This window comes from Atheta coriaria, unplaced genomic scaffold (assembly GCF_025399875.1).
Source record: "Atheta coriaria isolate IRGN ID8LTWV9N9 unplaced genomic scaffold, Caltech_Dcor_3.1 hic_scaffold_6_pilon, whole genome shotgun sequence".
NCBI lineage: Eukaryota > Metazoa > Arthropoda > Insecta > Coleoptera > Staphylinidae > Dalotia > Dalotia coriaria.
The window spans coordinates 838112-1081904 of NW_027045448.1; the positions used below are offsets into that span (position 1 = coordinate 838112).

General features: G+C 35.0%; 34 protein-coding genes, 7 long non-coding RNA genes and 1 other non-coding gene across 59 annotated transcripts in view; 28 read left to right on the top strand and 14 right to left on the bottom strand.

Annotated features, from left to right (window-relative positions):
* Positions 1-1691, bottom strand: part of Prp4k (Pre-mRNA processing factor 4 kinase) — a 4754-nt gene extending 3063 nt beyond the window's left edge. For 4 of the 5 annotated variants that reach the window (XR_010548923.1, XR_010548922.1, XM_065305938.1 and 1 more), the window contains exons 1-2: positions 1537-1691; positions 40-1378 (exon numbers count right to left, since the gene is read on the bottom strand). Coding sequence is in view for 2 of the 5 variants with exons in the window: in XM_065305938.1 (XP_065162010.1) it covers positions 40-1378; positions 1537-1547 (1350 nt within the window). In the remaining 3 variants the exon portion in view is untranslated. Of the gene's footprint in view, positions 1-39; positions 1379-1536 lie in introns of those variants that run through there. The other variant, XR_010548924.1, reaches the window with a different exon arrangement.
* Positions 1692-2627: 936 nt separating this feature from the next.
* LOC135793908 (uncharacterized) lies at positions 2628-8072 on the top strand. 2 transcript variants are annotated; one of them, XM_065305031.1, is made up of 3 exons: positions 2628-2769; positions 6256-6585; positions 7097-8072. In XM_065305031.1, exons 2-3 carry the CDS (start codon positions 6274-6276, stop codon positions 7607-7609), a joined length of 825 nt encoding a protein of 274 aa, XP_065161103.1. In that variant the 5' UTR covers positions 2628-2769; positions 6256-6273; the 3' UTR covers positions 7610-8072. The 2 variants fall into 2 exon arrangements, with proteins under 2 accessions (XP_065161103.1, XP_065161104.1); XM_065305032.1 differs by having other exon boundaries at positions 7169-8072.
* Positions 8073-12053: 3981 nt separating this feature from the next.
* Positions 12054-14002, top strand: LOC135794139 (uncharacterized). Its single transcript, XR_010548816.1, has 2 exons — positions 12054-12148; positions 13751-14002. It is a non-coding gene; the product is annotated as an uncharacterized lncRNA (long non-coding RNA).
* Positions 14003-17142: 3140 nt separating this feature from the next.
* fln (flightin) lies at positions 17143-18473 on the top strand. The gene is made up of 3 exons (XM_065305529.1): positions 17143-17413; positions 17533-17812; positions 18026-18473. Exons 2-3 carry the CDS (start codon positions 17544-17546, stop codon positions 18312-18314), a joined length of 558 nt encoding a protein of 185 aa, XP_065161601.1. The 5' UTR covers positions 17143-17413; positions 17533-17543; the 3' UTR covers positions 18315-18473.
* Positions 18474-22677: 4204 nt separating this feature from the next.
* On the bottom strand, positions 22678-63345 carry Nca (neurocalcin homolog). 2 transcript variants are annotated; one of them, XM_065304179.1, is made up of 4 exons: positions 63205-63345; positions 24232-24551; positions 23722-24029; positions 22678-23466 (listed from the first exon to the last, which is right to left on the bottom strand). In XM_065304179.1, the coding sequence occupies exons 2-4, from the start codon at positions 24299-24301 to the stop codon at positions 23272-23274; spliced, it is 573 nt and encodes a 190-aa protein (XP_065160251.1). In that variant the 5' UTR covers positions 24302-24551; positions 63205-63345; the 3' UTR covers positions 22678-23271. The 2 variants fall into 2 exon arrangements, with proteins under 2 accessions (XP_065160251.1, XP_065160250.1); XM_065304178.1 differs by lacking the exon at positions 63205-63345 and adding an exon at positions 60748-60955.
* Positions 24821-60728, bottom strand: LOC135793286 (neuronal calcium sensor 2). Of its 3 annotated transcripts, none has more exons than XM_065304181.1 (5): positions 60302-60728; positions 37715-37840; positions 30174-30317; positions 28301-28429; positions 24821-28176 (listed from the first exon to the last, which is right to left on the bottom strand). In XM_065304181.1, the coding sequence occupies exons 2-5, from the start codon at positions 37823-37825 to the stop codon at positions 28000-28002; spliced, it is 561 nt and encodes a 186-aa protein (XP_065160253.1). In that variant the 5' UTR covers positions 37826-37840; positions 60302-60728; the 3' UTR covers positions 24821-27999. The 3 variants fall into 3 exon arrangements, with proteins under 3 accessions (XP_065160253.1, XP_065160252.1, XP_065160254.1); XM_065304180.1 differs by lacking the exon at positions 60302-60728 and adding an exon at positions 45910-46484; XM_065304182.1 differs by lacking the exon at positions 60302-60728 and adding an exon at positions 38521-38543.
* On the top strand, positions 49650-49720 carry TRNAG-GCC (transfer RNA glycine (anticodon GCC)). Its single transcript has one exon. It is a non-coding gene; the product is annotated as a tRNA-Gly (tRNA).
* A 407-nt stretch (positions 63346-63752) lies between the features above and the next one.
* Positions 63753-64617, top strand: SmD1 (small ribonucleoprotein particle protein SmD1). Its single transcript, XM_065304166.1, has 2 exons — positions 63753-63892; positions 64060-64617. Exons 1-2 carry the CDS (start codon positions 63879-63881, stop codon positions 64412-64414), a joined length of 369 nt encoding a protein of 122 aa, XP_065160238.1. The 5' UTR covers positions 63753-63878; the 3' UTR covers positions 64415-64617.
* A 466-nt stretch (positions 64618-65083) lies between these two features.
* Positions 65084-68253, top strand: Cpsf5 (cleavage and polyadenylation specificity factor subunit 5). The gene is made up of 6 exons (XM_065304165.1): positions 65084-65503; positions 65578-65842; positions 66609-66774; positions 67530-67644; positions 67710-67792; positions 67851-68253. The coding sequence occupies exons 1-5, from the start codon at positions 65331-65333 to the stop codon at positions 67729-67731; spliced, it is 741 nt and encodes a 246-aa protein (XP_065160237.1). The 5' UTR covers positions 65084-65330; the 3' UTR covers positions 67732-67792; positions 67851-68253.
* A 265-nt stretch (positions 68254-68518) lies between these two features.
* Positions 68519-72068, bottom strand: LOC135793275 (DDB1- and CUL4-associated factor 6-like). The gene is made up of 11 exons (XM_065304162.1): positions 71828-72068; positions 71602-71763; positions 71274-71546; positions 71067-71220; positions 70716-70870; positions 70495-70643; positions 69912-70438; positions 69527-69818; positions 69316-69467; positions 68999-69251; positions 68519-68939 (listed from the first exon to the last, which is right to left on the bottom strand). The coding sequence occupies exons 2-11, from the start codon at positions 71681-71683 to the stop codon at positions 68799-68801; spliced, it is 2178 nt and encodes a 725-aa protein (XP_065160234.1). The 5' UTR covers positions 71684-71763; positions 71828-72068; the 3' UTR covers positions 68519-68798.
* A 546-nt stretch (positions 72069-72614) lies between these two features.
* On the top strand, positions 72615-74090 carry mRpS31 (mitochondrial ribosomal protein S31). 2 transcript variants are annotated; one of them, XM_065304163.1, is made up of 5 exons: positions 72615-72705; positions 72753-72951; positions 73008-73234; positions 73306-73691; positions 73756-74090. In XM_065304163.1, exons 1-5 carry the CDS (start codon positions 72686-72688, stop codon positions 74022-74024), a joined length of 1101 nt encoding a protein of 366 aa, XP_065160235.1. In that variant the 5' UTR covers positions 72615-72685; the 3' UTR covers positions 74025-74090. The 2 variants fall into 2 exon arrangements, with proteins under 2 accessions (XP_065160235.1, XP_065160236.1); XM_065304164.1 differs by having other exon boundaries at positions 72621-72705; positions 72759-72951.
* Positions 74091-82454: 8364 nt separating this feature from the next.
* Positions 82455-84679, bottom strand: LOC135793335 (uncharacterized). Its single transcript, XR_010548612.1, has 3 exons — positions 83823-84679; positions 83525-83761; positions 82455-82804 (listed from the first exon to the last, which is right to left on the bottom strand). It is a non-coding gene; the product is annotated as an uncharacterized lncRNA (long non-coding RNA).
* Positions 84680-87773: 3094 nt separating this feature from the next.
* Positions 87774-88568, top strand: LOC135793338 (uncharacterized). Its single transcript, XR_010548614.1, has 3 exons — positions 87774-87932; positions 88024-88119; positions 88217-88568. It is a non-coding gene; the product is annotated as an uncharacterized lncRNA (long non-coding RNA).
* A 134-nt stretch (positions 88569-88702) lies between these two features.
* Positions 88703-90550, bottom strand: LOC135793337 (uncharacterized). Its single transcript, XR_010548613.1, has 2 exons — positions 90022-90550; positions 88703-89001 (listed from the first exon to the last, which is right to left on the bottom strand). It is a non-coding gene; the product is annotated as an uncharacterized lncRNA (long non-coding RNA).
* A 6241-nt stretch (positions 90551-96791) lies between these two features.
* On the top strand, positions 96792-97240 carry LOC135794486 (adult-specific cuticular protein ACP-20-like). The gene is made up of 2 exons (XM_065305793.1): positions 96792-96957; positions 97019-97240. The coding sequence occupies exons 1-2, from the start codon at positions 96820-96822 to the stop codon at positions 97238-97240; spliced, it is 360 nt and encodes a 119-aa protein (XP_065161865.1). The 5' UTR covers positions 96792-96819.
* Positions 97241-98663: 1423 nt separating this feature from the next.
* Positions 98664-99066, top strand: LOC135794487 (cuticle protein 8-like). Its single transcript, XM_065305795.1, has 2 exons — positions 98664-98801; positions 98863-99066. Exons 1-2 carry the CDS (start codon positions 98664-98666, stop codon positions 99064-99066), a joined length of 342 nt encoding a protein of 113 aa, XP_065161867.1.
* Positions 99067-100899: 1833 nt separating this feature from the next.
* Positions 100900-101391, top strand: LOC135793596 (adult-specific cuticular protein ACP-20-like). The gene is made up of 2 exons (XM_065304609.1): positions 100900-101067; positions 101122-101391. The coding sequence occupies exons 1-2, from the start codon at positions 100930-100932 to the stop codon at positions 101335-101337; spliced, it is 354 nt and encodes a 117-aa protein (XP_065160681.1). The 5' UTR covers positions 100900-100929; the 3' UTR covers positions 101338-101391.
* Positions 101392-102029: 638 nt separating this feature from the next.
* Positions 102030-111888, bottom strand: LOC135793595 (protein lin-32-like). 2 transcript variants are annotated; one of them, XM_065304607.1, is made up of 3 exons: positions 111726-111888; positions 103131-103238; positions 102030-102929 (listed from the first exon to the last, which is right to left on the bottom strand). In XM_065304607.1, exon 3 carries the CDS (start codon positions 102633-102635, stop codon positions 102096-102098), a length of 540 nt encoding a protein of 179 aa, XP_065160679.1. In that variant the 5' UTR covers positions 102636-102929; positions 103131-103238; positions 111726-111888; the 3' UTR covers positions 102030-102095. The 2 variants fall into 2 exon arrangements, with proteins under 2 accessions (XP_065160679.1, XP_065160680.1); XM_065304608.1 differs by lacking the exon at positions 111726-111888 and having other exon boundaries at positions 102030-102934; positions 103131-103170.
* LOC135794050 (uncharacterized) lies at positions 109414-110097 on the top strand. The gene is made up of 2 exons (XR_010548776.1): positions 109414-109873; positions 109937-110097. It is a non-coding gene; the product is annotated as an uncharacterized lncRNA (long non-coding RNA).
* A 7272-nt stretch (positions 111889-119160) lies between the features above and the next one.
* Positions 119161-123116, bottom strand: LOC135793773 (basic helix-loop-helix transcription factor amos-like). The gene has a single exon (XM_065304857.1). The coding sequence runs from the start codon at positions 122344-122346 to the stop codon at positions 121768-121770; it is 579 nt and encodes a 192-aa protein (XP_065160929.1). The 5' UTR covers positions 122347-123116; the 3' UTR covers positions 119161-121767.
* Positions 123117-129816: 6700 nt separating this feature from the next.
* On the top strand, positions 129817-136288 carry CAH1 (carbonic anhydrase 1). 4 transcript variants are annotated; one of them, XM_065305428.1, is made up of 6 exons: positions 129817-129937; positions 132767-132801; positions 134662-134850; positions 134915-135033; positions 135091-135183; positions 135537-136288. In XM_065305428.1, the coding sequence occupies exons 1-6, from the start codon at positions 129870-129872 to the stop codon at positions 135891-135893; spliced, it is 861 nt and encodes a 286-aa protein (XP_065161500.1). In that variant the 5' UTR covers positions 129817-129869; the 3' UTR covers positions 135894-136288. The 4 variants fall into 4 exon arrangements, with proteins under 4 accessions (XP_065161500.1, XP_065161504.1, XP_065161503.1 ...); XM_065305432.1 differs by lacking the exon at positions 129817-129937 and adding an exon at positions 132051-132069; XM_065305431.1 differs by lacking the exon at positions 129817-129937 and adding an exon at positions 132128-132530.
* Positions 135663-139165, bottom strand: LOC135794224 (facilitated trehalose transporter Tret1-like). The gene is made up of 2 exons (XM_065305426.1): positions 139046-139165; positions 135663-137651 (listed from the first exon to the last, which is right to left on the bottom strand). Exons 1-2 carry the CDS (start codon positions 139125-139127, stop codon positions 136303-136305), a joined length of 1431 nt encoding a protein of 476 aa, XP_065161498.1. The 5' UTR covers positions 139128-139165; the 3' UTR covers positions 135663-136302.
* A 4865-nt stretch (positions 139166-144030) lies between these two features.
* Positions 144031-145815, top strand: LOC135794225 (facilitated trehalose transporter Tret1-like). Its single transcript, XM_065305427.1, has 2 exons — positions 144031-144190; positions 144268-145815. The coding sequence occupies exons 1-2, from the start codon at positions 144115-144117 to the stop codon at positions 145611-145613; spliced, it is 1422 nt and encodes a 473-aa protein (XP_065161499.1). The 5' UTR covers positions 144031-144114; the 3' UTR covers positions 145614-145815.
* A 348-nt stretch (positions 145816-146163) lies between these two features.
* On the top strand, positions 146164-148134 carry Usp39 (ubiquitin specific protease 39). Its single transcript, XM_065305425.1, has 4 exons — positions 146164-146506; positions 146564-146812; positions 146871-147750; positions 147812-148134. The coding sequence occupies exons 1-4, from the start codon at positions 146392-146394 to the stop codon at positions 148053-148055; spliced, it is 1488 nt and encodes a 495-aa protein (XP_065161497.1). The 5' UTR covers positions 146164-146391; the 3' UTR covers positions 148056-148134.
* Swt1 (Swt1 RNA endoribonuclease) lies at positions 148053-150145 on the bottom strand. The gene is made up of 5 exons (XM_065305423.1): positions 149360-150145; positions 149126-149306; positions 148795-149075; positions 148375-148735; positions 148053-148308 (listed from the first exon to the last, which is right to left on the bottom strand). The coding sequence occupies exons 1-5, from the start codon at positions 150143-150145 to the stop codon at positions 148199-148201; spliced, it is 1719 nt and encodes a 572-aa protein (XP_065161495.1). The 3' UTR covers positions 148053-148198.
* A 176-nt stretch (positions 150146-150321) lies between these two features.
* LOC135794219 (putative RNA polymerase II subunit B1 CTD phosphatase RPAP2) lies at positions 150322-152954 on the top strand. Its single transcript, XM_065305420.1, has 6 exons — positions 150322-150464; positions 150518-150641; positions 150701-150865; positions 150933-152431; positions 152483-152629; positions 152717-152954. The coding sequence occupies exons 1-6, from the start codon at positions 150397-150399 to the stop codon at positions 152880-152882; spliced, it is 2169 nt and encodes a 722-aa protein (XP_065161492.1). The 5' UTR covers positions 150322-150396; the 3' UTR covers positions 152883-152954.
* LOC135794222 (uncharacterized) lies at positions 152954-155274 on the top strand. The gene is made up of 8 exons (XM_065305424.1): positions 152954-153176; positions 153233-153432; positions 153496-153600; positions 153657-153827; positions 153883-154131; positions 154185-154330; positions 154397-154959; positions 155015-155274. The coding sequence occupies exons 1-8, from the start codon at positions 153065-153067 to the stop codon at positions 155131-155133; spliced, it is 1665 nt and encodes a 554-aa protein (XP_065161496.1). The 5' UTR covers positions 152954-153064; the 3' UTR covers positions 155134-155274.
* On the bottom strand, positions 155169-157091 carry Ns4 (Nucleostemin 4). The gene has a single exon (XM_065305422.1). The coding sequence runs from the start codon at positions 156988-156990 to the stop codon at positions 155257-155259; it is 1734 nt and encodes a 577-aa protein (XP_065161494.1). The 5' UTR covers positions 156991-157091; the 3' UTR covers positions 155169-155256.
* A 67-nt stretch (positions 157092-157158) lies between these two features.
* On the bottom strand, positions 157159-193058 carry LOC135794488 (titin-like). The gene is given in 37 exon segments (XM_065305796.1): positions 157159-157677; positions 157776-158246; positions 158352-158472; positions 158533-158685; positions 158740-159081; positions 159157-159451; positions 159519-159815; positions 160575-160737; positions 161275-161727; positions 161802-162020; positions 162294-163282; positions 163346-163502; positions 163561-163693; positions 163918-164123; positions 167296-167428; positions 167487-168167; positions 168231-168858; positions 169229-171134; positions 171136-171364; positions 171366-172413; positions 172416-173130; positions 173133-173209; positions 173212-173436; positions 173439-173618; positions 173682-178701; positions 178704-179514; positions 179516-181310; positions 181313-183254; positions 183257-187761; positions 187818-188198; positions 188255-188476; positions 188538-188626; positions 188686-188989; positions 189049-189229; positions 189289-189589; positions 190637-190769; positions 192986-193058. Coding segments are annotated over 36 exon segments (25410 nt in total). The 5' UTR covers positions 193002-193058; the 3' UTR covers positions 157159-157677; positions 157776-157886.
* Positions 193059-193768: 710 nt separating this feature from the next.
* Positions 193769-195432, top strand: LOC135794227 (syntaxin-7). Its single transcript, XM_065305433.1, has 4 exons — positions 193769-194033; positions 194094-194163; positions 194228-194609; positions 194677-195432. The coding sequence occupies exons 1-4, from the start codon at positions 193928-193930 to the stop codon at positions 194923-194925; spliced, it is 807 nt and encodes a 268-aa protein (XP_065161505.1). The 5' UTR covers positions 193769-193927; the 3' UTR covers positions 194926-195432.
* A 594-nt stretch (positions 195433-196026) lies between these two features.
* Positions 196027-199027, top strand: Nulp1 (Nuclear localized protein 1). Its single transcript, XM_065303989.1, has 8 exons — positions 196027-196336; positions 196394-196570; positions 196624-196826; positions 196895-197314; positions 197462-197878; positions 197942-198197; positions 198262-198434; positions 198590-199027. The coding sequence occupies exons 1-8, from the start codon at positions 196202-196204 to the stop codon at positions 198795-198797; spliced, it is 1989 nt and encodes a 662-aa protein (XP_065160061.1). The 5' UTR covers positions 196027-196201; the 3' UTR covers positions 198798-199027.
* Positions 199028-199450: 423 nt separating this feature from the next.
* On the top strand, positions 199451-201734 carry Arp3 (Actin-related protein 3). Its single transcript, XM_065303990.1, has 5 exons — positions 199451-199652; positions 199736-199916; positions 199998-200849; positions 200910-200993; positions 201365-201734. The coding sequence occupies exons 1-5, from the start codon at positions 199603-199605 to the stop codon at positions 201458-201460; spliced, it is 1263 nt and encodes a 420-aa protein (XP_065160062.1). The 5' UTR covers positions 199451-199602; the 3' UTR covers positions 201461-201734.
* A 108-nt stretch (positions 201735-201842) lies between these two features.
* LOC135793160 (uncharacterized) lies at positions 201843-206124 on the top strand. 3 transcript variants are annotated; one of them, XM_065303988.1, is made up of 8 exons: positions 201843-202256; positions 202539-202650; positions 202711-202816; positions 202880-203260; positions 203320-203626; positions 203678-204407; positions 204624-204913; positions 204980-206124. In XM_065303988.1, the coding sequence occupies exons 2-7, from the start codon at positions 202575-202577 to the stop codon at positions 204827-204829; spliced, it is 1806 nt and encodes a 601-aa protein (XP_065160060.1). In that variant the 5' UTR covers positions 201843-202256; positions 202539-202574; the 3' UTR covers positions 204830-204913; positions 204980-206124. The 3 variants fall into 3 exon arrangements, with proteins under 3 accessions (XP_065160060.1, XP_065160058.1, XP_065160059.1); XM_065303986.1 differs by having other exon boundaries at positions 203678-204913; XM_065303987.1 differs by lacking the exon at positions 201843-202256 and adding an exon at positions 202278-202393 and having other exon boundaries at positions 203678-204913.
* A 1170-nt stretch (positions 206125-207294) lies between these two features.
* On the top strand, positions 207295-208401 carry LOC135793164 (EEF1A lysine methyltransferase 1). The gene is made up of 4 exons (XM_065303991.1): positions 207295-207569; positions 207637-207787; positions 207851-208060; positions 208121-208401. Exons 1-4 carry the CDS (start codon positions 207408-207410, stop codon positions 208249-208251), a joined length of 654 nt encoding a protein of 217 aa, XP_065160063.1. The 5' UTR covers positions 207295-207407; the 3' UTR covers positions 208252-208401.
* A 494-nt stretch (positions 208402-208895) lies between these two features.
* LOC135793811 (uncharacterized) lies at positions 208896-215254 on the top strand. Its single transcript, XM_065304918.1, has 6 exons — positions 208896-209352; positions 213029-213073; positions 214046-214097; positions 214211-214262; positions 215036-215087; positions 215201-215254. The coding sequence occupies exons 1-3, from the start codon at positions 209018-209020 to the stop codon at positions 214077-214079; spliced, it is 414 nt and encodes a 137-aa protein (XP_065160990.1). The 5' UTR covers positions 208896-209017; the 3' UTR covers positions 214080-214097; positions 214211-214262; positions 215036-215087; positions 215201-215254.
* A 1266-nt stretch (positions 215255-216520) lies between these two features.
* LOC135793812 (uncharacterized) lies at positions 216521-217718 on the top strand. Of its 3 annotated transcripts, none has more exons than XR_010548722.1 (6): positions 216521-216570; positions 216684-216735; positions 216849-216900; positions 217004-217385; positions 217500-217551; positions 217665-217718. It is a non-coding gene; the product is annotated as an uncharacterized lncRNA (long non-coding RNA). The 3 variants fall into 3 exon arrangements; XR_010548721.1 differs by having other exon boundaries at positions 217004-217055; positions 217168-217551; XR_010548720.1 differs by having other exon boundaries at positions 217004-217551.
* Positions 217719-228008: 10290 nt separating this feature from the next.
* LOC135794489 (cuticle protein 19-like) lies at positions 228009-228427 on the top strand. Its single transcript, XM_065305797.1, has 2 exons — positions 228009-228146; positions 228206-228427. Exons 1-2 carry the CDS (start codon positions 228009-228011, stop codon positions 228425-228427), a joined length of 360 nt encoding a protein of 119 aa, XP_065161869.1.
* A 5683-nt stretch (positions 228428-234110) lies between these two features.
* On the top strand, positions 234111-237120 carry LOC135793911 (probable RNA-binding protein 19). The gene is given in 6 exon segments (XM_065305037.1): positions 234111-234283; positions 234343-234858; positions 234861-234896; positions 234958-236519; positions 236583-236699; positions 236761-237120. Coding segments are annotated over 6 exon segments (2550 nt in total). The 5' UTR covers positions 234111-234247; the 3' UTR covers positions 237044-237120.
* A 671-nt stretch (positions 237121-237791) lies between these two features.
* Positions 237792-238780, top strand: LOC135794585 (uncharacterized). The gene is made up of 3 exons (XR_010548918.1): positions 237792-238029; positions 238089-238618; positions 238676-238780. It is a non-coding gene; the product is annotated as an uncharacterized lncRNA (long non-coding RNA).
* A 975-nt stretch (positions 238781-239755) lies between these two features.
* Positions 239756-240334, bottom strand: LOC135794315 (adult-specific cuticular protein ACP-20-like). The gene is made up of 2 exons (XM_065305546.1): positions 240132-240334; positions 239756-240077 (listed from the first exon to the last, which is right to left on the bottom strand). Exons 1-2 carry the CDS (start codon positions 240267-240269, stop codon positions 239862-239864), a joined length of 354 nt encoding a protein of 117 aa, XP_065161618.1. The 5' UTR covers positions 240270-240334; the 3' UTR covers positions 239756-239861.
* A 1173-nt stretch (positions 240335-241507) lies between these two features.
* Positions 241508-241904, bottom strand: LOC135794490 (cuticle protein 8-like). Its single transcript, XM_065305798.1, has 2 exons — positions 241767-241904; positions 241508-241711 (listed from the first exon to the last, which is right to left on the bottom strand). The coding sequence occupies exons 1-2, from the start codon at positions 241902-241904 to the stop codon at positions 241508-241510; spliced, it is 342 nt and encodes a 113-aa protein (XP_065161870.1).
* Positions 241905-243059: 1155 nt separating this feature from the next.
* On the top strand, positions 243060-243473 carry LOC135794491 (adult-specific cuticular protein ACP-20-like). The gene is made up of 2 exons (XM_065305799.1): positions 243060-243197; positions 243252-243473. Exons 1-2 carry the CDS (start codon positions 243060-243062, stop codon positions 243471-243473), a joined length of 360 nt encoding a protein of 119 aa, XP_065161871.1.
* The last annotated feature ends 320 nt before the right edge of the window (positions 243474-243793 follow it).

Sequence of the window (243793 nt, forward strand, 5' to 3'; positions counted from 1 at the left end):
CATTTGATGCCATTTCTAAAAAAATAAAAACTTAATTACCTTCATTAACTCCTCTCGTTGTTTGCGTCGCTTCTCGATAATCGCCTGCTCATCTTCTTCATCTTCCTTAATATCTATATCTAGCTCCACATCACTGTCACTACTGCTATCTGCTTTCTTCAGTCCTTCGCTTAAGGAATCCTTGTATTTATCAGACTTTTCAACATGATTCCGCCGATTCCTGTTGTACCTATTGTAACGGCTGTTGTCTCTATCACGTTCGCGATCTCTGGAGCGTGACCTTGATCTTCTATCCTTTCTATAAACATCCTGCCTCCGCCGATCCCTGGTATCTCTCGGAGACAATCGTCGCTCTTTTGACTTGGATCTACTTCTCATATCGCGACGACCCGCATGTCTTCGGTCGCGCGTTTGCCAATCTCTCGCTTCTCTTCGCTCAGCATCTCTGGAATCACGCCTTGCTTCAATTGCACGTTCTCTCTCACGCTCCCGTTCTCTGTCATGTTCGCGTTCCTCCCTAACAATTCGTAAATGATTATCATGGGACCTTCTTTCCTTCTCGTGTCGCTCACGCTCTCTGGAGCTCTGCAGGATAACCTCTCTTGAATTTGAGCTGCGTTCCTTTTCACGTCGTCTTTCAGTGACTTTGCGATCATCACGACGTTCCTTTTCTTCGCGTTCCTCTCGATGTAAATGCAACCTTTTTTTCTTTTCGGATTTCTCCTCACAATCGGTTATAACTACACGGCGTTCGTGACTTATCGACCGATGTCGTTTCTTCTTGACACTGACTTCATCATTACTAGAATCATCCAACAGAATTACTTCTGCAATTGATTCTGGTTGAACTTTAGCACCACCATTCTTGACATCATTGTCATTCATTGCTCTAGCAATCTCTGCTTGTAATCTCTCTTTTTGTTTCATCAATTCCTCCAAGTCCATGTCTGCCTCAATCATGTTAACATCAATTGCATCACTGTCACAGTCAGCTTCCACAGCAGCGTCATCACTCTCAGATGAAACAATCTCCAATGAGTTGGCTTTCACATCAGTGGCACCTTCCATAATATAATCAACAATTTCATCTGCTTCCCGTGGTATACTATCAGGTGATCCTGAACAAGATTTACCATTAGTCACATTATTCACATTACCTTTAGCAGGTTTGGGAGATAATTCTGGTGTATACCGATCGTTTCTATCCACCCTAGCTTCATCATCAGACTCTGAATGACGTTTCTTGTGTTTCTTATGTTTCTTGTGCTTCTTCACTTTGTCTGGTTTGGAGCTTTCATGTTTCTTGTGCTTTTTGTGCTCCTTCTTATGCTTTCTCTTGGGGTCATCATCCCTTATGGTAATGACCTTCTCAGAAGCCCTGCAAGTAAAAATATCCATATAAATAAACAAGTATCGAATTGATAAATACACTAAAAGCAGTTATATGCGATTTTGCGTTGTGTAACGTTCGTAGACCCCCATAGGTTAGAAAAGAAAATAGAACGATTACAGTGAATATAAACCAGCAATACTTACAGCACATCCATTATACTATGGTGGAAATAAATATATTCTTGAATAATTAATTTATTTCAGTAGGAACGTCTTTCTTTCTTTATTTGCAGAGCAATTTGGAAAGTTTAGAGCACAACGTTGCTTGATCAATTGTGTGCCTGCTTGGTCTCGTCGGCCATTGCACAACAAATGTCAAATGTCAACCATATTGTGCGAGTTAACCCGAGAAGTAACGAAGCTGAGTTGGCGCTATTTTCTAAATTTGAATTTTTTTTTAATTTTATTTTATTTTTAAATGCACTGTTTGTATGTTCGCACAAAAATTTTAGCAAAATTTGTCCAATGTGTACAAATCTGCATTAAATTTGTGCAATCTTAAACGTAATATCCAATTTGGTATTGGCGAAACATGCCAGTAATTAAATTATATTGTAACATAACATAGATTTAAAATGTAAATTAATATCCAACATAATAATTAAATTAGTATTAATAACTATTATATGAACAATAGGTTTCTATTATTACAGGCAAAAAGATGCTGAAGAATCAATTATTTATTCAAGTAGCATCTGAAAAAAAACTATGGTTATGTTCTTGATCATTCCGGGGATCAAAAAATAGTACAAAAAGGTATTTTAATTACTATTTAAATTTAAAATAAAATACATGATTAGCACAGATAATTGAACAGCACAAGATTTTAGTTATCGTCAAGTATCTCAAACTGCCGTGTACATTTATCTCAACACATGTATTTTTAAAATCTTTGTTTATTCGAAATACTTCGCAATACTCAAAAATCTATTATTATATACGATAATAACAGCTGCAAAAACGTTTGCAAATAATAAATTTATCACAAGGTGCAGCACAATTAGGTTTTTCTTTCACACATAATTTATTAGATAATTATTATTCAAGAAGTTTTATTTTAGAAATAAATTTTAAAAAAACATGAATTTTTAAATAACGACCAAACACATGAGGAACATTATAATAATGAAAAAAAAATTCTGCAAGAGGAAATAAACATTTCACTTCTCACTTGTTCATAGCGCACCGAGAAAACTATTAAAAATAAAAATATCAAAAACGAGTGGGAGCGATACGATGCATCCGAAGTGGGAGACGCCTTATAGAAGCATCATTCCATAACGACGCCGAGCGTCTTGCGTGTGCGTGTTGTGAATCTAGTGATACTCCTTACGAGCTCGACTCAAGCAAACTAGCAACGAGCTGATAAGACAAAACGTAAGTTTGCCAAACGTGAATAAAAACTTTTACATGCAGTACACATTAATCAACAATACAATTGATTAAATAGGCGCTAGTCATAATTATTCTCATACATTAGAGGCAAAATGAAATAAAACCGAATTCGCCTTCGTGCTCAAGTAAGTTGATCCGCTCGTGCCATTTGCGCCGATCGATTATGCAAGATCGCCCAAACACGGAAGACGGAACACGAAATTACGGTATGGCCGCAATGCGAACGATCCGCCCTATTAAACACCCTTCTATTATTAATTGTCCAATTTGTCGGCTGAAATTGTCGCCGAAATTTGCAAACTTCAACATTTGGGTAATTGGGAAACCTCCTTCGGGATTAGAGGGATTAGTTTTTCTGTGTCATTGTGTCACGGCTTCCATTTTCGAATTCCGGTCGGACGCGCACGCGAGTATTTGAAATAAATACAAAACGAATCGCTAATGTCGAAATTCCCGAACGTGAAAAGGCGGGTATCGGCATAGAACGCGGCTTTCCCTGGATCGGTGACCACGTTCGCGAGACGCTAAGAATAGGAAAATAGTCCAAGCGCCTTGTAATTGTGCTATCTTTAAACCGGCGATTTTCGGCCGCGATATGTGCCGGCAAAAAGCGTCGTCGCCGTCGTTTAGATGCAAATCGTAACAATTTTGGCTAATCGTAAACGCATGCAGGCGAATAAGAGGAAACAGATGATAACGACCCGTCGGCGAATCAGAATCCACTTGCAAAAAACTTTCATTGATTCCTCACACGTTTAATGCTCGCGATCGTTTCCCGCATTCGCAAATATTCGACCAACGGCCAATAATCAGTATTAATAGATAAATGTATAAATAGGCGCGCATTTGAGGAAAAAATAACCAGCCTGTTTACACAGCTTAATGATTCACGTTGATTTAAAAGAATGGCGTTTTGCGAATCATACAAGTAATGACTGTTCTAAAATTAGTGCATGTGTAGGTAGCTTGTGAAAATAGCATACCATTTACGTATCAACGTTATATTAAATTACCTTCCGCGTTGAAACGATAAATTATTATGTTTCAAACGCAAAAGATCAAACAAATAAGTACACAAAACAAAAATACCATGACGTATTATGTATTTGAATTTCGTAAACTACATAAACGACATACGCTACATCAATAGTAGATATTTATTTTCAGAAGGTTATATTAACACTTTTGACAGCACTCGAGTTTTGAAATTGCTGGCAGGATTGGCAGGATTAAATCTCCGTATAAATAAGCATAATTTTCATCCTTGACCTATTGAATCAAACATATTGAATGCCCGCGGGAATGTTTATGCATGCGTGGCATACGCGAGCAGCAAAAGATGAAGAGCCGCAGGCCTGCATAAAAATATCTCAGAAACGTATTTGGAAGCAACGAATTCTCCTAGTCGCTTTCAATGCATAAATTCAACCAAGATGGTGGTCAGAATAATTAAATATGATTTAGTTTTTCACGGTGATTATACACATGTAGTCATATTAAAATTTTGATTTCTGAAACTGATTTACAAGAAGTAATTCAAGTGAAATGTTCAACTTCCGTCACAACCTCATGTTTTACACCTACGATAACGTTGATAAAGGTTTCTTACAATACATAATTTTTTTCTTAATTCAATTCAATTTCTATTTAATTTATGTTCCATTGGATTATTAAATCTTTTTTGCCTGTTTTGTATAAACTTGTACCATCTTATACTCTGCGGCCGAAATGAACCGATTATAATTATTATAATTCACAAAACACCTCATGCAAAAGGCGCGCGGCGTCGGAGCGTCGCGACGGCGTACGTGAGTTGTGAGACAAAACGTGCCAAGACAACACCTGATCTATTGAAGATAATGAATGCTATTTTTACGCGACGCACGCCGCCCGACATTCCTTTTCTGTACCATTTTTTCGCCAATTCCATCGTCCAGGATAACTGCCAGGACCTAAATATGAATGGCCAGCTCTGCTAAGATGTGTATTAATTTTCGCTTGGTCGTTGACACACATTGGCCAAATTTAGAAGTGTCTAAAGTATTACTTTCTAGAGCAGTTGTTTTTTACTCATCAAAATAAAGTAGCTACACTAGTTTTACTACATTGTGGCACGACTCGAATGTAGTAAAATTCCACTATTTTCTTATTACACTTGGATGAAGAGTAGTTATTTATGTGTGAGGCAGAGTAATACTTTCTTAAATTAGCAATTTAAATCATTTCAATTCACATTACTTTTTCATCGATATTAATAAAAATATAAAACTCATTTAACGATTGTAACCAAAACCAAAGCATAAAGGAATATAATATGTATGTATGTAATAAGTAAAGTTTTAAAAGGCTCGAATAAAACATTTACGATATAATAGCTTTCGGCGCTATAGAAAACATGGAAACTTTTTACGGGACTTTCCACGTGATCCTGATGCGGCTATTATTGCCGGTAATTCACTCGAAACAGCGGACATTTTCAGGCCGGCGCAAAACGCAGAGGTACGTTTTTACTTTGTACGTGTATTATGTATCAGCACTCGGATCGACGCACTGCCGTCGCAGTAAAATTCCTGAATTTATATTTCGTCGCGACGCTATGTATGTAAATATATTCCACATTCCAATTCCAATGCAAAGCTCGGTCGCGCAGTGCGGGAAAATTGTAAATATTGCGCATTCAACTTAAAAGTGTTATTGTGAATTATGTCACAGGCTCACACGATTAGATTAGCTGTAACCGCGTTATCTAATTTGTCACGTGCAATTTACGTAAAATGTTTCATAAATATAAACAAGAAAACAACTGTCAAACTCAAAGAAAAATAAATACATACGCCCCAACTCGCGCTATTCATCTTTTTATAAACGTAGTGAGGATTTATTATTGGCTACGCTTGTTTTTTTATATACCGTAGCATTTGCGTCCCACATAGTTTTTATTTCGATCGATGGTCATTTCTTTATTTTTATCAAAAATACTGGGTATTTATAATCTAACAAGCGATAAAATTCATTTTATTGGTAACCTATTTTACTTCATTAACCTACAAATTAAACACGGAATTATAACATTTGCTAACGACTTCCTCCACAGAGTAATGAAAAGTAGTTGAACTAATTACATTCTTTTTCTTAAACCTATTATGTGGCACCTCCGCCAATCAGATTCGCAATTTTAATTCAAAGAATCAAGAAATGTTAATAATGCCATTTAGCCTAATAACAAATAAAAAAAAATACGTAAACCATAATTGATACTGCATACCAACTTTCATCCCTTATTTTACACTTTGCAAGATGTGGTTTATCTGTTGAGAAAAACTCCAATATATAGGTAATGATTTACATATAATAAATAACACATGCTTCCGCAAAGAATATACCTCCAATGCAGTCTGATTACATCATCATAATGCCTCTTTTGTGGCCCATTTCTAAAAGCGAATTTATTTTTGGAATTGTTTGTAGCACATCAGCGCAGAAAAAATGAGTTCCCGCCGCTTCAGCAGACCACGCACACGCATCTACGATGTCAACTACAACATCGGCAACAGTTATTATCAGCCAACAATCGATCGCCTGGATCGTAAATATTCGGGCAGGCCAATGAGCCCGGCACCGCGCCAGACGTCCGTCCCGGCGGACTTGCTGGAGCGTCACGAACGGGCCTTTGCCGACGAAGACCTGGAGACGGCACGCTCCAGGGCACAGAAGCGCATCTCGGAGGCAAACGCGTTCGACGTGCGCAGCAACATCTCCAGGGCTCTGGAGCTTGTCGATAACGACGTGGACGAAGAGGTGCGTCGAATGAGAAAGCGAGTCCGTGTCCTTCCAGTAACGTGCAGTTATCGCGTCATTTAAACGTTACGACGAGTTCGGACAAATCCCAAAAGGCAGAACGAACCGGCAACAAAAAAAAAAGCAAAAAACGAGAACGTTTAAAAGAGAACAGAAAACGCACAGTTTACTCCACCTCCCATCTCCAAACTTCTTTTAACTGACACTCTTCTAAACAACCCCTTTTTAATTAACGCAATGGATTGATTGAGATTGAGCTTTCTAGGTACATACGCTCGGGGCTAAGCTTGTAGCACCTTTATTTTTGAGTTCAATCGTTCATTGAATCGAACACACCCCTTTGAGTGCTAATCATAATTAACACGTGTTACATTCGTTTACGAAGGCTTTGAACAAGACCCCCTTTTCTGAATTAACTAACTAATGGCACTTCCTCGTCTCATCTTTCTTGATCATCCGTTTATTTTCGTAGCATCATTCATACGTTAATCACACCGATTTCATTTTGTAGACCGCCTTAAAATTGCAACGCATAAGGGCTAATAAAAAAGTGTCCGTAATTGACGACATCGATCTTGATCAGACGATGAACAACATCAAGGCGCGCCGCATCAAAGACAGAGCCGAGCAGATGCTCGACAGCGTCGGCATCGCCACCATCGACAACACCGAACGCAACAAGAAGCTGAATGACATCACGTACGCGCGGCGCGCGATAAAGGTGACGGTGGACGCGACCGGCGGCAGCGACGCCAACGATTTGGTCAAGTGGACCAAGTTTGACGGTGGTATGTCGGCCGCCGTGGAGGACAACAGCGCCGCAGTACTCAGGGCAAAGAAATCACGCGCCCGTCTCAACGAATTAGAGGACGAGATGACCGAAATGGCCGAAAAGGCGCAAGTTCGCGAACGTAGGGCAGCCCGTCTCCGTCAGATGGTTTCCGAAACATCCGAGAGCACCGAGCAACAGACCTCCAGCGTCAGGTCCAGCGGACGCCAGAAGAGGGAAGCTATCGAGTACTAAGCTATGCGGATCATTGTACGAAGGGCATCCGAAAGGGACGGAGAAACAAACGGGGAATATTCATTACATTAGTCTACCTTGATTTCAGCAGCAAATACAGTGCTAGACGACCACTGGTAGAAGAAGATGAGCTGCCGATGAACTGTAATCACAAATTTGGTGTGCTTTGCTGTAATGATGTTTGCGTTGTTTGTACTTCGCCTCCTTCGCTGATTCTTTGTATTTCGTAATATTTATTACTGTAAGTTTATTTATTGTTGTTATATTCATGACCTTCTTTGAGGTACATCATCATGTACATGCAGAAACAACTTCATTCATCATCGTCGTATGCGCAAAAAATAGACCATGTTAATCCAATGCATTTCCTTCTTCCGCTTCCGCTCTGCTGTAAATGTATATATGTATTGTAAAAATAAATTATTTCGAGGAATTAATAAATGGAACTCCACATGACAAAAAATTCACTTATGAAGAGCAGGTAAATTATTAAGTGAGCTTTCAAGCAGACTTATATTCCATTTCATACATATTATAATACCATCTTTTGCCTTCAACAATATCTAGATTTTAATAAAAACATAACTAAATCTATAATATAAAAATGAATGGCAAAATCTGTTGGTAAGCGCATAACTCAACAACGCCTACACCAATTTGGCCAATTCTTTTTTTAAAATGTTCATTAAAGTCCAAGGATGGTTTTTACGGCAAGAAAAATGCGATGAATTGCCGGGAAAACCGTAAAGACAGTCCTTTTCTATAGGATAAAAGTTGGTATTTAGATTCAATCATAGTTATTGTTAAATTGTTGAAGCCGAGATGGCGCGCTGAAATGCATTATTAGCAATTCTTTATATAATTAATTTCTTTAAAATAAAATTGCAAATTTTATTGATAAAATTGACACATACTATGTCTAGAAGAAGAGAATAAAAACGAATTACATTTTTATTAAACACTACCAGGACAAAGTCGCGGGCAAAAGCTAGTGCTAATAATTAAATTTAGCGCCATCTGGATTTGGATTAAATAACTATAACTAGATTTGAATCTGCATGCCACGCTTCACCGTCTTTTTTATACGCCTTAAGACATATTTTTGCGACAAAAGTAGTCTATTTGCTTTTGCTCGGTCAAAAATATCTCTGTACCAAAATGTATCATAATTGCTTCAGTTGCGTCTATGTGAAAGCGTCACAAACAAACCAACTCACAGTGGCGGATTATGCTTCAGTGGGGCCCTAGGCGCAAATCAAGTTTGGGGCCCCTAAATCCGAAAATTTTCAAAAACGGTTATTAGCCCAGTAAAATTAATAGTTTTAGCGAACCCGCGCCGCAAAGTCTACTTCAACATTCGTTTGTGCCAAAAACTCATTTCCACACCACCATGAGGTAGAGTACGTGGCGCGTTTTTTTTTTATCGTGGTATCCCCAGTAGGCTTAATCCACACGCACTATTCCAAAATTTAATGGATTATCTTCCGATTCGCTCTTCGCGATGGACCAGGTGTTGTGCGTTAATTGTTTTCAGGACCGATCGAAATATCACAGGTAAAATTTTCTGCCATACTATCCGCGATGGGATTATCGTTTTCAATGCTATCTTGGTTCTCGAGTTCATCGTACGTGTGCTCAAAAACGGTAATCGTATTTAAATACAAATTACAAATTTACTTTTCTTGCCTTCTCTTGGGCAAAGATTTCAATAATTTTGTCGTACTCTAGTTTTTTTAAAATATCATTTTCTATAAACATTAATGCGAAGTCATTTAAGTGCTCTTGTGAAAGACTATTGCGCAGATAGTTTTTGACTCGTTTTAAAACTGAAAATGTCCTTTCTCCACTTGCATTAGAAACGGGCAAGGTCAAATTTGCAGTATTGTGTGTATATTTGGAAAAGTTGATTTTAGACCATTACTTAATGTTGCATACATTTCATGTGGATCCTTAATATTTTCTTCTTGTATGTATTTTAGAAAATGAGTTAACTCATCAGTGAAATATTCTGGCTCAATATCTTTTTCATACTTAAGACAATAATCGCTCTACACAATTATTAGTCTCAACACGGCTTAATTTTAAATCAAAGAACATTTTAAAATCGTTAAGAACTTTCATATAGACATCGCCCCTTCGAGTAATTTCTGATGTTAATACATCACATACAATATAAAAAATGTTGACAATAAAAAAATTTCTTTACGAAAATGCTGTATCATTTTAATAAACTAACACTATTAAGAATATTTGTCTTTGGTTCCTGTAAGTATTTGCTGGTAATTTCGATTCTCTGTAGGAGTTTGTTCCAGAAAATTGTTAACAGTGCCGTCTCAAATTGATCGAACTCTTTTGATAATTTTTTTGCTTCTAATTTTGAAATTGGTTTTCCTTTTTTTTTCATTGATACCTAATTGAGTCTTAGGGCTAAAACAGCGTCAGCTCTTGCGGCAAATCGTGTATCAATTATTCTCTTGATACTTTTAGAATTCTTATCCTTCATGCATTCAGTTAAAATATTCCACCGTCTTGTAGATGCAGCAAAGAAAGTTATATATATGTTATCATAAGATTGGCCCCTACAGTTTGTGATATCTAAGCCATAATCATGTAACTTTCTAAGTACAATTTCTTCTAACGACTCACTGACCACTCTCTGTTTTTTTAATCCAACTACCACCCCAAAAATCTAGATAAAAATTGTAGGAGGATAAACGTTGGTACAACGTGTTCCGCAGATGTGAAAAAATGATAGAAAGACGAAATAATTAATATTCCAAAAAAGAGAGTTACCCGCTATTTTACAACCTCAATGGAATATTCCTCAACTCATCTCCTCCACAGATGTTCGAAATTTAAAAAAATTGGCAATATACTACTCGCATTATAGCTACAACTTTCTAACGCAATATTCAAGAAAAGGTCACAAAAATTCGTGGCAGAAAACATCCAAATTTTATTTTAAACAGTTTGTCATAAAGAAATAAAATCGGAGATAAAAGTGACGGTTGCTTTGCGGACACGTGTGAAATGCCGTTTTGGACGCCAAGTGAAAACCAATACGCTATTCATAAAGGCTGAGGTCAAAACCAACTGATGAAGTATTTGTGGAATTACTATGTCTATATGGGACATATAAGTGCCAGGGGCCCCTCAGGCAGCCGGGGCCCCCCAGGCAGCCGGGGCCCTAGGCGCGCGCCTAGTGCGCCTAGGCCGTAATCCGCCACTGCCAAGTCACATTATCATGTGGAAAATTTGTTTGGATTTAATAAACTGGATTCTGAGCTAGCAACGTACCAAACTTTTAAATATATTATTACAAAAGTGACTTTTCAACAAAGCCTTCCCCAAATCCATCATGAATAGAATAAACGCATAATATTAAACGCATCATATTAAATTAACTTTTTCTCAATATCGCATTATATATACGACAAGAATATCAGTTTTTTTAGATGTATATATAACAGGATAATATAAAAGCATGCAAAAATACGCTACCCGGCAGCATCTGTCAGCGGGGTCATAATGTGTAACACTCAACAATCCACACTCACACCGACCCACTTTTTATATAAGCATTTCTTTCATTTCGAGCCGCGCACAGCGCTCGCCATCCATCCGGAGTCTATGCATATTAGTCCCCGTCTTCCCATCCTCATTTCCGACGAGGCATAAAGTTAGCACGCAGAAATATGAGCCACAAACACGATATCAATTTTTCCTCATATATTTTGCACGGGAATCCTGGGTCTCTGAAGTTTGATACTCACACATTCATGCACCAACAAACGTTTCTGTTTTTATATAGCTTTCTTTATTCATTAGATGACCTCGCCTTTTCTGCGCTCATTAAGATATAACTTTTTTCTGGAAGATAAATAAATGATAAGTTATGTTACTCTGTATACGAGTAACAAGAACAAAAAGAAACAAAAAATATTTCTGTCGTCAAAAACAAGAATATGTTAATCTTTGAAACCACGTATAACAAAACTTTGAAATTTGATGAAGAAATGCATTCCTAATGGTGTTAATACTGTGGTGAGATAAAGATGAATGAAGCGGCTATGTTTTTGTTTCTATAGCAACCGCAGCATCAATATGTGTACAGCTAAATGTAAAATAGATTTCTTCACAAGTTTTTATTTCAATTGCATTTCCTACAACCAGATGTCAATCGAAATACAAATTAAATTTAGGAACTCACATTGTGAGCCTGCCAAACTGTTTTCCATCTGGCGCTGTCTCTGAGAACACACACTTGGCAATCCTCCACAAATTTTCCACCCGTGCCATCAAATGATCGGCGGCGTCAGGTGCAGATAATATGTTTGTAATAGGACGTGTTCGCGTACGTTCACACGATTCATATCTTCACATCATTCTGGGCTACAAAAGTCTAGACTTCACACTACACTTCAAATCGTAACAATAACACGCTTTCCTGCATCGCTGCATTTCATTTTTCCGCGTATCCACCCAGACCGTACGTCGGACCCTGTCCAAACTCAATCTGCTAGACTTCAAATCCTATAAGTACACAATTTACATTTTACGTTACAACTTGTTACACTTTATGTTGATTCATTCTAACTCTCATTACTACACAAAAGTTTATATATTGAATGCACATCCTTTTTAAATTGCGAGATTGTTATATAAATCTACTAATTACGGAACTAATATCGAGTACATACTGTTGATAAATTGTTGAATATATTGATTCAAATGCAGGTAATAATGTAGTACGCAATAGAATCGCGGTTGAATGCATTTTTGTGCTCTAATTTAATTAAAATGTTTGTCAAAGTGCCGTGCATATAGATTATTACCTAGTTGCATCGCAAAATTTCTGTGTGGCCGCACCGTTTTTGAAGCGTGCGTAATTCAGTTCAAATTTATTGCACATTCCGCGTCCAGTCGCGCATCATCATTTCTCGTCACGCTTAATAATTCAGTCTGTGATGTGTAATTATTGCCCGATGCCCGAACGCCGTGCGAAAGCAATAATAATACATTTTGGCAGAGCTAAATAATAAGGTGGACACGTTTGAAACTATTTGAGAGCTAATGCGCACGAGAATGTGTAAATTTCGAACAACAGCATTTACTGCTTCATTTTCTTTTGCCTGTTTTTCAAAAGCTTAGATATTTGTCTTGTCTTTTCAAACGTGTACAAAAAATTAATTGCTTTTTTTCTATTTAAGAATCGTTCTACTAGAAACGAGACAGTTCAGTGTTGAATTTGATTAATGTTGAAATAAAATTGAAAATAAATTAAGACACATGAAAATTTGATTATACAATGAATTTAAGCGTCATTTACAAGCGGACAAGAGGCAGAGTATCAAACGATTGATCGATTTTTATTTTCGTTCGATCTGGCGCACATCCCAAGTGCGTTGCTATGGCATTACATGTACCAACATACATTACTCTTAAAATGCAATTTTCTCTTCGATGCTGGTACCGGTTATAAAATTAACTTTAAAATATTGAATATATCTTAAATATATCAGCACTTTTAGATATATCTAAATTTATTGCAAAAATAGATGCCAAAAAATTCAATTCCTTAGATGACCACAAGAAAAGTAAGTGTCTGTTGACAACCAAACAGGGATTAGTATTTTTTCATTGATAGACTTTATTAAAACTTGTTAATTGCTGAAAATATGTAACATACAAATTGCCAATTTAGCCATAGTGGAGCCAAAATACATTTTACTTTAACTACATTCAATTAAATTTCATTGTAATATGCACTCTCCAACAAATGATTGTTTGCTGATTTTGCGTTATTTAATTAATCGAAAATAACATTTCACAAATTTAATATTTAATTACACAATAAGTGACTAATCAAAATAAAAATTACAACATTTTTATTCAGTTAATTTTTTTTTAAAGTTCGTGAAATATTCAATAAACAAATAGGTGTATAGCCGTAGACACTGTCTGTATCTACTCGTATATTTTTGATTCGGTTTGTTATTTTCCTGATGAGATCTGAACTTGAAAACATAATTTACTGCATGGTTTGTTTGTTGCGTTCGTTTTTCAGTCGATGCTTATTAGAGCGTTTTGTTTGAGGCACATGTCGGCCGTGCGTTGTCCGACTGATTAATTTATTTTTAGTGTGTCCGGCCTAAATTGCCACGTGAATAAAAAATCGGCCAAGCAGCGGCTCCTTCGTTTTATCTTAATGGCGTCAAGACAATGGCTTTTGTAATAATAGCGGGAACAAACGAGCCAAGCTGACAACCGACGACGACGAATTATGTGCGAATACATTCCAAGTATTCATGTGTGTCTTTTCTATATTTTGGTATTTTGGTAACACTTTTAAAGTTTTATCATAATTTTAATATAAAGATGATTAAATTGTTATTTTAATATTTATAAATTCCTTGATTAGCACTTTACTTTGTGCATAGTACCTATCGCATTGAACACACGGCCATACCGGCATCCTGATCCTTCATCCTTCATATTTCCTTCGTTCGTTCATTCCACCTTGGCTTGTTTCAGCCGTCATATCGCCTGCATTAGCTACAGCTTTTGATTTCGCCCACGTTTGTTTGCCAGCCGTACCCTGCGAGGCTCCGATCTTACCGCACTTTCTTCCGCCCACCCAACCCTTTGCTTTCCGCTCCTTTCGCGCATCGCTCACAACTCCCGAGTCAGCCGTCGCTTCTGCTTGACGTTGATAACTTAATAAAGCTCGAGATCCATCCTGACGCCTTTCGCTTTCCTCACGCCAGCGCACCGCGCCACCACCCACTCGTCGGTCTCATCGCGACGAACGCGCTTGCTAACCATACTCACTTCGTTTATGCATATTGATTCGATTCAATTCAATACGGATTTGCTGTTTAAACACCCCACATCGTGTGTTCCATCTTGAATGGGATTTATCGATGAGCGAATATGCTCGTACAATAACCTGTGTTTTATTTAACTAATTTAACTATGCATATGTGTTCCTTCAAAGGCCTTATTAAATTTAGTTGGTTCTATTATATAAAATGATTTTAATTATTTAATTAAAGTAGATAATTAAGAAAAACATCAAACCACGTCTGAACTTCTTAAAGCTAGTTTTGTTCGCATTTTAGTATAATCATAAAGTTTCCTTTCAATTCTAAAACTTTTAACACCATTTTTCTAACACCTTCCCTTTTCTTATTTATAAATTTTTCTTATATTATTTTAGTCTATGATTTAGAATTTCATATGCACCATTATACCCACATATTTTTAAGAACTTTCCATAAATGTGTAATGCACAAGTCTACGCCTAGATTGATAAAAAATACTTGAAATAATTTATAACCTTGGGAGTATGACTCATTACGTACTAGCACACTTTACGCACCGACATCCATCTACTTTCTCACGACATTTATTTTCGTTGAATCTAGCAAAAACTGCGCTTTATATATAAATTCACAGATTTATTTCTGTCAACAAAACTACTACGAGTAACATTATGCTCCTTTTATATTAGATGTTGGATGAAATCATCGTGGTCGCATCTCATTGTGTTGACTAATTTCGACTGCGTTTACTTGGAGTGTTTTCAGCTAGAATTACGCAAGAAAAACACCGAGACCGCGACTAAACGGAACCAAACGAAAGGAAAATATTTTCGCATTTCAAGAAGAAAAAAAAACTTTGCAAAATTTATTATACTAAATAATAACGAATGTAATACAGGGTGATAAACTGATTATTTATGTAGGTTATTTTAAGAGCACATTAAAAAGTTACACCGTATGCAATTTAGAGAATATAGAAACTATTTGTTATTCAATGCGTTGACAACAGCTGACATTTACTACGCGGCAAACATAAAAGCAAGCGCAACCGGAACATAATTGCAATCATTATGTAAGTTAAATGCGTTGCCGGCGATTAGCGGGAATGACAGCCAGGAAATGTCGAAAAATGATGGAAATTCTCTAAATGAGTTTTCCACCCGCCAAGATCATTTAGGTGTTTACCTACAGAGTCAAAAAAAAAAAGAATCTGAGCAAAGTTTTCAACAGTCCTAAATTCTAATAAGATTATAATAATAATTGTCGCATAACTTAAATAATTGACACGCTCTTCTTACGTCTGGCCCACATACCAGTTATATTTATGAAGATGCATTAGTCGTGCAGCACAATGCTCTAATAACAATAATAATTACAGGAACTAAATGCTAGGCGAAAAAAATAGTATAAAGAATAAATTTGTGGTAAACTCAAAAACCTAAGCGCAACTACGTATCAATATTGATTGACTCTGCTGCTAATTAATATTGACCTTCGTTACCTAATCAAAGGATATTTTCGCATGGCGTGTCCTGGTCTGAGCACGGTCGAACACGATCCTTGCTACACGTTTTATTTACCTTCTCACATACATATTCGAAATCAATCCAAGCTCTACGCGCTGTCATTACTAATGGTATCTTTAAAATCATCAAAGCGTTATATTAAAGTATATTGATCCAATAAAAAATGTTTTTATACGGCGCATTTAAATTTGATTAAAAACCTTTAAATTTTGTTTATTTTTGCGCGACATTTAACTTAAATTAATTACCCATATAATCAAATTAATCAGTTTAGTTTATATATTTTGGTTTTGAGATTTTCATGTGTCCCCCGGTATATGCAAAGCTTACACGTGAATTTATTTGCGCGTAACGACAGCCAGCGAACAATGCGTTGGCAATAAATGATGCCGAGCCAAAACGCGTATAACTCAACTCTAGCCCAACAACAAACACTTAGAAAACGTCTAGCATGTCTGTGCCGCTGGCGTAGGAGCATCATCCGTGTGGGAAAACAAAAAGGATGAAGGCAACTGGTTGCGTGTGGTGGGACGCAAATAACGAATCTGCCAAGCAGCTTTAAAATTATCAAAAGCTCACGTACGCGATACGGCAACGGAGAGAGATGCAGATTTATTACGTTATTGACGTTTCTAACGCACGCAATTTTACCTCACACAGCCAGTGTGTCGACGCTTAATGGGGCCAATTACGAGTCAATTATTATTTTAATTGAATTACTGATTCCTGGCGTGCGCCATTGAATGTAGGATAATTTGGCAATTCAAAATATTAAGAGCTACGATAGGATTCGCATGTTTTATAGCCATGAAAACACATAAATTTGAAAAGCCCATGGAAATAATAAAATATTCATAATGTACAATCCCCAAAAATATATCCCACTGTAGTATGGCGAAATAAACAACACGCGAATGCAAATGTAATAATGTAACACACACGTGCGAGGTGTGCATTGCAGATTGGTATTCCAGGCATGCATTCCATAAACCCAGCACGTGCTGGCTCTTCAAATGAAGGGCGTCTAATTACGGCTTAATTAAATGAACAGCGTTTGAAACGTAATTATGATATCGCAATAAAATCGATTGGCAATTGGTCCTATTACAATACCTACGCTTGTGTCGTGGGGGTACGCACACATCGAAATAGTAAGGTACTTTAAATAAAGCCCACCCGAGTGCTGGGTCTGTCAAGAGACGCCGGTGAACGAACACACCGACTTTGCACGGTCCGAGAAAACGGTACCACACCAACAGTGCGAGCGCCAAACGAAGTGGTGTGCGTGATTTTGCTAGTACGGCAGTGATTGGCAAGGTACAGGAGGCGGGGAGGTGATTTCGTGCCCGTTTAAATTTGTCGTGCGGTTAGATCATCAGACTTTACAAAGGTCTTTGGTGAACAAGGTGCCACGCAGTTGCTGGTAGATTTGCTCGAGTCGAAACCGACCGCATGTAAGTAAACGTGTTTGTCCTCTGTGATAACTGATTCTGATATTACATATATTCATGGGACATTCTCTATAATTGTGATATATCCAGTGAAACATAGGACTTACCGTCGGTTCTTGCAGAAAGTCATATAATGTCTGACGATGATTTCTTCTTCGGTGGTGATGAGGATGATTTGCCACCACCAGCGCCGGAACCAGGCGAATTGTTGAGGAAGCTCTCATCGATCTCGCAAGCATCTGCTGCAGCGGCAATTGCTGCCGCCGCCATTGCCGGACTTGAGGGCGGAGAACCCCCGGCCGAAGGAGGCGAGGGCGAGGCGGCCGCAGCACCGCAAGAGTCCGAATTCGAAACCGAGTACCTGGATCCTGACAGGTTACTGCTTTGCAGGCATTGGATCAGGTAAATCTCCCCCGAAACTTTTGACATAATATTCAACGATGAGCGCGCGCTGTTTACGTTTCATTAATTTTATTAATTAAAAGCATATACTTGCGCTGGAACAATTCTGAACGTGGTGGAAAATTAATAATGCGGTGAATAAAATGAAACAAACAATCGCGGCCGACGTAATCATAATAAATATCTCACTAACTGTCGGACTTTATTTTCCAGGCCGAAATTCCTGCAGTATAAATATTTGTTCGACTACAGGCAGAATTACTACGATGACGTAATCGATTACTTGGATAAACGACAAAAGGGTCAGAAGCGCGAGATCCCGCGACCGCAGACTTGGGCGGAGCGCGCCCTGCGCACCTACAGCAACAAATCTAACAGATCCGATTTCTACAAATCCCTGGACGACGACAAGAAGCTCGCTGCCAGGATGAAGCTCACCGGTGCATTCTATCACTATCACAGTAGAGAATATTTCAATAGGAAGTATTCGTCGATCTTGTAGATTTAGGATTTTCCACAGGAAAATATCGCGTTCGTAATTATATTACCACAGTATGTTCAACAAGCTGCCTTGTTACGAGTTTATCTGATGAAAGAAAGACATTGTGCATATAGACATGGAATAATTTTTTTTTAAATAAACGAAACTAAACTTTCATAACTCGATTTACTTGAATATTTGATTATAGATGCATCAAAAAGTGGTGAGAATATTCACGGTTTTGTATGTGGTGATTTACAATGTGTTGTTTGGTAGTGACAAAAGTAAACCTTGAAAGATATTTATAAATTTCCGGTTTCCGCTGTGTGCTGTCTACCCACTCCACGAGTTTTTCACACAACGACCAATAAATAATGCCCATGAGAGATAGAACTCGACGCACAACGATACGACCTGCGCTACTTTGCTTGCTAAACATTTTGTTACATTCAGCAGATATCCAAACATTTAAATCAACCGCTCGCACGAATTTTCTAAACACTGATATATCACAATGTTGCAGCATCATTGGTGTTAATTTTTTATGTGTGTGTTTCCGCACTAGTTCTGTAGTAGAATATTGAGTACTTACAGTTATAGAAGATGATCTTTGCACGATTTCCAGTTTCACTGTTATCACAAAATACGGTACGATCAACTTGGAATCAGTTTTGTTACTGGACACGAAAACATATTGTATTGTCACAGATGGCAATATTTGCACTATCGTTGATAGAAAGGTGACCTTTTTCACAAAACGATATAATGTCAACACTTGAAATTGTACATTCACAACGCATAAATATCTTCTTATTTTGCTTATTGCCCGCATTCTTGAATAAAAAAGAAAACTTACGACATGTATTTACAAATTAATTAAAGCACGCGTTCAATTCTCGTGGCATGCTGCCAATTGTAGCAGTCTACAAAGAATGCAATTAATAATCAAATTATCACCACAAACATAAAATAGGCAGACACTAAATAGAACATTAGAAGGTAATCTAATAAAACACAAACTGATCTTTTAGCATATATTATCTCTTATATTCTCGGATATTACATGTAGACAAGTACTTTTAAGTCATTTAATTATCATTATTATTTTGTTTGTTTTCACTTTCATTCAACATCTGAAAACATTCTTTTATATGTTAATTTGTTAATCTCTCTGCACATGCTCATCATATATCTCATTTGTTGATGGTAGCTACGTAATTTTCTTGTTTGAGTTGAATCTTCTTTTTCATATATCTTATTTGATTCTTTAACAAGAGTTTATAATAAAACCACAATACGCATAAAACAACTTCAGGAAGATCAAGACGTATTTAACGTTTCAAACAGTTGATTAAATAATGTTCACAAATCGCACCTTCGTCAATTGATATTCGGCATAAAAGATTAGTCACAAAGGTATGAACATATACAGCAACAAATCACAATTATTTTGTTTGCGTAAACTGGTTGCTCACCTACCGAGAGCACAACTACAAATAATACAAATGATTTGCTCGGATTTATACACAAGATGGTCAAATAAATATGAGCTATCTTTGTTTTGTGCAACTGAGACAAACATCACGTTAAAACAACATAGCTACATAAATCTACAAATCACATATCTCCACAATATTCTCTCGAGGGAAACATTAATGTTTGCTATCTTTATTTGCTTTGAATCGGCCGAATCATTACATTTTTGAAGGCATTGAATGCTTGACATGTCTTGTATTTCTTTGTAAAGTGGATTTTCGACTAGTACTATTAATTTAATTTATGAAAAACGATTCTACTTGTCTCCTCCTGCTTTCTCCATTTTAAAATTGATCTCGATTACGATATAATATCGTTTGGTTTAATTTGTTTAGTATTAATTAATTTAGTTGTTTAGGCCTCGACATTGATGCGTATTTTGTTCCTTTTTATAAACAACCAAAGTTCTGCAATACAATTTTGTCCTAATCAAATCGGTGAAGAACGAATCCTTCATGAACTCGTCTCCATAAACATCCTACTATCAATATAGCATCCGAAAAACATTTACAAATGTTTGAAATCCATTTTACTTGTAGTATACAACGAGAACACGTATTCGTTCAAGTGTTTGCAGCGGGGGAACATCCCAAATAGGAAAAAATGCAGGATAAACTAAAGCAATCATGGAAATGAAAAAGTGAGGAACGAGAGACACGATTGAGATTTAAGTTAAACATCGGAATCGTAATTAATTGTAATGTCGAATCGGTGATCAATAAGTGTCGTACACGTGTGAATGTAAATGTGTATGTTTTCATGTGATGAGTGTCGAGTGTACTTGTATAATATACAATAATATTCATCAAAAAGTCGTTAGCATCCGCGACTGAGCGTCGCGAATCATTAATTACACGAGATCGCAACCGGCGACTCATTTATCGTAAGATTCATAGTAGGTACTTAAACTCCCATGTAACTTCATCGTGTTTTCATCGTTTATATCTTTAAATATGCGATCAAACAAACAAACGGGTTCCCTAGCTATCATTTTTCATAAGGAAAACTTTAATACAAACGCTTCTAGCAATTCCGTACTTGTTACTTCCCAACTCGATATAACTCTTACTTACTCATAGTATTGGTTTATTAATTGATCTAGCAACAAGAGTAGAGTATTTACTTCAATTTGATAGTCACTAACTAGCATTCTACGTATTCTCCCATTATACACAGGTTCAATTATCTCAATTATTATTGTGTTTATCATTCATTTCATTCCGTTCCCCTTGTTGAATCGATAATCTTATCCGCAGAACCCGTCTGAATGTTGGTGACGCATTTCAGCATCGAATGACGGATTATAAATGTGTGTCGTTCCGCGTCTTCGCTTCGACAGAATTCCTCCCCACGACTATTTCATTAATCATAATTATTCGTAGAATAAGAGAATAAGTTAAGTTGATCGATATTTAATTGTTTTATTATTCGATTTGCTATCAGTATCATTAGTATCTCTATCATTATTTAATCGTGTGACGAAGAAGATTTTGTTACTTGGTTGACAGAAGATTGTTGTCCGAAACGTTGGAGAAGTACCGTCGACACATTCTCGTATAGATATCGTTTGTTTTGTATATTAGATTAGATCATTTTAAGCTAGCAATTAATAAGGTGAGTAGTAACATTGCGCAAAAGACCTGCTCATTCTAGCACACGTAACATTTCGTTTCAAATCACATAAAAACTTTGAAAATTCGAAAAACAGTAACATTAAAACGTGATATTAGAGTTCGCAAATGTTTCAGAATAAATCAGAACACCACGGTGTAAAAGACACACCCACATATACTCAACACTTAACTTTAAGTAACTCGCAAGAGAAGTGTTACGCTAGCTTCACAATTAAGAATCACGACTAGATAGTGTAAAATGTGAGGAAAAGAACGGACCATAGTTGCTTGCTGCTGCATGTGAGACTATTAATCAACGAAAGCGTTCCTGTACATGGTACAGGATCAATACGCTGCGTGTTCAGTTAAGCGATATTTTGATTACAGTGTGTATAACGAGGTCGCTCTTGAAACGCGCCGAGTGTTCTATATTATGCTTCTGAAACACCTCAAAGATTTTAATCCTACAACTTGTTAATTCAATGTTAAACATTACATCTTAATATCGAACCCAACATACAGGTTTGAACTGTCGTTCCAAAGCGTACTCAAACCGTTTGCCGAAACGTGGACTACAGCAATCTTCAGTCTTACTCATTGACATTTAATAAGGTATCTTTGAATGAAACTGCGGGAGAATGGAAGCAGAATACGACACCTCAGCAGTCACTCGCCGCGTCTAGTGCAATCCTGTATATTGTTTAAGATTTCAAACGGCACTGCAGTGAACGTCTTTCTAAATTTGGGTTCATTTGCTATAATTATCACTTTCTTAAATGTTTAATGTTATTTCGTTTCTTCTTTTCATCGTGACTTCTATACATGCAACGTTTGATGCATCATATCTTTGATTAACGGTCTGCAACGGCATTTAAAACTTCTGAACAATCGTCTGGTATGATATTGGTTAATATTACGTTGGATCTTCTGCTTTAGTGAATATTACTGCTGTATAGATTTTTAAAATTTATAGGATTATAACATTTGTTCACAATTTAACATATTTTACTTTCGAATAAATCACAGAAAGGGTTTCCATCATAGAATCCGTCTGTATTATTTGCAATTTATAATATTCTGTGAGGAATAAAAGTTATCAACAAGTGAAACAACTTTAGCTGTTTTTTTTTTACTTTTGTCGAATTATGCTTCAGCTTTAGCGTTAAATTAAACACGAAATAATGGAGTAGGCATATGTTAGTTGGAAATCAATTGTTAGTAAGTCATACTTGCGCTTGAAATTTCATATTTATAATTAATATACATAAATAATAATAAAAAGATGCTAAAATCTATGCGAGAACCAACACAAAAATTCAGAGAAAACAATCCGTGGGTGATGTTTTTGTTAAATATTTCTCCAATTAATTACAGTTCGCATTTGAATTAACTAATTTTCATTTATTCATTGTTTTAAGCCGACGGAGTTTTTCGTCATTTTTTTGCGATTCGTTAGCTCGCGATCACACAGTTGAAAAAGAGTGTATCATACAGTTTGTATTCTTTTGTTTCGATTCGCTTATAAATTAAAGTTAAATTATATATAAATTAAACTGCTGCTAAAAAGTAAGAAAAACCTGATAAAACATGTGTCTAGTTTGGATTTCGGTAGTATACGACACGATTCTACTTCAGGTTGTCGAATTGACACACAAATGTTAAACAATACAATATTTCTGATTTTTGCCTCACTCGTGATATATAACGTTTTGCGTTGTTTTGCTGTTGTTGCCAGATGTTGCTTTGTGTAGTAGAAATTAATTAATAATAATGAAATATGTATAAAGAGAAGGATCATAGTAATTAAGGTGGTAGCGACAGTACCTGGGCTACTGGGACTGGGGGTCGCACTGCAACAGCCTTACAATGGATGGGTCGCTCTTGGCGCCTTCGATGAACTCCTCAAGACTCAGTTTGCCGTCTTTATTCCGGTCCATCTGACGGAAAATTTTATCGGTGCGCTTCTCGGGAGTGCTTTCGTCCTCGGGCATTTTCATCACTGAACCGACCATCTTGTATATAGCCTGTGTCAATGATAGAACAATACATACACTGTGAAGAAAGTTTTTTAAGTACAAAAGCGAGTCTGACATGAATTCGCCATATGCGAATGAAATATTTGCATTTGAATATTTCATGTTACGAAATAGTTTCAAGTAACTGTCAAGGGAGTAAGTCCACCTTTCAAGGATCATATTCTGAACCTGCATGACAGCAACAGTAAACCAGGAAAAATATGATACAAAAGCTTTAGAGATAAAGAATAATATATTATTTACCGTGACGATTTCGAGCATCTCTTGCCTGGAAATGTACCCATTGCCATCCAGATCGTACATTGAAAATGCCCACTTTAGTTTCTGCTCCAATTTACCTCTCGACGTTACGGACAGAGCACAGAGAAACTCCCGAAAATCAATCGTGCCATCGCCGTTTGCATCAAACGTGCGAAACACATGCTCCGCGAATTTGCTAGCATCACCGTATGGAAAGAAATTGCCGTATATTTTTTTAAATTCGTCAACAGACAAATGGCCGCTTGGACAGTCTTTCAGGAAACCTTTGTACCATTCTTGAATTTCAGCATCTGCAACCCAAGCAAAACATATCCAATTAATAAAACTGAATAGAATGTACAAAAACAACTGTTCACGTTAATGGAACTGCGAGAATAAACAATACTACTCTCGGAAAAAAGACGATGCACACACCAAAAAGCAAACTCGCCCACATGTGAGAAGGCCGCAAAGGGAAAACAAGTAAAAAAGAGAAGTGCGGAAATAACTGACCTGAAAACTCAGTGTTTTGTTTGAGATCCTCGAGTACCTCGGGCTTTAGCTTGCTGTTTTGTTTTCCCATGACTAGAGTCTTTTGTTACGGAACGCGCACGCCACGCCACCACTATACTACGATCACTTCTTCGTCGGCGTGTGTGTTGTGTGTGCGTGTCGTCTTCGTCCCCGCGTCCTTCTTCTGCCGGCCGGCGGCTTCGTACCTGCACTTGGGCTTCTTCGGTCGCAGGCTCGTGCCTCTTCTTGTTCACGCGTCGTTACGTCAACGTCTCGGCGGCACTATCTACTGTAGTGTGTCGTCGCTATTATTCGCATCCCTGCAGACAAATAGAGACGCAGGCACAAACGTTAAACGAGCGTGAAAAACAGCAAGCGTTCGTAAGAACGCGTGAAATTAAGCAATGAAAATTCGAAGGACTCATGTTTTTCCAACATGTCTACAATCGAATACTGCGCGATGAAATGCTCCTGTATCGAGCACAAACGTACGTATATTTTGATAAGTTAAACCTTTTACCTTTTCGCATGCATATCATTGCTGGTTCGTAAATGTATACGCTGAATGCAATATAACAAAACATCGAAATTGATATTGATAAAATGTGATATTTTTGTATTTTTTCCATGTTTGTTTAGAGTACCTACAACGACGATATTAGTTAGCTGCTTCACTTGCCTTACTTAGCTTATTATATCTGTTTTTGTATGTCATTCTACAACGACTAAAATTAGCAAAACTAATCGGCTTCTTTCAGCTGATGGTTAAGCATCCGCTAAAATTTGATTACGTTTTCCCTTAATATGTGGATTCCCTTGGTCGATTTCATGTTTTGGTATTCGTTTTTAATTGACAATTATTACAAGTCATCAGGATTGCTTCGCACTAGAAAGATGCGCCGATTAGTTTTCTTTACACTCTGTTACAAATCTCATATTTCAATGTATATCATTGAATAATAATAATAATAATAATTAATCATGTATTATCATCACTTAAATACGTAATAATAGCAATAACATAACATGGTACATAATATAATAAGTATACAATATAACTTCAAATTCAAGTAAAATTAACAGCTATGTCACTTTCTTATGATATTAGTTCGAAACTGTTCAACGTTTGACGTTATACATTTATTATTTACGCATAATAAGAACAATTTGTTTAGATAATAATTATTGATTAAAAAGTAACGTTTATACGTTTTATGGCTCTCAGTTTCCGAGTGTTAATATTATAAACATCATTAAGTTTAAATTGAAGTTTGTGTTTCTCATGTTGTTCTCAATTACAATTATAAGTAGATACGTTAATTAATTAGGTTTAGTATGTAGTATTAATCGTAATATGTATATATTTATCGTACAGTATGTGCAAGTAGAAAAATATGAATTAGGGTTTCGACTAAATAGCATCATCATTTAAGTGTGTTTACTTTAATTTTCTATTAATTCATCAATTTTTAAGTCAAATCTTTTACGAAAACGTAGTTAGAACTCTTGTTAGAAGATTTAGTTAGTTTAGATTTAAGAGATTATTCTTGGACCTTTTTAATTGTTTTCTTTAAGAACAATAACTCCACTTATACAAAATGTTATCAAAGTGAAATAAATAATGATATAAACAGAATTCGATTTTGAAATTTTGGACCGTTTTCTGATAACTCAACGCGGCTTCACATGCTTAACAAACTTTTCAATTTAATTTAGGACCACAATTTTGATGGATGCAAGAAAGAGCGGAGTACAAAAATGTAATCAATAAACGTGCGCTATCGTAAATGTCAATAGTTAAAGATAGTTTTAGGTATAAGTAAGATATGTATGTCGATGAAAAATAGGGAGAGAATCGCATCATCGATTGATTGTGATATTATACATACTTCGACGATTCTTGCAAATATTCGCTACGATTATGTTAAGGTATGTTTAATTGGTGTGTTTGCAATTATTTGATATTAGTGAAGGTGACTTGCGATCATGTGTTGAATCAGTTTGCTAATAAATATATCCATTGATGTATTTTAATGTAAAATGCAATGGTATTCATTAAATTCGTAAAAACACCTATGTAATTTGTTTTAATTAAATATTACACGTTTATATAAATAGTAAAATGCGGTTTCTTTGCTCTTTGTGCTAGTTCATGATGTGGCTACTATCCTCTGATAAAACTGAATGATTCTCTTAAATCTCTTAAAATGTAATTGTCATACGCTTTCAATTCGGATGCTTCATATGCCATCGAGTGTTCTACTAGAGTGACTATATAAAATTGGTAGCCTGGTTTCGCTGGTTATCCAAATTTGACCCTTCGTCCTATAGAGTAGTTGCAAGCACGAAACGAAAATAATATGCACCACTGTTGTAAGCTATACTTGACAATAAGGACAGGCCCTATTTTATTCTCCATAAATATGAAGATTTATTTTAACTGATATAAAGAATTTAATTTACCCATGATGGAAGAAACTGGCAAAATTACAAATTAGACACAATAATTAAAAGAAATTAGAATAAAGCAAAAATAGTAATAACAAACAAGTTTAACATAGTTGATCCAACAGTGTTGCATATTTTACGACGACGCATGAAACTACTCTACTCCAAACAAAGTATAAGACTTCTGAATAAAAATAAAAGCAAATATTATTCGAAATCAAATCAGCACACCATATCCTAATCCATAACACTGGTCCACTATTGCATTGTTCGAAATGTTACGTCCATGAATTTTAATTACACATCGAATGACCATCCACACAATCGAATTTGATATGCTTAATGCTTACAAGTATGTCAAATACGTGTACGTTAAGTTTACCCATTTATATTATACACACACATCGAAATTTTGGTTGAATGTTAATGCTCTGATAATTTGCTAGTTTTTTTAGTCTTCGACGTCTGCCAATCTGTTCAGTGGAAAGGATTTCATCGTTGCGTCTAAATATTTGCGATTACAAGCGCGCCTATCATCCTCTATACTTGGACACACCTATTTAGACTAGAATCGTATTTGTTTATGTATTTGCATGACATCTATGTAAACACGTCCAGTATCACGAACGAAACGTTTTGTTGTGCAACAGATTTGCGAAGAACCTATTGGGATTGATGCGGCGGGAACGCAAAGCCCGAGGGTGCGCGCGCGTGAGGGTGACGGCGCGGCGATGGCGTGTGTGACATGTTTAGGAAATTCCGGTCCGTACTTTTGCCGATAACCGGCGGATATTCAAAGTCCGCCCGCGCGGATAGATATTGTGTGCATGTGGTTGTCCTGTTTCATTCAACACGCGTCCTGCCTGCTTGCTTTGGCTTGCATTCTTCCATTCCCCCCGTGTCTATTTTCTATCGAAGCTGTTTTTACACCTTATTGATTTTCGTACCATTCTGTTAAATGTTATATGTGCGCGCATTTATGTGTATGAGTATGTATGTGTGTGCTCTTTACTTGATATCAGTTGGACACAATGCGGAAAATGTTTTTAATTTTCAAATTAATTAGGTTCGGTCTTTTGTTTGGTTTACGACGTCATGTGTGTGTCTACTGCTCCTTGTTACCCGTTCAGTAATACTAAATATTCTTTAATAAAATATGGCACGACAGTTCATGATTCTGACGTTATTAGTTAAATTAAAATATAAATCAACCTTAACAGTGAGAGCGTCAAATGCAGTTTGTTTGTTTCTTACAAAGTAGTAGGGTTTAAATGCGATGGAGTTAGTTTTAAAATGCGCTTCATGATTATCTGTTTGGATTTAAGGTGCCAACATTTTCGACAGCTCCTCGTCCTGAAGGCAACCTTTGAGAAATTCGTCTTGCGTCAATTGCCCGTCGTTGTTCTCGTCCATTTTGGCGAAGATGTTTTTGGCGCGTTCCTCGGCCGAGTCGGCCGGTCGATTGGACGAACACGCGCCGAGCATATCGTAAATCGCCTAAACAACAAGTCACATTTAAACGTCACCAATTGTATCAGCTTTCATTGCATTGAGTTAAACATTACGTAGACACTTTCAACAACCAGCCACGTAGAAAAAGAAAACAAATGTGAGTTGTTACCTGTACAATCTTGGTCATCTCCTGGATGTCGATGACGCCGTTGCCGTCAACGTCGTACATGCGGAATGCCCACTTGAGTTTTTCCTCGGGTGTGCCGCTCGACGTCACATCGATCGCGAGTAGAAACTCCTGCGTATTAAAAAGCCAAGGAGACGCGTTTTAATTATTTATTCCAGGCAAGACCAAACTGTCGTAATTCTCTCTTCGCTCTCGTGCATTTCAGCTTCAATAAATCTACCGCAACCATCACGGCTACACTTGAGCTGCCACCACCCAGTCGAGTTATTTATTACGTCCCGTTTTTAAAGAGAAGTTACAAAGATGTAGGGGAAGGGGTGATATTATGAACTCGGTATAATATATAGGCAATAAATTGAATCATAGTTTTGAACTAATTTGACCAGTTTTGAAATTTGCAAATATCCGTGATTTGTTCGTTCTTATCGTCGACAGCAATTAACTAGAAGCGGATTTATGCAAATTTTATTGCTCAAGGAAAATAGTTATGAACATATAATCATAATAAAAATATTGCGCAAATTTTAATGGTTTACCGCTGTTGTACATTGTATAACCAGGTTGATACTACACGCTTATTCCGGCATATTTAATTTTCACGCCATTTCCTTCCGTTTCATAGCCAATTCAGCAATCCACTTCTTATTTCTTCTGACATGCCCGTTTACGACAGCACTTATCGATATGACCCAGATTGCAACATGCTTCATGCCGAGTGAACGAACTGCGAGCGAGGTGTTCCTTTTCTTCGAATATATAAAATATTTGAGTCACGTAGTTAAAGCAATGGACATGCCATAATTCGTTCCGTCGCGTATCCATTCCGAAAGCGCAAGGTTGCTAGTCAGCAAGGCTGCTTCAAAGTGTGGTAAGCACACCACTCGTCTCGCGCAACTCGTCCTTCTCGTCTTACTAAAGGTTGTCCTAATGGTACAACCCCGACGCGCCACCAAGAAACTAAGAGCGCCATTAGCAAACTAATTAGTTGTCGAATGTCCCCGGCTCATTGTCTTATATTTACGTGTCCGTACTAGGCTGCCTAGACCGCTCTCCTTTTCCGCCTACGAAGATGCACGGAAGGGTTTCACCCGAATGGGTCGGAAGCGTGCCAATGAGGATGCATAAAGTTAGTAACTCGATTAGACGACGAGATCGCCGACGCGAATAGGGAATCGGACCTTAAATGTGAGAAGGCAAAGTACTTCTAGCCTCTAGTGGCGATGTCAGATTTCAGTAAAGGCAACATGTGTAGGCAATGATTCCAACGAATGTACTTTATCAAATTCGCCGGGGAATGTAATTAGTTTTATCGAAACGTTAATTTCGATTTAATTCAATTGCCAGTTGCTGCGCATATCCGACATTAAACATGGCAAATGTATTCATGAAGTTGCATAAATAAATATTGAAACAATATTCTGTGCTGTGTTCGGTGTGTTTAAAACATGATCAACATTTATACGCGCCATAACCGTAAAAATAGAGCTAGAGCGTTGCTCAGCTGCGAATCCGATACTCAAATCGAACGACGTAATTAATAAACATGATAAAATCGTTTGCGAGCGTTCATATCATGGTGGCGATAGCATGAATTTCGTAGCGCTATTTATCATTGCACAGCCGATTAGTAATTATTGAGTACAAAATGCATCGATTTATACAAGCGCCATGGGCATCCAGGGGCTGGCTGATATTATCTGATTTGTGATATACGATACATGCAAATATATATCATGAATACTGTTGTAACATAAACCTTAATTGAATAATATAATTAATACATCATTTTCAACATACATTCATGATTGTACGGAGGGAATATTTAATCGTAAATAAAAATCGCAATATTTTTTACCTTAAAGTCGATGTATCCATTTTTATCCATATCGAAAGTGCGAAACACGTGATCACAGAATTCTTCTGCGTTACCCGAGGGGAAGAACATCTTGTACATATCCACGAATTTAGCTGGCGTTAGACGACCATTTGGACAATCTTGCTGAAAATAAGAAAAACTCAATTAATAAACTGCACGATATTTATATCAATGTCAGCCTGTGGTTATATGTTGGTAAATTGATGAGAAAATTGACATATGTACGCAATAAGCAGCAAAATTCCTGTCCGATAACATTTTCCCAATCGGTATGTGCTAATATATTATTTCGTTGGGAAAATGGGCGCAAAATATTGAAGACAATGATATTTTAAGTTTGAAATATTTTCCCAGAAAATTATTGTTGAAAGACCATTTAAAAATCATTGGAAAACTTAATAGAAACATAGCTATCAAATTATTTTCTGTAGTACAGATAAACTTGCAAGACGTATAAAAAAAATAAAAACTGGAAAGAAAATAGAATCTTCGACGCAATCTTGTATTGCCCCATGAGATGAAATGTTGAAGACAAAATAAATATGAAAAATAAAATGCAATCGAGAAGATAGCGCGGAATATTGACATCAATCTACCGTACTTAAAAATAAAATTTAACCGCAATTTCGTCGCTTGGCTGTGCAAAAATAAACATCAGAACTTTATCAACGTTCACTCACTCAACTTAATTGAAATGATAAATTATACGCATTCCAAGTTCATTTATCTCCAGACGTTTATTCTTACCCCGTTCAACGTTCGGTCGCAAAACAATAAAACGCAACAAAATGTTAAATTGGATATGTGTGCGCGCAAGGCTTAAGAAAACTTTGATATCTTACAGCTATAATTAACTAATTCTGGTAAATAGAGAGTAGAAGGACTTGCCAAATTGATTAATTTTTGTATCCCAGACACACGTCGTATCGTAATGAAATTTCACTGCTTCCGACGCGACAACGCAGCAGCGTGGCGAAGCTCTCGCGCGGGCGAGTGTTGAATTTAATCAAAACGTAACTCCGTCGAGGATTTGACACACGACTAATGGCAAGGGTCGTCGCCACCGCAATTTCGAAATTAAATTTGACGTCGTTCTAATTCGAAACTCCTCGACGGATTTCGCACGGGCGTTGTTGGTATGCTTTGTAAATACTGAACATAAACAAGCCAAAGGATAGTGTAAGTAGACAGTGATTGTAGGTTGAAATATTGAACAATTCGTTAGTTGATAAAATATTCATTAATTGACAAGAAGAACGTAGGTGGGAAATAATTTTTAAATTGTCAAGTTTTCAACATTTTCGTATAAATGTTTCTGATTGTTATTTTTGACGCAAAAGAAGAAATATCCCTCAATATTATAAATATGAAAATTAGTAAAAAAAAATCAATGCAATTATCTTTTTGCAACAATATCTACGGTGATACCATAAATAAACTTGTTTTCCTTCAACATGTTTCCAACAAGAGATCCATCTTAAATTTGCTGTCCAATCTGATAAGCCTTTTTATTACTAGAGAGATATTAAAGGAGCAATCGAAGAAAGCCGATTGATCGACGTAATAAATCCTTATCCATGTCGGCCGGATTATCGAAGGAAATAATGTTTCGTAGAAGTACGACGACGCGCAAGAAATGACCAGTGGGAGAGAAACGTTCGTCTGTTCGGAAAATCGCCCAGACAAGCAGCGAAACGAACTACAAGAAACACGATGAAAAGATAACAACCAAATAAAGTACAATGACGAGTTGAAAACAAAAAGGTCTAAACGTACAACAACGAAGAAATAAATAACAATTAAATTACGTTTATTAGACGTGCAGTTAAGATTATTTGAGACTTTGAACGTCTGCGAACGAAATTGCAATTGAATTAAAAGTTCATATATTTTGCACACACGCAAGGTTCCAGAAGAACAATTGATAAATTGTCTTTTAATGGATCTTCCAAAAATAGGCGGTCTTATCGATTTAATAACACTAGCGAAAGCAATGAAATTAAATCACATTTTAATGTCAAAATCGTAAAAACGTTTCGAAATTAGAAACCTATCGGATAGCACGATTACAATTTTCTGCTCAACCTAGGATGTTCGGCTATAATTAGAAAACTTTAGTGGTTTGTACTATCGCTGAGGCGTACTCACATTTAATTAGAAACTAATTTGTTGGGATATGGATGCAGTGAGAAGTGCTTTCATATTCACCAACGTGCGGAATAATATGCGGTAGTTCTCCACATTGCTTTTGCTGACGCGATTGCGCTTGCTGGCATACCATTCAGTTTCTCACTGTTATTAATTCAATTGCCAGTTAATTACACCAAAACTACGCATGAATAATATGCTTGTGACATCGCAGGCATCCTGACTTCTCGTTCGCGAGTTTCCCGCAGAGATAAATTATTATAATGTGATAAAATTATGTGAACACTGTCTGTATCGTTATGTCGTAATCTGCTCAACTGTTTGTCAAAACATTCCTTGGATTAAATAATTAGATACAGTCAAACTTGCAAAATAAGCGAAATTTATTCTTTTTGTTATATCAACAGAAGCACTTTTATTCTTTTTTTTAATTCTGAAATTTTTGGTTTTGTGACATTTTCAACTATGGTTTTCGTTAAAGTTTCTATCAATTTAGTTTACTCAATATAAAAATGAATTATTTGTTTGCATTTTATAACATGTTATATTCTTAATTTTTATTTTTGAACATGTGTCGCATATTCGTCATTTTCTACTGTCTAAAGCAATTAGCAACACCAGACTAATAAAATGGAAGTAAATAATATATGATTATATTTGGTTGATCAAAACCAAATAAAAATGAATTTTGCATCTGTAGAATTTTCCAGTCATCTGTCTTTCACCCCATTTATCATATTACTGAAGTAACTAAATCAAAATACTATGTGATGTAGGTTTACAACAATAGCTTTAATACTGCATCATAAATATATTCTATTGTAATAGTTTTCACCCGAAAGATGGACGCTTACGAAGCAGACAAAAAATATCAAGACGTATTGATTGGATATATATTATTTGTTTGTTACACTAATTATTTAAATACGCCGTAGTCGATGGCTAGACTTGGCGCGGCATTTCCTCTCATCGTGCCGTCGATGTCCTATACTGTCCTGCGCAGCAATATGTTATCGATTGTCGCGGCTCGAGCTATATAATGATCCACTCAATCATTCCGAGTGTCGATATGCTAGCAGTCTATCCACATCATGCATATAAACAGGGAATGTTTACAAATGGCTAGTTGTCATTTGTCATAATCGGGCATTTCCAGCGAATTATTTGTAATTTATTAATTCGTTAATTTGTAGGCGTAATTGATCTAATCTATCACCATGTGTCAATCAATTATTACGTGCGTACCAGGGATGAAAAATCATCAATGATGTTCAAAGTTAATTAAATCCGATGTTATTTATTGTCAACACATTGTGCACATGCATTTCTTTGAAAATTCGTTTAAAATTCTGTTCTACGTGGGACGCATTGAAAGAAAAACATGTCTAATAATAATAATAATACGTGATAAATAAGTAAAAATAAGCAATTAGAATAATATCTATTTGGTTCCACAAAAATAAAGAAATAAATGTTCTGCATATGAAAAACCTTGAATTAATATTTCAAGGAACCCCTAATTATACGACCGTCTAAACTTGAACTTATTCTCATTTTGTGGGACAAGTTTGATCAATGTATTCGATTTTTTCCCCGACTTCGTGCGTCACCTAATAATCGAACTGAAAGCATTTATTACTATACGTTTACCCTCAAAATCCTTTACACAAATAAATAATAATCGATACAACAATTTCGCTTGCTATTTTCCAGGTAAAGATCTAAATTATACTGCTTCACATGTTAGGTTTATATTAAATTCGAACTGATAATGAGTCACATTCACAGCGACAGACAAAAAGCTTTGTTTCTTTTATTACTTGCACACGTACCATACGCACATGCTTTGTTCGATGTGAATCGAATAGGTGATGCGCAGTTGTATGATTTTAATTAAAAACGAAATCACCGGTGGGAATTAAAGCTTTTTACCTTCGCATGTGTACCAAAACATCTACAACCACATGCCAGTAAAGTAGAACGCTTTGGAAACGCAATAAAAAGAAAATGCAGATTGAAATAGCCCTAATAGCTGCAAAACCTTCATTGTAATCATCATTAATTTCAGTTTATGCACGTTCACATCACTTGTTGGTAGGCGCGTTTTTCGCCGAATTTAATTGTATCATTCATTTCTGCTCGGCGGAGCAGTAAATTTGTACAGATCAAATTTGGAAGTGTTCAATATTGCATTCGGCAAATCGGATTAATTATGCGTTTGAGTGATTCGCTGACTAAAAGGAATTAAAACCGGTTAAATTGAAAAAAGTTTAATTAAAATTTCAAATGGGTTTGCCTAAAATTCAGGGTTTTGTGTTTGGTTGTAAATTGTTTTTTTTTCTCACTTTAATTACACAATTTGTGATAGTATTAATATCCTTTCATCCAACGCCCCGAAATATATGCACAAAGAGTGTGAAACTAATAATTCACATTTTCGAAACGTCATATTGATTTATACGAATGTTTGATTTACGTGTTGTGTACAACTGTGAATAGGTCGGAGTCGTAAAGTGGGATGCTAGAAATTGCGCCTCCATCGTTATATGTTTGCCAACCACGTACCGATGTAACGTGCAGAAGTACCACGCCGAGTGTGGCGTGAAAGTGGTGCTACACTAATGGAATTGCGGACGATGTAATATGGCTGAACAATAAAGGGCGTTATTGCCAAATGCGCATACGAAGACAGCGCAGCATACTACACAGGTATTCAATAGTATTCGGTCACAAATCCGTTATTTATTTGTTGTGATTTCTCTTTTTATCGAATTGAAACTCACAAAGTGATTATTTTGAACTAAAATGAAATATTTATCGGATGAAACACGAGAAAATATTGATATTCGTAGGCAGGAAATTGAAATTTCTATGCGCAAATGCATGATGAATATAAACTAACACGAGCTACCGAAATATTCAAATATCTTTACCGCTATAAAGATATACCTGTCGAAACGGAAGTAAAAACACAGCTTTGCATAATTTTATTTGCATACGACGTGTTATATTCTGTCCCTAAAGTTAGACATAAAATTTTACGCTTCCGGAAAATTGAATTTCCGTGAAAGATATATGCATAAGAAACCAATATGCGTACGTGATCCACCTAAACATACGTTGAATTATTTGCCTGCACTTTATTTATTCAACCTTAAGGTGTGGTACAAACACCAAGCGCGACGGTTTGCAACATTTCGACTCCTCTTGCATTCGAAATGTATATTAATTAATTTGATCAACAATTTTTCAAGCATTCAATCTGTACCTTACATCAGTATAAAAAAAAACTCTGGAGAACTGCTCAATGTGTTTAGACATTTAAATTCCTGAGCAAGTAGTGTAAACTATTCACTCGCACAAATAATTGTTCCTAGTTATCTCGTTGGGGTTTACTGAACATCCCGCAACCGCCCCTCGTTCGACAATTTTACATTATTTTAACGCGAGTGGAAAATATGCGAAGCATTTAGCCGTCGACATTCATTTCCCCGCTGCAAACAGCTCTCTTTATTTGCACTAACGTTTTCATTAGTGTTCCGCGGTGGCGGACATACGATGTAGCCGCCGCTCGCCTATATGCGTCATCCTCTGGTATATTTCTGTCGGCAAACTAAGCGCCATAGGCTGGCCGGCCCCGTCAGCCGCCGCGCGCTACCCGCTTTCGTTCGGACGTGTTCACATCGCTCGGGCCACTAAACCACTCGTCCTCGCCGCCAATCCGCCACCGACCGATCCACTAACGAGTCCGACGAGCCGGGAAAATGGACTGCAATTTCCAGCAGAAGCCTCTTTAAATGCCTTTCGGCCCGCGCTCACACTAATGAAGATTTAACAGCGGGTTCCGCATCCAGTTAACGAATGCGTCACACAAGAAGAAGAGGAAAAACGACAGCCTAGTGAAACTATGTGTACGACCTGCTAACGCACCATCAAGCGCGCCAACGAGCAGGATGGGTATTATTAGAATAGAAATTCATTAATATCAAGAAATGACACTGGATGACATAAAATCGAATTCTTTTGTCATGTTAAAAGCACATTTTGCTATGTATTATTACATATGGCAATAAATCAAAGTGAAATATGAATTTCGGGCAAAGCATGGAAAATTAACATACTCGATTTATGATTAGAACGAAACTAACAATAAATCTAATTTATTTTTAGGCAATTTTTGCAGCAACTTTAAATTTACTCAGGTTTTATGTTCGCACACAATGATTTCGCAAGCCAGGCGGCACATCATTCATGAGCTATTTATATGTTGTTTAAAAATGAGTGTTTAGGGTTTTTCTGGTCGATTTTTAGTACCCCGCTTTATGTTTACGTTGCGTTGCTACCTTGAAGCTGTTTTATGCGTGTGAAAATGAAAATCATAGCAACATGCGCAGCAAGAAAATTAAATATTTTCATTCGCATCAGCGACGCCCAGGTACCAAAATTCGGTGGAAACAATTAATAATTTCGACGCTCTAGCTTAACAACATGAATAGATTATCAGGAAACTTCATAGAATTAATTTCGTATGCTCGCCGGTCTAACAAGCGTGCTTTTACGTTTCAGGATCGTTCGATGTCGTTCCACTTCTGCGCGCATGATACATGCATACATAATACATCCAACAATATGAAAACGGCTTCAAAGTTTAATATCAGATTATGTTGCCACTGTTCTGCAGCGGTGTGCATCTCGCTTCTGTGCATATTTCCCTTCCACACATGTCGCACGGCTCAACAGTGTGACAATGAAATCTAACTGAATGTAACGCTAAAGACTGGCGCGGACATTTTCCCGATGTGCGCACACCAAGTACAATGCGTGCAAAATGAATAACTGCGCAAGTGGAGCGAAATGGATAAAGATGAGGAGATGTGAAGTTATGCACGCATGCCTCGGATGAAAACTGGAAAGTGCTCGGCTCTCCTCCAACGGTTTGTCGCAGTTTGGTATTCCATTATGTGGATTCCAATATTGTCATCAACCTTCCCACAGGGCCGCAATGTGCGCTATTGTTGCACGTCGGCGGCGGTATTGTTAAAGCTGCGCGATGAAACGAGTCGGGTGTTTTAAGTATCTTGTAATGTGCAACACACGGTAGACCAGGCCATCTGGGGACGGGTCGAGGGCGGTGGAAGCCGAGGACCGCTTCGCGCACAATTCACTTGTGTCTCGTTATTTGTTCGCGATAATGTATTCATGTCAGATGGAATGTGAGCTCTCTTGTTAATGGAATTGAATGAAATTCGATGATGTGGAAAATTCAAGAGTTGATCATGTTTCACGTTTGCGCTAGTATTGGTATTATTAACGGGATCAGGGTTCCTTAGCTTTTTAGGTTATTAAAAATGTAATATAATATTATCACTTACCTTAAACCCTTTATACCACTCCTTAATTGTCGTCTCATCGTAGCGTGTGTGGGTCTTTAGAAAGTCCATGTCCTCTTTGGACAGTTTATCCTTACTGCCAAAGCAACCCATTGTTTATGGTAGCTCCTGAAACAAATCAGTTATATTTCCAGATTAGTAAAAGGTTTAATCCTTATTTCACCCACATTCATCATTTTTAATCTCTGAATTTATACGAAATTCATTCTAAAAACGCAAAAAGCAAATAAAACACTTGATACTAAGCAATCTAATCAAGACTATGAGAACCAGAAAAAGTTAATTTATGTAACTTTTTCATATTCAGGTCATCAATACAAAGTAAATAGCAAGATGTAAAGTATGCAAGTTATAGTATTTAAGCTTAGAAGAAAGCTCAAGTAATTCATCAAATTCATGTTCGTGAACTAATGAAGCACACACTTGCCGTAAACACGCATATTATGAATTTTTCTCGGTTGCCTCGATTTAGCTACCATATTTTTACCAGGGGAGGTGCAATATAGCGATCGTGCGAAGACGAAATTAAAAGCAGCAATCAGAAAATCGTTTTTAATAGCGCCAAAACACGCACACCACACACACTGGAATCCGCGATACTGTTTGTTGTATGAATTACTACCGAGAATCCTTTAAAATACTCGATAAAACAAAAATAAAAGAAATCGACCGTGCCAAATTTCCACCAGCACTCACATTCCAATTTTTGATAAATAATGTATATTCATATTCCAGACCGGAAGGGAAATATAAAAGGAAGTGAAATAACTTCTACCAACAACATTTACCTTGATTAAGTCAAGTTAGATCGCTTATATGCAAATTTCGTCCCGTTTCGTAGCCACGAACCTCGAAATGGGTCTGGGAAAAGCGCTGACGCCACATGCAATTTCACGCAAGAAGTGAAATTCTCGACGTTTGTACATGTTGGTAAAGTTGCGCTTGCTCGCGCGTTCGTGGAAACACATGGCAAACCGCCATTTGCTCACATTTGCGCCTACTAAATAAACATTAAAATTTCGACGATAGACGTTTATAAAACGCGCCCAGCACCGCTGCGTCAATAAGTAATTACGACCCATTTAGCGAGGGAGGTCTACTGGGCATTGTGAGCAAACTGGAAGCGCCCGAATGCCGCGCGACCCAAAGAAATAACAGGCGCAAACTTGTGGAACTCGCTCGGGTCACTGGAGATGCGACCCGGCGGCGCGTCGTCATAGATGCCAGTGCCAATTTCCAGCGCATATGCTTTCAATTTTAAATAAGTAAATATCATGCAAGTTTCACAAGACGAGGACAAACGTAGGACCTCGCTTGCAGTATATTCGTAGGTAGGTCGTCGTCGGCGAGATCGATTCATCGTACAGATATTAAATATTCATTCCGAGCGTCTAGGATGCGCGCTGAAAAACAAAACGCCGCCGCAAAATCCCAGCCGACATTTTTTCCAATGGCATAGCGTGAATGCAAATATAAATCGTCGCCCCGGTATAATCCCGGTAGCAGAAGATACACAACAAGAAAATGCATAGCATTAAAGCAGCGTATTTTTCATATCCGTGCTTTACCGGATGAGAGAACGCAGGAGACGCAGGACTAAAAAGGTACACACAGAGGATTTTATTAAAGGACGCCAGAGAGGAGCTGACAACATAAGCATAAGGCACTTGACTTGTTTGCAGTAACCTGTGAAGAGCCAGAATGAAACCTTTGCCAGGACAACTGGATGCTAAAGTTCTTCGAAGTTCGTTTTATACACGGTCCCGGAAATCGTTGCAATGCGTCGCCGTGTATTGCACAAAGAAGAAGAAAAAAGCGAGGTAATCTTTTCACGCAAAGAATCGATTTCCTTTCTTCAGAATTTTTCCTTGCTTTCGTTCATTGTCGCGGCTCCAGTGTTGGAGTGTTTGATTCCTCCTAGAGTTTCAAAGCTACCCCAAACGTAACGAGAACTGCTTAGAACCGCAGTGCGCGCTACCGATGAGGTTTCTACTTGCAAAATTCGCGGTGGTATATAATAAATTCTCCAGATGCGATTAATCATTGCTTCCGCTTGCAAGAGGCTATTTTTCATTGGAGGTGGCAACCAAATAAACCAAGAAGAAACTTTTATTTACAAGACAAGAAGCTTTATTTCCTTAAGTAATTCTCTTTTAGATTTTCCCGGTGTCTTTCCATCTGTTTTTTTCACGCGAGGCTTGAAATACAGTTTACAGTTTTCTTGAGGTAACAGATGACCCTTCTTTCTTTTATCTATATTTTATGTAGAATGTTGGGTGTTCGGATTTCTTTTTTAACCACCATAGAAAAAAATCCAAACACAAACTTTGACGACGCACAGTCAAGCTTTGCTAACCGGACCGAGTTGATTTATTGGTTGATAAAACCGCCACAGACGCAGCACGTAAAGACATTACATCGAACAAGTCACGCGTTCTTCAGTTCTGGTAAACGTTACTGCACTGCTCTCTTATTCAATGAGCCAGAGAGCAAAAATCAAAAGAAAGCCTCGCCCAGCAAGGATGAAATTTAATGGCGCGCTCGTTACCTGACGACACGTTCGGACTACGTGCTTCTAGAAATCCGTCGAAAATGGATTACGCCACCGATTGGCAGTAAAAGTTAAGAAATTATGTGACCAGAGTTTAATCTGCTAATTTACAATACCAAAACACACTCCACTGATATCGCAAAATTACCCACGTCTGAACATTCGTATTGCAAATTTGGAAAATGTAAATGTGACTAAAAAATCCATAAATTGTGCAACTGGTACAAGAGTAAATATAAATGTATGTATACGAGTTGAAATCAGGAAGGCATGTGGAATGGACGCAAACTAATGTAAATTCCGCAAACCCGAGAGAGCGTTTTGCATAATTCCCAATGTCCTAATCCACCCGAGGTGTGCACTAATGACAAGCGCTTTACTTCGCACCACATTCTTGACACTGGTGTGCTATAGTGTTAACACACATATTTGTCAGCCTCGAAGGGAGATGAAGAGGGCTAGAAAACAAAGGATATGAAACGGGTTCCCCTCATGCGTTATGGCATTCTCAGAAAATTTGCATTAAAATACCTATCCACCGTACTTTTAAACATAAATTAAAATGTACATAGGCAAGATTACTTTCACTTCAATTTGAAACATAGAATTTGAAAAAACCTAATTCATTTGAATAGAATGAATCGACACGTTTTGATAAACATTCGCATGAGAATGAAATCAATTCAATTAGTATTTCCAGGTAGGTATTACCCGTAAACGAATTTGATTCAATCCACAGGCGGATGATTTGTGCGCGCAAAGAACTGGCGCACTCAACATCGATTTGTTGCTCGCGTAGGTTTTGCTTTTCGTGGATTTGAATTCGTTATTCTTACGGGCATGTTTACGCACATCGCTGTTACCGTTGTTTGCATTATTACGACCGCCATCCAATTCGCTCGCGTCGAAAAGTGCTACAAGTTATATTGGATAATCGAGGCAGATGTGTTGCGGCGCTACACAAGCCCGGCGACTCCACCATGCGCTCTAAAACAAGCGAACAAATTTGCGCATCACAAAGCAAATCTTGTTGACTCACGTATTCCAGCATTCCAATCAAGAGATATCTCTGCAAAGTGTTTTCTAAACAGATTTAGAATCACAATAAATTCTAAGGAACAAACCCGTTGTACTTCAAGCTATACAGTATTATTTGTATAGTAGAAGAAGGTACCAGATGTACTGCGATACATTTGATGCGGAAGTTCTGTATTCACTAGTTCACGGCATGAGTTTAATGCGCAACGCAGTTCCTTAGAAAAGTGCATCTATTCATGAGAAACTCCCCCAAGCCTGTTGAAAAACTGCAATATTAACATCACACCCTACGTTATAACAGCGGAATCAAAAAGTAGGCTAAACGTGGCGCTTTATGAAAGCAATGTGTTTTTTTTTTCAAACCACAACACAAGGGTCGGCAGATAAAAAATACATCGTTTTACTACTACCACAAAAACCACAACAAGAAAAAAACGTCAATAAAAAGCGCAATTTTCATCCACATCTACATGTATTATGTATTTTCACATATTCTCATGCAGATTTGCGTGGCGCACCAATAAGATGACGAGAATATTATTCGTTGTGTTTCATGTTTGTATGTAAGTACACAACAGGAAAATGTAAATTATTTATGCCAATTATATTTATTTATAAACATATTTGTATAACTCATTACATAAATTAGCGATGCTTTGTCCTGTTTGCTTTGTACGTTTGTTTGCGTTACGTTCGCCATGTATTTCTGGCTGCCCCGGTGCACTCGTGATTATATTATATCTACTTTGTATGTGTAACAGCGCATTATTCTTTGATCTTCTCAGCAGTAAAATAAGCTGGCGTTGAGGTTGTGTTTGACTCGAATTTAGCTTCTAGGTTGTGCATTGATTCATACATTTAATATTTAAATTTAATTTAGTAATAAAGAATTAAATAAGTTTATAGCTGTAATAATAACATAAAAAATATCAGCACGCCGTAAGAAATGTTCGCATTTCTTGGCGAAGACTACTAAGACGCTAATTTTGTGTTAAAAAAGTTTTTGTCGTAATTGCAACTTTTTTCTTCCCTCCATAAAAACGCGCATTAAGGCATTATTCCAAAGCCGCCCATTTCAATTCTCAATGATGAAAAAACGGCAAGAACATGCAAATAATGATTCAAAGCCAAATTAATTAAACTTTTTCTACTATAAATTCTTTTACTGAATTCTAAATTCGCATTTTTTCCTTATTCTCCAGGAAACTCTCGAGGAGTTTTCATCTATCTGTGTCTTTCATGCAAATTTGTACAGAAAAGACCTCAAGTCCTTATTTTCTCAATCAGGATTTTTATACCTACTTAATTAACTTTCTCGCAGATTGTATAAAAGTTTATGGATTCTACACCATCGCATGAACATTTAATTAAAAAATGAAAACCTCCGAGTATTTGCAAAAACTTTACATTTTCATTTCGAAATTAATTTTGGTAATTTTTCTGCTCCTCAGCATTTCTGTCCATTGATCTTGTCAAACGATACATCCAAAGGTCTAAAATATTCCTAAACGAAATCGAGTTTTGCGCGCGTACCGACGCTTTTTATGATGCTCACATTTCTACTGGTAAAGTAAAGTAAAAGGAATGATGACACTCGTAAATATCAAACGAAAGTACACACTTGCTACCAAAATTGTTGCAGGGTTTCGTTTATTATGCACAGGTTAAGTTTTATATGTACTGTTACCCCTTCGTCAATAAAACTAGGTTATCACAATTTACGCTTCGTAAGCCCGGCGTAAATATACGTCGCGTTGAATTGTGTCAAAATATTTTGGGGGCTTGAGCGATACTTGCGCATAAATGAAACAACGAATATGTTGAAGCACCATGTCCGTGGTATGTGCCATTAGGAGCGTATCGTAACTTTAAATTAAATTCGCGTATTTTAAGTGTGTTTAATATTTTAGTTAGAATTGTAAATGCAAAGACATAAAATTTGAGAAGCGGAAGTGCCGCAGGAAACCATTGTTTAAAATAGAATTAGATTAGGTATTAAATTCAAATACTTTACATATGCCATTATAACAAGACTAACTTTCTACGTAACAGTAAATTTATTATGGAGTGTGGAATATTGCAGCTCGTATAATTCTTGTAGTGTGCAAACTTTGCTATTGGTACCTGTCAATATCTCAATCTCAGACTTGCATAAGTTATGCAGCCGAATATTAGTTTGCAACATTTCCCATGTGCAAATTTCAATTTACAACTGCTAATGTGTGACATATAAATGCATGACATATTAACCACACGTAACAATTATTATTATCAATAAAAATTTTCATTATAAAAATTTAAATGTTAAAATTATTCCATTTCGAAAATCCAATCATTCATCCAATTCATTTAATTTATTCTGGCCACAAATGCTGTCTTTGCCACAGAAAATAATTCCAACCACTTTCAAAACAACATAACAAGAAAAAAGAAACAGTTCAAAGCCAGTCACATCCAAAATGTCTACGTATATAGTGTATTAAGACATTTCCCGAATATAATTCGACGCTTCGCCGTCATGAAATAGCCATATCACGTCGGACTCGAGTGTAATCTAATAACTAATGTAGGAGTATATCGCGTCACATTGGCCGAGAGATTGGTCGACTTGTCTAGTCGCCTTCGCCTAGTCATCGGCAAGACGCGCCGCCGCCGGCACAGTCATCGCATATTGGCCGCGCGCGTTGCTCGCATCCTTTGAGGAATAAACGCGCGACGAGCCATGTTTATAAATTAGGTTTCTGAGCGCGCACTTCTTCTCGCGCGAATGTAAATGCGTCGCATATGTGCGTTCGCGCCTTGAATCTAGAATATCCAAAAGACTTCGACGGAAGCAGCAACCGCTGTTTCGCGCATGCATACCGGATCAGCTTAAATGTCTCAATGGATTTCCGACTTGCGATTTGGTATTGCAAGCCGATTTTGCCAGAGATAAAAGACAGCCAAAATATATACTTATTTCTAAACTAACTACAATTATACACAAAGAAAAAGTGAATCTAAGAGAAAATACTTTTTCATTCAAGAGACAATCGAATAACCACCCCATCGATCCGATATGATAAAATACCCAACAACGCTTATTAAGTTGTTTTCTTTGATTTTACTTCAATTCTTTTCGAAACTAATATCACCATTGTTTCCCGCATTTCTAATGAGTGCCAGGAGTTCTGGATATTACTAAACTGTACATGAAGTAAGTACATAAAGAAACGCCTGTTATAACGCAAAAGTTTTTGTTTCTGCTTTTCATGCTCACTGGCCCGAAAGGATTTGTTATATGTAGTTTCAGTTGTTTGTTTTCGTTTTTCGTCGCCCCAACGAACTGACACCAAGGCAACCAAAATACAATGAGTTGCGCGGTCGATTTTACTGCCCAAAACGTTATCGTTCTTTTGTTCATTGTTCTTAGATATAACGTCCCGAATGTAATAATCATTATGTGTGTAATTCGTTACCAAATAGAAAAATCCCTAATGCTTTGCAATTTGTACAAGTACACAAACTTTATATCCTACTAAACAGTCAATATGTTTACTAGTATTTACCATGCTTTAAATGTTCGCCTAATATTCTATTTTCTCACACTTTACAAGCAGGAATACTCGTTAAATAGCCAACCGAATTGTTTATAATGCAGTAAAACTCCCTATTCAATATACAATCTTATATTAACCTCGTTTATTTCACTGCCAATCGAGTTCGATAAAATATCTGTGGAAGGCGCACACCAAATTGAAGAAAAACATGAAAATTGGAAGAAAACATTACATAAATTCAAGCATATATTAATTAAAATTTATGATTGAACCGTGAGTTTAATTATAACTTTCACGCATAGAAATATAATATTTAAAAATCCGTAAGTACCTATGTTTCATTTTGACAGGATTTATTTATGTATGTTTGAAACCAAGTCGCTAAGCACGCACGAAAATAAACCTCAACCGCATCTTTTATGACTTGCAATTATTGTTAGTATTTTCTAAAATCCGTTATTTACTGCTTTGCATTCGTTCAATACAATATTTCTCCAATAGGAGCGGAAAAAGTTGAAAAACTTGCCAACATTCATTATACTATGAATGTCAGTGATCCGAATAGATCTAGGTTAAGGGTCTATCTTGTTAGAAAGATCTCAACTTCATTATTATATCATATTCATCATTCTAGTCTATATACCTTCTTGCCTCCAACTATTGAATGTTTTTCAATTCAGCCTTGATCAACTGGTTGCATTTCTTTGAATTTATTGCTTCATTTCAGACACGATTTTAACTCCGCAATGCGCATAATAGTGCAAATAAACTTTGCAGTCGATGCGCGAACGAGTTAGAAATAAAGAGTAATCATCGTATACGACACTCAAACCGCACTGCAGTGTATTTATAGAAATAAACACTGCGAACAATAACACTTAATTCGAACGATGTTAGAAATATCAATCGAAAAGCCATTCTAGAAACAAAAACTTATGCATTTCGTGGAATTTCATTACTTTCACAACGCTTTATCATTAAAAAAATGAATATAATTTATGAAGTAAAATTGTAATTTTTATAAACTTATACAGTTAATTTTCAATTACCTCTTAAATGACCAGAGTTCCTATCGGCTGAACGTGCGCTTAATGCACAATTAGTTCGCGAACTAAGAAGAGATCCTCACTGTACTATCTTTCGCTTCAATTTGAAACCACGAGTAACACTGGAGCACTGTTGAAGAGTTCGCAATTTATAGCAGGATGTATTGTTTCCGATCGACGACGGCTGGAATTCAATCGGTGATTTCAGCAGCACGTTTGCGTCGACAGGCCATAAAACATCTCAATCCAAAGAAGCGTGTCACATACGTGCATAATCTATATTAGCACAGCACCTATTATTACACTAGCCGGCGTTCGGTAACTATGACAACATGTTATCTGCACACTTTATATGCGTCGAGATCAACAATTGCTTGGCGTAGCGTGCGCCGAAGATCTACGGCTAGAGAGCGGCTAGAAGAGCGGCCGCGACAGACCGTCCAAGTACGCGAGGGCAGAGCACTATCCTGCGACTAAAACGAGTTGGTCCTGTCGAGGAGAGCGAACGCGTCACGAGCGGTTGGAACGGCAGGCAGGCGGCAGCGCCAGGCGAGCTCGCTGGCTGGCTGGTAACGAGGCAGCCGACTAACGAGCGAGCGCGCATTCACACATTGCTCGAGCGCGCGGAGTGAGCGAGCGAGCAAGCGAACAGAGCGCCGGAGCCGCCAACAGCCGAACGAACCACGGATCTACAGCAAGAGCGTCGAGAAAACAGGGTACGCGGAGGCGAGCGCATGAAAGCGTTCGTTCGCTTGATCGCTGGCACGGGAGATACAGCCGCTCGGCGGCTGGCGACGGGCGATGGCAGGCAGGCTGGCGGCGGTGGTGGGTCAGATCAATACGAGTCGCGTGCGCCTGTATTTTCCCGGCTCCCGCCAACGCCGACGGCCACCTGCTAACAGACACAGGTAACTACGCTGCCGCTGCCGCCGCTGCCGCCGCCGCCGCCGCTCGTTACCCCAAGCATCGACACTATTTTCACATTCGAAGCGACGACCCCTACCTCCGCGGCCACAACTCAGCCAGACTTATTCGGCGTCGCGGATAGTGAGTATTAGTGGATGGGCACATACACGTGCATCGCATAGATGTCGCACATTTGTTGCTCTTCGGAACGGGCGTTATGAGTTATTTAATTGTCCGCTGGCCATAACTGACATCGCAATGAAACGTATCTTTCATCGCACATCCTCTATCGTGTGCGCTACTTTTTACTTCCTGCCCTCCATTGCCCCAGAAAATAAAATTCTAGATGAAAAGTTTGCCGCGGCTTGGAGCAGCAACCGGGGGGTGAGAGGGGGAAGTAGAGCCTGCAGGACTGCGGTACAATGAATGCTGAACGTGGTAAACATGAAAAGCATAGAAAAAGACGAAACTGCAACGCCGGCGAGTTATAGTAACTTCACACTAGAATGACCACCTGTTCGGGATTGGAAATGTGTTGTGGTAAAGCGGGGATAGATCGAGGACATTGATGAGGGTGCAGAGACTCTCTACATTCAAGCAGCGCATAACAAAAACGGTAATGGAAGATTCAGGGTGCAAAAAGTTGGAACTAATAATGTGGAGTGCAAAATATTATTGCAAAAACACCGAATTCGGTCACCAAGCTACCTTTTCTTCTACTATAGAGTATCTACTCTATTTCGATCAAATTCTCACTGACTTTACCTTGGGTTTGCTTTTATTGATATTAATTTAGCAAAAGCTTTTTGCCATTTCCTCAATAAAAGCAAAAACCCAGTAAATAACCAAACAATAGCTGAATTTTTAATTTATTAAATCTGTTTTAATTATAATTGGATCTTATCAAATAAAGCAGTATTAATAAGTTTGTGAAATTGCATCAACACAGATATACGAGTGAAAACAGGAAAATTAAATTTTAAAATAAATTTTTTACTTGACTTTGCTAAATCTGTAAGCCTCTAAACTAGTAAATTGCACCCTCGAGAACAAGCAGGCAAGATAATTAGGCACTTTATTGGATCCCTAGGGACTTAAAACAAACCGCAATACAAGAATGAACAAAACCGCACCGATATTTCTTCCTTCGCTTCCGCTTTCAAATCTTCTAATTTCACTAATACTAGTTAATTATTCCTTTGCGATAATAAACAAGTTTTCCACGATTTTAAAGCAATTTATAAATGCGGAATTTAAAAGAATCCATTAAAACCCCAGCTACTTAATCATAAATTATGCAAATACCTAAACTCGCTATTGGATTAATGTGATTAGCATAATTCTATGATGCGAATTCTCGCAAATGTATTTTACATGTTGCGACAAACACGTTATTTATGCCTAATTAATAACAATAAATATTTTAATGACTATCTCGTAATCAAATATGAGACTTGGCAAATACACCGCAGCAAAATGCGAATATGATAATTAATGAGAACGTAAATGAGCACGTTTGCATGGTTAGCCTAAACACAACTTCCTAGGACATTTATGAATACTGAGTGTCATCAAATTCAGAATAATTTTCATTGCAATACAATAAAATTTAATTTTTTAGAAATTAAACACTTAAATTTTGAATAATAATAAAAATGCTGAATAGAAAAATATTGTAACAGAATTCAACTTTTCAATGAGCGCCCTTGTCCTCGTACACGTCCAACATGTCAATTGTTAAGCAATTGTTTAACTTTACCAATGAATAACTCAATCCACAAATAGTGAAAGAAAGCAGCGTACTTGGGTTTCAAATCCCGTGAATGGTTACATAAATGACACGTAGCAGTTTATCGAGTCATAATTCACCTACGTGAATCGTTTACAATTTCAAATTTGCAGTTAGCATAACGAGAATAAGTAACTCAATGTTATGCAATGATTGAAAACAACAATTTATTGCAATTATATATGGTAGTTGTAGGCGCGCGCCCGCCTCGCATGAAAATGATGTTTTATTTAAATTGAATAACAAATTCTATATCAGGACTACGAGTGCAGACGTCAGCAAAGTGTGGTACTTGAAACGTGTTAATTTAGTTAATTAACTCCCATTCAATTAACATTAGCCGAAAACAAAACTACAGTGAAGCTAAGCAGATATGGTCGAAAGATATATGCTTTCACACCGTATCTTAATTTCAACAAATATTACGAAGATGATTTTATTTGGCATGCTGGCGCATAATAATCAATCATATGTAAGGTTTGTTATACTTGTGAAATTAAGCTTTAACAGTGCAACCCGGTAGATTTATAAAAAATATTTTTTCATGGAATTATTTTAAATTGAATCAAGTGAAACTTTGTAAATAAAAATTCAATTATTGTAAATATTACATGCGAACACAGCAAACATATTTATAGATTACCAAGAAGAATGCACCTTATTTCATGCTAGATCACGTAATTTATATAATTTAATGCAAGTAATACTTCCCGGATCATACCTAAAGCCACAGAATGTTATTAATTAATATCACGACTCAACTGAATTAAACGTGTACTACGATTACATTAATAGCAATTGTGCACTTCCAAATGAAATTAGCATGGTTTACACTTGGCTTCTTAATGATCGTGATTAATAATGTAGTTAATTTTGATAAAAAGATTATTAAGATTATTAGAAGATAAAAATAATCTTAAATGAAAATACAAACCATGGGAGACATCTGTTATTGCATTGTCGGTACCGGTGATTAACTACAAAACCCTACACTATTATATTTACTTAAATCCGAAATCATTTATCTTCGTTTTCTTCTTGTCATGTAGCATCGGTGGTTCAGGGGTAGAATGCTCGCCTGCCACGCGGGCGGCCCGGGTTCGAGTCCCGGCCGATGCAAGCCTTTTCTTCCTGTTTTAAATACCAACCATTTTTTCAACCCGCAGTTTAAAATTAACTTAGCTCGTGATAATCAAATTAATTTACTTTTTCGCAATTACATGGCCACTTTATAGTTTGGTTAATTTTCTTTTTCGGGATACTATTTTAAAATAAATTATGATTGACGATAAAAAAAACACGCTGAACATGAATTTGCCATTTAAATTATGACCTCGATTTAAGTATCGCACACATCTTGCATTTTTTGCGCTGCAGGCATTTTAATCACCAACCTTGTACCAACAATTTCCCAATACGCATCTAGTACATTAAATCCGCATAGTTTTTCCACCGTTCCAGAATTTTATGGCAACGAATAAAAAGGCGGGCAAACGAGGAGAAAAAAAAACTAACTTGTGACCTTTGCACGAAAGTAATCCTGTTCGTTGGCATAACGCGCCCAAGTCTTTGACAGGAAAAAAAAAAACAGTAAAAAGAAATTTACGAGAATTCAGTTTTTTCCCTGCTCTCCATGATAATGTGACCGTGTAACGCAATCTCGTTCGTTTTTTACTTCAGAGTTGCCCGGGTAATGCTCACGTGAACGCAGCTATCCTCAACACCTAAACACACTCCTTCGAATATTAATGGCATTCTGCTTTATCACAATAGGCATTTATCGAGAAAAATAAGTGCCTCCGTGCAACACATCCACGGCAACGAAATGATATAAAAGTTGAAAAGTAACGCAATAAAGAAATAACGCAAAAGAGCATGTACTTCGGTCGCCGGTTGGAATTCTTGGCCGCCGGAATTCAGCGCGTTGGTTATTGCCTACCCCTAAAGTAGCTTTCTTTATCTTATCGTCTCTCGTGTCTTTCGTTTTACTTTGCGTGCATTTACATTCACTTTACTCGCTACCTTCGTTTTTCAATTTTAAATGCGAGCTTCCACTCTAATGGAATATATTTTTGTCTTATCTTTATTCATTGCGTCGTTTTTGTGTCTCCGCACGTATGCTTGGAAAATTTGAGCCAACTAAGCATTTTAATCAAATTTCTACTTTTAAAACATTTTAACTCAAAAAATGGATCAGTATTCACAAAAATAAACTTTTGGGTATAGAATCAATTTCCTAATAAGTAATTTTTGAGTACAATACAATATCATTAAACTTTCGCATTTTGTCTGTCATAAACACACAATTCTTTCAAGAATATTACATGGATCCCAACACAAAATCCATCAAAATCAAAAATATATTAAAAGCATTATAGACTAGCTTTTTCGCTTACTTTCCCTTACATGTTTTCGTGTTATGGTATACTTTAATAAATTGAAAATTGCGCAAAGTTTGTACGGAAAAAAGCAGTGGAAACGAAAATACACGGCCGAGTTATGTCTTCAGGGAAACGGCTATGTTTCGAACATCATACACAACACACAATTCGAGTTTTCTATAGACTCTGGAATTTATAAATGATTTGAAAGAAGTATATATAGGAAAATAAACAGAACAGCCGAAACTCCGCAAAGAAAATAAAAATATAATAAAAATATATTCTCGTACGAAGATGTGAAGCAAATATTTACCCTTTCTGTTTCTGCTTTTGTTTGGGGCACATAAATCAATTTGGTAGTCGGTAGATGGTACCTACATCAAGTCATACATCCCACAAATTTGAGCATTTGTTTATTAGGTCAAAATTTGAACGCCATGTCCAACATCATGAATTGAACAGATATCTCTGAGCGACAGATATTACAAATATAAATGTGTACATATTACCATTTTCATTTGCTTCACCAAAATATTGTCAATAATGTTTAAATTCCATGACATTTTAATATTGCATATCCTGACTATCATTATAAATACAAATGTGAGTACAAAAAAATTTGAACCAAAGCAAGTAATTCTGATAATATTTACGAAGACGAAATCGCCAGTAAAAAAATATTAGTATGCTTTATCAAGCTTTTTTAATTTTTATTACTGATAGATATGCGTAATTTTAAAAATGACTTTCTGTCCAATATATACAGCTTAACAATATTTATTTTTCCGCTTTGGAAGCCCAAATGACAGCAATTCTTAAATCGACTACAATTTGTGCGTATTTTATCTGCTGCAATTTGTTATTTCTCCAGTACGAGAGTGAAGAATACGAGCAACCTCAGAACGGACCTGTGGGCTTTGGCGAAACTGATTGCGAGAATAATTTAGCCGGATTTCCGCACGACTGCCGGTTAGCCCCGAGTATTTGCCATACTTTATCGTGCTACAACCCCATCAGATGGAAGTTGGTTTCACTTTGTGTTTTCTTACTTTACGAGCATGCCGTTATTCCAGCGGGAGAAGAATAAAACAGCAACCACACCCAATAAAAGCGTTGGCGTTTGAATTCCGTTTTGGGGGGAAGGTCGATTCGACTTTTCGCGCATACACACGCACAAACGTTTTGCACGAGAGACGTCATCAGTGCTTCGCGGCGTGTAATCACACCGAGAAGGATGACGAACGTCGCGCAGGCAGTTCGCCTGCGTCCATCTTTCTGAATTCGAATCGATAGAACACACCTTTACCTTGACGACTTTTCCGACCGCTTGCGAAAGGGCGAGAGATAAAACGCACGCCAGGAGAAACACGGAGCGTAAAACCGACAAACAAACAAACGTTGAACAAACAGAATGTAATTGACAACAACCCAAAAAGCTTACCCAAGTAAATCTATAGATATATCATCGCTAAGGAAATCCATTGGCCGGGGAAGGAGTGCAACGGAAAAATAAATCGACGTTTTGGCCAAAACCAAGACGTGGCGCGGTACGCCGCGTACGCGCCGAAATGGGGAAAAGTGGAAGTCGGAACAAATGAGGACAAATGGATAGGGGTGAGGTGAAGAAGCCGCGTGAAAGGCAGCGATGAATTCGTGTTCAAGAGTTGGTAGGGGAACGAATTTAAGCGAGCGGAATGCGAACGCACTTGTAAGGTACAGAGCTCATATACAGTGAGTGAAAAGAAACAAGAAAAGCCCTCAAAATGAAAGAGCCGTACAAAACAGTACGCAAATTCTTTATTTTACTGAATTTTCGAAAAGTTCGCAAGTCCTGTATTAGTTTTGTTTGAGTTCTGGACGAAAATGTAGCACGCTGCGCGCCCAACGACCGAGAGAGTGCCGGAATCCCGGATTCGTATTCGAATGTGCAAATTGATTTTCACTCAATTTATGTAAATGTATGTGAATCGAATTTGACATTACCATTTCCTAATTTCGTATTGGCGTACCGAAGGACGCACCGTGCGATCAGCCGACCGCAAAACGCTTACGCCGCAAGATGCGAAAAAGAGTCCACGACGATGTTACAAAGTTTTCACGCATACTTAATCGACCGCTGAGCAAAAACTCCCTCATCCGTAAGTCATTACAAACTAACCAACCCCAAGCCTACCATTATTTCCCACCTCCTTTAGAGTTATAACTTTGGCACTTTCGTCGCACGCCTCAGCCCGTGAGAATTTTGCATGTAAAAACACTCCAAGTGTTAAAATATGTATGCCGAGAATAAAAACAAAAAAAGCAACAAAAATACAAAAGCGAATACAATGAGTTGCAGCTTTGTTCCTTTGATACAAAAGCAACATTTATTTGTATTTTCGAGCGGTCTTATTTTATAGTCGACAGAGCCCTGATGTCAAATCAGCTAAAATCGTTTGTTCACTTGTACACTGGTGCTCCTCGCGACCTTATCGAAATGGGTCGATGTGACGAAGCGGCCGTTATTCACCTAACGTCGTTCCGTTTCATTCCGTTTGTAACATTTCATTCGTTCCGCAATTCGGCCATAATCTAACAATAGAAGTGAACGAAACGATTTCGGTCGTTCCGTGCCTTCGACCGGGTCCTGTGATATGTCCGTGTTGTCATGCTATCGTCGAGGCATCGCTCGTTAGCTCTTAGTTTAGTGCTGTTTAAGTAGATGCGAAACGATACGCAATTTGACGAAAATTTATGATCGATAAGGGCGCTCTAAAAATGCGACAAACACATTGACATATCGTCGATATTGCGTGCTAATAATAGTAAATCATACGATGCTCTACTGTTGAATTATATTTTTGAATTTATGTGGTTAAATTAAAGATTATAGTAAGAGATGATGAACTATATTTTTAATACGGTTGTAAAGATACCAAAATAATATAAAATATTCCTTCACTATCGTGGAAACAAGGAAAAACAATTTAATTTTGAATTATTGTTCCCGGCAGAAAAGACTTTAATTATCAATATAACAAAAATGCATTCTGAGAACATTATTAAAGATTTTCATATTAAACACTACAAGTCTCATTCAGTCTTGTTTATCTTCTCGTTGAAGGAAGTAACCTTTACAATCCCAATGCGCTATCTTACTGCTACTAGGTTTAAGGTTTAAGTCTGAGATTAGATATTTAAGTGAGCAGAAAATTTACTTCTTCCGACAGTTCACTATAGAAATCCTTTTCGAGTTGCTAAAAGCAAATGGACCTTTGTTTACGCCATTTTGCGCTGGCGTGAATAGCTGCGTTTTTAGTCCTTTTTGCAGTTGACTCGGAAAATTGCAAAAGGTCCGAAGGACAAACCCCATCGTAGATGCAATGAACCTAAAATTACGTTGGGACGTCGAAGGTTAGCGTGTGGATTTATCAAAATGGGGTCAGACATAACAAATTTTTGCTTCCCTCGTCCTATTGAACGAAAAGCTCAAAAGAAATGAGAAAGGCAAACATAACCGCCAAATATGTCAATCTTAATTTATATGGTTCGAAAATACCTTTGTTTATTATTCCCTTTTTTCAGCTGTTCCAATGACAAATTGTGATGATAATGTAGAGATGTAATTACGAATATTATTGCTCGAGGAGTGTAATCAGTAAAAATTCAATTTCCATAAATTACCATTATTACTGTGGGCAATAATGGTGTGCCATGCTCTACGTAAGCATTCATCGTGTCCAAACAGAAAAACAATCAAAAATGAGAGGGTAAGCAAACGCGAGCAAATTAGCTCAATTAAAACGCAATCCTTGACAATCTAATGCGTCCAATATTTCCCACTTGGCGCGCAAAAGCAAATTCATACTGGGATTAATGAAAATATAAATTTCCCGTTTAATTAGCGAAAATCTCGTTACCGCTTTAATTGCATTCAACGATTCTCGACAAGTTCGCAACTGGAGGCTGGTTGCTTAACAATCTGGCGAATTCCTTCGAATCGCTCGCATTGCCGCTCATCCATTCTGCTTCCTTCGCCGCCATTTCCGCAAGGAATACACAGCATCAATACTTTATCCTATTTTGTAGCACTGCCAGTCCACAATTCGGGTATTATCCACTCTCCAGAGAGCAAACTAAGTACTAAGTTATCGGCGAAGGGAAGCGAGACCTAAACCAAGAGACAAGAAATAAAACTCCGTGCGTGCTCGCTGCGAACTGGTGAGAAAACCCTGCGCTAATGGCTGCACTGCGAACGCTGCAAACCATCCGGAGAGTAACCAAGCGAGATAGCACGCGATGCGGATGATAAATGTTTGGCTAACGATAGGAATGAGAAAAATAAACTATGCCGTAAATTGAATGGGACGAAATAAAAAAACAACATTATACTAGTTGCACTAACTTTTCGAGTGCCGCAACGAGTGAACCAAAATCAACACCCGGCTCGTTATAAAATCCTTGATTACTTGCTAAAAACACTTAACTTAATTTGGTGTTGATCCAGCCAGTCGAAATGAAAGTAATTACACAACCAGAACGACTTATAATTTGTTTAATAAGAGTAGTTAGTTAAATGTATTTCCTATAATGAGAGTCTAGACAATATCTTGAAAACCCTACGAATGCAGATGATTAAAATACGAGTATATAATACGCACTAGAACTACCACAACTAAAACACAGGACGACCCTGCGTCGTCCCTATCAGTCGGTCGCACCCAGCGCTGCAAAGTGCGGCGAATGGTTGATTGCAGAGACTGTAGTCCGCATTTCCCCGGGACTGCGGAGAAATGCGATGGCACATTGTGATAGTAAAAGCGAAGAAGGAAGGATAACGCCCTCGGCATGAAAGTGCAAAGAATTGAAACGAAATGAATGGTTTCAATGGAATACGAGGCCACAGTCAGTGTGCGAGCGGAAAGATGAAAGGAGTAATTGCTAAATTGAACAAATTGCAATTAGGCACCGAAGCAAAAAAGACCATTCGCATGTAAATTACACTTATAATTGGACACTTTCGAGCGGCAAATCGTGGAATGCTATAAATGTAAATGAAGACGCTTTCTTTGAACTTACAGCAAATACAGACTCAGAAATAAAGGTGGCAATGGTTAACCTACACGCCTTTTTCTGAGATTAGAATTTTAAATAAACTCCACCACAAAAATGAGTATTTATCAGGGGATTAATTGATTTTGACTATGAAACAGTGATTGATTGAAAATTTCCAATCGAAAACAATAACACGATCATCATTAACAATAATTGCAGTCAATCAACATGCACCACAGCTGCGTGTTGTCCCGCGCCACCAACCACCGCCAGCCAACATATGCTGCCATCCTCATGGCAACGCATATATCGGCTTGCGCGTTAGCCTCGCCGATGGAAGCACTTGACTGATCCTTCAGTTAACCATTTCGGATAATTGAACATTCAGAAACATGGCAATTCGCACATCCTCAATGCAATCCCTCGCCGAAAAGCACGCTTCAACACACCCCTCGCGCATTTAATCCATATCGATTTCCCGGAACCCGTCAGTGGTGTCCGCATCCGCAGCTTGCGTCTAATGCGCGTAATCATTCTGTTCCCGCGTACTTCAAATTACACACCCACCACCGGAATAACATTACGCGGCTAATCGAATGTAAAATATGACGATCGTCAATTTGCGATCGGCGTGCGCATTGACAAATGTTATGATAGCGGACCAACTTGTCATCGGAAAGTGCACTCGTTCCAAATGCCAAATGCATCCGACATCGAGGGCGTCTCGCAAGTGGCACGTTCCCTTCGAGAGCACGAAGAATTCGCAGCCGTCAAGTTCGGAAGTGAATTGCATGGCGCTTGGGAAACGAACGAAGCGACAAATCGGCTTATCGCGATCACTCCAAGCACGTCGTACAAGTTGCGCCGGAAAACATTCGATTTTATACTGATTGCTCACACGTATAAACTACACTTGAAGGTTTTCAATGCAGATTATACGAGTAACATTTTATTTCGAATGTTGCCATTGTAACAAGTAAATAAACCTTCGAATTTTTTTTGTTTACTATTGTCAACACAGCGTAATTGTCCCTTTTCTTAGGCTTGTATTTTCTAAGCGATGGCCCGGCGGTTTTTCTTATCCCCGTTAACGTATTCAACCTATCATCGCGCGTAACCTAATTTTTTTTTCATGAAAATTCTGACTAAAAAGGTAAAGGTAGTAATCTGCCGCATAAAAAAATAAAATGACAGCAGGAAAATAAAGCCGTTAATGGCTTGCAGGTGATTATACCAAAGGTGTGGCTGGCTGTCTGGCTGAGATTGCGAAGATGATGACGTTATAAACGTAAGCTGTTCGTGGAAAGCACAACGCTGGTATATTGTTTATCATATCAAGTGCAACTCTATAAACACGTCGAAAAACATTTTTCCGCACCCAAAAAAAACACATACTTTTAAAGTAGGATAAAACACTAATAGCAAACCTCGGCAAACAAGATTTAAAACTTCTGCAAGTGCAGTAATATAAAAAACACGCCTGAAACTTATCAAACTTAGACACTTATAACTTACAAGCTCCTCATTTCGCGCCTGTTAGAGGCGTGCCGCTGCTTGTGGTGTGGTTCAGCAACCGGGAAGAAGAGACCTGACGCAAATTCGTATTTGTTGTTGTAATATGCTCGTGTAAATAGTCTTTGAAGATAGCCCGTCGCATTACGATTTTATCGCCCGCGTTCGTTCATCGTCCCACCGCTGCGCAGCGCTGGCCAGCGTAACTCGACGCGCATTCAAGGCGCGTTTAATGAATACTTAATGGTTTATGTTATGACGTCAAAGTGCATTCCTTAAAAACGTCCGTGTTTTGCGTGCAGCATTACACGGCGGAATAGTTTGAATGTAAATACAAATATCGCACTTAATATTTCACACTGCTATGTGCAATGAGGTTTCGAATAGCCAAAGAACAACAAAAGGGAAAGTTTAATTTGATTGAATAATAAACCTGCTTACAAGAAAACGTAATTGAAAAAATAAGCAGTTACCTGTAGAACTTCCATTAGCATTCCTTTTGTGGTAATTTTTATTAAACACAAATAACGGTAATTTTTAAAGATATTTCAATATAACTTGCGTGACGTGCCAAACTAATCGATGAAAAGGTCGTAGAGTAATCTGCATACTCCCTCGCATTTTATTCTAACCAGCGTTCTCAATAAAAATTATTATAGAACTTTCGTTAATAACTTTTGATTAAGATTTTCGCTATTTTTATATTTTTATAAAATTTATAATTTTAGAATATGTAGAATATTGAGTACCAACGAATAGTGAGTGAGTCCTCTAGGTGGGTATATATTTAAATCCACTGGGAGAAAAAGCGATCTATTTTCCATTCTATTTGATAGTTTCTGGGCTATGAAATTGTTTGAAAACATGGTACAGTGTGTACTCGTACTGGAAATGTACCATACTAAAAACATATTTAGATTTGACATGATTTTAAAAACTTAATTTAAAATGATAAAAGAAATTCTTTTAAAGAATACAATAAAATGGACGAAAATACTGAATAAAAATAAAATAACTGGCAATACCTCCCTATATAACTATTTTCCGGGCCTACGCGATAAATAGAATCAGTTTTTTGTGAGCAAAAAAAAGCAAAAAATAATCTGACAGTCCAGGTGGGCACAAAAAAACCGTAAATCGTACTTGCACATTTTTCCATTGCGCCCCACTGGCATTATGTGTATCCATGGAAAAAATTTCCAAACGAATTCAGGATTTCGACGCATATCAAAGAGATTTGTGCGTGGGAGAAGTATTGACGTGGCCGATAAATATCCGCGTGCATGGCTACAACGCACAAAATAACATGAAATATTTAATTATTCAAACACAGTGTGCAATTCTAACCAAGTACTGTTTTTCTCTTTCAGATCTAGTTTTGGATTGTATGTCAATTACTAACCATTGTTCTGTAATTTGTCACATCACAACATATTATATCAATAATAAATACAACTGTTTTCCCATAAATTCATTGTCAAAGCTCTATTATAATAAATGTTTTATATTCATTAAATTGAGCTGTGCACATATTACCAAAGATTGTATCACGGAATACATTCAAGTGAATATTGTGGTGCTCCGCCTGGAACGCATGCAAACGCAGCGCTAATGTGATTCCCATAGTGAAATTTATTTTGCGTGTCTGACCTTAGATGGTAGTCGGCGATTAACATTAGAATTTGAATTTATTGCCCAGAGCGCACATGCCAGCTAAATAAAGAAGAATAAAGCACGTTCGTGCGTTGTAAAATCCGTTAAACCCCGACAGCCACAATAGCACAGCACTCTGGGGTGCTTTCAATTTCCCTCACACACTCACATCCAAACTACCCCAACATTCTAGGACACTTTTTTCATATTTTATTGCTTTCCTATACGTCGCGCAGCTCCTCGGAGCGTTATAATATCATCGCGATGGGCGGTGAATGGATTATTTACCAAGTTTAAAAATAAAATGTGCACTTCATGCTAATTACCACCTACACTATCAGCGCACTTGAAATGGATGGGAAGTATGGGAAGTGCGGCTAATGAAGAGCCTGGTGTGCTCGCCGCCTTTGCCTTCGTGGACGAATGTGTGAACGATCGAACGAATGAACGCTTTCCGCCCCAGTTGCAATTAGGGGCAGGCAGCACGACGTTAAACGATCAAAACCGGCAAAATCTATGTGGCACATCTACATGCACATTCACATTTCCGCCCACGCCCGACATCCTAACTATTGGACATTTGAAACGCCGAAAACTTTGCAAATAATTATAGATTATATAGATACTAACCAAAAACACTAAAATCGAGTTGGAAACATTTAACACTTTCCAAATAACATCGTTAAATTGCGTGCAGACAAATAAAACCGTTATTTTTTCGCCTGGCAAATAAAACAAACATGAAAAATGTTTACGAACGTCAATGGAAATTAACAAAACCAATGAAATCAATACCTTGCCACGCCGCAGAGTTCTAATTGATTAATTCAAGGGTAATGAATTACTGCGTCAGGATGATGTACATCCGAGGGAAAATCTTTACCGCGCAAGGACAGTAACCTTCGGCGCACTCTGTGAGTTCGCGTTGCAACCAGATGAGCTTTCGTGCAGGGAACTGCGCTGCATGTCACCCAACTGTATGATTCTCAAACCAGCCGCACTGCGTTACTGCACAGAGCAACTTATTTAATAATAATGAACGAAAACAAAAAGCATGTGTTCCATGCACGTCATTAGTGTTCACACACCGAAATAATACAAATAGAAAGCAAACACTCACCAGATAGTGTCATGTGTCAGGTTCCTTTTGCATTCGCTGGGTTATCCTCTTGCAATCCATTCAGATGACTAATACTCCTCTTCATATTCCTCCAAGTCTTCATGTTGCACATGTGTCGATGTGACTTAAAACTACTTAACTCTAAATACCCTAATAATATTATACAATCAGACATTGCATACATTTTAAGACACTATTGCTATTAAGGCCTAAGTGTGAAGACAGCTAACCAAATATTCCTGTTAGATAAAAGATAAACAAATGTCACGTCGCTGTTTACATCTATCTACGAACCAGAGAGATATGCGATGCTGTGTGTTTGTTAGGTTTGGTATATCACCGAATGTGTGTGTGTTATTCTTCCTGAAGGGTTGTGGAGTCGTGAAAGATTCGCGAATGAGCACGTAAATGTGTTGATACGCAGCGATGGCGTCGGCCGGACTCACATAATCTGCACGTGGAGTCTCGCTAGGGCGTTGATGGTGCACACAGGCAGTCGCCAGCATTGGAAATTCGCCGTCAACTTTTGAATAAACAGCACTTGGCGAACACATAAACTAATGAACCCGGACGGTCGCCATGTTTACGTCGGTGCGATGTGCGATTGCGCGCCGCGGCCAGACGTCGGAGCCGCACTGTGAGCGAGCGCTCGTGCTTTCGCCATCTGCTCGCGACTCCGGCCGCGAGTAAAGCCGAATACAAACAGAAACAATTCTGCAATATTAATTACGGCCTACACAATCTATAAATCATCAAAGCAATTTAAAGCCTGCGCCAGGATTAAATTACAGCTGATGATTCGCACTGATATCGAGTGCTGGAATGTGTAGAAGAACGCGAGCAAAAGTTGAGTTTTGTCGTCAACGTGTGTAGTAGGCTTTACATGTGCAAAACATTCGATGAACGGCGCGCGGCATTTAAATTTGACCTATACCACTAATAACGGCTTACATGCTGACAAGCTCGCACATGAGTTGCTTTTACAATACATACTATCCCCCACAGTCGCTCGCGCTTCGATTAATTTTACATTTTACTTGTGTAGATGTACACGGACCCTTTGTAGTAAAATTAACATCCTACCACCCGAGATTGTATCAAGATTGCGTCAGCTTTGAGTCTTGCGAATTAAATTTAATTTTGGCGTCTGCTCAAAGTGCCGGAAATGAAACAGCGGTAAATTATATTAATTACTTATTGTTTTATTGCGCCACTGTTATCAAGGATTCATTTTGTGCTTTCTTATTGAATTTCTTATGAAAAACATTCTTTAATTAACTGAGAGTAAGCAAGATTACGTTGTACAGGGTCAGGAATAAAAGAATATTGCATATTGTTATGTAAAACTATGCAGAATGTGAAAACTAAAGTTTCATTTCTGTTTTACTCTGATTTGCATGGTAACCTAACCTCAAATTTTACACTTACATAACCTGTGTTAAATTATATGTCACTTTAAAGCTTATTTTATTGTTGACAGAGCTGACGTTAATGTTTTTGAAGTTAGTTTAAAATTGACACTTCAACTTACTCATATAAATTGCACTTTGCAAAAATATTCATTAAATAAATTTTATTTTAACTAATAAAATTATTAAGTTAAGAGTTTATTGGTCACTAAAAATTTCAACTGTCACCAGCTTCAAGTTTTTAATCAATACATTTATATCCGAATTAAATAAACAATTACGCCCCGAATTAATTTACTCACGTTGAAACCAGTGGGAAAAACTAATCATCCACTGTTCATCGTCACCAACACGCAATAAATTGACCATTAGCTAAACCGCGAGCAAGTTTACGACTACTTGCAAACATCTATTGTCACATGTAATGTAGGTAGGCAAGTACGTATCGCATTCCATTTTATAATGAGACTATCCGCCTTTATAGTGAAATATGAGCTACAAATTAAAAATTACAACTACCATTTGCGTACATAGAGAATATTTACTGGGTGTGTTATAAATTTAATGGTGGAATGAATAGAAATTATATGAAAACTACAATTTTAACATTTCATCCTGTAGAAACATCATAATCGATTTTGCGAGACAGGTGTTTACAATGTGTTTTTATAAAGCAACACAATAAAAAACTTAAACATTGGAGATATGACTCAAATCTATTATATTTTCCAACTGATGCTTAACACACCCTTACTAGTTTTTGTAATAAAAAAAAAATTTGAAGAAAAATGTGTCAAAAGTAAGCGAAAAATAAACTTTTTCCTACTCAAAGTGTAAACATGGCGTATCTAAATATTATATTGTACATAGTTTAGATAGAAAATATATTGCATCACCTTTTCCGTGAAAACAGTGAAAACAACAAACGCGAAAATTATATATCGATTGCGACGCGCGTTCGAACGCTTTTTCCCATCAGCACGCGCGAGCGCCCGAAGCAGAAGTTACAATGTTTCGCGCATTATAAATTAAAATGAAGCTAATTAAAAAAGCTGCGAGCGCACACACGCGACGAGACGCGGGGCGAAAACGAACGCGATGGGAAAGCTGCGTTTGGCTGCGTTCTATTTTCGCATACGACTACCATAAACGAAGTTGCGCTGAGACGTCGAGAGTGTGTGTAACATTATTTATAATGTTACGGCACGGCGATGAGTCTATTCCACACACAGCTAGGGCTAATCAAATTACAATGCAATTTGGCAACACGCCGCCGTGCTAACTCTTATTTTTGTTCTATACAAGGATTACGTGTGGAGCGTGGAGTGTCGAGGTGACCGTGCAGCAATTTATAAACGGATATTACTTGCGATAGTTTTTGATTCTGCACACAGCAAACGATTATTTTCGAAACTAAGTTATAAGATTAATCATCGTTGAATGTATGTTTTCACGGATGTCTGTGATTCGCAGGGAAGAGTGGAGGCTACTTACAAATATAAATAGAGTGTAACTGCGATAACTTTTTTTAAACACTTTGGTTTAGAATGATGGCGATGAGCGCGTTGAAGAGTTTTGAATGCGCACCTGGTTGTTTATTTTATTTTTCAGCGGCTAATCTAACGACTGCTACGCCTCTAGTGTATTCAACAAACACTATTTTCTAAAACAAAAGCTCGTGTCAAAACAAAAGAAAGTTGTTTATTTTTTACATTTTATTATTTGCCGTCAGGCGTCGCCACTGAACAAAGCTTGCGAAAGTTGAACTAGAGCGTTTCAGAAGTAATAATAAATTTCATAGAGACAAAATAGTATGAACTTGTTAACGCAGAATTTAATAATTAACATTAACCAGTTTTAGAATCATGTTTAAATACACATTACATTTCATTTTATAGAATTTTGCGTAAAACACATTCTAATGTAAAACTAATTTACTGCTTATAATATTTTATCTCCCTGTTTATATATTTGTTATACATAATATGCATTATATACATTATTATACATTATGCATCTGTTTAAGAATTTTCAAATTTGAATCATTCGATGTTTTCTTTACTTTCGTATACACCGGTAGTTGGCGCTTCCAAGCCAAACACAACGCATTCTCAACGTTAAATTTGCCGGCATTTTTCACAAATAAATTCAATAAAAACAACACAACAATGAAGCTAGTAAGGTAAGAAATGATTTTCTTTTTCTAAAAATACACAACCACTATTTATTAATAGCAAAAATAGTGAATAAAACATTATTACGCCAAACTAACCTAAAAATTTCACACCGCTTATAAAAACCGCAATTATTTTCATACTTTCAAATGCTGTATATATCATGAATTTTTAGGTTTCTTATGAAATTGAGCCATGAAACAGTGACTATGGAGCTAAAAAACGGCACACAAGTACATGGCACAATCACAGGTGTTGATGTTGCAATGAATACACATTTGAAAGCAGTCAAAATGACTGTTAAGAATAGAAATCCAGTCACTTTGGATACATTAACAGTGCGAGGCAATAACATCCGCTATTATATCCTGCCTGATAGCTTGCCGTTGGAAACGTTGTTGATAGATGACACACCAAAAGCCAAGGCCAAAAAGAAGGAGTCTGCTCGCGGGGCGGCAAGGGGGCGAGGCAGAGGCAGGGGTGGACGTGGAGGTCCGCGTGGTCGTGGAAGAGGTCGGGCACGCCGTTAAGTGTGCACACACAGGGTTCGCGACCTTCGGTTTATTCATACTACATTCATTATTTTTTAAGTTAAGGAATACAAATAGAATATGTGTTTGTAAGAGGCAGGATGCTGATCTAAGTTTATTTTTGGCATTTACATCTGAACTAATGCAGAGTGCATGTGATTTTATATCAATTATGTAATAAAATCAAATGAAATCGGAAATAATTGTGTTGAGTTTTATTTCTTCTGTGATTCTTATATCTCCTTTACACATTTTTATTAAAAAGAAGCTTAGATTATGTACATATGTGGAGCTTTTGCATCTCCTAATTTTTCGCGAGTACTATCAACCGCTCTTATTCCTCAATTGGTAAAGTATGGCTACATATGTAATAGACTGATGAAAAGAATAAATTTGACTCAAATTACAATAACCAAGAACAAAATATTCGAAATGACACAGGTAGCGCCATCTACAAGCCTAATACGTAAACATGTAGAAAGATGCCAAACAAAATATAGAATTAATAAAATATTTGTTTATTTTAATTAAATCTTTCTAATACAATGCAATTAAAATTGTCCAATACTACCTACTATGCATTTGATAAAAGAAGTAGAAGTTAAAAACCCGTAAAAGTTAGTGCGCAATAAGTCCGCGCATTGTGACTTGTACACTACCCCTGCTTCCCACTTCAGCTTTCTTCAGCATTTTGCATTTAGCAAATGGCTGTCTGCTGTTTCTGTTTTTACCGCTTCTGTTTAACCGGTCTTGATTATTTACCAGCACACGTTTGCGTTTTTCACTTAAATCTGCGCGAAGAATCCATAGTTTAACAGTAACCGTTCTAGCCAAGTTAATAGGCCGCATCAGTGTGTGTATTAAATTAATATTAACTTGCGGCATCTATTCGTGGGTATAGTGTTGGCCGAGTGTTATGTCAATGGCTTCTATGAACGCCGCGCAATTGAAGCAAAACAACATGGCAGGTACAGGCACAGGTTGGCCGCGTCGAAACAGCCAAAGTTCCAATAACTCCGCCGCCGTAACAGCTTCATCCACTTTCGATCAGAAATACCCATCGGCGGCACTCAATCGCATCATCAATTTGTAAGCACATTCATCACTTTTGCCGCTAGAACGCGAAACTGTTTACTTAACCTTTATCTTGTTGCGCTGCGTAGATATCCGTTGACGAATTACACTTTCGGCACCAAGGAGCCGCTCTTCGAAAAAGATCCAAGCGTGCCAGCGCGTTTCCAACGCATGCGAGATGAATTTGAACGTATCGGCATGCGACGCAGCGTGGAAGGAGTTCTATTGGTGCATGAACATGGCCTCCCACATGTTTTACTTCTTCAACTGGGCACAACATTCTTTAAACTACCAGGAGGTGAACTGAATCCTGGTGAAGATGAAGTTGAAGGACTCAAACGTCTGTTAACAGAGGTATGTGTGGTTTAGTATATTGTTTTCCAATCTGGGTCTCTGTGGCTGTTACAATCTATTATAAGCTCTATTACACCCAATATTAATTTATGCTATTAAATAGGACAAAATGTGGAAAAAGCCAAACAGATAACTGGAAATTATCTTGGAAGATTGTATTAATTTATGAAAGAATTGTTAATTTAAGTGCTGGTTTGATTTGGGAAACAACTCTTCATTGTAAAGTGTTGTTACATAAGATTAATCGGACTGTAAAGATCTATGTAAACGTGTTTGAAATTTGTTATCATGCGCGGAAATATCTTGTTGATTGTGAAGGAAAAGCTTTACAATTGATTGTTAACTGTAATTCAATCGCCCTGTAACTTCTCACTTCAGTTGATTCTTGTAAATGATGTAAAACGTCAAATGGCAATTAATGTGTAATACTCGGGCTTCCTTTTCGGATACATTCAAAATTAATTATTTAAAATCAGTTCCCACAATGTATAATATCTTCATATAATTGTACTACTACCACTACTATTGCATACATCCAAAGGGAAGCTCCCTCTTAATTTTATTTTAATCGTTCATTGTTTTGACTCTCATTGTGTAACAACTTATGCCTAACTTATTGCGATATGTTTTCATTTTTTGAACGAGTTTTTCGTGTAAAAAAAAAGTAATAATGCATTAAACAAGAGGACGACGCATTTGGTTAAAGAAAATCTCGAGACTGGGGCAAATTGGGAACATGTGAAAACGTTGTGAGATGTTGTTACAGACCCTGGGCAGGCAGGATGGCGTCAAGCAAGAATGGCTCGTCGAGGACATCATTGGCAACTGGTGGAGGCCGAACTTTGAACCGCCGCAATATCCCTACATACCGCCGCATATAACAAAACCGAAGGAACACAAGCGATTGTTCCTTGTACAACTACAAGAAAAAGGTTACATATATTGAATTTACACTCTTTAATTACTATATTACTCAGCTCTTGCCAAATCAGATACATCTGACCGAAAAAATACACACAATTATCAGTAGGACATTAGGATTGTATATTTAGGTGTTTGTTACGTAGGTTTCTGCGCCGAAATAAACACTCGACTGTCTTTTGATTTTAAATTTATAAATGCTAATGTTAAAGTCTTGTATTTTCAAAATACTAGTTAAATGTATTTGCTATGTTTTCCGGTTTGGTGATACATAATAATTGAGTTATGCCTTGCTACTTAAATAACTGATATTCAATAGTCTCAACAATGTGTTCAATACTTATAATACTGAAAATTGTACATTTACAAAACATCCAGCGGTGATTATTCAAAAGAAATCGTTAGCGAATTGTTAATTAGCTTGTTTCATATAAACATGTTTTACTCACATGGCTAGTGATCTAATTACTGTACTGTTGTTCATTTGTTCATTAACCATTGAAAGAACAAAAAAGGAGATTTTATTGTAATGTGTGTGACTGACGTGATCATTTTGATTTACGAATTTTAATTTTAATATGCAGATTATATTTTTGTTATTTTTTTGGTTGTACATAAACTCATACTCGTATAAAAACAAATAATACCTATATATATTGTAAATTAGTTGTTGTGAACTGTATAAGTGTAATTAAGATTATAGCGTGTGCGTGTATTTATGTGTGCTCGAGTGCCTGTACTAATATTGTTTGCGTTTTGTTTACAGCTTTGTTTGCGGTGCCTAAGAACTACAAGTTAGTAGCAGCACCTCTCTTTGAACTGTACGACAATTCGCAAGGATACGGTCCGATTATTTCTTCACTGCCACAAGCGCTGTGCAGGTAATTTGATTGCAAATTGTAACTACTTTGTTATTTATAGTAATTGCATGGAATTTCTGTTTCAGATTTCAATTTATATACATGTAAAGTATGAAGATTGCAAGGTGAACAAGGATGGATCTGTACATGTGACTGAGTGTTGAAAAATGTATGGTTTACCTACTATTTGTTTTGCTTAAACCTCAATTAATTAAGTTTGTTTGCAGATGATTGAAAGCTTCACAAATTTGCATCTTTGGACAATATGTATGTAAAGCATTTTATAAACTGGGAACTTCATATTTTCTTGAAGAAGTAACAATGAATGGCAGGATAATTCTATGAGTTTTTAGCACAACTTACTTTTTAATTGAATAGCATTACTTTATATGACATACGATTTTGTTGTATGTATTTATTTGATGGCGTATGGTTATGTCGTCGCTCATTCACATCAACTAAATAGATAATTAGTACAAATATTATTTTTATGCTATTTATTAGCTTACTGACTTTGGATTAATTGTCAAATAGTGTTCTAGCTACACGATTTAGTCACCACATGTAAAAACTTAGTTATAATTTACACAAATGAAATAAAATATTGGATTAATAAATAATTACTGCAGAGATTCACATCTTTATTCAGCAAAAAATAAAATTCAGCGAAAATCTACGATAAAGTCGTGTGGGTTACAACATTTACAATTCAAGCTTCGATGATCTATAATATTTTAATTGTGACTAAATTATAGACATAATTAGCATTTTTCGTTTCTCTAAAATAAAATTGCAAGTCTTATTGATGGAATCGACATTTTTACAAAATAATACGTGAACGAAGTCGCGAGCAAAAACTTAAAAGTTAAAGTATTTTTATTTTACAAGAATATGATTAATTTTAACAAATTTATTGATCATATTACATAATATGAATAGAATATCTATACATTAATTTATCAGATGCATAAATAAATAAATCTCAGTATAATGTTACCTCAAACAACTATAACACATGTTTTTGTTCATATTTTGTCCGGAATATTCCGAAATTGAAACATCCAACAGATGTTATTCCAAAGCTATTAATATATGGCAATGATTACAACAACTACAACAAGAGTAATCATTCTTAAGTTTGACGTACACAATTACATCGTGTGTGTGAGTTCTGTTTAAGCTTGTTCATCGTCCCTTCTTGTTCGTCGGCCTGATCGGATCTGATTAAGGCACGCTAACATTCGAATCATGAATGCGGCCGGCACCGTGATCGTGTCTTTTGTTTCTTCCAACATTATTTCATTGCGTTTCATTAGCTAAAAAAACAATGCAACAATATTATTGGAAGCAATGTACATGTAAATAAATTACTTACACCATGTGCATGCACCTGGTCAAAATCGTTATCTTCTAAAATAGGCGCCCAAATTTTAATGTCATGATCAATACCGCTCGTAGCCAAATACGGCATTGTCGGATGAGGCTGTAAACAATTGACGACATGATGATCTGCCTGCAGTAACATCGCCAATTCGCCGGTGTGTTTATCCCAAACAAACACATGTCCACAGTCTGATCCAGACATAACATAATCGTCGCCCCAGAAGGTAGCTTCTTTGATCATTGTACTACAAGTAAGTTGGATAATTTACGATCACTTATAATATTTCCATGTAAATATTTATAACAAACCGCGCGTTTCGATGACCAACATATTTTCGTCTCACAAGCGATTCGTAAACAGTGAAGTATCCTTCGGTATCGCTCCTTTCGGAAGCCAATGTGGGTTCTGAAGTAAGACCTATATCGTCACATTCTTCATAATTAGAATCATCAACGGCAATCTGTTACAATAAAACATACATAATAATATTATACAGAAGCAATCAAAGTTTTATATTACTTGTTCGGGTTGTCTCTGGTCATCGCTGATATTTCCAGACGTGAGCGGCGCTTCCTCGCTAATATAACTACTTGCCGACAAGCTAATCGTTGAATTCGAGGTGCTTTGGTCCGAATAACGTAGGCTAACCGACGGCTCAGCGCCATGCTGCTCAATAAAGCCTTGCCGCAAACTGCTCAAAATTGACAAACGATTACGAAGTTGCTTAGTGACTAATGATGTGTTTACATTGGATGAGACTGATTGGTTACTATCAGAACTGAGGGATGCAGGTGTAATACTTGAACTTGAACTGAAAAACAATGCGTCGGTGAATTTACATTGGCAATCAAGTGTTGGCGGTTTGGGTATTGGGTGTTGTTGAACAATCATCATGCATGCGTACCTTCGACTATGCTCCCCGGCGTCAGTTCTTAATGCCTGAGTAGGAGCTGAAGAAGTTTGCGTTACTGATGCAGTTTCTGCTTCTACCGCTTGTTCTACAACTATACTAGGCGCGGCTTCCGGTTCCGATTGACTTAGTTGAGATGCATTTGCTGGTGTAGGCGGTTCAGCAGGAGGTGGGCTTGCGACTTGAGCATCGTCTTCGCGATCGAGTGAATCTTCACCGCCAGCACTTAATGCAGCGCGTGTCATTGGATCGTTCAACATGCGTGACAACACATCAGTCATGCGTTGCATGAGACTAGTTTGAAGTTGTGGTCGGGCTTGACTTATTAAGTTAGCGTTCGATGTAGTCTCGCGTTCGGGTCGCGCATCTGGACCTGTATCAGACCAATCTCCGCGTAATCTCAATCGCCGCACTGGCGGCGGTGATCGGCGATCATTTTTCAGCCCGAATTTATTTGTTAATTGCCTAATTTTGTTCCAGTTACTCGATGTATCTTTTTGCAATTCTTTTACTTTCTTCTCCTGTAAATATATAAATTGTTAGCAATTTTAACCAAAAACTATGGCAATGTTAATACCATAACATTAAATAGATATAAATGGTCACAAGAATAGCTAACAAGCATGTCATTTCCAGTTTCATTGTAACACAATGATGTTATTCTATAAGATCTGTCTTCCAGGTCGGGTGCAATAAACCTACAAAACGGCTTGCTATTGTAAACACCTAGAAAAACAGATCAATTAGTAATGTAAAGATTTGAATGTTAAAAATGTTATGTTTAGACGATTAACCTACTTTGTGTTGATAAACACCGGCGATCATACAACCGAACCGTTGAATCCGAGCATCCAACAGCAAGATGATGAGGCGATATTGGATTTATTGCTAGCGCGGTGACTGCTGATTGACTATTTATCAGTACATCCTCTCTGCATGCCTGCTTATTACAACTTTAGAATAAAACAAATTAGCAACTGACACAAATACTACAACTCCAAAGTCTGATCAAAAACTTTATGATTTCAGCAAGCAAAATCACTCCAATGCATTCATTTTGCAGACTTACACCAATATTTCACAAGCATTAGAAAACTAAGAATACTTTTTGATCAGATCTTGTTTTCTAGTACAGCAATACGCGTTTACTTTGTCTTTATCCGCAAATCAAACCATCGCACCGTGCCATCTTCTCCACAGCTAATGAAAGTATTTGGATCACTGGGAATTGTTATCACCTCATAGGTGGTTCCATCATGGCAATTAAATTGGTTTGATAGTGTTTCAGTGGGTCTTGCCAAATCTAAAAATCCCAATTATAAATAAAGACCACTTTTGTGAAATTGATCAACACACCTGTATGTAATAATATTCCATCACCAGAACATGATATAATCTGTCTATCATTTTGGCAAGGCAAAAATTTAGCACTGAAAATATTTGCATGATGGCTGGTGCGATATCTCTCCATTACTTTATAATTGAATGCATTTGTAATGACTAGGTGTTGATCATCAGATCCTGATAAAATGTACTGGCCAGTGCTGTTCCATGATAGTGTGTTCACACATCCCTCATGCACAGGCAGGCGTTCCATTAAACCAAGTCTTTGCACTAAATCTAAATTATCTACAAAATTTACAATCATAACCAGTTGTATTAAAATTATACTGAAATTGCATACTCTTTGCATGATTATAGAGTTTTAACTCATCACTCCTGTAGGCACGGTTGTTGATACCCCTGAAGATTGATTTCTTCTCCATTTTGATACCAATACAAATACTATTTATCACAGAAAATCCAAAGAGTGAGTATTTTTGTTTATAATTTTGACTCTGACATTCTGTAAAGGAGAATATGTCATATTAGACAGCATTAGATTAGAATATTTAATGTGCATAGCTTACTTTGTTAATTGCATTAGTATTTTTGCCAACTACAACATACTAAACTGATCTAAGTGGCACTAAAATGGAACTGATCGTGAAGGAAACAAATCGCAGCGCCAGCAGCTGCGTGTATTCGCATTTGAAAGTAATTCGCAATTATTTTTAGATCAATTTTTGCGTAATTCTGCCCACGATTCTAGAAAAACTACGCGCTCTGCTATCGTGTGTATGTACTTTCATCCACCTTTTCTAAACAAACACTGACATATGAATTATGTCAAGCAGTTGTCAACGGCTTAAATCCGTGGCATCCGTAATAAGTTTCAAAAATGGTTTTTGAAAGTATTTCTGTAATTTAATATCAATATTACTAGTGTATGCATTTAAGTTTTTTTCAAATGTGCTAAGCTTTTGATTAATGGCATAAAAAAGATATCATACACTTACCAATATATATTTTTAGCATTCTATTTTCAGCATGCAATTACATAAGAAGCGCACAGACAGTAATCGCAAATAAGTTGGTATTGTTTTTAAGAAATTATTGATTATTTTAAAAAACATGACGCAATATTTAGGCAATTACTTTATGCATTTTTAGTTTTTAATGTACAGGCAATTTTTTAGACACGTTAGTGCCACTATTTAAAATATTATTGTTAAATTAAGTTGAATTCTATATAAAACATAAATGTTATTATAATATCTCTTTTACTTTATTGTTTATTTATTATACCATTGAAAACAATACAAAATTTAAACTTTTTTGCTGTTTTGAACATGCGCAGAAATGTTCACACTCGTGTTTTAGATTTCTAACCTCACTACAGGATTCTAAAAAGTTGAAGTCGATTTGAACATAAATATTTTTCGAAAATGTCTCGAATTCTTCAAAGGTAATTGCTAATAAGTGCAATAAAATATATTCTAAATTACTTTAAAGTTTTAGGATTGTATGTGCTCCGAAGCCATTTGTGCTTCCGATTTCTGTAGTAAACACTAGACTGTTTAGTAGCAGTTCAGATGATGAGAAACCCTCAAAGATAGTAGCAGAACCAAGTAAATCAAGTAAACCAGAGTCAAGTAAACAGAATCCTGAGGCAATAAGTAAACTTAACATGTTATTACAACAAATTGTTGAAGTAAGTTGTTTGTGGCTACCTCATGATGTATTTTTACACAGTTTTCTGCTTGTTAGGCTGACCAACAAAATAAGAAAACTCTTGATTTGGCAAAGCCTAAGGGAAGAAATGCTAAGACTGAACCCGGTACAAAATCAGCAAAAGTAGAAACAGTTGAACAAAAAATTGTTTCTGCAGTTAAAGATGTTGCTGAGACTTTGGGTGGCAATAAGAAGCAAACAGAGTCTGAGTTGTTAAATAGATTAATTAGTAATGATGAACAACTGCCATCAGCTAATTTAAGGTATTATTGGATCTTGTATAAACGATTTTTATTAATTGAGTTAGATTTACATATAAATTTATATTTTTTAGTGATATTGTCCGTGGTATGAAAATTGACAGAGAATCCAAGTCGGAAACTGTTGGATCAAAAGCTCAACATGTCAGAAAGATATTAGAGACATCTCCAAACCAATCTGCACCTCACCAAAGGAATGCTAGAGGACCAAGACCTACTATCAAACCAATGATTGATGCTGCCACAGCAGAACCTGTGGATATATTTGGGGCTGAACCACTTGGTATTTTTAATCCTGAAAATAAAGGAAGTGTGCAAAGAATGAATGTAACCTGGGACAAGTTATATGAAAGAGAGTTGAAGTTAGCTGTAACTCATCCACCTCAAAATTATTTTGAAGAGCAAATTTTGTGGACAGAACAGGGAAAAATATGGAAGTTTCCTATTGATAATGAACAAGGTATGGAGATTTATTGTATATTCTTTCAAATTATGCTTATTAAGTTTTTCACCTTTGTTTACAGGAATGGAAAAAGAACAAAGTGTATATTTTACTGAACATGTGTTTTTGGAAGAACATCTTTCGCCATGGTGTCCTGCAAAAGGACCACTTAGACATTTCATGGAACTTGTATGTGTTGGCCTTTCGAAAAATCCGTACATGAGTGTTGAGGATAAGAAAGAGCATATCAAATGGTTTGAAAATTACTTTGAAGAAAAGAAGAAGTTACTGCAAGAAACTGGTGCACTTCCCGTGGAAACTACCGCTAAGAAACAGTTAGAAAACAAATAGTTGTAAGAAATTCATTTGTTGTAAAAATGTAATATTTGAGGTTTAATATAAAGAAAATGTCAACAATTCGTGAGAAAAAATGGTACACAAATGCAAGAGCAAAAACTTGATAGTGTCCTTTGAGTTTCTACTATGTACGATGTATGCAGATTTATATCGAAATTTAGTAATTACGATATAATTCAATAGAATATATTGGTTTTAGATTCATCAACAGACATAAATATTATATAATTTGCATGTTTTAAGATTCACTTAATAGTGATGAGGGTGGTCAGCATGGCCCGAATATTTAACGTCAGCGTTGAAGCCGTTGTGTTTATCGGCAGTGTAATGTACAATGCGAGTTCTGCCATCGGGCTGCTCCAGTTTGTACCATCCCTTGACGACATCCCCATCGCGTTCCTCTTCGGCAGATTTCATATCATGGGTGTGGTGGTCTTCGACGCCATATTTGTATTCATATTTTGGGTGATGCTAAAAATATTAAGAGATTTAATATGTAACAGGAACATATTGGTATTTGCCAGTTTTACGTGTGGCTCATGATGATCGCCATGCTGATATGAATGTTCAACGTGATTGTTGAACGATGCGTAAGAAGAAGCGTGATGTTCAGCAGCAGTGCACGCTACCAGGGCAACAAAAACAAATAGTTTGAACATTGTTACTTTGTTTTATTTTATGATTTTTGGGATGTTGATTGACTGAAGACCACAGTTTAACTGATGAATTGCCAAGTTAGGTACTGGATATTTATAGTACTTATTGAAGCAATGCTTGAATTGATGTTACATATTTCAAAAATACGTAATTTATTCATGAAAGTCAAAGAATTCCATAATACTACGAAATAAAATACTCAATGCAAATATTTAGTGAAATAAATTATCCAACTAATTTATGCAACTGCAATAATGCAATCAATTTAAACTACATTTTAAGTTATAAACGTTCAAAAATTTGGCGTATAATTGAAATGAATCTGCACCTCGGCACCTCTGCACTTAGATTTTGCCAATTTTTCAGATTACTTAGCAGACAATTGACAAAAATAATTTTCTCGGTCATTCAGAATCTGTAGGATATATTTTCCAAGTTTTGGATCAATGAAATCAATTTTTACCCGAATGGTTTTAGATATGCGTAACAATATTAATTTAAATGAGAATAGACAAATTCCTATATAATTATATATGTAATAAGAATATATATGTTAATACTAAAGTACATACAAATGTCATAACGTTAGTAAACCATAAGAAAGCAACTGAATGAAATTCTTTACATCGACAATTTATTTTGTTTATTATTTAATTAATTTCAATTGGCAAATGAGAATGCGGAAATCTGAACGAAATATTTAATTAATTGTAGACTCAGAATACTTTTGGTAATGCCCGATTTACTCATGTCCACGAAGTTTAACGACTAATTAAACACTTTATAGTAATGCTACGAATACTACGCTATTATGAAATCCTGACTATACCGATAGTTGTACAGGAGAATCCTTACTTCCTTACTAATATTATAAATGCGTATGTCCTGAAGTTTATCGTGCTTTCACGCAAAAACTACTTAACAGATCATCATAAAAATTTGTACTCATATTCTTAGTAGTCCCCGATAGGTTATAGGCTACTTTTTATTTAATAAAAATAATTATTTTTTTAAATAAAATAAAGAAATTGTTTAGTCACTAATACCTCTGCATCTGGTTATTTGACTACTTTAACGCCATCTAGCATTCCATCTAAAATTTAAAACTTTATTGCATGTAGTAATTTTTTCACATAGATAATCCTAGCCCAGCAGTGAAATATACATTCTTTCTAGCAATCCGTTTCAACTATGTATAATGATTTCTAATATTTATTTGATGTTTTCAACGCGAGCGAAGTCGCGGGTTAAAGCTAGTAATATTATAAATGCGTATGTCCTGAAGTTTATCGTGCTTTCACGCAAAAACTACTTAACAGATCATCATAAAAATTTGTACTCATATTCTTAGTAGTCCCCGATAGGTTATAGGCTACTTTTTATTTAATAAAAATAATTATTTTTTTAAATAAAATAAAGAAATTGTTTAGTCACTAATACCTCTGCCAATCCTAGCCAAGCAGTGGCATACATTCTTTCATTCATACATTCTTTCTATCAATCCGTTTCAACTATGTATAATGATTTCTAATATTTATTTGATGGATTCAACAAGAGCGAAGCCGCGGGTTAAAGCTAGTTTGTTTATATGTTTGTGACGCTTTCACGCGAAAACCACTGAACTAATTTTGCTATATTTTGATAATTAAATAATTTTGATCAGGAAAAGTCATCTAAACTAGTGTTGTCAAAACACTACTGGTAGGGTGTCAAAAGAAGGATTGAAAGATGCTACGGAGATTTAATTATAATTCTATTTATATAATTTGATTAAAATAGAGCTCAAGTACATTTATCATGTTTTAACTAAAATTGAAAATCTTATTGATAGAGTTAGACCATTATAATTCCAAGAAACAAGAAAGCAATTAGTTACGCTATTTTCTACTCAAATTTACGCAACTTGTTGACGTGATCGCAGAATTTTCCAATTTTAATTATTATCATGCCAGCTTAATTTAAGCAAGTTTATTGGTAATTGAAATAATGGAAAGTGATTTTGTTAAATACTGAAACGGTCTACCCAATAAACCAAAATTTAATCAATCATGATATCAATACATTAAATTAACTGGTTAATTAGCTTTAAAACGTATATGTATTAAAATACTCATATTGACCTGCAACTTTATGTTATTAATTATATCTTGGAATGGTTAAAATGATAACATTAATATAATGCTAATAAAAATGTTTTATTAGAAAAAATATACTGCCTATTGTTATTTTTTATATATTAATCTGTATTCTGTAATTGTCTTATGAAATTAATAATGATGAGGATGGTCAGCATGGCCGGAATATTTGACATCAGCGTTGAAGCCGTTGTGTTTGTCAGCGGTGTAATGAACAATACGGGTCCTGCCATCGGGCTGCTCCAATTTGTACCATCCCTTTACGACATCTCCATCACGTTCCTCTTCAGCAGATTTCATGTCATGGGTATGGTGGTCTTCAACACCATATTTATATTCGTATTTTGGGTGGTGCTGTGAAAAGAATTGTATTTTATTATATTACAATAATATGTATCTTGAATGTTTTACATGTGGTTCGTGATGATCATGATGATCATCGTGATGATATGAATGTTCAACATGATTATTGAACGACGCATAAGAAGAAGCATGATGTTCAGCTACAGCGCAAGCAGCCAGGGCAACAAAAACAAAAAGTTTGAACATTTTTGTGTGTTTTAATGTTTTAAATGTGTATCAAATAGATGGTGGAATTAAACTGATACTTTTCTATAATAGACCACTCAAATTTATACCATATTTAAGTGCATATGACATAAACCTCTTTTTGATTTGTAAATTGTTTTGTAATATGACTATTCTCTTTGCGTTAGTAGAGAGCTAATATAAAATTTAATAAATATGCGCAAGTATTACTATATTTGTTGAAATTCATTAGCGGTATCGTTAAATGTAGGTAAATTTGGTTCCGTCTCTATTATGAATCAATAGAAGGTGTTGCATAAATTGTAATCATGTTTATGTCATTAAAAAATAAATTATCGTTATAGAAATAAATGAATAAAGCGATAGAACCGTATAGTCTAAGAGCCCGTAACGGCCAGGCTTTCGTCATTTTAGGAAAGATGACAACACAGCAAAGAACGATCCCTAATTATGAAACCTGGATCGTGGTTCTTTTGGCAGTTAACAGCCAACAAAGATGTACCAATTATGATGTCAAATTCGTTATTTTAGCAAACTCCATTTTTGCATATTTTATTCGTAACATTATTATAACATGCGCTGCTCATTGCCAGACACTTGGTATGGTTCCAACCCCAGCCAGACACCCTTAAACTATAATATATTTTAATTATTTATACGTCATATTAGGACCCCAATTGCCCATCAAGAGACTCTCTCCAAGATGGTTCTTATTTGTATGGAATAGCGTTAGACTGAAGAACTAAAGGTCCCTGGTTCAATCCCTGGTTTCGGCACGTTGCTTTTGACAAAGGTTTATCGTAATACATACTGGAAAATTTCATTTTTATTGTGGTCTGCAAAATAACACCCAGTATCTCCCGAATTATATGATTTCTTTTTATAGTTTCTCACCGCAATGTTAGAGTTAGAGAGTTTCCCTACACGATGCATACATTTGCACTAGCACTTCTGAAAATGCTCAAAAGTGTTTTTTAGAAAGTAGCATTTTTCATAAAGTATATATGGTATAGAAAACACCCTGTATCTCGTGAACAAGTTGACATTTTTAAAGTTTGTCATCGCCATATTAAAGCTCAAGAGTTCCTCTACACGATACATACCTTGTCTATCTTCTCACCCTTTCAGAAGTTCCCCAAAACTCTCTTTAAAAATTGACATTTTTCAAAACAATTTAATACATGGCAAGGGAAAGCACCCTGTACCTCGCGAACTAATTGAATTTTTTAAAGTTTGTCACGCCAATTTTAAAGTTCGAAAGTTTTCCTACATAATACGTTTCACTGCAATCATCTAACCCTGTCCGAAGTGCCCTAAAATTCCCTTTTTAAATTAGCATTTTTCAAAATAATTGAAAACATGGTGTGGAAAACACCTTGTGTCACGCGAACCAATTGACTTTCTTTAAGTGTATCACCGCCATTCTAAAGCTTAAAAGTTTCCCTACATGATGCATATTCTTTTAATTTTCGAGCCCTTCTGAAAGTGCCTTAAAATGCCTTTTGAAAAGTGGCATTTTTCAAAAAATTGGAAAACATGGTGTGCAAAACACTCAGTGTCTCGTGAACTATTGAACTTTTTTGAAGTTTTTTACTGCCATCTTGAAGTTCGAGAGTTTCTCTACTTGATCCATATTTTTCTAACCCCCCCCACATTTCCAGAAGTGGCGTAAAAAGTACGTCGAAAATAGCAATTTTTGTCTCAAAAATTTCATTTTTGGTCGAATTACAGGGTCAAACTTTTTTGTTAAAATTTTTTATTCTGTCGAAGAACAGGGTCGAATTTATTTTCTTAAAAATATTTTTGGTCCAACAACAGAGTCCAACATTTTTTGTTAAAATATTATTGGTCAATGAACAGAGTCGAACTTTTTAGTTTAAATTTTTTTTCGGTCGAAGAACAGGCCGAACTTACTTTGTTAAAATATATTTGGTCGAACAATAGGGTCAAACTTTTTTGGTTAAATTTTTTTCGGTCGAAGAACAGGGTCAAACTTTTTTTTAAATTTTTTTTGGTCGAAGAACAGGGTCGAATTTTAGTCGAACTTATTTTCTTTAAAAAAATTTTGGCTGAACAACAGGGTCGGACTTTTTTTTTAATTTTCCCGTAAAAGCCTCGAGATTAAATTGCGATTATCTCGAGAACTAGAAGGGTTACGGAAAAAAAGACCAAAAATGCATAAAAAATTTAACAAAACATTTTGTTATAAAAAAGGCAAAAGATTTCTCTTTTTTATGTTCGAAATTAAAAGTTGGAATTTTAAAATTCTGTTTGCAGATTCGGATAGATCATTTAATTCTATATTGATTATTTTAATAACTTTTTGGCTAGCATTTACCGTTTAGGCCCTATTTTCAATTTTAATAAAAAAATTTAAGTAATTTGAATAGCGACAAAACCAGACTTAATTAGGCTTATTATCATCAAAAGCTTTATTTTAGAACAAAATTTTATTAAAATAATGTATGTAGAATCACTTGTTCTTCTATATTTGGTAATAAAAAGTTGTAATTTCCTATTTTTATTTTTTGCTTAGGAAATGATAGAGAAAACGAAAACCAGTTTTTCGCACTTATCTTGAAAACCATTAGAGATAGAGAAAAACGGTTTTCACATTTGTATGTAGAATTAAATTTTACATTATATAACATGTTAAAATGTACAGTTATCTACACTTATGTAATAGTTAAAAATGGTCAATAACTTAAAAACTAATTAAGATAGCGCCACCAAACCTGAATTAATGTATTCCTGGTATTGTTTTTCATCAATTTGGGAAGTTTGGGGAAAATTGGAGAGGTAGTTTTATTTGATCGGTTTTGAATTTACCACACATTTTTCTAAATATTGATGTTATTGGAAAACTGACTTGATATCTTTCATCCTCTTGGAAAATTCAATCGATTAGCGTTTTCCATTTTCTTCTAGCTTAATTTTTTTTTTTGAGTCCAAAAAGAGTCAAGTGTAACCTCTTGATGTTTTTGAGAAGACTTTGGTCAACTTTGGAAAATGGAAAAATTAAATCTGCCACTTTATAGATCCATATCACGGCATGAACAAAATGAAGAAAGTTCATTTCAATCTTTATTATTTTCGGAGGAAATCGCAGCGGAAATTTTTTTAGGCACATGTTATATTTCAAATTTTTTAAATGTTATCTTATCTAGGATTTGATGCTAAACATCATGGTGTTTTTGGTTTTTGTTTATCTCTATTAGTTCCTGAGATAATTGATAAATAAGTCTCGATGGGAGTGCACAATTCACTTAATAAGATTTACTGGAAAATTCCTTACGGCTAGTAGATAAACAATTGTTTAAATTGTTTCATTAAGAGCCCCTCTGCACAATGAGGTAGTTCTCAATATTTAATTACACAACTCTTTTAAATGTCAGGTGCTTCCGCCATTTTATCATAATTAATGACTTTTATTAAATTTAAAAATATACTGTTTTATCATTCAGGAATTCAAAATTTCAACTTTTTAATTTAATGTTTCGATGGGATAATTTTAAGAAAAAAGTTCGACTCTGTTGTTCAGGCAAAACAAATTTGCCTTTGTTCTTTGACAAAAAAATAAAGAAAAAAATTGAACTCTGTTCTTCGACCGAAAAAAATTTAACAAAAAAGTTCGACCTTGTTATTCAACCAAAAAATGAAATTATTGGGACAAAAATGGCTATATTCAATGTGCTTTTTAGGGCACTTCTGGAATGTTTAGGGGGTTAGAAAAATATGGATCGCGTAGAGAGACTCTCGAACTTCAAGCAAAATGGTGTTTTTCACACCATGTTTTCAAATTTTTTGAAAAATGCCAATTTTCAAAAGGCATTTTATGGCACTTCCGGAAGGGCTGGAATATTAATAAGGTATGCATCGTGTAGAGGAACTTTAATATGGCGGTAACAAACTTAAAAAATGTCAATTCGTTCACGAGATTCATCGTGTTTTGCACACCATGTTTTCAATTTTTTTGAAAAATGCCAATTTTTAAAGGGCATTTTAGGGCACTTCCGGAGGGGTTAGAATATTGAAAAGAAATGTACGTATTAGGTAGGGACACATTTGCCCTTTAAAATTGCCGTGACAAACTTTAAAAATTCCATTAGTTTGCCAGATACAGGGTGTTTTGCGCGCCATGTATTAAATTTTTTTGAAAATGTCAATTTTTAAAGAGAAATTTGGGGTACTTCTAAAAGGGCTAGTAGATTGACAAAGTATGCATCGTGTAGACTGTGTAGAGGAAGTCTCGAGCTTTAATATGGAGGTGTCAAACTTTAAAAATGTCAATTCGTTCACGAGATACAGGGTGTTTTTTTGTATCATATATACATACGTAATGAAAAATGCTACTTTCTAAAAAACACTTTTGAGCATTTTCAGAAGTGCTAGGGGGTTGCAAATGTATGCATCGTGTAGGGAAACTTTCTAACTCTAACATTACGGTGAGAAACTATAAAAAGTCATATAGTTCGGGAGATACTGGGTGTTATTTTGCAGACCACAATAAAAACAAAATTTTTCAGTATTACGATAAATCTTTATCAAAAGCAACGTGCCGGAACCAGGGATTGAACAAGGGACCTTTAGTTCTTCACTCTAACGCTATCCCATACAAATAAGAACCATCTTGGAGAGATTCTCTTGATGAACAATTGGAGTCCTAATATGACGTAAGAATATTTAAAAAAACCTTATAATTTAAGAGTGTCTGGCTGGGGTTGGAACAATACCAAGTGTCTGGCAATGAGCATCGCATGTTATATTAACGTTACAAATAAAATATGCAAAAATGGAGTTTGCTAAAATAACGAATTTGACATCATAATTGGTACATCTTTGTTGGCTGTTAACTGCCAATGGAACCACGATCCAGGTTTCATAATTAGGGATCGTCGTTCTTTGCTGGGTTGGGTACACACATAGAAACATTTTCATCTTTCCTAAAATGACGAAAGTCTGGCCGTCACGGGCTCTTAGACTATATTGTATGTTAGTAAATAATTCCTACAAAGTAAAGTGTAAATAAATAATGCCTGCGAAGAAAAATTTGTTAGAATGGGTACTCCAAAATATATTACCGTTTTTGTCGTCTTATTAACACAAGTTTTATTTGACATTATATTAATGGTTCATTTTCAATAATACCCTACCATATTAATTAATTGACATAGTTATCACCTTTGAATACAATACAACTGTAACAATCATTTAATAATGATGAGGATGGTCAGCATGACCGGAAAATTTCACATCAGCGTTGAAGCCGTTGTGTTTATCGGCAGTGTAATGAACAATACGGGTCCTGCCATCGGGCTGTTCCAGTTTGTACCATCCCTTGACGACATCTCCGTCGCGTTCCTCTTCGGCAGACTTCATGTCGTGGGTATGGTGGTCCGCGACACCATATTTGAATTCATACTTTGGGTGGTGCTGAAATAAACAATACTGTTATCAAAAACAATAGTTTTTATTTTTATGTTTTACATGTGGTTCATGGTGATCATGATGATCATCGTGCTGATATGAATGTTCAACATGATTGTTGAACGATGCGTATGAGGAAGCATGATGTTCAGCAGCCACACACGCAACCAGGGCAATGAAAACGAAAAGTTTGAACATTTTGCGTGATTTATATATTAACTTTAAATATATGTTTATCAAAAGAATGCTCGTTTGAAACTGATATATTTTACTGATCTGTAACTTCAATTTATACGTTTTTTTTTGTATTTCTTTATTAATAATAATGATCAATATTCTTGGTGGTTCCATTTTGTTTCGCAAATATATATGTAACACGCTCGTTCTCTTTACATAAATTGTGTTGAATATATTATTACCACACATTTCTTATTAAATTAGTTAATGTGTAACTCACACAATCACTAAACACAAATAATTAGTAACTATATGTCTATAAATTTATATTTCACTAGCAGTCTATCCTGATATCGCACGGAAATAATTTACTTTTGTATACAAGTTAAAGTAAACTCAGTGTCAGATGACCACATGATTATGGGGTATTAATAGGACATTATTTTTGCAGAGGTATCTTTAAATTTTCATACAAATCTCATTTGAAATCTATCACTGCAATTCAACTTCTATACCAATGGTCATTAAGGTTATCATTAAGGTTATTACCTTATTTAACAGCCTTCAAGTTATATTTTTGGTGCTAAACTTCATAGGAACATCTGCAACATTCTGAAGTCTGAAGAATAGCTGAAAAATTCTTCAGACGTCAGCGTCGAATTCATTATGTTTATTAACAGTGTAAGGAACAATTTGGGTCCAGCCATCAGGATGCTCCACTTTGACCCATCCCTTTACATCTTCTTCATCACATTGCTCTTCAGCAGATTCATGTTTCAAGTGGTGCTAAAAAATGAACACAATAATTTCAATTATATAACAATAATATATATCTTGCATGTTTTACATGTGGTTCATGGTGATCATCGTTGTGAAATAAATGCTCTGCATCTGCCTCAAGTGAAATCACTGGAAAACCATTGTAGTTTTGAGTGCTTCCTAGATAATGTTGTGATTTGGGTGTTTCATCACTAGTCAATGAATGCAATGGATCAGATGGTGGAGTTAATAATGAGAATTCGACTTTGCCATTAAAGCAACATGATCCAGGCATTTCTTCAGCACACTTCAATGCACCACAATACTTGCAGACCACGTCCATTGGCCCAATGCTTGCGCGTAGAAGATTTTTTCGTTGTTCATATTTGAGTTTAGTTCGACGTTTCTTCATTAGCAACCGACCCTTTTCACGGGCTGTCGCTCTTTGCTCTTCTGTTTGAGATTCACGAAGTCGGGCCATGCCAATTCGACTCCTTTCTCGTATGATTTTTCGTTGTTCTTCAGTGAATTGTTTCCTAATTTTACGTTGTCTCATTGTATTACGGCTATATCGAGAGAGATTAGATCTTCTTCGTGGCGGCATTTTTATTAATATTAGAGTTATTATAACGCTTTATTGATAAGACTTATAAATAACACTCGCACTAAACCACACTAATTAAAAAAAATCGGCCGTTAACCTTTAAATTTATCTTCCTTTTCCAATACGTAACTCATGATTTAAAATTCACACAAATTGTAATTCATTAACTCTAAAGAGTAAAATATAATAAAATGTTAACCTCTAATAGTGTGTCACAGTTCAGGCCAGCTGCGCTATTTCTGTCAATAAACAAAAGTTCCAGCAGTTTTTGATAGGGCCGTACTTATTTTTATATTCTTGTCTACAGGGCCGTTTTTGGGTAGGTTTTTTTATTTTTTATATGATCTTAATAATTTATTTTTTTATTATGATAATGATAATCAACGAAGTGATGAGTGTGTATGATTATTGAATCAAGCTTACGAAAAAGCGTGATGATCTGGTTGCCTGCGTTGTTAACCAGGACCACGAAAATATAATATTCCAACATATTTTCAATAATAAATTTATTTATTTTAATGATACTTCGTTATAGGCAACAACTGCAATGTATACTATTCTATGGAACTATATTGTTTGAAAGACATAAAGTTGAACCTATATTAATTAAATCAAAAGTATCATAATAAGCACATTCTTTTTGCGCCTGTCGATAGTTCCTATATCAACGTAATAAGTATTTGAATTAGGGAGAGCAGGTAGGATTCGTACAGTAGGAGCATTCGTACAGTCCTTATTCCTACCACTGTAGAATACTTTGACAGGTCTGTGTTTGTGTGCGTGAGACCCACTCGCACGCATAGGTTACTCGCGGGTGAGACGTCAGTGCAGCCGCCGGCTTCGACGCAACGAGTCGTAACGTGATTTCGCGCCAAGTAAGTATTTTTGGTTATGTTTTTAAACATCTTTGTTTATTCACGCTTTATTCCTATTGTAAAAGTGAATGTACACAGTTTGTGAAGGAATAACTTAGTTTAGCATGTAAATATAGATTTTGGCCCAGTTTCAGCGGTTATTTTTATTTTCGATATTAATTGTTTTTTGGTGTTGGGGAACCTTCGTACAGGTAGGTGGGGTAGATTCGTACGTGTACGAATGCAAAAGAAAACAAGGAAAGGAAAGCTACCAGGCAAATCTAGAATTTACACTGATACTCCGGAAAAAGATAGACTGGCAGAAATAGAAAAAGGAAGACTATTGAAGAAGCAAGTGCAAGAGAAAAAACAAAAAGCTAAGGCCATCAAAGCTCTACATCTTGTCTTAGATGCAGATAACGCATCTTCAATAAAGAGGAAATCTCAATCGAAAGAGTCATTTAATTTAAAGAAGCAAAAGAAAACTACAAAGACTGATAATGAAGCAAATGCATATTATATGATACCTATGAATACCTAAATAATATATCTTGGTTCTTAATACAAAAATGCTGATTCTGTGTTAAATTGATCTCAATAAATGATTAAATTTAATCAACAATTGTTTATTTTCTTTGACTGTATGAAGGTACCCCATCATGTACGAAAGTACCCACACTATGCACGAAGGTACCCCGTGTGTGGGGTACTTTCGTACGATTTCCATTTTTTGGAAAACTGATCATAATTCTGTCTGTGTGATTTGTGACGGAGCTGTACCATACTATAATTATAGGCAGATATATAGGCTATATAGGGACATTAAACTTATTCGAATATATTATATAGTTTAGTTTTAATATGGCGTCAAGTAAAAAATGTACGAATCCTACCTGCTCTCCCCTACTTGAATTACTAGTATTCTTACAATACTAATTAAAGCATTCTTCATATAAATGAAATGCATTTAAATAAATTTCAATGCATACAATGTGTCACATTCTATTAAATAGATATGAGGAATTAGAGGATAGTTGAGGAATAACAAATTAAATGGAAATGACACTAAATGGGAGTCAAAGTTCAATGTTGGACTAATATGCCACTTGACCAATATTCTTTGGCGACCTAAGGATCTTCTGCTGACTCAGGCTTAAAATATTGTTCCAATTTTTTTATTTGAACTGGTATATTCTCAAACATGCTATTCCTTCATATACTTTCCAGAGTAAACTTAAATAACAAATAACAAAATTCTCAAATTTACGGAACATTGGACAATTTATGTGGGTTCTGTGATTCATAGAAATGTTTTGATAGTTTGATTTTGATTTATTAACATGACATTATAAATAAAACGTTATTATATATCAAATACAGATGATTTACAGGTACAACTTAGTTTTTCCTAAATTATCATTAATTTCTTTCAAAATATAATAACATTAAATGTGAAATTTGTATTCAATATAAAAAGTCAGTAAGTGAAAAGAGCTGAACTTGAACAATAGATATCATACTCGTAGATCCAAATTAATAATGCTTGTTGGCGACTTTAACTCAATTGCCAATGTGGCAAAGTCCTTCCAGATCATGATCAATATTATAATATCTACTCATTTCCAAAATGCACGGTGTATGGTACAATTTAGCAACAGTTTTAAAGATTTTTCAATAAGTACTTCAGATCTCCCTCTTCCGCAATATGTAAATCCCATGTCATGTGTTACCGGGTGTGATCATTATGTAATCACCGACCCACTTGTCCACCACCAGGCCATTATTAATTTTTGTCTAGCATTGAATAAAGAGTATACATTCAAAGGAATTATTTTTCTGGGAAACGAATCCATTAATGATTACAAATTCGATAAATTTGCAATCGGAACATTGCCGATTTATGCAGCTCATTCAATTTTTATCAAATTAGTCAACAATGACTTTGTCATCAGCACTTTTGATAACTGGGAATTGAACTCATATAGTGTCTTAAATCGTTGGAGCATTTTAACAAACAAGTTTGAAAATGATAATATAGATGAGTTCTTTTCGAATAAAAGACGGAAACGTCTTGGGGGAGTGTTAAACATAGCGAGTATGGCTGACCAAGTTCCAATTATTCTTACAGGTATTTATTTTTATGTATACCTATTGCAGCAATTAAAAATATTCTTTTATTAGAAAAATCAATAGGATCTGAGATTATTATGATGTTTGAGTTTGGAAAGTCAATGAATATGACCACAATTATCCGCCATGAAGGAAACCCAGATGTACCTATATTTGTTTTAGGTGAAACAATGTTTAACACTATTTAACTATTTCGACAAAAAATTTTCATATGTCTGTAGGATATTTTGGTCCTCCAAATGGAGTTGGCACATATCCTATCTCAATGATGGATTTGAGTTTTCTGACACCTAAACCCAAGACTCTTATTAAATGGTTGGAATTACTTCAAGTGTTTGAATTAAAACTATGGTTATTGATATTTTCCTGTTATATTCTGATCGGATGTTTCTTTTGGATTGAAAATATTGTTAATCACAATGCAAATTGTCCTCGATTTTTAGCAATTACAGGTCTGCTGCTTCTTCAATCACTTAATCATCATAAAATGCCACGCAATGTTCGAACGCGTTGCTTAATAGCGACAGTATTGATTATGGCAGTGTTGATATCGTCTATGTTTTCGTCTGGTATCGTCAAAAGTATGATGACTGTTAGTTACGAGGGCGAGGTACGAACTATTGAACAACTTGCTGATTCAGAACTAATGGTGGACTGGATAAATAACCCGTTAAATATGTATCGTCTTAATTCGCTTTCAGAAGCTGAAAAGCGTGCATTCTCACGATGGTCACTAGATAACTATAAGTTACCTTATGATAAGAGGGCCATAGCACACTATATTACTGTTACAAGATGTACGTTCCTCAATTAATTTATCATTACTTTTCTTATACTTTTTTTTCGATTTTTTTTTTCTTATACATCATCCCATAAAATTATATTCCATTTTAGTATCTACTTCGCTGGACAAGTATTTTATAAATATTCTCCCTTATATACAAACAATGGATTACTTTTATGTAAAATCGTACAGTGCCATGGGCATATCCAGATTTGAATATTTACTGTATGTTCCGCTTTTGAACAAGTTCATGGTGAGATGTAAAGATACTGGTTTGATGATTAAATGGGAATGGGATGCATTTAGGAACGAAAATAAAATGGCCACATTAATTGAATATTTGGACACTCGTGTGCCACCGAGTAAGCCTACCCAGTTGCAGTTTGATCATCTGCGTGCAGTATTTGGTATGTGGTTTATTGGAAATACTTTTGGATTACTGACATTTGCGTTGGAACAGTTATGGATGATGTTACTTAATATCACATGCTATATTTAAAATGGTAAACTTTGCCATTGACAACATTTAATTTTTTTAATAAAATGTAAACTATAGATTGTGGATTTGGAAGTTACTACTAATTTATTAAAACATATTTCTTTGCTGTTAATGAAATTTTATTAGAAAATATAAAGCATATCTTGCACTAAATAATTCATTACATATAATCGATTAATAATGATAAGGATGATCAGCGTGACCGGAATATTTGACATCAGCGTTGAATCCATTGTGTTTGTCAGCGGTGTAATGAACAATACGAGTCCTGCCATCGGGCTGCTCCAGTTTGTACCATCCCTTGACAACATCTCCGTCGCGTTCCTCTTCAGCAGATTTCAAGTCATGTGTATGATGGTCTTCAACGCCATATTTGTATTCATATTTTGGGTGGTGCTAAAAATATTAAATTAATTTACACAGAATAAACTCATAGATGCGCTATTTTACGTGAGGTTCATGATGATCATGATGATCATCGTGGTGATATGAGTGATCTACATGATTGTTGAACGATGCGTAAGAAGAAGCGTGGTGTTCAGCTACTACGCAAGCAACCAAAGCAACGAAAACAAAGAGTTTGAACATTGTTGTTGATATTTATAAGGATACTAATAGTGTTTATCAAATAAATGATTAAAGTAAAGTGATATTTTGGTAAACTATGCACTTCGTTTATATACTGTTTTTGGTTGTATAATTATTAGGGTACCACGCAATTTTACGATAATATTCTTTATGGCTTTGTTACAGGATTAAGATTACTGGTGCATGACATGTTAATTAATTATGCACAATGAGTGAGTGCTAATATGTTTTGGGTGAATTGAGTAATAGTAATTAGCATTACCAAAAAACTGAATAAATTTCAAATATGATTGAAATATAATTGAAAATAATTTAAGAAGTATATTTTTTCGTGATGATTACACTTTCAAATAATCTAAATAATCTATGTTGAGCAAATAAATCTTTTTTTAATGGGAAATGAATTTTTGTTATGGGACTATTCGTGTGCCCAGGAAAAATTGGAAATAGATTTATAATATGTTTTGTACCTATGAAATTAAATCCAATATACCCATTATATTATGAATTTAAAATATTTACAATATAAATTCGGAGCATTTTAAAAGTTTTTTTTCTAATCATTATTAAGAGATTGTATGTTATGAACATCAAATCACTAGATATAGTAAAATTTAATATGTAAAAAGCTTTATATTTTCTAACAATATTTTTTAAATTACAAAGATATATATTTTGATAAATTAATTGTAACCTTCAAATCAGCAATTTATAGTTAACATTTTATTTAAGAAAGTTAAAATTTTGTGATGTTATAAAATGACATCATCCATAATTTTTCTAACGCAAATGCTAATAATCCAAAGATATTTCCAAGAAACCACATACCAAATACTGCACGCAGATGATCAAACTGCAACTGGGTAGGCTTACTCGGTGGCACACGACTGTCCAAATATCCAATTATTGTAGCCATTTTATTTACGGTCCAAAACGTATCCCATTCCCATTTAATCATTAAACCAACATCTTTGCATCTCAACATAAACTGGTTCAAAAAAGGAATATACAGTAAATATTCATCACTGGATATGCTCATGACACTGTATGATATTACAAAAATATAATCCATTGTTTGTACAAAGGGGAGAATATCTTTTGTTTATAATTGAGTATGGGGCGCAAGGGCCGTGGGTGCCAACTGCCAACCTCCCTTCACGTGGTGCGCCCTGATTTCGACAAACGAGGCTCTGGCGACCGAATATGAGGCGGTATAACCTCACTTTCACCACGTCAAGTGCGGGACATCAACAACATCGTCAAACATCCAGGTACACTGAGGCGGGTTTGGACGCTCCAGCTGGCAGCCCCAGCACCAAACTCGGGTGCAGAAGGCTAATAACCTACTCACCCTAAATCAAACCTATTACTGAAACTTCAACTAAGCAAACCCGGACGGATAATACGAGGACGACCCTGGCTAATACTAAACACAAGATACGTTTCGGCTGCTGGAACGTGCAAACGTTATACGAGAGCTCCAAATTGCAGCAGGTAACTAAGGAATTTCTCAAATATAATCTACATATTTTAGGTATATCAGAAGTACGTTGGTTGGGGAAAGGAGAACATCCCACACAAGGTGGAGAACGACTACTTTTAGTGGTAATGAATCTGGAAAACACGAAAGCGGTGTAGGATTTCTACTCAGTAAACATGCTAAAAGAGTCTAATCTCATGGACACCAATAAACGAAAGAGTAATAACAGCAAGATTCTACACCAGGTTCAGAAAAGTAACTTTTATCCAATGTTACGCCCCAACCAATAACGCTTCTAAAGAGGATAAAGATGAATTCTATGACATCCTCGAGAAAACTATAAAAGACGTAAACAGCGGTGACATAAAAATTCTCATGGGCGACCTTAATGCGAAAGTAGGCGCTCAAAACGAGAATTTGGAAGAAATTATGGGAAAAAACGGCGTTGGGCAGATTAACGAAAACGGCACATACTTCACACAGTTCTGCTCCAACGCGAACCTGGTAATAGGGGGTACGCTGTTCCCCCACAAACAGATTCACAAGACAACGTGGGTCTCGCCAGACAAAAACCCACAACCAAATCGATCATATCACAATCTCTAGGAAATGGAGATCGTCATTACTCGATGTGAGGAACAAGAGAGGTGCTGATGTAGCCAGTGACCACCACCTAATAGTTGGCACATTGAGAATAAAACTAGCAGTACCCAAGCAACCAGCCGATATGAAACGAATAAAACTAAATATAGAGAAGCTACGCATTCCACAAATAGCAAAATCCTTCAAGGAAAAATGCAAGAGACAATAAACCAAAAATCAGCACAAAATGGGAAAATATGGCCGACAACATCATTGAAGTCGCCAAAACAACAATTGGAGTGAAAAGCAGGCAAAGGAAAGAATGGATCAGCGAAAACACGTGGTTGCTGATAGAAGACCGAAAGAGGAAAAACACCTGCTACCCAAAATCTTTCGCAAGAATATAGGGCAGCGGCACAGGTAGAGTACACAGGCCTTTGCCAAAAGGTCAAAAGGGAAGCCAGAAGAGACAAACGCAGGTGGATAGATGATATTTGCAGACAAGCAGAAGAAGCAATGCTCAACAACAACTCGAGAGAACTTTACAACCTCACAAAGAAACTGGCCAATAAGTACTCTACACGCACACACTTCATTAAGTCAAAAAACGGCCGCCTGTTAGTTGAGTCAGACAAGCAGCTCGAAAGATGGAGGGAACATTTCTCCGACATGCTCAGCGCAAACGAAACAATTAACTGGGAGCCAGAGAATAACCCAGGTAGACAACTGAACATTGACTCGAACCCGCCTTCAGTCGCGGAGATAACTGCAGCTATAAAGACGCTTAAGAACAACAAAGCAGCAGGAGCTGATAACGTTCCAGCGGAACTACTAAAAGTAAACGCCACATGGATGGCAAATGAACTATACCACTGTATTAAGGAAGCATGGAACAACAACAAGATTCCGACCAAGTGGAAAGAAGGGCTAATCATCAAGCTTCCCAAAAAAGGTAACTTGACCGAGTGTAACAACTGGCGTGGCATAACGCTATTAAACACAATTAATAAGATTATCGCGAAAATCGTCCAAACAAGATTAGCGGAAACTATAGAAAACACCCTGCGCCCGAACCAAGCAGGTTTTCGGCCGAATCGCTCATGCATCGATCATATCAATACCCTTCGTATAATTATCGAGCAATCAGTAGAATGGCGATCACCACTATTCATCGCCTTCATCGACTTTGAGAAAGCATTCGACAGCCTGAACCACGACGCTTTATGGAGGATCCTTAAGTCGCGAGGTGTACCAACAAAGATAATAAGCATCCTGCAAGAACTCTACACTGATGCAAACTGCAGTGTGTTACACAACGGTGAAAAAAGCGAAAGTTTTACGATACACAGAGGAGTAAAACAAGGATGTGTCATATCCCCATTACTATTTAACATCGCCTTAGACTACATACTAGCAAAGGTAGACCAGAACAGGGATGGGTTGCGCTGGACACTAACCTCGCACCTCAGCGACCTGGATTACGCCGACGACATCTGCCTGATGTCACATACGTTCGAAGGCGTGAGCCGACAGCTAACAACATTAGCAAGGGAGGCAAGTAAAATTGGCCTAAGAATAAATATTGCCAAAACAAAAGAAATGCGTATAAATACAAACAACACCTTAAAACTCCAAATAGATAATACGGAAATAGAAGAGGTCAAGGAATTCCTATATCTAGGAAGTATAATTGACATAAAAGGGGGGACCGACGCAGATATAAACAACAGAATAAAGAAAGCCCAGCAATCCTTCAGAATGCTGAGCACAGTATGGAAGTCAAGCGTCTATACACTAAGAACAAAACTGCGCATATTCCGCACAAATGTAAAATCCACCCTTTATATGGATGCGAAACATGGAGGTCAACGAGCTCAAGCACACACAAACTCCAAACCTTCATAAACAAGTGCTTGAGAATGATCTTGCGCATATTCTGGCCAATGACAATCTCCAACGATGAGTTGCACCGTCGATGTGATGAAACTCCCATTATAAATCAAATACGCAAGAGAAAATGGGGGTGGATTGGGCACATCTTGAGAAGAGACGCCGGAGATATCGCCAGAAATGCGCTAGAATGGAACCCACAGGGGAAGAGAAGGGTTGGTAGACCGGCCAATACCTGGCGAAGATCCACAATAGAGGAGCTCCGAAACCAAAATATGGGCTGGAACGAAGCAAAGGCGGTTGCCCGAAACAGAGTCCGTTGGAGGGCGCTTAGTGAGGCTCTATGCTCCACATAGGAGCCAAGAACATTATATATAATTGAGTATAAATAAATTACAAATGTACACATACGTATGTAGACATACGTCTTGTAATTGTAACATAGTGTGCAATGGCTTTTTCGTAATAAGGTAACTTATAGTTATCTAGTGACCATCGCGAGAATGCACGCACTTCAGCTTCTGTAAGCGAATTGGAGTCACATACATCTAATGGTTCATTTTTCCATTCCACCATTAATTTTGAATCAGCAAGTTGTTCAATTGTTCGCACCTCGCCCTCGTAACTAACAGTCATCATACTTTTAACAATACCAGAAGAGAACATGGATGATATCAACACTGCCAATATCAACCCTATCATTATTAAACAGCGTGTGCAAACACTGCGCGGCATTTTATAATGATTAAGTGTTTGAAGGAGAAAGAGACCAGTAATTGCTAAAAATCGCGGACAATTTGCATTGTGATTAACAATATTTTCTATCCAAAAGAAACATCCGATCAGACTATAACAAGAAAATATCAATATCCATAATTTTAATTCAAACACTTGAAGCAAATCCAACCATTTAATATGGGTCTTTGGTTCGGGTGTCAAAAAACTTAAATACAAGATTGAGACAGGATCTGTACTAATCACTTTTTGAGGTCCGAAATATCCTAAAAGTATATATTTGCTCGTCGAAATCAAAGTATAGTAGACTTACTAAATACTATTTTACCAAATATAAATAATGGTATAACTGATTCTATCTTATGGCGAGCTAATTGTGGTCATATTCATTGACTTTCCAAACACGATCATCATTATAATCTCAAATCCTATTGATTTCGCTAAAAGGTAAAAGTAAAATAACTGCAATACGCATGTGACATGTTAAAATTATTACTTGTAAGAATAAGTGGAACTTGATCTGCTAATGTTCCAATATTCAACACTCCACCAAGACGTTTCCGTCTTTTATTCGAAAAGAACTCAATATTCAATTTTCATCAATATTATCATTTTCGAACTTGTTGGTTAAAATGTTCCAACGGTTTAAAACACTATATGAGTTCAATTCCCAGTTTTCGAAAGCGCTCATGACACAGACATTGTTGACTAATTTGATAAAAATTGAATGAGCTGCATAAATCGGCCATGATTTATTGAATTTGTAATCGTCAATGGATTCGTTTCCCAGGAATATAATTCCTTTGAATGTATACTGTTGAATGTAGGCTTGGTGAGTGACAAGCGGATCCGTGATTATATAATGATCACAACCTGCAGCACATGACATGGGATTTACATATTGCGGAAGAGTGAGATTTGAAGTATTTATTGAAAAATCCTGGAAACTGTTGCAAAATTGAACTATGCATCTCGCATTTCGGAAATGAGTCGATATTATAATATTGATCATGAACTGGAATGACTTTGCTACGTTCGCAATTGAGTTATAGTTACCACCGAGCATTTTATAAAATTGTAGTTGTTCAATTTCAGTTGTTTTAACTTACTGATCTTTTATACAGTGTTAATGTTTGTGCTTTATATTGTGATATTTTGAAGTTAACTAATGATAAATTGATTAAAAGTAAATTGTACCTGTAAATCATCGGTAATTCGTATCTAATATCGTTTTCTTCGTAAATTCATGTTAATAAATCTGAATTAAACGGCAGGATTGAATGGCTAATATTCGAGAGCCTTTCAGACGAAAGAGCACACTTCATGTGCATTAGGGCTATAAAGACGACAGACGCCCTTTTTAAACCAGTCATCATTAAGAAGTTTTAGACGTCGGGTGTGCTGGAGTTGTTCGAAGATTTTACTGATTTTATTTTGTATAATTTTGATATTTTTGCTAATTTTACTATTCTTCATATTCATGTTCATTAAATTATTATCATCTAACTGCCAAAAGTCCATTTTATTAATATTTGTATTAACATTCCTACAAAATCTGGGGGCTCAACCTAAGGACTTACCACGAAATCTGGAGGTACAACCTAAGGACTTACTACGAAATCTGGAGGCTAAACCTAAGGACTTTCTGCACAATCTGAAGGTTCAACCGAAAGACTTTCTATGAACATTGAGTGTGTGAGTGAACATAAACGATAACGACGATTAACAGTGACGTAAGACGTAAAGAAGCCAAAAGCCGCAGCCGTGAGCAAAAAGTGAGCAAATTCAGATAATATTACAAGTGCAAGCTGAAAAGATGGAGATCAACTGTTTACACGACAATCCGTGTGCCGCGAAACAGATTGATAATGCACCCGCGAGTTCACTAAGATTGATGCATGAAGTAATATTTGATGTTGTTGCGCCGCGAATGAATCGTAATTTTGTACGCACTTTTTCGGGTTTCGGTTTCACCAAAAGCTCGGAAGAGTATGAACAATTACGAAGAAGGATTGAACGGCTAATATTCGAGAGCCTTTCAGACAAAAGAGCACACTTCAAGTGCATTAGGGCTATAAAGACGACAGACGCCCTTTTTAAACCAGTCATCATTAAGAAGTTTTAGACGTCGGGTGTGCGGGAGTTGTTCGAAGATTTTACTGACTTTATTTTGTATAATTTTGATATTTTTGCTAATTTTACTGTTCTTCATATTCATGTTCATTAAATTATTATCATCTAACTGCCAAAAGTCCATTTTATTATTATTTGTATTAACATTCCTACAAAACAAACAAAAAATATCACAAAATTACTAAATTTGTAGAACCCACTGAATTCATAAAAGGGTTGCAGAAATTGACCAGACTGCATAATTATTATGATATGTAACATAAACTATGACTAAGCAACATGACAATAATGTATTATAATAATAATGATCTGTTTCGTGAATGTAAGGGTTGAAATAAAATTTTATTGGTCAAGAATATCTTGAGTTTGATTATTTCAAGTACCTTCCACATAGAAAAATTATTTAGTGCTAGGTAGGACCATAAAAGATCTTTAGGTTGACAAGGAATAAGACATATTAATCTTTCCATCTTACTAGCAGTTTCAATGGACATCGGACCTTTCTTATATCCCGTTAATACATTGTTTAACATTATAATCAATGAATTTTAACAATGTTAACAATGTTTTAATTAATTCTACAAGAATTACACACACTTATTACGTTGATATTGTAACAATTGGTTAGCCCAGACAGAATGTGCTTATTACGATATTTTTGACGTAACTTAATATAAGTTCAACTTATATCCTCTTAACCATATAGATACTCGAAATACTAGGGAATGGTATAAATTGGAGTTGCTGACCACTACCAGGTATCAGTCAAATTGTATCTTTCAATTAAACTACTCCAATTTAGAAAAATGTTCAAATATTGCATTTTGGTTGCTTTAGTTGCGTGTGCTGTAGCTGAGCACCACGCTTCTTCTTATGCATCATTCAATAATCATGTTGAACATTCATATCACCACGATGATCATCATGATCACCACGAACCACATGTAATCTATTGAAGATAAATATTAATATTACTGAATAAAAACTATATTATGATTATTTTAGCATCACCCAAAATATGAATACAAATATGGCGTCGAGGACCACCACACCCATGATATGAAGTCTGCTGAAGAGGAACGCGACGGGGATGTCGTCAAGGGATGGTACAAACTGGAGCAGCCCGATGGCAGGACCCGTATTGTTCATTATACTGCCGATAAACACAATGGCTTCAACGCTGATGTCAAATATTCTGGTCATGCCGACCATCCTTATCATTATTAAGTAATAAATGAGATACTATTATGTTTAGAATTGATGGCAATGTTCATAATTAAATGAAACACACAAATCTAGGATAAATGCAATTGTATATATTTATTTCTATTAAAGCTTCTATAAATGAGACTACTGTGTTTTTATGTATATGGTTGCTCAAAATATTCCAAAATATAAATGAATCAATTGTAGATATGTTTTTACCTATTTTCTAAAATGAATGGACAACACTGGTAAGGATTAACCAAACATGCTAATGAAAACACGCTATATCTCGTAAACTAATACTATTATTTTGAGTATCTTGCTTAGTCAGCAATGCTGGCATATTGTAGAATTAGAGTCTACTCATACAAATTACCTAAACTACCGACCTACCCATTTAAAATTGGCATTTTATTAAAAAATTAAAATTATGCTTAAAATTATGTTTGTTTATATTTCGTGAACCAATTTATATATTTCCTGTCATATTACATCACATATTACAGCTCGAGATAATATCTTTTATATTATGTATAAAATTTTATCATTTTAAAACGACAGAAAGTGTCTAAAATAGCTTTTTATAGTAGTTCTGTCAAAGAACAGAGTTAACTTGTTAATTGTTTTGGAATGGCAAGACATCTTCATATATTTTAAAATGATTTTGTGTCTAACGGCAGGTCCAAACTTTTTTTAAATTATGCTTTACTGTTTTAGTAGCTTATTTTATAAATAATCTTTCAAAAATAAAGGATTTGAAATCCTTTTTGCCTAGACCTACATCTGGTTTGCCGCAGGAAGTTTTTCATACTTATTAATTATTTCAGAAAGTAATTAAGATTAATAATAACCAAAAACATTACTTGCTCAGCATCAAATTCTAGATAATGCAGTATTCAAATAATTTCAAATGTTTAAAAAAGTTTTGTCACTGTTTTCTCACTATATAATAATGTAAGAAAAGATTTTCTTTCATTCTGTTTATGTTATGCCAAAACAAGGGGCACACACGAGATGTGTTTAAGTAGCAAAAGTAAAGATAAAACGTTTGGAAACGGCTACCTCAACAATAATTCCTACTCATTTAAGGTATGGTATAGTTTGTTGTCCTAAATTAATATTAATCAATTCTTGGAAAATAAGTGATTTTACAAGTTTGTAAAATGCAGGCACTGCAAAAATGAAGTAATAATAAAATTATAATGATATGCAGAGATTGCAGTGCATGCACCAAATACGTTTGGTAAATTTAGTTGCGCCCACTCATGTTATGTTACCTGTTATGGCAAGAAATTCTAGCATGCGTTAGTTACGCATTAAAGCTGTTGTAATGAAATATAAATAGTATAAATTTGAAGCGCACATCACACCAAACTATCAGTTTGCATCGAGCATTCAATATAACAATAATAATATTTGCAATCAACCTAACAACTCAACAAAAATGTTTAAATATTTGGTTTTTGTTGCCTTAGTTGCCTACACGTTAGCTGAACACCACGCTTCTTCTTACGCATCGTTCAACAATCATGTAGATCATAGTTATCACCACGATGATCACCATGACCATCACGAACCACATGTAAAATATCCAAGATGTAAACTATTGTTACACAATAAAAATGACATTTTTCTTATTTTAGCACCATCCAAAATATGAATACAAATATGGTGTTGAAGACCATCATACCCATGATATGAAATCTGCCGAAGAGGAACGCGACGGCGACGTGGTTAAGGGATGGTACAAATTGGTGCAACCTGATGGCAAAATCCGAGTTGTTCATTACACCGCCGATAAGCATAGTGGATTCAATGCGGATGTTAAATATTCGGGACATTATTAATTGACTGTGATGAAATATTCCAAACAAATATTGGCTTTTTGTAAAGACAAATATAAATAAATCCATATTCTATATATTCTGTGTGATTTAATTATAAAATCCTATATTTTTTACTTAATTATATATGTTTTTATATTTACTTATATAGTGTTAGACGTTCTTAATTTAAATGTATGAATATTTTTTTCTATCTCTCTTTTGAATGTGATAACTTGAAATATGTCACTGACATTGCCTGGTTATGTACGCTATATAATATTAGTTATTTTGACTAAAATGTCTTTACTCTCAAATCATTTTTATAAATTTTTATTTCCAAAAGCTGTATTACATTTGATACCTTCTATCACCGAATGACATGACTATATATAATAAAGATTTACTTATAATCTATATATATAAAATTAGCGTGTCACAGTGTTTGTTTCCATACTCCTCCGAAACGGCTTTACCGATTTTTACCAAATTTTATATGCGTATTCAGTAGGTCTGAGAATCGGCTAACATCTATTTTTCATACCCCTAAGTGATAAGGGTTGTTCACCCTTAACTTTTTTTTAAATTTTTGGACAAATTCTTTTGTTTTTATTTTTTTATAATGTGGCATTAAAAATACATACAACCCTAAATTTTTGTTTTTATCACCAACCCCTATTTCTTTATAGACATTTTAGTAATTTAATCATTTTTCATCCCGCTCAAAGAAAATTTTTATATGCGTATTCAGTAGATCTGAGAATCGGTAACTTTATATCTTTAAGTGATAAGGGTTGTTCACCCTTAATTTTTTAAATTTTGGTCGAAATTTTTGTTTTTATTTTTTAATGTGGCATTAAAATATACAACCATACAACCCTAAATTTTTGGTTTCTTATCACCAACCCTATTTTTTATAATAAGTAAGTTACTTTTTGTCTACACTAAAATTTATCTAGAAACTTGAAATAATTTATATGGCAAAACAACGTTTGCCCGGTTAACTAGTTTATCTATAAACAAAAATAGAATAAGGCGCGAGATTGAAACTATATGTTTCTGTAATAGAATGTTAAGTATCAAGTGGGCTAAAGTGGGCAAGAGTTTTTGGTTTTTATGGATTGATTAAGAGAGTGTAGTGAGCGTTTAATCAATCGTGTGCTTAAGAACATTTAGCAACGTGCTACTTTTTCAACTTCCACTCTATTTCTACGTTGAGGTTTTTGTATTTCAACTTTTGTGTATTAAATCTTCAAAATTTGCTGGCAATAAATACTTTAGTCACGACCTTGGCCGCCCCTGTTTAAAGTACCTCTTTTTGCATCTTGAAACCGTGGAAAAACTGGCGCCCTAAAGGCGGAAGTTGAAAAATAAATTTGTTAATTTATTATTAAAATTGTGTAACTTTACTTCGCTTCAAAACTATTCGCCCATGCTATAGATTTTAAATGTGCCAGAATTTCATTCAAACTGTAAATAATTTCACACTATTTAAGAATCGGTATTATATTGCAGAATTTATAAATACAGACTACATGTATATTACAAACCCAATGCATGTTACTAAATTCAAACATTTTTTCGTCTAATTAAAAATTCATATACGCACTTCCGTAAATTACGATTATTATTAAAAGTAGGTATAGTCGTATTGCGTATTAAATGCCAATTATCAATTATTACAAACACCGAATGTTATGTGTTAAACCAGTCAAAATAACATATTCATAAATGAAATTTTGAGTAAATATATGTGTGTCGGTAATACTTTTGCATAACTTAATTTATTTTCTTATGAAACGAAGAGTATAAATACAAACGAAAATCACCACAAATCATCAGTTGAAGTATTGTATTTGTTCAATCAACAACATCACTAAATTAAAAATGTTCAAGTATTTGGTTCTTGCTGCTGTTGTTGCCTGCGCTGTTGCTGAGCATCACGCTTCTTCTTACGCATCATTCAACAATCATGTTGAACACAGTTATCATCACGGGGATCATCATGATCATCATGAGCCCCACGTAAAATAACACATCTATGATGTTATAATGTGTGAATTAATTTAATATTTTTAGCATCACCCAAAATACGAATACAAATATGGAGTTGAAGACCACCACACTCATGATATGAAATCTGCTGAAGAGGAACGCGATGGTGATGTCGTCAAGGGATGGTACAAACTGGAGCAACCCGATGGCAGGACCCGTATTGTTCATTACACCGCCGATAAACACAATGGCTTCAACGCTGATGTTAAATATTCCGGCCATGCTGATCATCACTATTGAGTTCAAAAATTTAATACTTAAATTCTTCCGCTGTAAATGTGATACTGATTCAAATTCAATACTATGTACCTAGTTGAAATTCTATTAAAATTTATTTTTCTAATAAAAAATTAATTAATCATTATTTAATTGATTTTTCTTTAATTGATTTTACTTACCGATAAATGTAATTCTAATAAATGCTGAAAACGGGCAAAAAATATAATCAGTTTTTCAAATATAAAAATATATTATCTTTGGTTTTGTTTCAATATTTAAAATATTTACAATGCGAGTGATTGATTAAGACATCATTAAGAAATCTTTTAAAAAACAGTTAAATTATAAAATAATATTCATGTGGTGCACATTTCATTGAGATTATAAAACTCCGTGCTGTCAGTGATTTTCGTGCTTAATTGATAATAGTTAATTTTGGTTGTCGACTAGAAAACGTATACTAAACCCATAAATTTCAAATAAGTCATAAAAATTAAAATTAAGTCTGATAATTATGTAATCAATTGCTATGCATTTTTTAAATGTAAATTAAGAGTATCATCTCCATTTGGACAAGAACTTTTTCTTAAATTGAAAATACCAAAAATATAATTTGATAAGTGAAAAGAAAAACAAACGTGCAAAACACAATTATCTACAGTGATTTCAAACTCAAACAAAATCCGAACTTAATATTATCTCACAAGTTTAAAAATCATATAATTTTTTTTGATTTTGATTTTTTTGATTTTAAAAATATAAACATTTATTCGGAGTGTTTATCTATTACTTAACGCATCGCGATGCAACAGGTCGACCAATCCCTCGATGTAGTTCTGCGCCATTTGCAGCGTCTCAAATTTGCTAAGTTTGTGATCGGCGTCCATTACAGGCACAACTTCACGTAGTCTATCAAAAGCTTCATTCAATCCATTCATGCGGCGGCGTTCACGAGCATTCGCCGCCAATCTCCGTTTGCGAACTACACTCGGTGACGGCGGTTGATCATCCAAAACCGCACGTTTCTTACCGAGTTTTCTTCTTTTACCTCCACCGCTTTTAGTGGAAGAATCAAGTGTGGAATCCGATTCGTTGTTGTTGATCGTCGAAGTGATGTCGAAGTAGGTGGAGTACTGATCATCGTAAGAATCATACGTCGGTGTGGTGGAAGAAAAGCTGTCGTAAACGTAACGCGTTGGCGCCTCGCTTATTCGAATGTTGAAATCTCTCTCAAGCTTGATTTGGCTCTCGTAACTTAGATCAGCAATGTTCACAAAATTCGGATGGTAATAATCAGAGTATTGAAGTTTAAAACTCATTTTTAATTTTTTAAACGCCTTATAATTCCGTTTGAATTAAATAATCTAACAATTCATGTTTTTGTTATAACATTTTCACTTGTTTAATGTCTTGTATTTGAAGATTAAAATTTAAAACGGTATCGCACGTGTTAATGTCAATATGTTACTTTACTGTTACTCTGTGTGAAGGGTTGTGGTCGACTGTACCACCAACTGAAGAATAAGAATCTAACCGACTGCGCCGATCCGCATGTGTGTGCATGTGCACACTGCGGAAGTCTACTAACTGATCGTTTTCGGGCTGATACTGACCTGCTCTAGTCGTGTGTCGCGTGCCAGTTGATTCAACACCCGATATGAAAACAGGACCGTAATTAAAAATTTAAAATTTAAGTAAAAAGTAATAATTTAAGATTAAATCTAATAAAAATCAAAAATGACGGATATTGAGTAACATGTCGCATACTTGGGTTTGAAAACTAAATAATAATTATATTGATGTGTTATTTTTACCTGAGTACGTTTCTGCGGTAGCATCTGCCAGCACACGCATCAATTCGGCATTCTTTTGAATTCTTCGGAAGGTTTGATGTGAGGGACCATTCGTATTGTCGCATACAACTAAAAATGTGTATTTTTATTGTATTGTTTTAAATCTAGCTTTATTGTAATCATAAATTTAATGGTAAATTATCCATTCATTTAAATAAATCATATTCATATTTATAATTAGATAGAATATAGGCAAATATTTAAAAAATCATTTAAATTTAAATTTTAGTACAGTAATCATAAAAATTCCTTAAATTTAAAAGTATCATAATTTTGTGGCAAAATTTTATCATTTAATAATAAAAATTTTAAATTTTTTACTGAAGGTTAGCAAAAAATATTCCACACATTTTTAAACTAATTATTCTTATCTATATATATAAAATTTGCGTGTCACAGTGTTTGTTTCCATACTCCTCCGAAACGGCTTTACCGATTTTACCAAATTTTATATGCGTATTCAGTAGGTCTGAGAATCGGCTAACATCTATTTTTCATACCCCTAAGTGATAAGGGTTGTTCACCCTTAACTTTTTTAAATTTTTGGACAAATTCTTTTGTTTTATTTTTTATAATGTGGAATTAAAAATACATACAACCCTAAATTTTTAGTTTTTATCACCAACCCCTATTTCTTTATAGCCATTTTAGTAATTTAATCATTTTCATCCCGCTCAAAGAAAATTTTTATATGCGTATTCAGTAGGTCTGAGAATCGGTAACTTCATATCTCAAAGTGATAAGGGTTGTTCACCCTTAATTTTTTTTAAATTTTGGTCGAAATTTTTTGTTTTTATTCTTTTAATGTGGCACTAAAATATACATACAACCCTAAATTTTTGGTTTCTTATCACCAACCCCTATTTTTTATAATAAGTAAGTTACTTTTTGTCTACACTAAAATTTATCTAGAAACTAGAAATAATTTATATGGCAAAACAACGTTTGCCCGGTTAACTAGTATTTTATATAAATATACAGTGACAGTACCTATCATTCCGTAACTCAACAGTTGGTGATGCTTGCTTGCAGTAGGGATGGTATAATAGACACACGCTACCCTTTGAACGACCTACATTACGTTAAAGTATATAAGTTTACCGTAGTACGTGGTGGCGCGCGCCGACACGGCGGCATAGTAATGAGCCGGGGCAGATGCCGTAATTAACTCTAAGATGTTTTATGTGTGATTAGATATCAACGTGCGATTACGCATGAATATGTATGTCCACTCGGCCACTAGCCACGTCGTGGATCGAGATAAGCGTCACTTTTATTTTCTTGCGCTCAGCCATGGTTTGCCGCTTGGAAAATGAGGAAAGTACCTAGTAGCGTCATTACATAAAACGGCCGTTATATTTTATTGTTAATAACTGACGCACTTCTTCACTACGCGAAATTATAGAAACTGTGTGTGCCTTGTTTGCCACCGAAGCAGAAATTAAATATTGAAAGGGCAAAAAGCAAGGCTGCGTATTTGCAGACGCTGCAAGAGCATTTCTTTATGAAATCATTAATGTAGGTAAGTACTCTCATTGTGGCGAGTGTAGGTTTTTCATGCTAGGCATTAAGCCTCAAGCATTAGCAAAGTCTTTAATATGATAATTAGGATGGTAATTAATGCACCGACATGGTCTTTTAATTTGCAACACGTTTCAATGTTCAAACTTTCATGTCTTACTTTTTTTTCAAATCGTGTTTTTTTTTAATTCATTTCAAATTGATGATTGAAGTATTGAAGGAATTCTTTTAGTTCTATATCAAAATAATAAAATTTCGTAAAGTGTTAAAACCGGGAACAAAAATGTTTTATTATTTAAAAGCTCGTAAAATAAATTTAATTTGACATGTTTAAAGACATCTTTAATTAATGATGACAAATTAAAATTGATTTTTTCCGTTTCATTAACTTTTGCATCATGTTTACAAATCTTACTGTAATTATTGAAGATAATTAGTAAATTACGATAAGTAACAATAACAGTATTCAGAAATTTAAAAGATTGTCTTTTTAAATAATATGACAGTGATTTTTATTCATTTATATAATTCTTGACGCCCGTAAATAAAGCCCGTGAGTAAAATACTTTATTCACGGCCTTGGCCGTCCGTGTTTAAAGTACCACGTTGTGTATCTAAAGACCGTGGAATAACTAGCGCTTTAAAAATAGAAGTAGAAAAATCATTTTATTTGCATTTCCAATTTTAAATTAAAATTGAAAATGATACTAAACTGATACTAAGTATAAAGTAATTGATTCCTGCATTTATTTGAACTTTTAATGTCAGTTGACAGTTTAGTTCTATTTCATTTAAATTATACTTTAAATTCAGCAATACTCATAAAATTACAATGCCCTGATGTTTTTAGCTTCAATTAGTTTTTTCAACACGATAAATTCTTAATAGAATTTCAACAAATGCTAAAATCAAATAAATCTTAACAGTTGCACTAGATACTCAACAGATAATAATAATTAATCTTCACTAATCTTTTCGTAGTTTTGCAACAACTACAGCGTGTGTTTGCATACTTAAACTTCCGCGAGTTATCAAACAGTAATAAATCATTGACATACCGCCATCGCCACTTTGCATTCGTACATTTATAATATTTCCAAAGCAAACTTCTATCTTGGCACTCGCCAGCCAGATAGAAACTGCTTGAACGCAGTGGAACGAGCGCTGCGTCCACAATTCTGCGGGCACCAATTCAATAATTACACCTTGTCCGTTCAATAGACATTGACTAACCGTAAACAGTTCTTGTTATGTTAGCGTTGACTTCACCATCCGACATCGCCGCAAAGCCTCGCGTTGCCTCCGTTTATATAAACAGTTCTATCTTCATTCGAGCTTTGTTAAACGCGTCGACAAACGTCACCCAAACGCTCGAATGACTGCACAATAAAAGCTGCACCAACGCCCGACAACCATTGACAACTTTATTGTTTTGCTTCGATTACGATGAGAAAGTGTTCATGGAGCTGAACAACACGGACTATAAAACTTTTGAACAATACGAGTAGGTACACGACGAGTTGAAGACGTTTAGGAATGTCATCGAGCGTGGGCTTTAAAATAAAAAATTGAGAAATATTGAAGTGTGTCCTCTTACAATGTCAATATATTTACTTTTTGGTGGAAAGCAGTAACTTAAAAGTCAAAACGTTTGATTTATAGCTCATCGTTCGAATATTAAATGCGCAATCATTTTCGTGTCTACCTTGACAAAAATCATAAGTGTTGATAAATAAATAATCCAACACTAAACACTTACAAACATTTAAACTACAGTTAGTTCAGGTTTAATTGAGGTTATGCCAAATTGTGATCCATTCTAAAAGCAACATTTCAAATTAATAATCATGTTATATCGTATAATGTTTGCGTTCGCGCGTCGGAACTTTAATTACTTGGATGAAAGCAATCGGTAAATGTTTCAAAACAAAATGTTTGAGACATAAATTTTCATTAGGTTCAAAAACGGAGAATAAAGGTAAATTATCCATGATGTATTCCCACAATGTAAACATTTCTCATCTTAAATTATAAACGATCTTTCACAGGCGCCTAGCATCAAGCATAACTACGTGTTGCTTATAGCCTTTAAACACATACATTAATCCGTAATTTATTTAATGAGTCTTGTAACATGTTGTAATTTAATTTAAATATTCATAAATAATTCGTCTTTGTTGGCGAAGCGCGGACCTGGAATGTGCTTGTATATTTTAGTAGATAATTAATCATTTACTGAATTTACGTACGTTGCTAAAGTATCGTATATCCATCAGTGGACTAAATTTTGTATGTTAAAAAATGTAAAATCAAGAAAACAGTAAAGTTTTATGTTTTGGCAGATGAAATTGATATCATAGGTAATAGTGAAATTATTTGATTGACAAAATTGCTGTATTTAAATTGGAAAAAAAATTATTTTTTATTTTTTTAATTTTTTTGAATTTAGATACTTTTTTTATTGTGCGGTGCAATAGATTTATTTATCCTAATAAACTTCTCTAAGGCGGTATTATTGACTTTAAACTTGAAAAATGTCCCAAAAACATAAATCTGTTATACCAAACGATAAAAAAAACTAAAAAAAAATGCAAAATGAAAATAAATTCATCACTTTATAACAGTTTTGATATCCTAACCATTTAATTGAGTGTCAAATTCAGCGTGAGAACTTGTTTTGTTGATGAAGCGATGAAAACTTAGCTATAGAATGATACAAATACAATTTAATTATAGTTGTGTCAAAAATCCAAATTTATGATTGGGATGTATTTAATATAAATATGTTGTGCAAGTTTGACGAACGTTTAAATTAATTTGTCAGTTGGTTTCCGCGATGAAAGAATATTCAGTAGAATCTACAAGTCAATCAATTTTTGTTGGAATGATTTCTAAATTACACTGGTTGTGAACCTATATTTTCACATATAAGGAAAGTTTTAAACGTATTATTAAATGATATTTCGTCTGTTTATTAACCATAAAATATCTTAATTTTTCTTTAAACTTTAGTTTAAGTTTCCGTATTGCATTCATGGTTATGTGACACAAAATATAGTATCGTCGATTATAAATCATTATTAAAAGCACATAAAATGATATAAATAGTATCATAAAAATAAAACCTAGCCGTATTTTTCCTCTTCATTTCCGCGATGAGTTTCCAAGTTGAAAGCAATGCTGGCTGCAAAGTAATAGCAAACAGCATCATGGTACATGACATTGTGGACAAACTCTCGTCTTCAAACGTCTATTTAATGACAGAATCGGAATGCGCCGACTCAATCATCGCGTACATCCATTTAACTCAATTTAACTATATTTATTCACTCGTTTTAAGTGTGCAGAGTGTGGTTGCGTTGGGTTTGCGCTGAATGCAAGTGTCGGCAGGCCGTCTACAAATGTTGAACACGGAATTTTCTGCATTTTATTTTTTGGATTTTTTGTTTTGCATCGGCATATCGCCTTTTGTTGTATTGTTAACCAGCTTTTGATTTTCCTTTGTGTGCTCGCTGCTTTTTAAAGCGTTTGTTTGATCAGCCGGGACCCATGAGTATCGCTGCGAAGAAGTGCTTTACGTCGGTCGCAAACATAATCGAAACAAATGCAGAAACATTATTTCTCATTCTAGACGGCGTGATTCACTATACACAAAAATATCCCAAATAAAATAAATAGAATATTGAAGATACGTTTGCTAATTATGCACGAGTGTGATGCGACGCGTCTTTTATTTTCAGGGCTCGCAAACAATCAGACGCGAATCACAATAAGGAACTGAATATGCCTGCAATGATTGCTCGCAACTATGCGTGCCAGAAGTAGTGAATTATTTGCATCAGGTGCGCGTTATTAAAACCCGCATCGACGCCGGGGAACATTGTTGTACGCATTCGCACCGTCGCACAGTCGCACATATAAATTATTTAAGATTTGTTCCGTTCGTCGGCGTGCTTTATTTTATTTCGATACACTCGTTGGATGATGATGATCGTTCATGTTCAGGTTCGTGCATGCGTGCATTGAGAGGAGTCCCATTACGGGCGCAAAAATTTACATACGTCTCTATTATTATTCTGATTATTATTATATTGCTGCCATTCACATCTATTTTTATTTGTCCACAATAGGTGGTGCAAAATAGAGCGGAGCAGGCGCGATTGTATACAAAGTGCAATCATTAACAAGGAAAGTGCGTGAAATATTTCGTGCTTTAGAATTATGACGCATACTTTAATTAATAACAAATTCCAAGCATCAAGAATCCTAGCAAGATATTATTTCATACAAACAATGAAAAATATATTCAGAGTAAGTGGAATTATTTACTTTTAGGAAAACTATAGTCAATGGGATTCGATTGATTAATTAAAACTATTTTAATGCAAATTTTGATCCTAAAATTCACTTACCACAAAACTAATTAATAAAATAAAAGTTTGTCAGCGGCCACTTTCAAAATCCTTACATCAAAAACCAATTTTTTCTGTCAAATCTGTCAAAATAAAACAATTTTACAGATGATAATACTCGTAATGCTCATCAGAGGGCGCGCTTGGATTTCAGATCATACAAAGTATTTGATCGTGAAAACACAAATTTTTGAATTTTTATTTTGTCAGTTTAACAAACTTTCTCTCTTTAGTTTCAAGGTCAACTTCATATAAAACAAAAATTTAAAACTTCAAAATATCAATTTAATAATACCAAAACAATACTTGCATTGTTTGAATATTTGTCAATGAAATTACCTGGAAGGATCATCCATCAAGTTGTGTTTTGAATAGTGCATCCCAAATTGATTTCAGTGTATCGGTTGCGCAATCCCCAATGGATTTTTAATGAACGAAGCGAACAAGAAAATTATGTGTGTTATACGATACGCGTGCCGTTGACGTGTAGGGTGCATAATAATTATGCGAAGCAATCTTGCGTGAAATGCGGGAAGCGTGCAGCTCCTTATGTTCGAGACAAACGGCCACGCGCTCGCTCGGACGCCACTTACTACGAAAAAAGTGATAAAAACCCGAAAGAGGCACCTCATGGCGGGGCATCAACTGTTGGTAACTCGTGAACCGCGACGCCCCAATTGTAACCGAGTATACAGCTAATGATAATTTAAAGAAATGGCGTGTGCCGGGATCGTTACGCCGCTAACATTTGGACAACATATGGCTAAACTGGTAAAATCATTATTATTACTATTAGTATCAATGCTGGGTCTTACTGTTCATTTGAAATTTTAGATCGCTCGACGATGTACGCCAATATATTATGATTTCAACAAATCATTAATTAATTAATATTCAACACGATTAATAATTTAAAGGTCACTGAAGGTGTTTGCACTTTGTGTTTGCGCAAAAATGTGCATTTCTGACAATTAATTAAAACTTATCGCATTTTATTGTATTGTTTTATTATTTACGCATGAATAGAGTTGTGCCTAAAGGTGTCCGGCAGGAATATTTAAAGTTAAAACGTGGTGCAATTTAAGCTGATTAATTGTGCGATACTATTCGACGTGCCACGTGCATAATGAACCATAATCGCCACTGGATGCTGAATGCTGATGTCGTAAAGCGGCGCTGGGCATCGCACAATGCCATTTTAATATCGGACGTGTTGTAAAATGTTTATTTATATATGGTGGCCATAATTAATATCTAATTAATTTCGAACAGAATGCGCCGACGCGCATAAAACACGCTGCGATCCTGCCCGCCGTCGAGCATTACATGCGCTGGCGCGCTTGAATTAGCGCCGACAATCGATGATTTGAATATGTAAAAGAAGCACACGCTGGAGACTCGTGAAGAGTCTTGATTTTGCATACGGCATCGCACGTGGAAAAAAGAACATTTGATATACAGCTCATTAAGGCGCCATTAGTTATCATAACGGACTTTCTTTTCATAACTGAATTACAATTAGAATCCTAGACCCTTGTAATGTGCGAGTATCAGTGAACAACTACGAACCTGTTTTGCGCTACTCATCATGTTTTCTGCTTAATTGATTATAAATAATGTAAGTACGCCAGGAATAATTATTTTTTTTTGTTTATGAAAAAATTTTACGGACTGTAGCCGTATTTTATGATAGAAATATAGGTAAATGTGTTAATTTATAAACTTAATAAAAATATTACTATTCTGAGAATATATTAAGAACAAAATATTTTATGTTCCAGTTAATTATTTTACTTTTTCTGCTTTTACTTGTTTTTTCACGGTTTTGAGACACAAAAAGTGATATTTTAAACACGGACGGCCAAGGTCGTGACTGAAGTAAAGAGTTTGCACCAGTGCAAAAGCAAAATATTACAGTTTAAGATTACAATAATACCACTGCAAACATGTTATTTGATATAATAATTAGATAAATTTAATTTTGCAACTAAAAATGTATTAATTTGCAAAAATGAGCTTTGTGATTGTTTAATCACATTTTCTAAACTTAAGATTAACTATGCTATTTCTGCTTACCCTGAAAAAAACGAAACAACTTAATTAACGCACTAATAAAGCAAAATGCAGTAAATAGCAGTTTGTCGAATAGCTTTTCAGAAGAGTTATTCCCAAGTCTCTAGAGATTGAAGCGCGTCCACAAACCATCCAAACTCGGCTTATGGTATTAGTGTAAAGTTAAATCGTACCAGGAAATATTATTCGCGCGCGCGTACACATACAACTCTCTTGATTAAAGCAAAGCAGCTTTTACAAAATGCAAAATGTTCACCTTTAACAACAATGACACAACAACTTATTCTTCGATATTGTTTTAACAAGTCGTTGATGAATTCATTTGCGGTGGGTTTTACATTAATTCAACGTTTCTATGTACTTTCAACCATTTTTTCCGCACTTAATTCAATAAGTTACAAGTCATTGTAAGCAATAAGTTCGTATCTGGTTGAAAAACCAATTACTGTCCCATTCGAGTAATTTATATTTGTCACATCAAGTTGTGTTTTCTTTTTCACGCATCATTAAAAACGATCGCATTGCCATCGCCATCATTACATTGACTTACTGTTAATGCGCGTCGAAGGATTTTACGGCGTCGGATGAAAAAAGTTCAATCAGTTGCATACTGTACGATGGAAAAATGATCCAAGCACGCTTCAGTCAACACTCACTGTTTGATTATGTCGACGCCATAATTAAGTTTAGTTTAAAAGCACACACGTTATACTTTCGACTGAAATATTTATGAATGAGGCGCACATACGCAGTGCACTTTGATTTATATTGCGTTTTATCAATACATTGTATATTCTGCGCAATACGCCTATATTCGTATGCGGTGCGGAAAGCTGGCAGAGCATTAAAAAGTTACATAAAAACTGTTTAAATGTGAAATTTATTTCTTTCGACGTGTCAACTAATGATGTTGGTATAATTAATTACCGCATTAATTACTGTGTTTCTTTTGCGTGTTTAACTGCACATTGCTTATAAATATTACAAATATTCGAAATATTTATTGGTGAAGTGTAATGTTTAGAATATTTTACTAAAGTTTTTAAATTTTATTCATTCAAATATTCATTGATTTTATTTTTTTGAATATTAATACGCATTTATTAAAATTTTATAAATATATTCTTTTTGCTTTTAGAATTTTTGAATTTGTGAAGAATTCCTGTTGGTGGAAAAGCCAAACAGTTTTAATTAATTATTACAAAGGTATTACACTCGAAAAAATGAAAAAAATTGATGGTAATTGCAATGATTATAAAATACAATGTACATTTTACAAAATAATTTTTTCTGTCCATCGTATAATTTATAAAAATATTAAAGCCAAAAATTAATATTAAGAATTAATTAAAAGCCTAATTGCCCGCTCTTAAGAGAAATTTTCATGGCTTTTTCCAACATTAAAAATTCGCTTATTTCTCATCAAATTAACGTAGATTTCTTATTGTACTCAACAATTACCTAAAAAAAACTCCACTGACATTAAATTTATCATGAAAAAACAAATCACACGTGCTCAAGCTCATCCTAAACTACCTAATTGCAGTGCTTCATTGATTAAATGGTTTCAGCAGCCACATTAAATCCTCGCACATCGGTCGCATACATCTAACTCCCAACTCGTCAGGCAGGTTGTCGAACGCGCGCCGCTTTTTGCCGCCTAGTTATATAAGTTCAGTAATTTTGATGCGCAAGCAATTTAATCAATTTGTTACAAATGCGCGCAGAGGACGATGCTACCGCATGTAATAATCAAAACAATCAACAAAAATATTTATACATATTTGGCGCTGTTAAATTGTTACCTTTTTCCAACTCGCCGGCATCGCTGGATTCAGAATGGTAAAGAACGCGCGCGTTTGGAGCCATAGCCGTGCGCAAATGATGCTTCATCGAATAATGCACGCGTACGCATACGCGGAGAGCTAAGACGACCGCGCGGCCATCGCTGCTTTATGGTCCAGCGTTCCGTTAGACGTGATTATTTCGTCGAGCGTACTTACAGTGTAGATTTGTTAGTGCGCTGAAAGTTTTCAAAGTATTATTAGCGTTAATCTGCCGGGTCGTCTTCTTTTCAAATTGAATCCGCCGAGTCGTGTGCCAACTGAATATATATAATTTGTGCCGAGAAGCGAAATGAAAAGAAAATAATTATACATGCATAATTGGCATTTAAATTAATATGTATTTAAATAAAATTATGAAGAAAAATTCACGTAGAAAGTTATTAGAAGATTAATTCATTACTAAATTAATCATTCATTATTTTTTATTAATAAAAACCATTAATACATTAAAAAATATCAGAAATACAAAGTATTTTAAATAAATGTGCTTTTTATTATTATTAAGGTAGTAAAAAATAGAAGTATAAAGTTTAATCACATTTAGATTAGCTAAATTCAATTATTAACAACAATTTTTTTGAAAATTTTGCATTTTTACTTTTGTTTCAATTATTTTACGTGATAATTTAAGTCAAATCTTCTGAATTAAAATGTAGCAGTAAAAATAATGTACGTTAAGATTTTTTTCTTAATTAAAATGGAGAATATTGATTTAAATTATGATTTATAATACGTATACGTTTGACTATGCAAACAGTCGTTAGGAAGAATATAAATTTCTGTTTTCTACATCATCTGCCCACTGCCACATTCACATTCATAAACATCCACACTAGTTTAATAGAGTATTACCGAGCGAATGCAAATTTGCGGTTGATTGCTAGCAATAAACCGGCGCTGTGACGCAGCGGCGCTGATATGATTTAGTCGAATGACATAAACAATAACAGAAACGACGTGTTAGATGAATGATAATATGCCAATTAGAGTTGTGGATTGCCTGTGAATTTCATGTCCGGCCAATTGGTCGAAAGCACACGCTCCACTCACTCCAATCTTCCACTTCGAGAATTCTGAGTGTAATATCAAGTGTGTGAGCTTCTGATTTTTGACTTTACCATGCAAACTCCAACTGTTATTTGTCAAATCGAAACGAAGTCATCGAACAATGAATAAATTAATTACACAAGATAAATGCCTTTTATTTATTTCGGCTGGTATTAATACTGTGGGAGAGTTTGTCACACGGGAGACTAAATCAGGTAGCGGCTCTGCATGTTGATTTTTTGATTTGTTACGATTTGATTTTATCGTAAATATTTTGAATGCTATCAAATCAAATGCGTCGCCGAGTGAAACCATTCTCACGCTCACATGCACTGCATAGACTAGTAGTTTAGCGAATGGACAATCAAAATAGTTTTAAATTTATAAATATTGATTATTTCGTTGCGATGATTTAATTGCTACTTAGGAAGTGAGAATAAATTTGCTTTTTATTTGGTTCTCACAGAGAGAACTCAAATTTACATTTATTTATTTTGGTGACAAATTTAAGTAATTAGATATTGACAAATTTTATTCTAATTGGGATGAATTCATCAATATTTACGAGCGTGGAATAAATACAAATCTCAATATTTATTAGAGGCTATTAAATGTTCGTTGATTTAAAAATTATGGTTTTAGAGTTAATGAAGTGGATAGTCTTGATCTAAAATTTATTCCAACAAATTACAAAACATAAAAAAAGTTAAAATGTAGTTAATAACTTAATATTACTCAGTGAATTATGTTGTATTATATGGAGATAAATATAAGAATTTTTTGTGGGTTTCTGTTTTAACAAAAAAATGTATAACCAAATGGTAGGACACAATATTATAATATAAATAATTTTATATATTTATTTTGTCTTGCATGATAATTAGTTTACGCGTAAATTTGGTTGCCTACATCAACGTAAAAGGATCCACTTGCAATAATACAAGACATGATAGCGAATTAATTAATTAATGTTGTTTCATAGAGTTGATTAACTCCGCTTTAATAAACTATTCCAAAACCTAAATACAAAACAGGATATAAGAAATTGCATAACCTACAAACGTAATGCTTAATATTTGTAGTTCTTATTTTTTTGCCATTACAGTCTTTCAGGTTAAATATTCAACTTTCAAAGGAATTTATTACATGCTTATGCATTATCCCACCGAATTCGTCCTTGTACAGACACAAAAGACAAGCGTCGATATTCTTTCATGTTCAATGGCCCACTTGAGAATTCCATTATAAAAAATGGCGTGTAAATCGTCAAATTGATAAAATTAGGAAAAAAAGCTAACACATTGTAAAATACCTTACTATCAAGAATAGTTCCCAACAGCAAATTAAGTAGTCCTATTGTTGCTAAGTGTCCGCCGCTTTGCTGGCTGAAATCGGTGAGAACTTTTTTCCAATTAAAGGAGTCGCTTTTTTGCCGCTGACGAGATACTTACCTCACGCTACAGGATGTAAAAACCACTAAAGCATAAAATAGTGCATCATAAAATTTGGATTTATTGCATAAATCAATTATTAGGTTTTTATTAATTTTAATCAATTTATTTAGAGAATAAAACTTAATTTGTAATAATTTCACTTTCGTTTTGCACAAAAAAATTTCGTACTTGCACAAGAACAGAACTTAAACTTTACTGTACAAAATAATTATTTACAACAGACCATCATATTCAATTTTTAACTCTGCGTATCTAAAAGCCACATTTTGCACGCGTAATATGGAATATATTTCACATTTCAAATATTTTACACTGTTAGTACTAACTAACGTCAAAAAGTAACGTTTAAACATATAGTGCTCGTTTTAACTCATTTTGTGTTTTTACATATTCACAATACAATTATTATATATTTCACTTATATTCTGAATTTTTTAGTGCCTGTGAAAATCTGAAGCGTAATTTGTCAAAACAAGTGTGTAATCTTAATACTAATTTTCAGTCTATTACCACTCCTTGTTCACAATTCCCACCATAAGGCAAAGCCATAACCAGACGATTTTACATCCTATATTATTGCTCCACTTTGCAACTAAAAAAGCATCATCAAATTATATGAAACCATTGAGATACTTACTTACTTCGTTATAATCGGAATTATCGCTGAGAAGAAAGAGGTTACAAGCTGTGGAATGAAAGTCTTAATACGATTAAATTGTTGCAATGCGAAAAAATCGCCGATACTGTTTCGTTAAGTTGCACACGCGGCGTAAATCAGTTGAGACCATTGAGCGAGTTCAATCTAATCCGATGATGCGATGCATACACGTAGAAACAATTTATATCAGTAAAATTCCATTCGAAGTCGTTATGCTAGATCGATTCATAAAGCGGTAAATGATGGTTAATGAAATAATGCTAATAAACAATGAATGCTGTGTATGCGAGTTCATTTGGTATTTATGCTTTGTTCGCTTCGTAATTGAAAAACGCATTCGCATAATACAATATTCTATAGTAAACTATAGAGGAAATCAATAAGGAAGAATTAATCTTATATCATTTGGTAGATAATAACAATTTTCGATCGAACTTGAAGACTTCAGACGATATTCGCCACGCATTGTTATTTTCGCATTGAAGCTGGTCGTGAAACATTTTTTAACCTGCCCTTGTCGTCGCTTGGATGACGATTCTTTCGTGCTTGTCACTTTATGTTACAATCGCGCAACTCATGCACTTTCAGCGCAAAAATTCCGGCTTTTTACAACATTCGACGACAAAGTGACTACGTCGTGACATGACTTAAAGCAAATTACTCGTGAACGTGCATTCTCCGATTTCAAAGAATATCGGCCTAAACGATGGATAATTTCATTGGGTGAACTTTCAATCGGACCACCAAAGTTAAAATCGATGTAATTGAAATCGCATTCAAAGATATTCTCGCGTGTTCGTCTTTATGGGCGCGCTCGGCAAAGGAAGCTGTTAAATAACGCTTGTACCTTACAAACATTTGTAATGCCTGCAAGCCGCACACATCTAATAGATGGAAAATGTTAGTTTTAGACCAAGCAATATATATTCTACCAACGGAAACGGCTATTTTATGTTTAGTTTAGAAATGCTTGTTAAAACGGTCGGGATAATCCCAAACTACATTGTACAAATTCATGTTTAATAGGAGTTTATTTAACTAGTGTATTAAAAAGTATTTTACGCACTAGTAAAGTGTGTGTGTTTGTATTAACAGGAAGAATACAAACATATTGCTCTTGTAATGTAGTCAAAATACGTATTTTAATATTGAGAAATTTGCAATAATTTTGGTCAAAGATTAAAGTAGTATTTTTTGTAGTATTCAACTAATTGATTAGACTATAATATAAAAATTAATCGCAAAATGTGTTGGTAAGCGCATAACTCAACTACGCTTAGACCAATTTGGCCAATTCTTTTTTTAAATGTTCGTTAAAGTCCAAAGATGGTTTTTACGGCAAGAAAAAATTTAATAATGGCCGAGAAAACCCTAAAAACAGCCCGTTATATAGTTAAATAGTTGAGTCCGAGATGGCGCGCTGAAGTGCATTTATTGCATTAGCAATACTTCATATAATTAATTTCTTTAAAATAAAATTGCGAATCTTATTGATTGAATTGACACATATTATGTCTAGAACAAGCGAGTAAAAAGGATTTACATTATTATTAAACACCACCGGGACGAAGTCGCAAGCTAAAACTAGTTTTATTATTAATTAAGTCATAAGATTTGCAGATCTTGTAATTTTCTTTAAACACTGTTTTCACACTTCGATTCCCAAAAATTTCTGTTCCTAAATTAAAGAATGGCTGTAATTTATTAAAAATAAAAATAATTTGGTAAGCTTTATTGCTGATTAGTTCTTCTCATGTTTTTCTGGTAAAAAAAATCAATTTTAGAGTTTCACAACAACAATACAAATGTGCAAATTCTATAAAATATCTCATATACCGTTTAACCAATACTACCTCCAAGGAAACTGATAATAGTTGTGCAATACAAGTATTTACCTCATAATATTCTTAAAATTGATTGGCATCTTACATCCGTTACACCGCTTTATGAATATAGTATTATATTCAGCCACAATAAATACCCTTTGGGAATATTGATGTGGCAGTCAAACATTTTCACGACAAATTACGTTGATGTGCAAAAAGCGCACGCACGTGTGAACCAATAGTGCAAATTATTCAGCTGACGCACACAAAGCAACCCAACAAATGAATAGATACGGAAGAGTAATTAATGCAACGCAGCGCTTTTATATCGCGTTCGCCTGTGATTAGCTTTTTGTATTTTACCGAATTCTCCAATAACGGCACCCGTCTTTGTATCGCCCATCGTTCCAGCGACTGGGCGCTGACTGTGTGCTTGTGCCAATACGCACTGTAAATCTACAACGTGTAGCTACACCTAATTCATTGGATGTAATGCGGACATGGCAATAGAAAATCGGTAGCAAAACGTCGACGCTGAAGAAGAAGAAGAAGAAGCAACGCTGGTCGACCGTCGGTCCGTCCGAGAATAATACACACCTGCTGTCTCTTTGGTCTTAATCGTGATGTAATGCGCTACAAAACACATTCATTAGCAGGTGAATTCGTCAGAAACACCTTTTGTTCGACATCATAACAGAGGCGGCCATTGGTACAGCGGACAACGTGCAAATACGTTTTCGGGTTATTAAAGTGATTAAACTATAATTGAGCCCGAATCAATTACGAAGCTGAACACGTTAATAGACAGTTCATTAATATAAATCATATTGGACGGGAAAGACCTACCAGTTTTTAAGGTTAAGGTTAATATTAAAAATAAAGTTTTTTTTTGTTTTCAGACCCCAATATTTCGTAATAAACACACATCAAAAAGTATCAAACATTTTATTTGCGCGTATTTCACAATACTTTATTAAAATTTTAATTTTACTTACCGTTCTCATAGAAAAATTTTGAAATTTCCGATGCATTTTTCGAAAAGTTAAAATTTTAAAAATTAAATTTAACTGGAGGTTAATGGATAGGTCAGCAATTTCATAATGAATACCAATACGCATTTTGCATTTATCCTAATAATAATTAACTGTGTAAATATGTTTTTATAATAAATATATATTTCAACTAACATAATAAAAATATTGCACATTCATGAGATACATAAGTATAAAACAATAACAAGAATAACAGAATGTAAGAAACAACTATTACAATAACTATCAGAGAATATAATAATTAAGTATTAGATAATTATATCATAAATATTAAACTTATATTAATATAAATAAATATTACAATCAATTAAAATTGTTAACTTAATCATACAAAAGTTATTATATTTAGTACTTGCGTGACGCGTTAAAAGATGCGATTTAGTTATTAATTTATTATGCCGAAAGTATTTTTACAATAATTTTTGTTTTTTATAATAAACTTTAAATAATACGCAAAAATTAAATTAGAAAAAGTTGTCGAGTAATATACTATCGCATATAAAGTTAAAAGCAATGGGGATTCTGTTTTTGTGTGTAATAAGAATGAAGAAGTACTTAATTAGTAACTAATTGCTTGTCACAATTATTCTCGCGTCATAATAGAGTAAGAAGACAATAATATTTAATTACAAATTATACACAAAGGAACACAAAACTAATCATTTAATAAATTATTTAATTGTTGACTTGCGGTGGCTAAATTCAAGTTTCATCTTTACTAAACAATAAGAAGTGAATATGAAACTCCAAACATATCTATTCACTAATTTGTTTTCGCAATAAATATTAAACATATTTAAATTCAATATCGCCGCATGTTTTTTGCAATTCATTAATTTTACTATCGGCTTTCCTCTGCATTATTTCTCCAACTCCAAAGTTGGTAATTATTCAATCAAGAAACAAATTGTTTTGCAAACATTAATAGTTTTATTCGTAACAAATTTGGTATTAAATTAATACTAATTTTGTTTAACCGGAGAAACCGCTAATGTTCATACATAGCGCAACAAACTTGTCGGATTCGTATACATATTAATAAATTGACATTTATTGTGCGTTTTAATTACATTTAATGACGATGATTACTACTTGTAATTAACTGAGTTTCTCTAGCACCTACTAATTATATTATGCATAGATACACCGAGCTACCGACGATTTCAAACAGTTTTCAATGTTGATCATCGTCAAAACTCTTAATATCAATTCGTTTGCTAGTCATTTGTCTATAACTCAAAAAATAATACAGAAAAAACTGATTCTAATACAGTTTTAAGTCTCAATCATGCTGTCCATATTATCGAATGATTAATGTTAATACATGAGTCAACTGTTATTTTCTTTATAATTCGAGTTGAATGTGGCCGAGAAATGAATACAAATTACATTAATCGATTTTACGCTCATCGACACGGAATGTGTATCGTGGTGTAGATCAAAAACTAAAACTAGTTTTAATTAAGAAATCGTCGTGCGGACGCGCACTCGAAGTGATTTCAGTCATGCATAATTGCCTTTTACATCCTAATTAAATTAAACATTGTAAATTAATTCTTGTAAATATTGCACAGAGTCGAAAAGTTTATGATACTAATCAGCACATTACGACTTAATCGCGTCTTAAAATATTGCACATACGTTCTTCGCATTTCATCGTAAACAAAATAAAAAGCCATAAAAGACTAGATGACTACATTTTCTATCTTCGTTTCGATGATTTATTGGTTCATTGGAAATGGTCAATAAATACTCCTAATATGAATACTTTTATAGTTGGAGCACACGCACAGGCCGGATTACCGTAAGTAATATCGTAAATTTAAATTTAAATTATGAGCGGCTATTTTACATTTAAGCATTCGCATACTCGTAAGTCAGTCATGTTGTTTGATAGGAAACAGAGTGATGATATTAATTGATATGACCGACAACAATCATTTGAATATTACATTTTCTACAATTTTCATTTACCTACTATGTTTACTTTCATAGTTTTAATTAATGACTTTTATAACAGTAAAACTATGACAAACTCATGAATCCAAAGTAAATTTGATGTGTTTCATTTAAAATTTAATTAAAGTGAATGTCCATCGAAATACTCGCGGCGCCCTTACATGTCCCAGTTTTTAATTAATTACTCAAAAACGGTTAATGCAAAAAGCAATTTTCCTTCATGATTAGATTTTGAATTAACTTTTTAATCTCATAATATGAAAATTTTGTAAATCTAATTATTGCACAGAGAGTTATTTACAATTAAACTTAGATATTTATTATTCTGATTCATTTTCTCTAAAAAAACTTAAGTAAACGTTTTAGAAACTAACGTCATTTAAAATTAACTATTGCACTTATCCCAACTAAAAATTGCCTTAAACTATATAACATAACGAACAGAAAATATTGCACATAAGATTGATTGCATCTCCAAAGAGAAATCACATTTTTTCCTAACGAACAAAGCTTCACAACGTCCTCACATCGCAAAAGCTCTCTTACTCTTTCTCTTTCTGCATTAAAAAATGAATGCATGCACCGGAATAAAGTCAAGTCGATGATTTTTTCGAGGTGAACGTTAACCATATTTCTGTGTCGCGCGCGCGGCGCGGCGACTCTGCCCAATTGGCACACTTACGAAATTTCCTTGGCCGGTCATCATCTCATCATCACGTTTCCATGTACGGCGGGCGCGCGTGAAAGTCTCAATCGCGCTCCAGCAATTCGTGCAGCGCCGAAATGTACGTCTGCGCCATTTGCAGCGTCTCGAACTTGGACAACTTGCGATCGTTGCCCAGCGACGGCACAACATCCCGCAGGCGATCGAATGCATCATTCAAACTATTCATCCGTCGGCGTTCCCTGGCGTTGGCGGCCAACCGCCGCTTCTTCACCACATCCGGTTGCGGCGCCGCCACACTCACACACTTCTTCACGTCCTTCTTGTACTTGGAACCGGCGGTGTCATAGGATGACTTGTAATAGTCCTGCTGGTGGTAGTTCATGTTTGAACTTGATTGAGCTTTGTATTTCGTATTGTTATCGTTATAATTATTGTTGTTATTGTTATAATTATAGAGATTATTGTTTTCGCCGTAGTGTTGCGGGCGCTGGCTCCAGTAATCATCGGTGGATTTATTATAGCAGTTAGGCATGTAGAGCTGTGATGACATGCCGGATTCCGAAGTGTAAGTACTCGCTGGGGATGATTCTCGTGGCGATAGGTAACCATCAGACGATGCTTCATTTGTCATTTGGATGTACTCCTTCAGAGGCAGGAACATAATATTTAAAATTATAAATTTTAGCCTAGAATCTCGTTTTTCGTTTTTTTTTTCTTTTTCTTTTTCTTCTTAAGTAGATATATTGCACAATTCAGGTACGACGTTGACGATCACAATATTGATTAAAAGTACAGTTCGAGCGTGTTACATTTAAATGTGTCTTTTGGTTGGTTGGCAATTGATTTGGTGTGTTAGATTTGCTTACATAATGATCGCGCGTTTTACATATTGATTATTTATTAATTCATCACTAACAGTTTAATCGGCGCGATTAATTTACCGCACATACCCACGGCAAACCGTGCGACGCTTTTCTAATTTAACTCCTCGTCTCCGTTGCTGATTGTTTATGTGCTTTGCTGTGCGTCGTGTTTACGAGCGTCGTAAACCTACATTTGCAAAAAATTGAAGGCATTTATTCAACGGTGTAAGCGTCGCAAAGATTTTAGCAGCCGCAGCCAAATAAACGGTATTTGAATTTCGTTCTGCACGGCCTCATTTCTGGCTTGTTTTTCGCGTGGGTTAAGCAAATGAGTTTTCACCTTGCGGATTTCCAAGTGCAGTACATACACGCACACAGTCTCACACGTTCACATCACGCCGTAATCTTTCACTTTGAGAGGTGAACGAGCGCGCGCGCGCGGAGATCAGCACGACGAGTTCGCAAAGCGCGCGACTTGCGACTCGGACGGTTCGCTTCTTCGCGGAGATGCTTAAGGCCTACTGAAGATGACCAACGTGTGCTGAATGTTAAGAAGTGGTAAGCTGGATGGCATGATCTTGGCCACTGCCACTGTCAATCTACATGTGCCGTGCATACTCGCTACTCTCGCGCGCCTCATTTCTTCGGCTCCTCCGCCTCGACTCCGCACCGCTCCTTCCTTCTTCGGTGGTGCCTTATTCCACTCCATCCACACACACACGGCCACATCGCTTATGTAAGCGACACGGCGGCCGTGCGTAAACGTAAAACGTTTCCTTCTTTTCTTCTCGCCGGCCTTAACTATCTATCGGTGCGTATTTATGTCCGCAGCGCGCTACCTTACTTCCAATGCGCTTGATATGAGTATGCATTAGCGCCGTGCGCGGGTCAGAACCGCGACGCCGCGGACCACCGCGCATATCTGTATCATATACCTGCCATAGCGCATCGAGTCAACCATTAACATTATCACTCAATTTATTATTAACAGAGACTACTATATAAGTCTAATTAAAAACCTAATTAAAGATTATAACTCTAATGAATATTTTTAAAGTGTTTGATTGCCGCCGGTTAATGCACCAACATGCCATCAACAAATTTAATGTTTTAACGTTACATTTGAATGCATTTTAACCGGCGGCACTGGCTTCTGTTTATATACGTGTTAATTTGTACTATATTTTACTTACGTGTTGTTTTTACTGACTTATTTATTTGTTTACTCAAATTAAGCATAGATATTTAATGAATAAATAGGATTAGAAGAGGAATATCACATAAATTGTTCAATTTTCAACAATTTATTATAAAACTCTATATTGTTTTCATCTTCTTCCTTTAAAGTGCCACTTTTTCTAGGGTGTCAACACACAATAAGTGACACTTTAATCAATAAATCTATAATATAAAAATGAATCGCAAAATCTGTTTAAAAGTGCATAACTCAACAACGCCTAGACCAATTTGGCCAATTCTTTTTTTTAAATGTTCGTTTAAGTAATAATTACCGGAAAAATCCTAAAAACAGAATTTTTCTATTGGATAAAAGTTGGCATTGCGATTCAATCATAGTTATAGTAGTAGTTATAGTTATAGTAAATCATAGTTATAGTTGAATCCAAGATGGCGCGCTGAAGTGCATTATTAGCAATTTTTTATATAATTAATTTCTTTAAAATAAAATTGCGAATCTTATTGATAGAATTGACACATACAGTACTATGTCTAAAACAAGAGAGTAAAACCTAATTACATTTCTGCATTCTCCATAGTAAAATATTGCAAATATTTGTTAGTATTAGTTATTTGCGTTCTCTAGATATAAACGAAAAGCTAAAAGCATTTTACTGGTTATGAATAAGCGATGGGATAATATTCCGCCATTGGAATGTATGCATTTCTCATCATAGTTTTGGAAAATCAAAAACACTGCCACGGCCGATCGAACAACAGATTGCTTTTATGAATTCCGCGACGGAAATCTATTGAAAGAAGATTTTCATGCTTCGCACACGGCACATGGTGCGATATTATGTGCGCCGACTGGTAGTGATCATCGAAGTTTATTGTAAAGCACGAATCCCGTTGCGGCGAGCGGATTTCGATGAGTAATTAAGATTCCAGAGTAATTCAACTAAAATGCCAACCTTTTGCTATCGTCATTGCAGCGTCTTGGCGGCATGAAGCGGCGGTTATTACAAGTTCACTACTGAAGAAGCTTTACGCCCTGGCGCAACATTATAATCGGCACTCATAGTTGCTAAATCACCAGGAAGGCATTGTTCACTGGATTCTTGTTTAAACGTTCAATCGTCGATTGGTGCCTTTGTTGTTTCCAGCGTTCCGGCTGTAAATGTTGATCATAAAGAAAAAACTGTTCCATGAAGAATACATGTAGAAAAGGCCTGCATTCAACAAGATCTATTTATTATTACATGCGTATTGCACGTCTCAATACATTGTATTTTGAATACCAAATCAACATACCTGTATCCATTACACATATTCCCTACGCAATTTTTTCACCTAATTCGTTTGTGTAAAAGTGTAAATACAAGAAATAACATTTTAAAATTTCTTTATGCAAGTTTCAAAATATTTGAGGTAATGACTATTTTGTGTTAGTTTCACATAAACTAGATTAATTTTTTCAATATTTCATATTTTGATATTGGTTTCGATTAGATTTGCAAAATTCCAAAATATATATTTCCGGTAGTGTTTAATATAAATGTAATTCTTGAAATACAGCGATATTGTGAGGGTATAGCGTACAGTAAGTGTTTACTTAACTTTACTTAGATAAATGTAATTCGTTTTTACTCTCTTGTTCTAGGCATAGTATGTGTCAATTCTATCAATAAGATTCGCAATTTTATTTTAAAGAAATTAATTATATAAAAAATTGCTAATAATGCACTTCAGCGCGCCATCTCGGATTCAACTATTTAACTATAACTATGATTGAATCTCAATGCCACCTTTTGTCCTATAGAAAAGGGCTGCCTTTAGGGTTTTCCCGGGAATTATTCGAATTTTTCTCGCCGTAAAAACCATCATTGGACTTCAACGAACATTTTAAAAACGAATTGGCCAAATTGGTCTCAACGTTGTTGAGTTATGCGCTTACCAACATAATTTGCGATTCATTTTTATATTATAGATTTAAAACACAACCAAATTGCCTTGCATCAAGTTAAAATCTCAGTCCCTTTATCAGTTGAGTACGTGGATCCGAAACTCTCTAAAGCTACTCCAATAAAAAGTTATTACATTTCTGAAAATTTCTATATCTTTTAGAAATGCCATAAAAATAAACTGCAATTTTTTACCTTTAATTCTCTTATTTTTCATTTATCAAGAAACTGGAATACTTTACAACTGTAATGTCACCTACAACAATAAATCTTTTGAAATCCAACAATTTTGTTTTGTCACCAAACGTCTCCACTCGCATTCTCCGAACTTTGATTTAAACTCAATATTAAATCCCATGATCGTCTTTACTTTATGAAGTAAACTATTTCACTTTTAAGTCGCACAGCTTTCGTTCATAGCGCTTTCAAGTGCAAATAAGAAATCAGAATCGAACATAATAACAAATCAAACAAAAAGAAAAAGTTATCATAACCATTATTGAACCGCATGCTAAACGTTATCGTTCAATTTGATTCCACGCTTCGATTTTCATTACGTCTGAATTAACCACCGATCGATTCGATTGCGGACTTCTGTTGCGTGCGAACCAGTGCGAATCTTTTAATGCACAGTAATGAAGTAATTTTTCAATGATGTGTGATGCAGTGGAATCACGATCGTATTGAACTTGAACACCCGCTGGTCTTAATTTTCCTGCTGGCTACATTAGCTTATGATGTCTAAAGGTTGGTAGTAGGTACATATCATCTCCGTAACAGTACCATAATCATTGATGATACAACAATAACAATTTTATTATTATACGGCAAATGCACAATTTCATTTAGGTGGTACAATGGACAATCACGTATGCTCATTGTGACAGCTTTTATTCGAAAACTAAAGAAAGATACTATCTATAATCTACGTGTATAGTATGTAGATATGGCTTAATCCAGTAGCATAATGTAAAAAGTTTTATTATAACATCAATCCTAATTTTTCTAAAAGCGATAACTTTTATACTGAAATCTAAAAAATAAAAGTTTACATCTATATGTACAAATAGTAAACATATTTTTAATTATGTTCAGTTATGATATATAATATACTAGCTGGCCTAAGCTATTTTTTATAGTTTTATAGTGCATATCTTATCTATAATATAAAAATTTGACCAATTCTTTTTTTAAAATGTTCATTAAAGTCCAAGGATGGTTTTTGCGGCCAGTAAAATTTGAATAATTGTCGGGAAACCCTAAAGACAGCGCTTTTCTATAAGATAAAAGTTGTCATTGAGATTCAATCTTAGTTATAGTTAAATAGTTGAATCCGAGATGACGGGAAGTGCATTATTAGCAATTGTTTATATAATTAATTTCTTTAAAATAAAATTACGAATCTTACTGATTGAATTGACATATATTATGTTTAGAACAAGAGAGTTAAAACGAATTACATTTTTATTAAACACTACCGGGACGAAGTCGCGAGCAAAAGTTAGTTTTGTACAAAAACAAATTAAAATACAGAAAAATTGGTGCAGCCGTTCTAGTGTTATAAATGGTGTAACTAACACAACTTTATTTGAGTTATAGAGAAAGAGTCTTGCACCGTTTTGAAAACCATTCATTTAAATTATTGATGTTACCATGGTCATAACTATAAAAATGATATACCAGCTGTACATTTGCAACTAATTATTTTCTTGTTTCTTGGACTCTGTTAATAGACTTAAACTCGTATTAAAAATTAAAAATGTTAATAATGCTATATCTGTTCGATTTATATAACTATAAGTATGATTAAATTTCCATACCAATTTTCATCCCTCATTTTAATATTTTAATATTTTTTAACAGAAAAATACCAAGACCAAAATTGGTTCAGTATTTTTTACGCAAAAATAATCGTAAACAAACACCTGGCTTCAAAGTTACAGTACTAACGTAAACCCATTACTAATTTCTCTATAATATTTACTTCCGTTACTAATCTTAAAGCACCCAGATTATTATATTGAAATTTAAAGAATACGTAAACACACTTAAATTATTTAGCAAAATGTTTATTAACTCTTATGGTTATTTTTTAATATTGCACGTGGTATACTTTACAATTTCTTTTAGGAGTATGCTTGTATAGATCGTATATTTCGAAAACCGTACTATTTTTACTGCGCATCGCACGGCATATTACAATTCGTGATGAAGTGATAATGAGCGCGTTATGACAATGAGAATCGTGACTTTAATTTGTGCTCTTGTTGCGGACACGTACAACCCAAGGTAATTTTCTAGCGTTTCAATTGTAATTTAGTAATTTAAGTTAGATTAGTGAACCGAACTAGATATGATTATACCAATATTTTAAACACAATTTATTTTTTCAAAAAATAAAAAACAAAATATATAATATTTTTAGCAGCACAGATGGACATCGCATTTTACTCGTATGTATTTGCTAATGGCGTAACATGAGTGGAAGTGTATCAACATATATGTAGTTTTACTCAATATTTATAATTTAATGGTAAAAATTAATTTTTCTACTTTCACCCTTAAAGCGCCAGTTTTTCCATGATTTTGAGGCACAAAAAGTGGTACTTTACGATCAAGGCCGTGACTAAAGTACTTTTTTCACGGGTTTTAGACACGGGGTGACTTTTTAAAATACAAAACTTAAAATACAAAGACTAAACGTGGAAATAGAAAGGAAGTAGAAAAAATAGCGTAAGCAGCACGTGCCTAAACGTTTTTAAACACTCAATTGATTAATATACTCTCAAACTAACTTAATAATGCTCCAAGTATGTACTATAATTTATAATATTCCAATAATCAGACAGTAATTAATACTCAAAAGATGGACAAATAGCATAACAAACAATCCAAAAATCATTAAGCTTTATGGGATAACGTCATGTATAAAGCTAGTTAATTAAATAAATATCGGACAATGTCGCACGTCAGTTTGCATGGATAATGTCATGTACGCTGTCATTATCGAAATTTTACCATCGCACGAACATTTCCAACGATATTGTTCTTTACCAATTTATTCAGCCCGCTTTTATAAATCTAGACACGCTATGTATCAATCGATTTGCATTTTTAGTGAATGTCATTTAGTTACTAAATGATATTGATACAAGTGACCAGCTCTACTTACAAACGTTCATATTAAATGTAAGTAAAATTAATGTTTCACATATAACATTCGAACTATTTATTCTTTTGAGCATTTAACCCAAATAACTTTACTACGTTATTCTGATTTGACATTTAATACTTTTCCTATCAATAATATTTGCCGTGACAAACTATTATTGTCTAGAATGCTCAAAAAAGAAAAAAGTTTTTTTTATGTATTGGTAATTATGTGTAAATTGAATTTCCATGTACTTATAATTAGTACATGGTTTGTAAACAGAACTTTTTATAACATTTATTTGAGAATTTAACTGTCTCTCTTTATCAAGCAGCAGTATCTTTAACGTGTTTGACGCATGGCATTTCATACGATCTTGTACTGCTCTAGGCAAATGCGCAGGCGCAAGTTCTGTCCGTAGATAATGCCCGTAGATAATGGATTATACTCACGGCTTGGCCGCTTTAGTAGAAAAATTATTTAACCTTAAAGGTTTTAAATTACGTCAAAATTTTGTTTTATTTTTCGACATGATAGACAAACATGCTTCTAGAATTTAATTTGTATAAATATTACCTACTTTTCACACCCAAATAGGAAAATATAAGCAGTAACTTATTGCATCAAATTAATTTACACTTGGCAACATCCTGACCATGTCAATGTCAACGGATCCACAAGTTCCGTTTGGTGAAGCGATAACACATTTACATTCAAATTAAAACATTACTCACTTTTATAACAATAATCTATCGGTTTACACAGTTATATGTTTTCTATTTCTTTTGGGAGCAAAATTAATATTTGTTTTATTGACAACCCCACACGCGACATTTTGTTTGTTAACATTAAAACATTGCATTCGTATTTTTAGTGTATTTAGAGGTGTATAAAATCGATATAGATTTTAATGCAGAACTGGAATAAAAGCCATGGTTTGGTTTAGTCGCTTCTAGACAACAGGACAACAGGTAGCTGAAAACATCGAGTGCAGGGTGAAAAAGTAACGTGCGCCTCTAAGTGAATAACAATGAATCTCAACTTGAAAAACAACAACAACCACTACATCAACAATTACAAGCATCATGTGCAAAATGGGTACGTTTGGTTTGATTTGTTTTCTAATTTCATATGTTTTGCACAAATCTAACACGAATGCATCGCATATAATGTAATGTGTGGTAGATATTAGAATGTACACGCAAATTATATAAGTTTATGGCGATAAGTGATAATATTTTTAGTTGTGGTGTAAATTGTGCCGGCCTTGAGATATTAACATAAATAAGTGGCAATGCGGATAGGCGATATCATATGCATTACTTATTTAATATGTTGGTGAACCATCAGTAATATACATACTTGATACATTCTTATCTTTGACTTATTTTTGCATATAATTTAATCAATTTGTTTTAAAAATTATTTTCTGTTTCGTATTTTGTTGAAATGAAAATTTGCATTTATTTGGCACAATACCTTATTTTTATCTACTAGAGGGCAACAGGCAAAAATAATTTTTTTATCGGTTTTAACCTCAGTTTGTAGCTATGAAATCCATAAAAATTAAATAATTAAGTTTTTCTAACATTTTCTTACTTAAAATCAACCTAAACGAACGCAAAGTTTTCTGTAGAGCAGGAATCTTAGTTATCACACAGTGATCTAGATACCTACTAAATGTGTAAGAGGTAGACTGAAGAGGTAAGAGGTAAACTGAATGACGTCACAATTTTTAAACCTCATTACTTGATTGAAACGTTGATTAATCGACAGATGTGACAATATCGGACATGTAGTTGCTCCAGTTAGTTCACTGATCCGAGAGAAGATTGGATTAAACGTATTGAATAAGGCGGTTCTAATTTGATTGTTGTTGAATAACAGCAACAAATTTTGATAAAATGCGTACTTTAATTTGTTTATTGAAGTGGTAATAGCAGTATTTGATAGCGCAAATTTTAATCTTTAATTATTGTCGTTATTAGTTAAATATAAAAGTAAAATAATTATTACTATAAATTTAATTGTTTACGATTTGTTAAATCTATATAATTATCTTGAACTTAATTAAACTGTGAACTCTGTAAGTACAGAATTAAAAAAGATAAAAATTTAACAGCAATTTTACATGATGTAGAAACAACTTTGACATTCATGTAATTAATTGATTAAATCGAGAAACACAATTTCATAAGTTCATAACGTCTATAATTTAAATTATACTTACCTGGAACCATTCCTATTAATGAAAGTAGTTTCACAATTTTAATTCAATTGGAAAACCATTCAACACTCAAATAATTTCGTGTTAGTATTTATATTATATAACCAGTTATACTTTTTACTGACAATAACAAATGCTATTATTATTATTGTTGCATTAAATTATTACTATTTGAGATAGTGCATAATGAATAACATTTACATCGAATCAACAATGATTGTAATTTTTCCTGCACTCCAATAAAGTTGAGAGGAATTTGAAAACCGGTTATAATTAAATTTATTTGAATAAATATAGTCGCGGCACTGGTATCAGAACAAAATTTCTAGAAATTACGAATTTTTAATATTAACAGTGTAGAACCAAACACTATAAATACAAATTTGATAAATTCATTACAATATTACATTTTATTTGTTTTTATTTTATTTTATTGTGAAAAGTTAATAAAGTAAATAACATAAAGTGAATAATAAAGTTAAGGAATAGTTAATAAAAATATACAATGCTCTTTAAAAGTGAAAATTCTACTTATAAATATTTAATTATATTATTTAATCTTTTAATTAACTTTTTTTTAAATTTGTTGTTATACTCAAAGAAAAGCCATATTTATTATATTTTACACATGAATTTGTATTAATTTCATGAAATTTTCAAGTTATACCCAACTTTTCTGGTTATTTGTTATGTTAATTTTATTTTTACTTTTAGTATTTAACATTGAAACCATTTTTTTAAATAACAAACCTATAACATCGATAAATATCCAACAATCAGGAAAATCCCAAACAATTGCAATATTATTCCCAGTTATAAATTTTATTCACTTGTAAGCAACGCAAGTATGTTTAACAATTCAAACTATATTTACTCATAGTTATGCAAATTTATGACAAAATGCGAAACTTCCACCTTCGTTGATAATATAAAACATATTTAGTTTAGTTATCAATGCGCATTATTACCCTGAACACATCAAAGCATTCCTTAAAACGTGCAGGTAAAACAACAAGTGGGCAATTGTGAAAAACTATATATATATTTTTTCTTATTATAACTCAACGTGCCGCCGCAAATTTGATTAGAATAAAGTAGCGCTAAACTTGGGTAGGGAGTTATGACAACGAAAAACAACCAATCGCTTTTATAGCGAGCATCGCACACTGCTTAGCATTCGCACAGACACACACAAACACAATCCGTTTATACAACGGCCGGCGGCTCGCACACTTTCACATCCTCCTCGTCCGGATAGGGAAAGGATACGCTGATAGACACGGTGCTGCGGTCGCTCCAACGAATATTTGTTTTCCTGCTGTTGAACTTGAGGTTGAAACTGCGTCGATAACTCTGGTGAGCGCGCGCTGCCATCGTCATTTTGTCTCCGAATCTTTAATTAGTGCCTAAATATCCTAAGTGCATCAGCGCAAACAAAAAACAACCAAAAAGTGAAAGAAGTAAGTGAGTGAATAACATAAATTATACGGTATCCTTGAAGTATGGTAATTTGAAAAGTGCAACCGGCAATTTTCCATGCTCATCGTAATTAAATCACATGCATGTTGTCTGTCAACAATTAAACGCACTGCTAATGCGCAAATAATAAACCATCATTAATCAAATAATATACGCTTGCTATTTTTTTTTCTCTCTCGAAAAAATAACAAATAATAGTAATTAAATATTTTAAATTTCAGAATGTCATCGAATTGGGGATATTGTACAAATAATGGTAAGTTTTTTTTGCGTTTTTGCGTTTTTTAATTTGTCAAAACAACAAAATTACTCATTCAAATGCGAAACAGTTTCTAATGTTTCAACCGCAAGATTTAATCATAGCGTATGCTAAGCATTTACATTTTTGACACCGGTTTTGAGAGTTACACATCGCGCCTAAACTTGTTTTCTATTTTCTATTGCCTATGCGTAACCTTTCTTTAAACAAATTCAAACGTCACGTGATTATTACTAAAAAACACACACATATGATAATTGTTCGTTTAGCATATCACACGTCTAATTATATTCACAACAAAATTTCGCTGATTTTGAAGTTCAAAAGTCAAAAATAAAACATCAAAAAATTGATAAAACACTGATAGTGTTACCATACTAAAAATAAAAATTATATAATTATTTTCCACGAAATCATAATTTGATATTGCGGGTGACCATGGTAGTAAAATAGAACTGTCATTCTCACATTGATTTTTCACATTTCCATATTACCTTTACCGTTATCACAAAACGAATATTATAGTAGACAGCATTGTTGTTGTGCATAATTGCATTCTAGGTCATTTCCTAATTCTAAACCCATATTATTCTACTGTGGTCTAGAACAAAAGAATAATAAATTTGATGGCTTGATAGATGATGACGATTAATGTCATAATATTTTTGGATGTGAAAGCATTGAAGTGCAAACGTATGTGGCGAGTCAATATAATCGATGAAAGATCAAAGCAAATTCAGCAAAATTCTCATCGAATGACAGAATTAAAATCGGAGATATTCTAAATATAGTTTTGAGATGTTTCAAGTTTATAAAACGCGTAAATATTTACTTTGATCATAAATATGCCATTTTGTTATTGTAAAGGTGAAAATTTGGTATTTTTTTTCAATCGAGGATAAAAACGGCACTAGCACGTGCACACGTGTAGTCTCGTCGGGTTGAGTGTTACCTGTTGCCTTACCTACATGTCACGCTTTCATGATTCATCATTCGGATGACTTAACATTGATTGACTACACAACTTCTATTCTAATTTAACGCGATCGATATTCGCTCTGGTTTGCTTTGAGTTTCTTTTGAAGCAAAAAGGCGATGTGCGTCTCTGATCTGAATGCAACATTTTGTTTGTAAACCTTGGTTAGATAAGCACCGACCAAAATCTAACCAATTAGATTTAGTTGAACCCATATAATTATATATTTAAGATAATGCTATGCTTGAATGAGAAAAATGTGCAAACAGTTGCATAACAACACAATATAAATCTCATTACTTTGATTACAGCAGCAATTTTTGAAATTATTTAATGACAACTTCCTTTGACGAGTATCTAAAATACATTTTAGTCGTCGTGACATCAAAATGGAGCATGCGAAGTGCATAATAAGTAATAACAATGCGTTGTTCTATTCCAAGTTCAAATTAAATCACATCTTGAGCGAGTGAATTGCGTGCCTTGTTTGAGCATGCAGATTTGATAGATTTATGTAATATGTATGAGTCCTTCATTCGCACTTTGCAATTCGTCATACGCGTCAACAATGTGCGATGCAAAGTAGCACTTAATGCATTTATTCATGCAACAAATAAAATTTAATTATTTTTTTATACCAAGTAAAGCGTAAATACAATAAGAGGGATTTATTTGATTGATCAATTTATTGACAATAAAATCACCGTAAAATAATGTCTATGTATACAAAACATTTATTGCGGTAAACATGTTTATATTCAATACTATCTATAGCAACCTGATGGGCGTTTGTGTTATGTTGAGTGGGCGATCGCTTAGATCACTCACATCGCCTTATATGACCACCAATAGAGAATATCTCAAGTGTAAATGATTTTTAGGTCCGGAGACATGGTCCAAAAGCTATCCAGCAGCCGGCGGAGCAAGACAAAGCCCAGTTGATATTTGTCCACCGGATTTACAAATGTTGCAAGTGAAGAAACTCTCGTGGCAGTACATTCCCGAGAATGAGAAGACCGTCACCAATTCGGGACACTCATGGGTTGTGAACGTCGATGGCACTGGCTCTGGTAGGCGTAGATATATTATTAATTCTAAACATTCGCGTTCCAATATAGTGTTTTATATTTGAAGAATTATGCGGTGGTCCATTGGATGCGCATTATAAACTGGAGCAGTTCCATTGTCACTGGGGAGTTAGTGACAATGAAGGCTCCGAGCATACGGTGCAAGGACAAAAGTTCGCTGGCGAGGTAATAATGCAAATAATTACGCATTATGAGAAAATAATGCATATGTTTGCTTTTTAGTTGCATTTGGTACACTGGAATACTAAATATAGCTCATTCCTGGAAGCTGCGAAACATCCGGATGGCCTATGTGTGCTCGGTGTTTTTCTGAAGGTAAAAACAATAAACATTCATGTCATATTTTTATTACGATATATTCATCAAGGTTATTCATTTAAATAATGTTTTATTCGTCTGGCTACAATATTACAGACGTGTTTAAAAACAGACGTTGATCAAGTGCGTTGTTACAATTCTAACCTATTTTTACAAAAAGTGAGGTTATATTAATGTTTTACTTATTGTAATATGAAATTTTGTGATCAAATTTGTTTGAAAATACGTACCCTACAAAAACATCTCAGACAAAACAAAAAAAATGATAACGGAATTGATAAAACCACTGATAGTGTTATAATACCAAACTTGCAAGAATTTTGAATATAAATCTGTTGCTTTATTTTTAGCCTGGCAGAGCAAGTAATGAATTGGCAAAAGTTATCTCAAAGTTTTCGCAAATTCAACACAAAGGTCAAAGTGCGAAGATTGCAAGTCCGCTGGACCCAGCACACTTGATCCCCAACGACAGCTCCTATTGGACCTACCAAGGTTCACTGACAACTCCACCATGCTCCGAATGTGTTATCTGGATCGTCTTCAAAACACCAATTGAGGTGTCCTCGGAGCAATTGAAGGCTTTCCGTAACCTAAAATCCATCACTCCCGACGAGTCACCCGTCGATGAACACGAAGGCTTCGTCAAAGCTAACTACAGACCCACTCTGCCACTCGGCAACCGGGTGATCGGAGAATGCAGACCATGATACTGGTTGTAACATGAGCATTACACTAGGTGATGCCTCAATGATTGCACTCATCGTTAATGAATACGCTTTAGTCTAATAGTTTGAATGTGGTGCTTGGGCAAATTGATGAAACCTGTGAACACGATATTGTGCAAGTGATAATCAGAGAAATATATTTTATAGAGGATCTTTTCAAGACTCGATATACGTACTATACTAATAAATCAAACGGATGATAAAACGATTTGTCTAGTGAGGTTTCAATTGTGCCTTTGAGGATGCGATGAGTAAATCATTTCGATTCCGATCATGAATTTAATAAATAAAGCTTTCTCTTGGAAACTCACACATATTGCTGTTTATATAAATTTTGTAGAATTCATTATGATACAAAAATAAATATTTTAAAACTACTTAATCTAAATATTTAAATTTTTGTTCTTTCAATATCAACATTTTGTTTTTTATCAATACCTTTGAAGTAGTCTTGAATTTCTTCTAAAGTTTTACCTTTTGTTTCCGGTATACAGAACACTGTATAAACTAATGCTATTGCACTACAACCAGAAAACACAAAGAACGGAATTGACATTCCCATGTTATCATTCATAATCTGAAAAAATTTTGTAGCAATAATAACAACGACACCGAAATAAATATCAGCCAAACATAGAGCAAAGGCTTTCACAGAAGTCGGAAATAATTCGCCTAGCATCATTACTGGTATGGTACCAATACCCAAATTAAACAAAACGTCATAAGTTAACAAAGCAGCTACCGGTACCCAAGTATACTCCTTCAATTCATAATCAGTTGTATCTTTAATATAAAAATAACCTCCCTGTACAGCTAATGCTATACAAGATCCAATTGTTGATAAAATCAACAATGGTCTTCTGCCAATTTTATCGACCAAACAAGAGCAAATAATTGAACACACCACTTGTATACCGAAGTATATACTGGTGCATGTGGTCGATGATAAATCCGATTTTGATTCGTTAAATATAATCGTAGCGTAAAAAGTGATCACCATTGGCCCGCAGAATTGTTGTAATCCACGCAGTCCCACCACAATATACACGCCTTTACGATTGCTTTCCACACTGAACAAATCCCAAATACTGCCTTTGTTTTCTTCATCTTCCTTGACACTCTTTGTAAACCTCTCTAATTCTTCGCTGACGTTTTGATATCCGCGCAGTTTGATTAAACTTTTCTGCGCTTGTTCAGGCTTGTTTTTCATGAGTAAATAATATGGTGATTCTGGCATAAAACTGAACAGAACAAAATGTACGATTGGAAGTACAGATGATATTAATGCAGCGTCTTTGATACTGTACATAGATCCAACAATGGCTATCAACATGAAGCCTAAAACTGTTGTGATCGGTATAGAGGAACATAGTAATCCGCGTATTTTCGAATCGGCGATTTCCCCGAGATACATTGGAAATGTTGTGAATGCTATGCCGTCAGCAATGCCGGAGAGAATTCGCGCCGCGTGAAAAATGTACTTGCTGCCGGAGTACGCAATCATAATCCACGCAATGAAGTACAGCGGCGACACCAGCAGCATGGACTTTTTCCGTCCGATGTTGTCGACTATCTTCGCGGCAAGAAAGCAACCGATAACGGCACCTATGCAGGGCATCACGGCCATCCATGAACCGTCCGAGGTGCTCATCTTAATTTCCGATTTGGGATCCAGCAGTTGCGGCAAAGAAGGTGTTGCCCAGCCAAACAACATTCCAGTTACGACGATCACAATGGAACCTGTAATAGCCAATTCGTTAAATTCGTATAATTTCTTATCGTAGACAAGCGACATAAGCAGGAGGGACTGTAATTTTGATTGATTTGATGCGTTTAGTTACAAAATACCAAATTAAATACACATTATTTATATTCCAAGGCATTTTTGTAGAGTAATAAAATATAATAAAACTGTAACAATGTAATCATATATAATGGTATAATTTAATAATTGCATATATTAAACTTTTGAAAAATGAAAAATGAAAAATAAAAAATATTGTTTTAGAGCAAAGTTGGGCACAATGCATAACAATTGTAAAGACGCGCATGCGCAATAATCATTTATCATTCAATTTGCAAAATCAACTACAGATCTACTTTATTACTGAAAAATTTTAGCTAATTTTATCAATCTGTCCTGGTTTCGCACGAGAATAATTGACTAATGCGGAAACTTTAAATTCTGCAATAATTATTGCACATATAAATTATTTTTGAAAAAGTATGTGAATTTATGCAAATAAATGCATTTCAATGCCATCTTCATTCGAATTAGATAACTTAACTTTTGTTTTGTTTTAGAATTGTACTTTTCATACACGTGTGGTAAAAGTTTTGAAACTTTTTCAGAGTTATTTATATTTTGCCCTTGAGTTATATAATATAGTTATATAACTATAACAATGATTGAATTTTCATACCAATTTTTAGTGCGAATTTTATATATCATTTTAATTATATGTTTGCTATTGAACTTTACAGGATCACTAGCTAGGCAATTTGGTAGGCTACCTGAAAATTTTATCAAAATCTATTTTAAAATTGGTCAAAAAATCAATTTTTTGCAATTTTTTAAAAATGAACCAATTTCAACAAATTTTTAGCTTTGGGAGGAAAGATACATACTTTGCAGGAAAGTAGTATATTTAAGTTTATAAATTTTTGCAGCTCATCAATTGAAAAGTTAATTAAACATGATAAATTTAATTTATAGCTCATAAATTTGACATTTTATTGTAATTTGATAAAACCACAAACCAGAAATTAATTATTTTCACTATTTGGCTAGTAATGGGTCATTTCGAGTTAAACGCGTATCGGTGATTTTATCACAACATGTATCACCTCATTTTCGGTCACACCTCGGGTCAAACAAGAGTTGGTTCCATCTACAGCAATAAGCTGGTTATTGACCAGGTAAACTGCATGCAATATGTTGATTGTCTTATTACTGTTTACCATTTTTGCCTTTGGTTATAAAAATCTGTTTAAAATGATTTATTATCAATTCCACCTATAAGCACCTTATTTCAAAGTATAAAATTTGATATATTATATCCATATAAGGTCCTTAATAACATATAATTTCCTAATTTATTAATATTATCGAAATAAACTGCTTTTTTGCTCACCGACAAATGTTGCTATATACTGAAAAGGCACACCACGCTCCGATGGGGTCACTTTATATACAGTCTTAGTGCAGAATTTCATTTTGATGAATCTTTGAACAAAGCTTTAATAAATTACACTTTGCCCGAAACTAACTAGAAGAACCCGCACCGACACGCATTTATATACTGCTTGAACTTGAAGCGTCGTCCGATGCTTGGACACGAGCGATGCAATGCCGCTATTCGCCTATCCTATCCTATAGCATAGCTCCCGCGACCAAAAAATCGTTCAAATTTTACACGAGTATCGAGAAATCCATAGAGCATATTAACTCAACCGGTTTGCAGTGCCTCTAATCTCATCATTTATTTGTGTTGATAATTGAAGCTATTTTTGTAGTCAACGGCCATTACTCTACGCACGTATTAAGCAATTTCAAGTCACATTGATCTTCATGTGAGCTGCAATTAAGTGCAAGTGCAACAGCACCATTACCTATATGTACCTATACATAATAAGTTTCAATGTTAAGTGAAGTGTTTTATTTTTTAATTTTAATTGTTATTATATGTTTTTTCTTAGAAGAAAAGTAAAATGCAAGAAATTGCTTATAAAATCAAAAGCGGCTGGTAATAAAAATTTTAGAGATGCCAACTTTCTTTCGTAAAACGTAAAATTATTTGAATATTCACTAACTTCTAAAATATTGCTGGAATTTTAATGATTGTAGGTATTTTGTTTACTATTCTTGCAAGAAATATCTGCAATTTTTGCTAATCATGCTTTCAACGACAATTAATATTAATGATATAAACAATTATTTCAATATTTATGTAACAAATTTTAGAGATTAATTAATTTTTGGGCATGTTAAGTGAATATATAACTAAAAAATTGCTACATTGTAAATTATAAGTACCTATGTATGTGTGTAACTAATAAACACCAAAACTGCCAAGAAAATTTAAATGAAAATTTCAGGAAATCTTCTGATTAGTCTATCGGATAACCGTGTAAAGTATGGTAAGAAAAATTTACCTTAAAGAGTATAAAATATAAGATGAAAGTTTGTCTGAATTACTGAATTAATTATGCAGTTGCTCAATTCAAATCCAGATGGCGATAATTTTTTTATTGACATTCCTGATTTAAAAGATTTTGAATATTATTAGCGCAGCCAAAAAGCATAATTGCATTCTTGTTTCATTTGTTAGGCGAAATGTTTTATAATGTCCGCGGGCGAGACCGTCTGTAAGAGGTAGTTTCTTACATAATGTTGTTCATTGATCAACAGCCTTATTTTACGCGATTTAATAATAGTAACATTTATAATTGTAAATTAAAATGTAGGTAAATTGTTAAAGTTTAAAATAAATGTGGCACCTTGCGTGAGTATTGAATTTCATTACGCGCGCATTGATGTTGGAATTTCCATTTTAATTAACGCACTACTTATTCAAGACAACATCGCAAGTGACGTCTCAACGCGTCTTATCTTCAAAATATAGTTTGAACGTGTTTTCCTAATTTAATCTATTATAATAGATAAAATGTACATTTAATCGAATTTCATAAAACTGCATTTCAATAATCTTCTTAATATTCATTAAAAAAACGTATATTACATGTTTTGATTTATTTAATTTTTTTATATATTTAAAGCGCGTTTTGTACGGGTTTGAAACCAAAAGTGGTACTTTAAACACGGTCATTTAGTCACGACTAAAGTACTTTAGTCACGGGGTGGAGCTTGTGCCTGCAGATTTATCCAAGGTGCAGCACAAAAACATATGAAATGCAATGCACAAGTTAAAGCTGCTGCTGCTCATATCGGCGCGACGCGACTGACGCACGACCCGGCATTTATAACTTACATTTCTCAGTACGAGTAGTGTGCGAGCGAATTGCAAAGATTTAATATATAAAAGTTCAAATACAAAAACTTCAACAAGGAAATAGAGTGGAAGTTGAAAAATAGCGTAAGCAGTACGTGGCTAAACTTTGTTAAACCAAAACTCTCGTTTAGCTAATTGATACTTAATATAATAATATTTTTTATCATAGACATTGATTTCAATATTTTTATGGAGTTGTAAAATTGTTAATTTTTTGACACGTTTTGCCTAATTGGTAACTTCAACGGTCTACCATCATTTACAGCAGTTGAAAAAAAAACTTATAATTGTATCACAACACGTGTAAAATTACGTCGCCTTCGGCTGCCTTTGCAATACATAATGTACTACTACTACAAAAATGTATATTGTACGTATTAAAAAGATTTTCAAAAAAGTCTTCAGTAGCATATGTCTATCAATTAATAATACCCCACAGTAAGAACTTTTTTCTTTTCCAAATTACAACCAAAAAAATGTGCGTTATTTATGAAGCTATTTTAAACAATAAGGATTATTACTGTAATCATTATTCAAGTAAAAGCGGATTTAGAAGCTTAGAAGCTGTACTAAAAACACGTTTTATGCTTTGCATTCATAAAACAATGCAATTATTAAAAAAACAATATGAGGACTATGAGGAATAAATTATTTTTTTATATACCTAGTATTTATACCAATGCATTTTTGAGATACTACTAGATATTTTTTAAATGTTTCAATTAAATTGAAATCAAACTAATGTATTTTATTTAAAAAAAAACTAACAATTAAAATCTCATCGAAAAAAGATACAGCACTAAATTATAGCTGGCTGTATTGTTTTCTCGAAACTTTAGTTGATTTTTAATTTTTGTAATTTGCGTACAAGTATAAACAAAGTCACTCAAATTACCTTATTAATACATCTGCAATTAAAAGTAAATCAACACTTCCACCAAAAATGCAATAAAATATATCAAAATACATTTTATACCATGTTTTGAATCGTACGTGTTGCAGTTTAATTTATTATTTCTACGCAATTGCTTTCGCAATACCTACAATAAGCAAATATATACCTACATTTAAAAAAAAACAAGAACAAAACAATTTTGCAATATTTATTAAACGCAAAGTAATTTTATCTTGTAAAATTGCGCATACGCTATCAAGCACGAGATACTAGCAATAGACGAAAAAGTACCAACGAACTTTGTTGAGCAAATAAATAGTTGCTAATTCGGTCTTATCATCTTCATAATAAGTTTAATCATAACGCCAGTTTTGTACTTATTTATGATGGTATGCAGTATATTAGTACTCCTACAGAAAAAGAACAAATATGTGACGGTGTATTATCTACCAAATTAACATTAATAACAAGCTTTGTTCAAATATTTAAAATACCTCAAAAATTGTGACCTTAACCTTAACACGAAATAACACTTTACGATGTGGTTCATATTGCTCTCATTTTACGTGATTTGGAAATTTTCTAGATTTTACTATATTTAATTATAATTTAATATTTCTCTTTAGTCCAAGTTGAAGATTTGTCTATTTACATCTTGAATCAGGTACAAAATGTATCCATCACAAAAATTATTACGAGAATTGACTCGCAAACATTAATTTGGTTGAAGATTTAAAAAAATATATTTGGAAAAATGTTGAAATACTTTTAATCTCTTAATCTGGAACTTTTAATAATTGATTTATTTAATTTTTAATTTTCTGACAACAAATCACAACTTTAAACATTTTTCTTTTGTATTCCAGCGCCATTTTTAAATTTATACTTTTCTTACATTATAGTGGCTTTGTGTTTTTCGAACTTATATGCAAAAGTATTTTTTGATGTTGCCTATTACAAGAATTACATAAATCACTAATTATATATTGATAATAACTGGTAAATTACATTTGAATCAAATGCAAATAATTGCAACTACTACTACTGTCACCTGCAGTTTGTACAACTTCATTTGATGCATAATAGATTTTACCGATTTTTTTAAAATTAATTACATAATTATTTTGTTTTTTGTTTCACTCAAACTGAATCCAATGTGTTTGTCCAACTCGTCATAATTATATTTGTTTAAGCTACTCTCACCGTGGGCGTGTGCGTGATGCAAGGCATAAAATGTTCACGTCAGAAACGTGGTTCAAATTAGACCAATCACCCTGCTTCATGAACTTTGTTGCTAACTCTTTATAAATGTCGCACATGCGCGTACATCTTAACATATTTTTTTATGGATTGAAAGAGAGTTAATTTATTTGTTTATTACTATTAATTAATTCAAATTAATCATATAATTTAGTATAATACGGAATAATATACCTTTTGTTGATGTTCTAGAAAAGAAAAAATAATCACGTTCTTGATTCCTCGGCATTGCCAATGAAATAGTTTGAACTAATGCTCAATGAAGTAAGTCTAAGTTGTTCACACCGGCTACTTTCTGCTGTTTGACGTATCGTTAACACCTTTCCGGTGATTGGATGTCGCAATTAAAGAATAAATAAATCCTTTACAAAAATAGCAATAAAATTTGACCAAAATATGTGTAAATAAGAATTTGGCTATACAAAAATAAATATGTGTTTAGCAAGAATTAGTTTTAAGTTTTTTTCTTTTAAGGCAACTTGGAAAAATGTGATCCAAATTATTTATCTTTAAAAACAATTTTCGGAAACCTATCGTAAAACCTATCGTAAAATGTCGAATTTTCCATTCTTCTATCATTAAGGTAATAAACTTAAGGCAATAAAATTTCATAAATCTGAAAAATGTTTAAAATGCATACCGGCCTGTCATTTTATATTCAGACACTATCTATAAATGCCACTCAGCAGAAGAAAAGTATTAGTACCGATTACGTAAACGTCGCGTCACATATTACTTTTGTGATTTGTGATTAACGAAATATTATCGATTACCTTCACTAAAGAAATATTCCTACAGAAAAACTTTTCAAAAAACAATTTTCTTCTTTGTATTAATTATTATCAATGGTGTATTTAATCAAAAATTCAAAACCTCCAAAGATTGCTTAGTTACAGCGTCCGCATCGTCGGAAAACCCCTTATCACAAAAACTATGACAGCCTGTTATATATAAGGCTCACCAACGATCACCAACGAGTTAAACACAATTACCCATTACATTCAGATAACATCACAGCTTCAACAATTCGGCAAACATGAAAATTCGCACTACCATCAACTCAAAATTACCGGTCACTAATCCTCGCTATCAATATTATGCCGCAGTTACCGGTTAGTTTCATAAACCCCTACAAACAAATTTTTAAAGTAAAAAATTAATTTTTTATTTTTTATTGTTTCTTGTATAGCAACTCTATGTATTATGACAAGTGCCATGCACTACGGATGGCCATCACCATCCATTCCAAAACTACTCGATGGGTCTCACCTGGAAGTAACAAACGAAGAAAGTTCCTGGATTGCTGTAATGCCACTGATCGCAGCCATCTTTGGTGCGATATTCTCCGGCACATTACTGGACACCATCGGACGAAAAAATACAATACTACTATCCGGTATCCCATACGTTGTTTCCTGGCTGATGATTGCGTTCAGCAACAATGTGGCGTTGATGTACGCAGCGAGATTTCTCGCTGGCGTGGCTGATGGTGTCGCATTCACAGCAGTTCCAATGTACATTGGTGAAATATCAGATCCCAACATCCGAGGTCTGCTTGGTTCCAGTTGCTCAGTATCAATGATACTAGGTATATTAATAATCAACGGATTGGGTCTGTACTTAAGCATTTTCACAACCGCACTGATATCAATCCTTCTACCCATTGCTATGATGGTCAGTTTTTGGTTCATGCCTGAAAGCCCATACTATTTGATCATCAAGGACCGCTATGACGACGCCAAAGACAGCCTGAAAATCTTGAAAGGCATCACCGACGTCGACTGGGAATTCAACAGATTGATGAACTCCGTTAAAGAGGATGCATCCGACACCGGGCACTTCTTCGATCTCTTTACCGTGGCCAGCAACCGGAAAGCCGTGCTCATAATGATCGGACTGCGCACTGTGCAACAATTGAGTGGAATAACTGCAATCACGTTCTACACCCAAACCATCTTCCAAGAGACCGGCCAGCACATCTCATCCGAACTCACGACCGTGACTTACTACGTGGTGCAATTAATTATGACGTGTTTGTCGTCGTTAATTATGGATAAGGCTGGCAGGAGGCCCTTGATGCTGATTTCAACCACTGGTACGGTATTAGCCTTAATGGCCGAAGGAATTTACTTTTATCTGGAAAAAAACACCACGGTCGAGTTGGCCCATCTCAATTATGTGCCAGTTATTGCGCTAATTGCTTTTATCATTAGCTACAGCATCGGAATGGGCACGATTCCAGTGCTGATGTTAGGCGAATTGTTTCCGACCAATGTCAAGGCATTCGCCATTTGTTTAGCTGATATTTATTTCAGTATTATTGCGGCGGTTGTGTCGAAATTCTTCCAGATTATGAAAGATAACTTTGGCATGTATGTGCCATTCTTCTGTTTTACAATTTGTTGCTTCTTGGGTATTTTGTTTGTGTTTGTTAGCTTGCCGGAAACAAAAGGTAAGACTTTGGAAGAAATTCAAGATGAATTAAAAGGAATTAAAAGGGTTGATCCGGAGGAAGATAAACATGAAAATGTTTAAAGTTTATCATATTCCTTTTACAAATTTAAGGCTGATTTAGAACTGATATAGAAATAATACTTGTTACTCAATATGTATTTATGTATTTTAGTTATAGAATAGGTGTGAATTGTATAAATTCAACGTCTTGAACTGAATCAAACAAATAGTGTGGATTGTAGCAATGCACATACTCTCATAAATAAAATTCTTTATTTAAAAATGTTGCAATGTTATTTGAATTTATGTACTTGAAAATTTTAGTCTGGTTTAGATGTATTTCCGTCATTGAATAAAAGAAATTCGAGGAATACGTTGATATTCAATCAACGGTGTTAATGATAATTTTAACGACCTTTGAACACAAAGTGCTCGTTTTAAGGTTAATAAACCGACTTAATATGCGCCTTTCAATGAATTTGGATGATAAATTAATCATAACTACGTAAAATTAATTTTAATCGCCAATGACGCATGACTACCTATTTCTTTAGATTTGAACTAATTATTTGCAAATGGGGCTGAACACATGCAAATTAAGTACATATATTGTTTAAAGGAAAATGCAAATTCATTCGATGTAGAATCATGTTACGAAAAACGTTAAAAAAGCTATGAAAATGTCCAAGAAAATAAAAGAAAAAAGGCACATCGGTCATCTGTCAAACAAGCCGGCAACCATCTAAGGTCATTGTAAGGTAATGCATTTTGCATTGCGTTTGTAGGTTATGTTTACAAAACGAAAAGGGTCGTTATAAGCAAATAACAAAAATATATCGTTTCATACTTAAATATTGCAATGGATGAACAACAACCGACTAAAAAAATTAAACTAGAAGATCCGGTTAGTACTGCTGACTCAAATCATGACAATGAAGAAGATTCCAAACCAGTTGTAATCAAAAAGGATAAAGGTAAAGCTTAGCATAATTTCTGTATACCAAAAGAGCTAATGGTTAATTATATTTTAGACTCTAATCGTTTATGCCCCTATTTGGATACTATTAATAGGCAATATCTTGACTTTGATTTTGAGAAACTATGTTCTGTTTCATTGACAAGAATCAATGTTTATGCTTGTCTGGTTTGTGGCAAGTACTTTCAAGGGAGAGGCACAAATACACATGCATACACTCATTCAGTTGCTGAAAGTCATCATGTGTTCTTAAATCTGCATACATTAAAGTTTTATTGTTTACCTGACAATTATGAAATTATTGGTAAATATATACACAGATTTTATGATGAAAGCAAACAATAATATTTAAAATATTTTAGATTCTTCTTTGGATGATATAAAATATCTTCTGAATCCAATTTTTACTACAGAGCAAATTCATGCTATGGATAATAGTACAAAGCTATCTAGAGCAATTGATGGCACTTTATATATTCCTGGCATTGTTGGATTGAACAATATCAAAGCTAATGATTATTGCAATGTTGTTTTACAAGCTCTTTCACATGTAAAACCTCTTCGCGATTATTTTCTTAGAGAAGAAAACTACAACAAAGTAAAACGCCCGCCGGGAGACTCCACATACCTTTTAGTATCACGCTTTGGTGAACTTCAGCGCAAATTATGGAATCCGCGCAACTTCAAAGTGCACGTCTCTCCGCACGAAATGTTACAAGCGGTAGTGTTGTGGAGTCACAAAAAGTTTCAATTCACCCAACAAGGTGATCCCATTGATTTCTTGTCCTGGTTCCTAAACGAATTGCATCGTGCGCTCAACGGCACCAAAAAACGGAAAAGCAGTATTATCTTCAAAACCTTCCTGGGTTCAATGAAGATCTACAGTCGAAAGATTCCACCGACGGATTTGGACGAGAAACAAAAGTGGCAGCTAATGCAAACGCCAGAGTATCAAGAACAGGAGCAAGAATCGCCGTTTTTGTATTTGACGTGTGACTTGCCTGCGCCTCCGCTTTTCATCGATGAACTTCGTGAGAATATTATTCCTCAAGTCAACTTGTATCAGTTGCTGATGAAGTTCAATGGACAAAGTGAGAAAGAATGCAAGACCTACAAAGAGAACTTTATGCGGCGATACGAAATAACGCAATTGCCGCCATTTTTGATACTCTACATTAAGAGGTTTACGAAAAACACGTTTTTCGTCGAGAAGAATCCGACTATTGTCAACTTCCCTGTAAAGTAAGTAAACAAAACACATGCATAAATAAGCATTTAAATTAAAACATCATTTCTTTCCCAGGAATGTTGATTTCGGTGAATTTTTAACGCCTGAAAATCGCGCGAAACACAAACGAACCATCTACGATCTTGTTGCCAATATCGTGCATGACGGCGAACCCACTAAAGGCACGTATCGTGTTCATATTCTTCAAAAGAGCACAGGAAAATGGTACGAGATGCAAGACTTGCACGTCATCGACATTCTCCCGCAGATGATTACACTGACAGAGGCGTACATTCAAATCTACGAACTGCGTGCATAACATCGAGACAAGTCATATTGAATTCAAATGTTTGTAACACAACTTTATAAAAATATCATAAACTATATGGACTTCTTCAGTCAATGTGTCGTTATCAACATTATCAACTGCAATTCAAACAAAAAATTCGCGCTCCAGCTCTTTTATCTCTTGATGGTGTTGTGGATGTTTGTTTCGTATTTTGGCAATCCAGTTTGTAGATATATGAGCAGGGAAAGGCACAACTCCGTGAATTTAATTTCGTTGACAATTGCTGAAAGAAAACATAAACAATTCAATTATGAGCTTGAAAATTTTTATAATTTTCAAATTATACTACCTTCATTGACAAATAAAAACTCATGCAAGTCATCCACCACTTTTCTGCATTGTTTAGGCAGATGTGAACGAAAAACAGGATCGAAATGTTCACGCATATACTTGATGCAATCTCGAAATTGCCACGGCAGATCTTTAAACAATTGTTGTTCGTAGTGGCGTTCACCGTAATGTGCTTTGATTTCAAAATGTAGCACAAAACTGCAAATCAGAGCTAGTTTCTTTGAGATCTCATCGACAAAGTTGAAAGTTTTCTTCAGTGATTTTTTCTTCAACTCGTTCATTATTTCGATTGGTGCGAATGCGCGTATATTACTAATCATTGCCTTATTTCTTAAATTAGTATCACTAGACAATAAAATCTGAAAATTTTTCAAATCAATTAATTCAGAAAATGAGTAAATAAACTAGATAAACTTACAACGTCAAAACCTTCACTAAACAATTGAACACAACATGAGAGAATTGAATCGTCTGCAGAATGTCCCTTCAGGCGAGTTTCTGCCGCTCGCTGGACAGGTTGACCTTTAAAGTTCTGTTTGCCAGCGATCAGACATTCATTAATAAATTTCACGGCTTTCCTGCAGCGTGTCTGAATTATTTTTGACACAGGATGCTTTTCAGACAAACTATAGCCGTCTTTAAAGTAATCCAACTCTTGTATTACCATCCAAGGCACATAAATTACTGGCTGAGAATCATCTACAATATAATCAATTAAAATATTTCCAAAAATATACCAATCAACAAACCTGCATAAGAAATATGCATAATATTAATAACCGTTTGTAGTTTATCTATAAAAATATTAGTATCAACAACCACAAAGAGATTTTCTGTATTCAAATGTCCAACAGAGAAATCCTTATTTTTATTCAAGGCAAGTTGTTGTTGATTTTGTACTGAAAACAAGCTTTCTCTAGCTTCACGAATCTGCAAATAATACAATGAATAAATATCATAATATTTCTACACATAATACTTACATTTGATAGCAACTGTTCTTCTGATATTGGAGACCAATCCATATTTTCAATATCAATATCCTCCCTGGTTGAATTATTTGCATGACACAATAATGAAACATTAGAAATTGAACTGGTGGAGAGATTGCTAAAATTATTACTGGAGGCAGACAAGTCAGTGATAACACTATCTTCATCATTTAACAATTCAGCACCACTGGTACTTGCAGTATTATTCTGCACAAATTGTGTGAAAGTCAAGTGATCATCAAGACTTGTAGCTGCTTTTGAATATTTCTTATGTTTTATGTGCTGTGGTGTTGATGTAATTGCATCCTTGAGTCTCTTATTTGCTGATTGTCTTGAAGTGGATGGAGGTGAAAAGTTGCTGTAAGGTGTGAAGTTTTTCCTGGGAGATTTGCAACTAACTGCTTTCTGTTCAATGCCTGGAGTTGCAGGAAGTTGTGATGAATATGGAGCAAGTGTGTGACTAAGATGTAGTGGGCTATTTGATTCAAGTTCTGGTACATTGCAACACTCTGAAGTTCTGGTTTCAGAATCAGGTGCAAACCGTTTTGCTGGTGGGGTAGAACCTATGTAATCAGATTCATTTAAATCATTTGCCAACGACTCCCTCAATCTTTTCATGCGTGCGTCTGCAATGTTTTTCGATGATACGGCCTTCTTAATTCCATGACGATTCTGTTGAACATTGCTTGAACGAGTATTGTTCCTGGTTGCATTTTGTTGTTGATCACTGTTTTTTTCATCGTAACGTCGTTTTGCTACCAGATATCGACGATCCATATCACTTTTAGACTTTTTGCACACTTGTTACGCGTATCAATGAGCAATTTATTGTTGTTTTGATAAAAATTTAAAGCACAAACCATTGGCGTCAGTAAGGTCAGATTGCTTCTTACTTAACCTAGAAACAAACATAACAAACTCGCAAACAAAAGGAGTTCATTTTAGTTTTCACTCTCGGTAGTTTTTAGTTTAGAAGGCGTTGGAAGTGGAAATAATTCACGTGCGTCTTGATTTTAACATTGTGAAATATGCAGGATTCCATAGAAGACTACATAAAAATCGCTGGTGTTAGAAAAGATGGTAAATCTGCAGTAAAGTAAGTCATGCATGTTATTTACTCTTTAGAAAATGATTGGAACATTATTCTAGTCAAGAGAAGCTTGCAAGTATCAGAGCAACCCTTGAATCTAAAAGAAGAGCAGATGAATATTCTCACACTATTGTAGAGTTTCTCATTGAAGGAAAACTAAGGCCTAAAGTATTTCTAAAGAGTGTAAGAATTACTCAATGATTAATTCCTTGTTTCCTATTTTCATTGCCCATATTTTGTAGTTAAATAGTATCAATGAGTCACTATATGAAGATGTGGTGGATGAAAGAGCAATTACAAAATTATGTGGATATCCCATTTGTGGAAACTCAATACCTGATATCCCTGAGAAAAAATACATCATTCTGGCAAAAGTTAATAAAGTTTATGACCTGACTGATAGAAAAGTATGTTTGGTATCATCATTTGCTGAATCATTAATTAACTTATTAAATTATGTATGGGTGATTTTAGAAATACTGTAGTAATTTTTGTTACAAAGCAAGCACACACATAAAAAGTCAAATTGATAATTCACCACTATGGCTAAGAAAAGCAGACACAATTTATGAATACAATTTGCTGCCAAATACCAGCAGTGGTCTCACACCTGGAGAAGAATTGGTTAATGGAATACAACTTCCAGTGGATGAAGGTACTTTTACATCAGTTACTGATTTTACAGAAGCTTGTTTAGATGAGGCTGAAGACAACCTGCCAGATGATGATATTGATAAATGTAAGAAGAATACCGAAGATAATATTTCACTTGGAAAACCTATTTTGAAGAAATCTACAAGTCAGGAAAAAGATGTGCTTAATGAGAATGAAACAGTCGCAGAACCAAAACCTTCAACATCAAAAAAGGTTCAATTTATTGACAATATTATTCCACAATCATGTGATGGAGATAAAAAAGCAAATGAACAAAGGGAACTCAATGAAAGTATTCAAAACATATGCAGATCACTAAATATTACATTAGATCTTAATGCCCCACAAGAAACATTACCAGACAACAACAAAATTCAAAATAATGAATCAGAAATTCTAATTGATCATGAAAAAATGAATAGAGCTATAGAGAAAGTCAATGAGTCTGAAAAACAACGAAACAAACATCCGCAAATCATAGACACTAAAGTAAATCCAGAATATCGTTCACGGACTTATCTATTGAATAATAAAGTGAATCCTGTGGTATCTATGGAAGCACCAAAGTACTCGCAACGGATTATGAAATTATCTAATCAAAAAGATACAACTGCAAGTGATGTAAATGAAATAATTGAAAAGGTGAAGAATGTAAACATAAATAAGAAACAAAAGGTACCAACTGTGTATGATGACAAGATGCAGAAAATCATGGAGAAAATTAAAAACAAGCAAACAATTGAAAAGAAAGGAGTAGTTATGATTGACACTGTAGAGAATCCTGAAATAAACAGAGTGCATGTTGAACAAGTAGAAAAAGTGCCTGTTGACTCATCTAATTGTTTAGGTAGTGCGGACTGCGCAGCGGTAATCAATGCTTTTCGTAAATGGTTAACAATTGAAACCTTTTTATATATACATGGAGAAGACAAAGTAAGGCAGATGATAAATAATGATCGTTTAGACTCTTATTTCAATCAGTTGAAAGTAACTGAGTTGGAAGCCTCACAACAGTTGAAATACATGAATATTTGCAAGAGGTTGCAATTAAATGAAATGTTAGACAAAAAGTACGATGATGGTTGCATAACTCAAAATGGAGCTGGTCTACAACCAGTCCCGGACTATAATAAGCTTAAAGAAGAAGTTGAAGCAAGTAATTTGAAAGCGCAGGCGTTTTATAGTGGCAAAATTGTTGCCAAGGCAAAACAAAGCGTGGAACAAGAAGAAAGCGAAAATCAAGTTGTCCTGCCACTAGTGGAGACTTCTAATACAATTGCATTGAGGAGAAGTGTTTATAACAAATCTGTTTTGCAATAGTAAGTAATGTACATAATAATGGGTTTCTCTTGATTTAAACTTTCTTGTAGCATCAAGAACCACTTGCTGGAACTGTCTGCACCGGAATCTACTTTATGTAAAGTTCAGGACTTAATTAAAACATTTAAATTTGAGGCGAATAATGTTGTTTTTAAGCCGGCACAGTGGAACGTTATTGCTTTGATTTTAATAAACTGGTAGGTATTTGAAACAGTAATTTATGTTTTACGGTGGGTGCTGATTATGTACTATTTTAATATCTTGCTTTCCATTTTTTAATTTAGTGTACGAAAATTGGATCAACATTTACAAACACCGGAATCAACAAAGTATTTGCAAACTTGCATTGAAAAGTTTACTAAGTCACATGGATTATTAGAAGAAACTAACTCTATTATTGATAACTTTGATAAATTTGTCGAAGATCATATTTTAGGTAACAATAAGTAAGAGTTATCGTCTTTATTGTTTTCATAAACAAATAACATTAATTTGGTTTTAAAATAAATGAATAAAATAATATTTTAAATTGTTTTCATTTCCCACTGTCAATATTGACATAGTACACATTCTTTTTACCGTTTTTTACTACTAATTTTGTGTGAATTCAAATAATATAAAAACGCTTCAAGATGGGGACCAATATGTTATCAGCAAAGAAAGTGAAATTGCATGGATTACAAGACAAGCGATGGACGGTTCAAGATCATCTAACGCAATACAAGGGATTGGTTAATTTATTTAGTACGAGTTCAGTTATGTAGGTAGTTAACTTGTTCTAAATTTTGGTTTCTACCTAGAACGAGATAAGAAAATTGGTGATATGGACGCAAAATTAAACATAAAGAAGCAAAAGAAGGAGTACAAACAATTAACTCGTCAAATAGCTATAAGTAGAGAAGAACTAAAGAATTGCATGTATGGCGACCAACAAAAAATACGAAATATTTTAGCCGAAGATCGAGCTATGAAGTTGGCATATCAAGAACTTCACGCAACAGTATTAATTACACAAGTATCGATCATGTGTGATATATAAAGTTAATTTATATCATATTTGTAGAAAGTTATTGATCATATTTATCAAGATAATTTTGCCCGTCGCAAGATGCTTGACTTACAAAACTACCGACTGAAGTTGAAAATAGACAGATTAATAAAACTAAGGGTATCTATATTGTGCAATTACTACATTTAAACATTATAACCAAATTAAACCTGTAGTTAGAGGAAGGTGACCTGGAAATGCAAGAAGAGACTCAATCGTTTAGTAAAACTCCGTTGGAAATACAAATTGGCATTGTAACCGGTAAAGTTCAAGATATGATTTTAAAAAAGGAAGCTGCGATTACAGTAAAGACCACATACAAGACTTTAATTGATATAATGAGAAAGGTAAAAGTATTATTCACATTTAGACATTAATTTTATACACTTTTATTGTATTTAGGATGCAATTTATTACGATGCGGTGTTGGAAACATTAAAAGAAGATGCAATGGCTCAGGGATCGTGTTTAATTCAATCAACCACTTTAGGACAACTTGCGGTTGAATATGTGGACGATAGAAGAACCGAATTTGAAACATTACAAACGTGCGTCAAGGAAGACATGAAAATACGTGTGAAAAATTTAGCTGAAGTAAAAACGCAGATTGAAGAGACGATTAAAAACATGCGTGGATTAATTCGGCGAGATGTAGGTTTCATTTTGTTTGAATTTAAGTCCATCAAATCATAATTGGTTTTTAGAGTGATGTTACAATGTGCATTGACTCGCACATTCCTGCAACTGAAAGCTGGACAGCTTTACAGAACCAAATTCAAGAGTTTACTGATCTTTTACAAATACTTAAAGAAACAACGTTGGTGTCCAACTTTGATGCTATTTTCCCATGGTGAGTTTAATATGATTAATTACACTGCTAATGACCATAAAAAAATGTTTTCTAATAAATATTTAGTATGCAAGAACAAGCACGTCAATCGGAACGTCTAACACAATTTGTAACTAACAACGAAGAATCAAGAAAACGTTTGCAGGAGATGAAAGCTCATGCAGTACTTATCGCAAACAATCTTGAAAACAGTATGATAGACACCACCGAATCTTACAAGGAAACAAAGAAGGAATATCTGGAAATGATCAGCGAGGAGCTCGAGAGAAAGGAGGAGATGACGAACATGTGCGAGAAACGCGGCAAACTATTAATTCAGATCCGTAAAATCTTGCAACATTTGGAACACATAACATCCAAGGTGCAAAGCGAGGCGAAGAAGTCCACAGCGCTCACTTTCGAGGTGGATGCGACTTTCTCTGAAGATTCCGTTATTCTTCCGCCCTTAGAATCGGACGGACTTAAGACTATTGTATTACTTCGAGCGAAAATCAACATGCTGCTAACGAAATTCTTCGATTACGACAGAGATATGACCGAGGCTACTACTCTGGAGGCCGAAGAAATGTACACGCAACTTATAACCAAGACTTGCAAGACGCTGGACTTATCCGCCGTAGTCGCCGAATGTATGAACAACAAATTAATGATTTCCCTTCAATTATTAAATTATTTGCTTTTCAGCTGATCTATTGGAAGGACTAATGTTTGAAGATGCATTGATACCGACCAGAGAATTCATCAAGACCGAAAGCGAACAGATTGTAATCAAGATGCAACAGATTGAAGAAATGATGTCGTAATAAGACTCAAGCACAATCATTTCAAAAATCATTAGTAAGTTTTAAGTTTTGTTACTGTATAATCGAAACATGAAGAACTACACCTTGCAAACGTTCGAACAAATGTGACAATAAATTGAATGATTATTCGGTTTCTTCCAACGCAGCAAATTTATTCGCGCGACGCGGTTTCTCTGCAGGTACGTCCTCTTCGTCATCATCATCATCGCCTTCGCTTTCCTTATTGCTTTCGACTTGTTCGGAGTCGTCATAGCATGGACTCAGCTCATCTTCGGACGTCGGAGAAACATAAGTGCCTTGATCATCTTTCGTGATGGCTTTCACCCATCTCACCAACTCGGTCTCAGGATGGTTTTCCCATTCGTCTGGTTTATATCCAGGCGGATGCATGTTTAGACAAATCTTCCCATCCAGCGCCATTCTTAATAAGCTGTTTGCAGCGCGATACGTGTCCAATCTGCCAGATTTAGCTGTCAAATAGCCACGTTTCTTCGCCCAGGCATCACATACATCCATAGGCGACCAACTTTCTTCATCATCCGGATGATTGACGGATAATAATTTAGGCATATCTAAACGTTCGGCGATATATCTGATTGATGAGTACGGTTCGCGTAATTGGGCGATGGGGAAACTACCCATCAGGACTTGCAACTCTTTTGGTACCTTCGACGGAAATACTAAACCGGGACAATCGCAAAGGCGAACATTCTTAGTAAGAAAGATTGTCTGGAAGTATTTTGTGTGCCCTGGAGTTCTTGACACACTTACGACTTTTTTACCCATAATGGCATTCAGTAAAGATGATTTGCCTACATTTGGTTGACCAATGCATCCAATTGTTAATATTCCTCCTTTATACAATTCATGTTCAAAGTAGCTAGCATCAGTCTTTTTGATTTCAATTGTTTCGCCAACTTCAACTCGATCAGAATCTTGAAAATCTTCATGACACTCTTCCTTGATTTTCTGCTCCCAACTGGACAAATCTACTCTATCATTAACAATACTTTTGCAAGCATCCAGCAAAAGTTGTGTTCCCTCAGCTGCCATCCTTATTTTACCTTTTCTTTTCCTGATTACCAAACCAGCTTTATTCTCTTGGCACTTCATTAAGTTGTAGATTGGTAATGTTGTAAACATTAAGACACTCAACTCTGGATACTTGCTTTTGAAGTAGTTCTTCCAGGCTGCCACTAAAGGTGTTGGGCATAAGTCAATTTTGTTTAGAACTAATATCATATGCTTGCCCAGTGTTTTAGTCACATATTCATAAAGATAAGGAGGAAATAACAATGCAGGATATCTGATATCAACAACAATTAAGACAATGTCGGACATTTCTAGTACTCTCCAGAGTTGTCTCCATGTTTCCAAGTTAATCTCAAAGAAACTCTGGTCCTTCCAGCTAACCTTCTCTTCCAAGTCCTTCAGGTACTCAGTGAAATATCTTTGCTCTTGTGATTCCAACACATCCTTGCTTATGTCATATGACCATTTGGGCCTCTTTGGGAAGTCTAATTCAGGAATGAAGTAATCATCAATGTTAATAACTAATTGGCTGGAATCAACACTTTTGAGCTCATGTCTTGCTAGTTCCCTACTCTTCTTCAACTCTTCCGGAGTTTCTTTATAAAACTGAAGGGCGTAGCGATTGGCATTTTTGCCGCCTTTATTAGGCTGATGGTTTAGTTTCTGTACATGACTGCTGTCTGAGGATTCTTCATCACTGTTGTGTTTCAGCAATACATTACTTCTTGAATGGGAGGCTTGGAATTGTGATTTTTGTTTCTTCGCCTTCAATTGTTCTTTTTTCGCCTTTCCACTAAACGGCGTCTTCTTACGTCCTTGTGGCATTTTAATTCAATGTAGTATAGTTATTTTATCACTGTTTTAACATTTTGCAAAGAAAGGCTTGCGACAAATTCAACAACTGGTTAAACACTGACAGATGTCATCTGATCGGAAAAAGTACAAATAAAAATGTAGGCAACCTATTCAGCTTCTCTGCATGCAATCCTCTCATTTCCTTTTGATTTAAATATGTATTTATTCTCGTTAATAATTTAAAATAGTACAATTTGATTACATTGAATAACAATTCCATTTAGAGATTAACACACCTGAGGACTAAATCTAATAGCACCCTTACTGTGAGAACATCATGAAGAAAACTCTACTTCTACTGTTACGCATGATTATTCCAAAACTCACTAACTTTTTTGAAAGTTTCACTTTTATCAGCGGGTTTTTCGAATTTATTCTTCATATTACGCACTAAAACTGATGTGGCCATGTTACCCTTGGGTAATTTCACGTCTGCAGCACTCTTTTCTTTGTTTCTCAGTGTTTGCACCTTTCTTATGAAAGAAGGATTTGCAGCCATGATGTTTCTGTCAGTTGCACTTTCTTGACCCACCTTGCCTTTGCCTTGTGACGCCACACGATCTAATTGATCAAATCTCTGTATTACATTTGCGATGCTTGACTTTGTAGGTGGAGATGAGAGTTTTACGCTATTTGGCGCGACATTTGGACGCTCTTCTAAAAATACCAAAAAGAATAATTAGATAAACCAAATTAAATCAAAAAAATGCAAATAGCTATTAAACAAGCAAGCAAGACTTAAATAAATACATTACCTGTTTTAAAATGTGCATGGTTTGTTTTAGTATTTTCGACATTTCCTAAATGCAAATCAGTCTGTTTAAATTTTGGTATTTCGTTGTGTTTCTTCGTGTTTTTCAGTAGTTCTATAGGCTTTTGGGTACTTCCTCCTTGATTTTAGCTATTTCAGAGTTATAAATATGTTTTGATGTACCATTTGATTCATTGGTGATTGAAATAGGATGTGTGTTAGTCGCAGTTTGTGAAACAGTTAGACAATCGCTAATTCCACTGTCTGATCTCTCGCTGAAATTCCTATTCCGCACTACTCTCTTCTCACGAATTGGATCTTCCTCCTCATCGACACTGGACATTCCAGTAGATGTATTTGTTTCGTTCATTTTCTGACTCGGCAGAATTGTAGGAGCATTTGTAGTATTAGAATTACGGCGACTTGCGGACAAAGTAGCCATTCGTCCTAACGCTCGAATTGCATTGCCAGTTTTCTGTTAGTGCACACAACACACACGAACAAAATCAAACATAACAAATATTATAAAAATTCACACCGCAAAGTTAAACACACAGTAATTGTATCATTTAGTACACACCTGCCATTTTCTTCGAATAATGAACTTCTTCAGTTTATCTGTAGAAATGACGACAGTATTCTGATGACTTTCCGGATCTAACCAACTGTGTCGCAAGGATTCGGCCGCAGACATTCTCTCTCTGTAAAAATAAACATAACCATGTTTACGATCTCATATTACACTTAATCTCTTCACTTACTCTTTGCGCTTTCTTAATAATCCGCCGATGAAATCTCTTGCATTCTGCGTCACTGCATCAAAGGCTTCGTCATCGAAATCGTATTCAGCTCGAGTGATATTTGCAAAAGTGTCTGCATCCGTTTCGCCCATAAATGGCGACAAACCCGATAATCTAAACATCATAAATAATAATAACCCAAACAAAAATCCTTATAAGATTACTCACAAAACATAACAAATCACACCCAAACTCCACATATCCGAAGCAACACCGATGGGTTCGTAGTTGATAATTTCCGGCGAAATAAACTCCGGAGTACCAAACAAGACGCGCACTGGTTTATCCGGATCCAGTTTCTGCGCCAATCCAAAGTCGATAATTTTGATCTCGTGTGATGTTCTGGTATGGCACATAATGTTCTCTGGCTTTAAATCTAAATGAACTATATTTTGACTATGCATATAAACAACGCCTTCACATATCTGTCTCATGAAGAGGATACAGTCTTTTTCCGTAAGAGTAAAGTCATCGGCCACCACACGCTCAAATAATTCGCCACCTGAAATACTAAAGAAACAAATACATTTTCATAATTATAAAAAAATAATAATACTTAATAAAACATTTAAAAACTGAACATACAATTCCATCACCATGATCATTTCTTTCGGATGATCGAAAGCAGCAGCTAATTGCAGCAGTTGTTCATGTCGGAGTTGATTCATGATGTCAATTTCCTCCTTGACTTTGTCTTTTTCTTTCGCTGATCGACAGCGAATGAATTTGGCCGCGAATATTTGGTTGGTTTTACGATCGACGACTTTGTGTACAATGCCAAAGCGTCCCTTGCCGAGTGTCTCCTGTATATCGTATTTTTGCTTGAATTCCGTTCCTTGTTCTAATTGCACCAAGCGTGGTTCAAATGATGAATCTATGTCTATTAATAAAAGAATGATATTAATTTTAGTAAGTTTGATTCATGTGGATTTTAATATGTATATTACTTTCTTCCTCCATTTGTAGGACATCAGATTCTTGACTAGCATTACTGGAACCATGAATATTATTCGCGCGTATACGAACCACATATCGTGCGCCCGGCTGCAGGCCGTGTAAAATATAGCGCAATGAGTGGCAATCATCGCACGCTGTGTGCCAAATTTCGCTACCGGCCAATGAGTATTCGACTGTGTATCCGGTTATTTTGCAACCACCGTCGTACGGTGAGCTGCTCCATGTCACGGTGGTTTGGGCTCCGTCTGCCAATATGCATGGTTTGCCGTTTGGTGGATCTGGTGGTCCTAAGATGCAATAAAAGTTAATATTTCACATAACACTCAACAATATTAATATTATAAATGCAAAAGTGAATTTGATTGTTTGTTTATTACACTTTCTAGCTGAAACTATGTGAAAAATATTGATTTTTCTATTAAAAAATCTTTTTTTTTTTTTTCGAAGTTCAAAAATAAAGTACTGATTATTACACTCAGGCAATAAAAAAATATAATTAACGCGAAACCCTAGTAGGTACCAAATAAAAGAATGAACTAATCAAACCGGAAGTAACCCGAAGCAATGGTAATATGATTTAGTTTGCGATGCAAGTAAAAAATAGAACACACATAAATTCACAACATGATAGACATGATTAAATAAAATCATAGAATAGAGTAACAATAATAAAAGCTATCCACAAATATGTAAATTTTTTATCGATCGATAAATGCATGATTGCTAATGAGTAATTTTGAAATCCATATTAGGATTACAATACAAACTGTCTCTTTTTTGAGAAAATCTTAAAATGGGAAAAATAAAATTTTTAAAATTTTTTATATGGTTGCCTGCTATAATAGTGAAAATTGGTAGCGACTAAATATTGGCTGAGTCTAATACAGACATAGACAATGTTTATGAATATTATTAAATTATTATTTTTTAATTGCGGATATAATTGCGCATGTTGTTCATTTAGCTATCCGATCAACAACTGAATGACGTGCAAAGCCATGCCATAAATGGAATGTAGCCTAGTCTATTAAGGAAATTCAAATCACCTTCAACAGAAACAGAAGCATAATGTGCATCGGCGCCAAACTTGTTCTCTATGCAAACGTCGTATTTTCCACTGTCGTCCGTCGTAATATTCTGCAGCAGCAGACAACACTGGCCGTCGCTCGAAGTGATGCAAGTGCGTTCGTCGTTCTTCAGCTCACGTCCCTGCGGCAAGGCACTCCAATTAAATTTTGTTAATTGCATGACTAATTAGTATAATTATAAACTTTATTATCCAGGTCTTCGCACTCCATTATCAAGGCCGAGAACCCAGTTCAACAGCTGAAGAGATAAACACGCACTTGATGTTACCGACTTATGGAATGTTCCTTAAAACTTCCTATAGCTGCCATGTCCGCTATTTTTGCCCGCTGCGTCTAAGTATTGTTGCTTTTAGCACTTTCACAAGGTAAAACCAAATGATTCACGTTTACCTCGCCGCATTTTACGCACTGACAATGAAACCAGTAAAGATGTGCGTGTGCATTGTCCTCTGCGTGAGTCATAAGACGGTTTCGCTCTCAATGCTAAACGTGATTTCAAAATTTATCGAACAAAGTTTCGCAAACTTATATGGCGCGAATTCGAAAGAATTGTTACGCGCGCAAGCGCCATCGGCATTATCTTTAATAAACCGCGCGCGTGGTTTAATTAACTGATAATAATCAATTTTATAAAATTAGATTAATTGATATAACTTACGGCTCTTGTCCACTTGACAGTCGGTGGCGGTGACCCAGTGTAGGTAATCTTCAACAGCACCCTATCACCAACGAGCGCGTTAGCGTCCTGCGGGCCTTTGATGATGACGGGCGCCGATTCGACCCCAGCTAGCACGTTTTTCATCCTGCCGTCATCACCGCGCGCGCGGTCCTCGCGAATTTGCCGATGTCGTTTCACCGCACGATGCGCATCGATCGTTTGAACAACGCGGAGAATCGTGCTGCAGCTGGTCGAGAGCGTGGAGTAATCGTCGGCCGCGGCTAATCGACTGTTGTGGGTCGGCGTGATCGTGCGCCGTTCTCCCGCCCGCGAGCTCGCCGAAGGCAGACTAGCGATGCAACGCACCGTGCCGGCCTCTTCATGTGTCACTCCCGCGATGCGAAGTATGCTGACGTCTTCGTGTTCTTCTACCTGTGGACACGAACGTGACTTCTTCCACTAAATATAACTCGTCACTTGCACGCTCGTTATCGCCCCGCGTGCGTGAGACACAAACAGTAACTTACCTCAAACCTCTTATCGTCTTTGTGTATGCGACGTCCGGCGACTTCCCAAGTTATTGTCGGCGTTTTATGCGCTCGGTATCGCGCACAGAATGCGACGGATTTACCGACGACGGCGACAAGTGGACTGGGCGACTTAACGAATTCCAGTATCTCGTCTTTATTCTTTGGAAGCGTCATACATTTCTCTGTAATACCCACAAATTTATTCTTCACATTCGATCACCATAGTTAACTCCATCACCACACCAACATGAAATAAGTATACCCGCAACCAATCAACAAGGAGGTGCAATTAATACGCAAATAATTAAAAATCCAAATTGTTTTATTTCCCTTTATCCAAGCGGTATAACTGGTTCTTATCGTCGTGATTAGACGACAAAAGTGGTTTCACACAATAACTAACGAACAACAATTTCAATTGTACAGTGGGATACAACAACAATTAATTCAATGTATACAGAGTCATACCTATAAGTTTAATTAATATTGCAACTCACCCCGGACGATTAGCCTACACTTCGTAATGGCGTCGCCAAAAAGATTATATACCTCACACCTGTAGGCACCCGCGTCGTTGGCGGATGTGCGTGGAATCACCAGTGAAATATTACCGTGTCCGTCATCTCTTTGCTGGAAATCTTTGCAATTCGGCAGCACACATCCGTCTTTCATCCATACCACATCATAAGACTTTCCAGCGCTTGCTTTTACTTTCATGCAAATCTCCGCCCCGACTGAGGAGTGCTCCACAGGCGGTAGTTCTTCGAAGAACACTGGCGCTGTCATATTATCATTAACAGCAGGTACGTTCAAGTGGGTTGATTGTGTTGTGCTCGATGTAAAAGTCCTACGATAATAAGGCGCTGACAATGCTCTGGCGTGTCTATGCTCGTTGTAGTGATATATCCTCGGAATGGGCGTGATGCCAAAAGCAAATCGTCTGAATTTCGGATGCAGAGGTGACTCGCTGTTTGCCCTCACACCGTCCGAATGCGGATGGTAGTGAGCAATGACATCCACACGAGCGGATGCTTCGATTCGACCTACGTCGTTTTCTAATACCACTCGGTAGAGACCTGAATCTTTGGCGACGCAATCACGAATCTCTAAAATTCGTAGATCATCCTCTTCTTTGATACTGATGCGACCGTCATGGTTCAATACTCTGCGGTCTTTATCCCAAACGGTCCATGGATCAGGATGACCAAAGACAGAACATTGCAGGCGGACAGTGGTACCTTCTTCAACAACTTTATTCCTTGGAATTGCGAAGAATCGTGGTGGTATGCAACGATTACGTGGTACCTTTGGTGCCCGACGTGGAGTCACCTCGCGTACTCTACCTCTTGGTGAAACACTACGTGCTGGTGTGCGGCGATATCCTGATGAAGCAACTGATTCAGTTGTAGATTCATCAACACCGGGTATGTTTGGACTTAAATGTTGATCACTCAAGATGGTTTCTCTTGCTTCAGGAACTGTAATCATAATATTACCAAATTAGAAATAGTCATATTTTATTCCGAAAAATTTATATTTACCATCAACTATGAGACAAGCTGATGTAGCTGCTTTCCCTAAATCGTTGTAAGCGACACAACTGTATTCCCCTTCGTCTTCCGGGTAGATTTCACGAATGAGCAACTTTGCAACCTCACCATCAAAGTCCGATTTGAAGTCTTCGTCCAAATGAATAATCTAAATATCATCAGAATAAATAAAACATGTTTCTGTAAGTTTAAATGATATTTAATACTTTTCCATTCTTTTCCCATCGAACATTGGGTGCAGGTGTGGCTCCGACTTTGCATTCGAAGGAAACTGAATCCGTGTCGCAACAGCGAATGTCTTTTAAGGGTATTACAATCCTAGGTAGTGTTTGGACGTTGCTGCAAATGGATATGGAATATTAATTTATGACTTTTGCAGTCATAATAATATTGTTAAACAAAAATCAGTGGAAAGCAAGAAAAAATAATATTCAAGCAAACACAACGCACAAGACATTTTCTAAAATAGAAGTAAAAAGAAATCAGTATATAATAGTCTTGTAGTTGTGTTTATAGCAGTTGTAAGTTATGTTTGCGCGTTATGGTGCCAGTTTATAGCCTACCCGAGTCTGCGAGATGAAACGCTATCGGCTAGCAAGTCCTTGGCTTTAATTTGCAGAGAAATTATAGCCTTGGCGTCGCCGTGGCAGTTCTTCGCGTAGACCGTGTACGTCCCTGTGAAATCGAACTTTGCATGCGGGATCTCAAGACGATACTCAGGACCGTCTCCGACGCGCCGGAAATGTGCCGCATCCTTGTAATATTCCGGCTGTAATCATGCCAAAACAAGAAGAAAACATATTTAAAACAATATTTACGATATTTATGCATTTAATTTAAATATTACAATCGTAAATTTCGGCCGGCGTCGTAAAACAAACATTGGAGATTTTTATGAAGCGCATTAAAGCGAAATGTAGCGCCAGGTCGCGTCAAGTCAGCTGTTTCACTCAGTAAGCCGCGATTCGGTTTCTCCTTCGCTCGGTACACTTATTAAACCGACTTGTATTGGCTGCTGATCGCCACCATCAGGTAAGCGAATAATTTTTCCTCGTTAACACGAGCGCCGCACGCCGCAATCGTTTAATGCATTACGTTGTTTGTGCCGAAAATGTTTGAGTGATTACGTTTCGCGTTTAATTTACATGAAGGTAGGTCCGGAATTTGCTATCTCGTTGCATCTCCGTTCACCGCATGTGATGTTTGTGTAGTTCTTCACTTGCGCGCGTTGGGTCAACGATAAATATTACATAATTTGTTTGCTTGTTTACAATCGCCTACGAAGAGTGCCGCGATGCCTACGCAAGTGCGAAATGAACACACAATGCATCTCCGCCGGGCCACCGACCGACAACCTTGCAAGGTTCCAATTCAATATCATAAATCTGCCGGGCGTACATTTTTCGCCAAGAGAACCGTTAGTTAACCCAAAATCCCCAATTGTGTTTTATTTCTTTGCGCAACTCCAATTAGGATTATTCCATTGAGTGATGAAATATGTTAAAGATGCATGTTCCGTTGTGCACGACATAATTACGAGCATGTTTGAAATCGATTGTTAATTGAACGCGTGGCCAGACAGAATAAGCCCAATTCGATTTTAACTTGCGTCAATGAAATGTGAAGGGCGAGCGAGTTGATTGGCGTGTGTATTGTTTTTTTTTATTGCAAGCAGTTCAATCAGTCTTCCGACTTTGTTATTTCGACAATGACCGCACGTCAAGATTCAAATATGAAGATTATCTGGACTGGAAATGCTCGGAATAATTGCGCTTGTTTGGAATGTCCTACATTACGGTCCTGATAAATGTGCAAACAGGCGCAAGTCTTGTTTTATGCATTTTTACGACGTGTCACCAATTTCATTTTATTCTTTTTTTGGCCTGCCAGTGGTAGAGAAGTAAGGTGAAAATTTATACAAGGCATGTTTGTCCGACGGTCATGCCCATTGCTTTATAGCCTTTATAAATTCATATGATTTATGTTTACGATGCGTTTCATATATTGCTTGTTGTTTATTAGCAATGTTTGCATTTTTACGTGGAGTGCAAGTGCTGGTAAAGTATGCGTATTTTATCTACTTGTATTTGAGTTTTGGAATTTAGATTTTCTTTGTTTTATTCTGGCATATGCGTGAATTTGTGTTTCCCCGTTCTGTTTATTAAATTTGCGCGTATAGCTGATAATACAAGATAAACAATTAAGATAAAAAATATTTCCTGCTGATAAGTGTTTAAAAATATCCTATATTGCGTCTGTAGATACCGGCGTATCAAAATTAATATCAGCACAAATCTATATATGAAAATGAATCACAAAATCGGTTGGTAAGCGCATAACTCAACAACGCCTAGACCAATTTGGCCAATTCTTTTTTTAAAATGTTTGTTGAAGTCCAAGGATGGAAAAATTTTTACGGCGAGAGAAATTCTATAGGAATAATTGACAGGAAAACCCTAGTTAAGACAGTTCTTTTCTATAGGATAAAATTTTTCTTTAAAATAAAATTGCGAATCTTATTGATAGCATTAACACATACTATGTCTAGAACAAGAGAGTAAAACCGAGCTAGGTAGTACATTTTTATTAAACACGACGCGACGAAGTCGCGGGCAAAACCCTAAAAACTTAAATTTTTTTTAATTAAAGATAAAGATTTTTAAGACAAGTTAATTGTGTTCATATTTTGACCCATTGATTTTGAAATTATTTACTTATTTAAAGTATTTGGCTGTTTATTTGAATGCCTTTGATAACAACCGAATTGTAACTAATAGTCCGACTTCTAAACGTTCGCCACGTGCTGACCTTTCAGAAACTCATTCTATTTATGCTTATGTAGCAACTTATTTGCACAGCGATAAATATAATAATGATGTTAAGTGCAGTGAAGCGATGTAAGTAACATACAAACGAAGCGCCATAACACAACATGCACAAACACAAATAGTGGTCAATTTTAACGATACGTCTAATCACAACCAGCGCTACTGCTACTTACAGAGAATAATAACTATATATTACATGCGGCACTCAGTCACATTATACAATCAAAAACAGTCAAATAATACATCTGCATGCATCGATTGTCTATTCAACTAAATAAAATGCGAAGCGTTCGAAAGATGCAGCGAAACCGATCAGACACCGTTTAAGACTACATGTTTGTCGTGAGCTCAACGTGCTGAACAACTGGATGCAATTTAGCAATTTACCGAGCATGAGAGCAATCGCAATTTAGAAATATTTTTGTCTTTATACAGCATTGCGCTGCTCCGAATACAAGGCGACTCGTGAATTACTAGCGCGTTACGTAAACGGCATAATGGGATTGTTGATTCGTATGAATTTGAAACTGTACATTTCAATTATATGCACTAATCCATTTAAATGGCGTTCGATTTTTAGGCGCCTAATATGTAGCAAATGTTGCTTTCTAACCGCTGTGTTGCTTTGTCCGCCGTGACCTGTTCCAGGAGAAACACAAATGCACGCAGAGAAAGAGGACTTGAAACGGTGCCAATGCCAGTTATTATTTAAATTGACACATTGAACGATCAATTAATCGTACATATAAGTATATTCACTTTTTATCCAAAAACAAAACATGAAATGATCTGGTTAACTCAATAATTACGATTGGAATGGTGTTGGAATTATAAAAACTCGAAAAAATTACTTGAGTGGTTTTTGCTTATTAAAATTTCTAACACCATGTAAGCTTGCTCAAATTGTGCTTCAGTTTAATGAATTCCAAACTTGAATAACCATTATGCAAGAATTCTATCGTCCAAATAAGGACTTCATGGTCGTAATACACCAGTGAACCGTTTCTAATCTCATTATGTTATTAGTTAAGAGAACAATATTCGCAAAACAATATTCTCTTATATTATGAAAATGTGATACGCATCAGATTCGTAAACATCATATCCACTCACCTTAAGGAAGTCGCGCAACCAGAGCACGTCAGGTTTGGGATCGCCGATCACTTCGCATAAAATAACAATGTCATCGCCTTCGTACGCACTCGTGTTCATTGGCTTGGTTATGAAGGAAGGCTCCTTGGAATATCTAATCATAAAATACAAATATTAATAAATAAATATTTAGAATAATATCAAAATCTTACGGTAATTCACGTTGTTCTTTTTGGATAGCTTCTTCGCTTTCCTCGCTTTCTTCAAGGCTTTTGAATTTGCCAGAAATTTCAACTGTAGAACAAGTTTCCGCTCTGCCTACTTCATTTGTCGCTACACAAGTATATACACCAGCATCAGATGCACATACAGATCCAACAGAGAGTTCAATTCGTCCATCGTGTGAGAGAGTTGTGACAGTTTTCCGGGATGGTCTGAGTCTCATGCCATTTCTGTACCAAACTACAACTACAGTAGGATAAGCCTCTACGACTGCTGTTAAATGTAGTTGTTCGCCTTCGTTAAGTTGTACTTTTTCTGGATTACAAGTGCCTTTGAATTGTGGTGCCAGATAGGCTTTGATTCCTTCATCCACAACTAATTTACATTTGCAAGATACTGATCCGAACGAGTTTTTGGCAATAGCTCCGTAAATACCCGAATCTGATTGTGATGTTTTGAAAAATTCTAAGGTGTGGAAGTTATTTTCTGCCCAAGCGGCTCTATTGTTGTCCATTGATAATACGACTCCATTTTTGGTCCATATTACTGACGGGGATGGATGTCCAGATACTTGACACGTGAGTCTAACTGGATAACTAGCTTGTACACGTCTGTCACGAAGTCTCATTGTAAACTGAGGTGGAACATCAACGTTAATATCTTCCAAAGCTCTAGAATATAAATTCAAATAAATTAATTGAAATAATTACACAAATCAGATATAAAAAACTTACTTTTTCAAGTTTTGATCAGCTACTAATAATTTCGGATCGGAGACAACAGATACTCGTAAAAAGCTAGCAACGCGACCAATTTTATTAATCGCTTCACACGAATATCTCCCTTCATCAGCCAGACGTACATTTGTGATAGTCAATAAACAAATACCGTTGTTATTGTTTATCGCTATTCTTGGATTCTCGCTTGGGTTTAATTCAAATCCGTCTTTATACCATCTTATCTTTGCGTTAGTGTTATCCCTAATGTGACATTCAAACTCGCATGTAGTTCCACGCAGAGCTTTCGAATGTCCAGATAATATTTTGATAAATTCCGGTAATTCAACATGGCGTCCAACCACAATCGGTTCACTGGTAGCTGCTTCACCCCAGCCGTAACGATTACGCGCCGTTATTCTAAATTGGTATTCCGCATCCGGTGTCAAGTTGAATGCATCAAAACTGTTTATCGGCGTCATGCCTAATTCCACCCATCTTGTCTCACCACCTTTCTGCCATGCGTCCACTTTGTAGGCAAGAACGGGTGCGGCACCACGAGAATCTGGTTTGCCCCATGATAAAGAAATCCAGTTTCTACCAGTGTCGATGACGAAGGGTAAAGTGGAGATTGGTCCAGGGACATCTAAAATTTTATTTGAATAAGTTTATATCTTGATTAGGATTGGTTTTACACACAGTAATGTCCAACTAAATATTGCAAGAAATCAGATATTGAACACTTCCTGACGCTCCACACACTACGAATTAATGTTAGCGTATCCACACCACTATGCAAAGCATTTGTAAAGGTGTTCCCTTGAATAGTCAAGGAATACCTCATTTTGATTATTTTTGTTATATAATTAATTAATTAGTCCATGCTGCAATGTTGATTAGACCGTAATACACACTTCACTAAACAGTTTTCGTACTGCCAAATTTAATCGCTTGACATTAGCAATGGCAACAAAACAGGTGAGTGAAATCATTCAGGTCGATCTATTTTTACTTACCTTTGAGATACTGCCGTTCCTGATAGCTTGGGATCTCGTCAAGTATTTCAGCTCCACTTCTGCTTTTGAATGGAGACGCCGACCTCGCTCGCTGGCGCAGTTTAACGGTGAAGAATGCGCGATCGCAACCGAAACGATTTTTCGCCAGAATACAATAGGTACCCGTGTCATTTTCAGTCGCCCGTTTCAAGCTAAAACGGATGTAATCATCCGATGTGAATTTCATGCATCTATGACTGTTGGTAATATCTTTTAATCCTTTCATTAAGGTGACCTTTGGTTTCGGGTCACCTGCTAGTCTGAATGATACAGTTATATCTTCACAGTTGGTTACACTAAGATCTGTAGGTGGTCGAGATAAAAACATTGCTGGTTTACCATCGTGGATGTTAGATGGGTTTACAACATTCACATATGCGGAGGTTTCAATTTTACCATAGGTATTGACAGCTTTGAAGGTATACTTTCCTATGTCAGATTCCAGGGCTTTGGGGAAGACTAGTGTATAAACTCCGCTTTCATGGAAACTCTTATGTCTTTGTGATGATTTCGGTATAACTTCAGAGTCTTTATACCATTTTATATCAGTGGGGGTACCCTTGACTTCAACTTGAAGTGCTAGCACACCTCCAGTTGGTATATACGCATCAGTAAGCACATTACTCAAATGTGGTCTTCTGGTATCAGTGTAGGTTTTTGCTGAATAACTTCTATCACTGCGTGAAGAAATAAATTCGTTCTTACCACCAAAATTGATGTAGTGTGATATTTGGTCACTCCACGAGCTGTTTTCTGCTCGGCAGGAGTAACACCCTGAATCAACTGGATCTGGATTCTCAATTGCAAGCTTACAAATTCCATCAGCCAGATAATAAAGTTTGTATTTATCATTTGCTGTAATTTCTTTACCGTCTTTGAACCAAATGATGGTAGGTGTTGGATGTGCTCTTAGACGGCATTCCAAGATTAATTGATTGTCTGCACATCTATACTGCTCCCGAATGGGCCTTGTGAATGTTGGTGGGATTGGAACTGCTTCGAAACCTTCGTATACTTTGAGTTCTGCTTTGGTGGAGTTGAAACCATGACCGTTTCTTGCAATACAAGTGTATTCAGCGGTATCACTTGTGGTGGTATTGAAGAATTCCAATGTGGCAATACCATCTACATAGGAGCTGACACAGTTTGAGTCTTTATCAATTGGTTGTCCATTCTTCTGCCATTCTATATTTGCTCCGTCGGTGGCTAGGACACTGCACATGAGTTTTACTCTGGTGCCTGCGGTGGCTGTTCGATTTGTTAATGAGGTTGTGAATGTTGGTTTTCTTTCGACAAAGCGTGAGCCTTGATAACGTGAGGGTTTATACTGGTCCATGCCGTTTGTGAAATTATCGCGACCTGTAAAACGGGCCCGTTCTCTGACTGGGCTGCGCCCACGTCTTTCTCGGATAGATGTGTCTTCGTAACTTATATTAACTTGAGGAATAGCATCGCGTGATTTTGTTTTAGTTTCAAATTCTATTTGGGTTTTTATTTCTTTTTCTTCTCTTTGTTTGACTGCTTTGTCATGTTTTTCTTTGGCTTCAATTGCGGCTTTTTCATTGGCTTCATTTGCTGCTTTTTTAATTGCTTCTTTTTCCTTTGCTCGTCTATCGGCTTTTTCTTGGGCTAGTTTTTCTGCTCGTTCGTATTCTTCTTTTTCTTGTTTTATTTTTGCTTCTTTCTCGGCTTTTTTCTTTGCTTCCTTTTCGGCTGTTTTCTTCGCTTCTTTTTCTGCTTTTTCTTTTGCTTCGGTTTCTGCTTTTAATTTAGACTCTTTTGTTGCTTTTTCTTTTGCTTCCATTTCTTCTTTTTCCTTCGCCTTCTTTTCAGCTTTCTCTTTAGCTTCCTTTTCAGCTTGTAATTTAGCTTCTTTTTTCGGCGTTTTCTTTGGCTTCTTTTGCTTTAGCTTCCTTTTCGGCTTTTAGTTTTGCGTCTTTTTCAGCTTTTTCTTTTGCCTCCTTTTCAGCTTTTAGCTGTTCTTCTTTGGCAGCTTTTTCTTTTGCTTCTTTCTTTGCTTTTGCTTTTGCTTCTTTTTCTTCTTTTTCCTTGGCTTCTTGGTCAGCTTTTAATTTTGCTTCCTTTTCAGCCTTTTTCTTTTGCTTCATTTTCGGCTTTTATTGTGGCTTCTTTATCAGCTTTTTCTTTCGCCTCATTTTCAGCTTTGATTTTCTCTTCTTTTTCTGCCTTCTCTTTAGCTTCCTTTTCAGCTTTTTCTTTTGCTTCTTTGTCAGCCTTTATTTTGGCTTCTTTTTCAGCATTTTCTTTGGCTTCTTTTTCTTTCGCCTCATTTTCAGCTTTGATTTTCTCTTCTTTTTCTGCCTTCTCTTTAGCTTCCTTTTCAGCTTTTTCTTTTGCTTCTTTGTCAGCCTTTATTTTGGCTTCTTTTTCAGCATTTTCTTTGGCTTCTTTTTCTTTCGCCTCATTTTCAGCTTTGATTTTCTCTTCTTTTTCTGCCTTCTCTTTAGCTTCCTTTTCAGCTTTTTCTTTTACTTCTTTGTCAGACTTTATTTTGGCTTCTTTTTCAGCATTTTCTTTGGCTTCTTTTTCTTTTGCCTCTTTTTCGGCTTGCATTTTAGCCTCTTTTTCTTTTGCTTCTTTAGCTTCTTTCTCTGCCTTTAATTTGGCTTCATTTTCAGCTTTCTCTCTGGATTCTCTCTCAGATGTTTCTTTGGCTTCTTTTTCCGCTTTTTCTTGAGCTTCTTTTTCAGCCTTTTTCTTGGCATCACTATCTGCCTTTTCTTTTTCTTCCTTCTCTTTTCTAAGTTTTTCTTCCTTTTCCTTTATTTCTTTTTCTTCTTGGATTTTAGCCTCTTGTTCTGATTTTATTTTTGCTTCCTTTTCCGCTTTTTCTTTAGCTTCTTTTTCCGCTTTTACTTTTGCGTCTTTTTCTGCTTTTTCTTTTGCATCTTTCTCTGCTTTTTCTTTTACTTCATTTTCTGCCTTTTCTTTTGCTTCTTTCTCTTTTTGGATTATTTCCTCCTTTTCCTTTGCTTCTTTTTCTTTTTGGAGTTTGACTTCTTGCTCTGCTTTTATTTTTGCTTCATTTTCAGCATTTTCTTTAGCTTCTTTTTCCGCATTTATCTTTGCGTCTTTCTCTGCTTTTACTTTCGCTTCTTTCTCAGCATTTTCTTTGGCTTCTTTTCTTTTGCCTCATTTTCTGCTTTTATTTTTGCATCTTTCTCTGCTTTTTCTTTTGCTTCCTTGTCTGCTTTTTCTTTTTCTTCTTTCTCTTTTTTGATTATTTCTTCTTTTTCCTTTGTCTCTCTTTCTTTTTGAAGTTTAGCTTCTTGTTCTGCTTTTATTTTTACTTCCTTTTCAGCCTTTTCTTTAGCATCTTTTTCCGCATTTATTTTTGCGTCTTTCTCTGCTTTTTCTTTCGCTTCCTTTTCTTTAGCTTCTTTCTCCTTCTTAGCCTTTGCTTCTTTATCTGCTTTTTCTTTTAGTTCTATCTCAGCTTTAGTTTTTGCATCGTTGCTAGCTTTTTCCATGGCTTCTTTCTCAGCTTTTTCAATGGCGTCCTTTTCAGCTTTTTCTATTGCTTCCTTTTCCATTTTCAGTTTAGCTTCTTTTTCTGTTTTTGCTTTTAATTCTTCGGCTTCCTTTTCAGCTTTTGCTTTAGCCTCGGCTTCAGCAAGTAATTTAGCTTCTTTTTCAGAGTTCTCCTTGGCCTCTTTCTCAGCTTGTAATTTAGCTTCCTTCTCAGACTTTTCTTTAGCTTCTTTCTCAGCCTGAAGTTTTGCTTCATGGTCGGCTTTTTTCTTTGCTTTTTTGGCTTCTTCTTCAGCCTGCAATTTTGCTTCCTTCTCGGCCTTTTCTTTAGCTTCTTTCTCAGCTTGAAGTTTTGCTTCATTATCAGCTTGTTTTTTGCTTCCATGGCTTTTTCCTCAGCCAACAATTTAGCTTCGTTTTCAGCCTTTATTTTGGCTTCTTTTTCTGCTTTTCTTTGGCTTCAGTCTCAGCTTTATTCTTAGCTTCTTTTTCTGCTTGTATCCTGGCTTCTTCTTCAGCTTTTAATTTTGCTTCTGCCTCCGCTTTTTCCTTCTCCGCTTTCTCTGCTTTCTCTTTGGTTTCTTTCTCAGCTTGCAACTTGGCTTCTTTATTTTTGGCTTCCATTTCTTCTTTTTCCTTTGCTTCCTTTTCCGCTTGTAATTTAGCATCATTCTCTGCTTTTCTTTAGCTTCTTTTTCAGCAAGTAACTTAGCTTCGGTTTCTGCCTTTTCTCTAGCCTCTTTTTCTGATTTATCTCGGAGTTCTTTTTCAGCCTCTAACTTAGCTTTTTCTTCAGCTTCCATTGCCTTTTTTCTGCTTGTAATTGAGCTTCTTTTTCGGCATTTTCCTTTGCTTCTTTATCTCGCTTTAGATTTTTTCTTCTTGTTTATCTTCTTCTTCAGGTTCAGCAACTTCTTCTATTTTATCCACTGGTTTTCATTATCCTTCTCAGCAATTTCTTGTTCTTCATTATCTTGTTGTAATTTAGTTTCCTCCTCAGCCTTTTCCTTTTCTTGGATTTGTTCCAACGCTTGCGAACTGTCACTGTATTTAGTCGCTATCAATGTTTCATACAATTTACTCATTGCATCGGTTAGATGATCACAATTTTCCAATATAGTATTATTTAAACAGCAATCATTAATAGCCGAATAAAATTGCTCGCAATTATCTTGAACAGACGTTAAAGATTTCTTCAATAATTTTCCATCGTCATTATCATCAATTCTATTTTTAGTTGCGCTCGTAATTTCCACAATTTGCTTACAAATCGGAACAAATTTACTCGTTTTATTTATAATATTATCTCGGGTATCCTGTACGCTGAAATCCATAATACATTGTTCAACTTCTTTCAAGGGCTGTTCCAAGTTACCAAACAATATTTTCACCGTTTGATTTCCTTTATCTTTTATCATATTGATATTTTTATCCAATGGTTCAATTGCGTTGCTAAAACTAAACACAAGGCTCTGAATAGCATCTTTTTCATTCAGTTTTTCGAAGTTTTGTAAGACCACATCAATTTGTTTCGAATAATTCCCTAAGTGGCTGGTTAAAGAAACAAATTGTCCTGTTGGTGCAACACTAATTAAACAGGACTTTAATTCTTTTAGTTTCTGTTTAAGTGCTTTATTCTTTTGTACTTTTTCTGAAGTTTGTTTTGAAGCTTCTTGCAATATATCAACAAACTCTGTTAAATTATTTCGAATCAGGTCTAATTTTGCATAATCAACGTTTACTTCTGTAGAATCACACTCATCAAGTAAAATTTCAGCAATAGTTGTCAATTCCTGATTGAGATCTTTTATGGGTTTCGATAATAATGCCAGTGATTCAAATACATTGTCTTTTCGGCTCTTTCCTTGAATTACACTCATACTCTCATCCAAAGTTTGCACTGTTGTGATCATATCTTTAATGCCAACAACATTTTTGATAGGAATTTGAGAGTATTCCATAGCATTAATTGCTTTCTGGACATTTTCAATGGATGCTTTCAAAGTTTTGATAGGTTCTAATTTGTTTGATGCAATGGGAATCTTTTCAATAGTTGTTTTGACATTATCAATAGCTGCCAAAATCTTAGCCTTTTCTTCTTGCAATTGTTTTGGTTGAGCTAACAATGTAGTAATTTCAGCAATATTAGCGCTTAGTTTATTGATTGGTTCCTGTACTACAGTTAGATTCTGAAGTTCAATCAATTCTTGATTTAAATCCTCCACATTCAATTGAGCATCTATTAAGTTTTGCACCGATTGTAGCGGTTGACTAATTTCACAGAGTGATAAAATGCCTTTTTGAGATTGTGCTTTGACATTGTGTTCCTGTTCCTTAACATTGTTTAGTTTAGTATTTAAGTCATTTAAGACAACTTTCATATTCTGCAATTCGGCGATTCCTTTATCACGTTTTGTTTCATTCTCTAATTGTTCTTTAATAACCGATAATTGAGCAGACAACGGATTTAATGGCACGTTGGTAACTGATGGTTTAGAAGCCAAATTATCAACGGTTTCCACTAAAGTAGAAATTGCTTTAACTAATTTAGTTTTATTCTCAATTTTACTAACATCTTTTGTTGATTTTGTCAATTCCTGTGCAAGTTCTTGAATTGGCAATTCAATCATTTTCAATTCCTCGGCCAAGTCACAATTTGACTGTGACCCTGGCATTTGTTCGAGTTCTTCCAACTTTTGGCAAAGCTCATTTAACACTGTAGGAAGTTCACACATTTCAGAAATAGCTTTCTGAGCTTTTGGCTTAACTTCTTCCAACTTTACTTTTGTCACATTCAACTCATTCGTCAAGAGAGTTAATTTTTCTTTTGTTTGTTTAACATTGAAACTAATTTCAGCTTTGTGTAAATCTTGTTCAATGTCTGTTAATTTTGCTGCAACCGGTTTCGACAAATCATGGGTAACCATTTCTGTTTTAATTTCCTCTAAAGCTTGGCATAGTTTCACTTTTTCAGCCTTAATATTTTCTGGATTTTCGAGCACATTTGTAACTTGTTGTAAAACATTTGCTAGATTATGAAGTGGTTGCTCCAATTCTTTCAGAGCATCACATTGATCTTCTTTCTGTGTCTCTTCAGCCATTTGAACAGACTGTAACACTTCTTGTAATGGAGCCTCAAGTGATATCATTGACATTTTAGATTGTTGAGGAATATTTTTCATCGAATCAATTTGTTGTTGAATACTTCCCAGTGGAAGTTTTACTTCAGTTAAAGTTAATTTTTCCTTGGTTAAAGCTGAATCAAAACTGACAAGTGCTTCATTCAAAGACTGCAATGGTTCTGATATTTTTACGTTTTGGGATTGCTCTGCCTTAACATTTTCAATGGAGGACTTAAGTTTAGTAATGGCGTCATGTACATCAGCTTTACTCGATTTAGTAGAACCAGATTTTTCTAGTTCTTCAGAAATTTCTGTCAAGGCAGTTGTCAATTCATTTGCAGGCGTTTCTAAGGCATTTATAGACTCAAATTGAGATGTTTCAGAAGAAATGTTAGCTTGTAGTTCTTCTAATGGTAAAATCAATTTGGTAGCAGTAAGAATAATATTTTTTTCAACTTCGGTGATTTGTGGTTTTGAAGCAATTGCTTCAATACTCAACTGTAACTTTTGCAAAGGCAATTTTATCTTTTTAATTTTATCTTTAACAATTTCTCCTTCTATATTTGCAATTGTAGCACATAATTTCTGAAGTTGCACGTCCACAACTTCAGCCCCTTGAATTTTAGCCATATCAACCTGTGCTTTTTCAATAATATGCTTCAATGGCAATAATTTATCAAACAACTGCTGTTCTTCAGCCTGGACATCTTTCGGCGAGTTTAATTTTTCGGTGCACTCTTTAATAACGGCTGATACCACATTTATAGGTTGCACAAGTTCATCTAAAATCACGACTGCTTCCGGATTTGCTTCAACCACTGAAATATTTGCAACAAGTTCTTCTAATTGACTTCCCATTCCCATTACAGCAGACAATCCTTGACTTGGCGTTGCTTCAATTTGACTTACTTTCAAATGCATACTGTTCACTTCCTTTTCCAAGTCCACAATAGTGACTTTAATCTTGTTCAAATTTGTTTTCTCTTTTGGCTTTAAAGCTTCATTCAAATTGGAAATTTCTGCTGATAGAGAAAGCAAAGGCTCTTCAGTAATTCTGATTTGTTGAATTTGCGGAATATCAATGCCTTCTTTTAATTCCAAGAGAGCTTTCTGTAACTTTACTTTTTGTTGCTCTGCTTTAGCTGGGTCACAGAGGTCAGCTTTAACTTCCGTTAAGATCACGTTCAGATTTTCTAATGGTGAAGCTAGGACTTCAAAGTCTTTAACGCATTCCTTTTCAACGCTTTCCAATGAAATAATTCCTTCTAGTAATTCAACTAAAGGTTTATCCAACTGCATAACACTCAATATTTCTTCGCGGGCCATAGATAATTCCTCAGAGGGAGTGTCAGAGAGACTTTGAATTGTTTGCTGTAGATCATGAATTGATCCTTTGATATCAAACAGTTCTACCTTTTCGGTTGGTTCTAAGGCTTCCTTAATTTCTGCAATTGTAGTTGTGAGTGCTTGTAATTGCTGCACATCTTGAGTAGTCTGAACTGCATCTGCTACTTTCTGTAATTCATCAATTGCTTGACATAATTCAAGTTTCTTGGCTGTTACTTCTTCAGGTGATGTTAAATTTTCTACCACGTTAGTAATTGCGGTGGTGACTTTATTAATGGATTCAGGTAATTTAAGCAACTCTTCTGAAGCGATGTTTTCAGCTTCCAAAGATGCAACATGCTCCAACATCGCCGCAATGGGTTTTTCTAATTGCGCTACTGACATGATACCTTTTTCGCTTGTTTGTTTTATTTCTGTTTCTTTTGCTTTGAGTTCCTTGACTTCCTGTTGTAGAAGTTTTAGTGGTTGTTTCAGGGAACTATAATCACTTTGTTTAACTTCTGCAACTTCTTGGGTGGCTTGTTTCTTTTCTTCAAGCGCAGCAATAATAATACCTACTTGTTTTTCAATTTCAACCAACTTTTCTAACAGCACCGGCAAATCCTTAGTGTCAGCATGTTGTATTAATTTATTAAGTTCTTGCTTCAAATCTATTAATTTTTTAGCAAGGTCTGGTTTTTGTTTCTCCACTGCTTCTTCATTATTTAAAATATTCAAAATTGAACCTAACGATGAAGCTACTTCTAGGCATGGTGTTTGAATCTCAGTGAAAACTTGAATCAGTGGTCCAGGAATTTTAACTGTATCAATTTTATTACAAAATGATTCAAGTTTCGGAAGCAACTCAATAATTTGTGGAATTCCTTGGATGGCTTGTTTTATATCAGGTACACGTTTTTTCACCTCTACAATCTGAGAGTGTATTTCATAAAATGGAAATTTAATGTTTTTAATAGCTTTCTTGTATATCTTTTCATCATCAACTGCTTCTGTAGTTGGTTTTTGTTTAGCTTCTTCTTTAATCTCATCTTTTACAACTAAAGGTTTTTCATCTGGTATTTTCTCTTCTGGCTTTTCTTCAGGTACTACCTCTGGTTCGAGTTTTACTACTTCCGATTCGTCTTTTGTCTCTTCCGGTTTGTCTTTCACCACTTCAGGTTCATCTTTTGTCAATTCTTGTTTATCTTTCACCACTTCCGGTTCATCTTTCACCATTTCCGGTTCGCCTTTCACCAATACAGCTTCGTCTTTCACCACGCCCGGTTTTTCCTTCACCACTTCCGGTGTATCTTTTACAATTTCCGGTTCACTTTTTACCTCTTCAGGTTCTTCTTTCACCTTTTTCTCTTCGTCTTTTACCTCTTTTTCTACTTTAACTTCTTTTACTTTTGGTTCTGGTTTTGTTTCAGGACTTTCTTCACCTTTAAGCATTATTTCAATTTCTTCCAGTTTTGCTTTAACAGCTATCAATGGTTCAGCAATTTTAATTTCTTGTGTTGACACATCCAACTGTTCTTTGAGAATCTTAATTTTTCAATAAATTTGGGTGCTTCTTGAACAGCCACAACTTCCTCAATAGCTTGTGCTAATTCTGCTAATGGTTCTTGAATTACTTTAAGAGCATCTAGACTGCATTGATCAAGACTTTGCAACTGTTCCAAATTTTCTTGCAATTCAGCAATTGGCGTGGTAATTTCTATAATACTTAAAATGCCTTGTGACGGCTTTTCTTGTTGAACAAGATTTTCAATACTGACTTGAATCAAGTGCAAAGGTTTCTTAACATCCTCCACAAGCTGCTTTTCATAAACACGAGTTGATTTATCAATTTCTGCCACTAGTGCTTGCAGTGGTTCTTTAATCACCTCTACATTAGCGGATGTTGGTAAATTTGCAACTTTATGTTCAATTTTCTCTTTAATTAGATTCAATTCGGGAATTATCGACAAAACAGATATTTGTTCATCTACCAAATTCGCGGTTACATTCGCTAATTGATTTAAAGGTTGCTCCAACTCTTTGATATCTTCAGCTTCTTGAGAAGTTATAATATCCAAAGCCTGTTTGATTTGAAGCAAAGGTTCTTCCAGAGATATAACAGCAGTTTGAATCTCATCGGTGTTTTCATTAGTTTTTATTGTTGAAATATTATCATTTAACTGATTTACAACCAGTGCTAATTCGCTAATAGTTGCTTCACTTGGTTGTGTTGTCACTTTAGAGGATTGTTTAAGAGCTTTCAGGATATGTTCAATAGGTTCAGAAAGCAAAAGAGCTTTCTGAAGTTCATCTAGATTCAACGACTTTTCTTTTCACCGTTGCTGCGTTCAGTTCCAAAGAGTGAACGTGACTTTTTACGTTTTTATCAATATCAGGTACTTTAGTTACGTCTTTTAATGTTTTTATCATTTCATCCAAATCGAATGATTCAACATTCAGTAATCCTTTATGTTCTTGTATATTTTGGACGATGCTAATCAAAGGTTTAGATAGAATTGAAATGTTTTCTTGTTGTTGTAACATAACATCAATGTCCTTGATATTGTTAACCATATCCGCAGTTGTTTTTCGAACTAGTTTTCTATCTTGTCTCAAACTATTGATGCTAATTATGCCGACGGTGATCTTTTCTAAAGGCTCCACGATTTTTTGTATAATAGACTCTTCTAAAAGGTCCGTAAAGACGACTTTTGTACAAATTGTTATGATACTAGTTTGGAGCGACTCTAGAGGTTTAGCAAACATTTCCAAATTAAGTTCTTTTGGATCACGGTTAGCAGCAATAGAAGAAATATCATTAAACGCATTTCCAATCGTTTCCAAGAATGGAATTTCTGCATTTACTAACTTTGCATCGCCACAATCTAATAATTTACTCTGAAGAACATGCAGATATTCTTGTATTTCACTGAACAGATCTAAATCACCTTCCGGTTGATGTTTAATAGTCAAAACAAATTTCAACAAGTTCTTCAAAGGTGCATGGATAATTTGTATTTCACGAATATCTTCAACTGATCTTGGTTTTTCAAAAACAAAATGTGTTAGCTCAATAGCTTTCTTCAGGTCATCTAAATCAGTTCTGATGGCTTGTACAAATGAGGGTTCGTCAGTTAGCAAGTCAGTGCTATATTCAGGACGCATTGATATTTCCGAAATAGTATCATAGAGAATTTGCATCGGTTTGTCGATAATTTCAGACTCATTTGTTGATGCAATTGTGTTGGTTATAGACTCAACTGAGTCAATCAACTTATTGATGCATTGAACATCCACCTGGTTGACTTGTTCTACCGGACAGGAAGTAATAGCGAGTAATGGTTTCTGTAATTCTTCGAGTACCAATAATTTTGGTTCAGCATCTGGTTGTTCAACAACTCTCGCTATAATTTTGTCCAAATTCTTCAAAGAATGTCTCAGTTTATTAATGCTCCCACGTTGTGAATCTTCTTCTTCTTTAGCCAACGTTTTTTCTCGTTCTAATACTTTGTCCACAGTTTTTGAAATATCTTGCAACGGTTCTTGTAAATCTTTTATTTGTGATTCTTGATTGATACTGGCAATCACGACTTTCAACTTGTCAGACAATGCCTGTAAATCTGTATTTGATTCGTCTCCGATGGAAGTTACAATAGCATGGAATAATTGTATAGAATCTGATGTCATTTCCAAGAGATGTAAATCATTACTTGAAAGTTTTTCACTTTTTCCAGCAACAACAGTATCGCAAATGAATTGTAAAGCCGTCAGTGGACGCGGCATTTCGTTAGTAAGTATTCTTTGTACTTTACTATCAACTCTCAACTCTAAATTTGCAATACCTTCTTGTAATTGTTGTACATTTCCTTGTACATCTTTGACTTGTTTTTGTAGTACTTTTTCTTGAACGACTGGCACAGGTTCAATCAGTTTTAAAATATTCACAATTAGTTTATTTACTAATACAGACATTGGATGTGCATTTGCTGTTGTAGGCAGGTTATTAGTAATAATTCTAGTTTCTGCTATAGAATCCAAAAGTGGTTTTGATTTGGATTCATCAGTATTAACAAAATCACTACTAGGAGGATTCTCTAAATAATTTTAAATTCTTGTATGATTTTCTCTTCTGCTTTGACTAATTCCGCATCTTCAGGCGATAAAATATTAAATTCTTTTGTTTGTTCTTGCACAGCAGATATGTCCTGAATAATATCCGCAAAGCATTTCTTTCTTTGATCTGAAATCGAAGGCATTTCAAGCTGAGAAGCATATTTGACTGTATTGTCGATTGTATTATTAAGAGAAGCAGTTGGTGTGACAGGTTCAGTAAAACCTGAAATAGCTGGTATGTTATCAATCAAATTAACTACATTTTTCGCCGTTTCTTCTAATGGTTCCATAATATGTTTAACACTTGACATTTCTGGGACTGCTAAGACAGCTAATCTTAATTGATCAATGGAAGCCTTAGCATTTTCAACCAAATGACTTTTTAATTCATCAGTAGTTTCGGATGCCACATCAGAAGTATTAATACATGCGCTTAAAGTAGTAAGCGCTTTTTGCGCAAAATTCATTGCACCTTGTTCTTCTTGCGTTAAAGTAGCAAATTGAATATTTTCTTTTAAAATGTTAGTTTCCAAATTAACAATAGATTTTTCCAACTCAACAAGTGCTGTTTGTTTCTCCGCAGGCAAATTTTGATCTTCAATTTTCTTTACATTAACTTGTAGTTCTTTCAAAGAAACAATTACAGGCTGACTTTGAGCCAAATGCGTATGCGCAGCTTGCACACAAATTTCGCCAACTTGTGCAATGGGTTGCGCGATATCTTTGAGCGCTGATCTGTCATCCAGAGTTTCCAATTCGTGTTGTAATTCAGCAACATTCTCTAGGAAGCTAACCGAAACTTGTTGAGTCGGAAGCAAATTATTCACCTCAGCCATTATTCTTTCTGACAAATTGATTACATTGTGTTCCTGAATAGTTAATTTTTCAGGTTTGATTTTCTCCTCATGAACCTTAGACTTTATTGTTTCAATCTTTTTATCTAAAGAGACCATTGTCTCTGTTTGTTCTGGAACAGTAGCAGTTGTTTGCATAGCACTTATTGAATTTTTAACACATTCCACAATCGACAACAAAGGTTGGAACAAACTTGGAGCTTCAACTTCAACAACAGATTCTGGAACACTTTCAGGCGGAGCTGTTGCATCATCAATGTAATATAAAACTTCTTTATCGTCAACTGACGCTTGTTGCTGCACTGGTTGCTGAATTGGTTCTAAAACCTTAATAACAATTTTGCACATTTTTCTAATACTAGGTGCAATATTCCTCAAAGGCGATTCTCGCAAATTACTACCGGCATTAACAACGTCTTCAGTGACTTCCTCAATTTTACGAACAACATCTTGATAATTATTAGCTTCTGTAGTTGAAACGATCGTTTCCAGATTGTCGGCATATGTTTCAAGTTGTTGCATGTATTGCGCTTCCTCATTATTCAAGTTATTTTCTTGTGCTGTTTCAATAAGATGGCCAGCACTTGTTTTCATTTGCGTAAGGTATGTGTTAATAACGTCGTTCGGATTTTGGGCGCTCTCCAATTGTTGCAACGGTCTCGTAAAGTTAGATTCCACGAGCGATGCCTTGGCAGCGTCTCGGCGTCCTTGGCCGATTTGTTCAATTATAACAGGCGTTGAAACCAGTATCGAGTTTAATGCTTCGATTAAATTATGAACGGGAGACTCTTCGGTTATGTGGGCTAACGATGCTTTCAAATCATCCGTCAACACTTTCGCTATTTCCTCAGGCGTTGAGTCTATTTCGGTAATAGTCACTTGATTGTTGAGATTATCAAGCAATCGTGCTGATGTGTTGAGAATAGTTCTATCGTTATCAGTGAATGAGGTGTCAATTAAATCATTTGCGTTCATTTGCAGAATATTCAGCGCTTTCTGCAGTTTGATTACGTTTTGTTTATTGATTGTTGGATATTTAAGTGTTGCCACATTCTGAACAAGAACTTGGGCGCGTTCTGAAAGTGCACTGATTGTTTTGCTCTTTCTGCTTTTAACACTCGCTCGATAGCGATAAGGTCATTCAAATCGCTTTGTGCTTGCACTGTTAAATTTTGCACAGGATACAATAATTCATTCACTGAATCAATATCCGCCGTTTGCAAATTTTCATTAAATTGACTTAAAGTTGATTTCAAATCTTCCATCGACATTTTGTTATCCATGAAAGTATTTATAGTTTGCAGTGTATCCGAAACACTTTGGATTAATGACAAATCTTTCTTTGATAAAGATTTAAATTTGCATTTGTCAACAGACGCTTTTAAAGGTCTCACAGCATCCTTAATATTTGCATACAAAATTTTACGTGGTTCTTCCACCGGGTGCCACAATATTTCATCAATCATTTGATTAATCGGCTGCAAAACTTGCGCCTGCTCAGGTGGTACTTCAAATACTTTTACTAAAGCATGTTGGATTTTATTAAGTTCCTCGGTTGAAGATGACAATGACGCCGATTTCTGTAATTCTGATGCTACTGTATTTGCCTTTTGGGTTGCTTCCTCAAATACAATCTTTCTGGCGGTTACACCTTGCGCAAACGTGACTAAATTCTCTAAAGACTTTTTAGCCTCTGGATCTACATCAACCAATGTACGTATTTCCTCCACGGCCGATTTCAACGTTTCAATTTGTCCTTGCTTAGTTTCAAACGAAGGACTTGCTTCCAATTTGGTCAAACTCTTTTGTAGAGTTTCAAAACTTTCTTTGGTTTCTTCACAAATAGGTCTGGGTGCTGTTTCGACAGCTTTCTTGACTGTTTTTGTAAGGTCAGCAAGTGCATACGCAATATATTTAACTGGTGAGTCAGCTGAAATTACTTCAATATTTTGCTTCAAAGCTTTTAGAGTTGGGAAAACATTTTTGTTTTGAACGAGATCTTCTTTCAAATTAGTAAGTACGTTAATAACTGGCTGCAAATGTGCAATACTTTCATTTTGAATTTCAGCATTACTTCTTTCGATATTAATAATTTCCAGAGCATTCTTCACAGCTTCTTTAACATCTTGTAGATTCATTTCGGTTGATTCCATGCAAGTTTGCAACTCGATTATAGGAATTTCCAGTGCTACCAATGGATCTTGTTCTATTTCAACTTTTTGGAGTGTTTCTTTTAATTTACCTAAAGGTTCTAGAATGGTTTTAATTTGTTCAATATCGTGACTGCTTACAGTAGGAACTTCACTAACTGTAAGCACATCTGTTGCACGTTTTACTTTCTTCAAACTTTCGATAACAGCATTGGCGTTTTCATAAACTTCAACTTCAAGTCCTTCGCAAGATTCCAGAGGTCTAGGATCTTGAACTGTAGCTAAAGTAGCTTCAATTGTTTTAATATTACCAACCATTTCAGCAATAGATTCGGGTGTAGGAGCTTCTTGAATTACAACTTTTCTCAACAGAGGCATTGATTCAATAAAAGCAATAGATTTCTTTAATGCTACCAGCTTTGCCACAGCTTCAGCTTCTTCAGCAATTGGATCAATAGATACGTCGACTTTTTCCATGACAATTGGAGGGACAGTCTCTTCAAACGGAACACATTCATCGGTCAATACTAAAATATTATCTTTAACTTCACGCGCACGTTGTTTTAAATCCATGAAACCATCATTTGCTTCTTTAGATAATGGTTCAGTTAGAGTGATGCTATCCTCTAAGATACTCAAACAAGCCACTACATCATCAAGCACATCAGTGGGCAATGCACTAGGTACTTCAACAATTTGATTGTTGAGCATTTCAATCGGTTGAGCTAAATTCTCCAACGCCAAAATTGCTTGTTCTGATTTGGCTTGCTCTACATGTCTGACAGTGCTAGCGAAATCTTTTTGCAATGTTGATAATTGTCTCAATGCTTCCAACAATTTCTTGTCTTTGGCTGATTTTTGAGCGTTTTCTATGTTGTACAATAAGTCGTAAACTGATCTTGATAAATTATTAATGACCAGTTGTGCAACTTGGTCAAAGACTTCTTTGACGACTTCTTGTTTGGACGCAGATGGTTCTGCTTCCATTTCTATATCGCTAGGAATGTTTTTGCTTAACTTGGACAAAGAATCTAATACATCTTCCAGTGGGTTTTCCAATAATTTCAGGCGCTCCACTTCCTCCAGACGTTCTTCTAACGGTTCTGAAGCTTCCACCAATAATCGTTTAAGTTCTTGAATTGGAGCAGCAACTTGGTCTAATAAAGCATAATGTAGTTCTTTGTATAAAGATTTTGGACCAGTAAATTTAATCGCTTTGTTTTCAATGTGCTCAATTTCAGTACACAATTTTTGTACGGGTGTTTCTAAATTGTGAAGCACTTCTTGTCTAAATTCCTCATCTAAATCATCTTTTTCTAAAATTTGTTCTTTAATGTTGCTGATTATCGCCTGCATTTCTAAAGCCGGTTCAGCAAATTTAAGCAATACGCCCATATCTTTGTCCGTTTTAACCGGTTCTGCAGTTTCCTTCTTCTTTTGTTGCAGTTCCTTCTTTGCTTCCGTAATGAAATGAGCTTTGTTTAATCCACCTTGAAGTTCTTGAATCGTAATCAAGACTTCTTGGATTATTTTTGACGGTGTTTGTCTTCCAGGTGCTTTTACAGGAATCATTTCCTTTTCCAACAGAGTTATATCTTCAATTAATTTAAGCCCTTCCTGCAATTTCTTGCTAGTTGTGTTTATGATATTGAAACAAGTGCGTTGAATCAATGTATGATCTCGTCCTTGCAATTCCACACATTTTTCAACAATTGTTAAATTCTTTTGAAGGTCAAAAATGGGCGGTGCAATTATTTCTGCAATATTCAAATCCGACGAGTCTCTGTTTTGTTCTAATGTTACTAAAACCATTTGAATATCTTTTATAGGTTGTACAATGCTATTCAAAACCTCGAGACTTTTGTTGGCGGCTGCAGAAGTTGTTTTCAATGATGATTGTATCAACAAATCTTCTTCGACTTTCAATAAATCTCCTTGGATATCGAAAATATTTTCTCGAAGTTTTTGACAGACGGACTTTTCTAAAGCTTTGATTTCTTTTATTTTAGCTTTCTGTTTAACTGGATCAATTACTAATCCATCACCTTCTTCACCGTGAATATCACGTCCTTTCTCTGGCACTTTTCCTTTACGTTTGACATCTTGTTCCTTGGAATCATCAGAGCTAAGTGATTGACGACTGGAACGCCTTCGCCGGGGCCGTTTAACTTTATCTTCTCCCACACGGTTAACTCTTAAATCCGAACCAATTTCGTGCGTGTTCTGAGGAGATACCGATTGTCTGTTGGAAAGATCATCTCCAGGTAGCGAAGTTGTTTCAGTAATGGCAGCAACTTGGAAAGCGTCTTGCATTTTGTTGGAACCAATCGCACTTTCGAATTCATTACTTTCACTTTCCAAATCTCCAGCTGTAGCCATACTCTCTTCTCCATTTTCAGACCGACCAGAACCATTCTTTACTAAACTGTAATATGTGCTCTTCTGTGATTCAGTCTTCTTTCTTGGGGGACGTTTAGGATCGCTTCCATTACGTTCTGGACTGAAAGGTCTGGAATCATCTGAAATCGAAAAGATTTCATCTACGTCCGCCTCAGTACGTAGGTCTTCTTCAGCTGATGTGAAATAATCTTCAGAAACATCAACGAGAACCGCTTCCATCATCAAATTACCAGATTTGGATGTTTCCTTAATGAATCGCATTGGTGGTAATTCTACAATATTCTGAGACGTGACATGCTCAGATAATTGATCAGCGTACATTTCGATAATTTGCACTGCTTCTTCTTCAGTGATATCTGGAGTTTCATAAAGTGACACAGATACTTCCTTACCATCAAAGGAAAATGACATTTCTTCATGGTCATTTATTGTCATCGAGGTGTCTCCTTGTGGAGGAGTATCATACATCTGTGAAGTTCGTTCTTCATGAATTGTAGACAACGATGGAACGCGTTGTAATTCCAGACGTTGTTGTTCCGCTCTAGTTTTAGTTTCATCTTCGAAGCCATGAAGTGATGCTGAAGATGACACAATACCCATGCAGTTTTTAGCCTCACATGTGTATGTGCCCAAACAACAGGTCCCATTTGCACCGGAAGTAATTTTGTGTATATCACCAGGTTTTAATTCTTCGCCATCTTTGTACCACTTCAGAACTGGTTGGGGTACACCAATAACTTTGCATTCTAAATTAACCGCTCCTTCCTCGGAGAGTACTGCGCGAAGACATTCCAAGAATCTGGGCTTCTTGAAATGTTTGGGTACAATCAATTTAAGAAAGCAGGAAGTCATTGTATGTCCAAACTCGTTGGATGCAATACACTTCCATTCAGCTTGATCCATAAATTCAAGACGGGTTATTTCTAAATGACACGTGCCAATCGAATCGGCTTTGATCATTGTATACTTTTCGGGTTCAATTTCGATTGGATGATCATCGCGATACCATGCCAATGATGGCAATGGTGAAATGCTCACTTTATAGAAAAAATACCGTAAGAAGTCGCAAAATGGTAAACCTAACCCCACTTACCTTGAACAACCAATCTGAAATGTTCGTTGATTCTTCCCTCGCATGTTTTAAGTCCTTGGATGAATCGGGGTGCTTGACTCTTGAGAATTAATTGTTGTTTTTCTTCATCGTTCAGTTGATTCTGTATATCTTCAATTGTTAGCTCGGCGGTACTGTTTGCAACGCCCATGCAGTTGGTGGCGATGCAACAATATGAACCGAGGGAATTGGTACCACTTAGTTGATAAACGTCGCCTGGTTTCAGTTCGTGGCCATCTTTGAACCATCTCAATGATGGCGTTGGTGAACCAACCACTTTGCACTCAAAGGACACTAATCCTTCTTCTGTTAGGATAGCTTTTAAGCTTTCCATAAATCTTGGTTTTCGGTAATGTTTTGGAACTGGAACACAGCGGATAGTATAAGTATTGTGTAAGTTACCGAGAACATTAACTTACTCGCCATCTTAACCTGACATGTGCTGACTGAATTTGCGTCACCATTACTGATGGCTACACACTTCCATTCGCCAGCATCTGCGGCTTCGGTCGCTTTAATTTCTAACATGTATCCTCCCAAGCCGTCCGCCATTTGGTGATATCTGCTGTTTTCGGAATCTTCTTCGATTTTACCTTCAGAGTTGTACCAAATGATGGACTTGGGCCAAGGTGGAACCGCAACTATAAAAATTTGTTATAAATTAAAAAAAAATACAAAACCCTAAAATTTTTTAAATTTTACCTTGACAGGATAACATTAGATTGTCTCCAATTTTAGCAAATTCGTCTTGTAATTCTCGTGAGAATATCGGAGGAGGTCCCGTAGGCACACTATGGAAAAATAAACATTCATAAATATTTATATCCACCATTGAAAGAGTAATAATTGCCTGTCGAGTGGTTTGAGACTTCCTTCTCGACTTCCGCTTCCAATTACGTGAACCTTGGAGCTGGAATATGCCTTGCCCATGCAATTGACCGCTTCGCAGGTGTAGGTACCCAGCGTGGTGTGGTCATCCGGATTAGCGGTGAGAGCAAACACGTCGCCTGCTTTAATCTCTCTGCCATCTTTAAACCAACGCAGGAGCGGCGTTGGGATGCCAACAACTTTACATTCCAACGAAACGGTACCCTTTTCCGTAAGAAGAGCACGAAGTTCTTCGAGGAACTCGGGTGGTTTATACGTTTTTGGAACTGGAAACACTCATTATTAAAACATTGCTTAAATTGCTTAAATCAGTGGAAAGACATACCAAGTACATTGAGATAAGCATTGCTATTGACAGATCCTGCATCGTTGGTTGCTCTACACGTCCACTTTCCGCCATCTTGCGCAATCAGCGGTGCGAGGTCAATGCAATGGAAACCGCCTTCATTCACCAGTCGGAAACGTTCTCCTTCTTTGACAAGTACATCATTGTGAAACCATTCGATCTATTATACAGAATTATACAAAATAATATTTTCCTATTTTATTCTGTGTAGTATGTTACCGTTAATTCTGTGCGACTTCTAATTTCCACTAAAAATCGTGTTCGAGTTCCAACTTTCACAGAAAGGTCGTTAAGACGCCGTAGAAATGTGGGCGTGTCAGCGTCGTCCGGTGGGTTTAAAGTGGTGACCATCAGTTCCATGTCTTTTCTCGCGATGCCCGACGGGGACTTTGCGGTGACTGTATAAAGACCAGCATCTTGTTTTTGTACATCATCGAGTGCCAGTTGCACAAGGTTTCCGGTGTGTTTACTTTTTAGCCGAACTGGTAGCTCTGGAGGTAAGGGATCTCCATTTTTGGACCTTCAGTTAATTAGTATATTATATAATTGAATAGTTGTTAGGTGCGAAAATAAATACAAGATGGCCGCTATCCAATAGGATGATATCATAATTAATATTATAGAATCTGTTACAATTATAGCTACACAAGTAGTACGGGCGCATGAAATAAATCTAATTGCGTGTAGGACATGTGTAAAATCATGTGGACAATAATAACAATATAAGAACATGTGAATGAAGTCATAGATCACTTCTAATTTTATATATTTGTGACCGATACCGTTGGCATTTGATTTTTCTCTAAAGCGCGCACTGCCAAATCTTGCGGCATGCTTTTGAGCAAAGCTCGCACATTTATTTTACCTTCACATAATTAAAAAAAACCAACGACGCTTACCCATCTTCTGTGGTCCACGATGAGGCACCTCCGTTCGCGTATTGTTCCGCTTTCGTATTCGGACATTTGCAACACTTGCTCACTTTGGTCCCCATCGCAATTCAATCGATACGACTACGTCCAATAACAATTGAATCGAGTCATTCTAAATTAAACCGTGTCAGAAACTCAAATCTTTGCTAATGACCCAGATGACTAAACTTTCGATGAAGCAAACAATAACAAACTAACAATTAATTAAATTGGCTTAAGAATTAATTAACTAAACACACTTTTATTTTAATAACTTATTGATTTAATTTAAATTGAATATATTTGGTTGAAATCAAATGATAAACAGTTTGTGGAACTGGAAATTAAGCGAACAAATGGATACCCGCGGACCACCTCAACCGAACTACTCGCATAGACATTTGCAAAGCGCGGCATCGCGACGCGTTCGCCATCTCAAAATTATTTTTACTTATACATACTGAAGCGGACAACAAGTTAGCGAAAAACGTCAGCGTTACATTCGAATATCTACGGGGAGCATGTGAGCTCGGCTCATGGTCAACCGACGTCGATATTGCAGGTTATTACAACGCCGGAATTAGAAACGGGCGTCTATGTATTTATTTACCAAAAATTTCTGAACGAGTTTCGCAGATTCGAGCTGAAAAACTCACCAAGCGATTTCTAAGTCGGCGTCTTTCGGGGCGTCTGCCAGCTCGGCTTGTAATACTATGGCACTTCCTTCCGCCACCGACAGGCATTGCGAGTGCTCGTCCTTAAACCGAGGAGGGAGTGCTTCTGTATCTTCTGAAATTAAATTTTATTGTAGAGATTAATACTTTAATATAATTTAGAAACATACGTTATAAGAAAGTAGTTTGGGTGTGTTACGTCTAGATTAAAAAGAAAACACATTTTTTGGCTCAATAACATGAAAACAGCTAGGTACCGAGAGGTTCAAAACAGAAACATTTTTTATAGGATTCTAAACACATAATACTTTATACTAAGAAAAGTGGTGGGCGTTTTACCGTTAAATTGATTACATATTGTATATAATATTATTTTATAATATTTATTGATATTTTAGTGTATAAAAATATAGTTTTGATAAATTCGTCATTGAAGAGTTTTACTGTCATGGCGAGAGATTAAAATTTGGCGCATGTGAAAGTGCATGTAATCTACCATTATAAAGTAGCTGTGTTTATTCATTAACTTAGCCTTTGCCTTGATGTACGGTTGCACGTCTGAGGTACGAGTAATGTTATGTTTCTGTGTTACGATGTTTTTGATTTAAGTTTAGAAACATTGGCCGACATTATTGTTTTTTTTAATTACAATTCAATGATACTGTTATATTTTACGAATTTTGAACAAAAAATGTCAAAAATGTTATTTTGCACAAACAAGTGGATTATTAACACTTTATAACAATACCCCAGGACCAGAATTTTGTTGAATATTGCAAACAACTTTAAATTTATTGATTTGCAATGGTTTTAATAAAGTATCGTTTAACAACGATAACTTGTTTGAGTATAGCGATTACTTTGTTTCTAATTTCTCCTTTTAATATGTTGACTGATAAATGTTCTCAACTTGTTACCAAAAAGCAACTTATTATTTAGTATTATCTTTAAAATATATAATAACTTTTAATTATCACGTAGAATTAAATACAACAAAGTCTACATTGTATTAAGGTTTAGTGCGATGCACCATTCCTAGTCTAAGTCGAAAATTTTCGTAAACACAATTCGTACGACATCTATGTGCTAAAAGTACAACACAAGGTGTTATTAATAGAATATTATGCTCCAATTTTATAACGAATTAATAAAGTTTCAGCAGGAATAATGCTGAGCTCCGAAAATAACGTAATGAACACCAGCCTAAATGAACTAATTGAGCGCGCCGCAGACTTCTCCAGACAGACATAAATGCATCCAGACTTAGGACCGCATTTCAGGATTGCACAATGGCGACGCTCACATGCATCACAACGAACATTTGGTGCGCCATTGCACAAACAAATTTCTCATTTTGTTTATGTTTGAGCACATTCAATAAAAGCACGCTGTACGCCTTAAACCCGTTTGTTCTATTTTCGTATTTATCTAATTTTCGACCGAAGAAATGAGTAAGAAGCGATGCTATTACATGACGCGCGTTTAAAATGCTGTAATGCGATGTTATACTAATGTGTGTGTTTCAGGTTAGTCAAATAACAAATTCGAAATGAAGTTTACAGATATTAGCTTTATTTGTAAACGTTTCATAAGCGACAGGGTTGATGGTGTGCTCCGACACACGTTAAATGTGCGTAGGTAAATGTAAAATGTGTGTGCGGTGTGTATGTATGATTTGTTTCTGAAAATAAAGTAAAATATCTATTAATAGCACTGGCGGAGCGAAAAAAGAGAAAAACTTTAACACCAGTTGTGTTAGACATGGACCTTACGCGAATGTTTAATAGCATTTACACCCAATACATGCACTTCCGCATTGCTTTCCGCTCTTAAACCCATTTCGAACCGGCCTCCATCGCGCACCACCCATGCACGCAGAGAATTTAACTTGCTTTAAAAACCGAACTATGTATTTGCACTCGGTCGGCACGCACCAGACGCACGAAATCGATTCGAAAATTTCGTTTAGTGCTGCGCAAAATTACTCAACCAAGTGTGAATTCATCCTGCGTCGATTAATAAAATTAATAAGTTGCGGTGAAATCATCATAACGACGGCCGGCATGGTATTTAAATTGCGTTGCTTTTTATTTTTACATTTTCGGGTTCCCAGAAGTATGAGTATTTTGCGCTAAGTAAACCAAAGCAGTTAATAAATAATTCAAAACTTTTTACCTACGTTGATTTTGTTATTTGCTTTATCAGTATTAATTAATGTAAGCTGTGATATGTAAAGAAGATGAGTATATTTGATGAAATTTAAAAAGTTCAAGGAAAGGACATGATGATGAAGGCGATTGAGGAATAAAAATAATAAATTATCCAACTGACCTGATACAATTCGCATGTCTGTTAATTGAACTTATAGGTTCCCATTAGATTGACTGCACCGCGCGTACTACTGACTGAGCTTGGGCTAAAACAGGAGCAACGTCAACCGGCTTAGCAAGCTCGGCGTTCGACCAAATTTTATACTTTACCTTCAGTTTTAGCGCCACAAAATTTTAATTATAAAAACCTGCTATTTTAATAAATATTTTGATGATTTATGCGGAATTTAGAGATAATTTAATAGCATTTAAATCTTTTATAATAAATTGAACTTCGTTGCAGGTAATTAGCATCATCACCATCAACTAAAATTGGTTTATACCGGGTAGGACGTAAACAGAAGTATTTTTATGTTTATTACTAAATAATGGTATTTTTATGCGTTTGTGGGCGGAAGTACATTTTAAATTTCTTAAATGCTACTATAAAGGATAATACAAAATATTTTCTATCTTACTTTTACTTTTACTTATTACTTGTACCTATAAAGTAAATATAATATAGTTAAAAAGGATTTTGCTTTTTTTACTTACGATTCGTGCAGAACTTTTGGCATTATCCAAACGAAGATATATCTTCAATCTATTATTGGTTGTTTTAAAAATGATTCGCCAACAATTATTTAAATTTTGTTATATTTACACCATTTGGGGAATTAGTTTTAGTATAATTGTTTTACTGGTTTTCTTTTGAATGATAAAGATGAATAATAAAATTAACAAATTTAAAAAATACTTTTACTGGTATGCAACCAAGCTTACTCGTTAATCAATTTGATTCCAGCTGTCAAGTGATGACAACGTCCTTGACTAACCTGAGTGACTAACTCGATTTTGCTGCATTTCGTCGTAAAACAGTTTAATCTATACGCTGATATCTGTTGTGATTGTCCAGTAATAAAACAATTATCACATTTAAACACACCGTTCCTTAACATTAAATATGGAGAGTTTCTCATCCTACCAAAATGGCAGTTCGAATCGGGAACAGGATTTCCAGAAGCTTTCACAAACAATTGGAACAAGCATACAGAAAATCTCACAAAATGGTGCGTTCTTTTTTAATTCTACTGTTGTATTCATTACAATAATTAAATGCTCTGTCACAGTATCATCTATGCAGAGAATGGTCAACCAGATTGGAACTAATCAAGATTCACAGGAGTTACGGAAACAATTGTAATAAGTTACCATATTACTAGAACATATCAATCATCAATGCATATAAATTTATCATTTTCAGACATAACATTCAACATTATACACAGCAGCTAGTGAAAGACACAAGTGGATACATCAAAGACTTGCATAATGTCCCAGCATCTCTCATACAATCAGAACAGAGGCAGAGGAAGATGCAAAAGGAGAGATTGCAAGATGAGTTTACCACTGCATTGACCATGTTTCAGCAAGCACAGAGGAGTGCTGCCAGTAAAGAAAAGGAAGAGGTGAACAGGGCCAGGGAGAAGAACTACAGTGATATTTTTTCCAACAAGAAAGAACAACAATTGATTGAGCTTCAAGATAGTAATGCATCTAGGCAGCAACAGCAACAACAGGTGATGCAAGAGGAACAAGAATTACGGGTGCTTGAAGAACAGGAACAGTCCATTAGACAGTTGGAGGTAAATATGCAATGATTGATTTATGTGAATGTCAATCAATATTATTTCATTATTTATACTTTCCCAGAATGATATTCAAGATGTGAATCAAATATTCAAAGAGCTTGGTGCAATGGTTCACGAACAAGGCGAAATTGTTGATAGTATCGAAGCGAGCGTTGAGCACACTGAACATTATGTATCGCAAGGCGCTAGTCAGCTGCGAGAGGCAAGCACTTACAAAAACAAGATCCGTAAGAAGAAATTATACCTAGCAATTATTGCTGCTGTTATTCTGGCAGTGATAATTATTATTATTGCATGGCAATCCAACTAAATTCTGCTGATTCACCAATGTTTTATTTCGATTGCAACTGTAGTGAAAGTTGCTTTTAGTTAATCATGTTTCACTTGCTTTAACTCTTATAAAACTTTTCCTGATGAGTGTATAATTTATTCTGGGATGTTTTAATATTTAATATGATTACTGATATTCCATACGCGAACGTATATAATACCTATATTAACCGAAATATTATTGCACATTCTATTTTTATAATTATTTTATTGCAAATACTTATACAGATCTATATTGGATGAGTTGGAACTTTGTTAAACTGACTTTAATGAATTTCAGAAACTTGATTATTAATTTATTAATGTATGATATGATAATGCTGTAATATAGGAATAGTCAATAACTGTGATTTGGTTATTGGGATTTATTATCTGATGTTGAATAAATTTGAGCTTCAAAATATAAGAACGATAAATTAAGAGATGGTCATATGTAAATTATGTTAATCATAAAATACAGTAATAAAACCAACAGATAACTTCTCAACTGTTGTTGATAAAAATGTGTTTTTGTAAGATAACATTGTGGTAGTGAATATTTTTTATTCAGAAACACTTTTACTTTACCTCACTGTTTTAATTTTCTTTTAGAACCAGAAAGATAAGACATAAAAATGCAAAGAAACATTATTTATTCATGATAATTATGAGTAAGAGGTAAATTTCCATTGCTGTTAAACAAAACCTTGTTTGGCAATAAATAAATAAATTTAAAGGCGTGGGAAAGTAATTCTTTAATTGCTTCTAACGATTATCATGGAATAAATGTCATATTTAGCTCACCATATTATTAATTGATATTATCTATTATCCAATGACTACTACTAAATTGTGTACTTTCCTTGCTTTAGATTGTCTGTCAAATTAATCACAATGCTTACTTTTTCATCTTGTTTTTGACATGTAGTAGAGTTTTTTTCCGTACTTACTAAAATATTTACATTGATTTTCTTGCGGACGTTGTGCCTACCTGTATTCAACGCTCTAATGAAAGTTCATAATGAAACAACTAAAGGTAAGGATCAATAAAAAATTGGTAAGGTCAAAATTCCCGCCGTTGCTAGAAGGTCAATTCTGTAGTCAGCTGTCATTTGACACTTCCTTTCGAGTGAGCGCAGCGAGCAAAAACGGGCGAAACGTCAATAATTGAAAACGGCATAAATAGTTGATAATGTTTTTCGCGTATTTTTCTGCACCGTCCGGATAAAATATCAACATATGCTTCAAACCAAACTGGTGACACTCAATTAGCTAGAATGTCATCGAGGGTACTGCGTAAGATTCAGGGCGACACCGAGTTGAATGATGAGGTGTCTGATAATGAGATTGAAAATGAATTGCCAAGTGGTGGTGCCAGAAGGAAGCAATTAAACGTAAACCGATATGATTTGGTGAGTTGGGACTCAAATCGTAATTGTTTCATTTATTGATTTAGCCGATTCTTTCAGTTGAACCAGATGTCATACTCTGAAAGTGAAGTCAAAGAGGATGATAATGAAACTGAAGCCAACAAGTCATGTGAAGGCAATGATATTCATGAATCCACCAAGCGAAAGAAAAAGAAGAAGAAGAAGAAATCAGGGAAGTCTGTTACAGCTGAGAGGAGTAGTGAAGATAATGCTGAGGTTTTGTATCTTTTGTATAATTTATAGTTTTTATTTTAATTAATTTTATTTAGATGGATGAGGTGGAAAGATCAGTCAGGGAGGTGAATAAAATTCTGGGTGATGCTGTTATTTCAAGGCAAAGCAATATTGGCATGGTAAAAGTTGATAAGTTACTGAACAGTAAGAGAAACATTCTCAATGTTCAACACAAACATTTGAATCCAAATAATGAACTAAAACGAATTTTTGGTTCTAAAATCATTCAAACTGAGCAGTAAGTTAGATAACTTAAATAAAATTTTATTTTTTGTACTTTATAATTAACAATCAATGTAATTGTAGTAAGAAGAAACACAGGAGTGTCAGGGGACATGTAAAAGCCACATGGCTGGTTTCAATGAAAGACAATTGGCCACAAATCACAAAGACTGGCCTGTCAATGAGTGTGAGTGATTCCAAGGGCAGTGCAGGGGTCCAACTATTCAACTTCGAGCATAGCGTAAATTATCGTGTCATTCAAAATCGGTTCTTCGATGCGGTGGAGAGTATTAATCCTAATAATATAGTTGAAATTATCAATGAACATCCCTATCATATTGACGCGCTTATTCAAGTCTCTGATCTTTGCAAGATTAGCGAAAATCTTGCAATGGCTGCCGAAATTATTGAGAGAGCGTTGTACTTTTTGGAATGCGCATTTCATCCATGCTTCAACATTGCTACAGGAAACTGCAGGATGGATTATAGAAGACAAGAAAACAGGTATAAAGTTATAAAAGTTAAAAATTTCACAATTTTAATTTTTTCTCACATAATTTGTTAGGGTAAATACCTTAAACTTTAAACTATTTCTAATTAAGTATCCAACGTTGATGTTATATTTATGGAGGCTTTTATTCTTTGTTATAGAGCACTTTTTATAACCCTCTTCAAGCACTTGTTAAACGTGGGCAGTCGTGCGTGTTACCGAACTGCATTGGAGTTTTGCAAAGTGATTCTATCACTTGATCCGGAAGGTGATCCCTTGGCAATCAGACTGGCATTGGATTTCTACGCTCTGCGGTCGAGAGAATACCAGTGGTTCGTCGATTTGTACAACGAATGGGAACCGACAATGAATTTATCGCAGCTGCCCAACTTTGCTTTCTCGCTTCCCATCGCGCATTACTATTTATCCAATGGAGACTACAAAATGGCGGACCAATTGCTGCAAGATGCGCTGTTGATGTTCCCTGGTACAGTGATGGTTTTATTGGAGAAATGCTCGGTGCAGATTGATAATCGGGTCGCCAAACATGAATTCTTCGGACCTAATTCACAAAATAAGTATGTTTCTTTATATTTCTTGCAAAGTTTACTTATTAATGATAATATTATTACTCTATATAGGCAACCACCCGCTCTCGCTCAGTTAATTAATTTGTACGTGCATCGTTCGTATCATGTTTGGAAGGAGGCTGACTTGTTGCATTGGTTGGAGAGGAATGTGCATGCTGTGTTGGACCGCGTTGATGCGGGTGATCCGTTGGCGAAGGAATATGAGAAGAAGAGGAACATGCGTTATCAGGGTATTCTGCCCAGAAATATCAGCCGTCACATTCTTTTATCTGACATGAAAGGTGTGACTATTAGTCCGCAAGCTGATGTATGTATAATGTCTCATATTTATTTTTATTTATGATTTATTATTTTTAATTGGGTTTGTTTAGGATTCCGGAATTGGTATCATGGCGTTTGATCCGTTTCCACCGCTTGATTCCATTAATATTTATGCTCGAAACAATCGACCAAGAACAACACAATCAGGTAGCACGCTGGGCATGTTCTTCCGTTCGCTCTTGCCCAATTTTAATAACGAACTTCCAGACAACAACTTATTAGAGTGAGTATTTTTATCATGTTACAAATTGATTCCAAAAGTAAAACAGTGAAAACAGTTTTAATGCAATAGTTAATAATATATTATTTATTTCTTTTATTAATCGTAGAGATACGCATGCATAGAAAATAATTTGTGCATTATGTTTTTACCTTTAGGAATGTGGAAGGTGCTCATGCACTAGTTGAAGGAGCAGGCAATGAGGGTGGTGCCGAAGGTGGCGATCTGCGAATGAGTGTCGCATCTCTTGTCGGTGCAATCAGGGATTTACTGAGCAACATTCGTCTAGCAGAAGTGCCGGTGGAGGCTGACGTAGACGAGAACGATGACAGCGACGATGATGACCCCAACAACTACTTAACATAGTGACAAAAATGCTACTTATAATATACACACTTTCGAAAATACAACGCAACTGTTGTGATTTTTACATGTTTATTGTTTGAATTAAATTCATTCAATACATTGAATTGCATTGTGCAATCTGCATAACTACACGTGTAATCCGAGGTGAATTTCACAGCGAAAAAAAGGAATATTGTTAATTGGTGGCCCACATGTTTCAAACAAATCATATTAAAGAATCACAATTCAAATTATTATTTTTATATAAAAAATGACACATACGTAGATTTAACTGACCTCTTGTTCAAAAGGCACTATACGTTTTCAGTGAATATATTGGCAATTATCAAAGTTCTTAGTCTAATAAAATTCAACACTTACGCACTCTTAAATTTCGACGGACATTACTAATTTTAGAAAATACTCGTAGTATAGTAATCCATAAAGACAAATCCTATTTAATCTTGTGCTTTCATAATTTTCTTTGCTGTTCGTTTTTTCTTAACCAAAACCTCACATTACACATTTATTATATTATTTATTAATCTGTAATTGTAAATATCTGGCTAATTTAATAACTAAATTTCATATTTCTGATACTCGGTAGAAATCTATTTTTGAGCGATGTGTGTTGCCTACTCAGTTTCACACCAAAATATTATTATGATTGGGATTTTGAGTTGGCCATACTGACTTGGCGGAGGTGCGGTTCAATCGGTTTTAGTCATTATTTAGAGCGATTAGTTATCACAAAATTGTCAACAATTTTAGTTTGTAGGTGTGGTTGTTAATTTTATTTTATAGCAAAAACTGGAAGCCTCTGCCGATGGAAATGTCTGGAACACTACCAGCTTGTGTTATTGATGTGGGCACTGGGTAAGCATTGACATAACCACACAACTTTAATTCAATATTCAATGCACTGTTGTAATCGCGTTTTATACGCTTTATTTATTTAGTTACACAAAACTGGGCTACTCCCCAAATAAAGAACCGCAATTTATTATACCCTCAACCATTGCTATCAAGGAGTCGGCGAAAATCGGCGATCAAGCGCGGCATCGAGTTGGCAAAGGTGTTGAAGATTTAGATTTCTTTATTGGGGATGAGGCATTTGAGGCTTCTGGATATGCTGTTAAAGTAAGTGTAAAATAATTAATCTTGATTAGTATAATTAATTAAATGAATAAAGTCTTAATATTTCTTGTGTTTTGTTGATAGTATCCAGTCAGACATGGACTGGTAGAAGATTGGGATTTAATGGAGAAATTCCTAGGACAATGTATATTTCGTTATTTGCGGGCAGAGCCTGAGGATCACTACTTCTTGTTAACAGAGCCGCCATTAAACACGCCTGAAAATCGTGAATACACTGCCGAAATAATGTTCGAGTCCTTCAATGTGCCCGGCTTGTATATTGCGGTGCAAGCTGTGCTTGCTTTAGCCGCCAGTTGGGTGTCCCGTCCCATTGCGGACCGAACGCTCACCGGCATTGTTATTGATAGTGGCGACGGTGTGACGCACGTAATTCCCGTCGCCGAGGGCTATGTTATCGGTAGTTGTATTAAGCACATTCCTATTGCTGGAAGAAACATTACCTATTTCATCCAGTCACTGCTGCGCGAGCGTGAGATTGGCATTCCTCCCGAGCAGTCGCTTGAAACCGCGAAGGCAATCAAAGAAAAGCACTGTTACATTTGCCCAGACATTGCCAAAGAATTCGCCAAATACGATACGGATCCGGCGAAGTGGATGAAGAAGTACGAGGGCGTCAATTCCGTCACCAAACAGCCGTTCAGCGTCGACGTTGGCTATGAGCGCTTCTTGGGACCGGAGATCTTCTTCCATCCGGAGTTTTCAAATCCTGATTTTACCACACCGATTTCGGAAATCGTCGATGATGTGATTCAAAATTGTCCGATTGACGTCCGTCGGCCGTTATATAATAACATCGTACTGTCTGGTGGATCCACGATGTTCAAAGACTTTGGGCGAAGACTTCAAAGGGATATTAAACGCACCGTAGATACTAGATTACGCTATAGCGAAAGTTTAGGCGGTGGTAGGATAAAGGTAAATATTTAAATTTCTATCTACGTTTTTATATTTAATGTAACTTTGCATTATTTTTAGCCAAAACCTATTGATGTGCAAGTTGTTTCGCATCACATGCAACGATATGCCGTGTGGTTCGGAGGTAGCATGCTTGCATCCACGGTAAGTTTCATTCATTTATCGTAAAGTAATGCAACTTGTTATATTTTCAATTTTGTGGCTGATTTTAAGCCGACGGTAACCAACCGCGTAATCAAGTTTGTGAACAAAGTTGACCTATTGTCTTTCTTTTTCTTGTTTGAATGATGAATCATGCAATACCCATGACTACATCAAAGTTTTACTGTGTGTGAAAAAATACACAAACGAATTCTTTAGAAATTTACAAGTACGTAGTTGCTTAATTTTCCTTTGCATAAAAGAGTTGCAAATTGCAATTTAAGCGTAGAAATCACATAAAAATATATGATTTTAGTAGCATATGAACATATTATTGTGGAAGAGCTTAATTGAATTGTTCTTATATTTTTCAGCCTGAATTTTATCAAGTCTGCCACAAGAAGGCCGAGTACGAGGAATACGGACCGAGTATTTGCAGGCACAATCCAGTATTTGGGACGATGACTTAAATTCGAATGACGTGTTTTTAATTTCGTTTATATATTCAACATACTGATCAATTAGAGAGAACCCCAACACACATTGTTGTATTGTAACATATGCGATTGAAATTAGTTCGTCTGTTTGCGAAATTGTATTTCATTAATCAAAATATGAGTATCTAACCATTACCTCCATATTTTATTTAAATATTTGATACATATTTTTATTGCTTTATATTTAATAGTGTAATATTATGTTTTTCATTCAACAAGAATTAATAATAATTTATATTACTGCCAATTTGTACACGCGGCTAAATTACCTAAGCACTTGGCGATAATCAATCGTTTTTGTGATAAATACCGCGATTTCATAATTGAGATTTTGTTTTGGAACAGAGTCCTTTAAATTACAGGGTGTTTAAACTTTGTTTTTTGAGATCAAGAGCTGTCTAAATATTTGATTATAACTGCTGAGATGAATACGCGTTTATTTTTATTTCATGTTAATCCATTTGGACAGTTGGTTTGTCCAATTTGATCAATTTGGAAAATTTGTAAGCCCTGTTCTGCGTTCACTCCCTCCCAGCCTAACCTCACACATCAGCCTTAAAAAATTTCCCAAAGGCGAGAAAACAACGCTGATTGTTGTGCGCCAGGTGATTCGCGAATGTTCCTACCAGTGCAGTTCACACAGTCGATATGAACATTTTGTGGAAAACTATGCAGGCAGCGGCAGCACAATCAATCAACACTTAGCTGCGTACGATTCACCCGAAGTTATTAATACATGCAGATTGCGAAACAATTAATTTTGCTCAAGGTACATACTGTTCTTATTAACCTTCTGTAAACCTTTCAATATCGCCATGTTTGTGCAGTTTTCGCGTTCAGCGTCGACTTGATTCAGTTAAAAATATGATTGTAATTCGTATTATATTGTCGTAAATTACAGTGTTTGTAAGTATCAATCAGGGTGAAGTTCTTCTTAAAGGTTGCAACAGACAGATAACAAATAACATTCTGTTCATGTTACAAATGTATTTGACAATTCTATATTATTAATAATGATATTCATGAGTATTTAATTCCTTTCTTGTTGTAGATAAGTGTTTGGTGGTATAGTTCCTAGCCATTTACAATGGCTACACCTACAGAATCTAAGATTGTGTCACTACATGAGCCTGAAGATGATGTATCATTCAGCGTTACCTTAGGTATACTTTTGGTTTAAATGTGTGGAGTATGGTGTTATCATAAATTATTTTCTATTCCAGGGCAGTTGTCAGTGAAGCCTGAAGTGCCATGGAATGAAGAGATGCAGGCTTTATTGGAAAATCTACATTTAAATTCCATCATACAAGATCTTGAATACTACATAAAGTGAGTGTTTTTAATCAGAATTTTTGACACAGGGTTAGCTTAATATTATAATAATTTTAATAGATCTCTAAGAACACATCTAAATAAACTCATAGACCAACCCACATGGGAGAAATTACCCGGATTAATTCTCTCTCATCTACAAACAATAAAAACGAAAATGTATGGAAAAAATATCAAACTAAATTCAGCTATAAGTAGATTGCTTGAGGAAATTATGTCCATCTATGGAACAGTGGAACTCAATGTAGTAGCATTATTGAGTAAAGACAACGATTCAAAACTATCGAAGTCCAAACAACTGCTTAATTGCAGTAAGCAAATTTTATCGAAATTAAAGTACACATTTTATTGGTCGGATGTAAATGTTGTGCATTGCTTAATTAAGATGAAATTTGATCGGAAAACCACCTCAAGTGTTTCAATAATGAAGTATATGTACCAGTAAGTTACTTTGTAGCGATTTATACATCAGTAAGTAATAATTAAAACACATTTTTTAGGAATGTTTTATTTAACAACAAGATATCGAAGCTTGATGATCTAACTTTGTGTGGATATTATTTACTATTTTGTAAATACAAGAGGTTTATTTCCTCGTCGGATCACAGTCAAATGTTACGAAAACTTTTCAACAGATTTGATAAGCGAATTAGTTACTTGAACAATTTTGAAACGTTGCATGAAATTTTGTGCTTTGATTCAGGGGTTACTGCGGATTTAAACACTGCTAAAGGAAGAGTACAAATGATTACTAATTATTTCAAATACATAAAGGATAGAGAAAAATTGGACGAACCTCAAGATAAAGTAAGTTTGTTGTAATAATTTTAATATTAGTGCTGAAACGATTGTTTTCAGTCTATGATAAATGATTATGATAAGTTCGGTAAGGATGACTTCAACACATACTATGACTGCTATGAAACCAGCTCACAAGATGAGAGAACGATATCGTTTGTGGATTCATGTGAAATGGATCAAACTGAGACGGAAAACGGTTTGAATTCCACACAGGATGAAAAAAAGATTTATCTTGTGGAGTCAGCAGAAGAATTTACCGAAAACATTTCAACAGATCTTTCCACTGGACAATCTTCTGATGGTATAAAAGTTGAAGAAAACATTGCAACAGATCTTTCCACCGGACAATCTTCAGAAGGTATAAAAGTTGAAGAAAACCAAGAACTCCAAGAGGAGGAGATTCAGAATGAAATATGCGATTTCGATATTGACGTCGCCGAAGTAGAAATTGTTACCAAAGTTGAATCCGTAGACTTAACTGAATCAACTATTGATTTGACTCTGAATGAAGATGTTGATGAATGTGTGATCCAAATGGTTGAAATAAGAAAACAAGATAATAATCAAGTAGATGAACCAGTTGAAATAGCTTTCTCTGATGATACTAAAATAGAAGACCAAACGTGTGATCACCAAGCAGAAAACCACTTGATTCATCAACTTCAGGAATATCTGAGTATATCAAAACCAGAAACAATTTCATTATCACAAGACGTCGAGGACTCAATTGAACAACCTATTAATAGTTCAGATGACAACCATCACAATGATGCAAATGAAGAGTCCGGTAAGTACCTGTTTGAGTTTGGCTATGAGACGCCTCCAAAAGATGTAAACGGCGAGCAAGAATTCACTATTTTGCCAACACAAGTTCACATCGAACCAGATCTTATCCGTCATAATGGTTTTCTCACGCCCGAGAATGAAATTGTTTGCCCTTTAGCCCCAGATCAATATATTTCAACAATACCACCGCTTAATAACGAACGCGTTGATTGTTTAGTGGATATAGAGGATTCAATGCTCAATTCTGGACAATACAACGATACTCCCCCTTTGTATTCTATTCCTGGTGTTACAATACACTATGATGATGCTGTGACTTTGGATTTGAGTAATAAAAGTCGCCGAAATAGCGGGGATGGAGATACGGATCAAATTAGTAATACGGACTGCCAAAGAAATGCCTCGAGAGGTAAAAAGCAATAACTTTTAATAGTGATGGCGTTGCAGTATGCAAATATTATTGCAATGAGGAGTTAATTGGACATTTAACGATGCCATCCATTCCAGGTAAATATATCGTTTTATTTAGTGTGTTATTCTCAATTTGGTAAAACAATTTCTTTCTAAATTTAGATGTATTATTGGAAGCAAGTAAGCTTCATGAAAACAAGGAGTTCTCGCCATTCTCACGTAAGAAATCAAGAAAGCAATTAATTTCTTGCTTAGATATGAACGTAGATCGCGCTTATGTGGAACTAAGTCGAATTCAAAATCAGAACAAAAACAGAAAACGATTGAAACATATATTACCAAACCGTTTAAACTATGACAGCATTCCAACATCAGATCCGAAGTTATTCCAAATGAAACCCGTTGTTGATTTATCATCTTTCCGACCGTGTGATTTATCAAACATGACTGCAACTACAGCACCTAAAAATGATGAAATAAAGCAACATGAAATCAAGATAGAAACAAGTGAAAAACCTGATGCAGACATTCTGAAAGCCATCCACAAGAATAATTACACAGAAGAAGAGATAAGTTTATTGGTACAGGCTGTTAAAACCGGCACTGAAACGCGTTTGCCGTTCAAGAAACGGCGAATGGCTGTGCCGGAAGAGGAAACCACTGAAATCAGCTATCCAGCGACGCCAATGGTCAGCATTGCCGAGTTAACAGCGATTCAGCCAACCAATGGCTTGCTTCCGTTGCCGGTTCATAATGGTCGGTCATATCTGGCAGAAATGCCTCTCGAACCGGAAGCTGCAGTTGAAGTTAATTATAATCTGAACACTTACGCGTACAGTTTCGTACCATGTGGTCCAACGTACTTTGAAATGAACTCACTGCAACCTGTGCATTACTGCATGGATGGCTTTGACTCCAAGGAGAATCTCGACATGAACGTACACTATTTTCAATGTGAATCAGATGAGCCATGACTTGGCTGTTGAGTAAGCTGTAAATTTCAAGTGTTGATATACTCTGGGCTGTGATTCTTGTATATACAGATTAAGGTGTGTCAGTTTTTTGGCTTCATTGTTATTTTTCGTTATTTATGTTCGTTGAAAATTTGGCAGACAAATGGAGGAAGTTGATTTAAGTTATGTACCTATTGTAATCATTTTCTGAGATTGGACACTAGCCACTTTGTTACATAATTACTTACATAATTTACTTGAGGAAAGAATTGATTAGATATTTTGCGTTATGAACGTGCCAATGTAGATGTACATAGTTTCATAATTTTTCATTAAACAGGATTTCAAAAATTACCTTTCATTAGTAAAAAGATTCTCAATGTAATAAGTTTGCATAATCAAAATTTTATTGTTTTAATATCACATCATTTCATAGTTAAAGGGTAAAAAATACCTAATTAATAAATTGGAGACAAACCAGGACTGTTCCAGCCCAGGTCATGACAGATGTCTTTTAAATCAGGGATATCATATTGACTAGCTGGCAAGTCTTTTACAAATGGATGCCCATACTGTTGCCAGAATTTTACTCTCTCTAAATTTTGTGAATGCTGAAAATCTTCTGTGAAGTTGAGTAATCCCAAGCTGTCCTCCTCTGCAGGAATGCAATTGTTTTGATTTTTTGGAATTGGTGGGTCAGCAACAGAATTCTGAATAACAATTTCAGTGGTGCTTGAATCTTTATCATCATCATCATCATCAACTAAGTTTGCTGCAGATGTTGCACCTCCTACTTCCAAAGGTTTGGTGCTTTTATTAATTTCACCAAATGGGACATCTTCCACGGTAAATTCATCTATATGTGATAACTCTTTGAGTTTCATTCTTCGTTTGCGCAATTTTGCGTTTTGAATTTGTTTGTAAGCAGACCGTATTACATATTTTAGTGATCTTAAGGTAGCAGTGGGTAGTTTGTCAAATTTGTAAGAGTTATAAATAATTAGTATGTTGTCTTTGTTATGTTTCTTACATGCTTTAAATATTTTGCCGAATTTTGGCACTACACCCTTCTTATCAAATAGTTCTTTAAGTTTAAATAAGCTGCTTGAACAATCTAGACACTTCTTTTTGGTCACTTTTGATTTTGTCTTTGCCTTCTTCATATTTCAGAGCAGTTTTCACTTCACACGTGCTCATAACCACCAGAAAAGACGAGAAAATAGTAAGTGGCCTTGTTTTATTTTTTTAAATTTTGAAGTAAGGGTGAAGCCTAAGGTCTACAAAGTACCCGAAGTACAATACTGTATTATGTAAAGCTATTTTAACACAAATTATATTTTTAATAATCTTTTTAAATATTTCTTGTGTCATTGCTAAATTCTTTATTTTTATTTGCAAAAGATGCTACAACTTTTTAATTGGATTAATTAAACAAAATTGAAATAATCAGAAGAAAACAGTGGGCAAATTGCGTATGTTGGTCTGCCGTTCTGCATTTTTAAACAACCTGTAGTTAATTTACTCTTTATTATGACCCTGTACATTAAAAGTAACCAAAAACAAGAACGGCATTTGCACATGCTGATTGCAGTCGATTTGATTCAAAATTCATTTCATTGATCATCAGTTTTGACAAAATGATTAATAATGACTCCGACGATGATGTGCCTCAGTTATCGGCCGAAACTTTTCTTGCATTGCAAGAGTTTTATAATGAAGAAGAACAACGTAGTGCTATCCAATTAGAAGTATCTCAAATTGCCAAAAGTGATGCAGATATTGATATGAGTGAAGATTGGGTATGTATTTTCAGTACACATGAAGTGCTTAAAATTAAAATTAACATGATTGTTTATTTATGTCTAGCAATTAAGTCAATTTTGGTATGATTCAGCAACAATTCAAACACTTGTAAAGATTGCTTTGGAAAGTGTTGGGCCATCTGGTAATATTGCATTGTTATCATGCCCATCACTTTACAAGAAAATGAAATTAAATAGCACTGAAAACCATATAAGTAAGTTTTTTTTAAGTAGTTTGAAATATCACATTTGATACATTTTATTTTTATTTGATTTAGTTCATCTCTATGAATTTGACAAAAGGTTTGCCATACATGGAGAAGATTTTACATTTTATGATTATAAAGCACCTTTAAGTATCCCTTCAAATAGGAAGGAATATTATGATTTAGTTATTGCTGATCCTCCATTTTTATCAGATGAATGCTTAATAAAAACTGCAGCAACTATAAAATTATTAGCCAAGAATAAAATAATATTATGTACTGGTGAGTTGCCTCATTTTTGTTTGAAATTGAACAGTTTAATATTTAATTGTGTTTTTATAGGTGCAGTAATGGGTGAAATGGCTCATAGACTTTTATCATTAGAAAAAACAAATTTTAATCCAGGGCATAAAAATAATTTAGCAAATGATTTCCATTGCTATGCTAATTTCAACATAAGTACTTGGTTATAGTAGTATTTTGTATTAAATACATTTAAACAATCATTCTCATCAGAATTATTAATCCCATACTGAACGTCAATGAATTTTGATGTACAGCAAAAATGAAAGACAGTCTTATATCCAGTGAGATCAATTTGACAAATAAATAAATATACTATATGGGGTATTCTATGCCAAATCGACCACTTTTGACCCGGACCACTTTATACTTAGCTGAAACTTTTCCATTCTTTTCAACTTTTTGAGATTTTTTTCCCTAATCTCGAAAAAGTTATGAAGCTTTCAAAAAAATGGCTTTTATTTCCAAGTAACCATAACTTCTTCCAATGTTGACCTTTATGTATCGTTTTTTCTTTTGTGTAAATTTTTGTTTTTGAATGTTTTTTTTTTGAAAAAATACACAAATAGTTTTTAAATGATCAAAACTATGAAATATTCACATTTTTCAGTAAAGTTGTGATCTTTTCGAAATTCAATTTATTGGCTTATCTACGATTGTAATGACTAAAATTCAAATTTTAACATATCGATATAGGATCGGTAAGGTAGTGACAATTATAGACTTAGCTACAGTTTGTTACTACTAGCCATACACTAGTATGTTTTGATTTATAACCTAAAACATAACTTTTAAATCTTGTGTGTGTTGTGTTCAAAGAGAGTTCATGAACACTATTCTGATTTATTCTTGTTTGAAAGCCTAATTATTTTAATTATAATAATCTCTATTAATTGTAATATTCATTCACATAATTGGTGTATTCATCAAAACATTATGGCACCAATAAAACCGTTCGATCGATGTTGTAATCCATTTAAGATTGAATCACATTTAAAAAAGAAGGGTTTACGTCGAGCGACTGACATGATGAATGTAACGTTAGGATTAGATGGTAATTATTTATTGTGCAGTTCGTGTCGAAAAGAAGCTTCAAAATTTGTAGAGGAACAAACAACTACTAGTGATGATTTTAATGTTGATCCAAGTTACCATGAAAATAATTGTAGTGACAACAATGAGAACAATAATCAAACTGATAGTGATACAACAAACAACACAACTGCCACGGATCATGGAGATTTATCTCGTACCGCTATCCTGATTATTCCGTAAGTTTTTTTTAGTTTACTATATGTTACTTTAAGGCATGTAATTAAACGAACTTTATTGCGTGCTGCTTAGGTAGGCTACCTTGTTTGGTAATATTTATGGGGGTGGGGGGTGGTAGAAGGGGCCGGTTAAGAGTACGGCACGTACTTAATACTACCCTGCAGACTTGCACGTAACAATAAAGCCGACCCTGCACACTTAAAACACTACCATAACATCCTGTATATAACCTTGAATAAAAAAGACACTACGAGTCCGACGGCTGTGCCAGCGCCGAAATAATAATAATAATCATTATAAATTACAAAATTTAATTTACATTTTACATCTTTGGAAGTAAAATACAATGTTGTTGATTACATGGTTCACATCTATTTTAAGCATAGCATGTGCTATGAATCAACATCATCAATAACTTTTCAAACGCAAATGCCAATAATCCCAACCAAATACGGCACGCAGGTGATCAAACTGCAACTGGGTAGGCTTACTCGGTGGCACACGAGTGTCCAAATATTCAATTAATGTGGCCATGCTATTTTCATATCTGAACGTATCCCATTCCCATTTAATCATCAAACCATGATCCTTGCATCTCAATATAAATTTATTTAAAAACGGAATGTACAATAAATATTCATAACTGGATATGCCTATAGCACTATATGATTTTTAAAAAGTAATCCATTGTTTGTACAAATGGGAGACTATCCACAAAGTCCTGGCTCAAAGAGGTGGATACTAAAAATTGTTTAGGAGTTTAGGAACTAAATTACAAATGTACAGAAAAAGACATACGCCTTGTAATTGTAACATAGTGTGCTATGGCTTTTTCATAATAAGGTAACTTGTAGTTATCTAGTGACCATCGTGAGAATGCGCGCACTTCAGCTTCTGTGAGCGAATTACGGTCAGAAGTACGAAAAGGGTTATTTTTCCATTCCAGCATTAATTTTAAATCAGCAAGTTGTTCAATAGTTCGCACCTCGCCCTCGTAACTAACAGTCATCATACTTTTAACAATACCAGAAGAAAACATGGATAATATCAACACTGCCATAATCAATACTGTCACTATTAAACAGCGTGTTCGAACATTGCGCGGTATTTTTTGATGATTTAGTGAATGAAGGAGAAAGAGACCTGTAAGTGCTAAAAATTGAGGACAATTTGCATTGTGATTAACAATATTTTCAATCCAAAAGAAACTTCCGATTAGAATATAGCCGGAAAAGATTAATATCCATAGTTTAACTTCAAACACTTGAAGTAATTCCAACCATTTAATAAGAGTCTTTGGTTTAGGTGTCAGAAAACTCAAATTCATCATTGTGACCGGATATGTAGTACCTCTACCTGGAAATCCAAAAAATCCTACAAACATACATTAAATAAAGATCAAAGCAGAATTGCTAAATGCTCTTTTACCTTAAATAAATAGAGGTACCACTGGTGTTCCTTCATGGCGGATAATTGTGGTCATATTCATAGACTTTCCACACTCGAACATCATAATAATCTCAGATCCCATCGACTCGTCTAAAAAAGAACACTTTTTAAATGCTGCAATATACATGATTCGTTTAAAGAAATACCTGTAAGGATAACTGGAACTTGGTCTGCTACAGCAGCAATGTTCACCACTCCACCAAGACGTTTTCGTCTTTTATTAGAAAAAAAACTCATCAATATTGTCATTTTCAAACTTATTTGTTAAAATGCTCCATAGATTTAAGACACTATATGAGTTTAATTCCCAGTTATCAAAAGCGCTAATGACAAAGTCATTGTTGACTAATTTAATAAAAATTGAATGAGCTGCATAAATCGGCACTGTTCTCATTGAAAATTTGTCGAATTTGTAATCGTCAATGGATTCGTTTCCCAGAAAGATAATTCCTTTAAATGTGTACTGATTATTTATTGCTATACAATAATTAATATAGGCGTGGTGATTGTCAAGCGGGTCAGTGATTACATAGTGATCGCCGCTAACACATGACTTGGGATTTACATATTGCGGGAGAGTGAGATTTGAAGTACTTATTGAAAAATCCTGGAAACTGTTACTAAATTGTACGATGCTCCTCGCATTTTGGAAATGAGTCGATATTATAATATTGATCATGACCTGGAATGCCTGTGCAACGTTTGCAATTGAGTTAAAGTTGCCACCAAGCATTGTTAAGTTGAACTTAACTTAACCCTTGTCGTTCCCCTTCTGACATTTTATATTGAATGCAAACTTTACGTTTAATATTATTATATTTTGAAGGGAACTAATGATAATTTAGGCAAATGTAAAATGTACCTATAAATCATGTGTATGTGGTATCTAATATCGCTTTATTCATAATATCATGTTAATAAATCGAAATCATAAGGGCAAAAAATATCGAGATACTAATTATATTAATTTGTAGGATTTACTTAACTTATATAATAGTTGTAGAACATCACTTTAATAGTTAATGTAAAATCTTCAATTAATATTAATAATCTAAATTCCGGGACTTCTATCGGCATCATTCAGAGATGGCACTAGCATGAACTAAAAATCATAAAATAGAATTGTATTGTTTCTTTCTATATTTATCGGCAAACGTGCGTAATCGGCAAGAGAATTGTGTTTGTTTTGAACACAATTTACTTTCTTATCGCTTCCGCCGCGTAGAATGCAACGCATGAGATTTCTGAGTGTCGTTGAAATCGTGCCTATTGCAATTCGTGCACAAGGTCGCGTGCCATCGATTCGCCGGCTCTGCGCATCTCTTGCTTTCTTATCGTAAACTGTCGCGTTATTGCTTGCTAGGCTACGGCATGCACTATCGATGGTTTGCAGCCAGTTTCTTGCCGGTCGCTGGTTGATCTAGACGTGTTTTGATCGACTCGTATTGTGTTTTCGGACTTCTGCTTTATATTATACTAGCTTTAACCCGCTGCTTCACTCGCGAATATCTAAATTAATGAAGTTGCTTCCGTACGCGCCTGTTGTCACAGAAGAAGTAACAATGAAATAGAATGGCGGGAAGTTTAAAATGGCTGAAAGTATAGTCTATGGAAGTATAGTGTACAGTCTCCATAGTGTAGTCAATTGGATTTGATGTTGACGTAGCCGTCGGTAATACAGTGTGATGGTACTATAGTACTTAGGTTTGAGCTTCATTGCTGGAATGCTAGATGGCGTTAAAATAGACAAATAGCCAGATGCAGAGGTATTATTGGCTAAACAATTTCTTTATTTTATTTAAAAAATAATTTTTTTATTAAATATAAAGTAGCCTATAACCATTCGGGGACCACTAAGAATATGTGTACAAATTTTCATGATTATTGGTTAAGTGGATTTTGCGTGAAAGTGTAACAAACATCAGGACTTTCGCATTTATAATATTAGTAGGGATTGTATTATATTCGATCATTAATTGACTATTTAATTGTAACTACTCTAGTTATGTTATTTATTATTTGCGTGTTTAATGTAGATTATTTTACAAAAGTGGTAGATATTAGATCGTAGATGATAGATGTGGTAGATGCCGGTCGCTAAATGTAGATTTATTCATCATTATCCTTGTGTAAGTATAGTTCAACAACACTTATTGTATTTTTTCTATGATGTATGAATATATTATTCTTAAATCTTGTTCCTTGTTTCTACTTCTTTTCTTGTAGTTACAGCACTTGCTGTGCCCTGGTGACTGATGCACACAACAATTCGTAAGTTTATAATTTTTTTTTAAGTTTTTAATTTATAAGCTGATAAATTCATTTATATTTTTCATTCTAATTTACCCGTCGTTACCTACATAACCGACATTACCTCATTAGGTGATTGGCGTGATTTGTCGGGGGTGGCACTGGGGGGCCAGAGCGGGGGTAGGGACGCCGTTTACGCGTTACTCGGAAGTACTGTTTCGTGGATGTGTGGGTGACTCCCATTACCCGCTGACTCTTATTACCCTACTCTCCTCTACGTACCTCAAAATGACCGCGGAAGTTTGCTCTTTTTTCACATTTATCAAAAGTTTTGTAAAACGGGTCTTATCTCGGGAATCCTTTGTGATATTTCTATTTTTTCTTCGGATTTTAATAGCGCAAGAATGGCTTTGGACGATGCATATTTTGCCCTACCTAAAATTACCACCGAACTTTGTACATTTTTGCATTTTCAAAGAACTTTTGGTGGAAAACGGGTAATTTTTCAGGAACCCTTCGTGATATTTTCATTTTTTCTTCAGATTCTAGTAGCGCAAGAATGGTTTTAGACAATGTACTTTATAGCATCCACGAAGTTCAGCCTTAACTACCTTAAAATGTCCGCTAAACTTGGTCCCACTATTGCATTTTTTAAAACTTGGAAAACGGGTCATATCACGCAATTCCTAAGTGATATTTTAGTTATTTCTTTATTTTCTGATATTACAAGAGTTCGTTTTTAAGATGCGCCCCTACATTCCCGCGAAATTTTGGTAGTACCGACCTCAAAATAACCGTCAAATATTTTTTTTTTACCTGCAAAAATGTCATTTTTGTACTTCGATGTGCTAATTATTTGTTGTTTTAAGTTTCTAACGGGCGTCTGAATGTCCTAGGACAACGATGCATTTACCAAATTGTCTGATTAACACATGGAAAACCTGCAAAAATGTCAATTTTGTGCTTCGATGTGCTAATTTTTTGTTGTTTTAGGTGTCTAGCAGGCGAACAAAATATCATCGGATAATGATTCTTTCATCAGATTGTAAGTATTGAATTTGTTTATCATTTTCATAAGTAATTTGTGTGATTAGCACACGGAAAACCTGCAAAAATGTAATTTTTGTGCTTCGATGTGCTAATGTTTTGTATTTTTAGGTGTTTAGCAGGCGATCAGAATATCCTAGGACATCGATTGCTTCATCTGATTGTAAGTATTGAATTTGTTTATCATTTTCACAGGTAATTTGTGTGATTAGCACACGGAAAACCTGCAAAAATGTAATTTTTGTGCTTCTATGTGCTAATGTTTTATTTTTTTAGGTGTTTAGCAGGCGATCAGAATGTCCTAGGACAATGATTGTTTCATCTGATTGTAAGTATTGAATTTGTTTATCATTTTCATAGGTAATTTGTGTGACTAGCACACGGAAAACCTGCAAAAATGTAATTTTTGTGCTTCGATGTGCTAATGTTTTGTATTTTTAGGTGTTTAGCAGGCGATCAGAATATCCTAGGACATCGATTGCTTCATCTGATTGTAAGTATTGAATTTGTTTATCATTTTCACAGGTAATTTGTGTGATTAGCACACGGAAAACCTGCAAAAATGTAATTTTTGTGCTTCGATGTGCTAATGTTTTATTTTTTTAGGTGTTTAGCAGGCGATCAGAATGTCCTAGGACAATGATTGTTTCATCTGATTGTAAGTATTGAATTTGTTTATCATTTTCATAGGTAATTTGTGTGACTAGCACACGGAAAACCTGCAAAAATGTAATTTTTGTGCTTCGATGTGCTAATGTTTTGTATTTTTAGGTGTTTAGCAGGCGATCAGAATATCCTAGGACATCGATTGCTTCATCTGATTGTAAGTATTGAATTTGTTTATCATTTTCACAGGTAATTTGTGTGATTAGCACACGGAAAACCTGCAAAAATGTAATTTTTGTGCTTCGATGTGCTAATGTTTTGTATTTTTAGGTGTTTAGCAGGCGATCAGAATATCCTAGGACATCGATTGCTTCATCTGATTGTAAGTATTGAATTTGTTTATCATTTTCACAGGTAATTTGTGTGATTAGCACACGGAAAACCTGCAAAAATGTAATTTTTGTGCTTCGATGTGCTAATGTTTTGTATTTTTAGGTGTTTAGCAGGCGATCAGAATATCCTAGGACATCGATTGTTTCATCTGATTGTAAGTATTGAATTTGTTTATCATTTTCACAGGTAATTTGTGTGATTAGCACACGGAAAACCTGCAAAAATGTAATTTTGTGCTTCGATGTGCTAATGTTTTGTATTTTTAGGTGTTTAGCAGGCGATCAGAATATCCTAGGACATCGATTGTTTCATCTGATTGTAAGTATTGAATTTGTTTATCATTTTCATAGGTAATTTGTGTGATTAGCACACGGAAAACCTGCAAAAATGTAATTTTTGTGCTTCGATGTGCTAATGTTTTGTATTTTTAGGTGTTTAGCAGGCGATCAGAATATCCTAGGACATCGATTGTTTCATCTGATTGTAAGTATTGAATTTGTTTATCATTTTCATAGGTAATTTGTGTGATTAGCACACGGAAAACCTGCAAAAATGTAATTTTTGTGCTTCGATGTGCTAATGTTTTGTATTTTTAGGTGTTTAGCAGGCGATCAGAATATCCTAGGACATCGATTGCTTCATCTGATTGTAAGTATTGAATTTGTTTATCATTTTCACAGGTAATTTGTGTGATTAGCACACGGAAAACCTGCAAAAATGTAATTTTTGTGCTTCGATGTGCTAATGTTTTGTATTTTTAGGTGTTTAGCAGGCGATCAGAATATCCTAGGACATCGATTGTTTCATCTGATTGTAAGTATTGAATTTGTTTATCATTTTCATAGGTAATTTGTGTGATTAGCACACGGAAAACCTGCAAAATGTAATTTTTGTGCTTCGATGTGCTATTTTTTTGTATTTTTAGGTGTTTAGCAGGCGATCAGAATATCCTAGGACATCGATTGTTTCATCTGATTGTAAGTATTGAATTTGTTTATCATTTTCACAGGTAATTTGTGTGATTAGCACACGGAAAACCTGCAAAAATGTAATTTTTGTGCTTCGATGTGCTAATGTTTTGTATTTTTAGGTGTTTAGCAGGCGATCAGAATATCCTAGGACATCGATTGTTTCATCTGATTGTAAGTATTGAATTTGTTTATCATTTTCATAGGTAATTTGTGTGATTAGCACACGGAAAACCTGCAAAAATGTAATTTTTGTGCTTCGATGTGCTAATGTTTTGTATTTTTAGGTGTTTAGCAGGCGATCAGAATATCCTAGGACAATGATTGTTTCATCTGATTGTAAGTATTGAATTTGTTTATCATTTTCATAGGTAATTTGTGTGACTAGCACACGGAAAACCTGCAAAAATGTAATTTTTGTGCTTCTATGTGCTAATGTTTTATTTTTTTAGGTGTTTAGCAGGCGATCAGAAGATCCTAGGACAACGATTGTTTCATGTGATTGTAAGTATTGAATTTGTTTATCATTTTCACAGGTAATTTGTGTGATTAGCACACGGAAAACCTGCAAAATTGTAATTTTTGTGCTTCTTTGTGCTAATGTTTTATTTTTTTAGGTGTTTAGCAGGCGATCAGAATATCCTAGGACAATGATTGTTTCATGTGATTGTAAGTATTGAATTTGTTTATCATTTTCATAGGTAATTTGTGTAATTAGCACACGGGAAACCTGCAAAAATGTCATTTTTGTGCTTTGATGTGCTGATTTTTTTATTTTTTAGGTGTTTAGCAGACGATTAAATTATCCTAGGACAACGATTCTGTCATCAGATTGTAAGTATTGAATTTGTTTATGATGTTCATAGGTAAATTGTGTGACTAGCACACGGGAAACCTGCAAAAATGTCATTTTTGTGCAAATGTTTTGTTGTTATAGATGTTTAGCAGGCGATAAAAACATCCTGGGACAACTATTCTTTCATCAGATTGTAAGTATTGAATTTGTTTATCATTTTCATAGGTAATTTGTGTGACTAGCACACGGAAAACCTGCAAAAATGTAATTTTTGTGCTTCTATGTGCTAAGTTTTATTTTTTTAGGTGTTTAGCAGGCGATCAGAATGTCATAGGACAATGATTGTTTCATCTGATTGTAGGTATTGAATTTGTTTATCATTGTCATAGGTAATTTGGGTAATTAGCACACGGGATACCTGCAAAAATGTCATTTTTGTGCTTTGATGTGCTGATTTTTTTGTTTTTTTAGGTGTTTAGCAGGCAATCAAAATGTCCTAGGACAACTATGTTTTAATCAGGCTGTTAGTATTGAATTTGTTTATCATTTTTTTGAGTTATTTTTTGTCATTAGCACACGGGAAACCTGCAAAAATGCCATTTTTGCGCTTCGATTTGCTATTTTTTTGTTATTTTAGGTGTCTAGCAGGCGAACAAAATGTCATATGGCAACAATTCTTTTATCAGATTGTAAGTATTGAATTTGTTTATCATTTTCACAGGTAATTTGTGTGATTAGCACACGGAAAACCTGCAAAAATGTAATTTTTGTGCTTCGATGTGCTAATGTTTTGTATTTTTAGGTGTTTAGCAGGCGATCAGAATATCCTAGGACATCGATTGTTTCATCTGATTGTAAGTATTGAATTTGTTTATCATTTTCATAGGTAATTTGTGTGATTAGCACACGGAAAACCTGCAAAAATGTAATTTTTGTGCTTCGATGTGCTAATGTTTTGTATTTTTAGGTGTTTAGCAGGCGATCAGAATATCCTAGGACAATGATTGTTTCATCTGATTGTAAGTATTGAATTTGTTTATCATTTTCATAGGTAATTTGTGTGACTAGCACACGGAAAACCTGCAAAAATGTAATTTTTGTGCTTCTATGTGCTAATGTTTTATTTTTTTAGGTGTTTAGCAGGCGATCAGAAGATCCTAGGACAACGATTGTTTCATGTGATTGTAAGTATTGAATTTGTTTATCATTTTCACAGGTAATTTGTGTGATTAGCACACGGAAAACCTGCAAAAAATTTTGTGCTTCTTTGTGCTAATGTTTTATTTTTTTAGGTGTTTAGCAGGCGATCAGAATTCCTAGGACAATGTGCTGTTTATCATTTTCATAGGTAATTTGTGTAATTAGCACACGGGAAACCTGCAAAAATGTCATTTTTGTGCTTTGATGTGCTGATTTTTTTATTTTTTTAGGTGCTTAGCAGACGATTACATTATCCTAGGACAACGATTCTTTCATCAGATTGTAAGTATTGAATTTGTTTATGATGTTCATAGGTAAATTGTGTGACTAGCACACGGGAAACCTGCAAAAATGTCATTTTTGTGCAAATGTTTTGTTGTTATAGATGTTTAGCAGGCGATCAAAACATCCTGGGACAACTATTCTTTCATCAGATTGTAAGTATTGAATTTGTTTATCATTTTCATAGGTAATTTGTGTGACTAGCACACGGAAAACCTGCAAAAATGTAATTTTTGTGCTTCTATGTGCTAAGTTTTATTTTTTTAGGTGTTTAGCAGGCGATCAGAATGTCATAGGACAATGATTGTTTCATCTGATTGTAGGTATTGAATTTGTTTATCATTGTCATAGGTAATTTGTGTAATTAGCACACGGGATACCTGCAAAAATGTCATTTTTGTGCTTTGATGTGCTGATTTTTTTGTTTTTTTAGGTGTTTAGCAGGCAATCAAAATGTCCTAGGACAACTATGTTTTAATCAGGCTGTTAGTATTGAATTTGTTTATCATTTTTTTGAGTTATTTTTTGTCATTAGCACACGGGAAACCTGCAAAAATGCCATTTTTGCGCTTCGATTTGCTATTTTTTTGTTATTTTAGGTGTCTAGCAGGCGAACAAAATGTCATATGGCAACAATTCTTTTATCAGATTGTAAGTATTGAATTTGTTTATAATTTTGATATGTAATTTATGTGATTAGCACACGGGAAACATGCAAAAATGTAATTTTTGTGCTTCAATGTGCTTTTTTGTTGTTTTAGGTATCTAGCAGGCGATCAGAATGTCCTAGGACAACGATTCTTTCATCAGAGCGTAAGTATTGCATTTGTTTATAATTTTCATAAGTAATTTGTGTGATTAGCACAAGGGAAGCCTGCAAAAATGTCATTTTTGTGCTTCGATTTGCTAATTTTTTTGTAGTTTTAGGTGTCTAGCGGGCGAATGAAATGTTCTAGGTCATCGATTCTTTTATCAGATGGTAAGTATTGCATTTGTTTATAATTTTCATATGTAATTTGTGTGATTAGCACACGGGAAACTTGCAAAAATGTAATTTTTGTGCTTTCATGTGCTAATTTTTTCTTGTTTTAGGTGGCTAGCGGGCGAATGAAATATCCTAGAAAAACGATTTTTTCTTCAGATTGTAAGTGTTAATTTTGTTTATCCGTTTCATAAGTAATTTATGTGATTAGCACACGAGAAACCCGTAAAATTTTTTTGGGACATCGATGTACTAATTTTTGGTTGTTTAAGTGCCTAGCGAGCGGACAAAATGTTCTAAGACACCGATATTTTTTATCAAATTGAAAGAATTGAATTTGTTTATCATTTTCGTAAATTTTAATCCTTCATACCATGGAAAGTGATTTAAATTAGTTTTTTTTTTAATATGTTATAAGCAGATGCATTGCAGATTTCTAGATGATTTATTTCAAAGTCTCAAAACTAGATGGCTCTAGTCGGCGATGTTAGTTTTGTTCCGCCACACCCAGAGTGCGCGCGTATCAGCTATCTATTTTGTTTTGTTTCGCCGCGGCCAGATGGCGCTTTCATCGATTTGGTTTAAATTCATCTTGTTTTTAGTGCGCTGAGTTGCGGCGCGTACGTCACTTTTATACACAACTGTTATGTTTAACAAAACCTGAAGTAACAAAATTTGAATACTTAGGCTTCGAATGCTCTAATTTTCGGTTGAGGTATCTAGCGGGCCAAGCCGATGTCGTAGGACAAGCATTAGTTTATGTTTCTAAGTGTTCTAGTTGTTTAGCATTGTCAAAATTTAACATTTGGGTTTAATACTAGGGAAAACCTAGAAACTGCTATTTGTTAATTAAAAATCTTTTTGCCAAATAATTTTTTTGTGAACTTCATCTCAAACTTGATATCATATTTCTAATCACATTTCTGTCGAATGCAAATAGAAGAATACCCCTCCAACTGCAGGTCGGTTATCAATTCTCTGGCTTCTATAGTTCGGCTTAGTCAGTTGAGTGCTGTTGCGTGGTGCGCACGTGTTTTCTTCATTAATCAAACGTGGTGACGCGCACAACGAAATATTTAAGTGATTTTTTGAGATGTGCGCGTGGAGTCCGTCGGATATGTTCCCGTGACTATGGATACTTACTGGAGTTCAAGTTAAATTTATGTGTTTGGCATGAGTACAAGTGAGTACATTTGGAATCTCCGTGTGGAATAGTAAAGAAGTGCGTATTATCAACTCTACATTCTATTTGCGGAAACGTGTTTGTGCGCTTTGGTTCTTTATAGATAGAAGAACAAAGGAGTAAGTATCATCTAATAAAACTTCATTTTTATTTAACGTTTTAAGTCTTACAGTTACCATGTTATTGCTTTATAATAATTGTAAATGTTTGGTCAATAAAGAATATTTTTAAGGAAATTTTACATTCTTGTAAACAATGTGTCTCTAGTGTTCACTTAGTCGTTTTCAGGAGTAGTATTAAATCATGTTGCACTGTAGTATAGTGTAGAATATGTATGCTGTTGTTTTATTGTACTGTAAGATATGAAAACATAAATAGAAGAAACCAATAAGATTTGATAAGAAAGCCGCGTGGCTCTCAGGTGAGCAGCACATGTTGCTATATCGTAGATCGATGGTTCGATCCCCAGTTATAGAAGGCATTTTTCTCAAATATAAAAATTACAGGTGTAATTTGGGTTGGCATTGGCATATGTAAACTCAAATGAAATATAAGAGAAATTGCAATACAAGTGAAGGCAATAAGAAATGTAAGTGAATAGAGAAACAAAGAACATAGAAGAAAAGGAAGTAAGTAGTGGTAGAGTAGAGAGAAGAGAAGAGGAAATACAAGGAAGAGAGAGAACAGGAGTGGATCAGGTTTTTATATTTTTTGGCGGCGTGTCGTTAGACAGTCTCACTACTTCGATGCGTCCATTGCTCCCGGCCCAACCTACAGCTACGATGTCTCTGCGCTTCATCCCCAGAATTCTTAGGCATATCAACAATTTTTATGGTGGGGGATCATCCCCAGAGAGAGGGAACTCCTTATAAGGACAATCTTTATAAGGTCTTGTTCAAATATTTCTAAGTTTTAAGTCGCCTCAAGAGAGGTGACACTTAAAAATATTCTTACAAGTTCTGACCTGTAGCTGAAATGAAAGAAGGAGCACACAAATCACACAGGATACCATAACAATTTTTATAGTGGGGATCATCCCCTGAGAGAGGGAACTCTCTTAGAGACCTGTTCCTGAAATGATAGAAGGGGTACACACAAATCATAGGAAGCACAGTCACTTTTAACATTTCTTTATTGAAACATGTATACAATGAAAACATGTAAAATATAATGTTAAACAATATACGCGCCGCCGTTTTGAATCAAGTTAGAAGAGCAGTTTAGCCACGTACATGCATACAAGTACCAAGGGTAAAAAATAACAAAGAAAGACATATAATACTAATAAATTTTGCATAATTTTCGCGACAATTATGGAAAACTATTATACAGAATAGAGATTCCAAATGCAATATAATAACATTTAAAGAGAAAATGCAAAAATCAAGTAGAAAACTACATATCTAAAATCACAGTCAACAAAGGAAACTACAATATTTTAAAAGAAAATCCTAAGTTTAAGTAGGATGATATATATCTTTCCCCTTTTGACAAACCCACTACGGGAAACCTTAATACAGGGTGTTACAAAAAGAAAACTACAATAATTTAAAGGAAAATCCTATGTTTAAATGGGATAACATACATCTTTCCCCACTTGACATCACGGGAAATTAGTATACAGGGTGTTACAAAAAGAAAACGCTAAGTTTTAAAAGTAAAACGCCCAAACACTGATAAATATGGTCTATTAAATGATAAGGAAAATGTACTAGGTGATACAGAAAGAAATAATAAGATTTAAGTAGGAAAACGGAGGCGACAATAACAAGATAATATAAGAAGAAAACTATCAGGAATTTTAAAAAATCAAAATGTTTACACCGGAAATTAAAGAAAAGTGAAAAGCGAGAAAACATAAAAATAGAACATTTCAAAAATTGTATTTTCTTTGGATATGAAGAAAAAGTGATGAGTTGGATATTACAAAAATAAAGCACAAAGCAGAATTTTATTTTAAATCATGTAAAACAACCAGCGACCAGCCCAGAAAGCCGCCAAAGGACCAAGAACGCAGCCGACGGCACGCGACTATATTAATCTTTTTAATTTGTGCATCAAACAAAAACAAAACAAGGTATCAAATACGTAATGCAAATCAACGGTATTGAAACAGAGACAAAAATTATTTGAAGGCTTAAAGGCCACGCAGTTGAAGTAAAAACAAGTAAAGGCAACATGGATTTGATTTACAAATGGCTTAAGAAATGCGAGAACATACATTGATGCAAAATTAATTTTTGCGCTTTTAGCCTATCCAATAAATTGTAAAGATCTTAATTATGCACATTGTAGAAATGATGAAATACGCGTATCATACAAAAAGACTATCCGGCGGCCGACGGAACTTTACTCACGCACATCACTCGCGCACAATGGAAGGAGCATTTATAAATATAACGTAATGACGCGAAGAAATTAAGGAACTCAAATTATTGTGCAGAAAATGTGCGAGCAGATCACCCGACGACAAATATGAGACTGAGGTGGTAGGCAAGCCAACCGCGTGGCGAACCGCGTGGCGACCGTACAAAAATTGCACGAGATAAGAAAACTTGTTTGTTTATAAACACTGATACATTCAGTGTGGTAATGCAGAACATGAAAAGAATTGTACTCGTACAATGCATGAAACTTTTAATTTCGATTAAATTATGAATCGGACACCAGTAACAAAATTATAGATTAAAGCCTTATTGGCCTGTAAACACCAATTTTTTTTAAATTAACATTGTAAATAGGCAATGTTTGGATAATAAGTACTTTAACAGTTCTTTTAATTCTACATCGATTATTTTAGTAATTTTTTTTCCTAATATTAACCATTTAGGCCCTATTTGCAAATTTTAGTGAAAACTGTATTCGACAAAAGAAAGGCAAAAGATTTCTCTTTCTTAGTTTCGGAATAAAAAATGGTATTCTAATAGTGGTGGGTAGTGGGTTTTGCCGCAAAAGAATTAAGAACGGAACCGACGGCACACGACAAACGACAATCTTAATCTTTTTCATTTGTACATTAAACGAAAACAAAACAATGTATCGAATACGTATAGCAAATCAACGGTATGTAAACAGAGACAAAAATGATTTGTGTGGAAAGACCGCGCGGTTGAAATAAAAACCAGTTAAGTCAATAATGGATTTGATTTTCATATGGCTGAAGAAATGCGAGAACATACCTTGATGCAAAATAAATTTTTGCGCGTTTGGAATATCCAAAGAAAATACGAAATAAATACACATTCCGCGCTTAACGAACGCCACACATCACTCGCACAATCGAAGGAGTATTTAGAGACGGTACGTAATAACGCGACAAAACATTAAGGAACTCAAAATATTGTAAAGAAAATGTGCGTCCAGATCACCTGCCGACAAAAATGAGACTAACCACGTACCACGTACCACGTGGCGACCGCACAAAACTGTAGGAGATAAAGAAACTTGTATGTTTGTAAACACTGATACTTTCAGTGTGGTAGTGCAGAACATGAGAAAAATTGTACTCGTACTATGCATGGAACTATTAATTTTTATTAAATTCTTAATCGGATCTGATAGATAATTTAATTCTACATCGTTTATTTTAGTAACCTTTTTTGCTAACATTAACCGTTTAGACCCTATTTACCATTTTAGAGAAAAATGCATTCGTTTTTCATAGACCTTTTTGTTCTTGACATAATCGCTAAAAAATTCGACCCTGTTCTTCGACCGAAAAATATTTTAACACTATAGTACGACCCTGTTCATTGACTAAAAAATAATGTAAGTAAAAATGCTCGAACCTGTTTTTCGACCGAAAAAAATTTAACAAAGAAATTCGACCGAAAAATGTATACAAATAAATTCAACCGAAAAACGTTAACAAAAAATTCCACCAAAAAAATTTTATGAAAAAAGTTCGACCCTGTTCTTCGACCGAAAAATATTTATTAAAAAAAGTTCGACCCTATAATTGAAATTTATTGGGCAAAAATAGCGAAATTTGAATGTGATTTTAAGACACTTCCAAAGAGTTTCTAGGGCTAAAAAGATATGCATAGTGTAAAGGGGCTCTCTAACTTTAACATGACGTTGAGAAACTTCAAGAAAATCTATTAGATCACGTGATACAAGGTGTTTTCCACACCACGTTTTCAAATTTTCCAAAAATTGTTTATTTTTGAAGAGCATTTTAGGGCCCTTCCGAAAGGGCAGGAAGGTATAAAGAGTATGCATCTTGTAGACAACCTCTCTGACTCTCTTCTGGCGTAGAAACTAGAAGATAGTCAAATTGTTTACGAGATACAGGGTTTTCCATACTATGTTTTAAAATTTTTCTAAAATCGCTTATTTTTGAAGGGCATTTTAGGGCACTTCCGAACGAGTTGGAAGGTTGAAAAGGTATGTATCGTGTAGACATACTCCCTGCCTTTATTCAGGTGTGGAGAAACTTTATGGAAGTCAATTAGTTTCGGAGATACAGGGTGTTTTCCACACCTTCTTTTCAATTTTTCTAAAAATGCTGATTTTTGAAGGACACTTTAAGGCACTTCCGGAAAGGCTGGAACGTTGAAAGGATATTCATCGTATAGAGGAACTTTTTAGCTCTATTCTGCCTAGGAGAAACTCTAAAAAAGTCAATTAGTTCACTAGATACAGGGTGTTTTCCACACCATGTTTTCAAAATTTCCTAAAATTGTACATTTTTGAAGGGCATTTTAGGGCACTTCCGGAAGAGTTTGAATGTTAGGGGGTATGCATCGTGTAGAGGAACTCTCTAACTCTATTCTGGTGTGGAGAAACTATAAGAAAGTCAATTAGTTCACTAGATACAGAGTGTTTTCCACACCGTGTTTTCAAAATTTCCTAAAATTGCTCATATTTTAAGGTCATTTTAGGGCACTTCCGAAAGAGTTGGAAAGTTGAAGGGTAAACATCGTATAGAGGAACTCTCTAACTCTATTCAGGTGTGGAGAAACTATAAGAAAGTCAGTTAGTTCATTAGATACAGAGTGTTTTCCATACCATGTTTTCAAATTTTTCTAAAACTGCTCATTTTTGAAGATCATTTTAAGGCACTATCAGAAGGGTTGAGAGGTTGGAGGGTATATATAGTTGGAGGTAATATATTAAGTACTCCAGAGTAATACGTAATGTAAAATATTTCAAGCAGTTATATATTAAATTTTATTAATTTATAACGCAACCTCAATTGAATCATCATATAAAATGGTTCCATTTTTATTCAACAACATCTTTAATATAGTTGAATAAAAATATTAATAATTACGCATACCTAATTAACTTAATATCACCTATTTGCTAACGCAAACCGAATGTGCATATTACACACGAATTTGTGAATGTAAAATTACGTTCAATTTATGTCTTAACTACCCAAAAATGGTATAAATTAGAGAGGGCTCTTATACCAAAGCATCAGTTTACTTCCACTATTGATTTGACAAACATCAATTAAACACCTTAAAAATATCAAAATGTTCAAAGTTTTTGTTCTTGTAGCCCTAGTGGTCTACGTTGTAGCTGAGCATCATGCTTCTTCTTACGCATCATTCAACAATCACGTAGAGCATTCATATCACCACGATGATCACCATGATCATCATGAACCACATGTAAATTATTTAAGATACATATTACCGTAATATACTAAAAGTGATTGTGTCCTTTACTTAGCACCATCCAAAATACGAATACAAATATGGCGTCGAGGACCACCACACCAATGATATGAAATCTGCCGAAGAGGAACGCGATGGAGATGTTGTCAAGGGGTGGTACAAATTGGAGCAGCCCGATGGCAGGACCCGTATTGTTCATTACACCGCTGACAAACACAACGGTTTTAACGCTGATGTGAAATATTCCGGACATGCTGACCATCCTCATCATTATTAAATGATTATTACTGTATTATTATGTCAAATGTACCACAAAGTATATATTTTCTAATAAAACATCTTTAAAGAAGAAAATATGTTTTATTATGAACAAGTTTTGTAAGCAGGTTTGAAAGTTTATTTTTCTACTTCCAACTTTAAAATGCCTGTTTTTCCACGGTTTAGAGACACAGAAAGTGGTAGGTACTTTAAATACGGATGCTCAAGGCCGTGACTAAAATACGCGGCACGACATTTATAACCTTATATTTCCTAGTAGTTTGCGAGCGAATTTCGAAGATTTTAAATACAGAAGTTCAAGTACAAAAGCCTCGACGTGTAAATAGAGCAAAAGTGGAAAAAATAGCGTAAGCATCTCATAACTAATCACTTGATACTTAATATACTATTTAATTTAACACATAAAAACAAAAAAAAATGTGTGCCTTGGCTGAATTCATAAATGATTCAAAACTCCAAAATCTTCATATAATTTAAACTGCTCCTCACCGATTTTAAATATAAATATACCTTCATGTAGTATATAAGAATTAAGCACATTTCTCCACAATAGGCCACAGTTTAAATCAAGTGGGAAATTAAATTTGATGGCATATTTGGAAAAAACCTCATATTTAGATGTCCTAACATTACAAATTTCCTCGACTGGCGAGAAATTACAAATCTATGGAACAGTTTGGATATACACATTTTCCAAATAGTATTCCAAGTCATAAGAACTGAATAAAAGATGTTACACTGGCTTCACTGGCTGGTTCAATCAAAACCTGTCATTCGTACAGATCAAACTCTAACGCGCTCAAATATTCGGTAGCACTAAAATTGCACTGTGATCTCAAATAAAATCCCTAATCAATTATGTAGGTACCCGGGGAGTTGAGACCACCTCATAGCCCTTAACTTGTGTGGCGCACCTCGGAGGAGAGTGAAATAGTGGTGAGTGGTGAAACAGAGAGCTCTACACGATAAACCCTTTAGTACCTACCGCGAATTTTGCAGTGTATGAGTTTTATTTGGTATCGTTAGAGCCGTATCTACTTTTTAAGGGAACAAGCACAATTCTATCAGTTTAATTATTTAATGTGTTTTTTAAATATATTTGTTCAATCGCTATATGTGCGTCCCACTCCTCAGCCAATAAAAAATAACCACCCTAGATCTTTCAAATTAATCTGTTTATTTTTCTTACAAAAACTTCAGAATACGGAGTTATTTTGGAACACACTTGATAACAAATATTGTTGGCGTTTGTAACAACAACAAATATAGTATTGATTACACATATTTATTCAATTTAATATTAACAATTTTCTAGTGATGCAAAGAAAATATTACAAAACAATTTTTACGCACCCAAATAATATCACATTAATTACAATATGAATATTGATGCTGGTGTGTATGAACTACTTACGTTACAGAATATAGATTGTAGTCTCATTTTGTGTTTACTATTATGAGCATTCATACCTAACTAACACACTAAAATTGATTAAAGGAAGTAAAAATGGTATAAATTTGGTGTGCTCCTCAAACCAAAACATCAGTCAGTTCTGAGCCTTTACTAGATCAACATTAGATAACTACACCAAAATGTTTAAATTTTTGGTTCTTGTTGCCCTTGCTGCCTGCGCTGTGGCTGAGCATCATGCTTCTTCATACGCATCGTTCAACAATCATGTTGAACATTCATATCACCACGATGATCATCATGATCATCACGAGCCACATGTAAAGCTTTCAATTTACATATTATTGTTATAATTAAAATTATTGTTATCTTTCTTTAGCACCATCCAAAATACGAATACAAATATGGCGTCGAGGACCATCACACCCATGATATGAAATCTGCCGAAGAGGAACGAGACGGGGATGTCGTCAAGGGATGGTACAAGCTTGTGCAGCCTGATGGCCGGACCCGTATTGTTCATTACACTGCCGATAAACACAACGGTTTCAATGCTGATGTCAAATATTCTGGTCATGCCGAACATCCTCATCATTATTAAATGATTGTTAACCTTGTATTATGTTCAAAACTTTACTAAACCCAATTATTTTATATAGTGCGATACAATCAAAAATTAAACAATATATTGTCAAGTATAACTTCTTGTTTAAATAAAAAAAACAATTCTAAAGTTTGATTTATTTAATTAATTAATTTGCCGAGTAGGCATTAATTTACGAACGTACAGAAGACAATAATAAAATGTGCTATCAATTTTTACCGGATGTAGCATATAAGGTAACCAAGACTCCGATATTTCCAGCGACATAAATTTTAACAATCCTACAATAAGAAGTGCAAATTCAAATTGATCATTTTATCCATAATAAATAAAAAATATCTAATTAAAATTGTGATTACTGTCCAAATATATGACGCGGTTTTTACGGCTTTTTACTTAGTTGAGGTACATTTCTACTGATAATGAGACTTTAATTAAAAAAAAAGATTTTAAATAAATTTGGCTTGGTCTTTCAACCAAAAATAATTTTAATTAATACATACGTATAGTTAACTCTGCTTTCATGCGTCAATAATTTCATAAATTGAATCAAAGGCCCATTTTTTAAAGAAATTAATCTTAAATATTAATTTGATTTATTTTTTGACCCAAGGTAATATTTTTTGGACAAACAAAACATTTTTAATTAGTATTTTTCGGCACTTCCTAAAAGTTTAGTGGAAAAGGTATGCATAATGTAAAAGATTTATTGAGAAGCACAAAATAAGTAAATTAGTTCCAAAACTACAGGGCACTTTTCACACTATGTTTTCAAATTTTTAGAGTTATTAACAGAAGTTATTGACATGTTCAAACATTTCCTACAGGTTTAAAGGGTTAAATTGGTATGGCTTTATGCAAAGAGTTATCTAAAGTACGAGTATTTTTCAACGATAAATAACTGAATTGATTCCTAAGAGTCAGGAAGATTTCTATCCTCTTATTTTGAAATGATAAACAAATTATTATTTTTTATGGATATTTTAAAATAATCCTTAATAGTTTCATGCATTAAAACTGTATTTATATAGTAAAAGGTCTTTTGAGCCACAATATAATGGTCGTAAACACGAAATAAAAAATATTGTTTTCAAGATTTGGAGTGTTTTGTTTACCTTGTTTATTTAAGGTAGAAACTTCAATACTTTTATTAGAATTTAAGGGCAGTCTAAGATTGCATATTTAATTACCAGACTTTTAATGATCGAGTATTCATTTTGCAAAACGCATTGCGTATTACCTATATCGTAACATAAATGGCCAAATTTTATAACACTTATTATATATTTCAACAAACATTATAATAATTGCACATGATTATTTAATATTATATCAGCTATTTGCTGACTCAAAACGATATATATTCATATTATAAACAAATTTGTGAATGTAAAATTGAGTGCAATTTATGTCTTAACTACCCAAAAATGGTATAAATTTGAGTAGCCTATTATACAAAGGCGTCAGTTTGCTTCTCTTACTGATTCGACAAACATTAATCAATCACCTTAAAAAATACCAAAATGTACAAAATTTTTGTTCTTGTAGCCCTAGTTGCCTGCGTTGTAGCTGAGCATCATGCTTCATCTTACGCATCGTTTAACAATCACGTGGAGCATTCTTATCACCACGATGATCACCATGATCATCATGAACCACATGTAAACTATTCAAGATATATATTACTGTAATATAATAAAAATTATTGTGTTCTTTTCTTAGCACCATCCAAAATACGAATACAAATATGGCGTTGAAGACCACCACACCCATGATATGAAATCTGCTGAAGAGGAACGCGATGGGGATGTTGTCAAGGGGTGGTACAAATTGGAGCAACCCGATGGCAGAACTCGTATTGTTCATTACACTGCCGATAAACACGACGGCTTCAACGCAGATGTGAAATATTCCGGAAAATGTTATAGTGAGAAATAATCAAATATAGCAAAATGTATATATTTTCTAATACAACTTCTGAAAATAAAACAAATATGTTTTTTATGACAACATACTTTATTTTACATAATTTATTTTAATTCGAGATTTATAAACTGCATGATGATATGCCTTATCTCCATATAAAACTTCACATTCTTCAGATTATTTAAACCACTTCTCTTCGATTTATAAATTATTTGTACTCCAACGAATAACATGAGAAATAAGGACATTTCATTTCGACAAGCCATAGTTTAAATCACGTTAAAGAACAAATTTGAGAGCATGTTAGGAAACTAGATCGCATGTTTAGTTGTCCTAACGCTACCGATTTCCTTGACTGGCAAGACAATACAATGTGTATTGGACAGTTTGGATATACGAATTTTAGAAATAGTATTCCAAGTCATAACAACCGTATATCAGATGTTAGACTGGCCAAGCGTTCGCTGCTTCAATCAAAACCTGTCATTCGTACAGCTTAAATTCAAACGTGTTCAAGTCTTGGGTCGCACTAAAATAGCACTATTATCTCAAATGATGTTCCTCATCAATTATGTAGGTACCCCGGGAGTACAGAGCGCCTTGTAGCCTTTGGCTCATATGGCACACCTTGGAGGAGAGTGAAATTGTGGTGACAGAGAGCTCCTTACGATAAACTGTCAAGTACCACAAATTTTGCGATGTATGAGTATTTTTATTTGGAATCGCCCGGGCGTATTTACTTTTCAAGAGAGCAAGGACGATTCTTCCCTTTTAACCAATTTTATAATATAATTTATATATCTGCGTGTTCCACTACTTAACTTATAAAAAATAAGCACTCTAAATCAGCATTAAAACCAATCAGACTATTTTAAAAATTTCCAAAAATTGAGTTATTTTATAACGTATTTAGTGCCAATTTTGATGGCGCCTGTAGCATCAGCTTATGCATTTTGCGAAACTTATAACGTTATAATTATTTGTTTGCAATTGCATAAATTATAATTTCAAAGCATATGAAAGAATGTAAAAGCATGTACAATTTATGCAACACCTTCCATTGATTCATAATAAAAACAAAACCAAATTTACCTACATTTAAGAATACCGCTAATGTATTTCAACAAATATAGTATTAATTACACGTACTTATTAAATTTTATATTAACTATCTTCTGCTGAAGCAAAGAGAATGGGAATATTACCAAATATTTTAGACGCACCCAAATATTGTATAAATTGAGTTGCCGACTATACCAAAGCATCAGTTTAATTCGATCATCTATTTGATACGCATCAAATGCATTCAAACACAAAAATGTTCAAACTTTTTGTATTCGTTGCCCTGGTTGCCTGCGTAGTAGCTGAGCATCATGCTTCTTCTTACGCATCGTTCAATAATCATGTTGAACATTCATATCACCACGATGATCATCATGACCACCACGAACCACATGTAAAACACTCAAGATACATATTATTGTTATATTAGAAGAATTATTATTTTCTTTCTTTAGCATCACCCAAAGTACTAATACAAATATGGTGTTGAGGACCACCATACCCACGACATTAAATCTGCTGAAGAGGAACGCAACGGGGATGTTGTCAAGGGATGGTACAAATTGGAGCAGCCCGATGGCAGGACTCGTATTGTTCATTACACCGCTGACAAACACAACGGCTTCAACGCTGATGTCAAATATTCTGGTCATGCTGACCATCCTAATCATTATTAATTACAAAATATTAATTAATGTAGGAAAATGTACACGCTTTATTTTTTTCTAATAAATTATTTCAAACAGTAATGAGTTTGAAAAATGCAAAAAGGGCAAAGTTTAGCGGTCATTTCAAGGCATAAAGAGCTGAATTATGCGCAGGGAAAGAGGTGCATCGATCAAAACCATTCTGGCGCTGCTATAATCCGAAAAAAGAATAAAAACATCGCAAAGGGTTTGCAAGATATGACCCGTTTTTTATCGTAAGTTTTAAAAATGCAAAAACGGGCAATGTTTGGCTGCCTTTTTAAGGCAGTAAGGTCAGAATTTCACGGAGGGCAATGGGTGCACCGGCTAAAACCATTCTTGTTCTTGCACCAATAGAATCCAAAGAATCAATAAAAATATCAGACAAAGTTTACCAGATATGACCCGTTTCAATCGCAAGTTTTGAAATATTTGAAAAAAGGGCAAAGTTTCGCGGTCATTTTAAATCAGCTAGGGCAGAATTTCACAAAGGGCAAGGGGTGCATTGTCGAAAACCATTCTTGCGCTACTAGAATCCGAAGAAAAAATTAAAACATCATAAAGGGTTCGCAAGATATGACCCGAATTTCACTGTAAGTTTAGAAAAATAGAAAAAAGGTCAAAGTTTTGCGCCCATTTTAAGACAGTTACGCCGGAATTTCGTAGGAATTTGGCGGAGGCCAAGGAGTGCATAGTCCAAAACCGTTCTTGTGCTCCGAAGAAATTATAAAGAAATTTCCAAAGAAAGAATAAAAATATCACAATGAGATTGCGCTATATGACCCGTTTTCCACCGTAACTTCTGTGAAATGCAAAAAGAAAGGCCAAAATTTGACAGCCATTTTATTGCAGTTCAGTCGGAATTTAACGAAAGGCAAGGGGTTCATCGTCCAAAACCATTCTTGCGCTACAAGAATCCAAAGAAAAATAAAAACATCACGTTGGGATCGCGATATATGACCCGTTTGCTAGTTTTAAGAAATGCGAAATAAGGGCAACGTGTGGCCGTCATTTTAAGGCAGTTACGTCGGAATTTCAACGCCCCGACAGTTTACGATAAGAAAGCCCGAGATGCCAGAGAAGTCGGCGCGTCGATGACTCGCGACCTTGTGCGTGAATTGCAATAGGCACGATTCTCGCGATCTAAACACCCCAATAACGCAAACCGTTCCCGAGATATGAGCCAAGTTCCACGACAAAACATGAAAAATATTAAAAATTGTCTAAAGTTGAAGCCAATTTTGAGAGTCTTCCCGACCGAATTCCGGGTGCGGCAAATGCGTATCATCCCAACAGTGCAAAGCGTTCCTGAGATATGAGCCAATTTCCACCACGAAACATGAAAAGTATTGAAAATTGTCCAATTTTGCAGTCAATTTTGAAGATGTTCCCGACCGAATTCCGGGTGCAACAAAAACGTATTGTATAATTTTTTTCAAGGTTATATACTGGATGTAACGGTAGTGTTATATGCGTGAATTTATTAAACAAATACTAAAAAAGATTTAATGTATTCACTTAGATTCTTAGAAGAAACAGAAGATTTGTTTAACCATTATGTAGGTTCGATTCTGGATAATTATAATTATTAAAATAAAGATATTTACCAAAATGTGCACAAGAAGATCTTCTGGCGGCAAAAGTGATTTGCACAAGTCCAAAATCTAATACAAACTAATTTTAATCACAATAATTCAAAATCACAACATATCGACAGTCGGCGTCCGACGGCAACTCACTCACGAAAATACACGTGAAATTAAACATAACAAACACAACAAATTCACAAATTGAAAAATTCCACACGCGGGAAATCCTTGGCAAAATACAAGACACATCTATTAACAGTCAATATTGGCGATTGTTAATCAAACAGATCGCGATTTACCGAATTTAATAAAGAACAAGGCACACCGCATTAAACGCGAGGTGCGAGAACACTAATCATAGCAAGAAACAATACCAATCTATTTTATGATTTTTAGTTCATGCTAGTGCCATCTCTGAATGATACAGGTATCACGACAAATGTCGACACCAGTGATCGACATAACCCCAATGTCATAACAACACGTTTTTAAGAAGTTCATTAGTTTCATGACTTTATGATAACTTTTATTAATTCGCAATTTCCTATAGTAAGATGTCACGAATAATAATTAAAAATTTACCAAAAAATGTAAGTAATGTGATTTAGGATTATATTCAAAAATTATACTAATTTCTTACATTTCACAGACAAATGAAGACAAGTTAAGATCAATATTTGGAACAAAAGGCCAAATAACTGATGTACAGTTAAAATACACCAAGGATGGACAATTTAGAAGATTTGGATTTATTGGATACCAAAATGAAAATGATGCAGCTGAAGCTATTAAATATTTTGATAATAGCAGAATCAACACAACCAAAATATCAGTACAGGAATGTGCTACACTTGGTGATGAGAACAAACCAAAATCATGGAGCAAATATGCCACAGACAGTTCAGCATATCAAAAGATTCACAAGAAAGACAAGAAACAGGAAGAGAAGAAAGTAAAAGAGCCTAAGACAAATGATGACACCACAAAGGAACTTTTAAAGAAATATAGAGATGATCCATTATTTGATGAATTTTTACAAGTGCATTCTGCTACTAAAGCTCAAGAAATCCTTAAGTCAACACAAGAAAATGAAGATTCAGATTCTGGTCATGCAGATTCTGCTGATGAAAATGAAGATGAAGCTGAGGAGGGTGAAGATCCTGAAGAAGAAAAATTGCAAATAAAAATATTTCAGATGAAGATGTAAGTACATATTTCAATTGTAGTTTGAATCAATTTATTTAGAATGACAAAATTCTTTTAGTATTTGAATTCATTGAAATCCAAAACGCCCAGGAAGAAAATGGAAAAGAAACCTAAAGTAAAAGTTGATTTGTTCACATTAAAACTAACAAATTTACCATACAGTTGCAAAAAGAAAGACATAAAAGACTTCTTGAGGCCAATTGTACCTTTTTCAATTCGGATACCACGAAATATCAAAGGTATCGCATTCATTGGATTCAAAGATGAGAAGAAATATGATAAGGCATTGCTTAAAAATAAGAGCATAATTAAAGGCAAACAAATTTTAATCGTTAAGTATGAGAAAAAGGAGTCCGCTAATGATTCAAGTGTCTTAAATTCAAAATGGCTCAGCCAAGAAGAAAAACTCAAGAATGAAGAAGGTATCGCCGAATCCGGACGCATATTTCTACGAAACTTATCATATACAACCAAGGAGGAAGATATTCAGGAGATGTTTGGAAAGTTTGGCCCCATAGCCGAGTTAAATCTACCAATTGATACCACAACAAGGACTATGAAGGGTTTTGGTGTGGTGACATTTGTGATGCCCGAAAATGCAGTAAAAGCGTACTGCGAATTGGATGGGAAAATCTTGCACGGTCGAATGTTGCATTTACTACCTGGTAAACCAAAAGATGAGAAAGAGGATGATGATGAAGATTCGACAAATTTTAAACAGAAAAAAGCTAAGCAACAAAAAGCGCAGGCGTCGAGTGCTCACAATTGGAATTCCTTGTTTTTGGGGCATGATGCTGTAGCTGAAGTGATTGCAACTTCATACAACACAACAAAGGAAGCTGTTTTAGGTCCGCATGGATCTGGTAGTGCTGCCGTTCGATTGGCACTCGGTGAAACGCAAATTATTGCCGAAACCAGAAAGTACTTGGAAGCACATGATGTTTATTTGGATGCTTTTAATACTGCTAATGTAAAGCGATCAAAAACTATAATATTGGTAAAAAATTTGCCAGCAAATACTAGACCTATGGAAATTAAAGATAAATTTGATGAATTTGGCGTAATTGGAAGATTTATATTTCCTCCAAATGGTATCACCGCAATTGTGGAGTTTCTAGAACCGTCAGAAGCTAGGAAAGCATTTAGTAAGTTAGCTTATACAAAATTCAAAAATTTACCTTTATATTTGGAATGGGCACCTGAGAATGCATTGAAAGAAAGCAACTTTATGCGGAAGGACCAAATAGATAATTCAGCAGCAACAGTTGAAACCGAGAAGGTTACTAAAGAAGTACAACCTCCTAAAGCAGCAGTAATTGAAGAGAAAGATGATGAAGAAGATGATGAACCAGAACCGGATACAACTATATTTGTCAAAAATTTGGACTTCAGAACCACTGATAAAGAGTTAAGAGAGCATTTTAAGTTTTGTGGTAAAATTAATTATGCCAATGTTGCAACAAAGAAGGATCCCTCTGATCCAAGCAAAACGTTATCAATGGGTTACGGCTTTGTTCGTTTTGTGCACAAATACAGCGCTGATGATGCAATGAAAACCCTGCAGCATAGTAATTTAGGCGGAAAATCACTGGAATTAAAACGGTCGGAGAGGACTATCGCGTGAGTATTTATATTTGATTTGTTTGATTTTATTCTCCAATTATATTCTTAATTTATTTTCAGCGGTGAAGTTCAGGTGAATAAGAAATCAGCGAAAGCGACAAAGCAAACTGGTACTAAAATTTTGATACGAAATATTCCATTTCAAGCAAATCGAAATGAAGTTTTGGAGTTGTTCAAGTAAGTTTCCACTTTTAATTGTGTCGAATTGTACCACAATGGTAATTTAATTTAATTATAGGACATTTGGTGAAATCAAAGCCCTGCGATTACCTAAGAAAATGACTCCGGGCGCTGATTCGCATCGTGGTTTTGCGTTTGTTGATTTTGGCACCAATAGTGATGCCAAGAAAGCGTTTGATGCTCTTTCTCAAAGTACTCACTTGTACGGGAGACGTTTGGTTCTGGAATGGGCTCAGAAAGAAGAAGGAGTTGCTGAAATTAGGAAACGAACGGCTGATCATTTTCATGAGAAAGACGTCGTTAAATCGAAAAAAAGTGTTTTTGATATAGAATCAAAATAGATTGTTACTTATATAGGAATTAAAAATAAGTTTGTAAATACGACAATTTGTCACGTTATAAAATATTTACGACTCGATGTTCCGCGTTTGTTTCTCTGTTTTATCATCGGCTTTGAATTGTCTGTCCTGAAATCCTGACTCCTGAAATCTAGTTTCTTTTCTTACTTCGTTAGTTGCTTTGTATGTAGTTTTTAACTAGGCGATTGTTTTATTCTTCTAAATTTAGACCAGTGTAAGAGCACCCATGAATGGCAAAGTAGAAATATTTGCCAGTTTGAATTTTGTTATGTTTCATGATTTAGAAACCGACTAAATTCGTACGAAAGTAATCGCTATAGGGCCTGTAGGGTAAAACGAGCCAAATGCCATGAATACAGTTGTATTGCCTTCAATGGTTCATAATTATAATTTCATTGACTAAAAATAGTTTAAAATTAATATTTGTACTTTTCTTCCAGTTTTCTACAAATGTTTAAAGTTTGTCCAATAAATTATTGGTATTCTACTTTCAGAACTTTTACTACAATACTAATTATAGGATACCAAATAAAAGTTTGCAATTTAGATTGAATTTTTTATTTGTCTTGATTTTAAACACTTAAATATAGTGCAGCAAAGACGTGTACTATAATTATCAAACCGTACAATTAACTTGGAAATACTACATGCGTGTCAGAATAAACGCTTATAAATTGCTTCCGTTTATAATAATTATTTTATTGTTAACTAGATTTAGCAAAGAAGTTATTCTTGCTGAAAAAATCATAACTTCAAACATTATGCATTATATTATGAAGTTTTTGTTGATAGGGTTGCGAATAAATGGTATGGACCCAACCACACAGAACTGGTTCTTTAAAATACTCATGTTCATAAATGGAACTTCAGTAGTTGCCGTTTTTATAATCAATTTGCTCGAATTACTCCTTAATTGGCATGGAATAGAGACGTTTGGTGATGTGCATTTGATATCTTCTACATCAATAGTAAGATACAAATCTATATTTGACTTTAATACAAACTATTTAATTTTTTGGGCGTTTAGCTTGCAGCCAAATGTATTTATATATCATTCAATCAAGCAAAACTTCTAAATTTAATCAACACAGTCAACAAATTCTGGAAATTTGACAAATTTGATGCTGATACCGAGACTCGCATAACTGGATACCTAGACCGCGCCTTGGCTGCTTTTAAATTTTTTGCTTTAGCAGTAATGGGTACCGCATTTTCTGCGTTGATTAGTGGTCTGCTGAGCCGCGAATTAATTTTCCCCGGTTATGATGTCTGCGATTTGCAAAGTAGTCCGTGTTATGAGATAAATATGGTTTGGCAAACTTATTTCTGTTATTTTGAACTATACCCCATTGTAATGGGATTTGATGGACTGTTTGTGTGTTTTATTGGATACGCATATTGCAATCTCGAGATGATAAAAGTTGCTTTAAAACAAATGACTTTAGTGATTAAAAAGAATCACTTGCCACCGAACTTACGCTATGAGTCAGACGATGAAAAGAGATTGGTCAAGAGCAATTTGACGGAAATCGTTGAACAACATGCACAAGTTATGCAGTAAGAATATTAGCGATTGTTTAAAATTTAAATTAAAACATCATTTTGTATTTGTAGATTTATTAAAGAAATTAATATATTCTATAGTCCTATGATGTTGTTGCATTCGGGATCATCGTTGTTTAGTTTAATATTTTGCTTGTATATGATAACATTGGATGGGTAATATTTTTCCAAAGAAATATATTTGAAATATAAATATTTCTATTTTTGTAGAATTCCACCAAAAATTGAAGTGCTCGCAAAATATGCAAGCCTTTTGATTGCAGTATGCTTTCAATACTTGATATTTTGCTATGCAGGCACTATCATCCTTGAACAGGTATAAATATACCAAATTTAATAAAACATATTTGTAATTAACACGTTTTCATTTTAGAGTAAGTCAATGGAACACCATTTTTATGATCTCGATTGGTGGTATAAAACACAACCGGATTTTCGTCATTCTGTATTGTTGATGATAGCGAGAGCTCAAGCTGCTCCAAAACTAAAAATCGGCAACATGAACGATTTGAATCTGGAGAGTTATCTTGCCGTTAGTAACCATGTATAATTTGTCGTTAAATTCTATTAAATTTATGGTTTTAGGTGATGAGAAATGGTGTGTCAGCTTTTACTCTTATGAGAACAATGTCTAATTCTGACAAATTGAATTGAAAATTTGTAGAAATGTTGCAAATACAACAAAAACAAACATTGTAACAAATCAGCAATATCGTGGTGTGTTTCAATGAATGGTACGTTAATTAATTTAGAAATGTATTCACATAGTGTTATCTTCAACGGTAACGAACAGGTCTCATTGCACCTTTTTAAATTACCCATTAATTAATCCGGATGAATTAATCTAGTACTATAATACAATATGACTGTTTTGTTCAGAACTTCCTTATGCATACTACCAGGGCAACGTCTATACAACTTTCTGTTTTCTATTTTCTTTGTTTTATCTAAAAGACGTGCACACTTGTGAGTTTTATTAAATTTATTTGAAGAAAAAAATTAGATAGTATCCAAATATTCCAAACACTTTTTTAACATCTGGCGCATTGTGAAGAAGCACATTAGAATTCTAAACAAATCCTGAGATATTACCCCCATTCAAGGAATATAGTATATTTAATGTAAAGTATATAATATTTTATCATTTTTTATTAGAAAATATATTATTATAAATATATAATTTATTAGCAGTTATACATTGTTGGCAAAAAAATAAATTAAAAGTTCTCTTTTAAACTCAATAATGATGATCAGCATGGCCGGAATATGTAACATCAGCGTTGAATCCATTGTGTTTATCAGCGGTGTAATGAACGATGCGAGTCCTGCCATCAGGCTGCTCCAGTTTGTACCATCCCTTAACAACATCCCCATCGCGTTCCTCTTCGGCTGCTTTCATATCATGGGTGTGGTGGTCTTCAACGCCATATTTGTATTCGTATTTTGGATGATGCTAAAAATATTAAATTAATACACACATTATAACATCATATATGTGTTATTTTACGTGGGGCTCATGATGATCATGATGATCCCCGTGATGATAACTGTGTTCAACATGATTGTTGAATGATGCGTAAGAAGATGCATGATGCTCAGCTACCACGCAGGCCACAGCAGCAGCAAGAACCAAAATCTTGAACATTTTTAATGGGAAAATTATTTGTTGATACGTTGATATTGTTTGTGAGTGGTGTTGCTTGTACGAAGTGTACAGTTCAACTGATAAATTGTGTGATCGATTGCTGGTATTTATACGCCTTGTTTCATAAGAAAAAATAAATCAAGTATAGTACACAAGTACATAATGGATTTACACATCGACAGAATACTTAAATTCGGTATAAAATTTATATTTTATAAATTACTTAAAGAATACTTAACGTGCGTGAATTTAGTTGTTTGTAGTAACAGATATGTATTACACATAATGCGGAAATGCGTATAAGCATTTTTAATTAGAATTAACAAATTTATAAGGTTGGTAACATGCGTTGTAAAACAATATAAAAGTAGGCAATTATTCATTATATGTAAGAAAATCAAACACATTTTAAAATATGTACATAATATGTTTTCACAACAACTCAGCAACACGAATCCTATTTAGAACAAAACATCAAATAAATGGTTGCACATGACACTTTCGTTATTTGTTTAATTTCTTATTTATTTTATAGTACGGTCTTAAATATTGTCTATATTGACTATCATATTTTTAAAAGTGCATTGCGATAGCGCCTGATTTGTCTTGTTTCACTGACGATGCATGGCATTTTATTTGGCTTTGTACTGCATCGTAAGCAAATGCGCAGATGCAAGCGCTACCACGCCACTAAATCCCATGACTAAAGTACTTTACTCACGGCCTTGATCGTCCGTGTTTAAAGTACTGTTTGTGAAAAACTGACGATTTATAGGTAGAAGTAGAATAAACAAATGGTTACAATAAGTTAATAAAAACCACATATGTTTCCTTCAGTTAAGACTACTAACAATATTAAAGTGAATATTAGAACAACATTACAGTGTTCCTTCTTTATATCGTAAAGGCATATGACGCAACTCTCCTTAACTGCTAAAGATGTCATTTGTATAGACGTATTTATCATAGCGAATGTGTTTATTACCAGCTTAGAAAAACTTAAAAATTATTCTTCATTTTGTTCTTGTCTTGCGTTAATATAAAAAATTAAGAGAGTTTACGAAATTCATACTTTTGAAGATAGTTTGTTCCTCCCTAAAGAATTCTATCCAATGAATTTTCATTGTATATGAACAAGGAATCAAGAAATCAATTCACAAACAAGTCAATTTGATATATGTATTTACAGTTTTGATCACAGAAAGTCAAGATTTAATTCATATATAAATAATACATATTTAATAATGTCCAGAATATTTAACATCAGCATTGAAACCACTATGTTTATCGGCGGTATAATGAACGATACGGGTTTTGCCATCAGGCTGCTCCAGTTTGTACCATCCCTTCACAACATCACCATCTCGTTCTTCTTCGGCAGACTTGATGTCGTGAGTGTGGTGGTCTTCGACACCATACTTATATTCGTATTTTGGGTGGTGCTGGAAAGATTAATTTATTTAATAAATACTGATAACATATTCTTGTCGGATTTACATGTGGTTCATGGTGATCATGATGATCATCGTGGTGATATGTATGTTCAACATGATTGTTGAACGATGCGTATGAAGAAGCATGATGCTCAGCCACAGCGCAGGCAGCAAGGGCAACAAAAACCAAAAATTTAAACATTTTGGTGTAATTATCTAATGTTGATCTAGTAAAGGCTCAGAACTGACTGATGTTTTGGTTTGAGGAGCACACCAAATTTATACCATTTTTACTTCCTTTAATCAATTTTAGTATGTTAGTTAGGTATGAATGCTCATTCAACTAATACACCATGAGTGACTACAACTCATATTACGTAACGTAAGTAGTTCATACACACCAGTATCAATATACATATTGTAATTAATGTGATATTATTCAATGCTTGCATTATAATTTTCGGTAAGCAATCACTTTCAAATTTCAACTTTTATGGTTTTATTTTGATGATACGCAGTCAAAATTAATTCATTTGCTTTGTGTTGTTAGTATGTCTTTTGGGATATAATTATGATTCAATTTGAAAGTTAGTTTACCGCCATTTTAGCAAATTATTAAGAAGTATAAATCAATATCAAAAATAACATCCTTAATTTATTTCTAAATGTTCACATTTTTTGTATTTGCAAATGATTGGTTGATTATTAAAAATGTAAACTGGAATCCATTTTCCTATTCTCTTTACACCTAATTCACTGAATTATGGAATTTTTAGGTTTCAAATATGCATAACTTATATTTCTTTTTTTTTGTTCATGTACCTACATTCTTTTTAACGTGTTTTATATTGATAGAATAGTAAGTTGTAAATCTGAAATACTTAACAAAATAATTATATTTTTTTACAAATCACGTTTTAATACCCGCAATCACTTTTGAAACTTACAAATTTTACATATTATACTCGTATGTAAATATTCTTTGCATTATCGGCATCACTCAAATTCAACATTTCCGTAATAATAACCCATTTATTTAAATGCACATATTTTAAATAAAGTATATTTTGGTATTAAGTAACTCTATACAATTTTATATTAACCAAATAACATTTTATTAACTTTTTAATTGTGTTGATGTTGGATTTAATTATTCAATGTTCATAAAATATACATTTTTGTGCATATTTAATTACTTGCATTTGGAAACGTTACTTCATTGCAATGAAAAAGAATGAGAATTACGTATTAACTTATAAATTTAATAATCAAAAATGGTATAAATGCGATGTCTGGAATATACCAAAATATCAGTTCACTTCAAGCATTCACTTGAAACATACATACTACAACAAAAATGTTCAAACTTTTTGTGTTTGTTGCCCTTATTGCCTGCGCTCTAGCAGAGCATCATGCTTCTTCTTACGCATCATTCAATAACCATGTTGAGCATAGTTATCATCACGGTGATCATCATGATCATCATGAGCCCCACGTAAAATAACACATCTATGATTTTATAATGTGTGAATTAATTTAATATTTCTAGCATCATCCAAAATATGAATATAAATATGGCGTCGAGGACCACCACACCCATGACATGAAGTCGGCTGAAGAAGAACGCGACGGAGATGTCGTCAAGGGATGGTACAAACTGGAACAGCCCGATGGCAGGACTCGTATTGTTCATTACACCGCTGATAAACACAACGGCTTCAACGCTGATGTCAAATATTCCGGACATGCTGAACATCCTCATCATTATTAGTAGATTATGAACATTGCATTATATAGGAGTTATTTATTGTGAACACTGATTTATATTTTCTAATAAAATGGCATTAAAAAAGAGATATTATGTTTTCATAAACTAGTGAAATATGACTAGTGAAATTTTCAGGCAACGTGTTATGAACTAAAATACAAGGTTGCTATTGATACTGCCGTTCTTGCTACAAGTAACTATAAGTAAACACAATATATAAAAAATAAAATAAATAATTAAGTACAACTCTACTAACTGACAGTATAAAATAAAGTCAATTCTGTTCTGTTCTAGCATCTCAAGATCTTATACTTTGCAATAAA

What these genes read in the sequence shown, in the direction of transcription:
- LOC135793908 (XM_065305031.1), top strand. Translation starts at nt 6,274, where the DNA reads ATGAGTTCCCGCCGCTTCAGCAGACCACGCACACGCATCTACGATGTC. An exon ending in ATAACGACGTGGACGAAGAG is followed by an intron (nt 6,586 to 7,096) that starts GTGCGTCGAATG and finishes TTCATTTTGTAG; the next exon opens with ACCGCCTTAAAATTGCAACG.
- fln (XM_065305529.1), top strand. Translation starts at nt 17,544, where the DNA reads ATGTCTGACGATGATTTCTTCTTCGGTGGTGATGAGGATGATTTGCCA. An exon ending in CTTTGCAGGCATTGGATCAG is followed by an intron (nt 17,813 to 18,025) that starts GTAAATCTCCCC and finishes TTTATTTTCCAG; the next exon opens with GCCGAAATTCCTGCAGTATA.
- Nca (XM_065304179.1), bottom strand. Translation starts at nt 24,301, where the DNA reads ATGGGAAAACAAAACAGCAAGCTAAAGCCCGAGGTACTCGAGGATCTC. An exon ending in ACAAAACACTGAGTTTTCAG is followed by an intron (nt 24,030 to 24,231) that starts GTCAGTTATTTC and finishes CTTGGGTTGCAG; the next exon opens with ATGCTGAAATTCAAGAATGG. An exon ending in AGATGCTCGAAATCGTCACG is followed by an intron (nt 23,467 to 23,721) that starts GTAAATAATATA and finishes TCATTGACACAG; the next exon opens with GCTATATACAAGATGGTCGG.
- LOC135793286 (XM_065304181.1), bottom strand. Translation starts at nt 37,825, where the DNA reads ATGGGTTGCTTTGGCAGTAAGGATAAACTGTCCAAAGAGGACATGGAC. An exon ending in AGTGGTATAAAGGGTTTAAG is followed by an intron (nt 30,318 to 37,714) that starts GTAAGTGATAAT and finishes TCTTATTTTCAG; the next exon opens with CAAGATTGTCCAAATGGTCG. An exon ending in ATGGATACATCGACTTTAAG is followed by an intron (nt 28,430 to 30,173) that starts GTAAAAAATATT and finishes TTTAATACGCAG; the next exon opens with GAGTTTCTACTCGCGATCGA.
- Cpsf5 (XM_065304165.1), top strand. Translation starts at nt 65,331, where the DNA reads ATGTCAATGGCTTCTATGAACGCCGCGCAATTGAAGCAAAACAACATG. An exon ending in TCAAACGTCTGTTAACAGAG is followed by an intron (nt 65,843 to 66,608) that starts GTATGTGTGGTT and finishes ATGTTGTTACAG; the next exon opens with ACCCTGGGCAGGCAGGATGG. An exon ending in CTGCCACAAGCGCTGTGCAG is followed by an intron (nt 67,645 to 67,709) that starts GTAATTTGATTG and finishes TTTCTGTTTCAG; the next exon opens with ATTTCAATTTATATACATGT.
- LOC135793275 (XM_065304162.1), bottom strand. Translation starts at nt 71,683, where the DNA reads ATGGAGAAGAAATCAATCTTCAGGGGTATCAACAACCGTGCCTACAGG. An exon ending in GCCGGGGAGCATAGTCGAAG is followed by an intron (nt 69,819 to 69,911) that starts GTACGCATGCAT and finishes ATTGTTTTTCAG; the next exon opens with TTCAAGTTCAAGTATTACAC. An exon ending in GTTGGTCATCGAAACGCGCG is followed by an intron (nt 69,252 to 69,315) that starts GTTTGTTATAAA and finishes ACTTACTTGTAG; the next exon opens with TACAATGATCAAAGAAGCTA.
- mRpS31 (XM_065304163.1), top strand. Translation starts at nt 72,686, where the DNA reads ATGTCTCGAATTCTTCAAAG. An exon ending in CTGCCATCAGCTAATTTAAG is followed by an intron (nt 73,235 to 73,305) that starts GTATTATTGGAT and finishes TATATTTTTTAG; the next exon opens with TGATATTGTCCGTGGTATGA. An exon ending in TCCTATTGATAATGAACAAG is followed by an intron (nt 73,692 to 73,755) that starts GTATGGAGATTT and finishes CTTTGTTTACAG; the next exon opens with GAATGGAAAAAGAACAAAGT.
- LOC135794486 (XM_065305793.1), top strand. Translation starts at nt 96,820, where the DNA reads ATGTTCAAATATTGCATTTTGGTTGCTTTAGTTGCGTGTGCTGTAGCT. An exon ending in ATGATCACCACGAACCACAT is followed by an intron (nt 96,958 to 97,018) that starts GTAATCTATTGA and finishes TGATTATTTTAG; the next exon opens with CATCACCCAAAATATGAATA.
- LOC135794487 (XM_065305795.1), top strand. Translation starts at nt 98,664, where the DNA reads ATGTTTAAATATTTGGTTTTTGTTGCCTTAGTTGCCTACACGTTAGCT. An exon ending in ATGACCATCACGAACCACAT is followed by an intron (nt 98,802 to 98,862) that starts GTAAAATATCCA and finishes TTCTTATTTTAG; the next exon opens with CACCATCCAAAATATGAATA.
- LOC135793596 (XM_065304609.1), top strand. Translation starts at nt 100,930, where the DNA reads ATGTTCAAGTATTTGGTTCTTGCTGCTGTTGTTGCCTGCGCTGTTGCT. An exon ending in ATGATCATCATGAGCCCCAC is followed by an intron (nt 101,068 to 101,121) that starts GTAAAATAACAC and finishes TAATATTTTTAG; the next exon opens with CATCACCCAAAATACGAATA.
- LOC135793595 (XM_065304607.1), bottom strand. Translation starts at nt 102,635, where the DNA reads ATGAGTTTTAAACTTCAATACTCTGATTATTACCATCCGAATTTTGTG.
- LOC135793773 (XM_065304857.1), bottom strand. Translation starts at nt 122,346, where the DNA reads ATGTTCCTGCCTCTGAAGGAGTACATCCAAATGACAAATGAAGCATCG.
- CAH1 (XM_065305428.1), top strand. Translation starts at nt 129,870, where the DNA reads ATGAATCTCAACTTGAAAAACAACAACAACCACTACATCAACAATTAC. An exon ending in GGGATATTGTACAAATAATG is followed by an intron (nt 132,802 to 134,661) that starts GTAAGTTTTTTT and finishes AATGATTTTTAG; the next exon opens with GTCCGGAGACATGGTCCAAA. An exon ending in TGCTCGGTGTTTTTCTGAAG is followed by an intron (nt 135,184 to 135,536) that starts GTAAAAACAATA and finishes CTTTATTTTTAG; the next exon opens with CCTGGCAGAGCAAGTAATGA.
- LOC135794224 (XM_065305426.1), bottom strand. Translation starts at nt 139,127, where the DNA reads ATGAAATTCTGCACTAAGACTGTATATAAAGTGACCCCATCGGAGCGT. An exon ending in GTATATAGCAACATTTGTCG is followed by an intron (nt 137,652 to 139,045) that starts GTGAGCAAAAAA and finishes TGGCTATTACAG; the next exon opens with GTTCCATTGTGATCGTCGTA.
- LOC135794225 (XM_065305427.1), top strand. Translation starts at nt 144,115, where the DNA reads ATGAAAATTCGCACTACCATCAACTCAAAATTACCGGTCACTAATCCT. An exon ending in ATATTATGCCGCAGTTACCG is followed by an intron (nt 144,191 to 144,267) that starts GTTAGTTTCATA and finishes TTTCTTGTATAG; the next exon opens with CAACTCTATGTATTATGACA.
- Usp39 (XM_065305425.1), top strand. Translation starts at nt 146,392, where the DNA reads ATGGATGAACAACAACCGACTAAAAAAATTAAACTAGAAGATCCGGTT. An exon ending in TGTAATCAAAAAGGATAAAG is followed by an intron (nt 146,507 to 146,563) that starts GTAAAGCTTAGC and finishes ATTATATTTTAG; the next exon opens with ACTCTAATCGTTTATGCCCC. An exon ending in ATTGTCAACTTCCCTGTAAA is followed by an intron (nt 147,751 to 147,811) that starts GTAAGTAAACAA and finishes TTTCTTTCCCAG; the next exon opens with GAATGTTGATTTCGGTGAAT.
- Swt1 (XM_065305423.1), bottom strand. Translation starts at nt 150,145, where the DNA reads ATGGATCGTCGATATCTGGTAGCAAAACGACGTTACGATGAAAAAAAC. An exon ending in AAGAACAGTTGCTATCAAAT is followed by an intron (nt 149,307 to 149,359) that starts GTAAGTATTATG and finishes TATTATTTGCAG; the next exon opens with ATTCGTGAAGCTAGAGAAAG. An exon ending in TATGCATATTTCTTATGCAG is followed by an intron (nt 149,076 to 149,125) that starts GTTTGTTGATTG and finishes ATTATATTGTAG; the next exon opens with ATGATTCTCAGCCAGTAATT.
- LOC135794219 (XM_065305420.1), top strand. Translation starts at nt 150,397, where the DNA reads ATGCAGGATTCCATAGAAGACTACATAAAAATCGCTGGTGTTAGAAAA. An exon ending in GATGGTAAATCTGCAGTAAA is followed by an intron (nt 150,465 to 150,517) that starts GTAAGTCATGCA and finishes ACATTATTCTAG; the next exon opens with TCAAGAGAAGCTTGCAAGTA. An exon ending in GCTTTGATTTTAATAAACTG is followed by an intron (nt 152,630 to 152,716) that starts GTAGGTATTTGA and finishes TTTTTAATTTAG; the next exon opens with TGTACGAAAATTGGATCAAC.
- LOC135794222 (XM_065305424.1), top strand. Translation starts at nt 153,065, where the DNA reads ATGGGGACCAATATGTTATCAGCAAAGAAAGTGAAATTGCATGGATTA. An exon ending in GGGATTGGTTAATTTATTTA is followed by an intron (nt 153,177 to 153,232) that starts GTACGAGTTCAG and finishes GTTTCTACCTAG; the next exon opens with AACGAGATAAGAAAATTGGT. An exon ending in ATCCGCCGTAGTCGCCGAAT is followed by an intron (nt 154,960 to 155,014) that starts GTATGAACAACA and finishes TTTGCTTTTCAG; the next exon opens with CTGATCTATTGGAAGGACTA.
- Ns4 (XM_065305422.1), bottom strand. Translation starts at nt 156,990, where the DNA reads ATGCCACAAGGACGTAAGAAGACGCCGTTTAGTGGAAAGGCGAAAAAA.
- LOC135794227 (XM_065305433.1), top strand. Translation starts at nt 193,928, where the DNA reads ATGGAGAGTTTCTCATCCTACCAAAATGGCAGTTCGAATCGGGAACAG. An exon ending in CAGGAGTTACGGAAACAATT is followed by an intron (nt 194,164 to 194,227) that starts GTAATAAGTTAC and finishes TATCATTTTCAG; the next exon opens with ACATAACATTCAACATTATA. An exon ending in AGTCCATTAGACAGTTGGAG is followed by an intron (nt 194,610 to 194,676) that starts GTAAATATGCAA and finishes ATACTTTCCCAG; the next exon opens with AATGATATTCAAGATGTGAA.
- Nulp1 (XM_065303989.1), top strand. Translation starts at nt 196,202, where the DNA reads ATGTCATCGAGGGTACTGCGTAAGATTCAGGGCGACACCGAGTTGAAT. An exon ending in AAAATCATTCAAACTGAGCA is followed by an intron (nt 196,827 to 196,894) that starts GTAAGTTAGATA and finishes ATGTAATTGTAG; the next exon opens with TAAGAAGAAACACAGGAGTG. An exon ending in TATAGAAGACAAGAAAACAG is followed by an intron (nt 197,315 to 197,461) that starts GTATAAAGTTAT and finishes TCTTTGTTATAG; the next exon opens with AGCACTTTTTATAACCCTCT.
- Arp3 (XM_065303990.1), top strand. Translation starts at nt 199,603, where the DNA reads ATGGAAATGTCTGGAACACTACCAGCTTGTGTTATTGATGTGGGCACT. An exon ending in GTTATTGATGTGGGCACTGG is followed by an intron (nt 199,653 to 199,735) that starts GTAAGCATTGAC and finishes TTATTTATTTAG; the next exon opens with TTACACAAAACTGGGCTACT. An exon ending in GTAGCATGCTTGCATCCACG is followed by an intron (nt 200,994 to 201,364) that starts GTAAGTTTCATT and finishes TATATTTTTCAG; the next exon opens with CCTGAATTTTATCAAGTCTG.
- LOC135793160 (XM_065303986.1), top strand. Translation starts at nt 202,575, where the DNA reads ATGGCTACACCTACAGAATCTAAGATTGTGTCACTACATGAGCCTGAA. An exon ending in GATCTTGAATACTACATAAA is followed by an intron (nt 202,817 to 202,879) that starts GTGAGTGTTTTT and finishes TAATTTTAATAG; the next exon opens with ATCTCTAAGAACACATCTAA. An exon ending in TGGACGAACCTCAAGATAAA is followed by an intron (nt 203,627 to 203,677) that starts GTAAGTTTGTTG and finishes GATTGTTTTCAG; the next exon opens with TCTATGATAAATGATTATGA.
- LOC135793164 (XM_065303991.1), top strand. Translation starts at nt 207,408, where the DNA reads ATGATTAATAATGACTCCGACGATGATGTGCCTCAGTTATCGGCCGAA. An exon ending in TTGATATGAGTGAAGATTGG is followed by an intron (nt 207,570 to 207,636) that starts GTATGTATTTTC and finishes ATTTATGTCTAG; the next exon opens with CAATTAAGTCAATTTTGGTA. An exon ending in TAAAATAATATTATGTACTG is followed by an intron (nt 208,061 to 208,120) that starts GTGAGTTGCCTC and finishes GTGTTTTTATAG; the next exon opens with GTGCAGTAATGGGTGAAATG.
- LOC135793811 (XM_065304918.1), top strand. Translation starts at nt 209,018, where the DNA reads ATGGCACCAATAAAACCGTTCGATCGATGTTGTAATCCATTTAAGATT. An exon ending in ACCGCTATCCTGATTATTCC is followed by an intron (nt 209,353 to 213,028) that starts GTAAGTTTTTTT and finishes CTTTTCTTGTAG; the next exon opens with TTACAGCACTTGCTGTGCCC. An exon ending in ACTGATGCACACAACAATTC is followed by an intron (nt 213,074 to 214,045) that starts GTAAGTTTATAA and finishes TTGTTGTTTTAG; the next exon opens with GTGTCTAGCAGGCGAACAAA.
- LOC135794489 (XM_065305797.1), top strand. Translation starts at nt 228,009, where the DNA reads ATGTTTAAATTTTTGGTTCTTGTTGCCCTTGCTGCCTGCGCTGTGGCT. An exon ending in ATGATCATCACGAGCCACAT is followed by an intron (nt 228,147 to 228,205) that starts GTAAAGCTTTCA and finishes ATCTTTCTTTAG; the next exon opens with CACCATCCAAAATACGAATA.
- LOC135794315 (XM_065305546.1), bottom strand. Translation starts at nt 240,269, where the DNA reads ATGTTCAAGATTTTGGTTCTTGCTGCTGCTGTGGCCTGCGTGGTAGCT. An exon ending in ATGATCATCATGAGCCCCAC is followed by an intron (nt 240,078 to 240,131) that starts GTAAAATAACAC and finishes TAATATTTTTAG; the next exon opens with CATCATCCAAAATACGAATA.
- LOC135794490 (XM_065305798.1), bottom strand. Translation starts at nt 241,904, where the DNA reads ATGTTTAAATTTTTGGTTTTTGTTGCCCTTGCTGCCTGCGCTGTGGCT. An exon ending in ATGATCACCATGAACCACAT is followed by an intron (nt 241,712 to 241,766) that starts GTAAATCCGACA and finishes TAATCTTTCCAG; the next exon opens with CACCACCCAAAATACGAATA.
- LOC135794491 (XM_065305799.1), top strand. Translation starts at nt 243,060, where the DNA reads ATGTTCAAACTTTTTGTGTTTGTTGCCCTTATTGCCTGCGCTCTAGCA. An exon ending in ATGATCATCATGAGCCCCAC is followed by an intron (nt 243,198 to 243,251) that starts GTAAAATAACAC and finishes TAATATTTCTAG; the next exon opens with CATCATCCAAAATATGAATA.